The sequence below is a fragment of the Plodia interpunctella genome, chromosome 20, assembly GCF_027563975.2.
Source record: "Plodia interpunctella isolate USDA-ARS_2022_Savannah chromosome 20, ilPloInte3.2, whole genome shotgun sequence".
NCBI lineage: Eukaryota > Metazoa > Arthropoda > Insecta > Lepidoptera > Pyralidae > Plodia > Plodia interpunctella.
The window spans coordinates 3,956,922-4,227,374 of record NC_071313.1 but is presented as its reverse complement, the minus strand read 5'-3'; the positions used below and the strand labels follow the sequence as shown (position 1 = coordinate 4,227,374).

The window sequence follows — 270,453 nt, the reverse complement described above, 5'->3', positions numbered from 1 at the left end:
GCACATCCCATTTTTTCCAACAAGTTGCAGCGACACATTTTGTCAAATAGCAAAAAAATTGTCATTTAAACAATGATTTCATTAATTCTAGGTTATTGTTCAGGTCATTCTAGGATATGGCGATATCTAACCGCACACTAGCGCCACCATCCAGTCACAGTTGACTAAACGGACTTTGGTGGGAACAGTTTTTGATTTAGTTAACTGATTCAAAACTGGAACAGAAAACTATACAATACTTTCTAATAAATGGTACAATCAGTCAAGAATGTTTGGTATTTTTCGCTAAGAAATGAAAGAAATTTGTCAAATTGTGATGGTGTAGCTAGTGTGCAGCTAGATAACGCCTTAAAAAAACTATAATATTATAAAGTGTAACAATAAAATATCCTATGATTAATTTGTATTTCATTTAATAAAAGATTCATAAGTTATACAGTTTACGAAGACAATAAGTTAGTATCAGAATATAGCAAATTGATATGGCTAAATATGTATTGTACTTACAAAAATATTTAAATAATAATTAAGTACAATGTATAGTTTTGGTTACGCCTACCATTATTATACAAGAATATTTATGGCAACATAGCCATATTCGAAATAATCTATTAAATATAACCAATTTATGCTTGTATTCGAGTGACAGTAAAAGTGCAGCTGCAGCATAGAATAGAGCGCGAAATTCTTCTTACTATCGTGTCGATTTGCAGTGAGTCGCGGCTAACCAATCACAGTGCGCGGTTTGTTGTCATCGCGTCACAATGACGTATTGTGATTGGTTAGCTTGGTCTGGATAGTGAGAAGTGAAATGGAAACACTCCGCCATAATTCACATTTCACTATAGAGTCGATTCGCAGTGACACGCAGCTAACCAATCACAGTGTGGCATAGTGACGACGCAACCACACCGTAACAAAAACAGCAACAGGAGCAATATTTGAAAACAGATAAAAATACTATGTACAGCAGCACATAAAACTACTAAAACGCACTGCAAATTCGAAGCTCTATTACCGCCGTCTATTAGTAACCTATTTGAATTTCTTTCACAAAACAATTAAAATATTGTTAGTTCATAAAAAAATTGTATAAGATTTAATGCAGAGTTTCAGTGAAAAAAAAACATCACACGATTTAAAAAAATCACTAATAGTAAAACAATTTCCAAATTAGTTACTACGCAGTCTATTCTAGATAATAAAATCGTCTGGATACTAACTGCAATAAAATCCATTCTATCTATGGATGTTATTTTTTTTTTCAGTATATATAGTTAAAGCATTCATTATAAGGTTAGTTTATTATACATGTTTTAAGTAGCCTCAGAATCTGTAATCATTGTAAATTTGGATCCAACTGAATTAATTTATTTTCTCTAAAAAAATATACATGACACAAAAAAATTAAATCAGTCAATAAAGAATAGAAAACGGATTTTTACTGTTTTTTTTGCCATTGCAATACCAAATCTAATGGTCAAGATTAGTGTATAGACACCCATTTGTTGCCAACTTAAGACACAACATTATCATTTATTTTCTTTATACAAGACTGTAATGTAAATAAATACCATAGCATTAGATATTCATCCATGATCGTGGCGAATCGACATATACCAAAAAATTCCTAGTATCTGATTGTGCCAACAAACTACAGTAAATAAATGTAGAAATTGTGACGGTACTTGGCAAAAAAATAACATGGCGGTAGAAGAATATTCTGCCGTGCAGTCGTCGGAGCAGTAGCCGATGAGTCAGTCGCTCGGAGACCATGGGTCGTTCGAAACACGGTCCGAAAAGTCCAAGGTATAAAAAAAGTACATACTTTAATTTCTTCACTACTCACGATCGCGATCCACAGATGAAATAAAGATGTCAAAGAAATAACGAATATTCGCCGGCCGGCAAATATTTGCCGTTTGCTAAAGTAGGTAACTCTTTTAATTTTTTTTTGTACTTAATGAATTGATGCAACCCACGGCTTTTTCCCAAATATTACCTTGACCACCATTTTTCGGTTGAGCTGTACCATTTTGTTGGGTAACACAATATATTTTGTATATAATTCTTAATTGTACGAACGCATCCAAACTTAATAATGAGATTATCTAAATATCAAATTTTAAAAAGCATTTCATAAAATACTTACATTTTATTGCATTTTCGATTAAGTTCCAACATTTCATAAGAAAAATATTTAATTTTCATGTCGTTGCTTTGGCTATCCCAAGAAACAAAAAAATGGAATTACATTGAGTCATAGTGTGCGCAGGTTCATTCCAAAACAAAGTTGACAAGCACAGCATAGGATAGATCAATCATTTATATTAGACCTCTAATAAGAGTACGGCGTTTGCGGCAAGCCTTTCAAATTTGTATGTACAAAATATCTATATACATATGAAGTTGTAAGATACCTTGGGTAGATTCTTCAAACGAAGTTTCACTAAACTCTTTTTACGACTTGTAACGTTTTCTTATTCAACTAATCGCGACTAATGACCACTTTCCAAGTGTTAATACTAACATGAAACTTCGTATAAAGGATCCAGTGTGCGTAGTGCGACTTTGCTATTTACATCTCACCCTCGAGTCGACTCGCAGTGAAACGCAGCTAACCAATCACAGTGTGCCATTGTGACGCAACGACAATCATACCGCAATGTGATTGGTTTTCTGCGTGTCACTCCGAATCGATTCGATAGTGAGAAGTGAAATGCAAATCCGCACTTCGCCCTCAGTTCTTACCAGGTCGTATGTATTATTATATTTTGTATCACCCTATATTATTATAGGGTTTGTGGTGACATCTATCACGCCACATACATAACGTCGCGCACGCAAAGACTTGTATAGTCGGCACTATACAAGTCACGTAGAAAATTCACGGCACAAAGAAAGTTTGTGAATTTTGAGGCTTTTTGCGTGACGTGATAGATGTCGCCATAGGTGTTACAAATATATGGCGAATACTCCACCGACAAGAGCATATAGCTTTTAAATAACAATTTCTGAAAACAAAATTTCACACTTTAGGGCAAGACGGGCATAGTTTAACTTTATTTACATCTAAGCAAGCTCCGTGGAAACAGTGGCCACATTTAAATACCCATAATCCGCCATCTTGGATTAAAACTTCATTCTGCAACGGCAATCCACATAGCGCACAATCTGTTACATCTTTATTAATTTCCGATAGCCTTTGTAAAATTTCATCGAATGATAATTTCTTTATTTTCTCACATTCATTATGGCTTTCGATGTCTTCACTAAGTACTGGAGGTGTTTCCTTGATAGGGGTCATACCCCAGTGCGGAGAATTCGCTGCGACTATTATAGGTAAAGCAGTATTTTTAACAACTCCATTCGTCGTGTTCCGCAGTAGACGGCAAATCTGAAAATTAAAATTTTATTTGAATAATTAATCTTACATCATATTTTAAAATTAAATGTACTTAAAGTTTTTTGGATTCGATGCTTCACGTCCGGTAAAACTCTATTAGAGAAAGTATTTTAGATTGTACATCATAATAAACTGTTTGTGTGTGTACATGTACCACATTAGGAAGTACTGTGTAAATGTTGTCTTAATAAAAACACAAGAAGAAGAAAAAACAATCTCTTGATTAAAATTTATTGCACAAAAAACAATTAGTGAATGTACAAAAGGTGGAGTTGATGTAGATTTCTCTCTTATCTTCACATACTTCCCGTTGCATTCGTGGCTGTCACGGCCCGGAGACAGCCTGCCTGTCAACTGTCTTAGGGAACGCTAATTCTCGCCTCGACTAAAACGAATGAGGACAAACTATGGGCAAATGCTATTCATAAAAAATATTACCTCTAACTTGACTTCCTGAATATCGTAGCAACTGTACAGCGTTTCGGTGAGTTGGCTTGTGATAGTGACGTCACAGCTCTCATACATCGCCACCACCATTCCGGTATGGTAGAACTTCATCGTCAACTCTCCCAGGTCTATCAACCTCGCGTGTTTCTGCATTATCTTCAACGCATTCCTACCACCAACCGATTTGATCATCAACGCCCCAACATCGTCCCAACTTAGCGTATCCTTCACAGAAATATGGTGGAACTTCTTGTTACAATTCAAACACATGTTCGCGTGTAACGTCGCGTATAACTGAAGAGCCCTCTCCCAGGACTCCAACGTGAACTGAGGCAGAAATGTATGCAGCAATCCCTCATCGAGCATTTGTAATAATATTCTTAACACGTTCAAGAGATCTTCATTCCTTCGCAAGTATAATATCTTCCGCCATAAGTACGGCATTCGCTTGCACACCTCATAACACTGTTCTCTGGATTGATTCGACCATTGCCTTTCTATAAACTCGTCTATCAATTCAGAATACACAGGCAGTCGACTCGTTCTTGTATATGGCAAAGGAAAACCACATTCACACCCTATATTCGACAGTTTTTGAGTCTTCATATTCACAGATATACAAGAATCTACGAAGTATTTGTAGAAAACTTCGTCTTTTATAATTTCGTCTAGCAAAACATCTTTCTTCGGTGAACTACATATGTACATTAAAAAAATATTATTCGGAACATATTTAGATTCTTCTAACGCTCCAACTGAGACGCAATATCGTTCTAAAAGTAACATAAGATTGTAGATTCCACTAATATCACAGGCGAAGCTATCAACTATAGAGACTAAATTTGATCTTTCCGGCTCCTTACAGACTATACTTAATCTAAAGTACTGATACAAAGATTTACATACTTTGTAACTTTCTAAATCCTTATTTTCTATTTCTATGGCCTTTTGACTAGATTCCTTGTGTATTATATTGCTGTCTACTAACACAACAGTATCCACTTTTGAATTATCATCAGGTAATATTCTCTTTGGGAGACATATCTCTTGTATGGGCTGAGTGTCGTGGAAGTGTTTCATTCCCTCCCAAGTTTCTTTTAACATTTTCTTACTAGAACTAAATTTATCAGACACGGTCACACTCAGATCTTTGAATGCCTGCAAAGCTTCTGGTGACAATGTACCAAATTTGTTATCCTCGTTGCGTCTAGGAGTTTCTATATCATCATCTAATAATGACGATTGAGTCTGATATGTGTTATCTACAACAAATATACCAGACTTCATTTGTGTTGCTTCGTTAGATTTCAAGTCTTCAAATTTTTCTAGTACTTTCTCGATATCTTCAAGACTTTCTTTTTCAAATTTTTCCCTAATACCCACCAATATATGCAATTTTGGAGATAAATTATTAGCCAGCAAATAATCACTGAACAAGGCACACAATTTCGCACACAATTTATATTTTTGATCTATATAACATTTCAAAAGAAATTTCTCAATTTTCATATATTTTAAATTTATGAGAGAGCCATTGGTTAACCATATGTATAGTATGTCATTATATACTTTGCAGTCCAATATATCACTATATGTAAACCATATTGTATCATCCACATCACCGGTACTTAGAAAATATAAAGCATCTTTTTTGAATGAGAATATGGCGCCATTCACAGGGAATATTTTCTGAAAATTGATTGCCTGACCATCATTTCCATCACAGGAGTCATTTATATCAATATGCTCATTATTATATGATTCTAAATTTATTAATTTCATAGGTTGCTTCGCTAACACTTGCTTGAATTGGTGAGTTCTCATTACATTACCGTCTATACTCGCTTCCCATAGCCTAGAAGATGGTCTAGCACAAAATATAATCGTATTAACTAATTCTTTACTAATTGCAAAGCCAGCATCATTATCTACTATGTTATACTTTTTAACTTCGGTAAAATCTTGTATGGTCTGTGCAGTATTGTTTTCTGCTGATTTCTCTTTGTTATAAAAGCAAGCCCCGAACTCTCCGTCCCTGAGTTTATGTCCGATCTGTCTGTATTGTTCGTTTAAAGTGTCACAGATATAACAACGGGTGAGTGTTGAAACTAAAAGCATACAGTTCTTGACATCTAGCTGGCATATTCGTGAGTCCAAGCTCATTATTGTTTGCGACAAACTCTGGAACATTGCTTTTGCCTGAAATTTTCATAAATAGGGTAAGGGTATAAAAGGGCATAAAAGGGTAAGTATTATTCATTTATATTTATGAAATGAAATCCCCAGCAAGACTTCTGGTAAACTAGCAACATACTTTAATAATTATTTAAAAGGTCAGTATAATTTTATGAAAAAGAATATTAAAACATTGTGCAAGAATTGTTCTCTAATTTTTATATATTACCCAACATTTGAGTTTCTTATGAATAGGAAAAAAAAACATAAAAACTTACAATGAACCCTTGCAGTTGCAATACTGAAATTTTTCCGATATCATCACCTGCAAACAACATGTTGCCAGGCCCCCAAACCATTGACGTCACTTCATTGCCCTGATGCTCTTTAGAAATGGTTGTAGAATGACCCCCACTCAGTGACTGGTTGCATTCCGTGACAATCACAATGCCCTTTCCATTGGCAAATCCAATGTGCTTCTCATCAGGAGATATGGCCAGTCGTGTGATTGTACCATCCTGAAATATTTAAGTATAAAAACCTTAGTTTTCAGAGGTACGAAGAAAGAGCTGACAAATGAGAAGTGAAATAAAATATTTTCGTGATGTGAGTAGACATCTAATTTTAAAGAAATAGGTATGGAGATGGACAGAGTTCATGCTTGTAAAATAGGATTTTTTTTTTATTTAAGTCATTTAATCAAGCCATGTTTGAAGTTTTTAATTTATTGAGATTAATTGATAGGCAAAATGTTTTCTCCTTTTGTATGGCTGAGTGAGCTAAATTCCTCTTGACCAAAGTAAAACCATAAATATGTATTATAGACTCACAGACAGCCTGTCAGGAATTCACAGTACATAAACTAGAAATTATAGCAGTGGAGCACAAGTTATTTATTTTTACAATTGATTTGATTGAAATGATCTTGTAGCTATTATTTGTATGTAAGTACTAACCTTGTTAGGTATAAGTTGGATGAACTCACAGGGATTCCTGTTGAAAACATAAATACCACCGCTGGTCGCACCGAAAGCTATAAGTGTTTTGGATACATCAAAACAAGAGTACTGGAAATAAAGAATAAACATTGGGTTATTTAGGAAAATTATTACATTGTTAATTAAAAAATATTTGAAAATAATGACAATTTTTTAGTAGTTTAAGAATTAAATGTCAATTTGAAGTGTCACTACAGGTTTAATTCTATTGACATCTGTGCAGTAGTTTTTGGGTGGACATGAAACACTACTTCTATTTATCTGTGTGGATGTTGTTTCACCTGTACAAAAAATAAAGAATGGATATCTGTGACAATCTCACAAATACCTAATAATGTTTTACATTATGGTAGAATATGTTTATGAGAGTGAGTAGTGGTAAGCTCCTTAGCTTCACATTGTAACTAGAATTTCAGAGAGGTAGGCTCGGTACCAGGTAGGTAATCTTGACTTCAATGGATCAAGGCATCAATCTGTTAGAATTTTAACATAGTTTCACTGCAAACTTGCAAATAGGATAATAACAACAGACCGGCACTCTCAATAGATATTTCCTGTTTGTAAATTATAGAACGTAGATAGGTACCTAGTAGTTTAAATAAACTATTGCTGTGGCTCAATGCCAAAGCAAATCTTTAAAAAAATATGATAATATACTAACCTTTATCCTTTGAACATTTTGTATAGGGTAACGAATACATTCTGTAATGCTAGGAAGCTCTAGAACTACATACGGCGGCAGTTTCCAACACGACATTTTAAACACACATCATAAAATTGTGGATTAATTAATAATTAGAAACGAATTCTTTTCTTCCACAATCACAACATTCACGTCACGCCTTCCAAATTCTGTAAAAAATATTAGCTGTTCCAATTTTTGACACTGATATCTGACATTGTCATTTAAAATTGACATTGAATGTTGAGTGACATGACAATGAAAACTGAAGTGTTGAAATTGTGAAATAGGTAGGATATCTATTCCGTGTCAATTGAGATGAGTTTTGGCGAACGATAGAGACATGAAATTAAAAAAAAAAATTGTAACCATGGATTTATTATATACTACGGAGTACCTACTAATTCGATGATTGTAACGCAGAGCATTACTGTAGACATAGATATTGTAAACATGGAATTAGTAGTACAACAGAATCTACTAATTCCATGTTTACAATATCTATGTTTACATGATGGTAAATCTTTATGATTGTAATTCTTTTAGTAGTACAACAGTATCTACTAATGCCATGTTTACAATATCTATGTTTACATGATGGTAAATCTTTAACGTGTAAGATAAGATTCCCGGTCCATGTCATACAAAGTGACAGATCGGTCCTTGTATAACTGATGAACTGGGCACACGCATGGAATTAGCTCCGCGAAAAAACTCCGCGAAGTAAGTACATAATAAATCCATAGGCATACGCTAAGGGACAAAACACAGGGACAAAATATACCTATTAGTATTCTGTGTCCTAATACGCGTTCTCTTTTTATATATGAGCGAAACGAAAGATATTAAATTGACCGCTTGGTCAAGATACAGCCGAATCAAATTTTCTTTTTGTTTTTGAGGAACAAGAAATAAAACATGTATTATTTTGTACTTATATTATTTTTATTGGTCCATAAATTTGTACTTAACAAATGTCTATAAATATAGACAAGCAGAAGTTTTAAATATGTAGAAAGTAAACATTGAAATATTTTATTGAACGTTGACCATTATTTGAATACTGTCAACACCTAGGTCGTTTCGGGCGATGCACCTGTATGATCCCTCTTGTGCTTTAGTTACACGTCTCAAAACCAGCACGTTTGTTGAATTACCTCTGTAAACAAAATCATTATTAGGGTGTGTTGCACAAGTCAAATTTGTTTAACTTCACTATCACTAGGCTCGCCGCTGTCGTTTAGACAAAATGGCGTAACTAGGTAGGTACTTTGCGTTTTTGCTCTCTACTCAGATTAAAGTTGACTGATGCAACCCACTCTGAAGATAACGGGTTCAAATGAAACAATGAGAGCAGGGACCCAATTTTTATAGCACGAACAACGTAATCCATGCGGAAAGACACCTAACAAGAGACGCTGATCGCTTTCTCAAAATGTCGCCAACATCAGCGTCTCTTATTAGGTGGCTGTCCCCATGGATCATGTTTACTGGCAGCTATAGACATTTTACTTGAATTGGAAAATTAATTAAATACTAATTCGCTTAGCGATAACGTCTAAAATTTGTACACATACTCAGGTAATAAACTATTTCATTCATTTCTGAACAGATTCTAATGAATGATCATTAAATCTGTTCGGGAATACCGCTGCGGGAAAATTATAGCGCAGAAAATATTATACCTACGTGCCAAACTAACTGCGTTTGAGCGGCAACCATTAAGCTGATAGGGGTTTCTGCTGATCTTAATAAAAAATAATGTTTTCAGGTACCTTGATAAAGTGGTTGGTGGTGAATCAGGTGCACTAAACTCCCACCAGGTCGAAGGTGGTGGACTGCCGGACTGAACGTTACAAGGCAATGATATAGTCGAACCAACTGCAGTGTTCACCACTCTTGGTTCAGGTGCTTCGATGTAAGGTCTCACTACAAAAATAACACCACACAGTATTTTCTGTAACAATTTGACCTATTCAATACTACAAACGCTATACATAACTATTATATCTGTAGCCCTAGTATAAAGGTAACGTAGCTGTATTTCTACTTTAATACTGAATGTAAATTACCCCTGGAGATTCGCGTCAATGGTTTTCAGGTTAAACCGTAATCTACTAAACATTGAAATCTGGGCAGTACTTACTTATTTCGATAGAATCACAATTAAGTAAAAGCATACATGCATCTATAGAATGTCACAAACTTTTACGTTTAGGTATCTATTAAATTCGAATATCAATCCTCAACTGAAAACAAAATTGTTTTTTACTTTGACAATGAACAAAAAAGAAAAAAAATAGCAACAATTACTTACCAAGCACAATGACGGAATATCTCTTCTCAGCTCTTCCAAATTCATTTTCAGCTATGCAGTGATAATCTCCGGAATCCTTCTGAAGCGCGTTAAATCTATGTAAAGTAATAATTTTATTTGAGTAACAAATAAATGGCGTAGCTTATGCTAAGTACGGGCCGTCAAGTGTTGTCCATTTATTTCGTTTTGACGTTCAAATTTCAAATTCACAAAGATTAGTTCGAAAGCAGAACCAACATAGCAGAATCTGTGTTCCGGGGCTTGTCTATTACATATTTACTTATTTATTACTAGCTTTTGCCCGCAGCTTTGCTCGCGTGATTTCCCATGGGAGTAGTTAAAATTTCAAGAAGATCGGTTGACTAGACAGAGCGTGAAGATAGGTAACAAACAAACTTACTTTCGCATTTATAATATTAGTTAAGATATAAGATATGTGAGGTTACTCATACTCACTCAATTGTATCCAAACCTTTACATATAACAATAATAAAAATTTACCTCAATGTGTTTCTATCATCAATGTGATGTCTATCACTGAGAGGCACGAAGTCGTCACCATGGGAGATCTCCCATCGTACACTAGCCCGGGGAGTACCACTCACTTCACATGACAACTCTACTCTGTTATTCTTTTTAACGGTAATAATTTCATCTTCATTGTTGCGAATTTCTGGTGGAACTGAAAAATTAAAAGTTAACCTTACACTAATTCTCTAATTCAAAGTCGCTGCGATATCGTGGCGACTTGGCCGTTGACATATGTCTGCAATCAGAGGGCGGCGTGCGGGTTGCATTTCACTTCTCACTATCGAATCGTTACGAAGAGACACGCAGACGAACGCAACGAACAAATCACATTGCTGTGTGGTTGTCGTTGCGTTACAATGGCGCACTGTGATTGGTTAGCTGCGTCTCATTGCGTGTCGACTCGATGGTGAGATGTAAATAGCAAAGTCGCACTACGCACACAGGCTATGTTTCACCTTTGGCGACATTACAATAGGATAAATACAAGAATTGTCTCACTAATTTAATATAGTCGTTACTTGTATTCATTATTTGGAGTGCGCTCATTAATCAAATTAATTAGCGCGTGCTTGGTTGACTTTTTGTTATATACTTCCTTCTTTTCAAGCCACCACTCACTACCACGCATCAGAGTCAGTCAATCTCAGTATGGTGGACAATGACAAATTGAAAAATTCGCTATAAGTTCTCGATTCTGGAACGTGAGAGGGATGATGACTTAAATAGCGTAAAAATACATAAATTAGGTTCTATATTAACTAAAAAATAAGATAAAATAAAATATAAATAACCTTGAACTTTCACCACTATTTCTTTGGCATTTTCTCCAAGAATGTTGCTACCTTTGCATTGATATGTCCCAGCTTTATTAGTATTAAGTGTTAGTGATTTATCATTGGACTTTTCTTCTTTCGTATCCCAACTACCAGCCAAATAATCAAAAAAGTCACGTTTGCTTCTTGTGGGTTTATCGTCAGTAGAACTAGAAAGGTCTGTTGGAAGTTCGCCAAATTCATCACTGTCATCGGATTTGTATTGCCAGGTCACCTCTGGAGTTGGCTTGCCTTTTATGATGCTGAATAATTAAATAAATATGGAAGAAGTAGTTTAATTATTGGACAGTCATTAAGAATACAAATATTTTTATGTAAAGATTTCCTTGACGAGATATGAGAATAACAAAAAAAAGTGAACTGTAAAGAATTTTTATAAGCAGTGATTGGCACAAACAATAATTTTACTTTGTCTTATTCGTTTTCTTTAGGAGAATAGAAAATTATTTTATGAAAATTAAACTTTTCTATAAACTACTACCTAAGTGATACTAGGTATTTATATTTTTAGCTTAAAAACTAATACAAACTCTAAAACCCCAGATATTAGAGCATTAGTATAGTTTTTATATTTGTGACTAAAACTAGTTGAATATATAATAAATCAATAACAATGATGAATATTATAAAATCACATTAAATATTTCTGACCTGCACTTAATGCTAGCTTGTCTCCCGAGTTTTATAGAAATCTCTGACGTATCCGTGGCCATTTCAGGATATTCTGGAATTATTCATATTTTACCAAATACATAACCAACACTGCCGCAAAACACATCGGTATCCGACTGACAAGGATATCTGACCCGGTGATCAAATAAAACTTTTTTTTAATTAGCATTCTTTTGTTAAATTCATTAGATAGCAGCGACTCCATCACCGGCCCTATATCCTTGATCTATGAGCAATAGATGTTTACCTAAATCCGAAATTTCAATTACAGCAGTCACAGACTTCGTCTGAACTTTATTGTCGGCTTCGCATTTATAATCCCCGACATCTTCCAAGCCCATCTTTTGTATAACAAGGGCATTATCATCATTATTTATTTTTATATTGTCGGAATCTTCCAGCAGTGTCTCGTTGTGGTACCATGTTATGGACGCTTCAGGATATGAATTCACTTCGCAATGAATCTTAACTTCTTTACCGTATTCAATAGTTTGATCTGAAATTTACAAAAAATTGCAAGACAAATTGTAGCCACAGCATTTGTAACATTGTTTAGATTATGAAAACCTATATCATTTATCTAGTTTTTTTTATTTTAATTTTTAGTTCTACTGTTCTTATTATAAGTACCTTTAGGCTTTTGTACAAATTCCAAAATGGCAGTTCTATTCACAAATAAACTTATTTCTTGCGATGCTTCGCCGTCGTAATTTTTTGATTTACAAAACAATGTCGTATTCGATATAACGTTAGTAGTTATATAGCTTATGTATATGGCTGGAGTTTCCAAAAGAATGTTCTGTAAAATGTGAAAACGGTACAAATCAATTATATTAAATTACGCAACATATTTTTGGCGTTTGAAAGACAAAAATAGCGAACGATATATTGGACGATACTGAGTTACGTATGTTTTAGTAAATAAAAAAAATAAAAAAAATAAATAGACAACACTCAACGGCCCACACTAAGCACTAAGCTTCTATCATGGGTCCGGTGGACCAAACACAGAAATTGGCACAACATACCCAGAACCGCAGACAAATATTTGTGATCATAGGTACAAATATTTGCCCGCGCTAGGAATCGAACTCAGAAATAGCGAACGGTTGTGGTGACCCCTACGCCACGGAGGTCTTCGAAAATTAGACAATCGTGCTAACAAACATAAAAACAATCTAATCGACTAGGCGTTATTGTCATCTATTTGATTATGGGACAGAATAATTAAAACCAGGTTTTATTATCAGATACTCTTGCAAAACAGAGAAAGGTCGGTGGTTTTTGTTCCCGTTGTAACGTATTCACTCGCACCTAACCATAGAGTGTTATTTCCACCATTTCTATAAATTGTGTGGAGAGGTGGGGCGACACGTGATCTGAGGTAAAATGTAGCTGGAGCAGGGAGCGGCCGTCGAAGCCAAAATTGTACGATGTACTTACGTCCGAGTTCAGTTTTCTTTCGTTTTCATCCTCCCACCAGATGTCAGGTTTGGGGTAAGCTGTTACTCGACTGGCCAATGTAATACTCGCGCCATATTCTAGTAATGTATTGTCTGGCTTTATGATTTCTATCGCTGGTGACATTGAAGCTGGGGCGAATCCTGTAGGAACACTTACCTATACATATACCCTCTTTATTCATAAATAAGGTAAAGCTTACTTTATACTACTATTTTTAAGTGGGATAGTGACAAAAAATACACTAGTAATATTTTTTGTCACTATCGCACTTTACAATATCTGACATTGACAGAATGAGACAAAACATATTTTAGCTTGAAGTACCTATGCTTATACTTTTCTATGAATAAAAGGAGTGGTTATTATCAATAGGTATGCATGAAGTGTCTAAAATGCAACATGCCAATTTAGCAATAAAACCTAACTTGGATAATTGACTAAGGAACTAATGGGACTATTTTTGTACCTGTTGTTTGTGGTTGCAAAATATTTGATGAACCCGTCAACTGTTGGGATGTTGTTGTGTCGTATCCTTTAACCTATCAAAATAAAATCGTTATTTTAATATTATAGATAGGATATATCGCGATTAAATACCTCAGTTCGACCTACGCCATTGTTCTACCGAAAATAATTTTATAACATTTTCCTCATATTTATAGATACACGAATAAAAATGTTTATTTCATACATGAAAAGAATATGAGTGTACCTACAAGATATATATAATTAAATAAAATATTTGGCTCGTTGAGCCATCGAAATAATAATCAGAATATTACTTACTATAATTCGGTAACGCTTGCCAGCATAAATGTAGGCGGTGGTATAATAATTCCCTGGAGACACCTGGCTTAGCTGGAGTTCCGATACGGGGCTTCCATCAGACTGTAGCTCCATAGAGTTTACGCTCACGCTTGACTCGTTGTCAACAAATATTGTTATGTAGTTGTCTATGCCTGCGGTTGATAATAATATTGTATTTTTATATATTTTTAATTTATATCTATTTCTCATAAAATTAAAATATTAAAATTTGAATGCACACCAAAAACCTGGAAAGTATGTCTAAAGTATATGAATCTTATGTATCTTGCTGTGATCTACAGCTTCGCTTTTGTGGGAATTTAAGGATTTTTAAGCCATCATAGAAATAAAGGTTGTTGCTCTATGGAAATTGTATTACCATGGAATTAGTACCTAGGTAGGTACCTACTTGAATGGAGTACCTACTAATTTCGTACAGTAAATGAATGAAAACTTTTCTAATAAACATGCAATTATTTTTATAATGTTAATACTTTCAATAAATATTTCTATAAACCCCAAAGCATTTTCCGGGAAATGAAAAAAGGAATTTAACTTAATAACTATTCTTAATTTCATTCTTTATTTAATGTAAGAGTGAAAATCTCATAACAATAAATTACTGACGGACAGGTAAATTTTTCATGTGAGTTACCATGTTTTTTTTATTACCTGGTATGGGTTTCTGAGTAGTTTCTTTTAAATTTTTAACAGGTCTAGTTGAAAATCCATAACTGAATTTTAGATCAAGTCTCTTGTAAACAGCTAGAGAAGTACAGGTTTCACACCTTAATGTAGCTCTGAATGTGCCAAGATACGGCCTCACTCGAAGAATCTGCAACAAACGTGATTTATTTACCAGCTGGTACCTGGCAAGAAGCAGTGGTGGTGTGATGTAAGACCCTATGGATCGAAAAAGCCCAGGTTCTAATCCTACTAGTGCCATATGAGTTTGAATAGCAATCTGACTCATATGAACTTTACCTTTACTACTAGTTACCACTATTTGCTTTCGGTGAGGGAAAACATCGTGAGGAAACTTGCATACTGTTTGATTATTAACTTACGGAGAAGGCAACTATTCAATTAATAGTGGAAAGTTGTTGTGTAAGTAAATGATCTCACGTGAAATGACTTCGGGTCCCGCAACACATCTTCACATTCGAAACAGCCGTGGATTGTCACCGACGCGCCTTTTCCCGATGCCATCACCATCGCGTTTGACGTGAAAGTATCGAATGAAATCTGAAAACATTTTCATACTATAATAATTACGTTTTTCAGATTAATTATGTCAGAATCCTGCTAGTTGTTCCCGCCCTAGCTAATATAGGACATTCTCTCGTAAACCTCAATAAAGTAAGAAGAGACAAAGGTAATTAAGTATGGGTTGCTGTAGTAATCCATTCTTCCATACTAATAATAAAAGTGAAATCTCCCTTTCTTGTGTTTCTGCCTCAATTTTACCGCAAAATCGTTGGGGTGATTTTGATGAAATTTTGAATATAGTTGACGACATGCGGACAGTTAATACTGCATACGATATCTAATAGGAAATATTAAGATACTACCTGGAATTCATATGGGTCAGTGAGGGGACTATAGTTTTGAACTCTATTCCATTCCACTTTCGTAATTTCCTTCATAAGCTGGAATGCCTGGAAAAAATGTTTTATCATTTCAAATCAAGGAATGTGCTAATTAAGAGAAAAATATAACTTGTATTTTATAGATATTAGTAGATCACTATACTTCGGTAAGCCTTACCAATATGGTTTCCCTAGTTTGCGAGCCGGGAACCAACCAAACCTATGCGTTTTATGTTTACAATATTAGGTGAACTCTTGTGCCTGCAGTGCTATCGGAGTATGTAAATGAATGAATGAAAAATTCTATATTTAAGTGAGCAAGATTCACACTATGTTAAATTTAAAATTAAGTAATTCAATTTATCAAAATTGCTTACCTTTCTAAAGTTATCTAGGCCTAATTGAAACACAGTTAAATTTAAAATTAAGTAATTCAATTTATCAAAATTGCTTACCTTTCTAAAGTTATCTAGGCCTAATTGAAACACAGCTCCGGAGCAATGGTCAGTGATGTTTTTATATATTTCCACTGTCCCTTCCCTCGCCTCACAGAACCCGCTTAGGAATATGGTTACCTGTTAAAATATAGCTCTAAGGGTGTGTTGTACCAAATTTTACTTTAATCTGCGCACCTCTGACGTTTAGTCAAAATGGCGTAGGTACTTTGGTTTTTCTGCGCAGGTTAAAGTTAACGTCAAAGTTGACTGGTGCAACCTACTTTAAACAATATTAAAGTACAAAATATATATTTAATAATAATCAAAATTTCTTAGAATGCACAGGAATTTGTAGCGAGAACAAGATTAATTATTTAAATATAATTCGAAGAATACCTATTACATTTGAGATGTTATTATATTACATACAACTTACAGAAAACATATTTTTTAATAATAAATGATGATAAACAAAAGACCAAAACCACCTTTAGTATTAATGGTAATAATGGCAATTTCACTTACCCTACTTCTTGTAGTTCTGCAAAGACCTTTGACGACCGAAACTTGGTTGAAATCATTTGCGAATGCGTCAGTAAAGACGAATATATTGGAGTCAGGTTTACTAATCTCCAGGCCCTTTCTGATGCCAGCGAGGGTGTTTTCAGGGCAGTCTGTCCCTCCACTTGTCCTTATCGAGTTGATTGCACCCAAGAAATCTTCGGGAACCTTCGTTATCACTGGCAGGCCGACATCTAGAAAAACAGTAATGCGTTTGCGCAATGGCATATTTATGTAACTTAACTTAATAAAAGCGGCCAAGTGCGAGTTGGATTCGCGCAGGAGGGGTCTCGTACCATTATCTATAAAACGGCAAAAAAATCCCGTTGTATGGGCCTAAGGGAGTCCCATTAGATATTTTTTTCGATATTATAGACGCAACAGAAATATCTGTGAAATGATCTGTGCAAATTTCAAATGTCTAACTATCACAGTTCATTAGGTACAGCCTGGTGACAAACGGACGGACAGCGGAGTCTTTGTAATAGGTTCCCATTTTTCCTTTGAAAGCGGAACACTAAAATTTGTGTGATAGAGTAAAAAACATTCATCCAAATATCACAAATCGCACACTTGAATGAAACGAATGATTGTAATCTGTATCTAGATAACTTGCTTTGAAATTAAAAGTCGAACATAGTTGAACTGACATTGATAATGTTATTTAATGTATCGCATCATGTAAGCAGTTCTAATAATATCATATGATCATAATGCAAACACAGCTTAAAACGGGCGATATGGTTAATGCTGACCGTCGTTCTTTGTTGTTTTCGAGTTCGAGTGTTATTGCTAAAATTGGTGTTAGATTTATTCAAGTCGCCCAAAGGCACCTGGCATGACTTTTCCGACCACCTACCAACTTACACGTGGCAAGTAGTCGCATACACACTAGTGCACTAAACTGTCAACCAGTGTAGGTTTCGTCACGATGTTTTCCTTCACCGGAAGCAAGTGTTTGTATGAAAATGAGTCGGATTAATATACGATCTCATGTGACACGTAAGATTTAAACCTGTGATTTCGATGACAGGTAAACGGTTTTAACCCAATACAACCACCGCTTCCGTTCCGTGGCTTTGGCAGCTGATAAGTGACAATAGCATTCCCTAGGAGGATGGACGTCAAGCAGGTGGCCGGTAATAAATCGCCGAGTCATCAAGTTTATTTTTTGTGCTGATGCTGGCTTTGTGGCGTAACAGCTCCAAATTCAACTGTGTTGAAGATCAGATATAGAGACAAGTAGGAAAACTTACCCGGATCATTGAAAGGCACGAGTATAAACTCTTCAACGTGTGGACTCAAGCGCAGCGCGTCCACTACCGACCTCAAGTTGCTTTTTAAGATCTCAACATCATCACGCATGGAATATGTTGTATCAAGAATTATAGTGAAACTGTCGGCTGTAGCCAGTCTCAGTACACATAAAGCAAAAAATAGGCACAACATTTTGCAAAACGTGTCCTGCGTCGATGTCAGTTTGTGGAATACTAGATTTTGTCATTAATTTCTTGATAGTTTATAATTAATTGTTACTTTGTTGTAGTTAAGGGTAATATCACTTTGACATGGATATGATTAAATGATCTACCTAGCCTATATATATATATAAGAAGTTGAAAATATAAATACTACCTATTTATATTATCCAATTGATGTACCCGAAAACATACGAACATATTATCACGCGTGTCCTGTTTGCCATGACAGTGACGAGAAATTTCCAATTACCATGACCCTGACAGAATTGTCAGGGTCGTGGTAATTGGAAATTTATTTATATAGTGATTGCATGAATATTATAAATATATAATAATATATAATAATATATAGTAATTATAAATATATAATAGGAAGATAGTGAGAATTCACTATCTTCCTATTATATATTTATAATTACTCTCTTCATGCAATCACTATGACCCGAAAAATATCAGACAAATGAAGAGAAAAGAAGTAATTCCATTCAAGAATAACTATTTGTTTTATCAAGAAAGCTGCTGAAAAAACTAAATACAATGGACTGCAGGCTGTAGGTTTGTACCTATTACCTATTGTTAGTATAAGTATTTGTATACTTCTTTTAATTAACGAAAAGTTTCATTTCCTGTTTCATTGACTAAATATTTTCTATGAAATAATTCCCATTTTTAATTAAAAAAAATCGTCTAGACAAATCCTATAATGTTGAACACATAGTAGGTACTTAATTTACATTAAAATCCTGACATAAATTTAAATGTGTCGCCGAATCAGGACTTACATAATACCACATTTTGTTACTGTAACGGTCAAGTAAACGTGATATTTTTTATCTAAACGTCAAGTAATTTTTGAAACGATAGACTATGAATGTCAACTTTAATAATAAGAATGAATCTAGATACCATTAAAAATTAGAAGTAAATTTCGACAATCAAAACTATCTTATGTTTTCCTGTACTTTTTCAAAATGCATCACCATTTATGTTTTTTATTAAATAAAGTCTTATTATATTAAGACTTATTAAAGGCATTCTCTTAAATGTACAATTACGTATAAATTAGATAGCCTTATCATGAACCGTTCCATTATGATCTGCAACTTAGTTATTTAACTGTGTTATAATAATGTATGTTATTAACGGTGACATCACGCTCATTGGTTAAAAATTGGTTAAAAAGGAAAAATTTAAAGTATGTAAGTCTGTAATAATATTCGTATTTGTATGTTTCGTCTCGTTTTATCATTGACAAAACGAGACAAAACATATTTTTGCTTAAATTATTCTTTAACATTTTTTATGAATATAAGCTAAGTCTTTCAGCTGAGCGTATTTCGGTAGCCTTCTCAGCCGCAAAGCGTCGTCGCGTCGTGGCCCAAGGTTCGTTTTCCTACTTGTCCTAAGGAATTTTTGCGAATAATTTTAATAACAAAACTATTATTTGCTGATAAGAAGACTTCTCGGCAAAGAATAGTTTTGTTTTTCGGATATTAAAAAAGATTTTAATATCTCGAAGTGCTCCTATTTTTTCTTAAATTATACCTGAACCAAATATATTTTCGACTGAAATCTCAGCGCGTCTCATCGAGACAAATAGAACTAGCTTCTCTCTACTCAGAATTCTTTGTTCAACATATAACTTTAGCTAACGCTGAACTCAGCGTTGAAATGCTGCCAACGTTCTGGCCACATTGCCTCGATGCGGCACGTTCGAAGAGATTTTTTGTTTAAAACATAAGTATAATGTAGGTACCTACATTTGTAAATTTCTAGCAAGTTTAAGAAAACTCTCTCTACTCCTCGAATTTCACCTGAGGAATATGACTGCTGAGCTTCGGTGCAATTTTAAACACGAATCGGTGCAATTTTAAACAGTCATCATCATCATCTGCAGCCTTCCGTGACCCAATGATGATTTAAACCACAACACACACCCAGCCATTTTAAACAGTGCGCTGATTCATTAGCTACTAGGGTTGCCAACTTTTTTTTACCAGAAATTATCTGTCTGTCTGCCAAGAAAAAATTACTGTACTTTAGGAAAAATAGCAGTATTTTTTATTTAATGTTTTTAACGAACGCGGCAACGCGTTATTTTGCGGCTTTATAGAGACTGAGCGACCCCTCTAATAAAATTTTTAAATAATATGTGTCTGTCTGAACATAGTATTTTCTATACTTTTTTATTGTTCGACAGTAAAAAGTATAATTTAGTGAAAAACAGTATAATACTGTTTTTATCATCACAGTTGGGAACCCTATTACCTACTAAACAGTAGGAACGGCAAACTTATTTTTAACCTGATTATATGCGTTATCAACATACCTAACATGCAAGAACTTAATAATAATGAGCGACTGAACTCACTTCAGTTGTCTTCTAAGACACATCCAGTAGCAATGTGGTCGTTATATTTATTTGTGTTTTCGGGGTGTTTTTTACTAAAAGTGGAAACCAAAAGCAGCCTAACCTTCGTTATAGATGACACATATTCTATGTTCGATGATATAAACCAAGTGAAAGAGAATACTAATTTGGTATTTGATGCAGTGTTATATTCTAACGATTCGCAAATTGACAACTTTATAATTGTTACCTTTAATGACCCAGGTACGTGGATTCATTTTTATGTTAATTAAAAAATAAATTAGTAGGTATATTTATAAGTTACTTAATTATTACATAAATACCTAGATTAGTTTTGCTCTCGTTGAATAAAAACATATTTGTGTCAATTTTTAAGATACGGCAGATATGAAAAGTATATATTCCTTCAAATAAGTGTGAAATATGTCTTTTCTGTTAAATGTAGTAGAATTTTAGTGGTTCAGTTACATATTATTCGCATTTATGATATTTGTTAGAAAGGTTTGAATAAATTTAATTTTAACATAAGCAATTCTACATTTACTTTGTTTATTTCGAGCATGAATATAATTGTAATAAAAAATATGTATCAGGTACTTGCTTGCCTGTTCCGTGCTTTTACTAATTTAGAAAGATAAGAAGCATTTCCAAATTAAATCATAAAATATAATTTTAAAAAATATAGCTACGTAAAGGCAAGTAAATAGGTGTGACAAAACAACTGTGGCTTGGCGACACCACCGCAGCACCACCTGAATAGTTTATTTAGAAATTTGTTTTAAATTATTAGAAAGATTTACACCTATATTATGTAGATATTTATTATGTATTTAATACGTATTAAATACATAATAAATATAAATTATAATAACAATGTTGTTTTGTATTGGAAAAAGTATTAGAATTGGTTGGAAAAAGTGGTAAAGAAAAGCGCCTTCAAGCAAGAGTCACACTTTTCAATGCTTTTGTTTAACATGCTATTGAGTTTACACGTAGTTCTGTATCCCTTGCAGTTTCGGAAAATAAAGTATTAACAGTAACAAAAGACAGAGCGACATTTAAGTTAGCCCTAGCTTCCATATCTGTGCACGGGGGAGGTGACTGCCCAGAGCACTCCATGAGTGGGATAGAGATGGCGCTGGAAGTCAGCCACCCCTCATCCTACATCTACGTGTTTACCGACGCCACCGCCAAGGACTATATGAAACTCGAAAAAGTGAAAAATATGGCCGTGAGCCAGCAATCACAGGTATTAGAAACTTTAGAATTTTTAAGTCAAAAGGCGATAAATGTAACCCGCTTATACTAGATCAAAACTGACAGTTGACGCGTCTCGACGAGATTGCTGGGTTAGTTGACATATTCGGGTGTTCTCTGGGTGAATTCACTAAGTTTTCATTGCAGATCAACTTACTAATATTATAAATGCAAAAGTTTGTGAGGATGTAGGTATGTGTTTATTTTTGTTACTCTTTCATGCAAAATCTAGTGGACGGATTGTTATTTGGCGGGTAGAATATCACCTGGAACTAAAGATAGGATACGAAATTCCCACAGAGCGAGGCCCCGGGCGCAGCTAGTCTATACTATTATTATAAAGAGGTAACAGTTTATGAGTTTGTGATTTTGTATGTTTGAGACGGTTAATCTCCGAAACTACCGAACCAATTTCAGAAATTCTTTCATCCTTAGAAAGGAACATTGTTGAAGATTGCTATAAGCTATATTTTATGTCCAAATTCCCACGGGAGTGTAGCCCCGAGCAACATCTAGTACTTATCTTATATATCTAAATAGTATGTATGCTTGTATTGGGCCTATTCTATTTTTCACTGGTTACAAATCTTTAATAATAGAGTAAGAGTTTGGCAATAAATAAATAATATAAAATTATTATGGATGTTCTAAATGATTTTCAGGTAGTATTTCTTCTGACGGGAGACTGTGGTATGACAAAAAACAACCCCGAATACGCAGCGTACTATTCCATCTCGAAAGCCACTGATGGAAAAGTGTTCCACATGCAGAAGTCTAACGTTGGCGAGGTAAACGATTTGTATTTAGGTAATTTTTATTAAGTTTCACCTGTCCCGTCTGTCTATATGTAACATATTGAACAGATAGCGTAAAATTGTGTTTTATAAGTATTAGATAGGGCTAACTGGCCAATCACTCTTGCATTGCATATGTACCTACATACAGCAGAACCGTAGTTTAAGTCATATTTATATTAAATCATTTTATTTCAGGTAATAACATAAGTACAGTATAAAAAACCTAATACAAATGCCAGTGACCCATATTATAAATACCTTACAGACTAAAATACATATAAATAAAATATTCTTAAAAGTAGGTCACACGTAGTGTCGGCGACTTGTGGCACGCTGGGTCAGCAGGCAGGCGTCCTCGGAACCTACGGAACACTACTGCCTGCACCCAGAAGTCCTCTTTCATGAATTTCTCCAGATGATGGGTCGGCACCCTAACCACAAACGAATTGAAGTTCACTTTGTGGCGAGATGCCATCTGTTCGACCCGGAGAGTGAAGTTGGATTTCTTCAGTACGTAGTCTACGATATCCTCCTCCTTCGTAGACAGTGCAGTCGCGACACATACAGCTGCGTCGATTTCACCTCCGGACGCAGCAGATGCTTCGATCCGGTCAGGGCAGATCCGTGATGATTGCGGATGATGGGCTTCTTCTTCTTCCGCTTCACTTTGATGAAGCCCTCCTCATCACACGGGTCCTTCCGATGCTTCGGCTTCGCTGCCTTGAGGTCGAGGAAGCTCATGCAGCTCAGCAGCTTTATTACACTGCTGAATGACGGGCCGTTGAGATGGTGCAACGGCCGGACGGGTGGCTACACCGGCATAGGCACGTGTCAGGGCCGACGTGCCCGGCTGTGTTGTCGGCTCCGCGCGGGGGAGGAGTGGGCGGCGGGGCGCATCACGCGGCACAGCTGCAAGCGGCGAGTCAAATTTCGCCGAGTAGAAACTGCCCATAGGTGCGTTTTGCGCCCCACGACGAATGTTAATGTTGGAGGCTACGCTGGTGACCTACATTCGGAATCATTATTTTTTAACGATAATAATTCCGAACGCAACTCACTGATGGTATTTTCCGATGCTTCCATCCTACATTGCATCTGGGCCAGACTCGCTTTGAAGGCTGTAATATCCTTCAGCAGCCTGGTGACATCGACGTGGTCGAACGTGACTGGTGGCAGCTTGGACAGTTTCTCCGCCACGAACGTCGGCACGTCGTCAGGGTCGGGCCCTTGAACAAGGTGATGATGTCCTGGAGACTTCGCTCGCCTTTCTCCTCATCTCTCCTGCGAGATGGCATCTGAGCGGACATTCCGAGCACCTCGAAGAGCAGCTACTTGCCTCTGTAAATCTCTTCCTTGGTGAAGCTAGACTTGCAGATCTGCATGATGCTGAGACCTCATCCATCATGCTATAACGGTCGAAGAGCTCACTGAATATGAGGTGTTTCGAACTCATAGTGGATTCGCGCCGTGGCCAAGAGCCACGCAATTCTTGAATTAAAATGTCGTGGTGCAGTGTGCGCATGCGTCACGGAGCTCGCATTGCACAGCACTCATATTTAAAAATATCATGTCAGTAAGATCTCCCTGACTACAATAAAATCTTGTCCAAGATTTTTTCTAAACAACTTATTTTGGAAGCCTTTAACTACTTGAAACGTAAATGTTAATATGTTTGGATGGTACCCCACAACTCAGTTTATTTTTAGCCAATTGAGCTAACATTTTGTATAGTACCTACTCGTTTAATTGTAAAGAATTACTAAATTTTATTTTTATCACTATTTAAATTCCATACAATGGTTCTGTGTATGCGCTGCAACGCAACAGGAAACAAGTGCACGATTATTTTATACTATTATGAATGTTTTAGGTAATAAACTATGTTGCGGAGACTATTGAAAGCAAAAAGACTAAATTGGTAGAAAAGTCACTTCCCCCTGGTCATCATGAAGTGAAAGTAAGTAATTCTTATTGCTAATATTTAGTTTAGTTGTAAATCAATAGCAAATCACTCTATTAATAGTGCCAAGAAAGTTGTTCTGTGTGTTTCATTCCACGCTACGTGATGAACATAACCATTAGCAATGAGGAATACGATTATGAAGGAGAAGTCTGTAACCGGATTACCTTTGCCTTTCTTCACTGCTTGATCTTCTTCCTTTCAAACAGACACTGTGACTAGGTCGAATCAAGAAATTAATAGCACATTTTTGTTTTCAGTATAAAGTGGATGAAACTGTGAAAGATACTACCATTGTCTTGACCGGCGACAAAACGACTGAGGTGAAAGTTTTCCAACCAAATGGGACAGAATCAGAAACTAAAACTATTGTGGACATACCTAGCACTAAGGTACTTAAGTACCAACTAAATAATATATAAACTATATGTACGTAACTATGTAGACATTTATAACTTTTCAATTTTGTTCTTCCGGTCACTCAGATAACAAATAGTACTCACGCCCACGCCACGCTAGGCGCTAATATTAATAATATAATATAATTATGGGCTAGCTAGGTGGGTGGCGTGTGAAATATTTTAAATTATTGTTAAGTACAAATAGGTACCCCGTGGATGTCGTACGATGCGTCTAAGGGACATACAGCCTAGGCATCAGGCAGGCGGCCGGTTTTAAAATCACAGCCGAATCTTAAACAATATATTTATATTCTGTCGGTTATTATATATATTCTGTATAGTCTGTCGGTTTTTTTATATTCTGTCCCCGGATTTCGTGGTTTTAAAATCTGGAACGCAACCGTGATTGGCATCCCGATTGATTGAATGCCGACATTAATTAATGATCGGGCTAGCCTTCCAATGAAATGGCTAATTTAACCCACAGATATAAGAACATCATGTAATGTTCTTATTATCTGTGCTTTATCTAGATTGCGATGGTTCGTCGTTACATCTAACTTTTTAAAAGTAGGTATTTAGGTACACTGAATAATTATTTGTATATAAAAATTTGTTTACGACAAATTATCGCTCCGACTGGGTCGTGGCGAGACATTTAAGATAAGTTAAATGGTAATAAGCATTATCTATTGGGGAAAACCCACTAAAGTAAATAGGAATTTCATTTCAAAAACGGGAATTGAGTGCACAATTAACTTTATTTTTAACTTAGGTACTATAGCCCGCGGCTACGCCCACATGAGTTTTCCCTCGGGAGGACCAATACTTTTTTTCTGGGACATCTGTGATCTTCTAGACATATAACGAATTTTTACAGAATCAACTCTCTTTTACATAAGATTCTTGGATTCGCTCTCGTTCGGTCTCAGTGATAAAGTTTTATATGACTTTTATATGAAATTTGCAACAATTACAAAAATAAAAACTTTAAATTTTACAATTTTAAATTTAAAACCACTATCATTTTTTTCTCGAATTAATTAATTCGAGACAATCAATTACTATTCAGTACCATAACTTGAGTTACAAGCAACAACAAGTTACAGCCTTTATTTTGAACGTAAAGGACACGACACATTGAAGCATATTTTTTTGTAGGTTTTGAAGATATCATACCCAGAACCTGGCAACTATACAGCCAAAGTGGACAGTGGGGCTGAATCCACACTGACCGTTACGGCCAAAACTTCGTTTGATTTTCGCCATCGATTTTCGCCATTGTTGAGTACTTCTATAGATGCAATGTCCAATCGACCAATGGCAGGTGTGGCAATTCTACTTTTTTATTATTTAATTCTGTTTCGTTAATTGTACCTACATGTAAATTAAAAAGTCGAAGTGACAATACCTTACTGTTTAAAATTAAATAAAACATGTGGGTAGGTATATAACCTAGTTGTTAGCTGTTGGGTATATAACCTAGGGTTAGATTTTGATGCATATTTTAAATGAAAAAATATGAATAACTGAAATGTAAATAACGTTATTGTTTTAAAATCATACAAAACCGGCGACATTCCAGATGTCAACTCGTTTATAATGATACAACTAGAAACTCCAGATGATATCAAGTTGAGAACAATTGACATCGTAGATTTTGATGATAATGTACTTATGGCGTTTGATGCACAAGTTTTGGATGAAAAAAGAAAAATATACTATGCTTCCCGATTCGTGCCGCCGACCAATCAGTTTAAGATTGTTGTAAGTATATTCAGATTTTTTCTCTATTTTCACGAATGAATGTGGAAATTCACTTTACTAAAGCAAATTTCTCCCTGTGTCGGATTATCAGCACATTAGTATATCATTATGCACCTTTAGCAAAAACAGAGGGATATAATTTAGTTCCACGTATCATAACGTAGGTATTTCGTGTAAATTTATATTTTTAAAATATTTGCAGATTAATGCTCAAATTTCTAAGACGGGTGAAGTGATAAGAAGGTACAGTAAGCCAGTAGAACCACAACGACCGGAATTAGGTATGCACACACTTCGCCAAAATATGTTAATATTCATTGATCAATCTATACTATATAATTAGTGGTTTCTCCAGGAAAAACTTGTGTGACTGTAGTGCTATATGCAGTGCAACTGCCCCCCATCCTGCTCTATGGAGGACTTAAACGATTCTAACGATATAGCGATCAGTGTGGCTACATACTGCTCAATTCTACAAAAATAAGATAATGCCAAGCATTGAATGTATGTATTTATTGTATGTTCGAATCCTACTCATGCATTCACTCCTGAGTTCGTATATGAGTAGTTTTCATAGACCATCACCTGCTTCCGGTGAAGGAAAACATCGTAAGTCATTACCACGTGGTCATTACGTAGAATGAAACACACACAACAACTTTCTTGGCATTATAAATATACGAATACGACTATGAAGAGTTATAGTTCTTCTTTAATTTCAGTGAAATCATTACCGAAAGATCCAACAGTGGAGATTATGGAAGGGGCCAAAGTATTTGCATTCTACAACGACCTGTTGAAATTTACCTGCAAAGTTAAAGGGTATCCTGAACCTACCGTCATTTGGGAGCACGTGGAGTCAGGGACAAAAATTAATTCTGAAGTAAGTGGAGTCCACAGAATTGATAGTGGAGTCATTATCAGCGCATTGGTGGCGGTCTTAAAATATGACCACTCCATCCTCTCGTGGATGTCATACAAAGCGATTAAGGGATATAATACCTTCACAGCTAAGAAAGAAGAAACTAAGAGGAAATAACAGCGTTCCCAAAGAGGGTTGTTAACACGCAATCGGCCGGTCATACACTCATTCAAACAAGTTTCTAATATCGTCATCATCGTCGTCGTCTCGTCATCATATTATAATCGGTCAGATACACTAACTGCTAGATAAATTTAACGCCATTGGCCAGTTAGCCCTATACCGCACTTGTGAAACATAATTTTTAACACTATCCGACATATACGCTATAAGATACTTTATCAAACAGGCGCAAAAATTTCTATAGTTTCAATTTGTTACCTCTAGAACAGAAAAAGATAATTACGTGCTACAACAAAAAAAAAAGTTGCACATGAAATTGTGTAATGAAATATATCTATTAGTTTTCAGTGATAGAACCACCATATGACTACATGAGTACCATGCGTGTTAACATCAAAAGGAGTGGTACATACAGATGTAAAGCTTCGACCAATGGTGTCGACGCTAGCGGCATTATGGAAGTCACTGTGAAACACCCAATCGGTATGTAACATTATGGCCGTTTCTGTAACTTACAATATCTGTAGACAAAGGGCGAAGTGCGGGTTTGCATTTCACTTCTTACTATCCAATCGATTCGAAGTGAAGCCCAGCCAACCAATCACATTATGGTGTCGTTGTCGTTGCGTCACAATGGCGCACTGTGATTGGTTAGCTGTGTCTCGCTGCCAATCGACTCGATGGTGAGTAAATAGAAAAGTCCTTGCGTTCAGATCCCATCGTCTTATCTTCCATTTCGCTCATATAAAAAAAGATTCTCTGTCGCACTAGTGACACAGAATAATGTACAATAATTATCATTTCATAGTATAAGACAATGTCGCTTTCTGCTGTTTGTCTGTCCTTAGGTATGCTTAAATATTTAAAACAAAGCAACGGATTTTCTTAGTAAATAAAGTGATTAAAGAGGAAGGTTTACATGTTCATAATATTGCACCCGTACGAAGGCCCCTAGATAAAATATACTTGTAGTTTCGTTATGAATAAAAAATTAAAAAAAAAAATGTTGTTTCAGAACGACCCGTTATAAATAAAGGCATTACAAAAGTTAATATTATAGAAGGATCAGATGTAAAATTAACTTGCAAGTAAGTTCTCGGTGAATTTGCGAAAATTTAGACCGCCGCGTCATTACCGTCCCTCTAAAAGAACCTTTCTAAAATCTTAATAATTAAATATTGATAAAATTTTACTCTACCTGGGGGTACAGTAAAATTTTACACATTATTATTATTCATAAATTGGGGTATTAAAAAGATTATTGTCTTTGTAGAAAATTAAAGGAAGGTAATGACGGTGATCGAAATGTTCTAAAATTCACTCACCTACACTCAAAGTAATATATACTGTAGTAATTTTGAGAATAGTTTGGAAAATAGTTGTGTCAAAAAGGCACACCGAAATTGTATAAATAAATGGCTGTTAAACTGAAATGTAATATGTGTTTTTTCCACAGTTTGTTATCCGGTAAGGCAAACACAAGCATTACATGGAGGGACTTCCATGCAGATTCAGACGGATATAGTCTGTACACGTCTGGTGACAAATCTACTCTTGTTCTCCACAAAGTGAAGAGAGACCAAGCCGGTAGCGTGAGGTGTGAGGCACGGAATACTGCCGGCTCCGATCATCATTACGTTAGGTTAAATGTTGAATGTAAGTTTATTTATCAATTTTAAATAAAAAAATAGTTAATGACAACCGTGCAAAGTGGAGATGAAAATGTAAGACAGTGGACCCTGGGCTCCAACACTCCAGCCATTGAGCGTGCTAATTTTGAATGAAGCTATCATCATATATAATTATTATGTTTTAATTATCAGATCCACCAACAATACGAAAAGATAAAAGGAGTGTTATTTTGAAAGAAGGAGCATCCAAAACTTTGTATTGTACAACAGAAGGGAATCCCAAACCACACGTGATATGGACTTTAAATGATAAAATCGTCGTCTCGAATAAAGATCATCATATATACAGAGACTACAGTTTAAAGTACGTATGTAAACTTAATAATCACTGCAGCCCTTGCATCATCTCCAAAGCCTCCTTCATCCTCCTCCATGACTTCCAGTCTCTAGCCTTCCTCATCAAGTTATGACGACATTGCTTCCTGGTATCTTCCACCTACCTCTCTGCTGAACAACCTCTTCCCCTGGACTCACCTGCTTTCCACTTTAGCTATGGTCCATCGCTCTATGTCCATACGTGCAACATATGCTGGTCAATTCCATTTGAAACAGTCTATTGATTATCTCTCCCTAAACTCTGCATGTTCCCAACATAATTCGGGGCTGTGACGCCGTAAAACCCAGGACCTGGGTAAAAATAAACTTTAACATTCTGACTAACTTTAGATTCGGCTGTGATGTGACAATCGCCGAAATCAATCCTCTTTGATATAACACTGCTGCCTATCAGCTACTTATAGGCTATGTCGTACAACATCCAAGGTAGGTCATGGGGGTGTTCCTATTATAGAGCGGAACCACACGCTAAATCATCTATTTTACCTATCTGTTTTAGTTCTATTGGTTACAATCTCCTCAATAATAGGTTTTTGCCTGAACTACTTGTTACACTTGCATTGTTAGATCGCAATGTATTTAAATATAGATTTAAAATGATCTTATGTTTTAGAATCAAACCCATCGGGGAGAATAGTGGTAATTACACATGTCAAGCGCGAAACAAGCTCGGCACAGATAAAAACACGATTGAAGTCAAATACATAGGTAAGGTTTATGTTAAAAGTTTGTGTTGTTTCCTTTTAAGTACAAGATACAGTAAGTTGGAGTATTTTGCATACAAATTAGAATCACCTTATCTTACTTACCCTACCGAATTGAAATTTCATATTCACATTGTACCTGGCTAGACCTAGGTGCAGCTGGTCTTTCTTGGTTAAACCTGGATGTATCCTTTTTAGACCTAGTTGCAGTCGATCACATGCGGTTGAATGTAGATTAATTCTTATAGATTAGATTAATTCATGCATGAACAATATAAAACACATACATTTAATTCTATCACACATGTCAGTGTCCGTGTTTGAGCTTTCCTGCCACGTTCTGAAGCGTGTGGATAGACCTATAGTGCTTTTCAAGAGATGTAATTTCTGAAAATGTTACAGTGCCAATAAGCATAGAGATACCCGAAAGAAGCACCATAGAGACACGCGTCGGGAGGAATATAAAATTGGAGTGCCATGCTAGTGGATACCCTGAGCCAACTACAGAGTGGACCTTCAGGAGCATGGAGCCTAAAGTTGCTCCAAAAATTTTAAAGTAAGTATTCAACTTGGAAATATCTTTATTCAAATGTAATGCATACGTTTTGCACTATAGTAGAAGACAAAAGTTAATTCAGATGAATACTAATCTGCCTCATGTGATTAGCCAGTTAGTCCTATTGAACACTTTCTGAAATATAATTTTTAAAACTAGGTGTTCGATATTTATAGTTACTTTCTGGCTATCTTATACTTTACAAGCAAGTGGTGAAATAGAGCCTATTTTGTCTTTTTTACATTATAAATGCGAAAATGTCTGTTTAGGTGTCTTTAAGTCATGCTTTCTTGCTCTGGGCCGATTTTGACAATAATTGGTATAATTAGAATGACTCGAGGATAGCAACAGCTAGTTTTCAATAAAAATATTTAGTTAATTAGATCTAAACTTTTCTGCTTAGTCGTTCTATCATTACACAACGGAAGATTATTAAGATAGAATGATATTATATATAGCTAAAGAGCGTCCTCCTACTGATATAGTAGTTACTTATAACTATTTTCAGGGGTGACAGTAGTGGGTCGCTGTCTCTGAATGGCTTGACGTATAGCGACGACGGCTTCTATACTTGCAACGCGAGCAACATTGGTGGCGAAACCAATATCACTTATCAAATTAACGTTTATGGTAAGTTCTTTCCTTGTGAATGACTAAATTTCCGTAAGAATTTATAAACCGTAATCATGAAATTCTATTTGATTGTGGTATAGTTTATAGTCTGTAGAGAAGCTGTACCTACTCGTGTAGTTCGCGTCAGTGAGAATTATCATATTTGTATATAAGTACCACAGGATTTTTAGAACCTTATTTTCTTATTAAAAACATCTCAGTTTTTTACCATGGTACAAGGTTTTCTGCATTAGTACTCACTCTTATCTATTGCACTGCTGTCAAACAGCAATGTCTGCTTGTTGTGTTCCGGTTTGAAGGTGAGAGGGGTAGCGCAATTACAGAGTGCTTTCACAAGCCTAAGAAACCAAGTAGGCCACGCTTGTAACACCTGATGTTGCATGTGTCCATATTCTGTGAAATTTGGGGAAAGGGGAAGGTAATGCCTTTGCCCAGCAGTGAGACACGTCGAATGGCTAATAAAAAAATCTTACTCAACATATCTATGTACAAATGATTGTGCATATTCTATATTAACAAATACGTTTTTATAACAGAGAAAATTGTTTTGTATAATATTTAATAATATAAGTAAATTGCCCATAGGTCCTCCAGAAATAGTGAACGTTGAAAATACAATATACAGAGCCGTGGAAGGTGACCTCGCAGTACGTATCCCTTGCAAAGCTGTTGGTAAACCGAAACCCATTATTACTTGGACTTTTTCAGGCTTCAACATTGCTAAAGGTAAGCCAATGAAAAACAGTATTAAAAACATTGATTTTAAAATTGTGGTGAACACAATGTTGTAAGATGAACGCGATTTTGTTAATTAGAACATAGATACTTGGGCCGCGCTCTGGGCCCTTCTAAATCTACCATAGATTTAGAAGCGCGGCTTACTTATATTCTTCTTAGCTATTAGCGTGTCGGTCATCTCGATTAAGTGAACACCAGTATAACGCACTAGTCCTTCAGTATGCAGGTGGTAGGACACACAGGGCAGGATAAAATTTCTATTTTTATACACTTTTAATTTAGAATGTAGTGAGAATACTTTCTCATTATAAAATACGGTTCACCAGTTCTTGTTCTTATCAACTACAGTCCTTATAAACTTAAGTATTTGATTCCGCCCTAGAATAGGACCACAAAATATCCTCTTGTAGTTATCGTAGGAGATGACTAAAGGACACAGTCTAATCAGCTGATAGGCAACAATAGTATGTCCAAGGATTGTTGTCATTTCCGACGACACAACTGGTGAAAGAGAGAGAGAGTCAAAGAAACAACTTATATGAAACAACTTATGAAGTTAAAATAATACTAAAACCTATTTATGTTGAAGGCACAGAGTTCTACGACATTGGAGATGACGGAACTCTGGTGGTAAAAAACGTGGATGTCAAATCAAGGGGATACCACTTGTGCAAGGCGGCGAATCGTTTGGGTACAGACCAAAAATACTTCTTGATAGATGTTAGACGTAAGTATACTTTATTGTTCTGTCTTTATAAATATATATGTATTTTTAACTTCGTAACTTCGTCGAACGATTGTCGATCGATAATAGTTGTAAGATTTGAATGATCAAGAGAAAGATGAATGTTTTAGAAGTATTTAGGTAATAAATCTAATCCCGATCTAGTCTATTTGTCTTAATAGTCTTCTTGAGATGTACCTAGTCGTAGAGCTTCTTACCCATAAATCTGTTAAATATTTTTAGGTTCTCCATATGACGAGCCAACCTCATCAGTTGTAGCACTAAAGGAAGGGGAGAGTGCTTTGGTTAATTGCAGCATTCCTCACGAAATCGGAAGCAAACTAAGATGGTTCAAAGTATGAAATATACTGTAATTCTTTTGGCAATTGTCTAAATAATAATATCTTGTGGGTGTAACCTATACTAATTAATAGTTTAAACAACAGGGAAAACTGCATCAAAATCCGTTGCGTGGTTTAAAAGAAAGCTTAGACGACAGACGCAGCAGGTGATTTTGTTGTGTACTATGTAGTGATGCTACTTGTTGTAAATTAATGAAAATATATATATGCTCTACTACACTACTACCATAGAAGTCATTCTGATAATAATTTTATGTTTTAAAAAATATCTGAGAACTATCATAATATGTATTTTTTTCTTCTTAAGTACCTACTGAATACTCACATTATTACAATGCATAAATTATAATTGAACAATTATGAAGTGTCACGATGTTGTTTTTCATAAAAAACAGGTGGTGAGGTCAACGATTATACCTACACGAGTTATTAATCTAGACTCAAAACATTTATTTCAAATATCAAAAATAAATTTTATTCGCAGGATGGAAGGTTGATATCAGAGGGGGAATTAATAATACATGAAGCAAAAGCTGAAGATTCAGGCCGGTACAACTGTAGGGTTAGCACATTTGTTGGTGCCAGCTCGGCTACTGTTGAAGTGATAGTAGCTTCTGCGCCGGAGTTTCAGACCGAACCAGAGACAAGCATAGAGTTTGACGAGAGGTCCTTCGTTGAGCTCGATTGCACGAATTATGCTGAACCTGCTGCTAAGGTATTATTATAAAGTTTGGATTTAAAAAAAAAACATATAATTATTAGAAATTTTAAAGTTTGGTCTGACATTTGCTGACACTGAAAAACAAGAGAAGTACCTAATAAAAAATTATTTTATATTAAAATACCTAATAAAAAAAGCCTTTAGCCTTCTAATAAAACTACTAGACTAACATGTGGATCACTTTTAACCCAAAAATGTATCATATCTTTGAAGACAGATCAGATGGTAGTCATTTCATTCGAATATCGATAATTTCTACTGCTTTTGTACAGTCACAAAAAATAATGATAGTAACTATTATTTTATATTCCAGACGGAATGGTATTTTAATGGAAAACGAGTGGACACCGACAGCGAAACACATTACTTTCAAATGCAGTACTCTGATATTGGAGAATACAAGTGTGTAGTGTCTAATGAAGTTGGAAGCATCAACCGGACTTTTGTTATTAAATCACATGGTGAGAAGGATATATTCAGGACTGACAGACAAATTCAAATAAATTTAAATAATATATTCCTAGAAATTAGACCTTCACAGGCTCTTTTGGCGTAAAATAATATATTACATAGCAATTTCTCAAAAACTACAAACTACTGACATTTCGGAACGACCAGAAGGGCTTACCTTTATTGTTTCTTTCAATCAGAGATTCATTCGGATCTGCCCGAGGGAGTTATTTACGGTGATGCTAAGGTACTTACTTACAATGTAGTTAATACATTAAAATACGTTAGTAGATGGAGGTGACGATGAAAATAAGAAACACAATTCAAGCAAAAATAATGATTTACTAAAACAACCCATTTTTTTCTATTACAGATTGTGCCTTGCATATACAAAACGATTTCACTGGAAACTTGCCATCAATATTCGTGCCTCATTATCTATCATTGATAACAGCTGGTGACTATATGTACATTCCTAAGGGCCTATCCCTCGATCTGTCATGCCCTAGGAGTTTCAAAAATATACCGAAGTCAAAGATTTCTGCCACATGCATCGAAGAAACTAAATTTGCAGTCGACGATAGGGTTTATAATTTTGAAGATTTTAAATGTTTTTCTAAAAGACAGCTTGAGATTTCAAGGAGAGGTTTTCGATGTAGTCACATCGACTCCGAAATAGTTGATGTTGGATTTTATATAGAAGGCAAATTTTCTCCCGTGTATGAAGTTTGTGTGAACAAAAGGAATAACATGCCAATTTTCACAAAAGTTGCATTAAGACGAACTTTATCTGGTGTGGCTCCGAAAAATCCTGAATGGTTTGAAAGTACACATGTACCTTTTAACTTCCAAACTATGTACGATTGTCGTAAACAGAATTTAGAGATATCACGGGCTTTAAACAGATGGTTCCCTGTGGATGATCAGTGTTGTTTTGGGAAGAGACAATTGGTTAGCCCTAAGGACGTGATGCCTGGACTTTCCCAAGTGGCTACTTATAGCAATTTGAATTTGATCGCTCAGTGGAGCTCCTGTCATGCTGAGGTAATAACCTATTCATTTATGATTAGATAAATAATGAGAGGAAATAGTGACAAAAAATTTAGTTAGCAAAGTCATTCCTAAAAAGAGTAGTCCGCAGGCTAAAAAGAGGCATCCAGTCGTAAAACCACAGCGGATGTTCAAAATTTTGCCGAACTACATATTTCCAATCGCGAACGTAATCGAATGAAGGTAATAGATACATTTTCAACACAACACCATCAGCATATTAAAAACAGCTCTTGAAATTTAATTTAACTTTATTGTTCCGAGAAAAAACATAATAGGTATATAAATAAACGGCGAAAATACAACACAGAACAGAGCATAGTACTTACAACATAAAATACAGACATGCAAAACAGAGAAATGAAGTGAGGCGCATAAAAGTAACACAATTACATATATAACTTAAATAAATAGTACAATAATACAGGTTTTATTCTTGTGATGATTTTGTTTAGAATTGGGACAATTTGGAAGAGCGCATTCGTCTGCTAGCAAAGACGACGGACAAGAAATTGCTGCTGTGGACAGGCCAGGCGGACTCGTTAACTCTGAGGGACTCCGGAGGACACCTCATCAATGTCACTCTCTCTGACGGGGACAGAAGGCAACCGGTGCCCAAGTATTTGTGGAAGGTGAGTGTAAGGATGGAGTTGTGTGGTTGAGATGAGTGTTCATCGGAATATTTATTACAGCAGTAAAAATAAGTAAAAAGTGAAGAAAACTATTTTTTTACACCTGTAACAAATTAATCTAAAGATTGAGAAGTGAAACAACTAACGTTTGTTTTAAGTCTGTATGTTTGTGACTATGACTCATAATAAACGATATAAAACAATCGACTACAGCGTTACGCGATTATAATAATCATGAAATATGCAGGTAATCCAAGACCCGTCATCGCGTAGGTCCCTGGCCATCATCCAAGTCAACATTCCTGACCTGACTCCCTCGGAAGCTAGTAGGCACGTCCTTTGCGCCGACGTCTGTGACAGAGTCGCCTGGATGAGTCACGGAACCTGGCGTGACGTCACAAAAGGATTTACCTACTGCTGTGGCGCCCGCGAGTTTGAAAAAGCTTTCGGTTATAAAAACACTTTCAGTCGCGGTGGAGACGACATTCTGAGTAATATTGAGTACATTTCGACGAGTTCCTTAGTAGTTTAAGAAAGTTATTTTCTTTGATGAAAATTTAATAGTATTTATAAGATTAATTGGCATGTGATATTTTAAAAAATTAAGAATACAAAAAATTCCAAAATGGTTACTCTATTTATTTTATTAGTTACTAGCGAACCGGCTTCACACTGGTACAATATTATGCATGTTAAACACATGACAAACCTTCCTCATTAATCACTCTATCTACTTATTTAAAAAACCCGCAGCAAAATCTGTTGCGTAGTTTTAAAGATCTAAGCATATAGACAGATAGCGGGAAGAGACTTTGTTTTATACTATGTAATGATGTAGATACTACTTCAATTCATACACAAGCAAATTTCGCGGTTTATGATATTAGTAAGATGTTTATGAACTTTTATGATATATTATTCTATTATATTTAGCATAATAATAACAATACCGGTATAAAACTTGTAAATACATAACAATTGACTGCACAATAAGTACTTAGTTGCAAGGTTGCAACATTGACATTATGATCTGACCCATCAAGCACCATCTCTCAACGAAAACAATTCTACAAGAAATAATTACATGTTGTATTGGAGTTTTTGACTTTGAATTACCTGTGAATGATGATGAGAAAATGTCAAACTTAGAACAAGGATGAAATATTAAATCCTAAGTTCAGAATGGTCGAGTTTACTGAATGACCTGAATGTGCCGAATGAATTCCTTTTCACAATACTTTCTTATCCTACTAATATTATAAATGTAAAAGTTTGTGAGGATGTATTTTTGTTTTTTACTCTTTCACGCAAAATCTACTGTACTAATTGTTATGAAATTTCGGGTAGCCTGGAATAAGAAGGGAACACATAGAGTTTTTACTCCGAAATTCCCACGAGAGAATAAAAAAGAAGACCATTAAAAGCACTAACGAAGAGCATCTTCTTCACAGCTGCCAGACTCTTGCCAGGATTGGATTTACGTGGTTTGGATTATGTGGATGTGAATTGCTAAGTTCAACGCAGGTAAAGTCACAAAGAAACGCTAGTGTAATATTCAAAAGAGCTCATAACAAAATAAAAAGTCCATCTTCGCCCTATATGAACACAAAAATACAGATATATTTCAGATCACGAAACAAACGTTCACGCCGAATTAATACGTGCAAGAATTATTTTAATTTTTATAACGAAGCTGAAACGAATTTGACATTGACAGGTGATGAAAAGTTCACAAAAAGCAATCTACTTAACCTTTAATAAAATCTCATTATGTATTCGACAGTCTCTCTTGATAAATTTACAACGATTAGATATCTAGGTAGAAATGCATAAATTTTTACACATTTTACTTATTACTATTACTTTTTATTATAAGGGTCCATTAACAAGGGCAGTCTAAAAATATTTTTTTTTCATCTAAACCTGACCGGAAAAAGGCTGCGGTGAAGTTTGTTGCGCCGCTTCTTCTTCACCTGCGCTTTGGAAGTAGACTTATCATTGTTATTAATTTACTGGGTGGAGACACCAAGATCGGTCCCCTCATTCCGAGACAATTTCACATATTTCTCCAACAGCATTTGATCGAGTTTTATTTTAGTAATTTAATTTAACCTCAAAAATTATGTATATCTAAGTTGATTAAAGTTTTTTTAATTTGATTTTTACAACATGGAGGAGTGAATTCCATCGTAATGATGAAGCATCAGTTATTTCTCGCCATCCAGATGTGAGGTCATAAATAACTCAATAAATCCTAATTGATTTCACAATAGTGAGGATTCTAAGTATACAAATATGTTGACCTCTGTTGGTTTTTGACCTTAAGATTGGAATCCACTTGTTAATTTCTATGTCTGTTGCTTACGTACGCAAATAAATTGACAGTACCATTTTTCCTTCATTTTTGACTTCCAAATCCCACCTTTTTATTCCTATTCGTGAAAGTACCAGTCCGGTTAATGTCCATCCTACATTAATCAACCATAAATATAGCAATGTTATCTATAGAAAGTTTCTATTTTATATTTATGTCACATTAGTTCCAACCATTTTACTTAAAAAAAATCTAAACTTATAAGTCAACTAGTGTGCAGTACGATGTTTTTTACCAGAAGCTTGTAGTGATTGGTGACTACAAAGGTGGATCAAAATATAATCTGAGAAGATTAGGCGCTTGAGCCTGCGTTAATACTTATAATATACTTACTAATGATTATGTAGGTACAGTCGGGCATTGATAAAACGAACCCACTTTATTAATAACTCCCTGAATTAGATAGGTCAGTTTTACTGTCCTTGACTGTACATAAAGAACTTTCATGATTTCCAATGTAGAAATACAAAATAAGGGGTAACATTGTTCAAATAATTTTATTAAGATAAATGAATGAATGACACTTAAATTTACAGGTCATCAATATGAACCATAATAAAACACACCTAATTTGATTCTAAGTACACCCTTATTTAATTTGTTATGGGTCAAAAGTAGGTACATCAAATACATCATAAAATCTCAATTGTATTGTTCAAGATCATTGCGTTTCTAAGTATGATGTACTTTACATACATGCATAAGTGATTTATAATTGCCTAATAATTCTTTTCTAACGTTAAGTATTGTATGTTTTAACGCATGGTCATTGACCATACATTATGTTATATTCTTTTGTAGCTTTTGACAGGTTGTGTTGACCTCTTCAATTTTCCACGCAAGTATTGTGACTTTGTGGTTTTAGTGCTTCAAAATATTGATGAGTATTTCAGTCTGAAGGCCATTGGTGATGAGTGCAGCTGAGGAAGGGAGAAACTCTCACTTGAAAGAGATAGCTGGCAGGTATAGTCCAATACAGCCAAGTAAACTAAATAGTCAACAGTATGCTGGTTTCCTCACTATTTTCCTTCATCGAAAACTATATAATACTAGCTGTTGCCCGCGGCTTCGCCCGCGTGATGTTTCCTTGCTCTATCTACACCGTATCTTTATCTTATAAGTATATCTTTATCGTTAAGATTTTCAACTTTTTAGAGAACTTCCTTATATACAACATTTCTAACCTTGTTTGAAGGTGGTAGGTTCATGAGATATAGCCTAGTGACAGACAGACATACAGACGTTGCCCGCGGCTTCGCCCGCGTGATGTGTCTTTGCTCTGTCTACACCGTAAGAGATAAAGTCGTGTAAAATAGGTTTCTATATAGAAAAAGTCTAGCAGGGTCAAATCACATGATCTTATTGGCCTTGGAGAATTGACCTCGAAGGGCCACCTCGTCTGCTGTAAAGTGGACGACGTAATGCGCGCGACGTTTGCACTGACGAACACCCAGGCTTTGATATAATCATAACAACCCCATTCCACCCTAATAGGGATGATGGTATTTCACTTCCACCACGTTAGATTTCAAATACGTTGTGTTATTCGTAATCAGCGACCCGAAAAACCGTACAAACAATACCCATGTTGATATTTGATTTTATTAGCCCCTTTTTCCCCATTTAGGGGTAAATTTTTAAAAAATCCGGAGACCCGTATTTAGTCATTTATTGATAGAAGTAATCCTGTAAAGTTTCAAACAAAACAAATTAACTAATCTGGTTTCCCCATACGAACTTTAAACCCCCCTTTTACCCCCTTAGAGGGTGAATTTTGGAAAATCCTTTCTTAGTGCACCCCTAGGCCACATAAGGAACCTATGTGCCAAATTTGAAGTTTACTAGACCCAGCGGTTTAGGCTGTATGATGATATGTCAGTCAGTCAGTCATTCGGTTTGTTCTTTTATATATTTAGATATAAACTCGCGAGTAGGATTCCAACCTGGGACACTTAGTTCACACGGTATTCCCATGTGACCATAAATTGACAACAACGATAACGGAAATAAAAAAAAGCAATGGGTTGTAACGAATGACTTTAAATTAAAATTTTTCGTAATAGGTTACAATAACGAAGATGATGAATCGATTAGCAAAACTGTATGACTAAAAATTACTTTTGTTTATATAATAACTGCAAAACTAGAAGCTCACATATTTTTGCGAAACGCACATACAAACAGACATGTGTCACAAAGAGTTCTACATCTCCATTCAGTCTGAACTGTGACCTTCAACTGCGAGTCAAACTGCCTAGCTTTACGAAATGCCTGACAATGAGTCGTGATAGAATATCGATGTGTCTCACGACACGCGACCCCAAAATGGACCTTGTGACCCTCTGGTTTTGTTACATGAAGCCAATATTTGTAATTGGCCAATTATGTTGGGCGCGACATCGGAAGACTCGAAGCCGTGTATCTGCTGTATGGATAGCAGTTTTTGTAGCTATGGTTTTGCAGGTTTGGTGGTTGTTGTTGTAACTTTGATAAATATTATTTAATTATGGCTGTGAAGGCCTAATTTCTGAATCAGTGATTTGATTTTGTGTTAAACAAAATTTAAATTTATTTTAAAAGCACCTCAGATTGATATTGATTGATAAAATAGTGTTACTTTCATTTAATTAGTTTTTGTTTTGTGGGATGATAGTATGCTCAACATTTAAATTTACATATCCATAGCCTGTGAAACATGTAGGCGTTTTTAACACCGCATTGTAAATAATGTAAACTCATGTTTTGCAAGTAAATGTCTCTTTCTTTGTGTTTATACATATCGGTGACCACTTGCTGCGATTCAGCAATACTGAATTTCAATATATTAATGCATTATTGCAAATGAATAACAAAATAACTAGGTATTGTTTTCAAGTTTAGTAAGGATTCAATAGTGTTTTACGTTTATGTTTTGAGATTTGCATTGTTCTTGACCCTTTTGACTTGGCAACGTATTAATTATAAGAATATGATAAAAGAGACGCCGGATGGGGTCGGTAGGCGTTTGGGACTGCGTTTCAATCGCCCAATTACTGGTGTAATTGGGCGATTGGGACCGCAGTAATATCTCAGATGATTTCATTCGGACTGCAGTTATTGGAGCAATCTGAATAGACTAATATATATTTTAAATAATATATAGGATGTGTAATAAAACTACAAGTTTTCTCTTAAAAAATGCCAATAATCTACAGGACAAAATTTCGGTTTGATGCCTTTGTGAAAAAATCTCACAACTATTAAATAATTAGTTAAAAAAATCACATGAATAATTTCAAGATATAACAAAAACATTGTACTTATTTTGGGTGATAATTGGACTTGTCAAAACGCCCAATACTAATCGTACCTCCTTATGACGAAATCGGCAGGTAATGAACTTTCCCATAAAGTTTGAGTTCTTTTAAATCAACCAACAGAATTTTTATAGGTACCTGTATATATACAAAATTGGATTGAAAAATATCAATACCATAATATTAATTGATGATTTTTATCAATTTTATACCTATAATAAAAAAATCTTGGTCATAATTAACCACTTCAGGTACATTACCTACTTGGGCGATTGGGATCGAGGTCCAAATACCGCGCGGTCCCAATCGTCTGACGACCCGCCGGGTAATGGTTTTTGACATTTGGGTGTCGTAAACATAGATTCACTTTATGTCTATGACCCGAGACACCTGTTCTTAAGAAGCTTTCACATTAGTTGAATACATTTAATCATTATTTGTTACCCAGTTAAATCCTTAGCTTCTTTACAAGGTGCAACTTGTAAAATATGAATTGAATAATAAATCTATGAATTTAATGATTGAAAAATTTAATGATTGAAATATTATTTATTTATTTGCATAGATTTATAGTTAAGTATTTATTAAGTCTATTAGTAATTTGAAGTCAAAGAACTAATCAAATTTTCAAACAAAACGTTCGTGTCTCATTGCATTTTAATGATCCAGTCATTTAAAAACTACCCACAAATTGTTCAAAAGCAATCACTGATTCACGAAACCACCATTTATATAGCTAAATTATGATTTGAATGTATGTATTTGTAACATTTTATACAAATTATCCCTTAATTCGTCATGTCCGAACATCGTTCACTGTTCGAGTACATTAACAAATTTCAATTCACCTCGCAAAGACGTGCTGTTGCAAGCAGATTTTTTTTGTATCGATAGATATATTAATATTTAACGTAACGTTTATACTCACAACTAGCGACCCGCCCCGGCTTTGATCGGGTGGAATATTATGCATGTTATCCTAACTATCCTGATTCTAACTAAAACTATAAGTGCCAAAGTAAGTTTGTTTGTTTGTTACCTCTTCACGCTCAATCTACTTAACCAATCTTCTTGAAATTTTGGATATATATGGTTTGAAATACGGAGAAGGCCATAGGGTGTATTTACCTGGTACCTTTTATCCTGGAAAAATAATTGCTCTCTTGGGAAAAACGCAGACGAAGCCGCGGGCAAATGCTAGTATACATATAAATCTTTCTCTTAAATCACTCCTGTTATAGACGGCGGGAAGCGACTTTGTTTTTTGTACTATACAGTGATTATTATATAGTGTTGATGAAGTTTTATTTTTTGTCGTTATAATAAAAGAAGTAGTATTCATAGTACATTCAATTCAAGATATTAGATCTATCGACAAACATATCGACTCCCGCGCATCACTCGGTTTAGGCGGATGCGGTCAACTGGCCTTCACACGCGCCCTTTCAACTCAAAGCAGATGCGCTTTGGCTAACACGACCATTCAAGGCGCAGGTTAAGCTCGCACACAATGACTCTAACAATTTGCTACAATTCATCATGATATTGTTTATACATTGTTGAATAATATTGTTGGTATTGAGCCAAGTCGGAGAAAATATGAGCCAATATTTGTTCCGACTACGTGTGTCTTAGGAAAATTATCAGAGTTTTTAGAAAAATTGCTATAGTTTATTTCAACAAAATTTTGCATATTGGTGGAATAGAATATAATATATTTTTTATTATGTATAGACTGACTACTTAAAATACTGAAATCTCCATTTTGTCTTACAAGTTATATATTATGTAAACAATCTTACCATGTTTTATTATGATTATACAGGAATATAAATTAACATGGACTTATTTATGAAATATAAATAACTTTCGTGGTTATATATGACTAGCTGCGCCCCGGGGCTTCGCTCCCGTGGGAATTTCCCGATAAAAGGTATGTATCCTATGTGTTATTCTAGGTTATATTTTACCCGTGTGCTAAATTTCATAACAATCCACCCAGTAGATTGCGTAACAAACATACGTACACACATACATCCTCACAAACTTTCGGATTTATAATTTTAGTAGGATTTACTTTACAATACAAAGGTTTGAATTAATATTTAATTCATTTTTAATAAAATTCTACAATAAATATTGCGAAGATCCATGTCAGGACTGGTAAAAAAACGGAGTGTACCTACAAAATATTTTATTGTTCACTTCGGGTTAATTAAAGAAATTTACGGATTTACGGATGTATAATCGTATAAATTATCCATTTTGCGGTGTAGTGAGCAAAAAGTTCAAGTTCAAGATTCACAAAAAGGTGTTGAGCACACCAGGAAGCTTTCGTTATTTGCTAATCAACAGTAAAGGATAGGTACAGTCAGGGAAATAAATCTCTGATAATTTTCAATTCGCACAAAATCATAATATTTCTCGGGAAAGCAACATTAGTCATGCGCATGCTCCAAGTCCTCGTAAGAAGGTTGGATTGCCTACACTACTATGCCGGCTATACATTATAGGCGAACTCAGATTTGTGTCGACGCGAATGAACGTTAGGTATATTATATTACGTAGTTGCTATGTGAGCCGCAAACTGCTTGCCATAGTGACTATTGTTAAGGGTTGCGCACAAATTGTACTCGTACAAAAAATACGATTTTATTAATTCTTCGTTACAAATTTAGTTTTAGCCCATGTAATGACTACTTTTTCCTTAACTGTACTTATCAAATGAACAAAAGTATTAAGATCCGTGATCAAGATACTAAACAAAAACAATGTTTTTTTATATATAAAATAAATGTTTAGGCGGTAATTAATTATTAAAGATTGGATAATACCGAGACGTTTTTCATGATGCCATTTTAAAAAAATTATGTAAAGGAAATATGCATGTAACTAAATATTTATTTACCTAACAGTTTGTGAGAATTTTTTATTGAATACAGATAAAGTACTTATCACTTTATATCTATAACGGAATAGACAGAGTTGCGAGACTCAAAAGCCAAGTTTAGGTGTATTATGCTTGGCTTCTATGCTATGGCTTATTGTTGGGATTGAGATGAAATGGCTGCTGCTACTACTAGCCCATGCCCTATGAAAACTGCAGTTTATAGTTATTTTCCATGAATGGGGGTTTATTCTTTCTTTCTAAATTTGTTGAGATCGGCTTAATATAGTATTTTTATTTTTCACTCTACTGACTGACAATTGGACACATTATAAAAAATTTCAAAAACCTTACATATCAGGAACTCTGGGAAAAAGATAAATAAATTGTTTTTTATATAGGTTTAAATTATAGATTTCAAGTGATAGATTTCAATCTATAAATGATTTTGAAATATTTTTTGTCATCTAAACAACTGGCCAGTGAACACTTCGTCAGAAAAAATATCAATAAGTAGGTATATTTTTTAAATATACGATTTCCATGATACTCAAAATTTAAAAATGGAAACGAATCTTAGTTCGATGTGTGGACGTAGTGTAGGTATATTATAACGGTCTAGATTGACTACAATGTTATAATGAGTCCATTGTGGCATTCCATCGGTGCTGGCCACATAATGTAAAGCGACATTAGTGCATACTGTGGGAAGCTAGGATCAAAATAAAAAAGGTTTTTTTTACAAAAATGTCAATTTTTAACACAAGATTTTAATGTTGGTATCTCCATACCTCTCCAGTTATTTGAGAGCTCTCAACGAGTTACTCCACAGACGTGATTTTTGTCACAGACAGATATCTCCGTCAACGTAAAAATTACATTAAAATAGAAAAATTGTAAGAATCTTTTTTATTTTGATCCTGAATGCATCATTAGGTCATGCTAATGCAATTGTCTTGGAAACCGAAGCGACGTGAACATTTCAAATCTATAGGACAAGCGGTAGGATGTGTAATTAAACTTGCCAGATGTGATTAAAGTTAATTGTATTCTGTAAGTATCACTTATATACAATAAGTATAGCGAAACTCAAATGCCAGGTTTAGCTTATTGGACCTTTTAATTTAATATCCTACTAATATAATAAACGCGAAACTTTGTGAGGATATGTGTGTGTGTGTGTGTGTGTATGTTTATTACTCTTTCACGCAAAATAAACGTATTGTTATGAAATTTGGTACACGGGTAGAATATAACTAGGTATAACATATAGGGTTCTTTTATTCCGAAATTCCCACGGGATCGTAGTCCTAGGGCGCAGCTGGTATGCTATAAAGAGTAAACCGTACAGCCTCACAAAATTCACCATGTTCAAAGTTTCGGTAGTCACAAGCACCTGCCTCCATGTAAATCTGAATTCTTTGTTTCGTTCACAAAAGGACATTAGATTTGTATCTCCCTGAGGAATTCTATTTTTCTAAAACCAGACCAGTTGCCAAGAAATGGAGCGTGAATTACTCTTATTTTTTTGTTCCTGTACCTACTTGCCGTCACACTAATTGTCGTTACAAAAGACACAATGAAAACTATACTGTTGTGATTTATATATATTAGGACAAAGCACACAGATTGAGCTAGCCCCAAAGTAAGTTCGAGACTTGTGTTATGGGATACTAACTCAACGATACTATATTTTATAACAAATACATATATAGATAAACATCCAAGACCCGGGTCAATCAGAAAAAGATCATTTTCCATCATGACCCGACCGGGGATCGAACCCGGGACCTCTCGGTACAGTGGCAAGAACCTTACCTCTGCGCCACCGATTTGGATTTCATTTATTGTTGTTCTGTTGTGTGTGTGTTATTAAATTTAATAATACAGCTATAAAAACTCGCTTTCAAGTTGTGATGTAAGTCTAGATGCTACAAATTTGATCCGCAGAGTTTATCACCTAGGACATCGCGTACAAACAGTGTCCAACGCTTCTACACGGCCACTGAAAAAAATTAAAGAGTGAACAGAAAGTGCGGCGTCGTTGACCGGGTCGTGAGATTCCTTGTAATGTAGTTGCTGACCTAAGTGTCAACTCGTGAACGGTATCTGCCTCGGGTGGAATCTTGCAACTCAATTTTGAAGCAGATACCTTCAACCGATTGCGCTGAAATTTTATGCACACGTTTAGTTTGGATGACAATGCATTATTATAATAAGCGTGACCCGATGGTGCACCCAGGTACGGCTCCAGACGTGGGAACTCCTCGACGGTTTACTGCACGGACTTGATATTTTAGTCACACATCGAATGTGAAAATCAAATCTATGACAACAAAAAAAGCTTATGTTAAAAATGTTATATTTGTAAAAATCTTATTTGTTGATGCACACACGTAGATGAGTATTTGTGGTCATACTATTTTATAACTATACAGTTACAACAGCCAGTCCATTTTGGCGGCATTGTTTAGAAATTCAAGAGTTAGCGCTGCAGCGATAATTGAAAACGCATTGGTAAGATGCTATCTAAGAAAATATTGCCCAAGCGTGGAGCCGCTTTATCTGCGTATAATTTTATTGTTTCTGGCTGTTGTTCTTGCCATTGATGTGTACACGAATGGGCTTGTTACAATAATTGAAGTGTTTAAATCCCACTTAACTTTTTATATGTTATCGATTAAAAAACCTGAATGATGTGACCACAACCTATGAGTTTTTCGCCACATCATTAACATAATTTATATGTTAATGATGTGGCGAAAAACTCATAGATTTTCCTGGTAAATACAACATGCGTTGTAGAAAGAAAATTACCTTAAGATTTACTTAGAGGAATAAATCGCGCCTGTATTATGACAATCTTGGTGTTGCACGGGCCCACAGGCTGTGGCGACTGCTTTTCAAATAAGTTTTTTTTACAAAAATTACATTTTTGACGTAAGCTTTTATTGTTGTCAGAGAGGTCTAATAGCATTCGATGCGTGATAAAAAAATCATGTCCATACGTTAAACCATTGAGGAGTTCCCTCGTCGGGACCCATTCCTGGGTGCGCCATCGGATCATGTTTAACGTAATATAACATTGTCATCCAAACTAAACGCGTATACAAAATTTCAGCTCAATTGGTTGAATATATCTGCTTCAAAATTGAGTTACAAAATACCACCCAAATATACATACATTGCAACAGATAATCTTAGAAAATCTTTGTTTGTTAGGACCCGATCTCTGTGATGTTGGTCTTCGAAACTGGACTGCCAGTATCACTAATGGTTCAAATAAAAAAAATGAAACACGAGAAGGCGGCTTCACACTGACATAAAATGAAATTAATAAAAAGACAATATAAAAGGAACAAAAATATTCTGCCCTTGTAAACAGAATCATTAATTATAACTAATTCAAATTCTGGGTAAAGTATTTAAAGACCCACATTTTTGTTCTACATTTTTGATGTTTCGCTTTATATTCAAGGGACTAGTTAATTTATTATAATCGACATAGATTACAAACAGAATTTAAACAAAAAAGCATAAATTCAGTAAATTAAACAATTATTATTTTAAATAATGTTCACGTTTGGTAAAAAAGAAGACGGAACTATTATTATATGCAACATGAATAATACAGCTGTTCTCAAATTAAAAAATAGGAAAATGTAAGAAATTTTCCGGCCAGTGTTGATGAGTTCTAAACGTGGCCTGCATCGACCTTCCCGTCTCTGCGCACGAGTCGATCGCATCAGCTATGCTTCCAGCTTCCGGCCGCGATGCGTGACCACACACCATGCGCATGCGCAACTTATATTATTTATTGGTTAAAAAAACAAAACGTTGTTTATGTGAATTTCTATTCTTTTTTATCGGCAGAGAGAGTTATAAGTGAAAGGTACATATTTTTAATCTGAAATTGAAACTATGTATAAAAATCATAGGTGTTTGATTTCATATTTTAGCAGCAAACAACAATTACAATGAATTATTTAAAATAAGTTTAACCTATACATATTTAGTAACACCAATATTTAACTCTATGACCTATACATATTCCAACTATAACTTTTCTGACATTTCACTAAACGGTTTGCAAAAAAATAAAGAATAATAAATTTCGCAAGTGTTAATGTACATGTTACACTAAAGTGCAACCCCTCCCATACGGTGTCGCAGTCAGCGTGAACTATCGGACATACGATCAAATGACTGGACATGTATGACCTGATGTGCGATTCTGACTCGTCATTGCTGATTACTATGTATTTCTCACGTGTGAGTAAGTGAATGCATTTTATTGCCTTCCAAATATATTGATTTATTGGCTTAAGGCTGCAATTTTATGTTACGTAATCTACTTGAACTATTGAGAAATTGACGGTGTTTTTTTTTGTTTATATTCTTGTAATATATTAAAAGTGGAAAGATTTTTTACACGCACTAATCACTGAAAATCGGCTTATCGAAAAATGCCCTATCTATATTCACGAGGAAAATTATAGGTATAGGTATATAAGCCATGGGTGCAGCGGTACAACAAATAAATAAATAACTCTACAGTGTACATGCAAAACAAAAAACCGACAACAAAATTAATGAATGTTATTATCATTGTCATAAATATCTACAATAATAATAAATATATCATAATAATTATAAATCAATAAGCTAAAGAAATCAATAAAATAAATAAAAAGTCAATAAATTATATTAATATAAAACGATTTATTTAATCGGTACTGCGAGAAAAATCAAATTTACAAAATTGTCAGCAGCATTAGAATATTATACTCATTAAAAATATGTTCGGATGTTAATAATAAGAAGACTGATTTTAAAGCAATACTGGCTGGCATAACATAAAACGGAACGACTAACAATGCAACAAAATTTAAATAACAATGAAATAAATATCTTAAATACCAGTATATGTGTGACCTACCAAATGGTTGCAAAAATGCCAATCAAAATTTGAAATTTCGATTTATAGATTATGATGAGTTTAAGGACAAGCCGACGTTTAGACTTGGCAAAGGAATAATAATATTTTTTACGATGCTTCTTTCCTTGATTAATTAATTTTATTTTATTTTGAAGTAGGCCACTACTAATGTAATGGTAATTCTATTTTTAGAGAATCAATGTTCTGAGAAAGGTTTCTGTCGTTGCGTGCTCCAAGTAGTATAGGATATTTAGGTAGTATAAGGATTGAAAGTGATCAAGCGTGTTGCGTGTGAATGCGTGTGTCATGACCGTGCGAAATGGAGAAGAAAAATTTGGAAAGCCTGTCATGGATAAACTATGTACGAAAATTAATAATAAAGGAAGGAAAATAAAAATCATTACCGACAGTAATAAACTTATTTGACGACCTCGGTGGCGAAGTGGTAAAGTGCTTGCCTCTTTTATCTTGCCTCTGAACCGAGAGGTCCCGGGTTCGATCCCCGGTCGGGTCATGATGGAAAATGATCTTTTTCTGATTGGCCCGGGTCTTGGATGTTTATCTATATAATGTATTTGTTATAAAATATAGTATCGTTGAGTTAGTATCCCGTAACACAAGTCTCGAACTTACTTTGGGGCTAGCTCAATCTGTGTGATTTGTCCTAATATATTTATTTATTTATAGAATGAAAAAGTGTACCACAATCAGCTTCACTGTTTGGGCGATTTTGCTTTGTAAGTAGCACTAATACACAATTCAACTGTATATTTATTAATCTTAGATGATGCCATCATCGAGGAATCTTATGTTCCCGGGAATTACTTGTAAACTTGAAAAATAATTGAATATTTTTGTCATAACATTTTCATGATAATCTGAACAGTTCTGTTGTGTATGTATGTGTAGTTATTGTGAAAATGACTGTAAAAATATATCTTTTTATTTCCACTTATTCTCGGAAAATTTCAAGATCATCGCAGAATATAAAGATAACCTTTCCGGCCTACATTTCAAAATCCTGAAAATATTACACAAACTTTCTCCTTCGACATTGGTGTATATTATTCGTGTAAGAAAACATAATGTTATTCACTCACCATCATCAATAATAATTAATTGTGACTTAATACCATTTTATTCTCATTAAATTATGAGAATAGAATAAATTCGTTCAGAGCTTGATATGTTTCGACACGGCGGCGGTGTGGGGAGCCGAGACAAGTTACCACGCGGTAGGCATTTCGTTTCAGGCCATTGTTCATGGGTTACATCTACTGAATTGATTATTCTACTGTTAGTATGTCAGGTGTTACGAATGCCAATGAGTTATTTGTATAGAATGGATATAGTTAGGCTTGTATACGTACGTACTTACCTGAATAACGCCAGTTACTAAAATCACTATAATTATATATAATTATAGATAATTCGTAAAATTTCACATTAATACAAAAATCTTGGTTTAAATTTAGCTAGGACTGTAGGGGGAAGCCGATAGCAAAGAATTAGTTTTTTGCCTAAACATAGACGTACGAATATCAGAAGATAATAAACACTTGAAAAAATAAAAATCGAATGTAATAAGTTATGTTAAATTAAATTATAAAACAAATGTTTATGTTGTCAACTTTTTAGTACTGCTAGGGGCCGCAGCTTCATCCTAATATAATAAATATACCCCAAATAAAAAATATGTTCATGAAAATATCGAAAAAGATACGTTTAAGTGCACAATATAATTCAGTCTTCCTGATTTGGACTACGATCCTGATCCAAAATCGAAAAGATGCAATATTATAAATTTTTATGATAATTTAAAATTTATCATATGGCGTTAAGTACAGTTTTTTATTTTATGCAATACAGTTTTAAATAAATAAAATTTTATAATAATTATTGGAATACTTAAAAATATCTACAAAATAATAGTGAAATCATTAATTATCAAAAAAAAACACCATGAAAACGAGGTAAAGAAGTTTAAAAACAGCGAAATAAATGCTCAAAACTATCAATCTGATTAATATGTATTCCATAGTCACAGTTGTCGATTCTATACATAAATCGTCAATGGTTTGAGAACTATTAATCACTGAGATTGGATATGTCATCGGATGCATATTGCCGAGCAGTAATCGGCTTCTGTTGCTTATTTGAATGAAATGTATTCAACAATGTGATTATGTCACATGAGTATAATTCTTATTGTGTTTTAAAAAAGCTTCTCTCTCGTCTGATCGTTTTCCCCGGTTTCTTCCCCAGCCATAATAGAGCGTCGGAGCCTCGGGCCCGCATTCTTACTATGTCTCCTCCACTTTGAAAGGTCTTCGGCATCTTTCGTTCTAAGGCTATTATATTAGCATGATTTTAAATAAAAAGCACATGCTAAAAGTTTTGTGATTGTTAATTTAAATTTAAATGTATTTTTTTAAACTTAAAATAAAATAAGAAACTTGAAATAAATACACGTTTAAAACCAAACTCATCATATTTGCGTGTTACATATTATTATTTTTTTAATGTCTGAATTACTTAATTTATTTGTAACTAGTGACCCGTCCTGGTTTCGATCGGGTAAAAATTATACACCAACATTTTCCACAATAACCATATTATCTGTCACATGAAAATCCATGCAGTAGTTTTTGAATTTATCGCGAACAGACAAAAAGACGCGGCAAAGGACTTTGTTTTATAATATAATAATAATAATAATAAGCCCGCAGGGCAGCTTGTGGCGAGCTGTTGGGGAGTAGCGACCCCACGGACCTGAGTGCTCCCAGGGGAGGCCCCTGTTCCTCACCTCCGCCTTCCTTCCCCAAGGTCGAAGTGGAAACCGAGAGGTAACAGGACCCCTACCTCTGGCTTGCCTTCATCGGCCGGCCAGAGTGGAGTCGCGAGAGCTATATGCTCGAAGGATGGAAGTGTAAAATGTCATAACGCCGGGGGTGTCTGACTGGATCACCACGATTTCGCGCCCCGCAGACTCACCTCTCTACACCCTTAGCCGCCCACGTCAATGTTGCCCCTTTGTCGCCAATCACGGCGACTGATTTGAGGGGCCCATCTAGTGAGCGGCGAGTCACCACCTGCCACTGAATAGTCAGTTATCATGATTATGGCAGGTGACCGCACTCTTTGCAATAGCCCATTCTCAGTCCATCCAAATTTTATTCTATAGACCAGTACTTCTATCCATTATTCTGCAATAGTTCACACTCCCGCCGAGACCTGCTCATGGGCATATCATTTCATTGGTATATCCGGGAGTGGGTCTTGGCGGGAGACCTACACAACATCAAAATTCTCCAAAGGGCCTCTACGTGTTGGATCCATATCCCCACGCAAGCCTCTCAAAGGACCGGACTATGTGCCGTGAATCCCAAAAGGAGATACAAATAATAATAATAATAAATGAACTTTATTGCCCATAAATACATTAGGTACACAAAGAATACAGGTTAGGTACAGCAAAGGCGGACTTATTGCTCAGCAATCTCTTCCAGCGAACCTTTGGGTAGAGAAGAGGAACAAATTAGCAGTAACAAATAACAAGAGGAACAAATAAGCATTAAATTGTTATAATATGCAAAGATATAGATTTTTAATATGTATAAAGTATGCCAACATTGTTTACTGTTGTAAGTCCTTACCTACGAGACGTTATACTAATATATTATAGGTATCTATCTATTATTTATGTATGTACCTATACAACATTTATTATTTTATTTATGTATAGTCGGGGACAGATAATCTTCTACCTATTAATTTATTGACACGGGTTTACAGGTACAGTCGAGGGCAAATAGACCCTATTTTCCCTCGACTGTACCTGTAAACCACTATAAAATGTGTTTGTTTACTTTGACTGATATCAAGAACTATTTCTATGTATTTCATTACATAGTTCACTTAAATAAAACCTGAATCATTATTTACATAATATAATCATATTTGTAATATTATATCGCGAGCTTTTATCTGATATTTGAAGTATATTACATAAGAAATTTAAAGATTGTGTTTCTATTGTATTCAAATGTAATGACGTCTGATATTTATTATAATTTTATCTGACCGTTTAAATTATTCAATGTATAAAATAGTATTTCTCCTCAATAGTGCAATTTTTTAAACTGTACCTAAATCTAAAACCTGTACATTTGCTTGCAATAATAATACTTAATTATATTTTCAACATAATTTTTTTAATAAGTAGCTTCATCTCGCTTGGGGATCTTATGTAGTCAGTCACTAAGCAATAAAATTCCTACTGGTAAAAAAATTGGAAATCATTTAAGTATACCGAAGACAAAAACCTATACACAAAGTTGAAAACACACTAAAACTTTAATAAAAATACAGTTTTTTAGTTTGTAGTTGAATGTAAGTAAAGAAATTATTATATCAGGGTTCTCACCAAATAAGAAAAATATTTGTAATATGTAGATATAAGGCAATTAAATTAAATGACGGATTAACTTGTGTCCAGAAAAAAGGCGGGAAAAGGAACAGGCACCTCAAAGGATCCACATTTCCATTTGTCTTGATACATGTTGCGAAGCTCCTTGCCCTAACATTTTACTGTTATATATCATTTTCATTAAATTTAGGTATATGTTGTGGAATACTTTTTGGGATCATACCGGAAAATCCTAACTAATATAATAGATGCGATAGTAAGTTTGTTAACTATTCACGCCTTATATATACAATCAAATCTTTAAATATAGCATATATATTACAGTTTGAAGTATGGAGAAGGACATAGGATACCTTTCATTCCGGAAAAATAGCCTAACCTTTGTAGTATTAAGATAATTTATTTATGTTCATCATAAAAACTCGAAAGAGTCTGTTTCAATTATTTTTGGAGTAAACACATTATATTCCCTTTTAGTTCAAGCTGTTTCCGTGGGAAATTTACGCGGGCGAAGCCGCGGGCGAAAGGTAGTAAATATATAAGCACAACTTTTCCCTGGACAGAAACGGAAGGCAAAGTTAAAATTTCATTATTGTTATTTTTGTGAAGATTTTACGGTCGCCGCCTGCTTGACATAAAGGCTTTTTATCCTTCGAAAATCCACGGAAATCGTGTATTCGAATTTCAGGGCGGGAACCACACTTAATTTAACCTTAAAATAAATCATTTCACGCCAATTTACCTATGAATAAGATCCTAAAACTGACCCTTCCTTGAAGTAGGATCCAAAGCTATATAAGCACTTTCACGTGCGTTGCGCGGGAGTCTTGATCCGTCGGGGCCCGCACTCTGACCCCACCGTCGCGCCGCGAACGTTTGTGCTTGTGACTTTGTGTCGTGTATTATATTTCGTGTGCGAAAGGTGAGTTTTTGTATTGTGATCGTTTTGGTTTTTTTTTAATGACTTTTTTGAAAAAAATCAAGATTGTTTTGTAGAGTTGCAGGAAATGAAAATTAGTGTCAATTTTTGTTATAAATAGTAATTTATAACAATTAATTACTATGTATAGTAATATATTGTAATTAATTATGAAAAAAATTATGTATAAACCTTAGTTAAAAAAAAGAAACAATATCCTTTGTTTTGAAACAATATCCTTTGTTTTGCTTTTTAATTAAATTAAATGCAGTTATTTCAAATAGGTCTTGATTATGGAAAAAATATGTATAAATGTTAAAAAGAAACAATTACCTTTGTTTTGCTTTTTAAATAAAAAATCAATTATTTCAAATAGATCTCAAAAAGGATAGTATATCTTTAATCACTCGCAAAATTATTTCATAAACATGTTTATACATATTTCAATAAATAACAAATCAATAATTCAAAACAGTCCAAATCTAAATCTAGTCATAATAACATAATAATCTGGGCAAAGCTTTTTAAGCTCATTAGCTTTCGCATCAATTCTGAGTTGGAAATCAAAAAGACATCAACGAGCCAAACGCAGCGTTCACACGATTACCGCAACTTAAAAACATTGAAATCACAGATATATAGCCCGCTCGATCAAGGGAAAGGACTTAAATTTGAGATTCGTCCCATACATTAATTTGTGGTTGATATGTAGGCTGTACATAATCATAATGAATTTAGTGCATTGACCTTGGAAGGCAAGGCAAGGCTAGTATCGTATGGGGAGGTAAAATCGATGGCAGAAGAGTCTGCTCCACCGACAAGCAAAATTACCTTGGAAAAGACCTTTAGAGAGGAGAAACTAGTTTATGTCGCTATATTAGTCTTTTCTCTTGGACACAACGACATTTCACACAGCCAGCTGGTTGTACATCTGCTATATTGTACAGCACATCAACCTACCCAAATTCATTGCAAACTCGCCTCTTTTACCGCGCCATACAGTTTTATGCAGGGTAACTTGATGTGACTCGACTGTACAAAACAGGTGATGATTCATATAACTTTACTATCTGTACTATCGCTGTTTTGTTCCTCTACTCTAGGTCAACTTAATATGATGCGCACGTAACATTGTCTATATTGAATAACGTTGTTCCACATCAGTAATTTGCAATGTTTTTGATAAATTTATATGTAAATTATCGTTAGTTTTTTATAGGAATAAATTATGGTTAATATTGCTTCATATATTTACATTTGCGTCCATAGACTTCCGCCGGTTGGCCGCCTGTTTGAATGCTTAGTATAAAATAATAATTAAGAAACTCGCCAAAGTCTTTCATATTTTATTTGATAAAATGTAATAAAAAACCTGTTCTAAATACTACATTCTATATATTTATGAAAAAAGGCAAAAATAATAATAACATTATGATAATATATTGTCATCAGTCCATTACGATAAGTCATTATTGCATTTTAAATGTTACAGTTTAAATAATCCAAAAATATGTATATATTCCTTTTTTAAAACTTCAGATAAGTTGAATCAAAAGGAGAAACTTTGCCCAATAATAGGACAACATGTTTAAGACTTGTTAAATATAAACTGCTTGATTTCGTTTCTTGCTTTATCTCATTAATTACCTGATTGATGACAATGGAAATAATTGATTATGATGGCTCACGTAGGGCTACGGTATATTATGTACATACAATTACAAATTAGTACATATGTAACGACGTGGCGAACTTAATGGTTACTTAATGCGATTAACTGCCTTCGTGATTTTTTTATACCTACAACATGTCCCACTGTCGGGTAAAAGTCTCCCAACTGTCTTTCCATGTATCCCTGCATCTGGTTTTTTCTGTCCATCTCACACAATGTAAGAAATATCTTCCTATTCTTTTTAATTTACTGTTAAAGTATCCGGAAGATAAAGTTAATATGCGTGCATAATTGAAAACTTGATTGTTAATAATTTGTATGAAACGTTGTGCATCTCTTCATGCAAATTCCCGGACAATCAGTTTATAGATTATTAATTTCCTGTGTCGAAAGGTGACCTTTATCTATGTATTGTCAATTATTAATTTCCTTTTACAGTGGTCATATTAAAAGGGTCAAGTTTGAATTTGAATCGAGTACAAATCGATAAACTACTTACTTCATAAAAATCTAGTTTATTTATTTAAAAGAAAACGTATTCGAAATTGTTCTTAGGAAAATGTGCGTTCAGCCGTTTGGAAACTATCAACTCTTTTGTAGCAGTTGAGAGGTCAGCAATTTCGGAGTCGCGATTATTCCAATTTTTGTTTAACTTCAAAGCTAACTAGGAAAGTCGGGTAGAGCAATAGCGGTAGCCACATTCTGATTCAAAAATATATAGGTACCTCTAATAACCATTTTGACTCGACATGAATAAAAAATCAGGAAAATATCAATAGCGAGAACCACACACCGCCGCTTTTTAAAACCTTTGTAGTATTAAATTAATTTATTTATGTTCATCATAAAAAACTCGAAAGAGTCTATTTCAATTATTTTTGGAGTAAACACATTATATTCCCTTTTAATTTACTACTTTAAGTTATTCCATTGAAGATTGTTGTGACAATAAAACCAACACATGTATATTACAAACGTTTAATATATTCTGAATTAAATGGCTTTGAGGCTAAATGCATCCGACCTTTAGGTAAATAACCATGAGTATTTGAATATTAAACACCTTATGGTGCATCGGCTAAAAGCATTTTGCGAAATATTTGAAATATCTGTTCAACCATACGTATTTATTATTATAGATATTTGAAAACATTAACAAGTCGAGCTAGTTGCATAATTTATATGAAATTAGATGCACAGTTAGTATATTATAAGTATATAATCTGGTAAGTGTTACCAGAATAGTACAAATATAGGTGCTTTTTATACCGAAACCTTACGAATTTGTCGCTTGGCAGCGTAGTTGTGGTAGAGTTTCCCATACAATAGAGAAGAAACATTTGTAGGATGGAATTTGATGCGATTGTATTACATATGGCCTATCTTAAAATCTGGTATAGATTTCGTCGTGACACGTTGCTTAGAATCCGAGATATTGACAAAAATAATTTATGAGCGGACGCACATAATAAATGCCGGCGAAGCCGCGAGAAAAAGCTAATATTATTATTTTTTTCCGTGACATAGACCATTTCAGGCAAAGTCAGGGTGGGCTGCTATGTTACATAAACTTCTAATAAGGTAAAAGACTCATGGTATTTAAGATTAGATGGCGGTTATAGTTTACGCAATTGCGGCGACCGACGCTGGCATACTTTGATTTTATGACGCATATGCAATACAACTGAAAATAAGGAATATGTTTAACCTACATATAAGTAAAATAGGATTACATAAAGAGCTTTAAAAATTATTCTGGAAATAATAATAAAAATTGAACTCTGCTTCCGATTCCAGAGGCTAGAGACAACTCTGTTTGTCTGTCTGTTACTACTGCACGGATTTTCATGGGGTGTCCACCAATATAGAATAGATAGTGTGATTGATTCCAGAGGAAGCCAGGACATGCTATATAGAAAGAAAATAGAAATTAGAATACAGATAGAACCTGCGCGAACAGTCTATTCAGTTTTGGTCATCCTACCGAGCCAAGGTTTATAACATAACGGAGATATTTTACGCAATATTCAAGATGTCAAGACAGTTTGAAACTGGATGTCATTTTAATAGACCACATTTACTCAATGATGTTCTGGTATGTTTTTTTTTTGCAGTAATTATTTATTCACTAGACACGTGTCGGGACTTCGCCCCTTAGGAATATCGGGTTAAAATGCACAGTATATAAATCAGGATTAATGTAACATTATATTAGTGAAGGAATTTTGGAAATTTGGAGTAGTTCCGAAATATATAATTTAGCCTCGCACACTATATCAATGGGTGTAAGACTTTATAATATTAGTGTAAACATTTTCAATTTTATAGTGACAGGACTGTGAATTATTTTCCGAAAAATTCCCATATTTAGCACAAAAGTCCAAGGTTGTATTAAAGATTTACTATTTCTATGGACAAATCAATAATCAACACATCAAAATTGCTGGCAAGTACAATGTCAGGAAGTTTACCATATCTCACTGTTTATTGCAGGTCAATTGACTCGCTGGCCTATTCTGTAATGTGTTCGATTCTTCGATGGTCAAAGTGATTATATACTCGTAATGTGTAACAGCTATCTGATATGGCATCCTAGGTGGGCGAAGCGACGCGATATATCATGGAGATACGGTTATTAATCACATGTAAAGTTCATCCATACATTTTGTATACTTACTGCCATGTCTCATCGCGCAACTTTCTCGCGTTAGTACCTACGCTATTCTGGAACACCATAAGCGGTATGGCAATCTTGAAATTTTCGAGAATTTACGAAAATAGTCTGGAAACAATTAGAAAATTCCACAATAAAATCAAAATATTGCCGGCAATTTTCCTACAAGAATTTCTTTGGAAAATCTCTTTGGAAACTTTCAATGAATGAAATTTCCTAAAACTCAGAAGAATAAAAGAATATGGGTCAAATAAAAAAAAAATACGATCTTCCTCGGCTGGAACCACTCTCATACATTATGTCATAAACAAAAATATACAAATCGATTGTGTAAATGGATCTTTACCAGCAAGTGACCTGGTTGTCTTGTACGACGCTTCATTAAACGTTCGAGATGGGAGATAACCCGTCTGCGTAACAATGGTAACCTGCGACGGTAACCCATTCAATCTTAACAAGTGACTTTTGATATTGATGGCATCGTTTTTGCTTGTTACATTTACAACAAGCTACATAGAATAGTTATCAGAAAAATATTTACTAGATCGTATTATTACGTCATTGGGAGCACAATCAGATTTTTTATTTTGCCTCTTGATATGCTGGTCGGTCGCAAAGTCGCAGATTTTACTACGCGCGTAGATTTGAGATAATAAAATACGTAAAGCCGTAATACACGACTAAACTAGTGGGAAATGAAATTCTATGGAAATATGTCCCGATTATACTTAGGTATTTACAGAAGAGAGATCATTAGCCAGCTATTTACGTAGGGAACAAAAGTTTGGCTATGCCGCTTTAGCATGGTCAGAGTAGGCAACTCGAAAAAGTGCCGGCTTAATGTCGATATGCTTGTCCATGATTTAATATTTAAGAACGTCGAAGACCATGCGATGTGGAGGAAAAGGTTAGGAAGGTGGACTCTGGGCTCTGACGCTCCATGGACGGAATGTTGATCAGAGAACATCTCAAATGAGAGAAATAGAGAGATCTTAGAGTCTGAGAATAACTTCTTATCTGAGAACAAATTAAAGTAAAATTAGAAGTTTTAAAGAAAAACCTGATACAGCTCATGTAATCTAGTCACGAGATTGAAGATAACCTATGTAACAATAACAATAGCCACTAAAGCTGTGATGTCACAATATGGACATAAATATTACTTTTACTTTTTTCTACCATTACTACTTCTTCCTGGTTTTATACATAATTTGCTAAAATTATTGCAAAAGTACATCAACTTACCCGAATTCATTGCAAACTTGTCGTTATTACCGCGCCATTTAAGAGGTTCATGCAGAGTAACTTGATGAGCTGTTGGCTGTACAAACTTCATCGGTTATCGGTGTACTTTCGTTACCAATGCGATATTTTTTCGTTATCAATGTGTGGATGGAACAGTAAGCATTTTATGCCTGAAAGATTGCCAGGAGGCACTTAAAACCTATCATGAGTAAAGATCACAACAGTGCAGAGTGCATGATGCATCGCTGCAATGAATCGGTTGCCTGCAGCAAGTGGCGGTAGTGACAGCTTGATCGTCGCTATCAGACACTCAGACACCAACTTGATGGATGACATTTCAATAGGGCTAAAGTGGTAGTTTCTCGTGGTGTTTGATTTATTTTTAATCATAAAGTAATATTTTGTTTATAAAAAAATAAATATTTTTTTATTATTAAAAAAATCGCGACCCGTCCCGGCTTCGCTCCGTGAAAATCATAATAAATTATACTCCAAAACCTTTCTCATAATCATAATCACATAGTATCTATTGGTGAAAACCGCATGAAAACCCGTGCAGTGTTTTTAGTAGAAGTTATCACGAACAAAGAGGCGATGCAGCAGAAGACTTTATTTTATAATATTTAAGGATAAGGAAGGATGTAATGTATAATATTATAACCAGAGACTTCAATATTATCATTACATGATTATAATAAGGCTTAAATTGCGACTTTTATATGTTTTTGTAATAAAATTAAATAAATAAATAACATACGCTGAAAATAATCTAGTAAGCAAAACATTACATGACAAAAATTACGACAGCTTTAACTTTCACTACCTACTCAAAACATTTTTACATTAACAACGAGTGAAGTATTGAAAACCAAACTAACACAAATTCTTTAACTCAACAAAAACATGTGCTCACACGTTACGTAATATTCGTCAAATACAAAAGACTTGACAATACATAATATGTTTAGGTTGTAACAAAAGTACAACAATTAGATTCTAATGTTAATGGATTAGACTACGAAAATTTATTATAATTGTTTGGAGAAATTTGTTGTGTACGTACTCTTGAAACGTAAAGTATTGTAGCGCGAAATTGGTGTTTAGTTTGTTAGTAACAATACATAATATATGTAGTTACCATAACAACATGAAATATTCATATTTTTATGAGAATTTGTACCCGCTTGAAACCGTTGCGATTTTAATAGTAGATACCTTTGCTATTACTTTATCACTTTCTTTTAACTAGTTCTATTACTGTCCTATTATAATCAAAGATATACTGGTAGGTATCTTTTTTGGCATGGAGTTTCATTGGCAAAAATTTTAATACGCATTTTTTCAGGATATAGAAAATACTACCCTTTTACCATTTCCTTTAAGCTACGTATCTAAAGATCTTAACTATTGGCTTGATAAATATAACTATTGTCTCAAACTATAAAAACCACTATATTATTTTGAGGACGTGAGGACGTCGATTATCTCAAATTACGCTAGACCTACAGAACGGATTTCGATGAAATTTTGTACACGTTAAGAATGTAACTTAAAATAGCACTGTACTTAAAATAACACTGTACTTTTAATACTGAAATTGCCAAGATAGTATAATAAAGTTTATCATTATAAAATCTTAGTACAGCCTGAGTATATGATGATAAGAATGTAGATCCAACAATTCCGCATACTATAATTGACTAGGTTACAAATACCTTAGGGTAATCACTACAAGTAGTAATTAGATATACCCTTTCCATCAGCGCATCTAAAATGGTAAATAATTGCAATCCTTACATGTGTATTACTGCTTGATCAGATAAGTAATGTGTGACTATTACTAAAGCGATATAGTTATAAATATGTATGGGAGATAAAGTAATAAATGTGACTAGTCGTGAAGAGGACAGGATTATAATATTTAGCTTTAGATGTTGTTTCGATAATTAGGTTAAATCCTCTTTTTAATTTTGAAATGTTCAAAGAAAAAAACTAATTTCTGAACGAAACTATAGAAATGTGATCTTTTTTTACCAAAAACAAAACTTTCGGCTCTAATTTTTTTTTTTTTTTACAAAAAGAAAAAACAGTATTTTTTATCGCTTTTTTGTTAAAAACAACATTGATACAAACTAAACCATATTGTAATACAAATTAATTCACACGCTTATTACCATCAGGCTGAGTAAAGAAAATCCCACGATGCGTATATGCGGTTTCTTGATAAATTAATGAAATCACGCACAGTGGTCATCTTTGTGGTTCTAACGCAAATTAATTACAATGATTTACACATATAAAATCATCACACACTTTAAACCCATCTCATCAAATAAATTGAGAGCACTTGCATATAATATATGCACAAATAACACGCATAATAAAGTTTATCACTAATTAGTTCCAAGGATATGTAAATTTTTATTTCGCCAAATGTTACGGTTGCATTTTAAGTTGTTTTTTAGGCAATAAAGATTTTTTTTAATGTCACAGCTACCTGTGAAAATTATTAGGTATTCATTATCAAATTTATTTGCGAGAAGAGTCAAGACGTTTATCAAATTATTTCCAGCTAAAAGATTTGATATTTTTAGCATGAACTAATATTTCTTGTTTCGCAGACACACAATAATAGACTGGACTATTTTGTTTTAATTTGGGGATTGTAAAATGTGGCAGTTTAATAAAAACAAATAAGTACATCGCAGTCAGATTAGTACATCGGTGACGAGGGGAATTTGTATGTGTTGTTATGTATGTGAACTATCACTGCTTTCTAGGCTTTAGTAATTGACGACAATCTTTAAAAATCTTAGTCGTGGCTAATGCATATCATGTATTATGTACATAATTTAAGTCTCATTTATTGTACTTACATGTGTAGGACATATAGCTACCGCATGTTGTTATTCTAAAGGCATTTCCACATATTATTAACTTGTTTTAAGCCCGCGTATTCACCCGCGTGAATTTATCTGCGAAAGCGGAACAGGCACGACTTTCATACAAATTTTCACCCCCCTTCATTATAGCTCATTTGGGGGTTGATTTAAAAAAAAGGAATTTTACGACGTGCATACCAAATTATTTCATCAAAATCCGTCCAGCGGTTTAGCCGTGAAAACTGAACAGATAGTCTATTGTTAATATGAATGGCATTATGGATATGGATTCATCAATGTGAATAACATTGTATAAATAATTATGTGTATAAACTGTAAAGCATTTTCCATCTATTTTGTAATAAACACCAAACGATCCGTTTATGTAGAAATGTCAATCATCCTCCATCACAGCACTTTATTTGAAACACCTTACACCACGTGAGGTCACTGACCCATACTCGGTTTACCTATTTCTTAACCAAAGTTGAAATACTTCAGTAAACCATTGTTTTACAATTACTGTTTTAGCCCTACGAATTATTGAAAATTATGTAAATTAAATTTTTTAAAAAAAATCTTAACACATTGTTTGATAAACATTAAAATAGAGGTCAGAAATAGATAAATTTAACTTTTTTTTAATAACACCATATGTTTATACTCAACGAAAGTATGACTTTTATTCCTTGTCAAATTCAAATTCAAAATTCTTTATTCAATTTAGGATGTATATACTTATTGACGTCAAAAAAATTACTCAAACTAGGTCTACTGCCGACTTCAAAAGCGCAGGTGAAGAAGAAGCAGATATGTTATAGAATATAGCATCGTTGAGTTAGTATCCCATGGATAACACAAGTTTCGAACTTACTTTAGGGTTAACTCAATCTGTGTGATTTTTCTGTATATATTTATTTATTTTATACCTAGTAACTAATTTATCTATAATGACCATTCTATTCCCATCTAATAATGACCATTACGAAAATCGCACGTCAAGCGCGCTTACCAATGCACCATTGAGTATTAAATCCTAAAAGCATATTATTACAGAACAATAATCATATTTTACATTGGATCCAGTTGTTAAAAGCCGGCTAGTCACAAAAATAAGACTATTAATTAGACAAAAATACTAGTTCATAAATCACTGATAGTGTGTGGCCTCAAGCATTGGAATGTCAGAGGTTGCATAGAAAGCAAGATGTTACGTACTCTTACGTCACGTCAAGCAATCACGCAGTCGCCGATTGCTGTGATGGGTCACTGGGTAATGTGATAAATACAATGTGAAATATTGTGACAATTGTATGTTTTTGACTATGTTTCACTACGATTCAAATCATTAGAAATCCTTGATTCCTAATTGCGAACTGCTAAAACTGGAAATTCTCTCCCCGCGTCGATATTTCCAGAATTATACAATTTTATGCATGTTCAAGGTAAGAATGAATAGACATTTTTGAAGTTACTTGTAACATCCTAGACCTCATTCTTGCTTTAGGTACATCAGGCTCGATTCCAGCGCACTCAATTTTTTAATAGTAATAATAAAAAAATCCTAATTTATAAAATATACAGATTTTCTATTAGAAATAGTGATAATATTAACTTGAATATTTTTGAAACTTGATAATCAAATGTCACTTTAACTGATCAATTTTATTTATTGTAACATTTAGAATTTTCTTGTTCTCATTACTGTATAATGCTTTTTGATTCCAACTTTTGGGACGTCACTTGTGCCCACTCTCACACATGCCCCATATATTTTTTTGTTTTAGACTCGTGCATCGTGTATCGTGTAAATAAGTACCTGATTTGACGTAGAAGAAATAATAATATACTATAAACCAATTGCCTACTAATATTCAAAAGTAAAAAATACACCATCAGAGTATAATGCGAATAGATATTTTAAGTGAGTATATGTTAATCCCTTGATCGAAACTGGTGAACTTTCGCTTACGATTTAGTATATTTCGTGTAACAATACGAGCTGGAAGTGGGTAAGTGTGTCGAGAAGAATCTTCCGTGAGAACCACCGACAAAGACCGCCAACGCTCCAATGTGGGGAAAGAAGTCACTCGATTTATTAGTCGATTGTAAACATATTCGATTATAGACTATTTTTTTTGGAAATAAGGTATATGTTATAGTTATGAGTGTTGTCAGCTTTCTGTTGTGTTGATATTCTTATTTCTGTGACTTAGTTAAAATTTTATTTATAAGATAATTATATTCTTGGAACCCGAAACTTTTTGTTTCTAGGAGTGCGGATGGAGACTGACAATAATTCAGCAATAGTGACGACACTCGCCGATGAAACCATATAACGAACCTCTTTGTATTCACCGAATCTGACATTTAAGATCCCATTAACAAAATCCAATAAAATTTTATCGTAAAATTACGATGTTAACATGTCATTGTACAATTACAATATTGGCAGTAAACATTTATATTGGCTATTAAATTGTATATAAATTCTAAATGTGCATATTTTGTATCAACAATTTAATAATAATGTCAATTTCTAATGCCAAACGAAATGTAAAACTAAACGCCAAATATGACATTAGCTATATTAGTTCGCTATTCGTCAAAATCAAAAAACAATCGCGTAACGATATTTTCCATTCGAAATAACATAGCGTTTAGCAATGACTGCTATTATTACCGAATTAGCGAATGCTCCCACGGTTTATCTACTCTAGTGCGTTGAATTATTACACTCTATAAGCGTGTTAATAAATGTTTATAAATACCCTATTGTACTGCAACCTGACTGAATCTCAGTGGCTGATTTGCGAATTTGCTAGTACGCTATTAAAATTTGGCCGCCCATATACCTATTCGATATTGAAAACTTTCTTATTGATTTCAAATTATTTTATTCTTAATTTGAGAAACAAAATCACAAAATTTTAAAGGTAATTCATTGAGATGCCATTGGGTGGAATATTTAAAAATCATGATCACAAAAATATATTTTTCTTTTATATTATATGTCACTCGGTATTGGTCTTCATTCTACCTTTCTATGATATGTACTAGTTTGGTTATAAATAACAATGTAATATTTTAATTCTGTGAAAATGTTGATTTTCGAATTAAATATATCGCCCCCTAAGCCCGCCACCCTAGGCTTCTGCCTACTCAGCTTGCTGATAAATCCTCCACTAATCTGACTGTTGACAATTTATAAAGTTGGTACAATTGGTTAGTTCCTATGTCTTGGTAATTGTGGTGAATTTGTCATGGAGTTAAATAGGTTCTCTTGCTCGTATTACACATAGATTTGGTTTGTTAAGTTAAACATCATTACCGTATACATTAAACTGACCTATATGTTTTGTTCGCGTCAGATACGTCTACCGGTTATGTAGGTAATATTTTACTTAATCTAGGAAACATTTTCAAAAATAGTTTTTAATTCTTGAAATATAAATAGATAATATTTTTGTAGATCTCCTTCAATAAAATTTACAGTACATTTTCTTCTTTTTTTATAATTTTAGTTAATAATTTAGTTTAATATTTGCTAGTGAAACCGCAACTGTAATTAACATGTCAATTTGTTTCAGGTAAAATATTCAATCAACTCTTGGAATTGATGTGCATCTTTTTAATTGTAAGTGAAACTATTTACCTATATAACTTGCCGCCAATCAAATTGCGTCAACAATATCTCAGTAATTACTGTAACTTATTTATTAATAAATCTTAATCGCATATTAAAGTGATTGAGTAATGAGTATTTCAACAATAATACCAGATATTCCAAATATTAAATAATAATCTTACTAATGGCTCTTAACTTTGACCGACATACCTCTTCATGCCGACATTTATTTACAGGTATACTTACTATTACTTACCTAGTCGTTACAGTGATTGCTCAAAACATAAACAAAAAAAAACGTAAACAAATGTGAAGGCTCATTGGCAATGTGAACACTAAATCTTCCATAATTATAGCATTATAACCAAATACGAAATTTAATTATGAAATCTCGATTACTAGTTTATGATTACTCGATTACGTGGACGGGCGAGACAGCGGCCTTGACTGTTGACATCGATTCTAAGATATTGAATCGATTATAATTTCAAATTTTAACGCATACGACGCATCTAGTGATCATATTTTACAATACTTAGAACATTTAAATCAATTGGATGTGTTAAAAAAATAATGGTAATATTTTTAGGCATTCTAATTGTTGCAACTTTTTGTTCCCTAATGATATTTTAAATCCGTCTTGAAGATTCATAATAATAATAAATACAAACAAATTTTCATTGGTTACAAAAATTATATTATTCACATTGTTAATCGATGGTTAATGAGTACTCAATCTCAATTAGGTACTTAATCATTAATAAGTGATTGCATTTGTCTATGGATTGCTATATTTACTCAATCACATATTTAAATTAAAACAATCGTTGATTTTCGAATATTGTCATTTCATAATGTCTAATCGTTTCTTGCCTCACCACACTCGAGCGGTTAAACAAATATTATGGTAACCGAGTTAGGCGACAGTTTCGTAAATCAGTAGTCTATTTAGTTAGACAAATTGATTTTTTAAAACACCAATTCCCTGGATTTATTTACGGCCAGGAATCTTTAGATTCGAAATCTGAAAAATAAGAAAATCTTTTATTTTTGAATTTGGTGAAAATAAATTATAATTTTGGTTTTAACTAGTGATTTATAGAATATTAACAATTAGTTGTATTATATTTATTACAGCTGCATTTCTGTATAATTACTAGCATTTTACTGCAGTCTAAGTATAACACTCCTTTTTAGGCAGCTGTGAAAAATACCATGCTTAGTTTTATCATAATTGATTGGCTGCGACCTGCCTTCTATAACTATAGACCTATCTTGTTTCTGTGAGACACGTGCTTAACCTATTATGAAATGAGTAACGAAATACATTTGTTATGACATTTATTTGCATACAAGTATCATGATTTTTATATAATTACGTATCTATTCATAGCTAATAAACAATTTTCACCAGGAGCTGCCTTTTCACGATCCTTGTCAAAATACGGGACAAACATGGGACACGTCCGTATGGTCCAATACTAGTCCACTGTACCAGTACCAGTGTTAGTACACCCGGAATGAAATCTAGTCGCAACAGCCTAGATTGTGGCATTTGACCTCACTCAAATTGTTAATAAAAGATAACCAGATGGTCGTTTATTAGGTTAGGTCATAAATCGGATATGGAAGTAAAGATGACTGTACAGTAAACAACACAACAACCTGCCCAAATTCATTGTAAATTCTACTATTGCCATTGCAAAGTTCTATGACGGATAACTTGAGGTGCGGTCGACTGTACTACTAATTGCAGAGCTGAAAGTTAATTCGTTTTGGTCACTCATAATATTCAGGTGTTACTGTCCTACAGCTGATCTGTTGACATTGATGCATGACAGACGAGAGAGCTTCAGCTGTTTATATAGTTAGTTTTGAAAAAAGCCTTTATAACCTCCTTTATAATGACGAAAATTATAGAGTGCGAAAATCGTATTCGTTAAAGTGATTTTTATAAAAATGTGATCTTTTATATATCAAAGCATTTCGTCCAACTTCTTCTTTTCGAGTGTGTTAATCGCTAACACTAATGTCAGATTTTATTCAAGTTGTCTAAAGGCATCTGACATGACATTACGACGAATATTATCATTATCTATTCATATCCTTAATTATTATTAGTTGCGTTCCAAATAATGCTAAAAATATGATAAATCAATCGATTGTTAGATTTAATGCAAAAACATTAATATGTAGAGGTAAATTTATAAACACATGCATAATAACATACAAATTGTGATGTATGAGTGTACTAGGAAAACATAAACTGTGAGTTACGTAGACACTTTCGCTTTTAACATATGAAGATGAATCGTCGTGTGCCAATAAAATTTGTTTAGCTTAAACAGTGACGAGTTACGTGTACTACGATAGTGTTACATGCTCTTGAGGGCAAACTTTGATAAGGAAATGGTTGAAAAAACACACGTAAACAGACATATATATATTCCCAGAACGTCCTTCTTCATACTTCAATCTACATGTATGCGTTTCAAGAAGATTAGTTGAGTAAATAGAGCGTGAAGAGGTAACAAACAAAATTACATTTATAAATAATATTAGTTACGATATTTGATAATAATCAAAAGCGGTGAAATGAACAATAATAAACTGCAATCTGTTAGTCAAAGCTGTGAATGAACAAAACGCAAAACCTAATTACATACGTATGTAATTAGGTATTGCGTTTTGTTCTGTATCTAGTACGTATAAGATGCCTATTTTACAAAAGCATCTAAAACATTATGACAAAACAAAATGTACCAAGACAATTGAACAAAACAATAATGCAATTAATTAGCCAACGTTTCTATTACACAGCCTTCTAAAATTATTAATTAAGTCCGTAGGTATTGTATAAAGCTAGCTCTCACACTTGCCGAACGATAGGGGCACAGAGATAACCATATTATTTCAACGTCCTTAAAATCTTCGATGGCAATGACATTTTACTAAAACTGCCTATTGGAAGGAAATTATATTCACGTAGAAAATTATTACTTAAAAATATAAAATTTGAAAAATATCGACACTCTTTTTTCCATATAATACTTATCTAGTAATTTGTATTTTTACAGCAAAAATGTGATATTTCAAACAGAAAAACCACTTAATTTTGCACTAAGTAGTCATTCATGTAGTAAATAGTCAAATGATACTTTGCATAAATTAACTACATAGTGATTTACATACAAGTATCTGCAGACATTACTACAGAGTAGATACGATACAAAGACTAAGCTTCTTATAAGATATATTTTTAAATTGTTTCGAACCAGAAGTTCAATAATAAAACGTGTATTGGAAATTAATTAAGAATTATATTTTATCCATGTGAAATAAAAAAATATTACCACAAAACAATTTGGCCAGTTTTTATTCAGATTTGTGTATATTTTTAATTACCTATTCTTTTGTCTTCGAATAAATTTACAAAAGTTACATATACATAGGTATCATTTAGTACTATCTTTTTCATAAAAGCCGAAAAGTAAATAAGTGTAGGTACTTATTCTGTCTAGTAAATAAAAACCTTCACATGAGGAAAACGTGTTTGTGTATGATAACATTTTTCGAAATGCTAGTTGTTTGTATTATTATGATAGTGTAAATTTGAATTAGAAGATTCTGTAGAGGCCTAATTTCTGAATAAAAGCTTTGATTTAATCTTGTGTAGGCACACGAAAAAGTCTCGTAGCAACTTGGACTCTGTTATTCTCCTCTGCACTCATTACATCCCCGAATAGTTCTCGCATATAACATTGTCTTCGGCTACTCATATCACTTCCACACAATACTCATTGTAATTATAAGTACATTGGTTTGCCGGGATTGCACAATTTTGTCGGCGGTGATCGGAACACAATGGACACTTAAATAAATCTAATTTATATATTTGCAAAAACCTTTGAGATTTTGTCGCGAACTATGTAAATAAATTGAAGTATAATCGGTTATTATGTACTAAATTGTACTGTGAAGCGACAAATGCCAATTAATATATTAAAATTTACATTTATTTTGAGCCTTGGATGTATTTTTAATACCATCAGGAGAAAATAAATATTAGATACCTATCAAATATATATATTACTAGCGGTCCGGCCGGGATTCGCTCGAGTAAAACAATAATTTATTATTGTTAGTAGCCTTGTTACTCCTGAATGTTCGTCTATCTCTAAACCAAATTTCATCAAATAATTTTTGAGTTTATTCTTTACAAACAAAGAAACAAAAATACCAATCTTTTATCTTTATAATATTAGTATGGATTAGTATTATTTGTGCGAAGCACAAAAAATATAATTTGCAACATTAAATATTCACATTAAAAATGTATTAGGTGCTAATAGTATTCAAAGTCTTCATCTTAATTAACCTTTACTATTCAGAATTATGTTTCCTGCGAAAATGTATTTTCAATAAATAATTTTAAATTCATCAAATCTAGCTAGGGAAAAGAAATTATACACCATATCTACCTATAAATCGAAAATTTATATTTATCAAAATTTAAATCTATTTGATTTAAATTTTGATAAATCAATATTTTATAATATTTTTCATTTACAGCGTACTTTTGTAGATTATGTATTGTAAGTGCAGAAAGTTTGGTATATATAATAATATGCACCTTCTTTTCACTAAAAGTCAAGTAATAACAAAAATACAGAATGTCAAGACGGTAACGGGAGTCGTCACGAACTTGCTATGCTTGATAGTATACAAATATACTATATATGCCAATGATCTGATAACTAGGGATGCCGACGACGTGGAGAGGAAAAAGTAAGAAAGCGGACGGGCTCCGACGCTCCACGGCTGCGAAAGAAATCTGGAAAACGCTCAGATCAGAGAGAAATATTTTTAAGAGAAAGATTTAGTAAAAATAATAAATATCATTGAGAATGGACACCATTGTTATTTTTAATAATTAAATATTGAAGATATTAAATAATGCAAACAACCTACTCGTATCTACTATTTTTTCTAGCTCTTCAATTATATTGAAGTAAATATCAAAGTTACATACCAAAATATAAAACTAGAAACATATTTTAGAAATAATAATTAGCGAGACGTCTTCGTACAACGAGTAAAAAATCACGGTCAAAAGTTCTTGGGAATTGATAAATTGCTAAATTTGTCACTACACCGCTGACCTTTAAGCACCGGTCTTCGAAAAACATCCGTGATATTTAGCAGTTTAGGCTTACCCTTTAAAATAAGTATTGCTTTTTTGCTATCTGCATTCCTATCATTCAAGAGATATATAATAATTATGGAATGCAGATAGCATTTAACTTTACAGGGTCCCATATCTCAACAGGAAAGAAACCTTATCGTCTATTGTCTGTCCTAACATCACAGCTAGTTAGCCCCAAAACAACGTCTCACACACAAGTCGTATGATTTGAATAATTTAGTACACATTTTAATTTATATTTGTGACCTAAAGATGGAAGGATAACTTGAATAAATGATTTTTATTTTGGCCATACTTTTGGGGTGGTAATGTTTATTACATTAGATTTATAAAGTTTATTAGATGTTGTAATTAGTTTTATGCGGAACGTTCCCCATGCGTGTTTGACTCGCACTTGACAGTTTTTTGCCATTTTTCAACTTTTATAATAACAAAAATTCATAATTCATTAATTCTGCTAACAAAAAACATAAAAACTAATAATGCATGTTAAATATAAACTATATTTTTTATATTCTTGGAAAATTTCAAATGTATCTTATAAAATTCACTGTGCAATAAATAGAGCCAGAGTAGGTCATCAAATTCACTTTCATAGACATACATTGAACATTTAAAAATAATTTACATATAGCCCTGATTTAACCACAAAATGATAAATACGTACGTCTAAGTGTTATTGGGGTGTAACCTAAGATGTTTCAAGTGCACTAAAAAAATGAGCTTCGGTCATATGTCCGGAAACCAAGGTCGGTTGCGAAACGGTTGCAACAACCAGGACCTTGTCTATATAGCCTCATCTTGCAATTTTTCTTTCATTTTTAAATAAATCATCTTTATGACTCACTAAAAGTAACCACGACAGTCATTAGGTAGGTAAGTATATGAAAAGTGGAGGGAAATTGATCGAAGTTAACACGTTCTTAATTTGAATTCAGAAAAAACAAATTATGAATATTTTAATTTTCAACAATATTTATGGCCAGCTGTTGTTGGACATTTTTTATTATTATTTATTTCACAAAATCGTAAATAATATGTTGTTTTTCCGAGTTCAAACTAAGTATGCCAATAAATTTGATGTTACAATAAAACAAATATAAGTAAGTACCTACAAATTAATAAAAATTCAACACTGCGAGATTGGAATATAAACTCGTAATATTTTATAATACATCTAATAATACAAAGTATTATTCTAAAACAATAACTTGATATTTAAATTCCATTTCGAAATTAATTCTTAATCAAAAATATAAGAAAAAAACATTAAGTGATATTACCGGTAGCAACATTTTTAATCCGACTTGACCTGTCCGCCTACTATAATGGGAAACACGTGATAACCTTGACACATTCGTTTTTTAAATATTCAAAAATATTTAAATTATCACTATGGGCATAATAGTGTCATCGTTTTTTATTATATTGTTTTTCACTATTACTCCATCGAACTGTTACCTATTGCCAGTGTTAAGAATAGACGGATTAAATTAAAACCAGTTTAGACAAATAGGTATTAATATCGTAATCCGTTACGTTTTATAGACATGACACTAATTTTGTTGATAAAATTTGTGTAGTGGTTTTCAGTCGTGGATTTTCGAATCAATTTAAAAACTGATAGGTACTTATAGGTATCAATCATAATTATCAAAGGATATCTAATCCTTTGATGATTATGATTGATACCTATAACTATAATAGCAAGTTTAATGTTCAATAATTAGATACAACTATAGAGAATAGTGAAACGATAAAGGAAGAGAGATGATATAAATCTGATTACAAACAAATGAAATTACAGAATCTATACTATTAATAGTGTATATTTGTTTCAAAACTGAGTATAGTTTTAAATCTTTTTATTTCCTTCCTTATAAAATTAACAAACAAATTATTTTATCACATAGTGCAGTGGTCATTTAAGTAGGTACTTTTTAAATTTACGGCTCTTGACATTTTTTTTGGTTCATCAGTGCAGTTATATTAAACAAATGAGTACCTACATACCTAAAACCAATAAATAATCGATACATATCATATAAGAAAATTGGCTTTACTACAAAAAAAATATATAGGTATATATATTATATACACATATATTTATCAAAGTCTAATTATATTTAGCACATTAAAATGTTCGTAAAAGGTCGACTATTCTCCAAATGAACACCCTGTTTTACCGCTTTCCACTGCTTCATGATAAAGTATACTATGTAACATATCGAACAGATAGCGTTAAAAAATATGTTTAACAAGTCTTGGGTAAGGCTAACTTTCCACATCAGATTATCTAGTAGTTAGTTTATCAGATTGTAATGTGATATTTTTATCAAAAAGTGATGAAACAGGCCCTTAATGATTGAATCGCATTTTTAATAGCCTGTATTATGTGTCCAGTCACATAATTAAAAAAAATATAATTAGGTACTCATTTACACACATCGTCCTTCTGTTGAATACGTATTTTGTAATCTAGTGTCGCACCGCAGATCCTAAAATGGTCGATCACGAGAGAAAGTTCATCTCGTGGGAATTAGGTATAGTGATGTTCTGTGGCTTGCATTGCGACATTCCTATTGTTCGCATCATTAGCCAGTTTGGATCCGATACCGGAATCAATTCGATTGATCTTACCTCATTTGTTTTGTTAACAAGGGCTGTCAAATGGTAGTTTTTATACGAGTTTGTATTCATTAGTAAGGATTTGTTAGACTGGAACTAATTCTGATGTCTCGTCTTATAATGCGAATTTAGAAACTTTGTGGTAATAAAATTCTCGTTTTGGATGTATTCATTTATTGCAAAATATGACCATATTTTGTCACGTATAATGATGCCGCCGCGTCTACATTTTTATTTATTATAATAAGAATTTTATTCACTCAACGACACCTACCCAAACTCATTGCAAATTAGTCCCTATTGCCGCGTCATAAATATTCAATATCCATGCCTAAATAACTTGACTTGCAGTGGAAGGTACATTCACGGAACCCACAATAAATTACTCACGTCACTAGCAACACAGCCAAATTTATATCTGGCAACTTTTGAAATTCGCAATCTGATATTACTATTTTACCTAGGAGATCAGATAGTCAAGCAAACGTGCCACGCCTAATACGGCTATATCACGTTAGTCAACATATCATATCGTACATTAAACACACTATTATATCACACAATACCTATAATAATATTATGCAACTATTACAATAGACCCGAATGGAACAGCAATGCCATCTTTAGCTTTCCAATTTGACATTTTGCAGTTGGCAACCCACGCGCCGATATTTTTAGATAACATCCTTTTTGGCAAGTTTTACGCTATTTGGCGGATTGATTTGATTAAAATTTGTGCAATATTGTATTTTTATAGTTTCATCTAATACTTTCTACTTTTGACGTTAACAGCTGATACGACGATAAATCTTTCGCCCACTTTTAATTTGATAAACTATTGTTTCGACGACCTCGGTGCGCAGTGGTAAAGTTCTTGCCACTGAACCGAGAGGTTCCAGGTTCGATCCCCGGTCGGGTCATGATGGAAAATGATCTTTTCTGATTGGCCTAGGTCTTGAATGTTTATCTATATACGTATTTGTTATAAAATATAGTATCGTTGACTTAGTATCCCATAACACAAGTCTCGAACTTACTTTGAAGCTAACTCAATCTGTGTGATTTGTCCTAATATATTTATTTAATAATATTTTTATTTATTATATTGTAATCTGATAGATTATTTTTTATTTAATTTTATTTAATTCTGCTTGATATGATTGGCCAAAATTGTGTTTGACAAGTGTTGAATAGGAGTACCTATTCAACGCTTGTCAAACACAATTTTTAACAATGTTTTAATATGTTACATTAAAGCTATCTGATAGTTATCAGCAAGCGGTATAACAGGCTACCAGTTCATAATAATAATATGTCAATTACGAACATTAGATAGATTTCTCGTTATAATGATGTTGGTCAATGTATCAAATCAAACGAAAGAAAAATTAGAATGTTTATCACAAAATCAGCATTATAAATTACAGTGTTACACATACATATCCAAATTGATTCCCGCTTAGCGTAATGCCACGGTTTCAGGCCGCAAGGCTGATAATCTGCAATACAGAAGTCAACACGTTTATAAACTGCTAATGGTTTCACTAAGGAAAAAGATGTATGCTGTTGATAAATAAATTATGTCTGGCATTTAGGGAAAACAAATGTCACGGAATTAATACTTGATCATGATCAAAGAATGGCCGACGTTATGCTGTCATTAACAATCTGTGAAACAAAAAGATAAAGTAATATCATCAGAATTATTTTTAGAGGTTCTCATGATGGAAAATTTGGATTTTTGTCATTTAATAAAATTTATTTATTTATCATTATCATTACATTACATAGTACAAAACAAAGTCGCTTACTACTGTCTGTGGCTATGTATGCATAGAAATTTAAAACTACGTACCTAACGGATTTCAATGCGGTTTTAAGTAAATAGTGTAATTCTTGAGGAAGGAATTATGTGTATAATTTTTTTATGGTTTTACCCGAGCAAAGCCTGGACAGGCCGCTAATAGTAATTGTTACACAAAGTTTGTCACCCGCGCTAAGTTTTCCTGTCTTATGGCTATAGATATATGGCTGGCATAAAGGTATATGTTATATACCTTTATGCCAGCCACTATCGCCGATATGCCGACGAGAGTGCGTGAACATTGCGTAGTTAGTATGAGTGATTTTATTTACCGCTATGAAAAATCAGCGTGATGAGTAGCGGTTCCGTATACATTATACGGAACCGCTACTCATCACACTATCTAGTATGTATTTTTTTCTAACAATACACTAGATAAAGCGAGTGTAGCGACATTTAGAAAAGAGTTTGGCTCTATTGAATATTCTAATCCGATTAAATTTAAAAAACGCAAAGAAGTTACATATAGAATAAATTAAATGTGCCAATTCATATGTATGACATGTACAAGTCATTATAAAAATAATGACGCGACTGTCATCCATCAATGGTCAGATAATCCCATTGATCCATGCTAATTATGTTGTAAAATATTGCATTATTTAATGACAAATGTCAGAAATGATTCACAAAATGCAACAGCTGACCTTACTTATGACATTTGGTTTTTATTACTGTGTAATCTAGTTATTAGTGTTGAGCTCACGGACTGTTTAGCAATATTTGAAATCATACATGGTATATTTAAGAAGTCGTAACGTGGTCTTTGGTAAGTGAAAGCCAAACTTATTTAATAAGAATCATTTTTGGTTTATCAATGTTGTATTTTTTTATTTTATCGAAAACATACAGACCTTAGTACTTAGACAATACTTGATGGCATTTAGGTTTGTAATACAATAGCGGTTAAACATTTTGTTTTTCATATGCATCAGCTAAAGTTTTGAATGAAAAATATAATGAGAACCTATTACTAATTCGTAACTATAATGTAAAATAAAAAAGCACGAATCATGGTATTCTTTAAAAAATGGTTTTAAAAAGAATATAAAATAAAATAGAATAAAGCAAAATAAAAAACATTTATGGTAATCAGGCTGACATTTGTATTTTATTGGTATACAATTTAGTTTAATTGCTCGGTAAATAATAAAGATTGGCGATGTCTTCATTTTATTTGATGTTTATCGGAAACTTATCATAAATTACCTCTCACTTCTTATTGTATAATTACTACAACTCCATTACTTAGTTATTAGATATTTATTATAAACATTGATGAAAATATAAGCGTTGTTTAAAAGGTAATTTAGTCATGTTTAACCCTATAGGTAAAATGATCATAATTGACACATATTTCATTTTAAAAACTATATATATACTTATATAGTGCGGTGCGGTATATAAGTGTGTGAACCGTAAGAGCCCAGGTTCGAATGCTGCTCACGCCATGAGGGTTTGTATACCTATCTGACTCATGTGTAGTAGTTTCCTGAGGGAAACTTGCTCTCTAGTTGATCACCAACTTGTGTGTGAAGTATAGATGGCAATGGCAAACCACTCTATTAATAGTGCCAAAAAACCGTTGTTTGTTTCATTCCACGTATTGACCACTATCCTCAGCCATGGGGAATACGACTGTAAAGAAGAATATTCTTATACCTATATGTATGTGCTAAATTCCATAGTTATTGTGTAGAATTTATCGAAGACGTTTAGCGTTACTTATAGCGTGTTCGTTCTCATAATAGATCCCATTATAATGTATAGACCTTTAAGTAAGTCATCATTTTGCATTTCTGATGTTTGTATACTTCTAAAACGAAAGCATTATTAATTTATTCGGCCAGTTGTAATGGCACGAAGAATCACTTATACTTTTATGTACAAAAAATATACAAAATAAAATATTTGGCAAAATTGTTTTTTTTTTTAATGCGAAATAATAACTTTAAAGTAATGTTTCAAAACAAAGAGTTAGAATATCATATCTTCATGAGAAAACTTGTCATATAAAATTGTTATAAGTATTTCTCATATATGCACTTCCTGTTTAGACTTCCAGAAGATGACTTGTCTATAAATATGTAACTTGAAGTTTATTACATATAGAATGGACGTCTATATTTATTTATCCTACCTTTTAACTAGATTTTGCCCGCGGCTTTGCCCGCGTGAATTTTCTGCGAAAGCGGAACAAACACGATTTTCATACAAATTTTCACCCCACATTATAGTCACGTTGATGGGGGTTGTTGTATGGGGGGAAAGTAGGCTATGTTTGAACGTATGACCTTTAACTACGGGCATACCAATTTTCATCAAAATCGGTCAGGCGGTTTAGCCGTGAAAGCTGAACAGACAAACAGATAAACAGAAAGACTTTCGCATTTATAATATTAAGTAGTATGGATGTATTTACATTTATTGTAATCTAAATCCGTTTAACGGTTGATATTTGCCCGAAAATTATGTATGAATATGAAGAATAGGCGCTATCATGCAGGTCCGATCCAGATTGGTTTTTTTAACGGCTGCAATGACATCCGAAACACAGCAGAGCGAGAAATAATATTTTTGGTCACTTATAATGTAACCAACCAATGAAACAGTTGCTTAACCGCCACTAGGTATCATTCGTGAAAATAATTTTAAAAAATTTACTTCTTCAATTTTTGTTGCTACACATCATCGGCACAGTGATCAAATTTCAACTTTTGCAAATATTGTTCTTAAAATAATAATAATTAGTCGTGACATCTTTTTAATTAATCGCTTCTATATTCATCAAACGATCGGGTGATGTAAGTGATAACCTTGGCCATATCAGTCTGGCTGTAAATTATGGAAATAAGGAGCCCATATAGGTATACAATTTGCTCGGTATTAACAAATATGTTATGTTTAGATAATACCCTGATATAACATTATTCAAGTACTATTGGGTAAACAATAATAATTTTAATATTAAGTCCAAATAATGAGAAAATGACAATATACATATACATATTAAAATTTTAATAACCTACATAAATAATAAAAAATATAAATATCTGAGATAACTTGATAAAATCACTCCTTTCAAATAAAAAAAAACATGATTACGGATCTTCTGTTTGGGAGCTACGGTAAGAAAACAGACAAAAACATATTTATAAGATATCTAAACTGCGACTATATTAAATCAACGCCGTAATCTCATTCGTTATATTGTAAAAAACTATAATACAGTACAATTACATTCATTATTTTTGTTCTATTCAAAGTTTCGTATAATTTTCTAGACCTATTACTTCATAGTAATATGCCACATACTTGCATCACAGATTAGGGCTTATGGGTATCCAGTTGATATCCGTTAAATTACACGTACCTTTGCCCTTTTCAGCATCAACTGACAAAAGGTGTGCTTGTAGTTTGTAATTACAATGTTAATTAAAATTATACTATGACTCGGAGCTTCGTGATTAACAATTGTAACTGAATGATGTAACCAAACAATCCATCACGATTGTACCCACAGAGAGAAAAGTGAAAAAATTAAATTATATAAGTACTGGCCGTTAATACAAATATTTTTGTATTTGGAACTTCATGTTTTCAAAACATTTATTCGACTATTTATCCATATTAATGTCTGTCTGTCACGCTTTCACGGTTTGTAATGTAGTGCCGATGTTGATGAAATTTCGAATATAAATATTTACTACATTCAACGGGTAGAGCTGCAGGCAACAGCTAGCAATTATTATGTGCAGAAACAAATAATATCAGAAGCATGATCATTAAAAGAAAACAAAAATAATGTCATCTCGTTTCTAGTTATTAAATATTTATCAATTAGTTTTTTTTTATATTATGGCGTTGTTGCTATGTTGTTTTACTAAGTTTGGGCCCGCTCGGGAATCTCTTTTTGACGAAACAAGGAAAATGACACAGACATCTTAATATCATACAGAAAAATACATATTATAATATGACAAACTATAAACATTAAATTTTATACTTTTTATAGGTGTTGCAAAATTAATTACTTCACCATTTAATTTATGATTCTGTTTTGTCCCCAATGGCAACACCAACTGATCAACTTTCGCGCCTAAAGGATTCTCTTTATGATTTATGGTCAGGCAGGTCACATGATGGACGTTACAAAACATTTATTAGTTAGAAAGAAAAACTAAAATTATTATTTTAAACTTCATTCCATGCTCTGAGAATGAGATATATTTACCTCATGGTAAGTAAATCTTTGTAAATATAGTTCAACAAATATGAAAAACACATGACTACAGTTGATAAATAATTTGACTGCAGTTTTACACTTCACATAAATAAACCACCTAGATGTTTATCTGTATGTTATAAAATATAATACTTATCGTTGAGTCAGTATCCCATAACACAAGGCTTGAATTTACTTTGGAGCAACAGTACAGTACTGTAATGTACCGAGACATTATATAAGTTCATTTTCATCGACCACATCCACAACCTTCTTACTGTCAAAGAAAACAGTCAAAAAATTATATGGCTTTTAAAAAACCCGTCTATAAGTTATTAATAGTGCTATATCCGTACAATCTGTACGTACAATGGTAAAAATGTTTTTTTTTTAAATTGATTCGAGTGCGTTAAACCACAATGTAGCCTATAATAAGTGTTATCGAAACAAAACATTTTTATGCCCTAGTCAATACCATCCACCGCTTGTTATAAAATATTTATAAAATGACCATAAATCTACTATTGTACTATAAATGCAATAAATATTAACATTTTATTATAGGCATAATTTACACAGAGCCTTGCAAGGATTCATCCGTTCACGAAAGATGACACAAACAATGATCTCAGCACAACATTTTTTTAATATTAATATAAAGGTTACGCATTACTTAGAACCTATCAAGTGGCTTTAAGATGATCGATTTGATTAATATATTCAATTTTTTATCAATAAGTTATATTACTTGGAGGCCACGTGGTATATAAATAGGATATAACATTTGCGAAAAAAAAAGAAATTAATGTGTAAAATTATTTTTTCGTTTTGTTGTCAAATATAACCAACTACCTACGTCATAAACTAAATAATTTGGAACTTAAATAATCAATCACACCTTTTTACAATCTTAATACCCAAAACTATTTCACATCAAATCTACTAACCCAAAATTATTGATAGCAGTTTTCATTTTATTTGAGTTCGGAATTCAGAAGAGTCTGGGTTAATTAAACCGTGTGACTGGTCTGCGTTGTCCGTCGACGGATGTCAGCACAACGGAGCAATGAGGCATGCCTTTAAGTAAACAGCTAACCATCTTCCGGACACCGACAGTCACCTTACGGCCGCCATGTCGCAACACACGAACAGTTTTAAACTTCGGTGAGAATCCAACTATTGTACAACTTGTCTGAAATGACACCCGCTTGCCCAACGCCATTGTTTTAACTAAAGCAATAACATGCCCTTGAATATAACGTTATAATCTTTAACTATTTGATATTTCGCATCTCGTGGGACACAATTAGCGATTACAAGGATCATAAAAGAAACCTGAAATATTCGTTATTTAAATGGATTTGTTGTACTTACATACATGTCACACATGCTTTTTTACTTATTTTTAAAAATAATAATAAAGCTAAGTTTTTATTCTTCAACAATCCATACGTACCTACTTACTAACATACCTATATAATTTGTAAATTCGAAAGTGTGTATGATGTACTTAAATGTACCCAGAAACACGCGAGTTCAAACGAGTTAATCTCCGGAAATATTTTTGATCCCTGGAGAAAAGAAGACTGAAATTGAACTGTTATTCAATTGTCTTAGGTGTAAATAGGACCACAGTCTGATCGGGACGCAAGGGAATTGAAAGGACGAATTGTTTTCGAAAATTATAATTCCTAATGAGATCATTATAATCCATAGATATTATAAGAAATGTGAAAATGGAGACTTAACAAATATGGTTCAACCTGGAAAGCATTTTCTGTTGAAGATTTATACAAAAAAATAATATATGGATCATACACAATGCACAAACGGACAGAAATATAGTAGTTACTCGTATATAAACAAAAAATAATATAGACAGAAAAGAATATAGACAAAAAATAAACAAAAAATAATATAGACAGAAAATAATATAGACAAAAAATAAACAAAAAATAATATAGACAGAAAGGTATCTAACAAAATATATAATCTAACCGTTGGAATTGTGTATTATTATTTATAAACCAACAATTAACTATAATATCTATTATTCAGAACTGTATCGATAAAATTGTCCGGCCATTGTTTCACAGATTCATCTTCAATACTAAAATAACCGTTATAAATTATTGTAACACCCTACAATTTTAATAGTTATCGGAATCTTGCGATTACACGGCCTCGTCTGGTCTGAGAGCGAGATGGTACTTGTGAACAAAGGTGGGCTAATATGTCGTGAGAATGCTGTTATTTATGGAAATATAATATGCGAATCTTACTTATGACAAAATTACTTTTTATACAACAGACAATGTCTTTTTAGTTTTTACTACAATAATAATAAATTATAAATACACATTCATATTGAACTATATTTACTTCATATAAACCGCACCAAAATCCGTGGCATAGTTTGAAAGATATATTTAAACATATATAGGAATAGACAGACAAGATACTTAGTTATATACTATGTAGTGAAGTGGTAATTCATATTCGAATTGTGTTGTGTTGGCAGCAACTTCAAAATTTTTATTTTTCTGTATAAAAAATTTATATGTATTCTAGATATCCGTTTTTTAATTGCACACATGACGATTGTAGTTGAGTAATGTATATTAATGTTTTAGTAAGATTGAAATCAAACCCAATATTTTATCCACTGAATTAATGGGAATAGAATATTCATTTGGAAGAATATTCCCTAAGAGCTCAGTAAAACAATTTCAGTCAACGCCTGTTCACTAAATTACATTTTTTGGTAATATAAAAAATATACCTACTTTAGTAGTGTTGTACCAATAATCCTCATATCATTATGAGTGCCATACTCGTGCGTATTCAGGATGTTATGCAACATTATTAACGATGGGAGCTGCTATTTCATTCAGATTCTGCAAGTTTCATTAAAAAAACTCAGCCATTCTCTATGTTTCCATGCAAATGTGCGCATGTATCATTCAGCGGTTGAACTAACCTATGTAGAGCAATAAAGGCAAAAACGTTGATTTGGGTATCTTTATGTGCTGTCTACTGTACTTCCCACGGCTGTGCTATACTAATTTATAACTTAGCTGGCCATGACCTTCAGTGGTTACTAGTAATAATTAAGTAATTAATCAGTTTAGACAAATAATGAATAGGACAATGTGACCCTTGACACGCTGGCAGGATCAAATTTATTGTTTTTCTTTTACTGCATAGTAACTGGCGTCCTGCATTGCATGATGATCCAGAGACACCTGTAATTCCACACGATTTATAGTTACGTTGCCAAATTTTAAAAAAGATTTTTTGTTGGTTCCATTGTCTTGTCTGTTAGGAACATCGAACGGGTTGTATTTTTACTATTTTTCAATATTTTTGCTATAAGTGCCCCGACTCTGCCACACTAGTAAATGATATAGAGGATATTTTTTCTTCACAATCAATCATACTAGTGAGGATACCGGTTGCTGCATGTGTTCTTATTACAAATTGGTTTGAACAAATTATGTTTATTTAAAAAGTTCAAAATTTCTGTCCATACGTTCTATACTTTTGTATATTAACATACTATAATATATAACATTAATTTACACTGAATATCTCATCTAAAAAGTTTATTCATTGTTCTACCATTTTAATTATGTTTTACGAAATTCAAAGTTACTTTCTCTCTTGACAAATGGTGGAAAAATATTATATTTAACACAACATTGTTTTTATTACAAGGTCGCATTTCTATCTTTTATTCACTTCTTTAATTCTTTTCTAATTTTAAACATATAGACATTCTAGAATATCTTTTTTAATATTTATAAATTAATTTTAATTGCAAGAACGCGTAAAATAAAAACAAAGCTCATTTAAAAAATAATATTATCAGTTATCGCGAATTTTAAATTTGGAACGTAGTTTTTTCGTTTACACCGCACCAGGCAAAAACGTCTGGTGGTACAGAAATAAAAGTAGGCTAAGGACAAAAACGTTGATGAACTTAGTGTAAGACGTGGATGGAAAACACATGGAATTAGTAGGTACTCCGTACAATAGTACTTATTAAATCCATGGGAAAACATCAATGCCTAGGCGAAAGAGCGAGGGGAGGATTTTGCCCAGCTGAGGGACACGTTAAAAATCCTTACCACATTGGAATTACATCTAAATAAATGTGAACACATTTATCTTTACTAACCTATAAAACAGTGTTATCTGACACATAGTCCGTCTCTTTGGCAAGATCTGATCTCACGATACGCTTAAGGTAAGCTGTGTTTATAGGATGATCTTTAGAATGACAGACACCACAAAATAGTGAGGTGCAGAAGTGGCATTTTATACTAACTACTACTTAATGAACCACTTTTGATTGATTTGCTGCGTGTGGAAATACAATTAAGAGAGCGCAAAGCCGCACACTAGCGCCGCCACCACATTTTTATCTATTAATGGAATATGCTAGTGTAGATAAAATATTTTTTTTAGAAAGTATTAATCTTACTGGATTAACTTACATTTTCATTAAGCTTGGAGAAGAGTTTATTAGATTTATCTCTGGAAATGTATCTTTTTCTTAAAACTTATATCTTTAAAGTATTATAGTTTTATATTAGATATAAATGCAGTTTAATGCACGAATGGATCACAAAGATCCAGTGTGTATTAAAATCTATATCCATATTATAAAACATAGTCCTCTGCTACGTCTATCTAAACAAAAAAATCGCGATAAACTAAAAAATTACTGCACTGACTTTCATGCGGTTTTCTCCAATATATAGTATTATTAAGGTTTATGTATGTATTTTATTATGTTTTTACCCGAGCGAAGCCACGACGGGACTAGTAAAAAAAAATAAAATGTATGGAATAATAATAATAATAGGTTGTAACTTTTGTAGTTTCCATATTGCCATCGACACGCCTGCTACCCAGCTGACCCACAGCACTGCAAAAGGTTACCGCTCTATTCCGATCGGACACACTAACTCTACACATATTACAGTTTTATTTCATTACACATTGCGTACAATTTGTTTTATACCTATCGTTACTGAAATATCAAGGTTTGTTTTGATCTATTCAATAAAACTATAACACGTAACCGCAATAAATATAAATAAAGGTAATTATATTTTCCTAATCTCCTAATTAATGTGAATTTTAATTTCATGTGATTCCGCCCTAGAGTAGGACCACTCGTTATCCTCCTGTGGATATCGTACGCGGCAATTAAGGGATACAGCGACAGCAGATAGGCGATAATACCATTCCCAAGGGGAGTCTGTTGGCGTCAGGCAGGCGGCCGATAGTAAAATTAATGTCGAATCTTTAAAAGTTTAAGATTATATTTTTTAAGCTGACCGGCTTCGCGGCGTCACAGCCCCGAACGAAGACGGGAACATGCAGAGATGAAAGAGAGACTTTTACAGATAAATTAAATAAATGAACGTAATTCCTTCATCTGACTGAGATGTCAAACTATGTGCCTAATTGGTGTTAACTAATTATTTAATTTGTTGCAGGTAAATAAAAGCTGGCTGACATAACGCTACCGGCTTGAAAGGACTGATGTTAGTTGTCGATTACTTGTAAGTTTAATTTCAAAAGCCGCTTAAAGGTTTACTTAAATTTGATAACACACTAGATTTTACCCAGGGCTTCGCTCCCGTGGGAATTTTGATATAAAATATAGCTTATAGCAATCATGGACAATGTACCTATCTAAGGTAAAATAATTTTTGAAATTTGTTCAGTAGTTTTGGAGATTACCCGCCTCAAACGTACAAACTCACAAACGCTTACCTTTTTATAATAATAACTGATAAGCTGCATCCTACCACACCGGGGTTAAAAAAGTAGCGGTAGTATGCGGTGAAAAAGATAAAATCTTAATAGAATACATCTTCATATAATAATTTCTTTACCACCTTTCTTACACTTTCAGATAAAATATCGTGTTATAATCTGACAGATAAACTTCTGCTAGATTGATGCCTGAAGTGATTATCCAATAGCTCTGTCCTGTCGCTATCGAAACGAATTGTTTAATATGTTACAATATAGACCATCAGATATTTTATCAGCAAGCGGTGAAACTAGCTTTTTAATATTTTTTTTCTGTACAATTTATTTATGCAATGCGCTCCATGCTTAATCGCTCAGTTGGGCCGCGTCGTCACCTTTATCCTTACATACACCCTTGACGTATGTACATAAGGATGTTGACATCCGTCGACGGACCAACGCGGAACAACGTAGAAATTGTATGATGTTTCGACGTACGTCAACGCATATCAGTCAAACCCTACGGAGCACAACGGAGCCACAATGTAAGCATTATGGCGCAACGACTGAGCAATCAGGCATGGCTAATATTTTATTGTACTGTACACACAGCATTTCTTATACTGCGATTTACCTGAAAAACAAATTGTTTTGCCAATAAAAAATATTAAAATTATAATCGGTTCATTAGTCTGTCTTCTATAATACAGGGACCTTAGAAAGTATTTGTAGTGTACTTTCAACTGTTACACAATCATCGGTTTATCACTTTTGTAGACACGTACCTAAGTGTAATTGATGTAATGTTGTAATCAGATTGGTAAAACAGTTATAATTTGTGTATTCAGATATTTCAGTTCACTAGAGTTCATTTATCTGAGTGGAATCGAGTGAAATGGAACGTTACCGCTTTTTTGTCGCTATTAAAACTTAACGGTGAGACTTACTTAAAACTGCACGGTGAAACAATTTTAGAAAATACTTTCAGTTCAGTTTCAAGCCTAGTCTAGCTGAATTAAACGTGAAAAAGGGATAAACCTCGATCGTGAGTTAACAAAATGAATATTGCGATTTTGAAGAATCCAACATAAACGAAATTTGATACCAAACGGAACACACATGCCAAACGAAGATTAATAGAGCAATATTTTTTTTTTCACTGTGTACATATACAAATATGTTAAGTTACTAACAAAGAGAAAACAAGAATTACAGGCCAAAAGGCCTCTGTTAAAATGGATGGATTGGGCGACTTCCAGTAAATACATTTCTAATTTATAACAAGGTAAAAAAACACACAAGTACTAGCATAAAGTTAAGCTCAATATGATGATACATCTTGAAATATCCACATATTTCCATCAAATACGGTATGAACGGTTCTTAAGCAATGTCATAAAATGTGTAAACATAGGGCAAGACCTATCGAGTAAACATTACTCGGAAATCAAACAAAACTCGTCTTTATTTGTATTGCATTAAAAGCTATCGGAATATTGTATGTTGATAATGTTTATGGCACATCTTCAATTGGCTATGAACTCAAAAGACTGTTTTTAATTACAGTTATATAATGATTTCTTAATAGAGATAGGATAGTGATGTACGTCTTCAAATGTAAAATTACGTAGTTTGACCAGGTTTCTTTAAGCTATAATTTTCCTATAGCTTAAAGAAACCTGGTCAAACTAGGTACGTACGATTAACTTTTTGCATAGAACTATACATTTACGTAGGTATTTATCACTCAATTATCAATCATCATTATCATTTTGGAATTGAATTAAATTTGAACAATCCATATGCTTAAATATGACTTTTTTAAATGAATTATAATATGACTTTTTTATATTAATACCACATGGTATTAAAAGAAAAACTTAATCACCGTGGTTTCATTCGTACGAGGCAACGAAGGTATAAAAATCTTTGCCAGCTTAAAGACAACAAAACAGCAATCGCAAAGAGTTTTGACATCAGGCAATAATAGAGGTGAATACAACCAGGAACACACTCTGACGAGAGTAAGTTATATTAGAGAAAGTTCAAGCTTAGACATTCACGATTCAGATAGTTTTCAATAATATGTTTTCTATATCACAGATAGAGAAAATGTACCCTTCTTTCAACAGCTGGTTGAAAATATGTTGGAGAGACGCTAAATGATAAAATTATATATTTTTTTCAATTAAAAAAGAAATACAATTTTTACTCAATTAAATAAGTAAATAAACACAAATTACAAGCTCGATTTTGCCATCAGCAGCAATGTTAACAAACACGGCTGTTAAAATCAACGAAACAATTTCGGTGGCTTGAGACGTCGTTCGCACAAATTTATTAACTTTAATAATACATTGTATTGAGCCGGCGACTTCTTGTGCAACACTCAAATTGCAGGTCCCCTAGATGTAATTAGGGGATTCGGAGAGTACGTGTTCTTCTTCATATTGTGAAAGAACCTTGTCAATTTTATTTATATCAGGTAAAGCATTCCTTGACGCGGATCATTTTTGATTTCAAAAACACAAATCTTTTTAGACATGTGATAATTTATAGGTATTCATCTTGTATTCGTTTTAATTTTCGTACAATAAAGCTATTGCAAACAAATGGATAACAGTTTGAAATAGGTAGTGGAATGGCATCCTAAATTGCAGGTCCCCTAGATGTAATTAGGGGATTCGGAGAGTACGTGTTCTTCTTCATATTGTGAAAGAACCTTGTCAATTTTATTTATATCAGGTAAAGCATTCCTTGACGCGGATCATTTTTGATTTCAAAAACACAAATCTTTTTAGACATGTGATAATTTATAGGTATTCATCTTGTATTCGTTTTAATTTTCGTACAATAAAGCTATTGCAAACAAATGGATAACAGTTTGAAATAGGTAGTGGAATGGCATCCTCTATCCACACAGTGCCACCTAACTTATACTTTCACATTATGTTCAAATTCAGAGGTCAAATATTAAGTTGCTATTACGAAGCGGTGTTGGTCCAGTGGTTAAGAACGTCCGCTTACGACCGAACGGTTCTAGGTTCGAAGTGTATTCGTGCCACATAATTTCTATACCAATCTGTCTCATGTAATTTTTATAGACCACCATTTGAAAGTAAAAGAAAAACATCGTGAGGAAACCTGTACATTGGTGGACAGTTTAGTTCACAAGTGTGTATACTACTTGTCACTGGATGGTGATAGGTAATCGTAAAAAAAGTGATGTCAGATGCCTTTAGGCGACTTGAATAAAATCTAACACCTGTGTTAGCAATAACATACTCGATATGATGATTAAGTATTTCAAGTCTGCCTAAAAAGTAGTGACATATTCTTACCGGATTCATGTCGTGTGTATTTGTACGTTTGTATGTCTATCTTGTTGCATGCAAATAATTGCATCGAACTCTCATCTTCCCAAGACCCGCGGTTCAAAGAAAGTGAAATGTACTCCTCACTCCCAAAGCGGTTAAAACCAGTTATAACCGGTTCAGGCAAGGTGAAGGTCGTTACGGCTATTGCGGCTTTCATCGTCTGTTTATTGACTGTTAATTGTTAACACGCTTTGTTTGGTTATCAATAATTGTGATGATCATTGATTTATTTTGTCATGAGTCATTTTTAGCACTTGCATTATATAAAAACATAATTGAATGAATTATTGCATTAATAAATTTATTAAAGCTACGAAATTAGTCATGATTGGTCATATAAATCCTTGCATATTATATAAAACAAAGTCTGTCTGTTGGCCATAAACTCAAAAACTGATGCATGGATTTTCATGCGGTTTTCACCAATAAATAGTGTGATTATGTTTTTACACGTGCAAAGCCGGGACAGGCCGCCAATATTATATAAATTGTACCAGGTGAAATATGTATGTATGTATATATGAGACAAAGTAAGGGACACAGTTGGCTAATGACAATAGCATTCCCAAGGAGGGTTGACGTCAGGCAGGCGGCCGGTTGTTTCTCTGTCCCCGGGCTTCGCGGCTTCACAACGTCGACGCAACCGGGAACATGCAGAGAATTTAAATACAAATGAATGATAGAACAAATATATATTAATAATAATAAGAAACCTGCTCATGGGCATACCACTTCATTGGTATATCAGGGAGTGGGTTTTGGCGGGAGTCCTACATAACATTAAAACTCTCCAAAGGGCCTCTACGTGTTGGATCCATATCCCCACGCAAGCCTCTCAAAGGACCGGACTTAGTGCCGTGAATTCCAAAAAAGGAGAAACACAATAATAAGACCTATAATAATAATATGTCTTTATTCATGTTACTTAAATACAAGTTATACTATAGAGCTAAACTAAGATTGAAAATAAAATAAAACAAAGGTGCCTGAGCTAGAAAGAAAAAACATCCTGTGTATATAAAAAATATTAAACTATGGTATTTGTACATTTGTCAGTATTTTTAAAATATTACTATGTATAAATTACTACTAAAAACGTTAACAATTTCTCATTACCATACATCAAGGTAATCCTCGATTGGTTTTAAAAGTTCATAATTTTCAACAGTATTTTCGTACAATGGAGACGAGAAATTATTACTCATTGTACTGTAAATCTTGTACAACAATTTAATTTAAATGATAATGAGCTTTTTAAATAATACTTGTAGTCATCAATTACGTATGTATGTACAAGAGTGTGCTGCGCCTCGGGGCTTCGCTCCCGTGGGAATTTGGGGATAAAAATACCATATGTGTTATTCCAGATTATTTTCTACCCGCGTACTAAATTTCATAACAATCGGTCACTGGACCATTATGGACGCCAAATCTACTAAGATTTTACGTGAAAGAATAACAAACATACATACACATGTCTATATGAGAAAGTTTGCAAGGATATATGTGTGTATGTACATACAAACTTATATCCTCACAAACTTTCGCATTTATAATATTAGTAAGATAATCGCGAATCCATCTGATGAATCGATATAAATCGTTTGGTAATCGAGTTATGTAACTGGGCGGATCTGAATTGCACGGAGGGCACCAACCGGTTACACGGGTAGGGCCTATAGTACTGATGACATGGTGACCATGGCACATATGATATCAATTCGATGCCTTTGTATTCGATTTTTTGTTTTGTTAATCGATTGACAAGGAAAATGTTTTGTAAACTGCGATGGATTTCCATTTTTTTTAAATGCATAATTTTATTCATTCGAACAATGTGACACAATCTGTGAACTTTTCAAGTGTCTAACCTAATGGTTCCAAGGATTGAACATTGGACAGCGCAAAATCTACATTCAATATAAAAATTATAACTGAAAATATTGTAAGTTACAAACAAATTACGCATTACAATCTCCTCAAAAACTAATTTAAAATTGCTACTGAAAATTTTGCATAGATATTAAATAGAGTATAAAAGTCAATCGCTGCAGTTGTAAAAGCCAATCAAGGGCGTATATATATGAAAGGCTGGAGATATTTCACATACATAGGCGATGGGCTAGCTACATCTCACTATTTAATTTCAACTCCACCAAGCCAGACATATCATATACAGATAATCGGGCTCTTTGTGTTTCGCAACTCTTAGCTCTGTCTACCCCGTAAGAGATCATCATAATATCGAGTGTGTTATTGCTAACTCTATTGTCAGTATTTATTCAAACCGCCAAAAGGCTACTGTAATGACTTTTACGACAACCCACCGCCATCTAGGAGCAGGTAGTCGCATACACACTAGTGAACTAAACTGTCCACAAATGTGCAGGTTTCCTCACGACGTTTTCCTTCACCAGAAGCAAGTGGAGGTCTAATAAAACTACATGAGTCAGATTGGTATACAAAGTCATGTGGCACGAGTAGGATTCGAACCTGGGACCTTTAGATCGCGGAAGGACTTAAATACTTGGCCACCACCGCTTCACCAACACACCCACTTCTCTTCTGCCCGTAAGAGATAAAGGTGTATCTGAATTATTGAATTCTCAACGCTTTGTGAATATTTCCCGCAAACAACTCGAGCATACGCATGTGCAGAGTCGAGCTGTATATCAGGTCAGGTCGATCGAGGATCAAGTTACTGGATCGCGGATTATTGACCGTAAGGGAAAGTGCATCGGCTATTGCACATTTATTATTGAGATGCAAAACCACTGATGCGATTTAAACATAAATGCACATAAATTCAAATTTGCTATTATTTTCTTCTAAATATAAGAATGCCTATCCAACTAAATTTCGTATTTGTATTGGTATGTCTCAACTACTTGAACACTCGGAGCATGTAATTAATCCATCGAATTATAATATTACTTATACGATATAACAAAATGGAAAAAAAAGTCAAATTTGTGATACTGCCTATAGGTATAACTTTTTCTTATTAAAAATAAAATATTTATAAATGACCATTGCCTACTGCTCATTATTTATTCATGGCTGTAAAAATCAATATTTTTTTTTACTTGACGTGTTTTTTCATTTATGCACATTACCTAAATATATCATCTTTCAACGACAATGTACAAAACCAACACCAGAGCTTGTTTATTTTCCTCATAATTAAAACCAATTAGAGACAGCTAGTTACAGTTATTGAAAACTTCAAATTTATACAATGGTGCCACGAAGTCTGGCGTGCACAGTGGGCCAATTACCAGCATTACATGGCCTATGGCCACATGACCGGGGAAAGCTGGCATTTGGCCCATAACGAAGCAACTGACGAATTTATCGACGAGCCGGGTCTGAATCATGTACGCAAATGTCAATGATTTTGTATATTTTACGCAACTTACATGATTGTATGGAGAAATAAAATAGGAAAATGTGGCGGACCCTGGGCTCCGAAGCTCAACGGCTGAGGAAGAAACCTGGAAGCGCTCAGATGGGAGAGAGAGTAAGGAATGTAATGTGATTAGCAATTTGCACTTCATAGTTGTGAAAACATAGAAAGAAGTACTGTTCCCACAAATAAACGATTTGATTGATTAAAAAAAGAGTTGAGTTTAACTCGCTTTTATAAGTTTCTATTAGCTAATATGAGTTATGTAAATAGTTAAATATAATTACATTATAATTCAATATCACATTAGTTAAATCGTATTAATTTTGCAGTTTAAAGTGACTATATTAGGAATCCTTTTTAACTCCGAAATAGTGACGACATTGCAAGTGGCATATAAATTATTCAAGAAAATGTAATTAATTTGAACTAAAAATAGCCTATTGTAATAATATAACGGAGCACCTAATGATGATTTTGCCAAGAGAACCATAATAATTAGTAAACATACAACATCATTATAATTAATTTCGAAACTGAGGATTTTAACTTACGACCTTACAGACAAAGGTAAGCTTCTTGACCGTTTGGTTACCACAGCTTATAAATCACTAACATTGTTCATCTGACAAATAAATAAATCATTAATATCAATAAAATTATGATTTTAATCTTCGCGCATTATAAGCAATTAGTATAGACGAAAAATTTTTACCCTTGAACTTACGTTTAGTATGTTAAGTAGTTAGTAACGTAAGGCATCATATTAATTAACATATTAGTTAAACTCATATTAACCTTCAGTTATTAAACTGATGATTTGATATGTACCTGAATGATAGGCAATATTCGTAACTATAAAGTATAATGACGTAAGTAATCAATTTTATTTTATTATACGTATAGTGATATCTTCTCATGTTCTTTAGTCACATTGGTGTCGTAAACCTTACATTAGTGCCATAGAAGCTCATCCAGCTGGGTCATGGACGTCGAAGTCAAGGAAAAGCACCAACTAGATGGACGGATATGATAAGGACTTCTACACGCAGCAGGCAGGCACAAAATTGTATTGCCTGAAAGTAGCTAGCACCAGTAGCAGGTTTTAGAATTTCATTCAGACAAAAATTATACCACTAGTAGCTGTGACTCTTGACTAGTGCGTCAAATAATAATGAAATTGGTTCGACAAAATATTCTGACACGTTGTCCGAAAAGGTACATTTTAAATTTAAATATAGGTAAGTATTTCTTCGACGATCCAAAAGTAACAAATTAAAAAAAATATATATTTATTACAAAACACACTATAGAATTACAATTGCAAACGTAACTTCTATTCGTATCAATTTCATTGTTATCTATTATGTGGTATACTGTAAGATCAATTATATGATAAAAACGCATAATCGACATTCTCAAATTATAGGAACAATAAAATTGATGTCATTGATCATTCAATCGAACATAAAAACATGAGAAGTGATTGTTTCCACGGCTTTGTACACAAGTGAATGAATAATTACATGATTGACTTAATCTTTATTTACCCTTTAATTATTATTTAAATCTCAAAATGTATTCATTATCTGTAAGTTTAATTATGTAAAAGCTTAAAAGCTAGAACTAAAACCTATTATATAAATAGTTAAACCACAACCAAAAATTAGTTAGGAATTTACGATTTAAAAGTCAGAGGTAAATATTTAAATTTTGCAAAATTATTATGGAGCCAAGTTTGTGACTTCCTCCCTTATCTTACAGATCTAACAATTAACTAAAAAAATATTTTGGCGATGTGCTAAGCTCTTAATTACACTGCATGTTTAAAATGGTCAAGTGTAATCACGCAGCGATAAGTATATAATAAAATTAGCTCGTCTCCAATTTAGTGGTTACAGAACAATTGCCCAAATACTAAAGCCTGTGATGATCACGTTCACGATGTAATGTGAATTCGTATAATCTTTTATTAATGGTGTGGCAAATTTACATACTTATTTTTACATACTTAGATTGTGAAGTAATCAATTTCACGCAGTAATCACACAAGTTGACCGCCGAAACACTTGAATTTAAACGTATGACGGAGACCGAAGTAGCCGTGTAAATGTGGGAGTGTTAGACTAGATTAATTAAGTCCTTTGATGAGAGAGTGAGTGAGAGATGAGACTGGCGTTTCGTAACCTGCCGCCTTTCTAATGTCAACCCCTTTCCTAGCTGTCTATGGCAGATGCCAGCTGTCAAGGCTTTACATACCTCAAATCGCTAGACGATCCTAGGTCTCAGAGATTAAGTAATCTTTAAGTTATTCCATACATTAAATTCGATGAACGTGTGAAATTAGAAACTGCCTAAAGATTAGTCTTTCATGACCCCACCCACGCAAGCCTTTAGGTTATAAACATTTCGTAACACCATCTGAAAGGACCTCACCTTATGTGAGTAGGTGTTATTAATTTGTTAACACTATGGGAATTGTTTAAATCTATCGTTTCAACGCACAAATATGTTTTAAAATATAGCGAAGCTTGTAAAACGATTTTATTAGATGCTATGAACTTAGGTGACTACAAACGAGTTAACCTTTGACCAATCGCCCACTTGTGAGTGTAGGCGGCTGTTTTATGTTATCCTTTTAAGTCGATTTAAGTAACTCCGTGGTCCAGTGATTTAAATAGACATCTGTCTTGTCACCCAGATATCGTGGGTCCTCTCTCATCGCATCGTATTCTGTAAATTACTTCCACATTTGTCACGGCCAGAACGGGGGTCAAAATTAGCCCCCAGTATCTGAGGGCCGGAGAGGTAGAGCAGACCAAGGAGTAGATGGCAGGATGACATAAACAAGTTTTTGAAAGAATGGTAATAATTAATAATTTTTGAAAATATGGTCATACTTGATAAAATATCAAACTTATAATGTACATATCGATCAAATAGCGTTACAAATTGTGTTTCACGAGTGTTAAATACAGCTAACCGGTCAGTCATATAATTCAGATTTATCTAACAGTTAGTTTGTCTCATATTATCCATCCTCTCTTTGTAGGATACTCCCGGACCGATTCTATCGAAAATTATAAGCCTATTTGTTAACTAATTTTGCGGTTCTCATGAACGAACAATCGTTTAATTATAGGGCTTGATAATTGAAAGTGTACATACCCCTGTTACGTTTATGGTGTTTATGTTGTGATGAAATAGCCCAGTCCCTTTAATTGGCCGCTAGATGACGCCACAGGCGGAACCACTCTGACCTCACGAATCACGAACGCTAGGGTCATGACACCACATTTAAACTTAACGAAATACTATACTATGGCTTTTTTTAACATTGATTAATAAGGAAGTATTCTTGATTGACTGATGCACTTCCATTGAATTTAAATATCAATGGTGCTTAAGATGATCTAAGAGATGATAAGATTTTCTATTTATACACGCAAGGCAAATGTTCTATTCACACAATTAAATGGTGAAATGTTATTTAACATACATACAGTTTTCAAGGACATTGTGACTTCCCTTCCCTGTAGGGCGGATTAAATTTACTATTTATACAGAAACGAATATATTAATTGTAAGGTTATAAATGCAATCGAATCGTCAATAAATATAATTATTAGAATAATTCTAACAAGACCACTTATACCCTCCTGTAAATGGCTGTCAAACTGAAGTCAATAATCAGTCAACTCTCTGTCATATCAAGTATGACGTTAACTATCTTCTAAACTATCTTCTTGTGAATGATGTTGTTATCTAACAATAGTATTCCCAAAGAGAGGCAGGCCGGCGGTTGATTGACAAACTCCCGGGATCCACATTATAAATCTTCAATATGTTTAAGTTTTAAACGGAAAAACACTTTCAAATAAGACAAATGTCTTTCAGTCATTAAACAAACCGCTCACAATTTAGAAGGATATTAAAATGTAATTGTTTAAGATATGAAAATATCAAAAATATCTTCAACTGTATACTAAGGTAATTATATGGTATTAACTTCGTATAACGCCTTCTATCTTGTCCTCCTATCGCCATTAGCTCTGAGATAAGGGAACAATAACTTCATCATCATTAACTATCAGATGTGATGTAGCTCTTGCGTTCCCAACCTCCCAAAATAACGATATGAAGTTTATATTGACCGGACGTTAGGCGATTGGACCACGAGATATTTGGGTCGCAGTCCCAATCGCCCCAGTACGTTATAGGTTAATTGAGACCGCGGTCCCAATTTTCAGACGGTTTTTGTCAGCAATTAGTCTATTAATTTTTACGCCGTAATGTAATCCATTCAAGATCTGTATCTTATTCGAAACATTACAAATTATTTTTTTCTACTTATTGCTCAATTCAATTTGATAACAATCCAATGGAAATCTGTCAAATTAACAAAATTAACAACAAAGTTGCCAAATAAATTACCATTTAGGGCCGTAGGTGAAGGGAATCTATCGATAAAGGGCATCCACGAGGATGAGCTTCGATATCGGAGGTAAATACATACGAGAATACATTTTCGATGAATCATACATGAATGAATATTAGTTACAGCAAGATCAAAAACAAATCTCAAAAAACAAAATGATAAATTTTTACGCAGACCTTAAACCTTACCTTGACTTAAGGCACCACACTCGTGAATGCAACCGGGAAAACGAGAAAATTATATACTATAAGGCTGAGTTGCGTCAGTAAATTTTGACGTTGACTTTAACTTGCGCGTCGCTGACGTTTAGACTAAATGGAGGTTTTCTGCGCAAGTTAAAGGTAACGTAAAAGTTGACTGGTGCAACCCACTCTTAATCTAATGCAATGGATTTGTCAGAATCAACAGTTTCACAATCTTCGACTATTTCGCCCAAACCTAGAATTATTTACTTGCGGTTTCACACGTTATCTCTATATATCCATTTACACCTGCGTGCAAATAAATCTGTCCTGTCACCTTTGACCATGGGCGGTGTTGAAAGCAAAAAGTGATGAATTTGAAACGGTTCCAAGTAGCGCTTTGATATTTTTCAAATCAACACGCGTGCTTTGAAGTTATAAATAACAGTCATTACGTAAACATTTATATACACGATTGCATATAAGATGTGCTGTTCATTACAGCATAATTATATGATAAAATAGATATACTTATGACTATTTTTATAGTAATTGTAGCGCGCAAACTCATTTCCTTTCGTGTGCGTGTTTTATGATATAAATATCATTGGCGCCCAACGTGGGGCGTCAATAATTTATGCAATATTTGACATAATTATAAAACGTAGGTATCCTAGATATGATCCGAACCCACACGAAAGGAAATGACTCTGCGCGCTATAGTAACTTTTTTATCAATTAAGAAGTAATTAAGATAAGCGAATGGTTTGAGATACCTATAAAACAAATTAGAAACTACAGAATGTAACTACAGAAAGTGACTACAGAAAAACTAAGAATCTTAAAAATAATTTTTGAATTATATTTTAACTAGATGATGCTCGCGACTTATACGAATAATTTCTGAAAGACAATTTTTGATAATGTTTTCTGCAAATTTCAACCTGTATTTTAGATTCCTCCGAACTACTAAACTTTCCTAAATTTCTGAAGGACGATTTTTGATAACATTTTCATTTTGTTTCAGGCCCCATGAAGCGGCTGTCATGCGCATAGCGACACTGATTGCACTCGTGCAGGTATGTAGCGTGCAGAACGCGATGCGATTCGAAGCTATGCGAGTAATCACAGCGATAATATAGTCAGTTTTTTTCTTAAGATTCCTAACATAAAAACAATCTTCACAGGACTTATTGTAGAATTTAGTTAAAAATAAATCACATATTTAGTTCACCGTGAGTTGACAATTAAAGTAATTTCCTAAGAAATGTAAAAATATTGTTTACATAATTCTACGTAAAAACTAACTTTAAGTTAAGTACATGTTAATACCGACCACACCATCCTTCATCACTCACAATGTGTCCGGGGTGTCTTCCATTAGAAGAATTGATTTTGAACCTATCACATTTACACAAATTGCTTCATAAAGTCGATTTCGATTTCTCTAACTCTCAATTTTGAGTACAATCAACTTCTATTTAACAACAAACATGCCAAGTTTGGGTCGTCTAAATACACCAGATTCTCGAATCAAAATAAATGAGGTTTATGTCAATGCAAAATTCTCTCGAAATTTCAAAACGAATGCCCCAAAAACTAGACATAAAACAAATTAGACTGTGTGTTAATAAATCAAATTGTATATATCTATTCACGTACACGTACATCCGAGGAAAACAATTGCACAATGTGTTCGGAAAGTTACGCACTTACGCAAAATTACAAAATAACTTATGTGGGATGGCAGCGAACAATATTATTTTATTAGTCGATAGATTGTCGGTCATTTGTCAATGCTTCACCACACGGTTGACGAAACTATAATCTTTTTTTTAGATAATGTTACATCAAGAATCATTGCTTTCATACTAATATTATAAATGCGAAAGTTTGTATGTCTGAATTCCTGTCATACTTTTACGGTTAGCCGCTGGCTATATTCTCTGCGTACAAACGTCTTCCCAAAAATGAGCTACCTCAATGTTTTCATTTCTGGCTATTATCAGGTCACGTCAAATGCAGGTGTTTGGACTCTCAGGACGAACGAGCAGATGATGGATTTAATAATTCATATTGACGACTATTCTGGGTTGATTTTGATTAATATATTAGTGAATCACCCGAGATCAAAGCTACAGCTGGCGGAACTATGGACAACAGCTGAAAATTGAAAAAAAAAAAAAAAACAGGGGGCATCATCTCTTAATACGATCCACTCTGTGACCTAAACTGATCTGCATCGCTAATTCGCATTATCGACTAAAATTTTAGTATGAATTCATTTTAGGTTAATGAACTAAACTGCACTGCATTTGAATCGTTCCCTAAAAATCGATTTTAGATCTGCATGCCTTTTAAAAGTTAAACTTTGTTTAAATTTTTTTAATGTTATTATACTTCTTAAATGTACATTTAATGATATTTCGTATTCGCATGAATAACGTATGTGTGAATGATCTCTTTATAATATAGTTAGGAAGTATCCTCCAATTTAACATTCGTGCGGAAGTTAGAAGCGTTTATAAGATAAGATTCTAAGTTGAATTAGATTTATGTTATTACATTACCATATCCGCCATTTGGCAAACTGGAAGGGCAAAAAGTACTACAATGATTGACGGTCCGACACTTCCTACGCATTGTTTTAACGTCTAAACATAAATAATCGTCAAATATGCCAGTGGCTTTACGAAATCTTTCTGACCTTTCATTCGTTTAATACCTAAAACGCTTAGGAATTTACCAACATTGTCACTAAACCAGCAGCGTAGCTATCGGGACATTAAACGATGCCATGCTTGGGCCTCAAAGCTCAAGGGGTCTTCAGATCAACTCGGCGTTTAGTGGTAAACATATCCGTCTGTAATCATAGGTTTCCAGAACAAAATTCTACTCGTGACACATGAGTTTTAAGACATATTTGATACATGTATATGTAATACATGAGAATGATTTGTGTATCGCAATGAAATACGTATATGAAAATGAAAAATGTCTACTTTTCATAGACCACCAATGCCTGTGCCTAAAAGAAAATATCATACCTGCACTTAACTAATAGAATGAATTTGCCTACATGTACTTTAGTAAAAGCCATACCAATTGTCTTTAGGCGACTTAAATAAAATCTTACACCAGTGTTAGCTTTAAGTAAGTTATAGCAAAACAAAGGAATAGTTTGTTGGAGTAGGGCCCCGGATCTTTTTTGCACCAGGGCATATAACTACTAGCTACGCCACAACACTAAACAATTATATCGTTGTATTTTTCACAACACTCAACGACCCGACTTGAGAAGTTGATACTTGTACGTGAGAGTGGAAAAAAATTACATTGTTCGTGCACAATAAATTTTGATATGTTTGTTTACCTCGATCCCTGCGATGAAATTTTGACATTTTTGTAATTCGTTTTGAGATTGATTTTAGATAAACAACTGCGTTCTTTGTGGCAATTCATTATTTCGCATCTGAGTATTATCTCGGTTCTTCCCTAATTTTCGCCGCTCGCTCTCTTAATTTTTAAACTTTAATTTTTTTTCCATATCACGCATTATTGATACCTCATAAATTTGTTTCTGTGCTGTACTTATTATAGACAGAAACAATTGATATTTTTGTTTGTAATGAATAAGCACAAAAACTACTAAACTGATTTTGATGAAATTTGTTATAGACTGACGAAACCTTCAAAAATTACATCCGCTACTTTTTGTTTGGTATTAGGTTTTACCCGAATGAAGCCGGGACGAAGTCTTTTAATCTATATTTTATTTTTTGGCTGTAGCTGTCGCTAGCAACAGCTGTTTCAGATGACATTGACGCACTCTCAGCCGTCGAGCTGAACCTCCAGCTTGCTGGGGACAATGGCCTTTCACCTTTCTTCGAGGTCAGCGCAGAGGACAGCGGGGTCAACTTCATCAGAGGCTCCAGGGCCGTCGACTCCCCTCTAGCACCAGAAATTGACGTGCAATGCTCCAGTGGATTCATAGACGTTACTGTTGAATTCCCCGATGTTTTTGATGGGATAATCTACAGTAAGGGTCACTTGAATGACCCGAAATGCAAGTATGTATATTTTTTCATTAATAATCCAACAGTTGTTTCATTGAAATAGATACTATTGGTTTACGACTTTAGAGAAATGGTCCAAATAATATTTTAATTAACTTAATAGTAATTAGGTATGCTCAAATATACAAAGACGAGGCATTTTTGTTTAATTTTTTTTTTATCAATTTTGTTGCTTCAGTGTTTATTTTTACCTATGTCCATACTCCATGTCCTTACAAAGACAAAACTGAGACAGTCTAAGGACATCATCGCAATAAATACAAATATTTCCTTGCACTTTCCTAGACTTTTTTACCATCGTAACACAAACCAATTGTATCTTTGGACGTTATCACAGCTTTATTGAATAACTCTGGAACAGTACTCTGACTACATTTCCTACAACACGAGAATAAACTTATGGTGTGTTACACGTTACAGCAGTAAACTTTGAGAAATCGCAAAGTGAGGCATTTTATCGAAACCTCTTAAATTATTCTAAGTACTCGTACTTACAAACGTTTCCAGATACGTGTCGCTGGGCGGCAGTCAGTCACGGTACTCGTTCCGAGTGCCGCTGAATGGCTGCGGGTCGCGTCCGCTCTGCAACGCTTGCGGCACCATCGACAACATCCTCGTCTTCCAGGCTGATGACTTCGTACAAGGACCCCTCGATTTTGCCAGAAAGGTTGGTCAAGTTCCCCCCGTACTGGACAACAAAACATTGACAAATTAGCTGCCAAATCCACTACCGACCTGGACCAGTAACTCCGCAGGAATATATATAGCAGTAGACGCAAATGTGCTGAGAAAAAGAAAACTACTCTTTCGTTCCTAGTGTAGTTGCTATATGTTCCAGTCTTACCACTAGTTCTGCTTTTTCATAACTTAATTAAACAGACATCAAACTCCTCTTCTTCCAGGTATCATGTGCGTCAACGTCCCTGGAAGTGTCGACGAGCACCAGGCGAGAGGAGACGCACACGCTGAAGTTGAAGCCGTTCATGGTGGACATGCTGGACGTGGTCGCTGTACAGGGGCCCGCTGGCGGCGTCGAGTGCTGGATGGACATACAAACGGGAGTGTTTCCCAATGTAAGTTTATTTGTTTAAAACTTTTTTGCACAAATAAAATAGGTTAGTTAGGACAAATGGATTAGTTACGACGAAGAAATCAGGCAATAAAAAGAAAAGTTGATGTTGTGTCGTATTAAAAAGAGAAGCTAAAGAAATGCATTGGAAATAATTCCACTGTCGTTGACAAGTCTCATTTGTGTGCAATATAATCGTCTGAACAAATGTGGTCTAAAATTATGACAAAGTCCATATAGCATTCTCTCTCTCTCTCCCAGTCAACTATAAAACCAAATATACGTATTGGTATAATAATTAGAAAACACCCTCACTTAATACAAACTAGCATCTAGCTAGCAAACTATCATATCACAACTGAGAGAAAATGCCGAAAGAATTGTCACCAAATTCTTATTAGATTTGCTATGTGTGGACTAAATTGTGATTGGGAACTACAACCGCACTAACAAATTGAAATGTCTTCAAATCAGATGATATATCGCTAAATAAGCGTGCCAATATTAATAAGCGTGCTCTCCTTCCTTCCGATCTTCGAATGGTATTCTTTGATTTTCAATGAGGAAGTTACTCAACGTGAAGATTCAAAAGTTTATACTGTATAATTATGTACTACCGTGACATAAAAAGTAAGAAGAAAATGAGACTATATTCAATTTATTTTTTCAGACAACTCCCCTGAAGGGATCGATAAAGATTGGAGAGTACCTGACAATACTCGTGTACCTGAAAGATGTAAGAAACCAGTACAATCTGAAAATCCACGACTGCTGGGCGTACGACAATGATAACTACGACGCCCCTAACACTAACAAGATTCAACTTACTGATAAAGAAGGATGCCCTAAGTAAGTATATACCCTCATCTTTGCATATACTTCCTATTTGTTCTTCTCCACTCGACATGGTTTTTGCCAACATTAGCTGTCGGACAGACCATTGCATAGATACACAATATCTCCATTTGGCTTTTCCAGCAATATATGATCTCAACCTAGTCAATCTTCTTAATGGATTTGTTATACATGTCACATATGGTTATTAACTTATTTTTGAAAATAATAATGAGATGAAAAAATTCTGGAATCGAGTCAGTCTTATCCAGTATCTCATAATTGTATAAACCAAATCACGAGTATGTTTAGTGTTTGCTCAAACGTTATTACGTGCGTGGACGCTGCGACACAAGCATCGCTTAGTGCAGAGTCCACAGTCCAACTTATAAATTGTAAATCTTATTTATATAAAACATATTAAAGTTATCTCACTATTAGGCGGTTCAAAGTCAAGTCAAAAAGCGAATACAGTCTGTCGAAGAACGTGAGGAAAAAAAAGAGGGCCCTGGATGTGTATCTACCAATTCTGACCATTCTGTTTGCAATGTTTGACAAATAATCATGATGTTGGTTTAAAATCCGTATTCTTCATTCTTGACAGACTGTACATGTGCAAGGGTCGGGTGGTTTTCATAGATGCCCATGTGAGAATCGCCTTAAATTTCACAGTAATATTATAGGCTTATAAGTCATCATGATGTCTCATTTATCTTACCACAGGAAGAAGAAACTCATTGATGTCTTTCAGAAGTCTACCAACACAGGCAAAAGTGGTGCCACGTTGATATCCTATAGCAAAGTCAGCGCCTTCAGATTTCCAGACACCGACCAAGTTTATTTGACTTGTAACGTCGAGGTTAGTAACCGACCAAGTTTGTAACTTCAATTTTGAATTTGCTACTCTCTCTGAAAACTCTAAAAGGACAATAATGACACTTTTTACAAAATTCAATTTTATACTTTTCAGTTATGCACGAGCAATTGTGAAGCAAATTGTCAAGGAATTACTACCGAAATTACCACCACGTTACGACCAACACAACGTTGTTATCCCGGGTCGCCTGACCCTACGTGTTACGAAGCTCCCACCGTGTGTCCCCCGGGCTCCACTGACCCCAAGTGTCGCCCCGTCACATCCCCGAGACCTTCGTGCTACCCCGGCAGCACTGACCCCAGATGCCCTGGGACCACCCCGAGACCAACTCAACTAAATTGTTACCCGGGCACGACTGATCCGAGATGTCCTCAGTCTACAACAACTGGACAACTTCAGTGTTACCCTGGTAGCCCGGACCCTAGATGCCCACAAACTACAGCCAAACCATCTTGCTACCCTGGTTCCCGAGATCCGAACTGCCCGCAGCCATCTCGACCGACGACCGGAAACCCACCTACTTACCTACCGCCATCTCCTACTCCACCAAATTGCTACCCAGGATCCACAGACCCTAGATGTCCAAGTCCGACTCCTAGTCCACAACCAAATTGTTACCCTGGCTCAACAGATCCAAGGTGTCCCCAACCTAGCACTACTACCAGGCCTAATTGTTACCCTGGATCAACTGATCCAAGATGCCCTCAGCCTACCACTCCAGCCAGACCAAATTGCTACCCTGGATCAACAGATCCAAGGTGCCCACAACCTAGCACTACTACCAGGCCTAATTGTTACCCTGGATCAACTGATCCAAGATGCCCTCAGCCTACCACTCCAGCCAGACCAAATTGCTACCCTGGATCAACAGATCCAAGGTGCCCGCAACCTACCACTACTGCCAGACCTAATTGTTATCCTGGATCAACTGATCCAAGATGCCCTCAACCTACTACTACAGCCAGACCAAATTGTTACCCTGGATCAACAGATCCAAGGTGCCCTCAACCTACTACTACAGCCAGACCAAATTGTTACCCTGGATCAACAGATCCAAGGTGCCCTCAACCTACTACTACAGCCAGACCAAATTGTTACCCTGGATCAACGGATCCAAGATGCCCTCAATCTACCACTATTGCCAGGCCAAATTGCTACCCTGGATCAACAGATCCAAGGTGCCCTCAACCTACAACTACAGCCAGACCAAATTGTTACCCTGGATCAACGGATCCAAGATGCCCTCAATCTACCACTACTGCCAGGCCAAATTGCTACCCTGGATCAACAGATCCAAGGTGCCCTCAACCTACCACTACAGCCAGGCCAAACTGTTATCCTGGTTCAACAGATTCAAGGTGCCCAAAGCCAACACCATCTCCTCAGCCTAACTGCTATCCTGGAAGTACAGACCCTAGATGTCCAAAACCAGGTTCAACACAGAAACCTGTTTGTTATCCTGGTTCTCCTGATCCAAACTGCCCTCAACCTCCAAGACCAACAACGTTGACTCCGCCAACTTATCTCCCTCCTTCCACACCAGAACCTAAATGTTTTCCTGGTTCCCCAGATCCAAGATGTCCTCAGCCAACAACTACCTCGCGACCAAACTGCTATCCAGGAAATAATGATCCTAGATGCCCCAAACCAACTACTTCTCAACCCACAACAACAGCAAGACCGAACTGCTATCCAGGAAACAACGATCCAAGATGCCCCAAGCCAACAACTCCTTCTGAACCTATAACCACATCTAAACCAAATTGTTTCCCTGGTAATAATGATCCCAGATGCCCCAGACCAACAACCTCACAACCAAATTGTTACCCTGGAAGTATAGACCCCAGATGCCCACAACCTACCACTACTCCCAGACCTAATTGCTATCCAGGAAGCAATGACCCTAGATGTCCAAGACCCACTACACCACAACCTACGACTACACCCAGACCTAACTGTTATCCAGGCAGTACTGATCCACGATGCCCACAACCAACACCATCAACAACCTCAAGACCCAATTGCTACCCGGGTAGCGCAGATCCTAGATGCCCAAAACCAACAACTCAAAAGCCGGTTTGTTATCCTGGATCTCTTGATCCAAAGTGTCCCCAGCCTCCAAGACCGACAACATTGACTCCACCTACGTATCTTCCTCCTTCCACGCCAGGACCAAGATGTTTCCCAGGATCTCCGGATCCGAGATGTCCTCAGCCATCAACTACTCCACGACCAAATTGCTACCCAGGAAACAATGACCCTAGATGCCCTAGACCAACTACACTTCAACCTACAACAACGCCTAGACCTAACTGTTATCCAGGAAGTACTGATCCACGGTGCCCACAACCTACACCATCTACAACTTCTAGACCTAACTGCTATCCTGGAAATAATGATGCTAGGTGTCCAAGACCAACGACGTCGCAACCAAATTGTTATCCTGGAAGTACAGATCCTAGATGCCCACAACCAACCACAACTTCTAGACCTAATTGCTATCCAGGAAGCAATGACCCTAGGTGTCCCAGACCGACTACACTACAACCTACGACAACGCCTAGACCAAACTGCTATCCTGGCAGCACAGATCCTAGATGTCCAAAACCAACAACACAGAAGCCAGTTTGTTATCCTGGCTCTCCTGATCCAAACTGCCCCCAACCGCCAAGACCAACAATACTAACACCACCTACTTACCTTCCTCCTTCTACACCAGGACCTAGATGTTTCCCTGGTTCTCCGGATCCGAGATGTCCTCAGCCAACAACAACTTCGCGACCAAACTGCTTCCCAGGAAATAATGATCCTAGATGCCCAAGGCCAACTACTCCACTACCTACAACTACGTCTAGGCCTAATTGCTATCCTGGAAATAATGATCTTAGATGCCCCAGGCCTACATCTCCGTCTGAACCTATAACCACGTCTAGACCAAATTGTTACCCTGGTAACAATGATCCCAGATGTCCTCAACCAACAACTACTACAAGACCTAACTGCTATCCCGGAAATAATGACCCTAGATGCCCAAGGCCAACTACTCCTCAACCCACAGCATCTAGACCAAACTGTTATCCTGGTAGCTCAGACCCTAGATGTCCTAGACCAACGACCTCGCAACCAAATTGTTATCCCGGAAGTACAGACTCCCGATGCCCACAGCCTACCACAACTTCAAAACCTAATTGCTATCCAGGAAATCATGACCTTAGATGTCCAAGAACAACTACTCCTCAACCTACAACATCTAGACCGAACTGTTATCCTGGAAGCACCGATCCTAGGTGTCCCAGGCCGACGACCTCGCAACCAAATTGTTACCCTGGTAGCACAGATCCTAGATGTCCAAGACCGACAACACAGAAGCCAGTTTGTTATCCTGGCTCTCCTGATCCAAACTGCCCTCAGCCACCAAGACCAACAACACTAACACCACCTACTTATCTCCCCCCTTCAACACCAGGACCTAGGTGTTTCCCGGGTTCTCCGGATCCAAGATGTCCTCAGCCATCAACTACTCCTCGGCCAAATTGTTACCCAGGAAATAATGATCCAAGGTGCCCCAAACCAACTACTTCTCAAACCACAACAACGGCAAGACCAAATTGCTATCCAGGGAGCAATGACCCTAGATGTCCAAGGCCCACTACACCACAACCTACTACTACAGCCAGACCTAACTGTTATCCAGGTAGTACTGATCCACGATGCCCACAACCAACGCCATCCACAACTTCTAGACCTAACTGCTATCCTGGAAATAATGACCCTAGGTGTCCAAGGCCAACGACGTCGCAACCAAATTGTTACCCTGGAAGTACAGATTCTAGATGCCCACAACCAACCACAACTTCTAGACCTAATTGCTATCCAGGAAGCAATGACCCTAGGTGCCCCAGGCCGACTACACTACAGCCTACGACAACACCTAAACCTAACTGCTATCCTGGAAATAGTGACCCTAGGTGTCCAAGGCCAACGACGTCGCAACCAAATTGTTATCCTGGAAGTTCAGATCCTAGATGCCCACAAACTACCACAACTTCTAGACCTAATTGCTATCCAGGAAGTAATGACCCTAGGTGCCCCAGGCCGACTACACTACAACCTACGATAACACCTAGACCAAACTGCTACCCTGGCAGCACAGATCCTAGATGTCCAAAACCAACAACACAGAAGCCAGTTTGTTATCCTGGCTCTCCTGATCCAAACTGCCCCCAACCGCCAAGACCAACAACACTAACACCACCTACTTACCTTCCTCCTTCTACACCAGGACCTAGATGTTTCCCTGGTTCTCCGGATCCGAGATGTCCTCAGCCAACAACAACTTCGCGACCAAACTGCTTCCCAGGAAATAATGATCCTAGATGCCCAAGGCCAACTACTCCACTACCTACAACTACGTCTAGGCCTAATTGCTATCCTGGAAATAATGATCCTAGATGCCCAAAACCTACTCCATCAACAACTAGGCCAAATTGTTATCCTGGTAGCACAGATCCTAGATGTCCAAAACCAACAACACCTAATTGCTATCCAGGAAGCAATGATCCTAGGTGTCCAAGACCGACTACACCACAACCCTCGACAACACCTAGACCTAACTGCTACCCTGGCAGCACAGATCCTAGGTGTCCAAGACCGACTACACCACAACCCTCGACAACACCTAGACCTAACTGCTACCCTGGCAGCACAGATCCTAGGTGTCCAAGACCGACTACACCACAACCCTCGACAACACCTAGACCTAACTGCTACCCTGGCAGCACAGATCCTAGATGTCCCAGGCCGACTACTTCCCAACCGAATTGTTACCCTGGAAGTACAGACCCGAGATGCCCACAAACTACCACTTCAAGACCTAATTGTTATGCAGGAAGTAATGATCCTAGATGTCCAAGGCCCACAACACTACAACCTACGACGACATCTAGACCTAACTGTTATCCGGGCAGTACTGATCCACGTTGTCCACAACCAACACCGTCAACAACCTCTAGACCCAACTGCTACCCTGGCAGCACTGATCCTAGATGCCCAAAACCGACAACGCAAAAGCCTGTTTGTTATCCTGGCTCTCCTGATCCAAACTGTCCTCAACCTCCAAGGCCAACAACTTTGACTCCCCCCACTTACCTTCCTCCTTCAACACCTAGGTGTTTCCCTGGTTCTCCGGATCCAAGATGTCCTCAGCCATCAACTACTCCTCGACCAAACTGCTACCCAGGAAATAATGACCCAAGATGCCCCAGGCCAACATCTCCTCCTGAACCTATAACCACATCAAGGCCTAATTGCTTCCCTGGAAGTAACGACCTAAGATGTCCAAGGCCTACTACACCTCAACCTACAACAACGCCTAGACCTAATTGTTATCCAGGAAGTACTGATCCACGATGCCCACAACCAACACCATCCACAACTTCTGGACCTAACTGCTATCCTGGAAATAATGACCCTAGGTGTCCAAGAACAACTACTCCTCAACCCACAACATCTAGACCAAACTGTTATCCTGGAAGTACTGATCCTAGGTGTCCCAGGCCGACGACTTCGCAACCAAATTGTTACCCTGGTAGCACAGACCCTAGATGTCCAAAACCAACAACTCCTAATTGCTATCCAGGAAGTAATGATCCTAGATGTCCAAGACCGACTACACCACAACCCACGACAACACCTAGACCTAACTGCTACCCTGGCAGCACAGATCCTAGATGTCCGAGACCGACAACACCACAACCTCCGACAACACCTAGACCTAACTGCTACCCTGGCAGCACAGATCCTAGATGTCCAAGACCGACTACACCACAACCTACGACAACAGCTAGACCTAACTGCTACCCTGGCAGCACAGATCCAAGATGTCCAAGACCGACAACACAGAAGCCAGTTTGTTATCCTGGCTCGCCTGATCCAAACTGCCCTCAGCCACCAAGACCAACCACGTTAACACCACCTACTTATCTCCCCCCTTCAACACCAGGACCTAAATGTTTCCCGGGTTCTCCGGATCCAAGATGTCCTCAGCCATCAACTACTCCTCGACCAAATTGCTACCCAGGAAATAATGATCCAAGGTGCCCCAGACCAACTACTATTCAACCAACAACACCAAGGCCCAATTGTTATCCTGGCAATAGCGACCCAAGATGTCCGAGGCCCACATCTCCTCCCGAACCTATAACCACGTCTAGACCAAATTGTTACCCTGGTAATAATGATCCCAGATGTCCTAGACCGACTTCACCTCCTACAACGTCAAGACCTAATTGCTATCCTGGAAATAATGATCCTAGATGTCCAAGGCCTACATCGCCTCAGCCAACAACTCCACCTAGACCTAACTGTTATCCAGGTAGCACTGATCCACGTTGCCCACCATCAATACCATCAACAACCTCTAGACCCAATTGCTACCCGGGTAACACAGATCCAAGATGTCCCAGGCCAACCACCTCACAACCAAACTGTTACCCTGGAAATACAGACCCCAGATGCCCTCAACCAACAACTACTGCAAAACCTACATGCTATCCCGGAAATAATGATCCTAGATGCCCAAGACCAACTACGCCTCCTCAACCAACGATAACGCCTAGACCGAATTGTTACCCTGGAAATAATGATCCCAGATGTCCAAGACCTACCACACAAAAACCAGTCTGTTATCCTGGTTCTCCTGATCCTAGCTGCCCACAACCATCTCGCCCCACAACCCTTAGTCCACCGACATATTTACCTCCAGCAACGACTCAAATTACAACATTGTCACCACGATGCTATCCTGGCAGTAATGATCCTCGGTGTCCACAACCAACATCAACTGCTAAACCAAATTGCTATCCTGGAAATAATGACCCAAGATGCCCCAGGCCAATATCTCCTGAACCTATAACTACTTCTAGACCAAATTGTTATCCTGGTAACAATGACCCAAGATGTCCTAGACCAACTTCACCTCCTACAACATCAAGACCAAACTGTTATCCTGGAAATAACGATCCCAGGTGCCCCAGACCGACAATACCTCCCACAACGTCTAAACCTAATTGCTACCCTGGAAGTAATGACCCTAGGTGTCCAAAGCCTACTACTCTTCAACCTACAACAACCTCTAGTCCAAACTGTTATCCAGGCAGCACTGATCCTAGGTGTCCACAACCCACTCCATCAACAACTTCTAGACCAAATTGTTACCCTGGAAATACAGACCCTAGATGCCCACGACCTACTACAACTTCCAGACCTAATTGCTATCCAGGAAATAATGACCCTAGGTGTCCCAGGCCGACTACGGTGAAACCCGTTTGCTACCCTGGTTCCCCTGACCCTAGTTGTCCGCAACCTTCTCGCCCTACAACTCATAACCCACCAACGTACTTGCCACCAGCTACTACACAAATAATAACAACTTTAACACCTCGATGCTACCCTGGTAGCACTGACCCTAGATGTCCCAAACCAACTCCAACCCCTCAACCAAACTGCTACCCGGGCAGCACCGATCCCAGGTGTCCTAAACCTAGTCCCACTCCAACTCCACAACCTAATTGCTTCCCTGGCAACAAAGACCCAAGATGCCCACAGCCTACTCCCACGCCTCAACCTAACTGTTATCCTGGTAGTACTGATCCCAGATGTCCTAAACCTACTCCCACTCCACAACCTAACTGCTACCCTGGTAGCTCTGATCCCAGGTGCCCCAAACCTACCCCCACACCCCAACCTAACTGCTACCCCGGAAGCAAGGACCCAAGATGCCCACAACCTACACCTACGCCTCAACCAAATTGTTACCCTGGTAGCGCCGATCCCAGGTGCCCCAAACCCACTCCTTCTCCTCAACCTAATTGTTATCCCGGTAGTAACGACCCCAGATGTCCACAACCTACTCCTACCACCCCTAGTCCATGCTACCCCGGTTCACCTGACCCCAAATGCCCTCAACCCTTCAGACCCAGTAGCACCAGGCCACCATCCACTTACTTGCCACCATTCCCGTCGGAAAACATAGACATCCAGTCAAATAGAATCGGCAGAGACTCCAATAATGTCGACTACGAAGAGTCACAAACGGATATTGGTAAGTTACCCATAAAAATGCTTTTATCGAAAGTTGTACTCAGAATGCCTAATGACTCATTTCCGTTATGCCGGCAGCAGAAATAATGTTGCGGTCTGGATTTAACCTTAGTCTCCTACTCCTATAATTATAAAATCTAAATGGAAATTAAATCAAACTAAGGATTGTCAAAATGTGATTATTTCAATTTAGTTCCATTTTTCAGACAACTTCGAGTTCTCACGAACAAAGCCGAGGTCTAGGAAAGCGAGAGATGTAGGCAACGCCAACGAAGCACTCCTCCAATCAGCTGGCGGCTCAGCCATCGTCTACTTGTCTGTAGGATCAATTCTATTTGGCATTCTATGTACAATCGCAGGAGTCTACATCTACAACCGTAAGAAAAATGCTTATAGAACGCCCCTCAGTAGCAACGCTCAAAGTCTTTGTTAAATAATGTACCATATAATTAAGGATTAAAGATATTAATGTGATATTTTAATTATATTTACGTATATTAGTTAATTGCAATTATTGCCAGCAATCAACTTAAAATCACTGCCTTATATAAGCTTTATATTTCAGGCGCTTTACCAGCCTATTTTATATATATAAAATAGTGCCATAATGTTTTGATGCATCATATTAAACTCGTATTTATGCATATGATCCCTAGTCAACTATATATGCGTTTTATAACAAAAATGTAAACGAATATTACAAAATGATGTATCGCAATAATATTTTGATAATTTTTGGATATACTTTGTGATTATATTTTGTAAATATATTTGCCTGTATATGATGTGGCCATTATGTGTAGAGTATATTTACTTTAACTCAACTTGTACTTAGATAATACATTTTGTGGTGTACGTATAAAAATAAAAGGTATACATTTTTTACTTACAGTTTTTTAATAAGTAAATATGTACAGCACAAAATGTAAACGATTATAATGTTTAATTGTAAGATTGCTTTTCGAGTCGATCTAAGTAAAACATTCTATGAATGTCACCTTGTGTTTTATTTAAATTAAACTCCCCTGACGAGTACCTTCGAGCTCATGAAAGAAAATAAAGCAGATAATATATTGGAAGTACTCAAAAACTTCATAAACGGATATTTTCGAAGTCTAAGAGCTGATTTCAAAATTAGACACAGATGCGCTTTTTCACGTCTAGTTTTTAATTAAATATTTCATAAAGCTACAATCTACTCAATAGTAGGTAAATATTTTCATTTCTACAAAGACAAATGAATTTACTTTTAATTTCTAGTACATTTTAGTAGTTACGGAAACCAAAAAGTACAGTAAGTACATTTAATTTAGATGACGTGCAAGATGAGTGTCATAAGAAGACAGTCATAGCAAGAATGTTTGAGAGAATGTAATCTATCCACAGTGTCATTTATAAGGAAAATCATTATTTCTACCATTTTTTTCTGATATATATATATTTTATCAATGGCGATGCAATTTGCTACTTTCCAAGTAGTCAAATCTAATACTAATCTTATAATGTCAGAAATAACATTTTTTATGGCGCTTATATTACAATAATGTATTGAGTGGTCACGGATTTTGGAGTTAAAAAGCATTTCTATTTGAGTACAATGACACCGAAAAATAGTAAATCGGGTAATTAATAAAACTGATCCATTAAAGTATTAAAAGTATATAATAATATTTGATTATTTAAATACCTATAAGCATTTTATACCCCATACTTACATGCCACTGCATACTGTGGCCCTTGCGCATGTCGTAATCAGAAATAAAAGAAAGGTAGTGTTCTTAAAATATTTTATTTGTCTAAAATTATATTATATAAACAGGCTAAGGGCCTGTTCCACCGTAGCTGATACAGTATCTGATAAATCTATACAACAACACATATCGAACAGATAGTACAAGTGTTGGATACGGCTATCTGGTCAATAACATCACGCAGGTGTATCAAAGTTTGAAATTCATGGTAGGTACAGTAGGAAACCGATAAATCGAACCCTCTACCTAACTTATATGGGGTCAGTTTTGTTTGTCCCTAACTGTACATTATCGTGTTAGCTGCCGACTCTAGTTTACCTAATTCGCGTTGTATAATCAACTGAATGTAAATCATTAAATTTATTTATTATAATAATGTTTATTATAATAATGTTGTTGTTATTTTAATAATGTTTATTATAATAAAATTATTTATTGTAATAATGTTGACTGTACAACGTTTTATAAGTATACTAGCAGACCCTCTCGGCATCGGCTAGGCTAATAAACAATACACATATAAAGTCCGTCCCTTAGTTTTTGAGTTTATCGCGTTCATTCAGACAGACGCGACAAGGGGACTTTTTAATATTTATAAGGATAATGATATGTGATCATTACTACTTCTGCGATATGCATGCAAATATCCAGACCTATAAATTAAACATAACACTTTTTAATTAGGAAAGAAAGTTATCGGTCGATTAGTTTTATCCGTATGGGACCGTTGGGGGTGTACATGGGGTGAATATGGTAGTCCAAAGGTTCATGGTGGTACTCCATCTTGAAGGCCTGGACCACCTGTAAACAACAAAAGATATTTGGCACTTAAACAATAATTCGCAATGTGATTTTTGCATATGTGAAAACTGTTTAAAATTTCAAATCACATGATGTGATTTTCAAATCACATGATTCCAAATTTAATTTTTCCTCCCCATGTTTTACAGACAATAAATCTATATGTCTCACTCTAGATCATTTCTGAATTCTGTTGTCTCACTCATTTTCAACGCGAGCTAAAGAGACAGAAATACTTAATTCGGCATTAAGTGACCACGGAATAAGATTTCAACGACAACGGCATTTCAGATATTTCACGAAAAAGGTGACAATAATCTCTAGAACTTTCCTTACCGTAGCGATAACAGTGTGTATTTCCAACTCGGCAAAGCGTCTCCCCAAACACATTCTCTTGCCGAAACCAAAAGGCAGAGAAGCGAAGGGATGGTGCTTTTGGTCGGGAGTCCTCGCCAACCACCGCTCTGGTCTGAACTCCGCCGCGTCTGAGAAGAATTCTGAACTGTTGCCCATCACGAAGTGCTGGAAGACCACTTGAGTCTGAAATTATTAGAAAAGATTCCTTGAAACAACAGATTTTTGGAACACGGCACAGTCCGTCAATGCGAAGACTAAAAAACTAATTTTCAACGAACTACATTTTTTGCCATTTCTCTTCGTCCAATGTCCACATTTATTTTCTACTCTATATACGTAGTTGCCATCAAGTCAGCTGCTTTTTTCGAAATATCATAAATAATATAATATATGGGATTTGTGTTAGTGAGAAGAGAACAAGTGTGGCACGGTGCGGCCCCCAAAATGTTTAAAGGTTAACAAACTACTTACGCCTTTAGGTATATTGTATCCGCAAATGACTGTGTCTTTGGTGAGTTGCCTGCCGTTGCCGATAACAACAGGGAACATTCTGTAAGAAAATAATTGTATGCCAGCAAATACTTGGTAAAATTAAATCTCGTAAAAAGTAATTAACGACTTAAAAATCTCTTAGTTATGACATTTTGTGCCGGCTCCACACTGTCACCGAACTCATACATTGCGCAGCTTATAAATGGACAAATCCGATTTACCTCAACACCTCCTTAACGCAAGCCCTGAGATACGGCATTTGGTTGACGTCTCCAGCCTTCATCGGCCGGCCTCGGAGCACTCTACTGACTTCTTCATGAAGTTTCTCCTGCACTTCTGGTCTCAACGACAGCTGGTAAAGAGTTGAGGCTACCGCGTTTGATGTCTGAAAATTAAAGGTTTTCGTGTGAGTGCAACTTTGCTGTTTAATGTCGCAACGCTTAGAGAAATTTAATAGCAAAGTTGTAGATATTCTTTTGTGATGTTATTCCCTAGGAGCCCCTGTGTATGAAAATCATACAAACTTTTTGAAACTAAAAACCTCTCACTTGATACTTTTGCCATAGCCTGTCAAATCCATTCCAAATTCACTATCGAAATAAAAACGACTAAAAATTAAAAAATTTCAGATTGTGAATGATGAAACCAAAAGTTCACAAAAACCTGTTGCACAGTATAAAAACCATTTGGTTTCATTAAAACTTGTTAAGGAATTGATCCAATTAAACCAACTAGTTATTAGTTGCTATGGAACTGAATTATATTCGAAATGAAAATTGAGCGTGTGAGAATTCTACAAGATCTAATTACATAACCTACACAGTATTACCCTAATTATATATTCCAGTATAGACTCACAGTATCAATGCCCACGAGGAACATATCTAGCGCAGCGACGGCCGCGACTCGGCTGCCGGCGGCCGCTACCAGCTCCTGCAGCAGCGACTTGCTTTCTCCGGACTTGCTGGCTTGCAGCGCTCTGTCTACGTGGCTCAGGGTTACACTGAAATATAAATAAATGATAGGTACAGATTGAAGATACAATATTACGTCTTCATATTTTACGGCAGCGGTCGGCAATATGGTGTGTCTTGCTTACAGCCCGAGGCCTTCTTGCATCAAACTGAATTTAAAATAAAATAAATATATTAGGACAAATCACACAGATTGAGTTACCCCAAAGTAAGTTCGAGACTGGTGTTATGGGATACTAACTCAACGATACTATATTTTATAACAAGTACGTAGGTAGGTATATAGATAAACATCCAAGACCCAGGTCAATTAGAAAAAGATCATTTTCCATCACGAGCCGACCGGGGATCGAACACGGGACCTCAAGAGGCAAGCACTTCACGACTGCGCCACCGAAGTAGACGAATTTTTTGCAATGCTTTCTTCTCTCCATATTAGTATGCTAAAGTCCTCAAATCTTAAAATAATCAAGTTATCTATGAAAAGTTGAAGACAATTGTACGCATATAAAATGGATTTCTAGGTATAAAAATAGGTACAAATGTGACCCGACTTTATTTTATTCCATTGTGGCCCTGACTGCCAAGAGGTTGTCGACCTTTAGATCAGTAAGTGTTAAATTATACAATTTTGCAATACACTCGAAATAAGTATTGTGGTTTATTCTTTCGCGCAGAAACCCAGTGCAAGTTCAGGATACATACAGCAGTCGGAGCTCTACTTATACATCGAGAACACGCGCCTGTGCGCAGCGAACAAAATAATTCACTAAATATATTTACCTAAGAATAGTGTCAAGAGCAGCCACATATCTCTTGAACATGGCCGTGGGGTAAATCCTCCACCACGGAGTTCGCAATTCCAGCTCGCCCACGCAAAGAAAGAATGTCTTCACGGCGTCGATAAGCTTCTGGCTCTCAGAGCCTTCTGTAGCTTCGAAACAACCTAGCCGTGTGTCTAGGGCGATGAGACCTAGCGCTGAAAGCGATGAAAACATTAATATTATACATATCAACATTATTATTATTATCTCCTTAGAAATGTACGTACGTAGTCCGGTCTTTTGTTGAATATGAAAATATTAATTGTTACTTTGAACGCTCTAATGTCTAGCACTCGCTAGCAGTCCGTTTCTCCTCAATATTTGATTCAGTGAATTTATGAATCTTAAAATTTCAAAACAGAAATCAAAATTTTGTTTCAAAACCTGTACAATAAAGATCGCAACAACAATTAATAAATTTATCGAAATTATTTATGATCGTATTTAATACAATTAAAAATTTAGTCGTAAATAGCAAATCGATCAAATGATAAATTTTATTGATCTATAAATGCGATCACTAATTACATGGAAAGACCAACAGTGCATAGCGTTAGCTTGACTTGTGTTCAAAAAGTGCAGATCACGTGCAGACTCTAATCTAGTTGGACCTGTAAGACTATTCAGTAGGACCTTTGAAAACGGCCGATATTTTTTAACTTTGAAAAACACCTAGATTGATAATGGTGATATAGGAAATTCAAAAAAATTTAGTACATGTATTTAAGAGAGATTTTTGTGGACATTTTAGACTAAAATGTTACTCTTACATTCTAATGACCACTTGTGTACTTCATTCACGAAATCCTCAGGGGTTTCCATGTTGTCAGTCCTTATTTTTCGTAACCTGAAAATATTAACAGCTAAATGTTAGTTCCTCTACTGGCAAGAGAAGAATCAATTAATCAATCAGTTAGCCTTCAATGGTGGTGCTCTTTATATCTCATCGAGTGTGTTATTACTATCACTGTTGACAGATTTTATTCAAGTCGCCTAAAGGCATGTGACATGCTTTTTACGACTACGTACCATCGTTCCTTACTAGGCAACACGCACGCTTGTTTTCACACTACGATGCAAAAACCGTAACTCACCTATCAACAAAGGCATCAGCCACCTGCGCGACAGGGATAGTGTACTGCGCAGCCGCACTGGTACTCAGGGCCACACGAGACACTTTGGTGCGAAACGCTGCCCACGCTGGCCCATGACTGGAGTCATTCAAAACAACATTAAAATTGTTGTGTAAAGTTGTTTTTATATGGATGACTCTATTTAGGTAAAGTTTAATTAGAAAACTGTGAAACTTTAAATTATTTTGACATCAGCTATGTACCTACTTAGAAGTTTGTTAGCCAAGTTTTGAATGGAATCAAAGACCATACGAAGTTCTTATCCTATTTGGAATTGGTGATTTCAACCATTGCACTCTACTTTTTATTTCAAATATAAGGAAAATAAAATACTTAGTAGATTTTTACATAATATCTATTCATCTATTAATATTTATTAATACCAATATTTAAAATTTCGGTGCGGCTTGCATAGGTACTCGTAACGTTACAAACTAACGAAGGTATAAGTTGTTATTATCTATTTAAGATTTTAATTTAATTTTGGAACATGGTGCTTGCGTTACATCATCAGTGTTGTTAGTTGCTTGTTAATATTTTTTTTAATTCACACTGGCCGTTTAGAAACTTCCAAAACCGTATTTATTTTTTTGTTAGAGTTTTCTTTTTCAGAATAATTTTTATTTAGCTGTTCTAATTTAATTAACTAGGTACTTGTTTTAGTTACCTAACTATCTAAATCTTGCTTTCGACTTTCTAAAAGACAGTTTTATAGGCACGGTAGAATAAAACCGTTTGCATAATTACTTTAGCTTGATGATTCTGTTGAAATCTTGCAAGACCCGACAGACTTCAAGACATCAATCTTGAAGTCTGTCAGGTTTTTAAAAATGCTGTACAAAAACAAACACAGGTGATACTAAAAATAACAATAAAGAGAAAACAATTAACAGAAAATTAAGACACTTAAGTAAAAGTCCTTCATCGGATAAGTCCACCATTGTATATTTACCTTCTTGTTGTGTATACAATTATTATACGTGTTCTTTATATACTGAAGATATTACAAACAAACAATAGAACTTACACTGCAATGACTCCTGCGCAGTTATCGTCAACGCTGAAGAAATCCTTCCTGAGTACGTGCTTGTAATAATTTAGCGACGGCATAGATGGTCTGAAAGATATAAGAACTAAATTTAATATACGATTTTAATACATTTGAAATTAAATCAATCATAACAATCCTGAGATCTTTCATTCAACTCGAAATAAAAAAAAGTTAAGTCCGTGCAGTAAACCATTTACCGGGTCCCTCATCAACAGTCTAGTCTATATAGTCTCTTTTCGTCGGGGGTTAAAAATTGAATTGCAAAACCTCATCCGTACAAACATACATGACATGAAACACCGTGACATTCATACATTCATACACACACACACACACATTGCAAGTAAAACAAAATAACCTGTGTGGTTCAGCGTCCTCCCCCCGGAAGACTCTCTCGACCTCGGCCGCTTCGAACACGAACAGCATGTCTGGTCGGCCGAGCAGACCAGTGATCCTGACGCACTTGCCGTACTGCTGCCGTAGAGACAGACATACTTTGTCTATGTGCTCCACTGAGTAACCGCCTAAAGCGAAAATAATTCTAAAATTTAAAATTCCTTTTTGTTATTCGAAGTTTACCTAATTCAAATTTCTTAATTCTATTTAAAATGAGATAGGGCTCCTCAATCTAAAACATGGCCGCAAGAAAACAGATTTAACAAAAATTTAAATTCTGTAATCAACTAATGATGGAGAACGCAGTTTACATCTTGTGACCTCGTGATCTGAATGATTTTCCAATTTCTTCCTCAGCCGTTGAGAGTCGGAGCTCGCTTTCTTACTTTTCCGTCTTCTTTGCACGATAATGAACTTCACTGTACATTTGTAATGCGGAAATTTTACTCGTTTTAAATGCAGAATACCTTGATAGAGGTCACTTTTTGAATCCGCTTACAACGAGGTCACACACAGATTATAAAGATTTTGTAGCACGATGCCTACTATCGCCTTAATAATAATTTCAAACAATCGGCAGCATGGTGCCGATTGTTTGAAATTATTATTGCGTTTGAAACCTTCCAAAATGAGATCGCACTATTGTGAGAATTAATTGCTAAAATATCGAGTGCATTTTGTCCAAGCCGCTTATAATCACATCATAATCATATCATTTCAGCCCTCGAATTTTTAATTTTTAACTTCATAAATATTAATTTAATAATTTTACTATTACGAAATCTCATATTTCGGGTATACAACAATTTTACGATTTCAACATTGCACCCGGAAGGGTGCAATTTATTAATTTATTTCAGTAATTAACGTGTTATTAACGATTATAAATACCGGTTTACTGATATATATACTCTAGTATTACATTGTAACTAAGAATTTATTTAAAAAATATATTTTAATTAAAAATTATGTACCCTCTAGTTAGGTAAATTTGCTACCAATTAAATATGAAGCAACTTGAGCAGCCGTACTAGGTATATAGTGTACGCACTAGTGTAACCATTAACACAGCATACTTTAATAACTAATAACTTATGTATAATAATGTACTGAAAATCATGATTTTTTTTATGACAATCATCTCGTGGAGGTATGCGAAAGTAAGCTAGATATATTTGGGGAAGTCTTTATAATAGTCTTAGTCGGCTTCTTCTTCGGCTAGTTTTACGACCGGACGCCTGTCAGATGGGCCTGGATCCTTGGGAATGATATTGCTTCACGGAGTGGTCCTATTCTAGGATAGTACCACACGTGACTATCGTTCGGTCACAGGAAATATGTGTGATAATTAGGAAGTCATTAACGATCGGTTACTTAAAAATATGTCCATACGTATTCATAAGAGTATTTTACATTTTATCTCTTAATTCCTTCAATCCGTTGTTATCCGTTATTTTCATTAAGGATTGACACTCTAGTCATACACAGTGGATATGTACCACGACGAATTGCGTCAAGAAGTATATGGCGTGCAGTGTCGAATGCAGTTTATCAGGAATTTGGGTTACAGTCGCTAGCCAAAGACTTTTAATAGTATTTGCGTCCTACTGTGGGGAAGTCTTACAAATCTTCATATGTTACAAATGGTACTATAAATATTTATTGGACAAAAATAATTATAAAGTCCACCCTGTATTCCCGGCAGCATTATCCCGTTGTATGTCCAAAGACATTATTTCGATCTGTATACATTAATAGATTTAATATATACAAAGTTTTTGATCAAATCAAATCTTTATTCAGAAATTAGACCTTCACAGCCAATTTTTCGCGTCAAATCTTATATTATACAGTAATTGGTGGCACTTTGAAACGATCACTGCTGAAATGAAATGCCGAAAGAAACAGTTTTGGTGCCTATTTGCCAGAAGAGCTTACCATAATATTTCTTACATTTTTTTCTAAAAGTATAATAAAATACATAGTGAAAATGGAAATAAAAAAACATATTATGATTGTGATTAAATGCTGATAGAAAAAAAAACATTATATAACACTATTAACTAAACAAAATATATGAGAATCGAGCGTATACAATTCCCACAGGCAGCAACCGTTCACAAATTAACGCATGGGTCAGCCATCACGAAGCTCAACCAGTAGAGATTGATAGAGGTTTCCATTTAATCTAATATAACTACAAACCCACTCATGCAAAATAATTCATAGTCAAAGAAGTGGTCACGCAACGCAACGCAAACACTTCAAGAGAGTACTTACTTCAAGTACTATCAAAATAATCTGCTAAATTGAAGTCTTTTCAAAAACCGTCAACGCAAGGTCAAAATTGAGTCATTAAAGAATGGAATACACGAGTATCAAACCAAAATGGAGACCTCGTCCTAGTTTTGTAATGTGTCTAAAAATTGCATCGCGATTTTGTATAGATCATCACGGTTTTTGAGTTTTGATTTCAGTAATTAATTAATTACTACACATAATTGTAATTGCATATGATAATGAAGCTGCAACTTTGTGTGCAATAGATTGTGAAAGAAGAACTGAAATTTCATTATGAACAAAATATATAGTGTCACGTCTTTGTCCCTTACGGGGTATACAGAGCTAAGAGTTGCGATACTCAAAGGGCTCCACTTGACTACAAACGGTTTGAGACTTTACATATTTTACGAGCTTATTTCTTATAGCTTTATTTTATGTTTCTTATCTAAATTAAATTACATTAACTGTATTAAATCTCACTCAATGAGTCATGTCCGAATTTTATGGCAATTCATTCGATAGTTTTACCTAAGACGCATCAAGTTACTTAGATAAGTAAAGAATACCTTTGTATTCTCGTTATCTGCCTGGAGGATCTGCCCTCAGTCCCACGACCTGTTGCATTGACCTAGAGTTTCGCTTGTGTGTGGGTGTGTCTAGAAATTTATACGTAAGAAAATAGACAAGTTATCTGATTTTCCATATACTATTATTATGAACTGTGCCCCGGGATTCGTGGGGAAAGGAAAAGTAAGTATGTTTGTTGCTTTCTTGCAAATACCTAAACTGTTACCTAAATTATTGGATATTTTTGTGTAATCGTCAATTTTAGTATTCCATAAACAAATGTCATATTCACATATATTGCAATTATTATTATATACATTGTATATGTAGAGAATAGATAATGCAGTACATATTACAAGTTTTGCCTCGTTTAATTATTTTTACTTTAATAAAACCTGGCATGAAACTTGCGTAGTATAATTAAACGTTTATGAAACACTTAAGAATACATAGGTTACTCGGATCTAACAGATAAGTTGATATAACTTGGTAAGTAGACAGGTGCCGGTAAAATATAGCCTGTGTGAGAGGAACCAGAGAAGTTAATGCAAGTAATGTCACACTGCCAGTTGTACCTAGTTTCGTTTAAAATATTAAATGTACCATCAATTAATAATTTAACATACATATACTTACACAAAACAAAGAAATAACGTCTCAAATTTAGATGTTTTTGTAGGTACAGTAGGTACCTAATGTATAGTTTGAATCGTGCACTTAACTACTTCATGTCACAATTAAACTAAGGGTGAGTTGCACCGTCAAATTTGACGTTGACTTTAACCGGCTCGCAGTGGACATTTAGACAAAATGGCGCAAGTACTTTGGGTTTTTCTGCGCACGTTATAGTTAACGCCAATGTTGACGATGCCCGCACCTTAAGTACCTATAACAAAAAACTAATGTTTCTCCAACAGCGTCTCTGGAAGAAATTTATATTTTGGACACACGCTATAATACAAACATGTATGCTAGTTGTGGAGTTATGACGCATAATTTTAGCCAATGGTCCATGTGGTTTCCTCAGTTCTGGGATATTGCGTAAAAAGGATGATGGTAATTGTTGCATTTGCGTTTCTAAATGTATGTTTTGAATGCGTGTTTTGTTTAGGTTCAACTCAAAATATAGAAAATTACATTTGCACGTGCTTCAGAAATAGCTTCAGAATAGTAAATTCGTTATTATCAACTTCTATAAAATAATAATATAAAAGACGTGAAAAAGTATCTGTGGGGAGATCTAGTTTCTGAACAAAGGATTTGAATTTGTTACAATATCCTATTTATTATTAACCTTTTCAAAAATACTCTTTTTTTCCTTAGCAGCAGCATAAACAGCAGCATTCCAAGGGTAGACGTCAGGACACCGCTTATTATATAGTATCTATATATAGTATCTATATATAGTATCTATATATAGTATCTATATATAGTTATCTATATACTAGTTATTATATATTTTAGTTATACTACAGCCGAATTTTCTAAATTTTAATGCTGACGCTGGGTTTTACGGCGTAACAGCTCCGAAAGCAACAAGTGTCAAAAATGATAGATATATTTGACGACGTAAATCACATACGAGTAGATAACGCTTCTTGTAAGTAATAAATTTGCTTCCTAACCTGCCACAAGTGTTGCTTCAGGTCAGGCATGGTTTATTATATGGGTCTAGCAGTGTAACAAATCATATATTTTATGTTATGTCACAACACTCCGTCTGTTCGTTGACATTGCATTGTAGTTTGCTGTTTCTCAACGCCACTTTTACGATGTATGTTTCGGGTACAAACGTACATGTAATTTGTATAATAATAGCATGTAATTTAAAATTGAGGATGGGATCATTGCCACTATCCTGCTGTGTTGTTAGCAAGAAAAATCAACAAAAGTTTTTGCAACCTAATAACAAGTTAGTTGGTTAGTTTATAAAACTTCGGATGGTCTAACAAACGAAAGGAATTGAGTTCAAGTCGATGTCGACATCCAAGGAAGGTACAAGTATTCCTAAATAATGTGGCCTAATTCTATAGGTATGTCGCCACATACCACATATATTTACACATGTGTATTACTCAAACCTAATAAAATAGCACTGAGTGTTATCACCATAATACTGTGTTATTTTAGTAGGTTTGAGTGTCACATACATCACGTATGTCCTCGTGGCTTCTTGTTAATGAATGAATTAAACGAAGAGCTTTTTCACGCGTTTTCCATTTAAAAAATAAAGGTCCTTAATCCAGAACATCGGGAGAATTATTCACGGGATAGTCTAAGCGGGATCGGAGAAAACAAACATATCCTGTCATGACTATGGTAATAGTGATGATGTGAGTTACCCATTGACCTAGCTCACTGTCTTCTCACTGCCTGTGGAGAAGACACAACAAAATATGTGCAGTTCATCTTTTATTATAGAAATCCTATCTAATTGTTGCATCCGCGGAACATCACGCCATGACATTGCGAAGAGATGAGATGAGAGCGAAACCATTTTGATAGAATCATTATTCATGTAGTATTACTATGAGCTATGTAAAAAAGGTTTGTTTGTTTGTAAAATCTTTATTGCACAAAGAAAACACATACAAAGTAAAAAAAAGAGATGTGTTTTGAGAGAGAATGGTTTTATCAAACAAACATTATATTTTTTCTACATTTACTAATATTTTTTAACATACTTACCAACATAAGGGATGAATCTCCAAGTGTTCCCCAGTAATGGTAAAGGACTAGGTCCAGGAACTTCGTCCCAAGCCTTGACAGATGGCGCTGCGAGCCCAGCGAACACAGACGAGTCTATGGCAGTCGCCGCGTGCGTAGACCGAGCTCTATGGCCGTGTAGAGGACACTTGTTTAAGGTCGGTGCTGTGGGTGGTGGTGTTCCTGAAAAAATATCACTTAATCAGCCAAATTATATGCAAGTATGAACGACCAGAGTTAGTAGAGTTATGATATATAAAAAGTTTGACTATATGCCAATTTGTTTGTAACTCAATCACGAACATAGCCACGACACGAACAGAGATCTATCTTTTTCTTCCCAGTTTCAATCGCGGTTATGATCACGCGAATCAAGGTCAGCGTAAAAAATAAACCTTGAAATTTTGAAGATACAGCAGTGAATTTACAACCGGACGCCTGGCTGACGTCAGCCCTCCTTGAGAATGCTGTTGTTGTCTATCAACCGCCAAGGTTATGTGTCTCGTAATTGGTTCGTACGACTTCCACGGGAGCATATAGAGTGGTCGTATTTTAAGGGAAAATTACACACAAAATCGATTAGCCTAGCTTAGATTACACACTATGACATTAGGAGTAATTCCATTACGATTTTAAACAAGAGATACCGAAACGCACCTAGATATTCAGTAATATCATATAATGTAATTTCTAATTTAATGTTTAATTTTATACCTTCGGCTGCTTGATAGCGTTGAGCCGACGTCGCCAGCTGACGTGAAGAAAAGCTTTTTAGCGGCCATTTTATGATAGCAACTCTGTTGCGCATCTCTGTTGTCTAAACCAAATCCTGTAAATATACAAAACATTTTAATTAACAGAAGAAGAATAAAGATTCTTCTTCTTTTTTCGAGTGTATTCAATTTTGATACTGATGTCAGATTCTGACATGACTTTTACGATTACCTGCGCAAGCAGATACACTACCTATCGCATATATACTAATTGACATCAGTGTACCGGTGTCCTCACGATATTTTACAAGCTTGGCAATGGCATAATCTCTTTAGATTACTCTGCTCCAGAAAGAACTGCAATACAAGTTTATCTTTTTCTAGCTCACCACAGTCAAAAATTTCTTAACTCTCTTGACAAGTTGACAAGACAACTTTTTTCAAATAAATATATAAATTAAACTCGGGAGATACAAATTAGTATGGGGATGGTTGAGGCATAGGGTTTCTTTTTAAACTTTGGGTGTAGAATCCAAAAATAACCCTTCACTTAGGTTCAGTTGAGTACCATATGAAGTGATAGATTTCCCAAAATATGTATATTCTAGGAAATTTGTGCCTAGAAATCTGCAATAACAAAAGTCCTTGACATACTCTGCCTAACGATTCTACAAATAGTTAATATCTACCTATTCTCATTATGTAGTTTATATTAAACTAAAATTGTAATAATTATGTACAAAATTAGGTATGTATTAATCAAAACTCGTGTTAGTTTAATATCTACCAATCTAAAAAGAAGAATTACCTAATTTTGTTAATAAATCATTTCCTATTCGTTATATTTTTATATCACTAAAAATTATTTGTACCATTCATTTTATTGGATTAAACTACAGTGCAGCCTTTGTTTGTTGATAATGACCTCACTCACACATTTGTTTTAGTAGAGTTTGATAAAATTCCTTCTTCTTTCTAATAATCCTCACCAGTCTAGTGTTAAAATAGTTTTGAGATATACCGCAAAATGTTGTGAATATACCGCAAATGAAACATTTTGAAAAAAAAAATGTTTTATCTTCTAGCACTTAGCTATACCTTGCATTAGATGGTCATGTTGCACATTAATAAATTGACAAAATTTAAGAAAAAAAAATATAAAACACCGTATCAAACATTTTCTTAATAGTCCATTTCAGCAAATAATATAATCATTATTCCACACATAAATGACGATTTCTCTTGAGAAAGTCATTAGCCATCAAGTGAAGCGACCGCAATGACGTGCAGTGTAATAATCATCATCATAAATGACAGATCCACCTGTATGCGTAGCGCGATGATGTCTTCCTTAGCCGCTGAGCGTCAGAGCCCAGGGTCCTCTTTCCTATTTTTTTCGTCTCCACTTCACACGGTCTGCAACCCTAATTGTCAGGCCATTGGCACGCATGTCATCCTTGATGACATCAAACCAGCATTTCTTGAGTCTGACATTAACCTATTAGCGCTTTTCAATGTCACAACAAAATTATCATAATTACAACAATAGTTCTAACTCGCGATACCGGAATTGTCATATCTTCTATTAAAACATTTTGTCATATTTGGAATTAAAAAAAAAACATTTTTGTCTCTTTTTCTTAGTAATATTCCTCATGGCTGAGGGTCGTGGTCATTACGTGGAGCGAAACACACACAACATATTTTTGTACCTATAACCTTATACCTTATAATGCAAAAGGCCGATATTTAAAGTGTTCAAAATATTTACTGCCTTATTTTGTACTTCATGACGCCGCCAGCCCAATATGCCAAACTTGGCCGGCCCCGGCCGGGCCGAACCGGCTTGGGCCAGGAAGTTGTATTAAATCTTCTATTTCATTTGTTACACTTGTCGGTTTCTTGGTCTTTGAAAAATACCCTCTCCCTCTTTATCACATCCTCATATCATAGCGGTTATAATGCCCATACACCCGGGATCGGCGTGAAAAGTAAATAAAAAGAATATGATTTATAGCACATTTTTAAATAATATGAGCTAGGTTTAGTATTTATTCGGTTATAATTGATTACTCCAATTTAAAACGGATGTTTAGAGTACTTATACGCATTCAATATTAACGCTCAAAAATAATTGTTATGTATATTTAACGTAAAAATTAAACATTAAAAAAGTGTTAAAATCCATTTGCCTTAATTTGAATTAACTAGCACATTATATTGCGCTATTTTTAAATTTAACATCCGTTTGTGACCATCACGAAGACCTTACAAAAGTTATAACCTTATTCACTTACTTCTATTTTAAATTTATTAAAACAAAGTCGTATTAACAACGTTACTAATCATGGAGAACTAACTATAGGCATCTAATACATTAACTTACTTATAGGATGCTTATATACCCACTATTTTCAATTTAAACTACTATTTTAACACTATTTTAAATAATTTGTATAGATAATTATTCATTTTGAGAACCCACATTAATAATTCTTAATTTTTTAACAATTCAATATACGTTTTTATAAATGTTTATTATGAAAACGAAACTATATTTGTTAATTTATCATAATCATTATAAATAATCAAATGATTGTGTGTTCATCTAGTATAATTTTCACATTTGTTTGTTTTTGATTATGAATTACGGAAGAAAGAACTGCCATTATCATTTTAGACTTGACCTAACCCTCAAAAAACAGGTTTATACACTATTTCTAACTAATCTTATACATCTTTTGAAATCTTTTTTGCTAAATTTTAAAGTTGTATAACTTGAATAATTATCAAATTGTCGTTAGGCGCGGCTTCTGCATAATAGAATAAATCAAAGTTTTGATTAAAAATTGGGGAAATTCGAGACAAGATTTCAAAGCTTTTAAGTTGACGTTAAAACTAATATCATTGCTTCATATTGCCCGTAGTTACTACTCCAGTACATTTATCAACCATAATATGAAACGGAGAAAGCAATGTCAAACAATCCCATAAAAATGCTTATTAACTTTATTATATATTGTATACAGCATGACTTACACATTATACTAATTTTGTAAATATAAACTTCATGATTAATTTTCCTATATCTCTGTTATAATATTTTTTCTTTCAAGAAAATTATATATACTGTATAATTTTAATTAAGCTATTTAATGATATCATAAAAGAAACCAAGTACAGGCAGAAATGCAGTTAAATTAAAAAATAATGCAATTAATGAAAAAAATATGCGTTCTCGTGACTCTTTAACTAAACAATTAATTAACCCAAATAATCAACAGACAGACAGAAAGCCTAACACTGAAACATTAATGACATTAACTGTAAGGTATTTTTGCCAGAATATTCTTTTGAACACTTTCACTCACAAAAGAAACACATTGTCTATTGTTTTCTCAACTTTATCATTTACGTATCATTGTCAAACGTTTTCTACCTTCACATTATTTTTAAGATACGATCAAGGTTTCATCAAACCAAGCTCAGTTTAATTTTAATAGGATCTAGGGAAAAGTCCAACATTGTCATTTATTTTGATAGTAATTTTTCTTTTATTATTATTTAATTTTACAATTTGCTATCTGGACTTATGCTTGGTCAGGAATTTAATAATTATATGATAATTCACAAGTCGGGTTACAATTTCTCCTATACACAAAACAATTTTGTCAGTAGGTTTTAGTTCTAAATTTTCACACTCCTTCTGCAACTTGCCACTAACAGTTGTTAACGGTTTTATAACTGCAGAAATTTTGTATTTCATTATATTGTATTTATAAAGAATGAGAGCAACTATCAGCCGTCTCTCTTTCCATCTGAGCGTTCTCTTGTTGCCCCCGGGTCAGGTCCGCTATCCATATTTATCTTCTGCACATTGCACGACCTTCGGCATCTTTATTGTCAGCATCTTTGACAGAATATCCTCCTCCTTGATGAAAAGCAAACCCTTTTTGCGTTTGCCCCTACCTAATATTAGCAAAACTTGTTGTAATAATTTAAATATCTTGTTCAATATGGAATATAACATAGCCGGTTGACCGGTATGCGGTAATTGTTGAATGTCAAGGTCTCGTATTCAGGTCTGGTAAGGAAATTTATTTATATAACATCACATTCACTATCTGCGATCTCCATATGTGTTTATAGACGGTTTCCGCCTCTGTCTGACTCTATTCACGTACTTATATAAGTCACCCAATGGACTTCTACTGTTTTCACTATTATTTAGATATATTAATTCTAGTTTTTGCATGGCGCACCTGTACAAATCCGGACGGGACACCTTTTTATTTTCTTTTGATTTTTTAACAATTTGCAATGTGTGAATGAAGTGTGTAATTATGTTTCTTGAATCTACATCTATAAATTATATCACCCGTAGTGTTGAACTTGACCGTACCAACCGACCTTACTTGATTGCTCTTACTGTCGTCATTCGCGTGCCAGTAACTAGTAATGACTCAACTTACACTGGAATTGACGAAACACGTCTTATTCAACTACTGGTGTACTGTTTCCTTTTCACTCACTAATGATAGCGATTAGGAGAGAAGAATTCTTCATGCTTTTGTGTTTCAAAAGTAGGGATTGTATGAGTTAGTATGGGTTTATATACTTCTTACGTATTGTTGTATAGTTTTGGACTAATCTTATGATGGTGACAAGACGAGAGAAAGGGATTAATGAGCTAGAGACTTCTTGCAAAATTTAAATCTATTAGTCGATATTTCCCGTATCCTATAATTTAAAGATCTTCAAGGCAAGAGTGAATACGTATTTTTTGTGCTTGCGTGCAACCCTAAACCTAATCTTTGCTTTCCATCAGGAGGCTAAATCGAGATCAAACGCCGTCAAATTTTAAATTTTAAATTTCACCACCGATAATTTTTAATCACGAGGAAGAACTTCCCATTTTACAAACAAAACATTGTCTACGAAGTCGAGAAAATCTTTTTAAAAACATTTGATACCGATCCAGGGCTTCCGGGCGTCACAGCCGAAAAACAAACCAGTGAGGATGGAAAAACTAAATTAGAAAACTCTAAATAGAAACAAGACTACCTATATATTTTTATAGTACCTATAAATAGGGAATGTGGAAAGAACATAGAAGAATTATGTGCTCTCTCATTTCAATACATAAGTAAAACATTTTATATTTCAATAACATGGAACGATTGGTGTTTCGCGTCTTCAAATGTGTATATAAAAAAAGCTTAATTCACCTAATATAGGTATAAATATTTTTTTGTTATTTTTCTATCAAAAGTCAACTCAAATTCATATCAAACTTTAAGTATACTAACTATTAACTTTAATTTTATATTAAATTTAACTGCAGCTTATATAGTTTTACTTATTAACAGTACACAAGTGTACACAAGAAAACGCCAGACAGTTAATAGAAAAATAAATATAAAGTTATATTATTAATATATTTGTGGCAAGGCAAAATATTTTTTATACATTTATACATACATAGGTAGGTATCCAAAATCTGGGCGCTCACAATTTTTTTAAATCCTGAAAGTTAAAAAAAAAACTTCACTGGCCTACTTACTTTTTCGAGATTCCTCTCCACAGATCCACACAAAAATCCACAGCCTCACAATATTAAAATAACCCGTAAGGTTTTAGATTTCGCGGGCCCTTGTTGGTAACGTTAAGGCGCGGCATGCACTGACTAGCGATCGCCTCGCTACACTGGGCGGAACTACCTTGCCGTGCGCGTTTCCACTGCACGTACGATTATGATCACATACGATATTTTATTTTACCAGTTATTAATTTGTTTAATAAATTTTGAATTTTCTTAAGATGATTAGAAGTACATATTGAGCTAACCGGGAATGTAGCGTATGGACCCGCCTTAGTATAAGAACATTCCAAATCCTCTCGTGGATGTCGTACGAGGCGATTAAGGGACACATGTCTTGACAGCTGATGGGGAACAATAGCAGTAGCATCCCCAAAGATACACTACGTTGTTTGTGCAGAGATTCATTATAATTATACTAATACTATATAACTATTACGTTTCGTTCGATTTGTTGCACGTTCAGTCAAAATATACTTATGAATTTCTATCAAATTTATTAGACTAAATAGTAATATTTTCATAATAAATCGAGATTCACAGTCAAACATTTCATTTAGTTGCTTTATAACGATAACCACTACTCACATCATAGTCCATTATGTAAATGTGGACAGTTGGACTAACTTCATCTTCTACATCGTCACTTACGATTTCACTCAATGGCGTTTCATAAAAACTCGATGCAATCAAACCGTCTCTTATTATTTCTAAAACTGATTTACCTATTTATTTAACGACTTTACAAAAGACCTTATTTGAAGTTTTATTTGTCTAATTTGGCTTGGAGACGATAGCTCTTATGTTAGGTTAAGTATATTGTTGTCTTATGAGGCCCTAACAAATTTTGAATCACTGAACCCGTATAGTAAGTAGTAGTAGGTACCTATATTTAATTTACTACACGCCGTCATCGCCCGTCACCTGGGCAATGGAAACAAACTCGTAAAAAGGCTTGCCTTGTCGTTGTTAGCGTTTTTAGCAGGTCCCATATCACCGAAAGTATCTCGAATAATGTTAGTGAAAACTAGCATAACGTACTGGTAATGGGTACAGTCAACAAAATAGTTGTGTGACTGAGTACAAAAGTATATTGAATCTTTGTGTTTGTGTCCATTAAATTGTTCATTAAATAAGTAATCCAAAATCCAATATATAATGTTTATTTTTGTTTGCTTTTCGTCTAACATTAGACATCAACGACGCGTTTTCAACGTTATGAAACTCTTTGTCCCGTGTTTTATTATTTACTTATAAACTATGACTTTCTTCATGATATAAGCATTTATATTGAGAATAAATATACAATAGTGTATCTCTAAATTAATGGCACTGCAGCGTAAAATTTTCTTTCAAGCGATTTTTTTTGCAAAGGACTTAATATAAGTAAGCACGAACCTCTATGACGCGGTAATAGCGGCGAATTTGCAATAAATTTGGTTAGGTTGGTGTGCTGTTGACTGTACATATAATAATTATGTACTTCATACTTATATTAAGTGTATAATTCATCACATACACCAAATTAATTGAATTATTAGTTTTAACTGGTAATTGAATATCAAATAAACTCACTTTCGCTTTTATATCAATTAATTACTTACCTGATTCGTAAGAAAAAGATATATACCCAGCCCGCAAACAACATAATATTCCGCTAGGAAAATCAAGTAAATACATAACAAAGGTCATTGAACGCGGGTAATCATATGTATTTACAAATTAATTTTTATTTTGTGTTAAAGACAACTTATTACGAATTTTAGGTACCACTTTTGTTTTTTTGACGACCTCGGTGGCGCAGTGGTAAAGTTCTTGCCACTGAACCGAGAGGTCCCGGGTTCGATACCCGGTCGGGTCATGATGGAAAACGATCTTTTTCTGATTGGCCCGGGTCTTGGATGTTTATCTATATATGTATTCGTTATAAAATATAGTACCGTTGAGTTAGCATCCCATAACACAAGTTTCGAACTTACTTTGGGGCTAGCTCAATCTGTGTGGTTTGTCCTAATATATTTATTTATTTATTATTTATTTCTTTCTCTTTACAGTTTTGAATAAAGCCCCGCTCATATTAAACAATGCGGTTTGGTAATTATGAAAATAAACCACGGTAAGACAATTATAATTTTCAAATTGGGCATTTTCAAAAATTTTTAGGCAAAATAATGCATAGCTTGCGTCTTCGTTATTATATTTATATGTATATACCCGTGTTACCTCTTCAAAGTGGAGTTTTCGTAGATGTTTTATCTACAAAAAATCCATTTTAAGGTATCTAATTAGTGACCATATGCTAGGGATAAATAAAATAACAAGAGGAAATCTGAACACTAGTTACCGCATAATTGGGCTATTCACTATGTGAATAAAAATGCCTCTTGCTACTACAGCGGATCCTGGGCTCTGACGCTGAACGACTGGGAAGAATCCGGGAAACCGCCCAAATCACAGAGAGAGAAAGCCTCATACACGGCTCAAATTGGACCTTTTAGAAAAAGTAGGACCATTGGCCATCTCAGTATTCATGAGTTCTCATTGTCTGTCTGTTACAACATGTTGTGTGACTACAACAGGAACGGTAATGCATTGTTGCGGCTGAGTTCAGCATAGACGTGGGCACAATGTCGTTCTGCTGATGAGATGTCGACCTACAATGTATAACTACATAATAACAATGCAACATACTTTCTACAATAGTAATATTGCCTTCCAACTTACAATACTAGTGATACCCACTGAAATGAATATCGCAGTCTCTCTTTCATCCTGGCGTGTTCCTGATTACTTTATAGATGCTGTGAATTTTGATGATTCTACTGTTCTTTAGCAACGTTCTCTTTGATAATGCTGTTTTTGCCTATCAGCTCAGAGAGCTAGGTGTCCCTTAGTAGTCGACGTTCACGATAGGATATTATTACGACCTATTTAAGGGCGGAGGGGGGGGTGTTATGGGGCCAAGGTCACACTGCTTACTTTTTTAACATAAATACTCATTAGTTTAAACGTATGAATACAAAGCATGAGTTGCTATATCATTGATATGGACATGTGGAAATCTAACTGTCATAAATGATCAATGAAAATGTACAATAAAGTTGCCAATTATCATAGGCTTTATTGTTCAAATAAACATAGTTCTATAGAACTCATAAATTTTATGGCAAGATATTTACAACACCCGGTTCGAACGCCTCAATTATGATATAACACAGCAATACGTATACATAGGTAGATAAGACACAGAACGACAAACATTTACTTTTACATCTAATGAATCCAGCTATATGTATAGTCTTAGTAATGAAGTAGTTATTGAATTTCCATTTTTCTTTCCTTAATAATATTTTTTTTTCGTGTCGAGGGAATATATTGCCAAACATTACGGCTAGCAAAATTACCCGTAACGCAAAGTAGCGTAAATTCTGGTAATCTTAGGGCTTACAAGAATAAGGAAATCACAGATTTGTAGTAAAAAAAACTTCAGTAGCATTAATACACAATTTAAACGCAATAGGGTAGATGATGATAGTCAGACATTTCTTGGTGGGCCATTCAAAAAAATATAAAATTACAAAAAAAACATATTTTTTACCTTGTCTAGGTATGGTTTATTATAATATTTTCGCACTAAAAGCACTAGTGAGCCTACGGCAAGTTTATTAATCATTTTCGATTTCACTAATAATCTACCTACTCGACAGTTCATATAGACTTTCTCTGATCATGTTCCACCTTATATGATCGATGGCACTGTGCGCTAAGATAAACTTTTATTGGTTTCGGCTGTGAAAATAATACGTGTCGTAATATTATTTTTCTTGGTAGTGAGAACCGACTACGAAGCTTCGTATATACATATATACGACAAGATCGTGTTGCGGAACCTAAATTCGCAAAAATCTTGTTCGTTTTCAACGGTTACCTATTTTTATGCATACAATTTTATGTCATAATTTAACATGGCATACCTTTACTTATCATAATAATAGTTACGCACAATATTAATTTGGCATAATGTTTTAGGCACCATTTTTTTACGCACACCTACCATAAGCATTACAATTTTTAAGCATACTTAATATTCTAAAGCATATTGGCGGCTTATGGGTGGCTCAAGAGCTACCTCGCCGCACCTTAACCTACTGCGACACTATAGGTTTATGCAAATCAAAATTATGGTAAAATACATTTAGCCTAAACTATAATTATGCTTATTGAAAAGGTATGTGTAAAAACAAAAGGTATGTCAAAAAAATATATGCCTAACTCGTTATGCTAAATTAAATTAGGATAAAAAAAATATGCGAAGAAAGGGATCCCGTTTTCAACTAACTACTCACCTGTGAAGCATGCATTATGAAAGAATTCTAGAATAGGCAGCACACCAACACATAGGTAGACATCAATGAATGTAGGCTATCCTGACATGCATCTCGTACCCTACAAGAATACTTAAGACGGAAACATGACATATGTAGACAGTTAACAAGTTTACAACACAGATAACATTGTAGATATGCATTACCTTACACATGTTTAAGACTACATGTGATCACAAATATTTGTCTGCGGTTCTGGAGCCACTATACAAGCTTATTATTTTATCTCACTTCCACCTTTATGCACCATCATACAGCTAAACTCTGCCTTCCGAATTTCATTACACTTTACGACAAGAGCTCTGTCTAAACCGTAAGATATTTGACTAATGAAATAATGATGCCTCGTCGTCGTTACACGGAATCGCCAAAAGAAAAAGCTGTGTTATATAACAGACAAAAAACTGTAACGCTGCTAAATTTAACAGACAATAAAAAATATTAGATAAGCTCACGATAACTCTGGTCATAATCTAGTTTCACTTTCTATCCGCCAGTAGCGAAGTGCGAGTGTAGTAAGTACACCGAACTAGCTGTAGATTCTGGAATAAATTCATCTCACATCACGTCATGTAGTGACGGTGAATTTTGTCTGTCATAGTCTTGTTTATTGTATACTAGTTATGGCCTACGGCTTCGCCCGCGTGTTTTCCCACGGGAGCAGTTTTTTACTGGGATGAGATACCCTATGTCCTCCGTACTTCGAACTACATGTATGCAAAAATTCAAGAAAATTGGTTGAGTAGATAAAACGTGAAGAGTTATAAACAAGCAAACGAACACACTTGGGTACTTTCGCCCATGATTTCGCATTTATAATATTAGTTTAGTACGAATGATAAACGGTAGCCAATTTAACACAATAAATCAAATCGTCGATTTAAGCATGTACCTAATTATACAAAAATTCCGAAATCGCAGTATTAGGAAACCGAGCAGTTCCCACTCAATCGGCACAAGCATATTAATTGAATGACCTCGAAGTGACGTGAAGTGAGTTTTGAGAATAAGTGCGAAAAACATGTCGTGAAAGTGAGAACAAGTTCAATGCTACGCTACCGTACCGTGGACACGGGTGAATGAAGTGCAAAATGGTTTGTCAATTATGTAGACATAAGTCTGTGATGTAGACAGAGCTGGTGCTAACATAACACCGCGGATATACACTATCGCTGAACAGTTCATACATTGCTCGTTTTTCGTTGCAGTAGTTTGTGTATGAAGTTATGTATTACGTAGTCGCAATAATCTTTCGCGTCGGCATCTGTCTGGATTCGGCAATAGTGTGTAGCCGGCATAATACGATACCTACCCAAAACAAAGATGTTTATAATCATGAAACAGAATGACAATATCAAATCAGCAAAAAGACGCAATTCCATGATATTTCGTGCAATTTTATCCTTTAATTTTTTAAATAAAATCTGTTCAGTAAATTTTGCGGAACAATATTCATTCATTCATTAAGGATTTATATTCATTTACTTAGTTAGTAATTGGTATTCATATGGCAGAAACGAATATTTATAAAACTGTGGTAAGAAACCTAATTCACAAAGCAGTAATAGAAGAGTAACTGACTTCTTTCATTTTCCCAAACAACTTATAGCTTATTGAGGAAAATAAATGTGCTTTCATTATTATTTATTTATTTAGAACAATCAGGAGTCCCTCCGTTATTTCTATTTGATTTTATCTTGTGTTGAAAATGGGACCATGGAATTAGTAGGTAAAGTACTTACTAAATCCATGGATGGGACCCAGCGATCAAAATTGTGTCATCTGAACATTTATTGATCCACTTCGGTGTCATTGTCAATTGTCACATCCACGTCGTGTGTCAAGGTCAACTTGCTGTGGACATGGCGAAAGAGACAATAACATAAGTGTTGTGTAACTAAATGTGTTCGTCGTATCAATCACTGACAACTGCTCGTCAGTGTACTAATTTAAAACAAAAACATTATTCATTTCATCATCATCTGCAGCCCTCCGTGACCCACTGCTATGCTCCATCCAGTTGTTGCCAGCAAATTCCTTTACATCGCCGACCCATCTTAGCTGACGGATGTCCTATGCTCCTTTTTCCAGTTCTGAGGTACCACTCAGTTACACTTTACTCCACCTTCCATCATTCCTTCTAGCCAGGTGCCCAGCCCAATTTCATTTTAATGTCACGACTCTGGAGACCACGTCTGGAACTTTCGATCGACTATTCATTTATTTATTCAAAATTCTTTATTCACCTTAGGATGATACACATCACTTGTTGATGTCAAAAATTTATTTAAAACTAATACCAGCCGACTTCCAAAGCGCAAGTGAAGAAGAAGCGGCGCAACTTCACCGCAGCTTTTTCTTCAAGGACTCCAGAGTGCCGATGTGCAGATCTCCGCAAAAATGTATTGTTTAACTTTATTGTCTGGTATTCCCGTATACGAGGCGTTAATTTATTAGTTAGGTACGGTTACTTCATTTACTTGATAGATGAATACATAAATAGGAGCAAGTGGTGGTCTATGAAATTTACATGTACCTAGGTAAAGACGGGTAGGTATAGTAGTTTGGGACCTACACAAAATCTTATGACGCAGGTAGGATTCGAAAAGGACCTGTCGAGTGGATCGTTGAAAGCAAAAACTTTTCTCGCAAAAAAAATTAATGCTTTACAGTTCGGATCAATTAATGAAAGTACCTACACTAAGCACTTCGCATGATATTCATATAACATATATTACCTACATTTAGGTGTGGAAATCCCCATTTGGAAATTCAAAGCGGTGATAACCTTGAATGTTTAAAAACAACGTAACTTCCGGGAACTTTAGCTTGTTAGTGTGCCTTTAAACAAAGATTTTCATTTATGGAGCGACTTATACTAATTATTTACTTAGGCATGTCAACATTTTTTAAAAGTTTACTTAGGTAAGTATCTTCTTTTTCGCTAAAAATTTCATGGTTATTAACACGGACTTAAATATAAAGTACCTGATGTATGTCCTTGTGCACAGCGACAGTGAAGTGTGCCCAAGACGTGGACTAAATCCAATATTAGAGGGTCGAACGAATACTTACTGAATCACTACATAGTGTAAAACAAAGTCAACCTTGCACCTTACTCCAACACTGTCTGCTTCCAAGCGGTCTTGTTTTAAATCGCGCAACGGATTTTGATGCAGTTTTCACTGATATTTAGACAATTTCGATGTTTGATTTAGACCCATGCGAAGCCAGGCCAGTTCGCTAGTTTATAATCATGAAAAATTATGATGATATAGAGACAATTACGTAGGCGGACGGGTCAGAATTTGGTATGCAGATGAATAGGTAGATGATGTCATAAAGTTGACTGGGACCCACTGACGATAAGTAGTTCTTGTACAGCAACAGGTATTTTGTGCTTAAAGTTACTATCTTCCATTTCACTCATACATGAAAGAGATAAGCGTATTAGAAATAATACAAGAGAAGAAACGAGACAGAGCGCTGACACGTGTATCTCATCACGTGCCCGACCGCTATGCAGGCTCTATGTTTCGATTTGTATGAGATTAACCAGATCGGGCCGGGAAATTGTGTGGAAATCTTCTATCTCAATTGGTCACATTCTTCCGTCGTCTGTTCATATTCATTTACATATATTTTTATATCTATGTAGTTGTTCTTTGGTTTAGATTTTTTTTGCAAGTATTTGTTCTAACCTTACTTTGCCCGTTGGTGCCAAAGAAGATCGTCTAGAGGCAAATTAAAAATGCAAAACCAAGCAAATTAAAAATGGGGATGTATGTATATCCTCATAAACTTTCGCATTTGTTATATTAATAGGATGTTTTACATACTATTTTTTCACCAAAAAAGGTCCCCAAATATCTCACGTCGCACTATTATGATGATAGATAGAATGGCGAATTAAAAAAAAACTTTTATTTGTTTTACTAATATTCTTTATTTACACCTTAGGTACTATACTAAATAAGTAATATACGTAAACATTTTAAAGTAAAAATTTGTTGGTATGCGATTGTTTGATTCGGTTTAGTCACTTTATTATACATGATGATAATAAACAATCTTACTTCTAAATGAGAGAGCGGCTGATACTAATTATACCTACATACCTACAACTTAACACGAACTCCTGCAAGAATAATATGCGCAATGATGCAAAATCACATGCGTAAGGAATCGGAACAGAGGCAAAGCTAAGGAGCGTCCGAAATCGTTACCTATTTTAGTTAGTAGGGTTGGCAAAAGATATTAAAATAAAATAACAAAAATAATAAAATATTAACAATAGGAATAATTTAAATTAGATTCACACCTCCAACCAAAGCTAATTAAACTTTTTTAACTACCTATTTGCACTTCATCCAAAACAGTTTAAAATTCGTTAATTTGAAAGCTTACCATCTATTCCGTTCCCTACTCCTGTGACAAAAGTATGTGAATTTATCGCGGTAACATGCGCAGGCGCAGCGGGCCGTCGGGCGCGTACATGAACGTGACTGCGTACTGCAGCGGCTCGTGGTGGTATTCCAAGCGGTAGCGACGGAGTAGCTGCAATCAAATATCATTACACTGTGTAAAATAGATAGCCGACTCTAAATACATTCCGAATCGTTGTGCCTTATGAGTTTGTATACCAATATGACTCATGTACATATGACTTATGTAGGTAAGTAGTTTTCATAGACAACAACTTGCTCCCGGTGAAGGAAAACATTGTGAGGAAACCTGCACAGTCTGAATGATTATTAACTTGTGTGTGAAATGAAGAAGGCAGTGACCAAACAATCAATAGTGCCAAGAAAGTTTTTCTGTGTATTTAATTCCACATAATGACCCTCAGCCATGAGGAATAAAATGAAGAAGAAAAATACATACCTTAGCCAATAATACTTGTATCTCCAGATCAGCGAATCTCCTCCCCAAGCAGATCCGGGCCCCGAAGCCGTAGGGCAGGGACGCGAACGGGTGTAACTTGCCGTCCGGCTCCAGCCAGCGCTCCGGCCGGAACTCGGCCGGCTCCGACACGAACTGCGACATGTTGCCCGTCACTATTGTCGGGAATACCACTTGAACCTGAGGTTGAAGTTTACGAAAAATTGTAGGAATACCACTTGAACCTGTAGTTTGAAGTTTGCGAGAAACTGTAGAAATGGCACTTGAATCTGTAGGTTGGAGTTTACGAAAAACTGGAAAGTCCTGAGCAGTGCCGAATCTACATTTATTTCATGAAACACTTTTCATAAAAAGCAGACACAAAAAAAATACTTTGGTTTCTCAAAATCTAGATAAGTTTCAATTAAGATGTAATCGGTAAATTCAGTTCTGTTTGACACAATTAGGTAGGTAAGAACTTCTTCATAAACTTTAAGTAACATGAGACATAAAAAATCATTTTTCAGTGAAACGTGATTTCGATGAACAATGTTTCTGTCTGAGGTTCACACTCTAACTTCCATTTCTAAAATAATATTTTTCCATATGTAGTAAGAAAGGAACTATTTAACGTATTAGTATGAAAAACTTGTTCGACTTTTATCCTCTGAAGTTAAACGAGCTTTATTGAGAGCTCAGACGACGGAGATATACAAATTTGGCCGTTTTCATATCTTTAATAACATTTTTTATTTAAATACTAAACAATTATTATAAATTATGAGAATAAAATATTTTTGACATATTATTATTTACGAGCTTCCTCTAAAATCTGCCGACCCTAGGCCGCGGCCTATACGGCATATTGTTTTTTTCACTGCTTGCTAATAAAGTTACAGATAGCCTAAATGTAACATATCAAACAGAAAACTTTCAAAATTATATATTGAAATAAATATCTTACCCCTTTAGGAATATGATAGCCGCAAATAACGTCATCTTCTTGAAGGGTGCGCCCATTGCCGATAACTGTAGAATACATCCTGGGAAATAAAGTTAAAAACTTGAACCAAACACACGTCCACAGATAACACCACAGTTCAGTTCATTGTGGTAGAATATTGTAGCATTTTATTCTAAACTTATTTTTATTAATTCTTTATTGAAAACAAAACATCCTGATATACAATTTTTATTCGACTGCCTTTTGTTTGAGTAATGTTTAGGAATTCTAAGCTAGATACCTGATGAAATCAAAACCATCATAGACTTATTAAAATCCGGCGTCATTTCTGGATCTACTCCGCCATTTTCTCTATATATCATGCTTTACATCTATAAGTGGATGTAAGTAAATAATACCTTTACCTTTAATGATCTCGATAAACCACACTACACCAAGGTCTATAGACCTTAGTTTCGATCATTAAAGATAGGCAACTGTTTAGGATCCGGCAGTCGTTTCTGGATTTTCTCCACCATATTGTCTCGATATCTCACGATAATGTAATATTACCTGAAGACTTCTCTAACGAATGCCTTGGTGTAGTGCAGTTTATCCAGATCATTGTAGGTGAGAGGCTGGTTCGGATCTGGAAGCACTTTCCGGATCTCCTCCGCCATTTTCTCTTGTTGCTTCACGCGAATCGAGGCTTGGTATAGGATCGAGCACACCGCCATTGATATCTGCAACCATTGATAATACAACTAGTAAGTATATCAAGTGATCATTCAGTACATTTGTTAATAATTTAACAAATGTATTTTTTTTTTATTTTGATAACTATTCGAAGCCCCTTATATTATTAGAAACACCAGTGAAAAATTATTGTGATAATGACAATGGTTTCAAAGATATGACTAAAATAAAATCAAACAATTTTGGACTCGTCCAAACGCTCCACACTAAATGATACTCTAATGTGACGTCACGATTGAGTAATATAAGCTACAAAACTGTATGTTTGTTCTACAGCTACATTGCGTTTATGGTGATGACTTCTAATTAAAAGTTGTTTCAAAATGTTTGTTTCTTACGATGGTTGAGTTTATTTTTATATATTTTTTAATTAACTTTTCAGTCGTATTTCGGTTTTTATTAAAAACGTTCCTTGCGTGTGTTACAGCGATAAAAATATATATTTCAGCTATAAATTACTGAAAATCATTGACAATTGTAATGTTTATGAAACAGGGGCCTGATTGGATATTAACAAATGTTTCCTGTTATTATAATACAAATTATATTTACGATTTCCGCTAGGTATGGATTACTATTATTTTATTTGGAACAAGTTTCATCAAAATTCGCATCTGGTTACGAAAAATAATGTTGTTGGCGGCTGAAGGGGATATTTTATGGCTGACTAGCTGCGCTCCGGGACTTTGCTCTCGTGGGAATTTCGGGGTAAAAAGTACCTATTTTAGGTTATATGCGTGTACCAAATTTCATAACAATCCGTCGAGTAGATTTTGTGTGAATGAGTAACAAACATACAAACACACATACATCCTCACAAACTTTCGCATTTATGATATTAGTATGAAGAAATAGTCTATGTTATCTATATAACCATAAAACTTACCGTATCAATTCCCACAAGAATAAGATCGAGCGCCATGACAGTTGCAATTTTCGGGTCTCCTTCGCTCTTGAGCACTCGCTCTAACAAAGATAAATCGCTCTCTGACGTCACTTTCTTGCTCTGCAATCTCTCTAGGGCTTCGTTGATGTACCGAGTACATAGCCTGTAATAAAAAAATATAATTATATGTTTTATGAGGTACTTCTGCTAGGAAGTGGTGGTAGTTGATGGTTAAGATCGTCCGCCTGTGATCGAAAGGTCCCAGGCTCGAATCGGAGCAACAAAGCCTTGATTGATAGATAACTGACTAGGTTTTCAACCGCGACTTCGCCTGTGTAAATTTCTAACGGGAACAGGTATTTTTTCCGGGATTAAAGGTATCCTATGTCCTTCTCCGTACTTCAAACTACATGCATTCAAGAAGATTGGTTGAGTAGATACAGCGTGAAGAGGTAACAAACAAACTTACTTTCGCATTTACAATATTAGGATTAGGATTTTTAGTAGTAGAGTTTTCCCCTATTATTGATACTGTAACTTCCATTTTTGGGATTAATAAGTGAAATGGCAAGGTAGAAAGGTCAAGAAGAAGATTATCACCAAAATTATGATGAAGGATACTCACTCAACAAAGAAGTTCATATTATTAACGTATTTGTTCCAGAGGGGGGTCGGGAAATATCTCCAGTATGGCGCCTTCAGCTCCAACACAGCGACATTCCTCAAAGCAAACTTGGCTGCGTCGATGATGCGTTGGGGTTCGGAGTCGCTGCTCAGCTTGCTGGAGAGGCAGCCGAGCCGGACGTCTAACGCCACGCGACCGATACCTGGAAATGATAATTGGCGATTTTAAAATATGTGGCGAGTGATTTCCCGCCTGATTAGTCACTAACCACAGCACCACAACAGGTAGATTCATATCCCATATTCATTCTTATCCTTACATTTCTTAAAAAGACAGACATACGTGCCAAGGAAGCCCTGTTACGTTTGACTATCTGTCTTTTTGTATACATTTTATCTAGAATGTAGTAATAGAGTAAATATCATTTAATCTAGAATATGACGTGAAAAAGTGCCTGTGAAGTTAAGTTCTGAATAAGTGATTTGATTTTGATTACGGTTTTCACCCATAGATACCTATATGCTGAGGAACTTCACCAGGGCGAAGTCGGGATGGACCGTCAGTAAATAACAATAAATGCTTCACGCGTTCACGGCAAAACCGCTAGCCCAATTTAGATGAAATTAATAGATAGACTTAATGAAACATGGGCTGTCGGAGCTGCGGGCACACACAACTAGTAACATTAGTACGAAAATTAAGTTCTAGGCTTTTCCAATGTCAATTGCCATTATGTGCTTAAGAATTCGTAGTAGTAAACTTGTTATTTTTCAATTGTCCGTGTTAACTTCTGAAAGTGTAACCTTATCACAATTATGTGAATTGTATGTAAGTAGTTTTGTAAAAAGTATCTAATTAACAAAATCGATATGCTTTGAGCCTAATTATTTGCCTATTTATTTAACAGATTTTAGAAAAAGCCAGATAAATTTTGACTTCAATCACCATTTTGCATGTGAAAATAATATGAAGTACCGAAATTGGTATTTTTTATAGATTTTGATCTGCCTGCTTACAATCTCAAAGAACAAATGACGTGGAATTTATTAATCAAAGTAAAAGCATATTAAAAAAACTAGGCACGGATTTCTATATTACCCTACACTACACAGGCACTTTTCGCACGTAACGAATTTCACGTATAGTGCTGATCGATCAACAGAAAATGGTGGTGTTCGTGGTGGTATTCTGGGTTCTGGAGGTTTTTTTTAATAAACGCATAAATGTATTTTTTAAAATCTAAAAGCTACAAACTACTAGCTACTTTATAAATCCACTTACACTCGAGAGACCACCGATGTATATCATTATCAAACTCGTGTGGCAGGTCTCCGTTCTCGTCCCTCGCGTCCTCCATGTAGCGGATGAAGTCCTGTGTGACCATCTCGATGGGACCCACATACTTTTTCACTGTCTGCGGCTGCAGAATTGGACGCTGAACCTTCGAGCGGAACTTGCGCCATTGTTCTCCGTGGCTGGAAATATAGAAATGCTACATTATGTATGTTTATATTTAAGCAAACAAACAGGCGTGCGGCCTACACGATGGTAAGTAGTCACCAGAGCCTATGGACACCTGCAACATCTAGAGTGTGGTGCCTACTTCGGGGCTAGCGTCTTTTGCCACAAAACCCTATAATTACATAGCCTATATCACCCTTCAAACCGGAACACAACAACGCAAGCACTGCCGTTTGGCGGGAGAAATTGATGAGAAGTGCCATGATGCGGAGCCATCATGCATAGGTAATTCCGTGAAGCATAAATTACTTTTACAAATTTTTTTTTGTTCATATTGGTGGACGGATATTTCGGTAGCTACAATTTTCATATCGACACAACATCAACTAATCCGGCATTTCTAACATCTATCTTAGTACTTCAACGATTAACGTGGTTAAATTAGTAATTGCAAACATACATTCTGGGAAAATCACACAGTCTGGTATCAAAACAAAAAATGTAATAAAAGGTACCTATGTCATAAAATGGAAATGCCCGGTCACCTGATGAAGCCGGAGCGAATCGCTAGCAATAGACAAGCAATAATTACGAGTATCTAACCAAAACGTGCACGAATGCATGACAGAATTGACAAAAGACGGCGCAGTGTCATATTATATACAGGCATTAATTTACATTGTCCTTGTATTCGATACTAGTACCTATGATATTCTATTTGACCTACATGTGTAGTAAAGTGTTACTAGTACTACCTACAAATTGCGACAGAAGGGTCTAATAAAATATCACCAAATAGTTCACCATCCAACGTCCACCAGCTGGATTAGACTACCTGCGCCTCGAGGCTTTGCTCCCGTGAATCCGTGAATTTCGGGTTAAAAATTACCCTATATGCTGAATGCACATAGGGTAATTTTTAACCCGAAATTTTAACCTGTTCCATGTCCAGTAGAATTGGCGTAAGCATCTAGCATCTTCACATCCAAACTTTCAGAATTATAAATTAGGATTAGAAATCAATATGATATTGCATAGACAGAGACAGTACTATCTTATAGTAAAGGTTATCTTATAGTACCTACCTAATTATACAAGTTTCGCAGAAGTCAGAACCAGATAACATAAAACATGAAATTAAAGTTTCAAGTCCCATACCTACTCGGAAATGATCTCAAGCACAACAATATTGAGTATAGAGCCTTGTGGTAGTGCCCAATAATTTTCATTATAATACGACATGGTCATATCACCAGTTAATCCAAATTTAAGTTGATATCCATACAGTTGCTAATTAGGAATAAATTCGGGTAAAATTATGATGTTGTTGACATGTTATCACAAACAGAATGAACGCACATAGGTCACGAACAACTAAGGACATGTTTTATAATTTGACATCAAAATACATACTTAACTTCTTCTTAAAATACATAATTATATTTATACTCTGATGCTGAGTGCGACCGCCAACAAATTACGTCCGAGGCGAGATGGTTGACCCTTGTCAAACATCCTCCAAGTATTACAAGTGTAAAACACATACACTTGTTGACTTTTAGCGATAATTTGCTATTATTTGCGCTTCACTTGCTCGCAGCGCCAACTTTATATTTAGAGTAAAGAGATTATCGTTTAACACTTGAGATAAATATATATAAGTTCTATTTCGCGATGGTCAGACATTACATGGATAACCAAAAACGTATCTTGAACTCCTCCGTGCTTCAGAAAGTCCCAACTGTGTTTGCAGTTATTAAAACCCACAAATCTAGGCCCGTGTGATGGCCCATACTCCAAACTCCTTATCCATGTAAGGAAGGGGAAGGTCAGAGTAATGGATATGTTAAAATGGCTGATGAGGATGACATATTTATTCGTTTTCAGACACTCTTACCGCACAGTATCGCGGCAAATAGTGCAAGCAGCCTCGCGATTCGCGAGGCAGTCGAACGAGGCAAATGGGCGCTGCCTCGCATGCCTCAGGTCGAGCCTCGCAAAACTGTGATAGCTAGTCTAGACTCTACTCATATACAATAAAAAATTGGTCGTACGGAACAATTATCACGCAAATTGAACCACATTTTGACCACCATAAAAGTTTATAATAAAAATATTTTTTATCTCATTAAGATATAAAAAGCTGAACTACTGTATGTAGTCATCTTATTATATTTGTATTCAGCACGTGAAACCCTTCATCGTTATTCTGCATGCGATGTTGTTGAATAGTAATGAACACTGGGTGTCTTGTTGGCGATATAATGACGAGATTCAAAACTTGGACACAATAGCTTACGAAACACAAGACAGTAAATACAATCGACAGCACATAAACTTCTCCAAGTTCATTGCAAATTCACCAGGTAGTAACCAGGGTGGTGACATAGAGATCCATTTGTACTGGTATTGTTTAGTGAGTTCTATTTCCCTGGCTCTAGGTCTTGTGAAATATGATGTTGGTTTCAATTTTTACAAGGCATATACACATAATTCACTGACAGACAATTGCTTAGGTACTATAGCGACTAGAGTTTATTCTTATATTACCTTTGTAAACTGTAGCCTATTAAAAACATGCTTTTGCTTGATAAGAGCCACATTTTATCTACAATTAAAATTACTAGTAAAGTAATTCTGCTCAAATAAACTATATTCCCTATAAAAAGGTCATATCCATTTGATTAAATGAATTCACAAGCAACAGTAGCAATTGTATGCAACTTGTGAATGCCAAAATCATGAATGGCAAAATTCAAAACAAAGACCACACTGCTACTGTTAGCTTTCAAATACCGAACTTTACAACTTGGTATTGTTATACAAACATCAGTAAAATTGTTATTTTACGAACTGCTGAGCTGTGTGCACTGCCTCAACATATTGTATTTCGATGGCTTCATTGTTAAATTGTTTGCATTTTCCAATGAGCCACGACAACTCGAGAGAAAGCCGATGCTGGCGTGTGCGAGCATACGAGTAAATCGGAGTTCTATTCCACATTATATTATCTACGAGCCATTTCACACAGCTACTAATGAACACGACAGTTGACAATATTATTGTTGTTTCAGCAATTGCATTAAATAACATCGACAACGCGTTCAGTTTTTTTTTAATATACTATCAATAGTACGAGTATCATTATGTTGATGACCTAATAAGTAGAGAGCTCAAGCCTGTACCGACCATTTTCAATGAAACTATAGCCTCAATTAATGACACTGGTATAAAACTAATTACAAAAGTTCCTAGTTTCAAAAGTGTTAAATCTTCACTTTATTATAATAGAAACAAAAAAGAGAATATTAAAAAAATAAAATTTAACAAACCCGAAGATGTGGAAATTCCACCGAAATTTAATGACTTTTTAGCTGTAGTCTGCTAAGAAAAAGAAATACCGAAGAAATGGTAAGGTGGTGGACAGTTTAGAAATATTAAAATGTATCATTAATGATGTGAAAAAAAAAATATAAGTATATTGATTATTCAATAATTATGTTGATTCTGTGATATTTTAATTAGGTGTTTCAAATATTAAACTCTGATTTGACACATAAGTTCTTTTTATTAGAAAGTCTACTGCCGGCTTCCAAAGCGCAAGTGAAGAAGAAGCGGCGCAACAAACTTCACTGCAGCCTTTTATATATATATGATAATTTTCAATAATTTTATTGGAACTATATAGCTATATATATATATATATATATATATATATATATATATATATATATATATATATATATATATATATATATATATATATATATATATAGCTAAATCGTAGGTACTATGTAATCTATGTAATATACGTGATTAGTAAATTCTATATATATATATATATATTACATATGTTATGAGGATACTGCACCATGCTTGGACCCACATTATTGTCGTTCACATAATAAGTTATGAGGGCAATAATGATGATGATTTGGTGGTTTACATTATCTCTGTTATGTAAGTATTAAATAACAAAGCGCTGCGCTGCCACATCTATTGTATCTCACAACAAGCAAACTGAAATAACTTGTACCCTATTAGTAGATAAATAACAGAATACAAGAATACCCTGTAACAAAGGGATTGAAAATGTATATTTTGTATAACTCACAAGGGAAACTGTATATTATTTTAACGAATTTATTCTAATTAATTGCCTTTCTAAAATTGATTTGGGTCATGTTTTAATGTAGAATTAACTAATCACGTATACTATCGTACTATGTAATATACGTGATTAGTAAATTCTAGTGGAGAGGGAAACCTACCTACTTCGCAATTCGGATTATGATAGGAACGACACGTCGGGTCAGGTTAGAACTAGGGTTACGTTCGAAATAAAAACTAATTATTTTTTCATATTCCTAACCTAACCCACGACCGGGTCAGGATTTCGGGTCAGGTTCGGAATAATCGGAAAATAGCCAGGATGGGCGGCTATGATCTCAGAGAAACGATACGATCGTTTGTATAAATACAATTAATAAATAGTTTTCCATCCAATTCCAGTCTCTCGAGATTGATTCCCCGACAATGAAATCATGCCATTGCCCTCATGACGTCACTGCTTTCGCTCCGGTCTGCTTCCCAAGTGGGCCAAGTGTCCGCAAGTATGTGTTCAACAGCACGTCAAACTGTACAAAATCATCGTAAATTCGCTGCTATTACCGCCTCAAAGGGATCAATTTAGGATCATTCTCAGTAGTTCCATTGACGCTTCAAAGTCAATGGAACTACTGAGAAAAAAAATCTCACTTATTCCGTGGAACTATTAGCCAGGGGGACTAGTGAGAATGATCCTCAATTTAGGGTAACTTTATATACATTGACTGTAAAGAAAGCCACTTTTCCAGCTGGACAAATCACTGTGGGTACTGTTCTCAAAACAGTGCCGTAACTATACAGCGATATGGCAATACTCACAAGTTACCTTCTTTGCATTATTCTTAACTATGAAGACGACATACATCTATTTGTAGACAGGTGTTTACGCATTGTTATAATTAATCTTAAAATAAGCTTTGTAGGTACTAAAATGTCATTATGCACTAGCTTTCATTGTCACGTCATGCATGAAAAACGTAAATCCCCGTCCTAGGTGGGTGTGTTTTCGATGTTCTCGCGACTCTATGCAATCGAAATACTGGCCAACAAATCTCTAGCTACATAAAACAGTTACTGCTTTTATTATATGTAGCTAGAGATAACAAAAATGCTCAACTGTAAAACAAGAAGTAAGGGCAAATTTAGAACTTAAGATTTGATGTAAGATTTGGAAAATATTGCATAGGTTTAGTATAATTTAACAAATAATCGCCAAACTGTATCTACAGTTTGTTGATTAAGTAATTAAATAAAAAAATAACTAAATAAAAATTATTATACCTAAAGGTTGTTATAAGTGTATAACTAAAGGTTGGCCTTGCGAGCCTACATTTTCTGTAGAAATCGAAAGACCTGTCCCAAAACCGGTACCTCGTACATATCCATAAAATATCTGAGAGAGTAGGAAAACTATTCGGCTATGGCTATTTTTATGTGTTTCACTCTAATGTGAAGATATTTATTAAGTTGACCTATCTATTTTTAGATAATTGACACAGAACTAATGGTTACCTACGCAAAATCACATTTCTGTAGGCAGCTTTTTACGTTTTTGTGAATGTGGTTAATGGAAGTATTGTCTGTGATGTTGTATACTTTCTCGCTTACCGCTATTATTATATCTATATAAGAGTACTTAAGTGTTTTTTCAAGGATAAATAGAAATAAAAGTTAACAACAAAATTAAACCCAACAGGTATGGTATGAAGAGACAATAAGATAAAAACATGTGTCCTATTTTTCTTTATTTATTCTTCTATCAAATATATTTTTTTTATCTTTCGACGTATTTGTAGCTTTGTATTACTTGTTTGTCGGTTTGTCCACAAAAATTATATAATTATAGTAACCTTGCACCAACGTAAGTTGTCAACAATGCCAATAGACACATGCCTGTGAATTTGTGCCGCCATTGTAGCAGGTTTAGCACCTCTCCGTTTGTTTGTGGACGTGATTCAGCAAGGATTCTCAGCGATGACGATTCATTGATGCTAATAATGCTTAAGACCCTGAAGATCTTGTTTTATTATACGTACGGGTAAACTTTCATAATATCATTCAGCTTTGAATCCCCTAAAACTTTTAACAAAGTCAAGAGCCGCCACATTATTATATGCACACCAAATTTACCTACAATAGACAAATTTGGTATATGTAGGTAACTTTGGTATTCATGCGGTAAAATCTAGTGTTATCATTAGTAGGTAAATTTGGTATTCATGCGGTAAAATCTAGTGTTATCATTATAATCATCTAGTTTAGCCATTTCCAATATTATTATGCTCTATTCATCATGTCAGGACGGGGGTAATTTCTTAGCTTCACTCGCAGTACCATAATAAAATACTTAGTTAATGAGAAATCCTTGATACAATCGCTTGTAACAACAACGTGGCCGTACTGTTATTGCGAATCCTCAAATTGCCGCGGCAGGATAGAACTTCTTTCATGACGCTACTCTATCAATTTTACCAGTTTTTGCGGCTGGTTGATATTTCGATATATTCCCCGATATTCGTTCGAGTCGACTCGGCTGCATCCTTAGTCCTGCCTAGCATTGCTGCCTGTATAATTTAGATGTCGAAACAAATCGAGTCTATCCCTCCCATCATGAAAGCTTTGTTGGATTGATTTCACCCCTAACCTGAATATAACATTAAAATATATGTATATATGGATGACATTTTGTCTCGGTTCAATCAATATAAATTGAATTAATTTAGATTCAGCAGCTTCTCGCGTCTTGATAAATGCTAACATTTATCAAGATAAATGTTAGCATTTTTATCAAGACGCAAAAAACCATTTCACTTATAGTAGATATCTTCGTTAAGTTTAAATAAGTAAAATGTAAAGCAATCACTAGAAAATATAAGTGAATAGCCGTCTTATTAATTAAGAACCGTTTTTATATATCTTTTAAAGTCTTATAACAGAAAATCATCTGCATCTCATACTGCTGGGTGTATCACGCGAATTTGGCACGCGAATTCTGATGCTTTGCAATCAATTTACTCAAAATACCAAATACTATTAGGTACAAATTATGGCCGTTGCGAATTCGACAACGCTAATGCTGCCACATAGGTCCCCATGGAAGCTAATGCGGTTGATTGTATATCCCATCTGAAGCGGTTGAAACAATTAGACAATTATGTAGGTATTTTAGAAGTACCTATTATGTAAATGTAAACACGTATCTACTAGTTTTACAATTATCAAGCTCACACATAACTTATAGTTTTCCCCACAGCAATGGCCGAGAGATGAAACGTTCTAAGTTACCAATCCCCTTCCTTAGTCATTCATACTCCTAGATATATTTCAGTAAAGCATATGAAAGAATAGGGAAATATGAATGACCTAAAAATTAAATATTTATGCATGACTTCTCTACAAATTAATTCACCACATCAAGTCATTAACCAACTAGATGTTACTAATAAGATAAAATTGTGTCGACATACATTTTTAAATAATTTACCTAGTCACATCATGTTAATTATGTAATTAGGTGCTTAGCATAAAAATTATGACTAATTTCTCTTATTGTCATTTGAGATTACTTGTTACTGATTAGTCATCGCTAGAACGGTCTAGATAGTATACAATCAATTCTGACCTATGTCAACGTGACCCTGCATACGAGGAATCTATAAAGAAGTTAAGCGTTAGTACATTACAACTCTACAGGAAGACCAATTTTTTCCATCAACTACTGAGATATCACCATGCCCTAACACCAAAACTCGATTGTTGATCTAATATGAACTCCATCCACGCATAAAAGACTTTATTCTCTTAAATACATTGATGGGTTCGGTTGGGTGGGATTCGGCACCTAATGACTTTTGCCTCTATTCCACTTCAATCTAATAAATAGGATTCACAGGTAAATCAAAGGATAAATATTTTCTCTCTTCGATCCTCTTCCAAAATTGTAACATAAAGTCATTGGTGAGCATAAACGCGCAAAGAAGTTTCTTTTTTCTCTGATCTGAGCGATATAAGTAGTTCTTGAAATACTGAATAGAGAATTCGTTAAAAGCAGGTACAGCTAGCTACCTAGGCTAGGTACTTAAATGAATATATTTCTTTTTCTGCACTGAGCTTTTATTAATAAGTACATTAACGGAACGCTTATTTTGTTAATACAAAATCTCGGAATAGTAAGAATTATACGATTTTTGCCAACTACTATGATAAAGTAGCTACTGCCACATATCGCGGGTATCGCAACGCAACGCAGTAACATCTCGCAGGTTTCAAAACGTTTTCGTAATCACATCATTATAAGTTTTACACTTTTGTCTACAGCACGTAGGTGTATAATAATATATTTATAGATAGAGATAATTGATATTAATTGAAATATTACACTTCTTTTTTCGTAGGTACGGTACAAAAGCTCTCACTCTGTTACCGTGAACCTGTAGTTTGAACGCATTTATTGCGTTTTTTTATTTTAAAAATTGACTTACGCTAGTAGTTGTAGTGTAGTACTTATTATTAGTATTTATTTACCTATATTATTAAAATGACGAAAATTAAATGCGAGTATGAAAAATATCGATTAACCCGGTGTTTTTTACTGATACAATTTTTTATAACGGCTGGAAGTATAAATAAATAAATATTAATTAGCCGCAAAAGAGAGATAGGCAGATAATTATCATACCTACGTTCAACATAGACCCGCTCCACGTCCGATGAGCATAAAAAGCGGTGAAAGTAGAAATACCACCATACGGACCACGATAGCGGCATTACTATTATAAATGTACTTTGGAATAAAAATCCAGTTCATTGTTTTGAAAATTAAATGGTACTTACACTCCAACGACGCCTGGCAATGATCCAAAGAACTCCTTCCTCACTTCTGATTTATATTTCACCAAACACGGCATTGACGGTCTGAAGGGCGTGGGCCCTTCTCGCCTATACATTCGCTCGATTTCATCAGCATCATAAACAAATAGTAAATCAGGTCGCCCTATAAGCCCTCCTAAGCGGACGATCCTTCCGTACTTATCCAGAAACATTTTTGTCACCTTCGCGAATTCTGATATATCGAACTGACCTATAATAGGGACCATTCGCCAAGTGTTCCCCAAGATAGGGATGGGCTTAGGTCCGGGGACGTCGGAATAAGGTTTGGCATTTGCGAAGATTTCTTCGGTTAATTCTGCGGTTGGCGCTATTTGTGACTGCTGTCGTTTCGAGAAAGGGCATCCTGTGGTAGCGGATCGTGCGTTATTGGCTAGGTAAGGGCGCGCGTACGCAGAGAACGAGTGCAGAGAGCGACCCATGGCGGATAAGGTCGCTCGGACGACTGGCGCAGCAGGTCGGCTTGCGTCGAGATGCCCGCACAGATTTACCGTTGCGTGGTGTGGTGAGCCGCCCCGTCGCGTCGTCTTCGTGTCGACTCAGAACTTTCCGCACCTGGATGGCATTATAGTAGGACAAGGACACTGCGCTCGCCCTTCTCTTTTATTCAAGCTTTAGGATATTATTAATAGTTTTTAATGATGTAGGTACTTAGGTAACCTACTACTAATGTAATGAACCTTAAATGAGAATTAGCAAAAACTTTATTTTTATTGCTGGCTGAGATTGAGGCATTAGTAAGTACAGTAGCAATTTTTATTACTAGTTATTTCAAAAATATTATTTCCAGTTTCTATAATTATGTATATGTATTAGAATTACATGCTTGGATATATTTAATGCAGGTACACCTGTACCTACATTACACATAGGATAGGTACCGAATAAACATTTTAAAAGTACCTACATGATGAAAATGCATTACGATAAGAGTACATACGAATTGAATAAAAATTTCTGTGTATCTCACCCTTCATTTTGCTTTGATTCAACGACTAAACTTGTGTATCGAACAATGTTCTTAATTTGAGCCACTGTAGTATTTTTTCCTTATTTTTATTTAGCAATGCAAACTTTATTTTACGCGCCAATTTGTAAGACGGACGATATGTCAAACCATATTGTCTGTCACTGATTGTGTTGCTAATATCAAAAAATATATTTGCGAGCTTTTACCAACAGAGAGACATAAGACTATCACAATATATGTACTAGGTACGTTGAAAGTAAAAATATTATAAATCTGTATGATCTCGTAAGTGAAGACCATGCACATAAATGACATGCTCGAGACAATTTTACTCGCCAATGGATCGAAAGCTTCATATGTAGTATTCCTTGGCTTTTAATTTGAACAATAATAAATTCATAAATGTCAATGTCATAACAGACAGAACTGTCATACTGGCAAAATTCAATGAAAACCTAGTAACTAGGTACTGGTATAAGATACCTACAATGAAATTTAAACAAATCAAAACAAACAACAAGAGCGTATTTGTTCGCGAACTTAAATAAAATTATACCTAAGTATCTAATAAAAATGTTGTCCGATTTTGCCAAAGAGAAAGTATTCTGGACCAGAAAAATGAATTTAAACTTAGTAAAGTTCATTGAAAGCAAACCAAATATATGGAATCCAAAACATCCCAAGTACACTTCGATGAAATGCAAAGACCAGACATACGCAGAATTTGCCGCAAAGTACGGAAATGAATTTACAGGACAAGCGGTCAAAGACAGATGGACAAACATCAGGTCTACCTATGCTAATTATTTGAGGAAATTGAAGACAAGTCGAGCTAAAGGAGAGGTTATTACAATAAATTAACTTTTGACCGGGAATCCCCAAAACTGCCCACCTACAATAAATACCTCGATAAATCGTGTTTTTTAGTTTGTTTTTGGACCTCATAGTCTTTAGACTCTTAGGTAATTATAATCATCACACGGGCCATGTGAAATGGTAATCACACATTCTCTGGACACTAATGAAACGTTACGCGGCGCGTTCAAAATAGAAACGTCAAATCTAGCAGGCAATAGCTAATAACACACAGCCTCCAGGACAGGAGGATGTTTTTATTTATATTCCATGATTCTTAGCCCTGACAACAAACTAACTGAAAATGTGTACAAACTTTTGATTTCAGGAATATAAAATAAACTGGCACTTATGGAATGCCTGCCACTTCTTGATGAAGGTTCATAGAAGAATGAAAGGAGTTTCATCATTAACAGAAATGCAAATGGAAGATACAAAAGAGCAATCGGTAAGTAATTGCACCTCTACTATTTTTTTAAATAATAATAAAATCCATTATTTCAGGTAATAACATAAACAGTATAAAAACCTAATACAACACCAGTGACACATTATAATTCTAACATCATATCAAATATAAATACTTAACAACTAACTTACACGTAACATCACAGACTTCCTCAGAACCTCCAAACACAACTCCCTGTGGCCAGAATTCCTCCTTCCCAAACAACATTTTTTGTTTGATTTTAGTGTAATATTATAAACAACTTTATTTCACCAGGAAGTTTCTTCAGAACAAGAAGAGAAAAGTAGTCAAGATGAAATAGAAGATGATTCAACTGATGTACAAACAGTTACATGTCAAAGTATAGTAAATAACTTGATTACAGTTATGAAGGATGTTCAAAATGATGCATTTGGACTTGGACACACAAAACACGGACAGGTAGGAAGGGCTGTGGCAAGAAAACTTGCACAAATGAACTCCTATGATGCTGGAAAAGCTTCTCAAAGAATTATTGAAATTTTACTGCTTTATGATGAAAATAATCCACAAAACCCAAATAACATTAAATCAGAATGTATGTAATATATTTTAATGTAATATAACTAAGAAAAACTTATATAACATTATGATTGTTTTCATTTATAGAGTTTGACGACCTCAGTGACGCAGTGGTAAAGTTCTTGCCACTGAACCAAAAGGTCCTGGGTTTGATCCCCGGTTGGTTCATGATGGAAAGTGATCTTTTTCTGATTGGCCCAGGTCTTGGATGTTTATCTATATATGTATTTGTTATAAAATATAGTATCGTTGAGTTAGTATCCCATAACACAAGTCTCGAACTTACTTTGGGGCTATCTCAATCTGTGTGATTTGTCCTAATATATTTATTTATTTATAGTCAGAAGATTTGATTACCACTTTCTAAATTTATATATGATTTGATGATACTTATCATATTTTTAAAACTACAAATATATTAGTCAATATTCAAACTATTTAATATGAAAAACAATAATTTGTCGATGAAATAAACTTAAATTATTTTTCTCTACAAGAAATTCACTATGGTTCACAATGTTGCTATTTGTAAATTTTGTATTTACATAATTAATACATACAATTACTTGCTGCTAAGAAACCCTTCGTGGCAAGACCGACTCGCACTAGTTTTCAAGTAGAACGTTAAATCACAGATATAAAAACACGTTCAATATATACCTAGTATTATGTGCCAGCTAAAAATGATCGCTGTGGCTTCTGCTACAGCAACATGTTCCTTCTGCAATAGCGACTGACCTAGTAGCCTTTCCGACAAAAACTTACCTACCTATAAAGAAAGGTACTAAATGTTAATTTGAAGTGGAGTGGTATGTTGATGTATTTTTTTGTCGAAAAAACATTTTCGTTATTTTTCTCTACCATTGCCTAAGTTCATAAAAGAAAGAAAATGTCATCATCATATCAATCACAATCAAATCATAAACAACGTCATGCCGGTTATCTTGCTTGATAATTCTAATCATCCATGAAAATCATCCTCGATATCTTTATGGTAAATCTAAAGTTTACTTAAATGTACAAGTTAAGCGATTTTAGCACTACGAAGGACCCTTCAGAGTCCGGAAACGTTACTTTCATTGAAATTTTAACTCGAATATGGCGCGATATTCATGAACAAAGTGACGTATTTCGATACAAAATAAATAAAATCCAGGAAAAAGTTATCGATGGAAATTATTTATTACATGTAGGTAATTATTTGAACTGAACTTAAAACCTTTCAATTTGGTTACACATTAGTATAAGCAGTTTTTGTGGTAACCACGTAAGCAAAGATGCAACATCGTTCATGCGATAAGACGAGATCCAAACGTAGGTATCAAGAGTTTACTCACTTCTCTCACCACATAGATTACTTAACCACTTTTTGTTCCAACACTTAAATGATCATTAAACAATAACATACTTGTTGCTTATTTAAATTCCAGCTAAATCCTGACAGAAGTTCAAAACGGAGAACTCCTGAACAAATAGACAATATTGTTCAACCATTTGATGGAGAAAAATTTAATTTTACAAAGACATCTTCTCAAGAAATAATTTTCAAGTTATGTGAAGGTTAGCCACATTTTCGACGATACTTAATTATAAATTGTGACAAATGGTATATTATTACCAATGCCTAAAGGTGCAAGCAATGTACTCAAGAACTAAAAAAATATTGTGATGCAAGATGATCATACTTTTATATTATACTTTTTATATTATGTATTTTTTCTGTTCATAGATGGGGACACACATGTTCTATTTGTCAATGTAAGCCCGATATCTCGATATCATTCTTTGCTGTGCCCGTCATTAGAGAAATGTCTACCACAGGTTGTCACAGAAGACAGTCTGCTGCTGGTCTTGAAGATCATGTTTGTAGCTGCGCATCGGTGAGTGTAGGCAAGTAAAGATTTATTTATCAAATCAGATTCTATGATTGAAGACCTTGGGTTCTGATGATCAGTGGCTGAGAAACTTGGAAAATACTCAGATGAGAGAATTCTATTCGTGTAGGTAGGTAACAAATATCATTAAAATATTATTCAGTTAGGGATCCCAAAAATTTCCTCCTATGTAATAGATACCACAAGAAGTTATTTACCAAATGTTAGTCTAATCCCCCACAAAAAAATATTATTCAGTAAATGAATTTCAATATTTTAACTAAAAGTTCGATATTTTATTTTAGAAAGTGGAGGAAACATAGTGGGCAAGTGGACCCTGGGCTCCCTATGCTCACGGAAGAAACTGAGTAAACACTAAGATGAGAGAGATTTTATTTTATATTTGCAGCAGATGGCCTGGATCTTATCTGACACTGGTATCAGATTTTCAATGTGTAGAATATGGTTGGCTTGGCATCAGATATGTATGGTATTTAATAAACTTAAATTTAATATTTTTTAATTATGTTTTTCACACCATGTTTTCCAGAGACCTGAGGATTGGCTTCAACAGTCTGTGTGCCCTAGCTTCTGTGAATCACTTGCATTACCACTTGTTTTTGGAGAAGAATGACCTGCCTATAGAAACTGCTGTAAGTATATATTTGTCTTCATAAACCTGCTCTACAGTCAATATTAAGAAACTGATAGTCTCATCTAAGCTTTTTCCTGCCACCTCTGCTGCCAAAGAGTGTTAATGGGAATCCAGACCCACCTAGGTTCTCCACCCGGATGAAGCATGGGGACTTGTAAGGCCAAGGTTTATTATTAATATAGTAATATACCTCTGCCATGTCAAAATACAACATTACGTAATATCCTTCATTTTATTTTTCAGACCTGCAAACATTTGCACAAAAATGTATACTATCTTACAGATTATCCTATCCAGGGATTCTGTTTCGAAGTATCAGAGAGTAACGCATCAACAATCGCACGAGAATCCTACAACATAATGGCATATTTCTTGAAGAACTCAATAGCTCATAACATATTTATAACAAGAGGAATGAGTGTCTCTGGTTCTCTGGAAGAGGCAGTGAGGATCATAGTCTGGCCAAGAAAAACCAGTGCTGGAGCTAAACAGCTGGCAGCATTCAATGTTGCCGTCTGTGAAATGAGTGGATGGTTTCCTGTTTTTAGTGAGTTACAAATTATTTATTACATGACTACCCGGCCCTAAATGATGATGTACCCTAGAATATATTATCATTTGGGGCCTAGGTGTTGTCATGTGTCTTTGTGACGACATTGTTAAATCAGTAGGGCAGCTTATATAGGTATTTTGGAAAGTGAGAATTTTGTGAATTGCTAATCAGATATGGGACACGTATACCGAAACGCCTTGTAATAAGAGTGTTTTGAAAGGTGATCACAAAAACATTGTTTTTGTAAAATTTATTTATTTCCGAATCTTCTGTATGCCTTTATCATAATTGTGATATATTAATTCATTATTCTAATTTCTAGGTGAATTCGATTATGAAACCTTGGGAAGGGAAAATCTGGAAGCAGAACTGATAAAATGGAGAATAGATGATTTTGGAAGATTATGTGATGAAATAAAACAAATTATTATATAAAGTTACATACTTTTATTTCGTTGAGTCATCAGCTAGTCACCAGTTAATGGTATAGTTTAGACCCAGACCCAAAAGAGTGGAATAGTGGACGAGGTGGTAATGAAAATACATCATTGGAACAATGGCCTTGGACATCCCTGTAGTACCTACTGAATTTCCCAATTATCTCTTAATTGCCTGTAATCATCTTGTCCTAAGATATAATACTACTAAGTTTGTGATGATGTATGTTTGTTACTCTTTCACACAAAATCTACTGGACAGATTGTTATGAAATTTGGTACATGGGTAATATTTACATGGAATACAGGGTGCTTTTTATCCTGAAATTCCCACGGAAACGAAGTCTTGGGCGTCAAAATCATTGGATGCTTGCCTAACAAACTAGTGTGAGAGATCAATGGGAATGGGCCATAAGACTACATACTCATATCCTAGTATGGCATATGATTACTGTTCCTTGCGAAGCTCTGGAACAGAATATTTTTTCAGTTCTGTGCTGGTGGCAGGGTGCACCTATGAGTAGGACTTAACAGCTCATTTCCACACCACCCAAGAGGTAGAGCACTTGGTGCGCTTTTTTTATAGTGGTTTCCCCAGTAGGCCTAGTCCACTCTCTCACTCACATCCTGAATAAAGCATATCGAAAATGCTGTTCTAGAATTTCGTATAGTGGAACGATACTTTTTGCAGCAAAGCCAAGCATAGGCCTTTCCAATTCAAAGAAAAATAAGTCCTTAATTTATTTTTAGGTATTAACTAATTTATACATTCTAGGAACCTAGACTTAGCGAAGTTAGTCGCAGTAGTCCTTCTATCAATCGTTAACAATGTAGGTAGATACGAATAGGTACCTATAAATAATTTTAATTATGTCAAAAACAAAGGTTCCTGGAAGGTCGCTGAAAAAAAAGGCGAACAAAGATAAACTGATATTATCAGTTACTCTTCATTCAACTGGAGACCCTTTTATACCTTAACCGCATTTTATGGTGTGGAAAATCCCTGCCTGATCATGCTGACTTCCACTGTTTTATTCCGACGGATTGGGTAGGCAGTATTCATGTTGCCTGAAGAACAAACGCGTAGTTTTCAATCTTCAAATTATTATCCAAGGAAACTTCTAGAATGCATTCGTCGTCCATTTTGTTTTGTGACACGTTTTGCCTGTTGACATTACAAAATCGTAATTAAAACAGTACCTAGGTTCGTATCTCACAAAAAATTCAGAGACCTATGAAAACAAAGTGAAATAACTTACCTACTCTTCATAAATGTAATGAAAATGAAACGACGTTTTCGACTAACAGCAACACACATGCAGAATGGAATCTGCAAAATGATGAAAATAAAGTGAATGAATGATTTAGGAATCGATCGACAGTACGAAATAATATTTTTTTTCTGTTCGGTTGGTGGTTCAATGAATGAACTATTGCAAAAATGTTTGTCAGTTCGTCTGGCAACACCGTGCCGTCAGAGACTTCACGTATCTTGCGTAATTGCGTGGAATTTAAATAATTGCGTATTGCATATTTTTTTCGAACTTTTAATACATACAAATTATTGTTCCTATCATTAAACAAATAGAAAATAGTTTGTCCCTATTCTTTACTAGCAGTCCGTCTCGGATTCACTCAGGTAAAAAATTATACACCTAAATCTTCCTCAGGAATCATCTATCTATTGGTGAAAATCGTATGAAAATCCGTGCAGTAGTTTTTGAGTTTATTGCGAACAGACAGACAGATACGGTAGAGGTTTTTTTTGGTTTTATATTATATAAGAATGTAAGGATAAGGATAGATGAAATAAATATATTCTATTAATGTAATAACTGAGTCCGCTGGAATGTTATTCCGCTAGATGATTCTCCGACTTAAATAAATGTGAGGAAACATATCATTATCGGTTATTTTCATAGGTTATTTTATTCCTCTTGTCCCAGTTGTCTCCAATGCTTTGCCATTTACAAAAATTTGCTTGCAGGGAGGTAAATGGGCTACTTTATAATGAACAGTTTATTGCACCTTTCATTCGTACATTCAATATTTCCGGTTCCAATATTTTCGGTACAAATAGTGAGAAAAGATCACACCACACTACCGCCATCTGTTACGTTTTGTTATGCCGGCTATACAATATCGCCGAACTCAGACACATGCCGACACGAATGCGTCATTTGAATGAGAGCTTTTATTTATTGACATAGGCATTTTTCTTCAGACAGAGTCACGGGCAAAGGTATTATTGGTGTAATCATTGGCCCATAGTAAACTGACGTCACTCTGCAATAAGCTCTTGTAGGACATTCGTTTGTTATGCTTTGCTATTGTTGTCCTAGTCGTTACTATGTTTGTATTAGTGTTTGATAATGATAATGCATCACTAGGCGTCATAAAAATCATAACAGTTGTTTGTTTGTAATGTAATACAGATTCAGATTTCGGTCGTAACTTTGTGTTGCCATCATGCTTATGTAATAGGTGGTTCGCAGGAACGTTCTGCGAAGGTCTCCGTAAATTTTATTGAGGAAGGAATCGTGTCCAAAATCAATCATTCATAAAATTTACATTACTACAGTACAGAGTAATTAATGTAAAGTCATATAGTAAAACTCATTCTTGTCTTCGTTAAAATTTTAAAAATTGTAATGATAGCGCGACCGTAGCGGTCGAAACGCTCTGCGAATCACCAGAGTCATTCGTCGGCTCTTTATGATCTGGCTATTGAATTCTGGCCATAATGCGATTTGACCAACGATACTTGGCCACGTGAAAAGTTTCGTGCAGTGCTACTGAATGCACCATCTGATAAGCATATCATAATAATGTTTCGTTATCAAATCTAAACTTGTGTAAGTACCTACAACATGTCAGCTCAATCGGATAAAGAAATCTGTTTTTAGAAAATTTTAATGTAGCAAAATTCCATCAAAAATAGCCCTCCCTACCCCATAATATATTTATATTGAGATTTAAAAAAAATTTTGTAAAAAGACAGAAAGTGGCTAGAAAGTGATGATGGTCGGAAGTTTGATTTGATTCTTAATCTTTCTCATTCATTGTGGGGGTCCAAGGTTCGAATCCTACTCGTGCCACATGATTTTGTTAGGTATATCTGACTTGTGTATAAGTTTTGGTTGACAACCACCACGCGTACGGTGAAGGAAAACATCGTGAGGAATCCTGAACACCGGTTGACAGTTTATGTTCATCAGTGTATGCGTCTGCTTGCCGCGTTTGCGTTTGTGGGTGGTCGTAAAAGTCATGCCAGATGCCTTTAGGCGACTGAGACACTGAGAATACGAGTTATTAATAGTTAGTTAGGTATAGGTTATAACCTAATTAGTTTTGCCACACGCCTCCGGGTATAGGGAAACATACCGCTCATAAGGAACCGTGTATTCTGGTTTAATGAATGTTATCGTATCATCTTGTGTGTTTATGGAAGAAATTCATTAGCTTTATTTACCAAGATAGTTTTTGGGTTTGTTTGATTTTATGTTACGACCCTCAATAATGAAGATGACGAAATGAGCATGGAATTAGTAGGTACCTATGTACCTACAGGGTGAATTTCACGAGCGTTTCATTGAACGCCACCGTGTGCTGTCAATAGTGTTTATTAAATTGTACTATACACAGTAATCAATTTCATTATCTTATTTTATAAATAGATAAAGTACTGGTACTTACAATGTTAATTTTATAAATGTTTAATTTTTAAAAAATCTTTATTAAAAAAAAAAGTGCGACACTAATGAAACGCTACACGCCGCGTTCAAACAGTCGTGAAATTCACCCAAACGTCCCGTTTTTGGCGGGACGTCCCGATTTTTACTGTACCGCGCGGGAAAGCTCTGCCCCGCTTTTTTGATTTTACATAGGTAGTCCACATTTACAGTCAGAAACAACAAAATACGAGATCGCGAAACTTTTGCACAAAGGTTAATATATATAAAGTAGCTTACTTAATTTAAATTTTCAATAAAATTTAGCTATCTAGTTAACTACTGTTTTATATAAAAATATTGAAATAACCATTTATCTAATATTTACATAGTTTTCTATATAAATATGTGCTCTTGACGAAATTATCCTGCTTTTTTAAATAAAATAGCACACTGCTGCAACCGAGATAAGATGAGAAAAAGATAAGCAGAGGTAAATTTATTTATGAGCCAGTTAAATCGCAGCAATACCAAGGCAGGTATTGATTTTTTTCACAGTTGAGGCAACGCATCTCGTTCTAAAACAAACGTTAGTAAAGACTTCTGAAAAGAGGAAGTGAGCGAATTTCTTATTGTCTGGCTATGCAAGTTTTTTTATATCTATAGGAAGGTATCAACGTTCTTTGGTAGGCATAAAGTAGATAGGTACTTATCAAGCGGACGTATGTATATCACTTTGAGTTGACTCTGACATGAATCACAGTAACCTTTGTTATCACAAGTTTGTAAATCACTTTTGTGATACAGTTATTACATTAGTCATGTTCCCCCTTGACCTGTTCTAATGGGATAAATGAAACTTATGCATCGATGTGTACTTCAGTCTGTAACGCGAACCGAGCGGGAGCGCGCGTCTGCATATTCAATATGAAGACCGCACTTGTTTTGTTTACTGTTGTCATAATATCACAATGCTGCGAATCGCGGTGGCTGCCACAAGACCTCATCGAAACTGTCTTTAACAAAACATCGCAAATATCCAACTATGTCAAACAGAAAGGAAGAAGTATCAGGCACTTTTACGACGAAAATATACGCCGGCCGGTAACATATTTAGTTGGAAATGATAAAAACGATAAAAAATATATTTCACGAAATGGAGACAGCACTGAGGACTTTAAAAATTACATCGATAAAGCCCAAGCCAATCAAGAACAGGTGTTCGATGCCATCGCACCTAAGAACCCAAAAGTCAAATGTATAGCTGATAATCCCGCAATACATATGACCACACCCCAACTTTTGGCCCTTTATGGATATGTAGCAGAATCTCACACGGTCGTCACTGAAGATGGTTACATATTAACTATTCATAGGATACCATTCTCGAAAAATTCCAAAGTAGGTGTTCCTCGTAAAACTGTGTTACTTCACCATGGCCTGTTAGGTAGCTCTGCTGATTGGATACTGCCTGGACCGGAGAAAGGACTCGGGTTCATACTATCAGAAGCTGGGTATGATGTTTGGATGGCAAATGTCAGGGGAAACACGTATTCCCGAGCGCACATATCGAAAAACGTGGACACGTTCGCCTTTTGGAATTTTACTTTTCACGAAGTGAGTCAACACGATCTGCCTGCAGTTATTGATTATATTATGGAGATCAAAGGCTGGGATGTGAAAATAAATTATATCGGCCATTCAATGGGAACAACCGTGTTATTTGCATTATTATCAACTAAAACACAATATAACAAAGTTTTGAGAGCGGGTTTCGCCCTAGCACCCGTGGCCTACATGACAGACATAAAAAGCCCGATAAGACTACTGGCTAGATACAGTGATAACCTGGAGTTTTTGTTAAAGTTGCTCGGAGCGAACGAGTTTTTGCCACAAAACGCTGTGCTTAGATGGCTGTCGAAACACGCATGCGAAATAAACCATTACGAAGAAGTGATATGTGAAAACTCCTTATTTGTTTTATGTGGTCATGACGCGAGTCAGTTTAATAAAACATTATTGCCGATAATTTTAGGGCATGTTCCAGCCGGGGCTTCTACAAAGACTCTGGTTCATTATGCCCAGGAGATCAAAAGCGGTGGCCGGTTCCAGCAGTTCGATTATGGTCCCGAGGGAAACTTTAAGGAGTATGGTAACAATGTTCCCCCTGAGTACCCAGTGCATAAAATAACGTTGCCAATTGCGCTGTTAAGCGCTGAAAATGATTGGCTAGCCAGTGACGAAGATGTGACGAATTTGTATGTGCATCTGACCAACCCTATTGAGCACTATGTCGTGCCATTAAAACAATTCAACCACATTGACTTCCTGTGGGCCATCGACGCTAATAAGTATGTTTACTCCAAGCTGTTAGAACTGCTGGAAGAAGGCGTCAGCAAAGTTGACTTTAATCCAAAAGTAGACACAAATGAATTGAATGACGACAATGAAGTTGATCAGACCTTTATGATCCCATTAAATACGTAATTGTTTAAAAAAGTCCAAAAATTGTCTGCCATAACTAGGTATGTTAACTTTATTATAAGTTCCTAAGTTGTATTTAATCTAGGTACTTACTTACTTTTAAAATAAGTAATTATAAACAATAGGTACTTCGTTTTATTTTATTCGTTCCTAACTACAGTGTTTTTTTTGTACAATGAGGTTATTATCTACTAAGCGTAGGTAGGTATAGGTACGCTTAGCTTTGCAGTTCCAACTATTTTTAATTTAAGAAACAAAGAGAAACGACCTACGAAAACTTTGGTAAATATATAAAATAACTTGCGAACAGCGACTCGAACTCATGCATAAGCTTTTAATAAGTTTGTATACTTATATGCGAAAGTTATTGACGATTTACCTATTTTCTGGACGGATAATTATAAAATTTTGTAGGTACACGAGTAGAATATAACCTGGAATAGCACATAGGGTACATTTTATCCCTAAATTCTCACGGGAGCGAAGCCCTGGGGCGTAGCTAGTTAAGTATAATCTTGAAGCTACTTATAGGTTTAACTGTTGGGAGTTTAGGGACCCATCACTCTAAGGGATCATTGTTAGGTACTAAGGGTAGGTATATCGCAACAGGTAAAGGACCCAAACTATCCCTCTATTATTACAGTACCTAATGCAAAAAAGCTAGTCAAACCTCAACAGCACATCAACCTACACAAATTCAATGCAAACTCGCCGCTATTAACGCGCTATAAGGTTCATGCAAGATACTTGATGTCCTGTTGAATATACTACTGGGTTTATTGTTAACCGTGGAATAGATAGCTAACATCATTATAAACGTTTATTTTATAAGTTTTCTCGTCGATTTAAAAAAGAAATTCTGAAAAAGTAATAAGAAATAGTATTTATGTAGGTAGGTACTTACATCTTTTATCCCTTATAGATTTTGATCCATTGATGTAGGAAACCAGGTAGATATATAAGCAAATCGATTTTTATCTAAAACTAGCTTTTGCCCGCGGCTTCGCCCGCGTTAATTTCATAGCAAAATCTCAGTAATTTTTTTATCACGTACTCTGTAAGACTGGTAAACATATATTCAAATTATCATTTTTTCTCAACTTCAGTTCAATTTCCAGATTCCCGTGTCTCGTCCCGCAAACTTGTCCAATACCACTTCCTGCTATGTAACCTAAAGTTGATATCCCGTACCGTTTCCCACACATTGTGCCATCATGTTTCTTGCAATGTGTTCCGTCCTGTTTCCCACTACGTGTCTCCCGCTTTCTGCAACGCGTGCCGTCCCATTTTCCATGATGTTTTGTGTCCCGGTTTTTTTTTTACCACAAACGTAAATTAAACATTTTTTGTATTTACTATTACTGTTATTTACTACAAAAAGTAAGTGTACCAATTTTCAGCTTTTTATCTTGAAAATTGTATTAAGTCCCATACAATCTTTCACCCCCCTTTTGAAGGGGTTGAAGGTTAATTTTCAGAAAAATATGAGACACGTAACTTTGTTGTAAGCAACCAAAATCCAAATTTTCAAGTCACTAACTTCAACGGTGTAGAACTTTCATATTTACAGTTTTTCACTTTCACCCCCTTCGGAGTAGAATTTCCAAAAATCCTCTCTTAGTGTTCACCTACATGCCAAATTTTAGTTTCCCGCCCGGCAGTTCAGGGTGTACGTTGTCTGTCAGTCAGTCAGTCAGTCACTCACTCACTCAGTAACGGAAGAGTTTTATACTGATATATTGATACATACTGCGCACACAATGCGCCCACTTCTGTTACTACTACCCAAAGGCTGGCTGGAAGAGATTGCGCTTAGCAATAGGCCCACCATTGGTCCATATGTATGCACAATTGTATTATTTTGTACTAATATTGCTTTTATGGGCAATAAATATATTTTGTATTGTATTGTAAATTTAGTTTTAATAAAGAAAGAAAGTAGACAGAGAATGTCGTTCTGACAACTGATAACAATTTTTGTATGAATGCAACGAAAATAAATAATATTACCTTGTACACATAAGTATCAAGTAAAAATCCTACGATTTCGTTGCGGGCTATGACCGCGCTCTGCGTTATACCACGAGCCGCCGTCGCCGCGTGCCGTTCAACAATATTAAAAGTATCTAGGTACCTACTTAAAATAATTCGGCGTGCATATTTTTTAATTTCACGATATTTCAGAATCTATTAATCCAATTTATGTGCTGTAAAGGATAATCTCAATACTTACTCAATACTTTTAATCGTAAGGATTAATTTGCTTGTGTAATAATAATTGTAAAAATGCACCTTTTAATTTACAATACATTTTTACATATAAAATGCCTTATAGATACTTAATTATAAAAGTAGTATTGTGTCGCGGACATTTTTATTGATCTACTAAAAACCTATATTTTTGTAGTACATTGTGTGCATGTATAATCAATAGTAGGGCCGGCGCACGAACGTAAAGATTTTCATTAGCGCGAATTCTAATTTTATCTATATCAGACTTTCATCGATAAAAAAGAATTGTTTATATTCTGTTTACACCTTCCTAGAAAATTTTAAGGTAAATCGGCTCCGTGGATTGTTACTTTAATTTTCCTACAGGACCCTCCTCATTTCCGGGATGAAATGTCTATAAGATGTAAACCCGGGATTCTGAGGAATTTTGAATTCATAATTAGTTTTTAATTATCCTACGGGAACCTGACCATTTACCGAGATGAAGTGTATCTAATTTTCCTACAAGACCTCCTCTTTTTCGGGATGAAATGTCTATAAGATGTTAAACCGGGATTCTGAGGCATTTTTGATTAATGATTAAGTTTTTCAATTATCCTACGGGAACCTGACCATTTACCGGGATGAAATGTATCTAAGATGTTAACCCGGTATATAAGGTACCTACATACCAAATTTCATGCAAATCGGTCCAGCAGACAGACAGACAAAAATTTCCAAAACTATATTTTGGTCATCTATATCAGTACTAAGTATATTATACAGAACTAAGTATATTCCACAAAGAATTAAAAAAATATATCCAATGTACAAATTTAGCCTTTCTACAATTTTATTATATGTATTGATTGATGATGATTGGTTGCGAATATGGCATTCTTACTTTCTGCTGGTATTCACTTATACAGGGTACCTATTTTTTGAGACTTTGAAGTTACTTAATTTATTTGGAGCATAAAATATAATACGTAAGTGAATATCGATGTAAGCTAGTAGACATTATTTCACAAAATTGTACACAAACAAAAAGGCTCCATGTCTATTTTGATAACTTTAAGCCGTAACTGCTTTTCAATAGTAGATCTTATTGACATGCCATAAGACTACTATTTCAGATAGCGACATATCGCTGATGAGATGGCACTAACAAAAATTTACAATCAGTTACAAAACAAATATAAACCGTACAATCGTACTGTATACAACAAAATATTTCTTTTATGTATGCGTACAACCATATACCTACCTTACATAAACATAATTTAAATAATCAATATTCAATATTTATATATATATATAACTCTTCTGTTACTGAGTGAGTGTATTTTATGTTATTATTAACATTTGCATGCTGTTGACAATGGTTAAATAGGCTTGTTCTAAACCATTATAATACAATATCCACATATTGTATTACCTAGCCAATTTAAGCAAATAAAATGATATGATTTGATTTGACTGACTGACAACGTAGAGCCGAAAGTACTGGGCGTAGGAAGCTGTTTGGTATGTAGGTTCCCTGGGGAGTGTGCACTAACAGAGGATTTTTGGAAATTCTACCCTGGAGGGGGTGAAAAGGGTGAAAAACTTTTATATGAAAATTCTACACCGTTGAAGTTAGTGACTTGAAACTTTGGATTTTAGTTATTTACAACAAATAGTTAAATACGTGTTTCAGATTTTTGGAAAAATTAACCCTCAACCCTTTCTAAAGATTGTATGGGACTTAATACAATTTTCAAGATAAAAAGCTGAAAATTGGTAAACATACTCTTTGTAGTAAATTAAAAAAATTGTAGATATTTGTCAAATAGGTCAGAAGAAAAAGCGCTGTCGCGTTCATAAAAGGCGCGATATTAATTTGACGCAGGCGAGGCCGCGGGTAAAAGCTAGTACCTACAATATAGACTTCACAAATTATGAAGGAATGTCTATCCAAAAGAAAACAGTGAAATAAGATTTGAACGAAGTCCGATCGGACCAAAAAAATTCGTCGACATTAGATTTCCTTGGAAACCAACTCAGGACATAAAAGTGCAGTGAAAACAGGTGAAAAACAATTAGGTATTCTACTCTACCTGTGTACCAAATTTCATAACAATCCGTCCAGTAGATTTTGCGAGAAAGAGTAACAAACATTACACACACACATAGGTACATCCTTACAAACTTTCGCAGTTATAATATTAGTAGGATAGGATTATAGCAATAATAATATGTTATTGCTGGTTTTGCTGCTTATTAGTCATTACTTTAAAAGTATTAAATAACTTAATTAAACTGGATCTTTGACCCAATAATACATATTATGGTATGACAAATCGGATGTATGTAAACATGTTATTTAATAATATGAAGTAGCTGACGAATCATAACATATCTTGCAGTCGTTGTGTGGTCTTAGTGAGGTCGTTATTTATTAAATTTCAAAGCCACTGCATGAATTTCGATAAATTTTATTCTATTGATGATAGAGTTTTCGAATATTATTTACAAAAATAATGGTGTGAGAGTGGTAGCAATAAGTTTGATAGCTTTTCCGTTCCAAAAGTAATTAGTGAAGTTTAAAAGATAATGTGTTCTACATTTCTCGCCCTCACAAATTTACTTTCTGAATGTACGTACATAAGTATATCTAGGTAGGCACTATTGTATGAGGCATGCAATAATGTCGATTGGAGTGCCGGCCGTTCAAAATTCAAATCTACTAACTACCAGGGCAAGAAAGAAAAGGTAAACAAAGCTTGACCATAAGGAGATAACACATTCTTGTCACATTTTTGACGTAAAATGCTGAAGTATGGCAACAATCTTGGATGGAAAATTTTTAATTCCACTTTAATCAATTTCTACTCTTTATGATCAAGCTGTACATAACTAAGTATAGATTTTTGATTTAAAGGAGATAATCCCTGTAGAGAAATTGTGTAGAGATATATGTGAGAAAAATTAAATCAACATCACAAATCACGATTATCTGCCACTGTGTATTTTGAGATGGACCCCGGTCCATCTCACAATACAAATAAGGATGACAAGCTAGCCTAGCCTTAACTTCCCGAAGTTGTATGGCTAGGCTAGCTTGTCATCTTTAGTTTTCATCGCACGCAAAGCTCAGCGCTGGCGATGGCGCTACTGGTACAACTGAGGTACGCAATCATTGACAATGGAGGCAAAAAGCGGCAACTTTCAATATTGTTACAGATTTACGACCAAAAATACCTTCTACGCAATCGTGGTGCGAGTTGAAAGGAAAAAGGAAGGATTTAGTGGATTATCCTGAAAATAATAACACTAATTTAGGTTATGATCTGCATTATTTGGTCAACTGTGGTTATAAACTGATATAAACTTGATTTTGACTAAAGATCTTACCTATATAAAGTCCATGTTTTAATAAGTATTCACGTGTGAAGTATTCCGATCTTCTTTTCGACCGTTTACTGGCTCGAAAATTTTACAGCGTGAGGCATATTTCATAACTTTCGAAGTTTTTTATGTTATGGGAAAACGATTTTTCCCAATATTTCTGCACCCGGTGTATGTTTTCACAAACGAATGCTTACATAATGAAAGGATTAATAAAGTACTCTAAAAACACAAAACGTTTTAATCAACATAGCAAAAGGCAGCAAAGCTTTTGTGTACCTAACCTACAGTGTTGTACTCTGGCCGAATGAATGTGCAATAATACTCCCTATTAGTAGGTACTCCAAGTACTTACTAAATCCATGGGTCAAGCTGTGTTTAATGAAGTATAATTACTAAATCTATGTCCTTGTTCCAGGAGACAAACTATCACTGTCAATCAGTAAGCTGTCAGTGTCATCTTTCTGTCGTGGCTTCTATTTAACAGCCAGCTGATTGGAAATTAATGGGAAATTAGAAGAATCTAGCTAGAACTAATATTTTGTAAAATAAATGTTTATTGCAATTGAAAGTTGTAATTATGGCATTATCAAGGAACGCGCGCTATGTAGTATTTTTAACAGGCTTCGTTGGATTTATAGGATTGACTCTTTATCCAATAGCAATAAGTCCAATGTTAGACTCCTCTGAATACAGTAAGTTTTTTTTTTTGGGAATATACCTATTTAATTAATTAATCATACTTAGAATATAGGTATGAGAGAACAACACTTCTCAATGTATGTCGTAAACTGTTGATTTTGTACTTTTACCGGGATACTAGCAAAAAGCCGCTTTTTATACCTTTATTACAGTTCTATTCGATGATATTTTTCAGATTTTATCTGTTTGAGAAAAGTATTATCGAATAACATATTCTACAACAGAAAAATACTAGAGCTACATCAACTAACCAACTGACCAGTTAGCTTTCATATGTTAATTTATACAAATGTTTGCAGAAAAAATTCAAAAAGAAACAAGGAAACACATTGACCAAGAAAAAATTCAGCCTGGAAGTAAGCACATACTTTTTTTTCCTAAAAAATATATATTTCAATGTTTTTTTCATGAGTAGGATGAGTGAGCATTTTTCTTTTGCCCTTTTATGCCACTGGAGGTGAACTTTGGAGGAGTTGAGAAATTGTCCAATTTTCCACAACTTTTGTTTATTAATATTTCAGATATGCCAGTGTGGTCAGATCCTTTTGGTAGGAAGAAATCTGAAGCAGAATGAATTAGTTGTAATACTGTTAATTAATGTATAAATTGTTTTGTTTTATTATAGAAATGTGAAGTAACTGTATTTTTTTGTAAATATTACAAATTTATTGTACCCTTCAGATATGGTCAAAGTCAAATTGTTGTCAAAATCTTGAATATTGACATCATTAAAAATACTTATGTATTTGTATTTGGCAGTCTCTATTGATGAATACAGAATTAAGTAATATTAACAAGTTAACAACTCAATACAGTAATGAACTACTTATGTGATTTCTAAAGCTAGTTAAAAATAAAACAATCAAAATAATACAAAAAATGTTTATTTGAAATTTCAGTTTTGGTACATAAGACCAGCCGCCACAATCATTTTTATTATAAAACAATGGTAGTTCCCAAACACTTTTTAGTCAATAAAAAAATAAAATGTCATCTCAAAGTCCTTATTTACATTTTAAAGTGTGCACAATTTGTGGTGTCTACTACAGTTATTTACCCAATTTAAAATAAGCTGAACATACTTTACGACTTTATCACTATATCTACTGACGAAGTATAAAAACTATATAATGTCGCTAAATATTTACATAATTACATATAAGTTTACATTAAATTTTACATAATGGGGTTGAATAATAATGAAATAATATAAACTCTTGATATCATTAAATTACTACTATACATAGTGGAAAAATATGCAATAGATACAATTTTGCGATTTTTATTTAAACTAAGTTAGGTATTTCATGAGTTTACCAATTTAACACTAAGATGAGCAAATGCAAAAGGTACAATTTAAAATTGGTTCCGAAAACAAACCAAAAAATAGAACAGTAAAATTTAAACACTGAGCTATAAAATTTATTGAAGATTTGAATGAAAGTGTTTCTGGAACAAGAAAGCAAGATAACTATTTACTATTTGTTTGAACAGCCTAAACCAAAGGCTCATTGATAGAAGAAGATTAAAATAATATATATTATCCCGACGATATACTGGATTTGGAATATAATAAATAAGTAATTACCATTTCGATAGACACATCGGAATATTTAAAAAAATGACAAGTTAAAATATTGTTATATTATGCCTGGACTACAGACATAGAAATTATATTATATATTTTCTTCCAACTTTATGGTCTGGACCTGAGTAGCGAAACACAAAGCAGCTTGCTTGCTTTAGTATATGGCTATAGTATATGTTGATATAATTAAAAAAAAAAAACAACATTCAGCACAAATATCATACAAAAATGATTGTATATAACAGGCTAAATACATGCAGAGTAGCGCAGTGAATATCGCATAATAGTAATGATATATACATAATAGTTACAACATGTTACTACAGCACATGACACCTCACAAACATACATTTTTTATGAATTAAAAATTGAGCGGATAAGCTGCAATTTTATAATCGCTGCCATTTCGTTTGGTGTGAGTTATTAATTATTAAAAATGTGACCTATACACAACTTAATTATTGACAGTTATCAAAACAACAGATCTGTATTTCATTTCACAAGATTTTAAATAAAAACATGTTTTTAAAGATATATGAATAGCTAGCGATTTCAATGTTAGTATATGAATAGCTTCAAATATCTTGCTTTAATAAAAATAAGTATTTTGATAAGTGTCATCTTTCTATTATTTATATTATAAAGAACGATGAGATAAATCGCGTCGTAATAGACTTGAGTCAAACTATGTGACTTGATCTACACGGAACCAAAAACTACTTACGTACGAGTACTATATTAAGTACTTTTTATTTCCATACTGATCATAATGAGTTACCAAAATAGGTTATGAATGTATTAATAATAGTAAGTAAAATTATTACCCTTGCGCTTTTTCGTAAAAAGGTAAAATGTACTTGCACTTTAGTAAAATGTTTTGTCCATATTCCACTTTACAAAATTTTTCATTAAAATCTTTATTTTAACATAGACAAAACATATTTTAAACTAAAACAGGTTTTGGCTTGTTATGAATATTCATATTTTTATTTGATAATTTTATTGAGGGAATTTCAATAATCGAATTAAATTTCACTAAACTTACTGGTCAGTATTCTGTTGTTGAAATATATATATTTTAAGCCTAATTCTTAACTTTGAAACCAGAGGTGTGAAAATAGTTTCGTGACATGAATTTCCTCACAAATTTCATATAAAAACGTATGCATGCATTGCAAAGCTTAACATATACGTGACATTAATGACGAAATAATTTTCGTGCAACTACTATAGTAATCTAGGCTCTACAGTGATTGATTTGTCGCATTTATTTTCACCGCATGAAACGCTGTGGATTTGATAGTATTATTTGAAGAATGTCAAAATCATATTGTTCTGTGTACTTTTATTTTCAAAGTAAGGTTTCGCCTAGTCCCTATTATTATGTAGTAAGGGTTATCGCCCCACCCTCCAACCACCCTTTATAAACTCTGTATAATGCAACCAAATGCGAAAGCGCGACTATTTTGACCTTAACTATAGGCAGATTTTGCTTGTCATTTGGTTACATTTAACGCAAATATAAAATATAAAGATACTCCCAAAGTGTCGGTTGTTCCCAAAAACATTTAAATCCTGTCGCTAAATAAAATAAAAAGCTAAATAAAATCGTATCTATAGTGCAATCTACCCATATGTGTGCTAGTTCTTGGGAACAACCCTATATATGTAAAAATTGTGCAAACTCCGTTTTAGAATTAGGGAATACGGAAATCTACCTGATTTATTTTCTCCCTGCCGCTCGTATAAATATTATATCGCCATCGCATTTAAACAAGCGATTACTAATACAAAGGTAATATATTAACGTAGGTCATCGTTTCTTTGCCTAACTAAAAACGGAGTTTAGCGTTGCAGTAACATCAGTCCTCTGCAAACCCATAAATATTCAACTAAAAATGCAATTTAGTACCATTGTCTTTTTAAATAAATTTTAGCCTAAATGAAAATTACCATTACATTGACAGTTATATTCTACAAAGCTAAATGGATGGACGACCTCACACACGTTTATATGATAGACAAAAATTGAACAAATATAGATGAACACAAAAAAAAATCAAAAGAATACATGGGTGCCTTAAGATTTGGCGATGATTATATTATTTTTCATACATTTCATATATTTTTTTGAAAACAAATAAAATAAAAATATACGAAATGTATAAAATGAATCCTTCGCCAAAGCGAGAGCGCCAAATTATGAAAAAAAAAGTCTACCTATACTAAGATTTAAAGTTTTAAGTAAGCAATTTAACCTAACGGCAAATTGGTTATAATGTACGTAAACGTTTTTATAGCAACTTTAAAAATATAAGTGATCTAGCCACATTTATTTATTTTACTCGATTTTTATATTTTTTTAAACATTCTTACTTTACTGGTGGTAAAAATGAAATTCCACCTGAAAAAATATTTTGCGTTACAAATATTTTTAATTAAACATAATAAAGAATTACACAGCGCATAGCCCCATATAATGTGGGACCATAACATGATCACAATACAAGATATCAAAACCTGAGTAGCTAACACTTCCACAGCGAATCCCTTCGGACGCTGTCCAGGCTTCGAGAAACATCCATCATTGTAGAAATTCGTCATCATCGCCAACCTGAAACATATTTATATTTATTTAATTAAACAATTTGCCAAAAACATGAGTACAAATATGCAAATTGATGTCAAAATGAATTAAACCTACAGGTTTTACCGAGCATGCTATCCACTACAAATAACAAAAAAATAATAATTATAATGTATACTAGCACTAAATTCTATCAGAGTTTATCATTAAAGAAATCATTTAAAGTATATTAACATTTATCAGTTAATAAAGACTTTAGGTGCTTTTTAAATAGATTTAAATTTAAGCCTTTATATTGATTTGTAATTTTGTTGTAAATTTTCGGTGCCATACATACTATACTATTACCGTAAAGCAGTTTTTTCTAATGTCAAAAAAAATATGGAACTTGTATGACAGTTATATATTATGACGTCACAATTTTAGAGTCAAAAAGCCTATATTCTTAATATACTTTGATTAGGACAAAATAAATCTCGCAATTAACAAAACTGATTAATTATAGCGACATTTCATTATCGCGTATGATTATTAAAATATTTTCATGCTTTTTATTTTCCAGCCAAATACCCAATTTGTTACAGAATATGTCAAAAAATAACTTTCACTCCCTCATCTATGCGTATTCGGCGCCGCGACGCCGCGAAGCGCGAGTTAGCGTAAAAAATATAACCTTAAAATTTTTAAGATTCGGTGGTGATTTTAAAACCGGTCGTTTGCCTGAGGTCAACATTCCTTGATGAAATAACTACTAAAAAAAGTAGCCCGCGTAAATTAGTAGTACATGAAATTCCCCAGCTCTCTAACAAATTGTAATCAAATAAATAAAATCAAATCCGTTTTGACGCGAAAGACATACAAATATAATATTTCATAATGCAATATATATAAAGAATATCATACCTGCAAGAAATATTCGAAATCGCTACGGTGACAGTTGCCTTCCGGCGAGAACGTGAATTTGTGAAAGGTCCCATCTTCGCATATCACTGGAAATCCCATTATGACAATTTATTTATTTAACATTTTATTTAGACAAAGATACAAGAAAGAGAAAGGCAGTAAATAGAAGAGTGAGCACAAAGATGCTTCTTCTAATCTATAGCAGATCTATAAGAGAGTTCAAAAGAATTAATTCCATAAGAGAGTTTAAAATAATATAAAAATAAGTTATTAATTGAATTGTTGCCATTTTTTATGAATAATAAAAAAAATGTTAATGTATTGAATTTGAATTGTATTACTTATCTATCGCTTTGGTAAAATAAATAAAGTAAAGTAGGTAGTCACCGGCCGCGTTGCAGTCGTCGAGCAGCGCGCAGACGGCGCGCGCGCCGCACGCGCGGGCGGAGGCGCGCGCACGCCGCGAGCCGCCGCGCGCGCACCACACGTGCAGCGTGCCCTTGTCCGACACGCAGCACACCAGCGTGCCCGACTGGTTGAACTTTATGCTGCGGTGCGACAACACTCCGATTACAAATATACCTAAATCATTTCTAACAAATATTATAAATTCGAAAGTAAGTTTATTGGTTACCTCTTCACGTTCTATCTGTTCAATGAATATTCTAGAAATTATGCATAGGTATATGTAGCTTCAAGTATGAAAAAGGACATAAGTACTTTTCATGCCGGAAAAATAACTGTTCCCGTGGAACATTTACGCGGGCGAAGCCGCGGGTAAACAACTACTTTTTTATAAACTTCATTATCCAATATTGCAAAGAAAAAAGAGCAACCTATCACTATAAGTTTACTACATTTGAATATTATATGTCAATGAAACATACAACTAAATTTTCTTTTACCACTCCAATAAAAATACTGCAAACGTATGTGTTTGCAGTACACATTAGATAATGTACACAATATTTATCTATTGAATGTCAATTCCACCAACAAGACTACCGTTCAAATAAATGTGTCTTTCATGATATGTGTTCAATGACTTTGTCTACCCCGAATACAATACGATTACCACGCAAAGAGCCAACTTAACTCCTAATACTACTACTAGCTGGCTGACAGCTTGAAACACCAGCTGCGTCTGGTGACAACGAGACAGACTCACCAATACACATCAGCGTAGTCTGAGCCCCTCCTCAACTCGTGCAGCATGTTCTTGGTGCTGGTGTCCCACACTCGGATGATGGTGCCGCGCGCGGAGGCCGTGGCCAGCTTAGCGCCGCTGGCCGACAGCGTGAGGCACACCAGCTGCGTCTGGTGGCAGCCGACCACTGCGGGCGAACTCGACTGAGCGCCCTTCACTGCGCGCGACACGTCCTGGACAAAACATCGTGCATGCTACTATATGTCTAAGATCTGGAATTATATGGTAACATAGTTATGTTTCACAATAATAATAGGTACACTACACCAAGATAGTAAAGCGAACCATTTTGGATAGTTAAATCGAGGATGTAAAGTCGTATTACTGTCGAGGTGTATACTCGTGTTTCTTTTTTTTTTTCATTTCGATTGCGAGGAAATCGACAACTATATTATAAGCATTCTAAGATCTGTTATTTTAGTCGGCTTACATAACATTAACACTTTTTTAATTTTACAGTTTTGAGTGTGAAGGTCAACTCAACGGACTCAACAAGCTAAATATCGGATTATGAAATCAAATTTGTGTTTTTTAAATAAAATCAAGCTTAGTATACTACTAGTCCTACTAATGTATGTGATGTGTGTATGTATGTTTTTTACTCTTTCACGCAAAAATCTACTGCATGGATTGTTATGAAATTTGATACACGCGAGTAAAATATAAACTGGAATAACACATAGGGTACCCTTTTATCCCGAAATTCTCACGGGAGCTAAGCCCCGGGGCGAAGCTAGTTATTTACCTAGTCACCTATTTGTCTGAATACGGCGATAGGTGTAACTTTACGTCAAAGAGGCAAGTAGGTGTCTCTCTAATGCAAGTCAGAATTTTGACGTTTGATTTCTGCGCATTTACCGCATACGTGTGCGCACAATACAAATGTCAAAATTTAGACTAATCTTTCAAAACACCCGCGCCCCTAGCGATCACTAAATTTAGAGTCTGGTCGCATAGCGTAGAGCAACAAAAAGAAAAAATTGGGGGGCATTGGACATAGACAATACGCTAGTGCAGTCGTGGGCTCTCAATCTATGAAGATTAAATAGAAAAAAATGTTTATTTAATTACATAGTAAAAGTGTACTCACAAGCAACTGCAGCGAGCCCTTCCTATGCGCAGGTGCGGCTAGGATCTGCGGCGCGTTGGGATCCGTCGCGATCGCGCACAACGGCCGCGCAGCCGTCGGCGTCCGCAGCAATGCGACGCGTTGGAGCGTCGGCAACGCTAACACCTGGATACTGGTTGATAGGACCACTGCTACCCTGAAATTGATTTTACGAGCTTTTATTTGACTTGCCCTGTTGGTGTGCTATGGCTGTAAACTGTCACTGTAACTGACACCTGATTAGGGAGCAATGAGTTATTATGCAAACACTAAGAATGGGTTTTGAATTTTTTTTGTGGCATAACCAAATTGTGATGTGTTTAATCAGCTATAATTTTTACATTTTTAGAATCCCTTTGAATAAAAATTACTTTGAATATTATATGGCAAAAAACCCTGTATCACAGTGAACTTAAACTTCTTCAGGGATTCCCCGTATAATATCAGTGTGCTAACTTCCATTATTTGTATGTACCGATGCACAATGGTTGGCTGGAAGAAAATGCTTTTGTGATAAGACCGCATTTGCGTTCATTTATGTTAGAATAACTAGTTATAATTTTTATATCTATTAACCCGGCTCACGGCTGCCTTTTTCGGTTTGAAACTTAACTATGAACAATTTACATAAGGCTTTCAATATTTTTGTCGTCTAATTCAGCACAAAGCAATACTTTAGATGTAAGCAATTCGAATTTTAATTTAATTCTATTGTTCGATCACAAAGTCTTGTGCCTACGTGTTAATCATACATATGATGTGAGAACAGAAACTAGGAAGTAGAATATACAATAAAGTAACTTCATTCCATATAAGTATTTAGGTGTATTGAATGCTGCAAAACTAGGCCGGATTTTATCTGTTCAATATTGTACCTAAGATTTCCTTTATCCCGCAGTCGTATGTACGGTGTAGTTGTTTTAAATTTAATCACTATAGTACTTTACAGTACCCTCTCCATCCTCTTTCTTCCTGTGGGTGCTGTACAAGGCGACTACAGGAAAAACACGAGAAGGCCTGCCTGACCATATTTTAGGACGAGAGTCATTTTACTTTAGATTAGTGAAGTAGGTAAATAAATTACTTCAAATAGAGACATATAATGAGTAGGTAATGACCACAGAACATCGAGGTAATGACACTAACAAACTTAGACCATTAGTCTAAGCGTGACAATATGACAATACTGGGTTATTAAGTCAAGGCCACAGATACGTTATCGCACAAGTTATCGCTTTGCTGTCTTGTCTTCACTGGAAAGTAGGTTTTGATTCCTTAGCCACAAAAACAATAGACTATTTCAAGCGTAGACAACGAGTTCAGACAGACACAAAGAGTTCTAAATTTCTTACTACTGCGCCCTAACTTAGGCTAATGTAAATAAGGCAGCTGAGCGAGGGACTGCGACGGAGGAGGATTTAGCGAAATTAAATTTAATGTCGGCTACACACTATAGCCGAACTCGGGCAAATGCCGACGCGAATGCAGGAACATTGCGCAGTGTATGAGTGCTTTTATTTATCATAATAAAAAAACTAGCAATGTATATGACGCTGAGTTTGGCGAACTGGCCCGCGATAGTGTGGAGGCGGCATAAAGCGTATCTATTTCATCATGGCAAATGCGACAGTCCTTCGGTTAAGTTTTTACGTCACAGACATTAAAATATTTTTTGTATTTTTTTTTTAATTATCAAAGATACTAAAGAAGATCTGGCCAATTAGATACTGAGCTAATTCTTATCCAAATCAAGTAAAAAACTATTATTACGTTTACTTACTAATACTAGTAATTTTTTTGTATAAAAAGAAAAGGAACATTAACCATAAAAATTAAAAATTCACTTCTATAAACACACAATAATCTGAAATGAAACAAAAACAAAGTAGTTTTTGTATGTCATGGTTACATGCGTTATAGTGTGACTAATAGTCACACTTACAATAACACACGAACAATAAACTTGTTTTTAAAAATATATACTTATTTGCGCATTTCGTTCCAAATATTGTGACCCCAAATCGCAATAGCTTCAAACATCGCTTTAAGTTTTATTATTTTTTATAAAATGTGAGTGTTATTTGAAATGGAAGATAAATTAGTTAAGAACATTACACAGTTACATGTATTACATCAGATATGGACTAAAAAACTGTAATGTGAGATAATATAATTAATAACTCTACGGAATTACGGGCAAAATGAATTATGCCTTAAAAGTGGTCACGAAAGAAAGCTCTCTCTAATTGAGCGTATTCCCGGTTCCGGAATATGTTTCAGTATAACGTAATCGCACTGATGAATGCGTAATTGAATAGCAATGAGAATGTGACAGACTAGTTCAAAATTGGGTTCTAGTTCAAATCTAGGGATGCCGACGACCGTGTGAAGTGGAGACACAAAAGTTGGAAAGCGGCGGCCGACGAAAAAGTCAGGTAAATACTTAGAATAGAGAGATAATAATTGCTAATAAAGAAAATATTAACACAACTTACTTATCCTTCCTCGCGCGCAAGGCTCGGATGGGCGACTTGAAGACGACCTCCGCCTTGAAGGCTCGCTGCTGGTCGTCCAGCAGCATGAGGCTGCAGGGTCTGCGCGCCTTCACCACCAGCAGCCAGTTGGTGCGGAACACCATTTCGCAGAGCGATACCTCGCCCAACTCATCTTTGCCTGAGGAAGTAATTTAATTTTACTAAGTTTTAATATATATATATATACATATAAATAAATTGTGAGTAAATCTCTCATTCATCCATGTAGTTGTAATATATTTAGAAGACCGTAGTGATGGAAAGTTTGTTGCGCCACTTCTTGACCTGCGCTTTCGAAGTCGGCAGTAGACTTAGTTTTATCTTAAGTAAATTTTTGACGGCGTTCATCTTAAGTTGAATATTTAATATTGATTTTTTTTCCGGCTGGAAGTTCTTTAATACTAATAGGCTTAGGAAAAGATTTGTCGCTATTACATTATTGGGATATTTAAATATTCATTCTGAGACTAGCTAGACCTTCTCAGTCAGAAGTATTTCCTCAAGTTTTATTTACATATTAAATATTTATGATTTCTTGATATCAAATAGCAACAACATGCTAAAATATTAAATTGAAATGGGTGCATAAAAGATGTAAGTATTTCAATTTCATTTCATGTTTAACTGTTGATATAGAAGGTTTTTTTAAATGTCTACCTTTCGGTACCCACACTTTCCGCTGCGTCAGTAGAGGGGAGGCCTTTGGCCAGCAGTGGAACATAGACTAACAATAATAATAAAAATGTACTTACAATATGAGAAGAGAGATTTAAATTATTTATGTTTTGAAGCTGACTATTATAATATTTAAATACATAACAGACATTATTTTTAACTAATTTTGAAAATAATACTGAGAGTTCAATTCCCACTTCGTTCCAGAACTTTTTCATGTCAGTATTATTTTCAAAATGACTCAATATTGTCATGAATATAAAATAAAATGAGAAATGTGACACTGTGACATATAATTTAAAAAATCAGCACATGTTTTCATTTTTTAAAAATTATTGAAATAAAGAAAATATTTATACTGATCTGCTTCATAGTAGTATTCCTCATGGCTGAAGGTCTTGGCATTAGTAATGGAGTGGTTTGCCATTGCCTTCTCTATTTCACACACAAGTTAATAATCGACCAGTATGCAGGTTTCCTCACGATGTTTTCCTTCGCCGGAAGCAAGTGGTAGTCTACTATACATGAGTCAGATTGGTATACAAACTCATATGGTACGAGTAGGATTCGAACCTGGGACCTTTCGATCCACAGGCGGCGTCTTAACCATTACACCACCACCGCTTCTTATACTGTATACAGATAACTGAGTCTTAAGAGTAAAATCAGTAATTTAGGATTTGTTAGAAAATAGTTTCACACAACAATTTGCATGAATAACAAATGTGTTATTGAATAAGTGAATGCCATTTCTTGCAGGTTATTGAGGACAAAAGGCAAATATCATACAAATAGGTATTTTACTAATACAGCCATTTTGGCTTTTTTTGTGTGTGTGAGATAGAAAAGGTGAACTTTTAAAGAGTTAACAAATGCTTATTTTATGGAGATTTTAAAATATTTACAAGCATTACGCAAATAAAAATTGAAACTATTGCTTAATCATGTGATTTTGTAATGTTTAGTCATAAACAAATATTTGTCAGAGCTAAGAGCTTTTTGCTCTTAGCTCTTAATCACCACAAAGTTTGTACTGAACTTACCTATTAATTTTTTTGTTGCTATTCATCTCTATTTAACCCGTGAATATCTCTCTAGACCTCTGCTGCCAAGAATTTGATGACGAAGGCAGGTTGTTTGCTTCATACAAAATATAAATAACCTACAATAGGTTTTAAACATTACATCTTCATCACATACCTGTGTGATGTTCCCCAAGAAAGGCACTATATGGAGGGAAGCCAATTAACTCATTTCACTCGCTATGTTTGTTATAGATGCTCATAGTATGTGGTAAGCGATTGCCCTCCACATGGTATTTTTCTTTGGTATGTCACATTATGATTATCTATGGATGGGATTGCCTTCATAAGGTCACTTACTGTAGTGGGCTTTCTCGACCAGTGGTTCCACATTGTAAACGCGCAGACCTGATGTCAGGCAGCATGTGAAGCAGCCTGCAAACAAAAGTTTAAGGTACAGCTAACCTTCTCAATAAATTTCAAATGTCGAACTTAATTTGGGGCTAGCTCAATCTGTGTGATTTGTACTAATATATTTATTTTTTATTTACTTAATAGAATTTAATTGAAACAAAAATTCGAAATAAAATAAATGTAATTTTTTAATGGCCATAAGGCCATTAAGGAGAAATTTAATTTCTCCTATTTATTATTAAGGATGTTTTACATCCTAGCTCAGGCATCATTGTTTTTATGGTACCTACTTTGAATAGTTTTTTATGTTTATTGTGAAACTTTACCATCTATGCTATTGAAATCAAAAATTTATTTAATATTTATTTATAAATTCTATTTATTATTGAGAGGCCTCAAGATATTTAATTGTTATGCCTTAAGAACATAAACATATGTAATTAAATTTTATTAAATTAGTAAGTAATTTCAACAATAATTTAACATCCAGAACATATTAGTCCAAAATATTAGCAAAAATTGCGCCTTTGCAAATTAGATACGTAATAAAAAGGGCAAACAATTGCAAAACCAACGCCCGAACAATAGCGCGCGAAGTCAAGAAACTGCGTGGAGCTGCTCTAAAAATATAAACAACACGTGTAGCGTGAGTAGCGTGCTGCGTCTTTAGGCGACCAACGACGCAGCCCAAAGCATTCCACATCACCATTGTGACAAATACAATAAACCTCACGACTCCTCTTATTACCAAATAATCCACATAATGAATAATTCACAAACGAAAGAACAAAGAACTACGGTTGACGAACTAGGAAGTGACTCAAACAAACCTTGATCCTGGTTAAATGCCAGGCTCGTAATGCCGCTGCTCCTTCGCCGCGCCATGTCTCGTCGACCGTGAATTTATCATAAACATTGAGTTGTCTTTTTATCAATTGTCTCAGTGGACATTTTCACACCGATAATTTAATACGCACATTTATTTTGTTACATGTTCCCTGTGTGTGATACACAGCTGATTTGATGACTGTTGGATGACAGCAAAACATAGCGGTGTTGCCAGTTTTAAAGTTCTAAAATATTACCAATTGTTTTGCCATTTCAAAAAAATATATTTTACAGAAATTTGCTATTCATTTAAAAAAATGTAGTAATTAATAATTTTAAAACTAACAATACCGTTATGTTTTAGGCCTATAACGCACTAGCGGTTGGCCGCCATGCGGCGTGCCGTTGCGGTAGGCCGCACATCGATTAGTACATGAAACCGCACGATAACGACGCACTGATTTGCGGCCAGCCGTCAACCGCTCCGGTTGTTCCGGAGCTGCGACGAGCCGCGCCGGTTGAATGATGCGGCGCACCGCATCCCCACCACGCACTCGGCGCGGTAGTCGCAAACGCCGCGTCCCGCCCGCCAGTCCGTCGTCGCTTGTTTCACGCGCTAGACGCTACTCGTGCGCGTCATGGATTTTGATACAGAAAAGTTCATTTTAGAAATAAAAGAACGCCCCGCAATATGGGATAGCAAATGCGCTGATTATGCAGACAGAAATAAAAAGTTAAAATGTTGGGAGGAAATGATTAATATATATGCAAAGGAAGATGATACATCGGAAGAAAAGAAAGAACTCGGTAAGTTACGTTATTTATTAATCATGGTTACAATGTTACAATCATCATACCTACTTTTTATTCGCAATTTCCTGCGATTTTGCGGATTAATGCCATTATATTTACTTATATATATTTTTCTTGCCATTCCAATTTACCTTCATGTTCAAAATACTGAGCGAAAGAGTCACGAATTCTTTCAGCGATATTATTACCTATTCGATTATATGTTCTCGGAGTTTCTGGTACATCAGGCGACATGTAACATGTTAAAGTATCTTCATAGTTATAACCGTCTCTGTCTCGAACGTAGTTATGCAAAATGCAACATGCTTTGATGATATCAGTAGCCAAACTAATATCCACATTTAAAGGTCTATGGAATATACGCCACTTATTGCTCAGTATTCCAAACGAACATTCGACATATCGCCGTGCTCTACTATGCCGATAATTATATATTCTCTTAGTAGTGTTTAAATTAGAATTTTTTGGTTTTGCATAAGGTCGCATTAAGTTCGTGGATAAGGGAAAGGCTTCATCGCCTACTAAAACATATGGCATTGGAATAGTATTTACTTGTGATATGGGTACTGATTCTGGTATCTCAAGTTCTCCTGCTATCATTTTTTTGTAAAAGTTAGAGTGTTGATAAACTGCTGAGTCTCCAAATTTGCCACAAGCACCGACATCTATTGTTATGAATTTGTAGTTACTGTCGCATATAGCCATAAGTATAATGGAAAATAACTGCTTATAATTGTAGTACATGGATCCACTATGGCACGGCTTTATTACCCGTATGTGTTTCCCATCTATAGCCCCAATGCAATTCGGAAAATTAGCTCTTGTAGAGAAACCCTTTGCAATATCTAGCCATCTTTGTTGAGATGGCTTCGGTAAACAAGATTCTTTTAACAGTAACCATATTGCCGAACATACTTCACGAACAAATTCAGCTATTGTACTCGCACCAATTCGAAATGTGTAATGTAGTTCAGCGAATGTACATCCGGTTGCCAAATATCTAAAAACATAATTATTTTTTTATTAATTTAAATGGTTATTGTTACAGGTAAAGTACTTATGAAAAAATGGCGGAATATTAAAGATAGTTTTGTAAAAGCTTCGAAAAATATGAAAAACATGAAAAGCGGTTCAGGTGCCAAACATAAAAGCCCATATACCTATTATAATATTTTATTATTCTTAAAGGACTCTACTATGGTAAATGAGACAGAGTCAGACATTGCCAACAATCTTTCCCAAGACCATGATGGCCCATATGAAACATCACAGAATTTAGTTAGTCAGAAAAAAAAGAAAAAAAGTAATAATGAAGACGTTATTGGACAACAATTAGTATCAGTATTGAACAAAAACTTGGAGTATAAAAAAGAAATGGAAAATGACGAAGACAAGTTGTTTTTGTTATCCCTTTTAAGAGAGTTCAAAAAAATTCCAGAATCCAATAAATTGGAAGCGAGATGTGAAATCATAAGAGCTATTAGAAATGCTCAACAACCATCATTTCATTATAGTACGCAATTTGATCGAGGGTATCGAAACCATATGTATGAAAGTGAATATGCTGGAAGAGGATATCAAACACTTGATAGTGACTACACTGGCCGAGGGTATGAGAGTAGACTCAATAATAGAGAACCCACAACTACAGGTTACCAACACCGTCAAAATCTACCAGGTACATCCACGCACTCAATGGATACAACTGAAGAGGCAACTCAGGAATCTGCTAGCCAAGACGACGCTTCGTTGATGTCTGAATTGTTTAATTCACCGTAGATTTTTTGTTAATGTGATTCTATTTCTATGTGCCTTAAATAAATGTGATTCAACTTAATATATTGTTTTCTTACCTGATGGTTATAATGAGCTTTTCTTCCGGGGATATAGATATCCGAAATCGTGTATCCTGGCCACGAATATTTAAATATAGTTTTGTTAATAATTCTTCATACGATTTTACTGACATCCTAGTGTATCCAAAGAACTTATCTTCAAATTTCTTTAGGTTTGAAATAAAAATATTAAACTCTTTGCCGTCATGTCGTGTCACCAATAGAGGATGTATCCAAAATCTATGTTTATTTTTTTGACGATATTTTCTACGATGATATAAATAAATGACTGCCGCAACTTCCTCAACGTCCATCATGTGCAAAATTTCTAGAAGCACTGACGATTGCGGCAGACCGCAGTGAGCCAAGACCATACGGTTAGCCGGAATACGGCGTGCCGTTACGGCTGACCGTATATGCTGCGACCTGCCGCATCGGCATACCGCATCGCGGCAGGCCGCTAGTGCGTTTTAGCCCTTAATGTCATCCATCAGTCATCATATCTGCTGAGTATATCATATTTGGAACTTTTAAAAAAATACAACTTTCTATAAAATGTTTTTTTTTATATGGCAATATCAATAGGTAGTAGATTATAATTTAAAAACTGGCAACACCGCAATGTTTTCTGTCATTCAATCCATAAATATTTTTTTGCTACCTATGCAATGATGCTTATCCATTTTTGTTGGTACCCCTAACCTAGGTATATATGTTAGTTTTTATGAATAGGTCGAGAAAATATACTTGCATCATACATAGCACGTATCTCAAAACATATATTCTTCGATGACTAACATCGATTTGGCTAGCATTAGCTAGATTTAGGCGCCCACTTTTTAGGGAGATCAAACTCTCATTATTATTTAAATATTTTCTTACGTTTTCATAGCTATACCTACCTAGTCACCAAAAGCTAGCTACAGTTCAAATAATCTGTAACCATGGATTTAATAAGTACGAGTACCTACTAATTCCAGATCTGTAACTTTAGTATTATTGTTGCATGCAGTTAGTAGGTACCTACATATGGCCATAAAGTCTGATGGCCTAACTCTTTTTTGGTGACCACCATTCATCACATTTATCCTTAGCCGGGAATCTCGGAACCTACATGGTTATATGTGACATTTTCTGACAATCATTAAAAAAACGCAAAACCATCAAAAATGTTTTTATCTTCCCTCCTTGAAGAAATCTTAGAGCAGATCAAATTTTTGGCTTCAAAAGCAATTTTAAATTATGTAGGGTGTCATTTGGCAAAATTAGTAATAATAAATCTAAAAAACATTAGCATAATCTAAGGTAAGGTCGATTTTATAACGACAGACTAATGGTTTATACATTTAAAACGAGGGATAAGTTTGTGTCTACGAGAAACTATTGGGAAATCGGTCACTAACATCTAGGTATTTATTTAATAATCAACTTAATAGGTACTTAAGATGGTGTAGTTCCGGATCCAGACGGTGACTGCAAAAAATACATAAAATATTGAACCCAGCTTCCTTGAAATAGTAATAGGTATATTATAGTGTTTCTCACTGCCAAAGTATCTACGAAAATGTATCGTTACTATCCTTGATATTGCTAAGTACATTAGGTACTACGTCGATAAATAAGCATGAAACGTATATTTACTCAATTTAAATAATTCTGCCTATGTCTGATGCAATCATGCAGGCCTAAAAGCCTCTTTTCAATATTACTGAATGGTAGTCATTGAGAGGGATAACTTACACTAATCAGTATGAGGTGTACGGTTTCTACTTACTGATTAGTATTAATCGATTTAGTATATAATAGTGCTTAGACAATTTGTTTTTTTTCTCAGAAAACGCGATGGACTTCTCTACAACTACACACGTTGAATATCAATGGCCATTTCCAAAACCTGTAGTAGGAAAGTACGTATATTTCTCCTTTTCAATATTCATAGTGTAAGAGGGGTAAACTAAATAGGGGAGATATTTAACTTAAACCCACGATAAAACAACAGACATTTATTAGGACAAAGAAATTATTTAACAATGTGTAATATGAATGTAAGTTACGAAAAGGGGATACAACAATTTATCAAGATAGGGAGTCTTAGAGTTTTCGCATACAATCGCCCGCTATGCAGTTCGCTAGCGAACCAACACATCAGTCGATCATACGCGGGCAGCCTATGTTGAGCGCACGAACGGGCAAGTAAGTGACCGACCTAAGTCGATGCGAGAACCGTCCCGATTGCACGCCAACGCAGACTGGCGAGCTACGCGCAGAATTTCTATTTATATGCGCGTGGCTACTCGGCGACGTGTGCGGCGGGGCGGTGGTGTCTCACTGGCGGCGCGCTGCTGGTCAACCGGCTCGCTGACGTCATTGAGGCGGGCTTGTTGTGTTACAGTCTCCCCCTCTGGTCCTGTAGGCGGCCCGACACGAGGACCAGTTGCTGTTTCGGCTGTAGTGGCTTGCTTTCTCGGGCGGCCCCGTCTGCGCAAAGGTCTTTCAGGATTAGGTAAAGGAGAGGCTGAGCCTTGATAGGGGCTCAGCGCAGAAGCATGATAAATACCCAGAGGTTTACGTTCTGTTGGTTGAGCGACTTCATAAGAACAGGGCCCATTTTGACGCAGAATGACGTATGGACCATCCCTTCGCGGTGCGAACTTTGCAGATTGGTAGCGCGCTGCGTTGCTCAGGAAGTTGGTAGCCACCATCACCAAGTCACCAGGCTGGTACGCAGGGGCTGGTCGCCGATGTTCATCGGTGAACTTCTTTCTTCGTTCTTCCTGGTTTTCTTGTACTTCTCTGGCTTTTCTTAACACATCTATTAACAGAATTAGTTTAGGTGTTATTTCGGGAACGAAGTTTTCATTTAAAGCTATTTGGCGGACATCGTGAGTGATATCATCTGTTGTTCTTAATTCCCTACCGAAGGTAAGGTATGCGGGTGTATGTCCGGTACTAAGACAGTTTGCCGTGTTCATGGCAAAACGTATGTTAGGAAGTTTCTCTGCCCATGAGCGATGATCATCTTCAACAAGAATTGCAAGCTGTGTCTTTAAATCTCGATTCCGTCTCTCGACTGGGTTTGTCTCTGGATGGTAAACTGGTATGAATGCATGGTTGATATCGAGACAAAAGGTTAGTTTTTGCATTACAGAGCTAACGAATTGTGTTCCATTATCACTAATTAGTCGTCGTGGTATTCCGTAACGCAGGAATATTTCATTTAGCAGCACCGTGGCACAAGCGTCGGCCGTTGCCTGTTCTAAGGCAAATAGTTCCACCCATCGAGTAGCAAAATCTTCAACAATGAAAATCCAAGTCATATTGTCTGTAGTAGGTGGGAGTGGTCCAAATAGGTCGAAAGATAGTGTCTCAAATCTTTGGTTCATAGGAGTGGTTTGTAATAAACCGGCAGGTTTCAGATTGCTTGGTTTATACCGTAAACATTTGATGCAGTTTTTAACATGTTTCTCTATTTCCTTTCTCATTCCTTTCCAGTAATATCTTGCAGATATACGTTGAAAAGTTTTCTCCGCTCCATAATGACCAGCTGTCGGATGGTCGTGGTAATGTTTTAATATAGCCGATGTTTCATGCTGAGGTATGACTAACTGGGCGGTGTCTTTATCATTGTCTTGTAGATAGCGATGTAACATGCCGCTATTCACAAAATATCCCTTGTTAGACCAATATATTCCATCTTCATCTTGTTTGGGTTTTTTCAAGCGCGTCCAGGATTTTCTTTAGCTCGGGATCTTTCCGTTGTTCCAGCCTTATATCTGCTCCCGATCGCCGAGGTAAGTCAACAGAGACCACGCAGACCTGCACATTTTCAACTTCTTCAGAGCACGGAGGTCTGGACAGGCTATCGGCGACAACATTGGTTTTTCCTGGCACATATTCTATTTTCAGGTTATAAGGCTGAAGTTGTAAGGCCCATCGTGCCAGTCGCCCTGTAGGAGACTTGATGGACATTAACCATCTCAGAGCTTGATGGTCAGTCGCTACCACCAGCGAAGATCCTTCTATGTAGCCTCTAAATTTTGATATCGCCCATACTACTGCCAATGCTTCTCGTTCAGTAGTAGAATAGTTTCTCTCCGCCTTGGTCAGCAGTCTACTGGCGTATTCTACCGGGTGTTCTTCTGGTCCCTCCCCCTGGACCAGAACAGCCCCAATGGCATAAGCGCTGGCATCTGTTTTCACTACAAAAGGTTTAGTGATATCTGCTTGTTGTAGAATAGGCGCACTTGTTAGACGTTCCTTTAATTCAGTAAAAGCGTTCTCTTGTTCAGCGTTCCATACCCAGGCTGCATCCTTTTTCGTCAGTTGAGTGAGAGGATAAGCAATTTTCGCGAAGTTTGCTACAAATCGGCGATACCATGAACAAGTTTGTAGAAACGACTGCACTTGTCGCACGTTCTTTGGTGGTGGTAATTCTGTTATGGCTGATATTTTTGTCGGGTCAGTGCTTAAGCCATTTTCCGTAATTATATGTCCAAGGTATGTGATTTGGTTCTGACAAAACCGACATTTCTTCCTATTGACGACGACATTATGTTCTTTCAGAAGCTGAAACAGGGCGTTGAGATCTTGCATATGTTGATCAAAGAAGGGTGACAGAAGAATTATGTCATCGAGATAAGCAAGTAAATTTACTCCATCTAATTGTAGTTTTAATCTGTCGATAAACCTTTGAAACGTAGCGGGAGCATTGCGCAATCCGAAAGGCATTCTTTTAAATTCGTAAAGGCCAAACGGAGTCACGAAGGCAGTCTTCTCCTGATCTTCATCTCTTAATTTAATCTGCCAGTATCCCGCCTTTAAATCTAAGGACGACATGTATGGAGTAGGTTTGGCTTCATGCAGCAAATCATCGATTCTGGGTAATGGGTATGCATCTGCTACAGTTACACTATTTAACTGGCGATAATCTACGCACACTCTTACTTCTCCATTCTTCTTGGGGACCATCACAACTGGTGCCGCCCACGGGGATTTTGATGGCGTGATAATACCTTCATCCAGCATTTGCTCGATCTCTTTGCGCAAAATCTCCTTGCGTTGAGCTGATAGTCGATATGGTGCTGTTGCTATTGGTCTGTGATCTCCTGTGTTAATGCTATGCTCGACTAAACTGGCTGGCTGTCCGTTGGGAGTGAAAACGGCTGTATGTTTTTGCAGAAGGTCGTTTAACTTCATGTTTTGGTCTTCAGTAAGACTTCTCATACCTTCTACCCCAACCATAGCAAGGTCAATGCTCGGACCAAACATATTTCTACTACGTGGTGATAATTCTACTTCGGCGTTATTAATATTCATCTGTGTATCTCGAAATAGCGATCCGACGAATCTTGGCGAGTACCCATTGAGTGTAGCAGACGATCTTGGTGGTGTACTCGGAGGAGTAGAGTTGATTAGGAAAAGAGGTCCATATGAGTCAGCCATGGCGGTTTCCTCTTCCGGGATTTTCGTCGGGGATGGAGTCATTATCATGGGGCTCACCATCTTTTCTAATGATGTCATCTCAGCGAGTTTTGACAACACGGATTCAGTTGAGTTCACATCTGCTTCTACGGTAGATACTGCTGCAACATCCTCATCCTCATTTAGGAGGTTATATTTCTTTCCAGGGTTTTCTAAAAAGTGAAATAGTAACTGTGGCAGGTTTAGCACAATGTTTGCATCTTGGATAAAATCAACTCCTAAGAGTGTTCTATTGTCTGCTGACTCGGGAAGTACAATAAAGGTGGTGTCAATGGTGCGCCCTTCCAAAGTTACCGGAACCGTTGCCCGCCGTATCTTTTGTCGCCTTCGCAACCCATCTGCTAGTGTGATGTTGGCTGTTTCGAGCATGAACTTGACGCCGTTCTTCTCTAGCACTCGATGCAGAGTTGTCGATGCAACACTTAATTTAGCTCCGGAGTCTAGATGTGCTCGTCCTTGAATACCACAAATGCTGATATTGACTGTAGGTCGCAGTCTCGATATTGCAACCAGGCTGGGATTTACTGCATAAAATCCGACATCGACGGCTCCAACCTTGTTCTTGTTACAGGTCTGGCAACGACTTCTCACGACTCCTGGTGCACCACATCCGTAACACGTTATTTTATTGAGCGGCTTATTAGAAGAACTAGCTGTCGGTTCTTGCTTAGACGTCGTCGTTTCTGATGAAGTTTCTTTGGTTGCTTCCTTCTTACGGCAGACATTCTCCAAGTGACCATATGATCGGCAATATGTGCATCTAGGCCTCTTCCCTGTTTGCGGTGCAGTAAAATTTGGCTTGCCTCTTGACCGTTCAGAGAGAGTTTCTTCGACTTGCCGAGCTTTCACCAAAAACTCGTCAAATGAGTTGACCGAATCCCTAGGAATACGGTCTCTTATGACAATGTGCAGGGATGTATATAGAAGGTCTAGGCATTGCGATGAAGTAAGGCTTGGCTTCGGCAATTCGGACATAAGGGCTCTCTTCTTGGCAACGAAGAACTCTATGCCTCTTGGGTTCTCCTGCTTCACGCTGACGATTTCCTCATACACCTTATACGCTGGCCGTTTCGGTGCAAACGTTGTGCGAATCAATGCTATAGCCTCTGTCCAAGAGGTAATATCGTCTTTAACTCCAAGCCACCATACAGCGGCCTCTCCTACTAATAGGAGTGTAAGTCCTACAATGGCGCTTTGGTCAGATATGGACTCGATTTTCTTGTAGGTGCTTATCGTAGAAAGAAAAGCTTCGACTGTAGCAGCATCACGAGTACCATCATAACGGGCAGTGGACGATGCGAAGCTACCACCCTTAGGGCTACTTGTAAGATCATTTCTAGTAGCTAAAACCCCAAGGAGTTCACGGAACTGTCCGTCGGAAAAGCTTACGTTAGCCATATTAGAAATAAGACGAGGACTTCGTCTTGGTAAAATATTATAAAAGTTTTTATCAATTTTGGAAACAAAAGTATCTATGTGGGTAGTTAAATAAATAATGTGTGCAAAATATATTTACACAAAGTAATAAAAGAAAGAAAGTAAATAAGACTAAAAGAAAGTACTTATATCGGAGGAATAGAAAAGAGAAAAAAAAAATTACAATAGGGTAGAGGAAAAAAAGTGACAACAAAGTCAAGCCCCAGTTGGGACGCCAGATGTAAGAGGGGTAAACTAAATAGGGGAGATATTTAACTTAAACCCACGATAAAACAACAGACATTTATTAGGACAAAGAAATTATTTAACAATGTGTAATATGAATGTAAGTTACGAAAAGGGGATACAACAATTTATCAAGATAGGGAGTCTTAGAGTTTTCGCATACAATCGCCCGCTATGCAGTTCGCTAGCGAACCAACACATCAGTCGATCATACGCGGGCAGCCTATGTTGAGCGCACGAACGGGCAAGTAAGTGACCGACCTAAGTCGATGCGAGAACCGTCCCGATTGCACGCCAACGCAGACTGGCGAGCTACGCGCAGAATTTCTATTTATATGCGCGTGGCTACTCGGCGACGTGTGCGGCGGGGCGGTGGTGTCTCACTGGCGGCGCGCTGCTGGTCAACCGGCTCGCTGACGTCATTGAGGCGGGCTTGTTGTGTTACAATAGCAAATACCTATGTCTATGAGTTATATAATAAAACTTGCAGATATTTTTAAAGCTATCTCCACACATAGGGAAATTCAGAGATGCCGATTTTTCTCAAGTAATTTGCCAACGCAAGACGTGGCCGTACCAACGCAGGCGGCCCTCCTCGAATTGTCTGATATAGGTATATTTAATAAATATGTGTAGTACTTAAAGAGCTAATAACTAAAATAAATGTGTCCAGGCCATGCGAGCCTCCGACGCCGTCAGCCGCGCCGACAGTGCGGCCTGCGCCCGTGGCCCCCTACTGTCATTGTGACGCGCACTCCTACTCCCCACGAGTGGAGCAGTACAAGCAACTGCTGGAGAAGGAGCAGAAGCTGTGCCATGACTACGAACAGCTCAGAAGACAGGTTTGATGTCACGTACAGTCGGGAGCAGATACACTTCACCCTCCTGTGGTAGCACGTTAATTAGGGTAGGTTTATCTGCCCTCGACTATACTATGTTTTTCCATTTTTTTTAAATAGGTATTTACCTAAATATGTATTTATAGGTATTTATCTATTTAAAAAAATGGATCTGAAGAACAACACTTCTCCAGATCGGATTTGGCTCAGATAGGTAACAGACGGGCGTGGTGACCACTACGCCACGGATGGTATAACGCGATTTGTTGCATTGTATCAGCTGTCAAAATATTCATTGGGTTGAATAAGTTGAATGAGTTATATTTCGTGTCGGTATCATTTTCTCTCGTTTGGGTGTTTTACCAGTTTCTTCCTTACCGTTACTCAGGGTACCACGTTTTTCTCCATCACGCGCGGTAGCCATCTATCAACAAGCCATCTATAAACAAGGTGACATCACCTCACAATATTTTCCTATATGAGTCAGATTGGCATATAATTCCATACAATTATGAGTAGTTTTATTAATCAATTTATTAATCAATGTCCCTTTTCAGATGGTGGACGTTACTAACGACATACTGGACCACCCCTGTGATGATCTAGACAGTAAAATGATAACGATGTACCAAGCCACGTTTAAAAAGAGATGTAAGACTGTTTTTGCATATTAGAAGTTGAAAATTTGCGGTCTGAAGGGAATTTATTTTAGTAACAACTGGCAAGGGATAGAAGTGGTTGGAAACAGAAAGGGTAGGCCTTTGCCCAGCAGTGGGACCTGATAAGCGACAAAAAACAATTTTAATTTTCTTATCTGCTCCTAATTGGGTGGGTTGAATTACGAGAAATGCAGCGAATATCAATTTATTCATATGCTACTAGCGGCCCGTCCCGGCTTCGCTCGAGTAAAATCATAATAATAAAGTAGCCTGAAGGCTTTCTCTGTTTCTGTGCCCAATTTTATTCAAATCGGTCTAATAGTTTTTGAGATTATTCATTACAAAAAAAAAACAGAACTGCATATATTTTCTCTATAATATTAGCAATAGTATAAATAATTGACGTAATCCAGTCATAGTAGTATTAGGCAGCGACCACGCCCTGGGTCGAGCTGTACATTTTTGCACCAGTGAAATATTATCACTTATAATGATTTACTAACTTCTTTACAGCGTTCCCACAAACCGACTATCGAACAATCATGGCGGCTGCCCAGTCCCCCGCGCCTATTCCAATGGAGAGTAATCGCCTCGGCATGTTGCGGTGCTACAAGGATCCGACTCACTTCACTGACAATCCTCCAGTGGTCAGACCGACGATAAACCCTCCAGGCCCAGTTCACACGGGAGTTGCTCCGAAGTCCATCCAGATTTGGTTCACAGATTTCCCCGGTCGGACAGAGTATATGGACACGTATAGCGCTTCAGCGAAAGCGTGTATCCGCTCGATGCAGAGGTATAAGGAACCTATGCCGTCCACTCGTCGCCGTGCTGACGATCCGTGTGTATGATTCTCAAGCAATAGGGACGATATGTTATGAATAAATAAGGGAAGATAAACTGATGTTTCTATTGTACTGTACAGTCTAACCTTAGCTCATTAATCTTACCCATTGTGGTTCCCGTCAACTTCATATTCTCCCGTGAGTGTCGTACAAAGTGACAAGGGATAAACGCTTTGACATTATGATAATAAGATGTGAGAAATAGAAAATTGAAGTGCAAATTAAATAGAAATAAAATAAAATACACACACATATTTACACAACATTTATTAACAAGAATTAGAAGTGGACATGAAGTTTAATAATGTAAATGAAATGTTCTCCGCGGTCTCCATGTTCTCATTCTTAATTATTCCAGTTTTTTGTGAGACCAAGTGTTTACGTGTCAATTAGATAAATGGTCTAATTGACATGTAAACGGTATGGTTCAGATGAACGCTTTTAACGTCGTCATCCGCTTCCAGTGTTCAAATCACGAGCAGACAAACTTTATTATGTGTTAGGTTAATGATCTGTAAGTAATTTGAAAAATATGAATAAAAATATAATGACACCTCCGTCAAGGATAACGTTACAATTCTGAAGCTGAAAAAATCTATCAATCGTGTGGTCAAATGGTTAAACTAGGAAAAAAATACGATTCACCATGACACCACATCATTGTTTATTACAGTCACTATTAGAAAAGTACCTATAGAGTACCTAGTACATTAGATAGCGTTAAATACATATAAAGGCAGGATAGCCATGTTCTTGTTAAACTCCTTTATTCTTATGTTAATTACATTATCTATATATCTTACGATAACTTATACTATGGCGTAGTATATAGTAAGTAGCATAAGTTATATATGTACACATTATAATGTTTCACAAAAATAATTTTCATATTTTATAATTCAAAAGTACCAGTGTTATCCCACGTAGATAATGATAAAAAAGTACGTGATGAATAAGAATTGCTTTTTGAAGTCTTTTAATTATAAAATAATAGCATTTAAACATTGTAACTAAAGACAAACAGCTGAATGAGTAATGTTTATTAAACAGAACAAGATGTGTTTGTCTAATAAGACTCAATGCGTTCTCTTCATCAATTGAAACATTTGAAACTGTTTACTATCGGCCGGACAAACATGGCTTTATTATTAACCTGATGTCATAAATGGCTGTGCTCATTTTAACTCCTGATGCAAAAGAGAGCGATTTAGTTTTTTGTATAAAGTCTTTTCATCTGAGCGTTTCCCCGGGTGTTCCCGGGTGTTTCCTCTATATAGCGTAGAAGCCCAGGGTCGACTTTCCTACTTTTTCTTTATCATTTCGTTCGGTCTTCTGTAATCGTAGTTGTCAGTCTCGTCAGGGCATCGGCAGGACTTTCATCCTTGACGACATCAAGCCAACACTATTTGGGTGCACTTCTGCTAAGTGCACTACTGCTAAGTTTTAATGTGAGCTTTATATCAACGCAAGGAAAAACTAAGCAATGTACGGCAAAAATAGGTAATTACCGAGTAAGCATTCCAGTGCGGACAGAAACTAGAGGCATCAGAATATATAGGCTGTAGATAATTAAAAACATTGAGACGACACCCTTCACAAACTGCCAACTTGATTCCGCGAATGGCATTCTAGTCTACTCTTGATGTTAAACGCCTTGTAATCCTAGAAATTATATTTCTTAGGAATGTACCTACCTATATCGCTAGAGTGGAGGTCTCTACTACTCCTACGGAAAACAAGCGGTTGCTAATGTGATACAAAAACAAATATCATTAACAAGTTTTTCTTGCAGATTCGCCTGTGTATATTGCCCATGAGAACAGTAGGTACCTACTTCTTTGGCATTTATAATATTAGTGGGATAGGATTAGTATTAGAATGAACTCTCCCCTCTCTCATATATGAGTGGTTTTACGGAAGCTTCCTCTTAGATAGCTATAGAGCATCGTCGAACGGAGCACTTGGAGTCCAGGGTAGATATAATACTAAACTTACTTTTTTTTATTGCATCTGGTCCAAGAATTGCACTTTGTTGGACTGGACATGGAGATTGAAGAATGGAACATAAGTATGTTCAGACTTCCTAGAAGGAAGACTTTTCATCTGAGTTTTACTTGCATTTTCTTTTTTCTAGCGAAAAATCATCGACTCCTTTACGGCTGATGCTGAGTATTTTAGGATAAAAATCATGCAGAATTAGTTTAGGTACATATAGGATTAATTAAGATTTTAAGTATTTCTCTTTGGTTACCTATTAAATAATACTTACGAGAAATACATTTGTACAAATCATTTTGACTATGTCGAAATTGCATTTCTAACCTCTTCACCTCTTCTGACATAAAAATACTTATTCCCAATCAAGCCTTATAACAAAATATACCATTCAACTATTAATTAGTAATCTTTAACGACTGTTTTTCTGGCAGATTCACTTTCATATCATGTTTTTCGACCTCAAAGTATTTTTTTATACACAAGTAGTTGCAGAGCAGAATGGCAAGGATTATAACCGGCGGCCAAAATTGAAAATAAAAATTATAAATACATTTCTTAACTAATTTATTCAATAGCAGCGACACCCTTTAACATACCCTACATATAACTGATTCAACTGTTGAGTAAATTTGACAAGAATAGAACATTAATTTTTTTAAATGTGTAGGTATAGGGCAAATCCAAATCACAGCCATTAGTAACATAGATTTTTAATAAAAATAAAAATAGAGTATTTATGTATCTACGATAACTATAAATATGTTGTTATTATAAAGTTATATTTTCTATAATCATTCGATATTTTCTGTGCAGGAACTGTCTGTTTTTCTCTAATATTCTCTTGCTTCGTTGTTTTATTAGAGGACAGCAGTACGAAACCTGTTACTTCATGCGACAATATCACTGCACATATCATGAGAATTACCTGAAAAAAAAGGAACTTTAAAAAAAATGAAATTGTTACTTATAGTGAATAATAGTTTTTGTTGTTGTTTCTGCGCGGGCAAACGCTTACAATAACTTGCTATAGAACTTAGAAACTCTATTACATGACAGAAAATTTGCGTAAAAAACAATAACCTAAGTACGTACAATCATTCTCTTTCTCTCATTGCATCACATCTTTATTAGGGGGACGACAGAGCTAAGAGATGCGAAGTTCGACAGCCATGTTTAATTGGATAACCGATTTATTCATGTAAAAATATCCATTTCACATAAATCATTTTATTCGACTTGTTCAGTGGAAAAAGTTTTGTGATAGCTAGCCTATAAGTCGAATAGAAATTCGACTAGAATTTGTAAAATAGATAGAAAGAAATCTATTTTACAAGCTTTCAATTAGTTTGGATGACAATGCATTATTATGATAAGCATGACCTGATAGTGTGCCCAGGAACGGCTCCAGAAGTGAGAACTCCACAAAGGTTTACTGCACGGTCATGAATTTGTTTGTCACACATTGAAAGCAATATATGCAATATAGATCTTGTGTCTCATTTTTGAAAAGAGATTATTTTATATCAGTTTCTGTTCACTGACTTTTACAATCAGCGCGGTAGAAGAAACGCTGGCACATTATAAAATTTTCTTGCATATTTTCATCAACATGAAAACGAAAATTTAATTTAAAAAAAACATAGTTACTCCTTCTTAGTAATTTACACTTCACTTTAAAATTACCAATAGGCTTACTTCTAGTACGTAGTGAGTACTTAACATACCTACCGTGCTACTGGTCGGTACTATTTAGGAAACATAAATGTGATTAACACATAGGCTGTGGTCTTATTTAGAAAACATTGACACAACATATTGCTGGTCGAGTATTGTGTAGGTACTTACACAAACATTGATTTGTGTACTGATACGTAAGTAAGTAAATGTAGCAAAGGTCAAAGCGAATGTGTAAACATTTAAGTTACTTGTACCTTCGTACACTTCGATGATATTTTGTGGAAATTAATTAATCCCTACTAATCCTACTAATATTATAAATGCGAAAATGATGATGTGTGTCGTATGTACGTTTGTTATTCTTTCACGCCAAATCTACTGGACCGATTATGAAACTTGGTACACGGGTAGAATATAACCTGGAATAACACAAAGCGTACTTCTAATCCCGAAATTCCCACGGGAGCGTATTCCCGGGGCGCAGCTGGTATTATAAATGAAAGTAAGTTTGTTTGTTACCTCTTCACGCTCTATCTCATATGTCGTAGTTCTACTAGTACCTAAAACTTCTCGGTAAGGCACTAGTCTACTTATTTGTACCCCGGTCTCATTATGTATTATAAAAAGAAGCCGCCGCGTTTGTCTGTCTGTATGAACGCGATATACTCAAAAACTACCGGACGGATTTTTGTACGGTTTTCACTAAGGGTGTGATTCGTGAGAAAGGTTTTAGTGATAATTTATGATAGTTTTATCCGAGCGAAACCGGGACAAACTACTAGTTAAGTATAATAATAATAATGTAAGTTGAAAATAAACTTCATTCCTATCGGCATTACCGGCATCATAACAGCTTTTTGTGCAATGAGCAATCCTCGTCACGTGATGTCCAGGTAGAAGCGGGAAAACTAGTTTTTAACCGACTCCACCTAATAGAAGGCTCAGCAGTATGTTTTTATTATATGTACTAGTTTGATAGACACGCAAAGTAGGTATTTAATTTTGTAAATAAGTAAAATGGTAAAAAGTTATTGTTAGTTATACGTTAATTTCAAGAAATGTGTGAACTACAAAATATTAAAATGCGAAATATAACTCCAGTGTTATCCTAAAATTTACTATTAAGTAGTAACTTTGTATAGTAATTAATAATCCTTACGTATAATATAAAAAGAAGTCCTGTTGCGTCTATATGAATGCGACAAACTTAAAAACTACCGGACAGATTTTTGTTCGATTCACTAATAGTTAGTGAGATTCCTGAGAAAAGTTTAGGTGGTTATATTACATGATCAAGAGGTTTTATCTAAACAGGCAATAAATAAAATAGTTTCTGTATGCACGCCGTCGTAAGAGGTGATAATGTTTTGACGCAGCCGACAGCAATAGAAATAGTGGGACAATCAGTCTGAATTAGGTCCAATAATCTATCAATAGAAATACCTAATAGAAATAGTGGGATACACTCATACCCGAGACAAGCCAGGTTGTGTAGCAAGAACTGTACAAATTGACATACAAATATACATATATATATATAGTGGATACATGTGAAAAGAGTCGAATCTGACAATGTAAATGCCTAAAATACATTGTCAATACAAATAAAAGTTGCCCAACCCACTTCCATCATTTATATTGTACCTTTTAAGTATAGTAAGGAAGTTCGGACGTAAAAATAAATAAAAGGTACCTATAATACTGGAAGTATTATATTATCTGTGCCTATAGGTGTGCCTACCTACTTAGTAGTAAAGGAAAACGCGAATGAATTTGCATAATTGATTATTTTACTTATTGTTCCTGGAATTTAGTAAAATGTAGGTACTATTCTTTTTATTTATTGAAAATTATTGTTTTATTTAGTGTATTTAAATTAGCATAATACCTAGTAAAATGTAACATAGCCATCCAGCCACCCCCGCACGCTCGTTTGCCCGTAATAAACCGAATTATATGGCTATTGTAGGTATAATTAGAGTTACATTTTATCATCCATACTTCCCATATATCAACAAAAAGAAAAAAATAGCCGGATACTACCATACTTCCATATTCCATTCTATACACTATCCATACTAATATTATATAGAGAAAAAAATGTATTTGTTTGCAATACTATATATATACACACAATATTGTATATATCCAAAAATTACCTGGGCCGATTTTGGTGAAATATGGCACAGACGAAACCTACAAGAGTAATATAGGCTACTTTTTAAATCATTTTTTATTTGAGCGAACCCGGGACGGGCCGCTAGTTATAAATAAAAATATAGTTAAATAAAAAAGGTTTGTGCAAGATTCCATTAATTTCCGTATAATTATTATATCGTGAACTGATTTATAAAATGTTTTCCAATCAACATCGATTGTCCGGAAGAAATCGCTTTTAGCGATAAGAGCGCCAATTGTACTCATTAATTTGTTATTTTTTAACCTGGTTCATTGTATATAGTATGCTGTACAATAAAAATGTTAATTCATTCATTATGTATTCAAAACGTGAATGTTTAAGAAACCCAGGTGCTTATGTTTGCAAATTCAGAGATAGATTTTGGCAAAAAGTTTTTTCCGTTTCATCTCACTACATAACTGCCTGCGAGTTTGTTCCCATGGGATTTCCTGTTTCTTCCTTCCTTCCTTCTACAACCTTCCTTATGAATACCGAAATAACTACAATTTTTCAAATAAGTATAAATTTACAGAGATTAGCGTGTTCTTACAAACTCTAGCTTTTTAAAATAGTAGTTTATAGCTCCGAGAATTATTATGTAAATTAAAATTTAACGTGAAAAGTGCTTGTGAAGGTCTAATTTCCGAATAAATTATTTCATTATTATGAGATAGACAACAAAATTGTCTTCAAGTGTACAATGATCATTAAAATAATTAAATAATACGCCGATTGAAAATAATACATCTGATAAAATGGACAAAACATTATAGGGACAGGGTGATAAAAGGTTTAAAAACATTTTAGTGTCGCTCGGTAAATGCCTTACCGAGCGACACTAAAATTACCTACGAATATATAAAAATGTCGTTAAAATAACCAGTAGTAGATCGTAGATTTTATTGGTCTGATGAGCAAGCACCGTAAGCGTTTGGATCACCAACGTTTTTATTATCATTGCACCGTTCCTAATTGAAAACAGTAAGTAAAATAAATTGGTAAGTAGTGGCTATATACATAGTTTCGTATACATTATATTTAAACTTTTATGTTGTGTATTAAAAATAGAACTATACCGTACTTTATCAGATTCGACCTACTCCCATATAAATACTCGTAGATGTATAATTCTAATATATTCTACTAGAGACTAGGCCTGGCCTCGCACGAGATTTATAAACCAATAGGGAATAAAATACCTAAATAACTGTGAAATTAGACAAAAAATGGCAAGAGAACACAAAGGATAGGAATGCGTGGAAGAAGTTAGGAGGCTTTTGCCCAGCAGTGGGACTCTAACAGCTAATAAAAAAATTTAAAAAAAAATTGAAGAATCCATCAAAAAGCTTAGAAACAGACATCCGCGGCGGGCTACATTGTTTTGTAAGTATACTTTGTGGTGATTAATCTCTTGATTGACGTCATAAACAGGAAGGGCGCATCCAAGATTTTTTCAAAATCCAAAATAAAAGTACTAAGAGACGTGCCTTTTAGCACTGATAACAAGTTTTGAAAAATATGTTGTAAGCTTATGACTGATGCCGCAATTGGGTTGTAATTTTTGTCACATTGGGATTTTTATGCATGTCACACATGTTTTTAAATTTTAATGAAATGAAAAAAAAAAACCTGATTTTTTCATCTCATTATTATTTGCAAAAAGTATTCATATCAGATATTTATGACATATTTACTTAACTTACTAATTAAAATTTCCATTTATAATTAGTTACACAACAATTGATTTTACAACATGGCAAAACTAATTTATGTAGTGATAGTGGTTTAGTAATAAAATAAACAAGTAGATTTACCCGCATTGATATTTTCCGAATTATATTAATGTATTTCATCCAAAAACATTAATATCTAATTTATTTATTTAATATTAGGAACGCTTACAGTGTTTGACTGTTCAACTGTTGAAATACTCCCGAGTATTTCATATAAATTTCAACTTTAAGAGAAAATCGGGTTTCGGGAGAAAAGAGGAAATTAATTAACATCTTAGTTCATAAAGACATTTACAGAACTTAAATTGTTAAATGTAAGTCAATGGCTCTTTTCGAATTGTTTTTTTCCATTTTTGTTGCGCTCGCTCCACAGGTACGTTTGTGTTGAAAACACAAAACATCTGCGTTCGAAATCAGTAAAGTAGGTATACTAAGTTAGGTTAAGTTTCAATAACACTGTCCCAAGTATGTATGTTTTATTAGTAAAAGTATAATAATCTATACCTCATTTATATTATCAAACATCTTTCCTGTATTTTTTACGAAGGTACTAACTGTAATAATTCTAAAATATCTAACATTTAGTTTGCAAATCAATATTAAGCAATCAAAAACATGCTGTAAAAGACCCAAGTCTCGCAGCTCAGTTTTTCTACCAGATTTCCATGTTACCAAGTCGATTAATTTATTTAGTCCCTACTTAAGGGACCTTTTGTCTTAAGTTATTACAATATTAAAAATCTCTTAGGTTTTAAATAAATAGATCGACTTGAAACATTAAATAATATTAGTTCAATATTTTTAAGTATATTTGTCACAATAAAATAGCAACTGTATCCTCTTAATAATTAATAAGAGAATATATATATGGACTAATATGGATTACCAAATAAATAAATAGGGAATTTGATGTTCTACTCACCAGCCTTCGCGCCATGTTACATCATTAGCAAATGATGACGTCTGTGGAAATCACTTAAATCTTGCACGTGCTTCCGTTTGTTTATCAATCAACAAGTTGTTACACGAATTGTTATGTTGATGTTAATTTGTTATCGGCCGCGTCTGCCGCTCCCGACAGATTGGACGGGAATGAGTAACAACTGCGAGATGTTCTCAATTTGTTTTGATAATTCGACTCTGAAACCGACTGGCTAGACAATGCATGGCCTGCTGGGTTCGTATACATTTTGTTTTACTACGTAATGTTATTGATAGGATAATGTTAGGTAAATATTTATGTTATGCGAGTTTTACAATAACTTAAATTGAAATAGGAGTGATTTTAATATTAGTGTTTCGTGTTGTACATGATTGAAGTTTGTTATGAATTTTGGCTAATTTACATAGTGATATTTTTTGGCAAATTCTCGATTCATAAAATCGTTAGACACAATCAATTACTTTCACCACCAAATGAAGATAAATTCGCAAATTAACTCATATTATGGCTATGTATTTTTAAATCTATTTTATGTATATTACACTTGGTAGATCTTGGTACATAGGTCAATAGCTGCCTGGGTGCCTAACTCTTAAACTATTTAAGTTTTGTTGTGATCCAGTTTAATGGATTAGAAAGGCAATGTCCTGTGATAAAAGACCCTAGGGCACAAAGTTAGCAACGTGCGTGTGACAACCCTGGTGTTGTTGGCGTCCATAGGTTGCAGTGACTACTTTCCACCAGGTTGGCCACATGTCTGGTAGTATCCCACTAATTTATTAATGCGAAAGTTTGTGTATATGTATATGTAAATGTAACATACATTTACATACACATATACACAAACTTTCGCACGTTACTCATTCACGTAAAATCTACTGAATCGATTGTTATGAAATTTGGTATTCGGTTAGAATATAGGTAACCTGGAATAACACATAGGGTAATTTTTATACCGAAATTCCCACGGGAGCGAAGCCCCGGGGTGTAGCTAGTAAAAATATTATACTTTACAATAAGTCGCAACATAATATTTTCTACTACTAATAGTTTTGGGACTTTTCATACATATAATGACCTAGATCTAGAAAATATGAACTGTGGTTTATGGAAAAAAACTCTTACGTAATAGTATGCTTGACATGCCTTACCTAGTTCAAGGATAAAATTAACTAGTCAGGTATTAATAAATAGGTTGTTATAGACAATTTACATGGTTGACACCATTGAAATTGTTATTGGTTTATTTGTAGTAGGTACTTACTGCAAGAGATCACAATTATGAAGTTCAATAACCTTTGCATTGGGTTATTTGAGCTTGAGCTGAGGTTTTGTGTCTTATTTGCGGTTATTTAGAAATAGGATTGCTTGTACAGTCGGGCCCAGATATAACTGACCCACCTAACGAACTTAGCTACTAACACTGGTGAGTCAGGTTTAAATGACTCAATTTAATATGTGCCGTTACTGTACATGGGGAAATTGTAGATCTATTTGTATCTCAATTCAAAGATTTGTCTATCTCACGTATTAGACTAGTACGTGATACTGATTTACAATTTCATTTAATTGGAAGAAAATCTTCGTGAGTAAATGTGCAATGTGCAATTGAGTCGCCCAGCAATTGGCAATATGCTGAAGCAATGACAAATCACGTCTCGATCAACTGCCCCTATATATATTCATCTATATTGCTTTAGTGTGACCACTGTTATAATGTTACAAAGTTTTGATAAATAAAATCTCTACGAAGACTTTCCTTATTCTTAAGTCCTAATCTAGATTAAAATCAGAATACTACTTGTGCATGGACAAGATTATTTCTTTTTAACCCTCGACGCAAAAAGATGGGTATTATAAGTTTGACCGTTAAGTGCGTTTGTCTGTATATCTGTCTGTCTGTATACGTGGCACCTTAGCTCATCAATGGGTGAACCGATTTGGATGCGTTTTTTTTTTTAAAATTGATAGGTAATTATTATGCGGTGGTTTTTAGATATATTTTATCAAAATCGGAAATTAATATTGAAAGTCGAAGAAAGAAGAAATTTCTTAATTTGTCAAAAAAAACTTGTGATTATTTTATTAGTAGGTACTGCTGGAGTAGCTCGAAGGCGTAGTGGTTAATGCGCTTGGCCTGGGATAGTGGCGGTTAAGTCACTTTCGCAATGATCGGTCATTATGGGTGATCGAAATTGTATTACCTCGAGTTCGGAAAGCACGTTAGAAGCCGTTTATCCCTGCTGTATTGACCGTAATCGACTCATCAATCCGCGTGGTGGGTTTGATCTGTACTATCCTGATTCATCCAGAATTCCAGAATGAAGACCAAGCCCATTTTCTTTTATCTGTAACCAAGCCCGTGCGATGAAGAATGTTTTTTTTTTAACATGATGATAGGTATTGCCAAGTCTTGGGTTCGGTAAGGTTGCAAACCATAGTTGCTATAAAGAGTTCCATCCCTTTGAGTTTGAATTTCATGGAAAATGTCTGAGTAAAAAATATACTGTTATTTTCAGTTTAGTTTATTAGGATATTTTACAAGTATAATATTTAAAAGTTGAATCATCCCATAATATTAAAAAAGCGAAAGTTTGTGAGGATGTACCAATGTATACATAGGAAACTTTTTATCCCGAAATTGCCACGGGAGCGAAACACCGGGGCGCAGCTAGTATGTACTGTCATACTTCATATGTATTGTTATACTTCAGCGGATATTCTATAAGACACAAAAGAAGTTTTAATTTATTTTTAAAGCAAAAAATGCGAAATTATATGTTTTCTGGCTTTACAATGTGAAATCAATACTTTCAAGTACATTTTCAAACAAAGGAAAATATCCTATTATAATCAGCATTGATAATTTCAATTTAGGACTCGACTAGGAAGTCGTTTCTATTAATTGGGATTTATGATTATTGCTTAAACGTAACTTATTTTTATTATTTTATTTATTTTTCCGAAATATCTAACTTATCTGTGCATCTTTCTAGTACTTATTTTCACTTCTCATGATCGAATGCATTTAAATTTTCGCCTTTAGATTTCTTTTTTGCACAAGAGCGTAAAATAAAATCTCATGCAAAAGTAAAATGCTCTAGAGTAAAAAAGTGAAATGTTCGTCTAATCAGCTTCTAAGTGGCAAGTCATTTAATTGACCAAGATAAACAGGCGCGTACCTACATTGACTAATATTACGTTAATTTATAATACTGATGTCAATTTCCTCGCAATCGAACTAAAAAGCAGGCTATACATTATACCTCGTCTAAAATGCTCCGCTTTACTATCTCGATGTATACTTAAATTACTTTTTGTCACCACGTAAAATATCCTATATCCTGTCATAAAATGTGAAAATTTACATGTATAGTCATAGCAAGCAACATTGTAAATTAATCGCTATTACCGTCGCGTAGAGTACCATGTAGAGTGATCTTACATGGCGTTGACTGTATGTACAATATGTATATACACGATACTGCAGGTTAAATTACTTGGATCCTCCATACCGCGCTAAATGTTTCGTATTTTTGGCATACCTAAAGCGGTTAGAATGGTTGTGATTACAATAAAGATTAGTTATTTTATTTTGTTTTAATTGCGGTGATTTTGCAATTAATTTTAATAGCTTAATGTGGTATTGACTAATACTAAGCGAGTGACGATGTGCAAAGTTTTAAAGAATCGAGTTATCACCCGCAACCTACTGGAATCTTCCAGTGTAACGTTCAACTGAGGACTAGTGTTTTTATAAAGGCAAGTATTTATTTAAATCTTGTACAAACATTGACTCAGAGGTCGAATAAGCAGAAACTTTAATATATTCAATATTTGAATTGTAAAGTAACTGTATTTATCGAATGTCTACAACTGAATTATTTTTAACAAATTTGTAATAAAATAAATTTGTATATTTCTGTAGCGCTGTGTTGAGATAAAAAAAAATTGGCAATGTCAAGCATTAGTGCACATTGTCAAAATAAAACAACAAAAATAAATTACAAAATTTAAAGTATTCCGAACTAAAGACCCATTGTTACAACGACACAATGTTCCAACGATTGTTTGTTATGTTCCTTTATATGTTCAATGTCCAAGAATTGCCGCGATGTCGACTCAACACCAGAATTCACTTTGGAGAACCGTTGCCAGTGATCATTAAGGATGGCAAACTTCTGGAGCCGACAGACAAGAATGGCAATGTCGATGTACTAAAAGGCGAAACTTTAACACTAAGTTGCGAAGGATCAGGTCACCTGATCCATCCAAATATGAACCACGAAGAAATTACAGCCACTGTAACTTGTGATGAAAGAGACCGTTTCACAAATGAAGCATGGCTCGCCGCTCCCGCCAGTTTCAGAATGTTCAAGTGCTCATATCCACCAGTTCATAAAAGTGTACAAACAAACCGTACTTGCTTTGAAAACAATCAAATCTATGAAGTGGGGTATCATGTACAAAATGAATGGTATCCAGTATACGAGTCTTGCTTTGATGCGAATCGCCTGAATGCAGTTTACTCGAAGTATACTCAGAAACCGTACAATGCGAACTTCCAAACCAGAGTAGACCGACCATTTTTTATAGCTGATGATGTCTATGGTTTTGTGCCTGTTGGGTCCTTATTTTCTCCAAATGGACAAAAAAATGCTGTTTCTAGATTAGTCGGTCCTTTGGTAAATAATTACTTTACAAATCAACAGTTACTCTCAAGAGGGCATCTTGCAGCTAAAACAGACTTTGTCATGGCTTTCAGCGAACGCGCTACGTTCCACTATGTGAACTGCGCTCCCCAATGGACTGGATTTAATGGTGGAAACTGGAACACGCTCGAGGTGGATCTCAGGAATCATATAAATTTTGCTAATTATGATACAATAATATATACGGGAACTTACGGTGTATCGCATTTACTGAACAAATATAAACAAAGAGTAGAGTTATATCTTTACAATGATATTAACAATAATGCAGTAATACCAGTTCCCGAGTATTTCTATAAGGTCGTATATGAGCCGAGTACTAGACGAGGGGTGGCTTTCGTGGGTATCAATAATCCTTATTACACCCTGAACGAAGCCAGAGAGATGTGTTTCTGCGAGGACATTTGCCGTGGAAGCCGTAACTTCAGCTGGTTGACCTGGCACCCCGACGACCCAAGCGAGGGATATAGTTTCTGCTGCACTATACCTGATTTCCGGGTAACAGTTCGCCATCTTCCTTATTTTGAAGTCTCTGGGTTGTTAGTTTAATGTTTTTAATGATTTTATAAAGTGCCAGTAGTTCTTCATGGCGGGTGAACGTACTCTCAAATAGGTATGTAAAGTTTATCAGCCTGACCAGTGAACTGCGGATGTGACCCTAAGAGTGATTGTAATATTGTTTAATTTTAATACAAGATTTATTTATTGTTATAGGCTCTTTATTTAATATTAATTATCACATTACAATCTGTTTATGATATTGATAATGTTCATATAGTAGTTATTTAATTAGAATTCATTAGCAAAACTACAGGTAATACGGACAGCGTTTCCAAAAATGGTTATTGCTATTATAGTAATGACAAAGAACTATCAAATTAACGGAAATTCATTAAATAGTAATCATACCAGGAAGTCTGCATTATCTAATTTGTGAAATTGTGCAGTTATGATGAACAGGGAAATTAGTTTAAATATAATTAGCCTATATATCGTAGACAGTTCATTTAGTGACTGTTTTCTGTGTGTGTCGGACTTTAGTGTGCTAATTTAATTTAAAATGAAGTTTATTATCATATTGGTAAGTAATTTTAAAATATTCCATATCTTAACTATAACCAATGTCTTATCACTCATCGTTGGTGAAGAGATACTTATCAACTGATGGAAAATTTTAACCAATATTTATATCAAATCAATGCTAACATCAATGTCTTTCGTCTTGAACTATTTTTTCTAAAATATACCAGGAGTAAACATTTTAGTAGGCGCTATCGGTACTATCACATATCTTTTAAGTTACGCTGCAGACAGATCTTAATCTAAATAAAATTATTTTTCTTTCAGTTGTTAGTGCAAGCCATAACTATGATGACCGTTGTCAAGGCGCAGAGAAACTCAAATCTATCGAACCGAAAGCCTGTTGTAGATCTAAAAAAAGAAATAATAAAAGCGACGCGCAAACTGCCAGAAGAGAGGCGAAAGTCATCAATTTTCCCAAAGAATACCCAAAAGTTTGTCATCACGTCACCACCGTATTCTAAAGTACGCTCATATACGCCTCGACCAATATTTATGACAAAGAAAACCTTTATGCCAGTATACAAGCCAAGCATTACAACAAGAGAATCAGTGACTGTATCTCCACTAATGAGATCTTTTGATTCAGTTGGTAGTTGGCCAGCAAAAGTGCCGGAGTCTAGAATTCATCGAAGAATTATAGGAGAAAAATATGTAAATAATAGTAAAGGCCATAAAATTAATCAAGACAAAGATTTTGATAAAGAGAATCAAATCAAAGATGATGCCGAAGAAATATCAACGGGATTACCTGAATTTGCTGATGAATTAACTGAGGATAATGAAAACAATGTTCTGGTAGATTTTAATGCGCTATCAGAATTAGATAACGAACGAATCAAACGCTTTGCAGTACATGGCCCTGTCCATATACATGATAGTTGGAATTTGAAAAACATAGCACGGGTTCCTAGTGGCAATAACAATGAGGCTGATGATGAAGATGAATTTATTTTCCTGGATAAAAAGACTGAGAGTAAGCCATCTAATTCTAATAAATTATCATCACATATTTCTTCAAAAGCAAAAAGGTACGTTTCTTAGACCATATACTCAAATATATTTTCATTTAGGCCTTAATAAAAATAATTTGGTGGCGTTAACAAATAACACTACTTTTGCTATTGAAATGAATACGATAATTAAATTCCATCCACTTCTTTTTTGATCTTGTATGAAAAGGAAATTTGATCAATAAATTCATCCGTTAACATTATAAAATGAAAAGGTCCATCAAAATCATACCTACCTACCCTTTCCTGATAAATTATATACTTACTTTTTTAACGTATAGGTAATAAAGTTTAATTGCCAGTTCGACTGAAAAAGAGGAATATTTCCAGAAGTTCATTACTCCATGTAAATTATGAATACTCAACTGATATCAATGGGATTTTCAGGAATGTCAACGTGATAGAAGAGGAAGCCAGAGTTACCCCTGAGCCACACTTCAGCATTGGTCGCGAAGCTAAGCTGAATAGCGCTGCGGTATTCAATAATATTCACGTCTGAATTATTTATAAGGAAAACTGTTACAGCAGGTCGTTGTGTTGCGACTTCCTCGGTGCCATGTAAATGTAACTATAAATATTCAAGTGCGCATTGCTTGAATTGTTTTGTATAAATTATAAATTCCTCAGATCATTCTTTAATACTCGTAGTTACATAGAGTAGTTAGTACTTTTACTGTTAGTAATGAGTACTATTTGTATTAAGCATATGATTTGATCTACTCAATGAATTTTAGCATTAAGTGCGAAATTATTTAATTTTATGTATAGGTATGTAGTTGCAAGTCTATGTGATATTTTAGGTTAAGCTTAAACATAAAAAATATAATAAAAAAGCACGTTATGTATTATTATTTATTAGGTTTTCTACAAAACTTACATAATTAACTTTTACAGGCACCTAAAATGTACATCCTTATCCTAGGTACAATGTAATGGCAAAATTAATTCTCCACGCATTTTGTTCACATTGAAATAAAATCTGTTCATCACACTACATATAGACGACGAAATATAAATTAAATGTATCCTAAGGCAAGACTGAGAAAACACATCGCTTGGTAACTATATTTTACACCAATAAAATAAAAGTGAATTTTGTTTTTATTGTACTCGTAAATTCTAATGAGAATGACTTTCAAAATTCGAAGCCCCCGTCGAAGAGTATGCATTTCAAGGTGTCCGACCGAAGGGCGATCTTTCTGCTTCTTTTCTTCTTCCGATTAATCTGCTATCGACACAAGCAGTCTGCGCTCGTCTATTTCTCCTAGTTCATTCACATTCAATCTTGACAAATAGGCAATTTTGAAAAAAAAGACATTAAATGCCCATGTAAAATGGGATTTGGTAGACAAGAAGAAGCGTATGTTCTACCTTCCCGAGCCGTTTGCTCGAAAGCATTTGGTGGCCGTCGCTATAGCTAAAGAAAGAGCGCGGCCCCATTGTTCAGTTGAGCTTCGTTATTTCGACGTCCGTCGACAACAACGCAGAAATCGTATGGAGATTCAACGTACGTTAATGCATGTCAGTGTCAAAACCTATGGTAAACAGAGCACAACGGAGCTGCACGACGCAACGTAGCAATAGGACCTAGCCCTTATGTCAGCTATGCATGTACTATGCCCCAACAGTCAAACTTTGGCTGATTCGGCATACATTGCTGGTTTTTCATTGCGGTAAATAAAAGATTACGAATTACACTCAGTTTCATGCATTCACGTCGGCGTCTGTCTGAGTTCGGCGATAGTGTGTAGCTGGCATTAGAGCCATGCCACATTGCTCAGTCGCGCTCCGTTGGGACAACGCAGTACGTTGTAGCTGCGTTGTTTTTTATAGGTTTTGACAATGACGTGCAACATGAAACATACAATTTCTGCGTTGTTCTGCGTTTTCTGTCGACGAACAGACAAAGACTTAGAGTTATTTCGAGCCGAAAGTGACACTTTTGCCGAAGCCGTAGCCGCACTTCAGCCGGACACTACATTGTCATGTGTTAAGTTGTGGGGAGTGAGTGCAGACGCCGCTACTTTCTGGAGAGCCGGAACACATCGTTGAGCGGCGCGTACGGCGTCCGCGTCGGGATCGCGTTGTACGCGAACGCGGGCTGCGCGTCCGCGCGCAGGATCACCACACCTGTTTACACAAATTGAAAATATTAATACAAAATTTATCTCTCTCATTTGAGCGTATTCCCGGTTTCTTCCTCAGCCGTTGAGCGTCTGAGCCCAGGGTCTGCTTTCCTATTTTTTCGTCTCTGCTTCACACGACCGTCGGCGTCACTAGTTGTCAGACCATTGGCTTCTTTCATCAATGACGATATCAAGCTAGCATTTCTTGAGTTTGCTCTTTCTGCCAGGGCAATGTAACAGCGGCATAGCTAGGAATTTGTTCCCAGAAATTAACGGTCTACGAAAACAACGGCGGCACTACTGTACTTTGTCTTTTAAGTATGTCTCCGAGACATAGAAGACAAAGTCCAGGGGAACTTGCGCATTCGCAGCGGTTTTCATGTCCGCATGAAGACTGCTGTGAATGCGCAAGTTCCCCACACGGTCGAACCGCATGGCACCACACATCTAACGGAGCATTGTCATCTCCATGACTAGCAACTCATATTTGTGCCGCTCGAGCACCGGCCCCGCTTCACTGCGACGGATGCCAGAAGGACAGGTCTTATGGTCGATTTGTAGACCTGTCTTTACAGACTGACCGACATGTTGGGAAAATGACACTACTTAGTATTGTTATATTAAATTACTAATGTATTAAATTATCTTTGAAATCATAATACTTATAACACTTAATACAATTCAACCCCAGAGTTCCTTAAAGCGACTTTTAAGCGCCATCACCACATTAGATTTATATTAACATACAATTTAATATGATTTTTATATACAACAAACTGATTATTGAAATGGATTTGACCTATACATTGACGTTTCGAATAGGTCAAATAACATGCAAGATGAGTGCTCGCGTGTTTAAAATCATATCAAATGTTGTATTACATTCCTAAATATTTTTACAGTTGCTGCTTAAAAGGCATGTGATAAACTACTATTTACAACAACTGTTAATTACATATCTAAGTACCTAGTTTGTGAGTAGACTAAGTTATATTAGTTACTCAGTTATAATTTCTCTTATTCTAATCCCTAAGATCTTGGATCAGTTCAAGACCTTGTTAGATACAGCTATGTTAGTTTCCGAATGGAATGCCGAATGCCAAAATCTATTAACCTATACTAGCAATGGTGCAGGGTGGAATCTGAATCTAATGATGCTACGTATTACTAGTTTTCTTATCGCGTCCCAAAAGGAGAATGCGCAAATTTCATAGAAAAATACCCCAATTCCAGCACTAATATATTGGTTTATAATGCAATCCCTGATTTGATAGGTTTCATTAACACCTAGGCTGGAGCATACTTGTCTAATCGCCTTTCAAAAACTAGGTATAGTCTAACAAGGATTTAGTCACTTTGTCTACCAAGTCTAAGATGTAGTCGTAAATCTTCTAACCCATAAGAACTGGCACCAAATCAAACATGTGTATAATACATTACCACCAGAAGCAACTTGTGTTAGTGAGATAGCCCCGAATACATAATTAGAGAGACACTTTCTACCTGAGGGGTTGACTTTCACTTTGATCTTTGTCTGTGGCGACAGCACGCCGTAATCCACATCTTCATACAGGTCCTAAAAAACAAGAAATAAACAAATATAGTCCAATGAAAAATGATGGACGCATGTAAAATATTGCCAAAACGGAGTGCACATAAACGGACTTTTAAAATGAGATCATACTTAAAGTAATATGTGACTTACATATTTTAGCGGTTTCCATTTACCAAACAGAAGATATTTGAGTTATGTGACGTGTGAATTTATTTTTTGTTGAGTACATAGAATAACGAAACGTCCAAGCCACAAATTGTAACTAGAGTTTGAACTCATACAGTCATATAGTGAAAATTTTACGACCTCGGTGGCGCAGTGGTAAAGTGAGTGCCCCTGAACCGAGAGGTCCCGGGTTCAAACCCCGGTCGGGTCATGATGGAAAATGATCTTTTTCTGATTGGCCCGGGTCTTGGATGTTTATCTATATGTGTATTTGTTATAAAATATAGTATCGTTGAGTTAGTATCCCATAACACAAGTCTCGAACTTACTTTGGGGCTAGCTCAATCTGTGTGATTTGTCCTAATATTTATTTATTTATTATTTACTGTCAAAAAATACCGAAATATAGGTACGTAACTATGTCGTTAATTAATTGCAGTTGTTATAAGGATATTGCACTATATACGCCTGCAAATTCTTCTTGATAATAATCTAGTCTCCTACATCCCTCCGTGGCCAACAAATGGGTATAGGCTTACCATCGTTAACCATCTCTGTCCTGGGCCACCCTTATCCAGTCGTTGCCAGCTATTTGCTTTATATTATCGACCCATCAGCTCCCGGATATCCTACTCTCCGTTTTATTTTCGTTTTCACAGAATTTTATTATTATGGAATATCTCACCTCCACTCTGTATCCTGCTGGGTTGTTGAGGCCGAGTTCGCGCAGGGTGACGGCCACGTCGGAGGGCGTACCATCGGTCCGTCTGTTGACGAACGCTACTGCGTACGAGTAGTACTGCCCCTGGATTGGCACAATCGGACGGGACCAGATCTCGATTCCTCGATGCTGGAATACACATATAATATAAATAATTTATTTTATGGTGCTTAAGACTATCACTACACTCATTATAGGTAATGAAATAATTAGAGCAAATAAATATATGAAAATAAACGTACCTAATAGAAAATTATCAAAGTTACAGAATAGTAAATCTCTTTCAGTACAATCGAAAATCTTAATTTCATCTTAGGATAATACATCGCTTATTGACGTCAATGATTTACTAAGACTACTGCCAACATATAAACCGAAAGTGAAAAAGAAGCGCAACAAACTACAATATAATACTTTAACAATATACCTGATTAATATCACCAAAACAGCAGGCGTTTCTGAGTTTCTTCATTCTAGATGCAAGAGCGTGATTTAATACTTAATTAACCATTTCACTGTTATTATAATAACTATCTTTTTCGACACAGTTTTCGCCTCTTCCAAAAAGGAATTGAATTAAAATGTTGATTCATTCATTTATCGAGTAAATTGTGCAGGACGGCTTCAATTCTTAATGCCTCCTGTCGCACGTGCCATGTCCCGTTTCTTGCTAGGTATCCCGTCCCGAACTAGTTTTTTTTTCTTTTCAAATTACTGTAAGAACCGTTGACGTAAAGTAAATCTTGATCACCTTGTATATCCTCCTTCCCTGGATGCCGAGCGGATCCTGGTCGACTTCGATGATCTTCCTGTTCTGCAGTATCGCCTTGTATTCAGGTCTGATCGTCCGCAAGTCCACGCTCATGAGCAGAGGCGCCGCCAGGATAGCCCATATCGCGAACTGGGTCTTGCTTTGTTCGTATGACAGCCCAAAGTTGCCGATGATCAACTGGAATAAAGATAAGAAGATGTTATTTATTTCCACGGTTTATTTCCAAAAGCACGATACGTGCGTAAAATATAAAAAAGTTAAAAAAACGTAACCACGTCGATGACGATACATTTAAACTTTTGTACGTAATTATGAAGTCTGAACATGTGTGAAATCCTGATACGAGTAAAGACAAGATTTTAGGCGTGCTAGACATCTGTCTAGATCTACACGCCCAAAATCTTGTCTTTGTTAAACAAATCTTACAGCTTAAATGTAATAATGCATGGATTAAACAAATTTAAAGCAGAATCAGACGATTTTTATCATTTCTATTTTATTAAGGTCGTGTCATGATGGATAGATGGCATTCGCTCTGTCGTTGACTTCGTTTAAAACACTTATAGTGCAAAATTATTTCTATGCCACAAAAACATACAAACTAAAGACATCGCAACAGATAAAAGTAGAAAAATCCAAGATGGCTGTATAGCACGTTCCACATCCATGAAGCAACCACGACAAGAACTTGCTTGTATATGGTCTTAGTGGGTATTGAATAGTTAATTTACATGAAAAAGATTTTGCCGTTCAAATGAACCACGGGACGTCCCAATATTATACTAATTATTACCAGAAATTATGCGGCGTGTTTTGCTCGCCATAGAATAGGATGGAAACACTCCATATCCTCTCGTAGATATCGTACGAGAATATCAGTGTGGTACATAAAGCGTTGTTAGTGTACGGGCAATCAGAGCATTACCAAAGAAGGCTGACATTAAGTTCCAAGTTAGTTAAAACCACACCCGAATTTTCAAAATTTTAGCTATATTTTTTACGCGATCACCGGGCTAGCAGATGAGAAAGAGATATTACTGTATCTTTTTTTAAATTAGCTTGTGGTGTCCTTCTGCTGGACAAAGGCCTCCCCTCTACTTCGCATCCGTCAAAATATTTACATTCGAAAATTTGAAAAAGGACAATAAAGTATACCATGTCAGGATCATTCCAATGGCCTGGTCCAGCGTTGGGCACGATCACGTCCTGGTGGTTTCCGTAGTAGTCTATGATAGACTCGACGGACGCCCACGAGTCCTGGATGTCGTCAAAGTTGCGCCACAGGTTGCAGTGCTCGATTATTGATGTGAAATTCGGCTGTTGAGTGTTACTATGATTAGTAAACAAGAAAATTTGTTATTCTCGTCGTTTCAGACAAGTAGAAATAATCAAAGGTAGAAGTTTAAGTTTAAAATATGCTTAAAAAGGAAATACTCAAATTTCGCTCCATATTCCGTCGGGGGTAATAAAATACACTCGAATGTTCAAAGCCAAATCTTACTTGTATTCCAGCGTAAATCTGATAAACGGGCCAACTGCAAGAGTAGACCATTTGTCGTCCCGTACTGTTCAGATGCCTTCCGAAGTCAGGGTAGCCATGGTCCATGTCCACGGGCAGGGCATAGCACCCGTCCAGCTTCACGTAGTCAACTCCCCATGAGGCGAACGTCGCGGCGTCTGAAATTTAAATAAATGTTCATACCCTGGAGCTGTAGCCATGATAACATTATAGGTAACACTGTATTGGTATCTCTTTCATCTGTATCCCGACATCTTTTAAGTACCTATTGTGAAATTTATTCAAAAGTATCTACACCTGAAGATATAGCAATATACGAGTATGTACTTTGCATCATAAAGATCTTAGTTGGCGGGCTTATTATTTACGTGTCGACAGTATTTAATCATTGTCAAATCATGAACAAGCCAAATCTTGTGTTTTAAAAGTCATTTCAATGGCTTCATTTGTGGCTGCTATCAGGTCAGCCCGGAACTCAAGATAATCGAGCAGATCGGCCATTGTTTGCGGAGACACAACACCGTCGCACGTGTTTTCGGAATTTCATCATCAATCATCTAGCATAGATACCTCAGCTGGACAGATCTATCTTAGCATCGGACCACTTGAGTGGGCAGTATGTTATGTTTCCAGATAAGCTGTAGTTAGTAAATCATTCAAAAAAGGTAAAGTGCCTGTTTACTTTTAGTGATTTTTTTTTTGTTGCCGCATTACAGTCGGAAAATTGCTTAGTGTTTTTGTTAAAGCACAATGACTGTAAGTAAATAAACTTTGTTGCAATGCCAATGTAAATTAGGTTGATATTTTTAAGATCATAGACCTAAGTTTGAGAGTGTCATTATCACCCGCCCAGAATTATTTTTCCTGTCAGGTCAATACCGCCAGAAGCATTGGCCTGATGTTGGACTTGATTGATTGACAAATGCCGTTTTGCAAAGACAATAACAAAGATATAATGAAATCATAATTTTTAAAAATATTTTTAACAGACAATACAAGCGAAGATATAAGATCCGCGGCAATGTGTGAAACGATTTGCAGTTTTGTTCCTAACAAAATTAAGTAGCAAATACATAAGAAAGCAATATCGACATGGTGAAGAGAAAAAAGCCAATTTAATACGTAATTTTTTCACAACACAATATACCTCTTATTTACAGATGCTTACAATGTAACATCATGGAATTAGTAGCTGTAATCACGGAGTACATACTAATTCCATGTGTAACATTGCTTTGCAAATTGGCTGACCATATGATTTTCATCTTGAAGATATTTTCATGTGTTTAGTAAAATATACACGATTTACTCGTTTTTAAACAAACAAACATCAAAATTTAATTTAGTTTCTTACAAATATTTTTATTCCGGAACCTTTTTAATAAAATTTCATAAAACTGTAAAGAAAATTCTCATAATCACAATAATGTTATGCCTAGTTAATAAGAAATGATCAGCTTTTACCCTAACAAGCAATCGAGGAAGAAGCAGTTACTCTTTTTTAAATCGATTTATAAACTGTTGTTAATGTTTATCAATTCAGGAAGATCGACAGCAACCACTGAACCATTTCTGATGCATACATGAAAGACACGCAATGCATCAACCACGTTTAGTAACGGACTTTTTTTGTTTACGATCCTGCTAATAACTGATCGGCAGCACACTGGAAAATGTGTGTTAATCCAATAATGATTTTTCATTACACCTACTGTGCTATAGCCAATATTGTGCGCAGACAAGACATTTAACATTTAGCCTTAAATGATCTGTGTGTGCAGATTTATCAGGTACTGAGATAGACTGACATAAAAAATAATAATAAATACTGAAAGAACACTTGACAGTGTTGCACTTATCCTGTAAAATTTATACATTCAATGCGAATGTTTGTTACTCTATAAAGCTTATACTACTGGATAGATTTAAATGTTTGTTCATATAAGCTTCATTGAGGCTCAATCACTGATTATTTTGAGGTCGTACAATATAACCTGGAATAGGTACTTTTATCCCGAAATTCTTGCAGCAGCGTATAGCCTCGGTTCACAGCTAGTACCAACATTTAGATACGGTACAGCTCTCTAGAGTCGTCAACCTATTCGATACGAAATTTGTTGACGATTTAGACAAGATATTACTCAATTTTAATCAGTTGACTTTCACCCGTGTTACGTGCAATTTTCTGGCATGTGAAACAAATTAACACTAATGTTTACAATGTACATCAAGTCAGGAAAAAAAATCATGAAAGCATTACATGTGTCCAATTGACAACAATGTTTTTTTAAAATTAATTGTCCAAATTGAATATTATTTTTAGTTCTCTAAAATAGAATCTGACATATTTACTATCTATGTACATTGTACATTTCATAAATTTTGTACCTAAGTATACGAAAAACTGTTCTTCAAACTTATCTAGTAAAGCATTGCTTATAATTTAAATACAGAACTTGGTTTGGATTTATCTATTGTTACTAAGTTACACTCTCGGAGCTTCTTCCCGTTGCTTCAGTACACTCAACGGCTGCGAAGCCCAGGATCCTCTAAGTTCTCTATGTCACTTGCTATATTTTTTTTACTATTAAACCTACTAGCAGTTAAATCTTAATTAATGATTTTAACAATGTATGCTTGAAGCTGTCTACACGACATAACCACTAATTAATTTCGGTATGTAGGTTAAGTTGTGCCATCGCCATTATGGTTTAAGAAACTGAATTAATTTTGTATTAGGGCGCTCGTGCTGTTGCAAATGTTATAACTATTAATTTATTGTTTGTCATGTTATGACATGATCTTACTTGGTGAGAAACAAAGTAGGTTGTAGAAATAACCTCACATTATAAGAAAATTTTGGCTAAACAGGGCATATTACGCAAAGCTCAGCGCAGATGGCGCTACTGGTACAACTAAGGTACACAAACATTGCCAATGGAGGCAAAAAGGGCAAATTTTCAATATTGTTGCAGATTTACGACCTTTTTGATCGTAAATCTGCAATACTACCTTCTACGCAATCGTAGTGCAAGTTTAAAGGAAAAAGGAAGCATTTAGTGGATTATCCTGAAAATAATAACACTATTTTAGGTTATATTCTGCATTATTTGGTCAACTGTGGTCATAAACTAATATAAACTTGATTTTGACTGAAGATCTTACCTGTACGAAGTCCATATTTTAATATCCGAGCATTTTTTCGACCGTTTACTGGCTCGAAAATTTTACAGCGTGAGGCGTATCCCATAGTTTTCGAAGTTTTTTATCTTATGGAAAACGATTTTTCCCAATATTTCGGCACCCGAATATGCTACATTGTTGTATATTTTCACAAACGAATGCTTACATAATGAAAGGATTAATAAAGTACTCTAAAATAAACGTTTTAACCGACATAGCAAAAGGCGGTAAAGCTTTTGTGTACCTAGCATAGTGCTGTACTCGGGGGATAAATGTGATAAATGGGAAAATAAAAAAAAATAGATTTTCTTAAATTGTTAACAAGTGCTCTAACAATTTGTAAATTGGCAATATGTGGATTTTAAATATGGAACACCAGTGTTGCTAGATAGTTATTTATTTTTTTAATACACACACTGGCTGTTTAGAAACTCCAAGCATTTCTTGTAATTATGTTTTTTTTTTAATATTGTAAAATTGATCGAGGCCGAGATTTTAAAAGTTATCGTAATCGTGTTTCTACAACTGAGAAAAAAATTGTTACATTGAAATGAAGAATATTTCAAATATCTATTATATTTTTTAAATAAAAAGAAATAAAAATCCATCTGAGTTTCCAATGCATCGCAATAATCAATGCAAATTAATTTAAAATAATCTGCGACACGAATGGTTAGCGTTAAAATACAGATAATAAACGACATACAGATTTATATCGTGACTTTTGTCTATACTCGTCAATGGTCGGATCATGTTGCAATCTCCACGCTAATGGATTTATAAGTTGAATGCAGATTGTACAGTTTCAATAGCTTGATGTAATACCTCCGTAATAATAGTGCTAAATATATCTGTCATTGTATTGTGTAGTACACATTCGTGAACATATTACTTAACTTTTGCTCGCGAGTATCTGATAGTACCTAGTTTGATTTTGATGAAATTTAAAAGGTATGTAGGATCTGTCGATAGAATTTTTAAGATCGTAGAGCATCAAAATAGGTTAAGTCTTTTTTGAAATATTCACAATTTTGTAAAAAATCATCAAAATTTATTATGTTCGCGAGGTCCAGGTTCGTGGCGAACATCTCGTTTATTTAAGGTACACTAGCAGGTTCCACGTTTACTTTAACTTAAACATATATAATATAACTTAAACTATTTTCCACACATTTAATAGGAGACCTTTGTGTTTTTTTCTCTCCGCACGATAATACTTATACCTGCCGATTTATAGTTATATCCAGTATTTTGTAGCCAAATTTTGCAATCGGGGATACGCCAGATGTGAGAGAGAGAAAGAGTAGTAACAGCTTACCACCAGCTAGATGGCCGACGACGCCCGGGTATCCTGCGCACGTGAAATTTCCGTAGTCTTCGTAAATGCCAAACTTAAGGCCTTTGCTGTGTACCTGAAATTAAAAAAATATATATTATATAATATTTTATTTTTATATTCGAACAGTGCGGTAGATACTGTAGTTTGGTTTATGAACATTTATTTTAAGCTAGGAAATTTTAATTTTTCTACTTAGATTCACTGATTTGATCCACATTGTCACTCTATAAAGACAAATTTACAAATTGTCCTCTTTGGAGAAATTAATAAGAAGCGGCGCAACAAAAAGCAGGAGTTGCGCTTGCGCCACTTCTCCATTAAAAATTATTGAATAAAGAGTAAATTATTGATGTAAACTAGTTTGTGAGCTATAAAATTATGACGACTAATAAGAACTAATAAACAAAATATTGCGTCTTTGTCTTGATAGATGTTTTCTATTGAATACAATATTTATTTCTAGTCAAAGCACTTTCGAAGTTTTAAACTGAGTATTAAAAAAAAAAAGTTCCTTTTTAACTGTTACATACGTAGTACTTGTAGATTCTAAAAAATATGCATAAAATAATTAAATTAAAGGCCAGGTGTATGTCGTGGCGTATCTTAGATAAAGGAAACGGGCTTCCTTTGGAACAGGTATCGAAATCTGCAGATCCTTCGCATAATACCAGCTCCCTTCACCGGATATCACAATAATACTGTTCAATGCAATATATTTAGCTACACTGGGTCATACAAATCTTCCATATTAACCACTTTTCTATATTTTATTTACTATTACTAGCTGTGTCCCGCGGTTTATTATTCGGTGTAAATATTTAAAAGTTATAATTTAAAAAAAATGTGTAACATTTAAAAGATATATGACTTTTATAATATAACGCCAATTACTTCATATACCTAAAGCGTTATCGACTATCGAGCTTTTTGAGCAAATTCTACGGGAATCGCGTACTTTCGGGAAGAAAGTATCCAATGTGTCAGCTACCTCAATACCAAATTTCATAAAAAATTTTCATAAAAAATTTACTCAGCCGTTTGAGCGTGTAGAAGTAACAAACGTACTCACAAACTTTCGCCTTTATAATGAGTTTTTGTGGAATTATATTAATTTCGTATACCTATTTGAAGAAAATATAATATTTTTATTGTATTGTCATTTTACTTTTTTGGATAACATTTTAGTCAGGATCAGACTTGGGCTTACTTAAGAATAAGATCCCCCGCAAATGTTGGCCCTTCGTAAATCTCATTCACACCGTTTTTTACAGAATCAAAAAAACAATCCCACAAAAACTATAAAGCAAGAGTATTGTAACATTGTAACGTGCTTCAATTTGGTCATTGTTAAGTAGATAATCTTGTAAGTTTTTGCGAAATAGACCTCTAGGAGGGCAAAAACTTCGATCGCTATCTTCAACAACTTTATTGTAACGACTTTGGCTAATAGATCGGTCTTATCAAGGTTACTTTTATGAGATAAAACAAAGGCTAATGAAATAATCACCTATACAATTGCATAAAAATATTATATATTTCTTACTGTTTATAAATTTTTGCCGGTGACTTCGTTCGGGCGGAAATTATTATTGGTAATTTTGTTATTTAATGAAAAAATCTATCCTAATGGACTGTATTCTATTTACAGATGCTTATGTGCTGTTGCAGAATATAATCCAACTTTGTGTAATGTTTGTTACTCTTTCACGCATATATAATCTACCGGTACGACTGTTATGAAATTTGGTACACGGGTAGAATATAACCTGTAATAACACATAGGATACTTTTTATCCCGAAATTCCCACGGAAGCGAAGCCCTGGAGCGCAGCTAGTCTATATTAAAAAATATCCCATTTACAGTTTTATTATAATAATTAATAAAGATATATCTTATTCGTTGCGACCTTCTGGTGACCGTATACTTGTGCTTAGTCCAAAATATTGGCAAGGCTAAACCGATCATACCTATGCATGTGTTATAAGTATTAGAAAACAATAGTCCAATTCGAAAGTGTAATAAAATCTCTTGCGACATATACATGACATATAAGACGATTACTACTATGAATACTCATGTAACTGCGGTAGGTGTTGACATGTCATTTTTGTGTTTAAGTATTCCATCCTCATGCTGTTCCATTTGCACAATACTTGCTCCATGATATCTATATGTAAACGAACCCCATGCAGCTATTTCGTGTTGAATATTAAAGGCTCTTGGAAGTAAAATATAAAGAAACAGACTTATAGTGTTTGTAGTCAATCCTAACGAATCCAAATTCTAACTAATATTTTTAATGCGAAAGTACGAGTAAGTTTGTTTATTTGTTACTCCTTTACACTCTATCTACTCAACCAATCTTTTTGAAATTTTGCATATTTGTAGTTTGAACGTAGAGTACCGTGGGAAAAAACTAGTAGTATATGTTTAAACTTACTCGAAATAATTGTAAATTTCTACTAGATGTAACAGTTTGCAAGTAGTCAATATGGTACAGAAATTGAGTTAACTAGCTATGACAGTTTAATAAACATGTAACTAAATATTCATAAATTGAAGAAAAGCTTCAAGCCAAGATCACAGTTAATCATGACTTATGTTACGGCTAAACTTCATAGTGCGCGTACACCTAAGTTTAGCCGGCTAGACCTATGTCCAGCCGGAGCCGGTCACTTGTGCGTGTCAGTTGATTACATCTGGTGTAGCCTGCTTATGTTCGGGTAAACCTAGGTTGATCCTTCATCATTTCGGCTAGACCTAGTTGGTTGCAAATGGTTAAATGTAGATTTAAGAATTTATATGCTATTTTGAACTAATTGACTTCATCGACATACCAAATTTCGGACTCTATTAACACCTCTTCGTGTAATCGATATTAATACTGGTAATTAAAGCTCTTAACAGAATTTTTTGGTAGAAGTAACGGGTTACCCAGCAGTAGGACACAACTTCAGGCTAGAAGAAAAAAAATTAAGCTTTGCGTTACTACGCTTCTATACTCTGTATATTGTATTGGGCTCGTGATTTAAATCTCGTGGGAACCAGCGCTTGCGAAACAGTGATGTGCCACTGCGCCGGCTTCCTTTATCTCACCGCACTGCAATTTGTCTGTACTGTGTTTAAATTGTCACACAACACTTTTTAAGGGTTCTAAAATAGTGATTATTATTACTATCGCCTCTCTGTAGCGATTTATTATTAGAAAAAAATGTTTTTTTAAACAGATCATTCTATGGATTTGACCAATAACCTCTCGAAAAATATTTAAAGCAAAATAATATTATTTCTCACTCACAGTACACTACCACTACTTAACTGCAAATTAAATAATCATAAACTAATTTTAAATGTCAGAAGATCACGATGATTATACATTCCTAGAATTTAAAACTAAGATATAAATATTTTATGGGCTTTATAAATAATTTATCTATCTTTTTATTATTTTAGAATAAACAGCATTGTATATTTATTGTGGTCATTTCATACCAATACGGATATAACTGGCTAGATAACTATGAAAAATATTCAATAAATGTTTCGGACCAAATAATACAATATGTACTTCATTAATTAAATAACGAAATAATTAGATCGTGAAAATTCTATTTAACACAAATGAAAGGAATGTGCATTAAGTGCATACTGCCTTTAATTGCTCCTTTCCTTCTTAAAAAGTAGTTTAAAGTTAGTTAAAGTTTGCATGTGAATGTGAATTGTTGTTTTTGACATTAGAATGTCAAAAACAACAATTTATGTTGCAGCTTGTACGATTTCAATCGGATTCAAAAAAACAATTTATAATTAGTACATTTTAATGAGAGCTAAAGGATCTCGTAATTAAATAAAGTGAAAAAAAATGTTATCATCTTTTGTTATTTAATTTTTTTACGTTTTAATAAGTGAAATAGGTACTGTATGACAACAACAGTTTAAGATCTCACCAGGCTTTACATAAGTAAATTAGAATCAAATCCGTTGCTCTCAGTTCCCATAGTATTTTTATTTGAGTTTTTAATTCTTCGAAAAAGAGACTGGCATTTTGAAAATTAAAAAAAAAGAAACAATTCAAAAAGGTCAGCATATATCTCCGTAACCTCTTTTGTTATTCCGCGCGAGTCAGGCGTGAGAACCACGCCTGATCCTCACATGAAGGTCGCTAGATCTCAAGATACAGCCATTCTTGTACCTTAAGCTGTATCACTTATTGTTATTTGTCTTAGTTCGTTCACATCACTAGGGCTGCGGATTTCGAAACTATTGTATGTAATTAGACTGTTGCAATCAACCGTTTAGCTATAAGATTTTTTGCGGAACAAAGTGACGGCGTTGCTTGATTGTTTCCTGTTTGTCTAACCGTGTGTTCGTATCGTGCAAAGATTGGTATTAATACTTCTTAAAATGCTTTATGTAAAGTCATACTGCAAACTACATGGCCATATGTTTGGCGAATTCGCTCGCTATAAAAAAATTGACGCGAGAAAAGTATTTTTGATATTTGTATAATCAAAACCATTCGCGCTTCGTCGTTCGAATGGTTCGTTATAGCTTGAACTTTATGGTCGCCAACATTGCTATAGGCGATAGTGCACCCAGCACATTAAAGTTTTAATTTAACTTAATTGGTCCACGTGTGTCTAGTTATCATGATGTCACCTACAGAATTTACGACACAAAAATACAGTCGAATTAAATCAGGTCAAAACTTTTACTCTTTAAATATTGCTCAATATATCGGCTGAGTGCTGATGAAATATTCATATAGATTGCTGCACTTTAGATGCTTTCTGTTTTTTTTTTTAGAAGAAGTTTCACCGAAACCCTAACAAACACTTCTCGACATCGGTTATTCAGACCTTATTGTACTTAGTGTTAAAATTTTTTCTAATAAACATAACTCTTATCATTATCAGCTATATTTTTGCTACATTTATTGTGATGATGATTTAAAGGCCGGTTCCATTGCTCCATTGCGTCGACGTAGCACGTTGCAGCTCTGTTGTTTTCCATAGGTTTTGACAACGATGTATGTCTTGCGTCAATGTATGTCAATACTTTTCAATATAAAGAATCGAAAGAGATATTTGAGCAAGAAAAAAAATTATCAAGGGCTCACCATGATACTGTACTTTTATTGTACTGTGATGACACGACGTCAATGGGAACACCGCTCATGTGTCGGACGATGACAAGGCATTCGTCGCAATTTGCGATGGGATGTCATGCTGTTTCCGTCCATTTTGTCATGTATGAGAACAATTTCATAGAAAATGATAACATGATTATTTATACAATTTGCAAATAAGTCCCTCTTATCTCACTTTAATTATATATCGACTCACCTATTTTATTTTTAATTTAAATTTTCAAATGTTTTTATGTGTTTTGACATGCTTTTACGATAATATAAGTGATAATATAGAGATTAAAATAACCTAATGGACTTAACAATGACAATCGCATTTTTAATGTTATCACTATCGAAAATTTCAAATCTCAGATTCTCCACACATAAATTCTTCAATAGCTTTCAAATTTCGAATCTCATCACCGATCATCGAAAGCAAATCCATTTCGCTGTTTGCGAAATCACCGGCGTATGTCAAATCGGTCGATTCACAAACTGTCCAACGAAAGCGTAAAATTGCGATTGACTCGATTCAGTGCACTACGCACCGTGGCTCGTTGCCGATCATCGAATCATTGCACTTGACCTCAATGATCAATCTGCTCCGTTACTCATTAACTTTGGGTGATTCCGGTTTTTTTACACTTTTACCGCGACCTTCGTGCGAGTCAGCGAGCCAGCTGTTTTTTCTCACGGCAAACTGCGCTTGTGTCGACATTGAACCGATTTGGATAAGCCACAGTCTGTGTGATAACTTTGATGGTAGAATTTGGGTCATTTTATCTGTCGTAGCGTAGCTTTATGTATTTTTTTTCGGCTATGTATAGTCTTTGAACAATTCACGAAAATTCGGCATACTTTGCAGGTTTCTTATTGCAGTAAATAAAAGCTTCCATACAAACTACATTTCTTGCATTCGCATCGGCATGTCTGAGTTCGGCATAGTGTTGAGCCGTTGAGCAGAGACAAAAGCCCAAACTCAAAAACCGTGTAAATTTATAATAGTTGACATCTAAATATCTCAGTTCTGTTTACTTTACGATTTGTATAGTAACGGTAAATCATGTCATTATCTTCAAATTACTTCTTCTTTTGTTCATATAGCTCCGATTGCTTACGAAATACGATCACTAGAATTCGCATCAGTAAAACCTCAGCCTATTGCCAATTTTCATTAACAGCACTCACCGTCAGATCTATAGAAATATGAATATTCACAAAGCGAGGCGAAACAAAAGATTATTTAAGGCTGGGCCAAGGTCCAGTAAGGACATTACATGACCAATTACGTATTAATATTGGACTCGAGATCAGAACAGCCTAGATAAGTGGAACACGGTCAAGATAATTACATTTACAAAAGCAGGAATTGGTAATTTAACAGCTGATAAATGTTTTTGGCATATGTACTTGATTGTCATCAAGGTTTTTTGGTGAGTCTGTTTGCTAGGCATGCAGACAGATAAGATCATTATAATAAGTCGAAATCTTGAGCCCCCTCAAAATATTACCACAATCATTTTGTGTAGAAAGGCAAGATAAAATAAACTTTTCCAACGACGTCATTGCATTATTGTCCCACCAGCTACTAGAACAATCGAACCCACCCTTACCACATTTAGAGCGCGAACACAATGCTAAACCGCATCGGTTCAAGAGCACTAGATCTAGGTTTATACCAATTGAAGAAAGCCTATCGCCTAAAGAATTTCTTCTCTGTGGAGCGTGACCGTTGGTAAAAGCCAATGTTGACGTAAACGTTGTTGGGGCAACACTGACGAATCATTAGGATATTCTAGATTTGTTTCCTCTCTCTCTCACTCATCCTTCCACGCCCCAGTTGCATTTATGGGTGCGACGCAAGAAGCTAGGGATCCACGTACAATAAACGCAAAAATTTTGAAAATTTGGCTCTACTTTTTGGCGCTCTCAGGCATCAGACATCTTTAAGAATGCTGCCGTTGCTTATCAGCTGTCAAGGTTTGACGTCTCTTGGTCGTATCGTACAACATCTACTAGGAGGATATCATATAAAAGTGATCCTATTCTGAGGTTTCCCGTGAAGTTTATTCATCTCATTAAGTTTTTGGTAACATTAAAGGCAGTTTGAGACATGCTTAGCTAATTACGCCATGGTTTTTCGACAAATCGTTTTAGTAGAGTTTGTAGCATTATCGAATAAATCGTCTTCTTTAAGTTCTTAGTTGGATTAAGCAATAAAAACTTTAGTAAATTATCTTCAAATATTGATTGGGAGATTATAGTGTTTTGCTTTTGGCAGAAAGACATCTGCTTAAAGCCGCTTCGTCCGCTTCCTCTCTTCAGTTTGAAAACTCCCGAGAACAGTTCAGTAGGATCATAAGTAAAGCCACAATAGCGGACAATTTAACTGAGAAAGCGGGTAACTGGGACTGATTTTGATCGTCTTGTGTTATGTTCATATATGTTGGGATTGGCGGAGTCTATGGTTTCGGCCGAGATTATCTTAAGACCTACTTGCCTACATGTAGGATTGACAGTTGCAATATATCTAACAGCATTCAAAGTATAGCCTTCCCTTGATTCACTTTTGCAATCTGCGCGGGATGAGAAGCATCAGGCATGTTTTATATTTTCCTTTCGCTCATCGCCAGCATGGAATTATCTCCAAGCTAGGCGACTGATCGGACGTTAAAAATGGATAAACATTTTTAGAGTAGTTTCCGAGAAACCAATCACATACAAATATAAAAGAATTATTCGTTTAAATATATTGTGAAAAACTGGGCCTAACTAACTATATAGATTTTAGAAAATATCAGTTATGATAAATGATTGGTGAATTCTCAGGGGACATTTACCCCACAAACAAAATTTACTAAGTGCTAATTTAAATAATATGGTGACTGTTGGTGTTTGGCAAAGAGTGTTAACCTTTTAGCAATTTGCATTTTCGTTGCCAAAGTGCTAATTATTATTATTTACATTTTTATATACGTATATGTATATAAACTTTTGAATTACTTTATTGGCTTTCGAATATTCTTGGTTGTAAATGTTTGTGTCATTTTCTAATAAAAAGGTGATTGAACTAATGGATTTAGAAATAAACTTAACAAAACATTCAAGGTCTTCATACTACTCTAATAACATAAATCTATTGATCAGTTATTTATTTAATTACTTTAATTCCGCAGTGTAAAGCTACAAGTAATTTAAATACAAGTATTTTCAATATTAAGGGAATTACAAATAATTCCCTTAATATTGAAAATTCGTTAGATTATTGCAGCGTTTATATCCTTTATCCCAAAATTAGATTATAACATATGACATGTTCCAGCAAATTTTCTCTTTTTTGCGATAAGCGCTTATGTTATGTTATGTTCGTCTGTAAATGGTGCAAATGGTTGTTCAGTAATGTTGAGTTCATACTAACGATACCATACACTAGTTACTTACTAGTTATTTATAATCAAAACAGCAAAGAGAATTGAGAAAGGTTTATTGATAGGTCGATGTCGAGACCTAATGATCTTTGGACATACCAACCTAGGAATCACAACTGAATGCCATCCACTTGTATCGGACGCCCTTCGACCTGTGTCGATGTGAAGGTGTGGCCCTACGTTCGACTCCTATAGCTAGTTATTTCTAATTATGTCTAACTCCTGCCCTGAATGATACTAAATATTATTTAGAAATTTTGTGCTGTTACGTATTAAAGGCTAATTTGATGTTTTTTTTTTCAATTAAATTTTACCAACCAGTACTGATGGAAAAGATAGGTATAGCTATCGCAAGTGATAGAATATTTTTAGTTACTTCCATCAATGTATACCAGTATACATATATTACACAGTGTAAAGAGTCATAATTAACAATTTTCGCTCTCCTTTGTGGGTTATCTATAATGAAAGTTTTAAGTGATGTAAAAAAAATACGTTTGAAATTCAATCAACAAATATACAGTATAATTTATCTTTGTATGGATCAAGTATGATTTTGTATTAATATTAATGTTTTAGTTATTTAAGTTATATTTAGTAAAATTTATGTCCAGCATTTGTGTATTAGACTAACAAGTAGAGCTTCACACCGCTGAGAATTTTTTAACAGCCACTACCTATTTCATATTTTGTGTAGGTATCTTAAACAAAAGTCTTATTTTAATTCCAACGATAGTTTCACGAGATAACCTAACGAAGTAACCGATAAACTTAGCTTTTATAATTCTTCTACAGATCACAGGCGCAACGAATAACGTGACGTCTATATATTTCAACAGAGAAAATGCAATGTAAATAAATCGACGCCAAATGGCGCAGATCATGCAAACATGAACATAGTTGCACATTGCAAATGGGCATCGATCTTTCATCCTCCGTCCGTATGATACCGCTTTAGAACAACGAATGAATAGAAGGGTAATTCATAAAGTATAATCATCTTATTAATATTTATAACTTTGAAGTTGATACGAGACACATTCAAATAAGTTAAATTGTTATAACGTTCGTAGACGTTGTGTCATGTGTCATTGTAACTAACACTAAATAAATAATTAATTATTTCGAACAGAATTCTTTCGAAATAATTATTTATTTATTTTAGCAATATTCGGGACACGGGTGAAATATCATATAAGACAATCTTTATTCCGAAATTCATTAAGTAGATAAACTTTAGTTATGGTTAGTCTTAGGTATATAGTTTCAATTCTACGTTCTCATCTTTTTATAACATATATATACACGTTTAGAGCGAAATATATATGCCATTATGATACTAGTATCATAAAAATAATCACACTATATATTTTTTGCAAAAAAAGTAAATAAAATGTCCAATGTTCATGTATGACATAGTCAAAAAAAGGTCAAGCTTATCATAAGATTGCATTGTCATCCAAACAAAAATTTATTTTACTATTTTATCCTTGGTCTAAGTATACTTTATTTCGGTGTTAGACGCTTTTATCTCAGCCAAGTCTTAATTATTGTAATCAGTGTGAAAAAATATTTGCTGTACATATATGGTTCGAATTTTTTAAAATATTTTAGAAACGTAACTAACCATAATGAAACGGAGAGAAAACAACAAAATGTGGCTCAATTTTTTTCCTTTTAAGACACGAACGAAACCTTAAAAATGGTAAAGATACATTTCATTAATAATTAAAGTGGGTAGTTTATCATTCTAGCTAATTAGTAAAGTCACTTAACGAATATACGACTATATTTTACTCAATATGAATACCCGTGATGTGTGGACGTATATGTGTTTGGTATAATTAATTATGTTAATTGGTAATAAAGCCGAACAAATGGTCTATTATTGAAATTTATTGCACAAAGCATCTTTAAAGATCATGATGACAATTGATGCACATTGGTGATAACTTAATGTGCAACTGTATGATTTAATACAATTTAAACTCCCCAATCTCTATATTTATGTACATAGAGAGCACATATCTACCGTTTATTTATGTCCTTAGATTGAAACACAACAACGATATAAATTATTTTAGTTCATTATTTCTGAGATATGCTGTGCAAGTAATAAACTAAAAAAACAAGAAATTAAGTCTGAAACACTTATTTCCAACTATTCAACGCTTTCCACGGTCATTTGTGTTCAGTTTTATGTTTTTCTTTTCTAGTTAATTAAGTCCCCTGCTGGACCTTCCCAAACTTCTTCCACGCATTCCTGTCTTGGATGTTAAAAGATAAAGATAAAAGATATTTTATTTGCTTACTTGCTATCTTGCTATTTCTATAAGTATTACTAATTGTTCAAGTTTGCAATTTTGAGTATAATTTCTAAATTTTAGACTAATATTCACATGCTATATTTTTGCTTTGCTTACTAAATTTGATGAAGAAAATTAACTTATCCAACGTTTGGCCGCACAATTTTATCAAAACACTGCCAACATAGGTGCTATTATAAAATTTGTATTATGAAATGTTAAAAGTAAAAGTGAAAAATAAACTAAATTGAACGTTCTCACTAAACGGATCAAATTATAACTAACTACGTGTGTAAATGTAACATGACATAATCAAAATATCACTTTCTCTGAACGGAATTTAAAAGGCTTTTAGTAGATACTCACAGGTTGAAACAACGAACTTGAACAATAAAATAAAACGTGCAACTTTTATTTTATTGAATTTATTACTTACATTTTAATGATGCGACAAAAATCTTTTTGTTTCATGAGTAAAGTTAGACTCACAACGAAATTATTACTATCAAGAATATAATCCTGCTTGGCATTATACTTAAAGCTTATGAGTACAAATTTATACCGCGCGAAAAAATTGTCACAGAAATGCTAGACAAAAATTATAGGAACAGAACATTACAAACGAAAAACAGATATACGGCATTACAGTGCCAGCTTGAATAAAAATTATCAATTTCAAAAAATCAATCATGTGTAATTAATTCTTCTTCTCTTTGCGTGTCGACTGAACTAAATTTAATTGTAATATAATTAATTAATAACGTTGAGTAAAACACGAATATAAAGATAAACCACTAACGTAATTGTGCAAGTCACAGGTAACCGGTGTAATAACCAAACTGCATTGCCACACCTTCTCACGAGACGACATATTTTGACCAACACCTAATGAAAAGTAGGTGATCTTTCGACATACCGTGAATCTTTAAAAGTTAAATCTGTAAAAATATCTCACGATTGCCTTAGTTATAATGATTTCTTATATATTTCGCTAATTTATGGACAAATAAACAATTACATTAATTTTCATATGCTAAACTAAAACTGGCTTGAATTAAAATTAACTCGAGTTTAAACCTAGTATTAAAGTAGTCTATGTTTTAAAATGAGAGGGATTTAAGTATAATTGATTTCATAGGACGCCCAAGACTTCTTAAATGAATACACTTTTGCTTTTTTTTAAGTTTATAATTTTCTATACTTTCAATTTATTTTCATTTGTTTGGAATTTTCAAGTCATTTCCCCGTTATTTATTTGACTACCTATGTATTAAATTTGAAGGTGGTTCAAGTAACAGTTATTAATATTATACATGCCAATCACACATACAGAAGAAATCAACGTGCCAGCAGATAATTGCACAAATACCGAAACAAGGCGTTTAATTGGATTGCTCTGATCGTTTTAGTGCGTGTAAATGGTTTAATTCTACAAGATCAACTTGCAGGTTAAAAAGAAGCAGCTACAAGCAACGCTAAAAAAATCTCTTTGAAAATTAAACGCAGCCGCAAATGGTACTTCAAAATTTTTCATCTATATGTGCTACTATGGGATAATGATCACCTTGTTGATCTGTTACTGACTCTAATCGGTATGTCATGGTTTGTCTGACAACAGTTTCGTACATTTATCCATTAATTTCCCAACTATCTGGGACTAGTTGGGCCCCGGGGCTTTGCTCCCGTGGGAATTTCGGGATAAAAGTACCCTATGTGTTATTCTAGGTTATATTCTACCCGTGTCTCTAATTTCATAACAATCCGTCCTATAGATTTTGCGTGAAAGAGTCAACATACAGACATACATCCTCACAAACTTTCACATTTATAATAAGTATAAATAGGATGGACATACATAACTAGTTATTTACTTTCACCCTTATAATGTAGAAGTACCATAACATTAGTTTATCCACGAGGTATTATAATAAAGCGTAGCTTGTCTACGCTGTCGTGTATTTTATTAGCACTTTCACGGCACGCGACCGCCGCACGCGCATCTTCTGCGGTCACAATCACAAACAACGACATCGCGTTGTGGTCGTGATAATGAGAGATGCGCCAGCGCTTCCTCGTCGCTACTGTTGCGCAAGATATTGCTTTTTGCGGCTATAAACTAATATAGATGTTGGCTGGGATTGTAATCATATGATTAGCGCATGCGATTTCATGGGATGTCAGAAATAGCGTCGTCTATGAAGTCTTCATCGGAGTAAGTCGTATAAATTTATGGTGTTGCGAATGAAAAGATATCGAGAATTGTTATATTGGCTATACACTGTAAATGTACATACACTGTAAATTGTTATATTGGCTATACGCGGTAAATAGAAGCTCTCATACAAACTACGCAATGTTTATTGTTGAGTTCGGCCATAGTGTGAGTTTCTTCCCTAAAATCGGAGGCAAACCCAAGTAAGCTAAATAAAAAGCGATATATGAGACAGGCATTTTCACAAATAGAATGCAACCTAAAACTGTGGGTTTTACTCGATCACGTGCGAAGAAAGTGGTCATTAACATAATCCATTAACAAATAATGTCGGTTTACATAGACGTGAGTTTAACATACAATTTACGGTACTGCGTGAAAGTAAATGATTTATTATTTTAATTTTATGGGTGGCATAAATATTTTATTCCGGTGTTTAATATTGATTTATTTCATTCTCATTTTCTGTATTTTTTTTAAATGGTTATGTGTTTTGTTTCGTTTTTTGTTCTTTGTTTGTAATTTTTCATGCTAATTAAATTATAGGTGTCACGTATTTAATATTTAAAAATCTTAAAAATACATATTTTTAAGAAACTTCTCTGAAAACATATTAGCATTTTATATATTTTATTATTAACAAATTCAGCTGTCGCTATTGGGTAGGTAGGTACTGACTGGTAGGTTTACTGGGAAAAAGTTAAAAGCACGTACCTATATTTATTCAAATAACAAAATTCTAATGTTACTTTAATGGGTCAGTTTTATTAATTACGTGATTTACATTTTTTTTTGTTCTCATTAAGTGTTTTCGGATTATCCGACCTGCATGTTTTGACTTAGCCTTTAAAAGTACCCGTTTGACCCGCTTAAAGTATATTAGAAATTCTTTTTGACATAATAACCATATGACTGTTATATAACTAAACTCCATACAAATTATTATTTTTGATATCAGTAAAAAGTATACGATTTGTTTAGTTGGAAATTAATTTAACTCTCATCCATTTCTCCTATCATTTTTAACACATACAAATAGACCTTCAGTTTATGAAACCAAACCAGTGAAGCACAAATGAGCGGAATGCCATCAAGATCGGTTTCACTATGAACACCAGAGACAATACAGAGTAACGGCAGATAAATCACGTAATTAATGTCGTCAGTTAGCTAACTATAGTAACGCGGTGGATGCACGACACTCATTATACCATATTACATGTGATAACTATGTAATTGATATGCGTGTTGATCCTTAACTTCATACTTTGCGAGATGCAGCGTTCATTGGACTAATAAAATCAGAGAAATAGGAATTATTACACTAGTTACATCAGTAACTAGTGTAATTAATCCTATTTCTCTGATTTTATTAGTTTTGCATTATCGTTCGATTTTGTAGCTGCAAGTTAGCTGAAGCAACTCCAGCTCTTGCCCGGACCTGGTAGAAGAGACAAATGTTTGTTTGATGCCGTCAAGGATGATATGCGTGCCAATTTTTTTCTCATATCGAAATAAACATGGCAGTATCATTCAGATCTCTCTCTCTGATAATCTATCAGTCTACGTCGGAAGAAACCGGGAAAAAGCTCACGTACCGTACGTCATTGGGCGTCGGAGCCCGGTGACCGCTTTCCTTCCTTTTCGTATCCAGACCATTAATGATCTGACAAGGAATGCCGAAGATCGTACGAAGTGGATGAGAGAGAGAGATCTGATCTCCAGCGATGTTTTTTCGATATAAGAAAAAAATAACATAATTAAAATATTATTTTAATTTTCGTATACAAACTTCAAGCTGATGACATGCTTCACTTTATAGCTACTTCTATGTATTAGCATACCCCTTCAATAAAATTTTCAGATATTTTAAATCTCCAGTTTCCGAAGATTTATTGAGACATCATATTTAAGTTATTGTAAAATATTAACTATGTTTAACATTTGAATTGACTTACGTAAGTAAACGGGGATCACAAAAGACTGATAATGAAAATGAAGTAAATAATTCTAAAATCATGGGATCATGTTTGATTTTCCTAAACGCCTTTTTAACATCGTCTTATACTTTTCTTTTTTTTTTAATTTTCATCAAATCATTCATATTTTTGTAAGAACATTTGTATATTGACATATTAATAAGCGGTGGTGGTGTAATCTGACTCATGTATAGTAGTTTTCATCGGCCACCACTTGCTTCCGGTGGAGGAAAACATCGCGAGGAAACCTGCACACTGGTTAATTATTAACTTGTGTGTAATATGGAGTGTGTTAAGTGGTTATGTGTGTTTAATTCCACGTAATAACCATGACCCTCAGCCATGAGGAATACGACTATGAAGAAAATATTCACATAAGAAAGCCTTCATTTAAATTTAACGATAATTGTAACAAGCATTCTCAATATAAAGACAATAGACAGATGTAAAACTGCTGAAGATGTAAAATTTTATAGCAAAATAGCCAATTTTACGGGTTATATACCGTCTTATGGCCGTCATTGCCGGAACAATAGGGTAGGCGTGTACAAATTACTCTTAATGAATAAGTTATGAATAAGTCATGTGGGTGCAAGGACTTCTTGCGATTTCATTCCCACGATTATCGTTGCGAATCGATTAATTCATGTTAGCGTGATTTATTTATTATTGTTATTGATTTTTAGCATAATTGCGAAATAGTTAATAATAAATTATTAATTTCCCAAATATTTTCTATCATTATTCGATCGATACACAACTTCACGCAAATTAAACGCGAATAAAATTGGGCATCAAAATTTCTTTTATAAAATGAGGTTAATTATTTTCATATTTAATTGCTATACAAGGCACCGAATATTAACTAAATTACCCATTGCGAAAAAATTTGGATAGAGTTCATTGACAAGGCATTAGGTATTCATAATATAAATATAGATTAATTATTTCAAACAATCTACATTTCAATTATATTCATAATAACTAATTATGAGGTTTTTGAACTGCGTGAAATGGCGCAGAAATATAAAATATTGCCTATGACTGCTTCCTCATGTTTTTACTTTATTTTAAATTGCATTTGTAATCTAGAACGTTTCACGTCAACATATTACAACAGTTTGGCAGACAGAGTTAATAAAAAATCAAGTCGTTTCATTAATTTATACAAAAGGCATATTTCCAAGGCAAAGTGAAGGCGATACATATATTTTTTTAACCTAACGGTATGGCACCTTTAATATATGAGGGCGTTGAAAACACATAAACCCAATATGGAGTAAACTTATTGTAACTATTCAAATATCGCCTACACTAAACAGGCTATTGTCTGTGATTACAATAATTAATCATTCATTGTATTGAAAATACAATAATTTGTATCATAAATATAAAAAAATATTACACTATCTTACATCAGTGATATTAAAAATATGTTATTAAATACTTATCAGCATCAGCAGTAATTTTATACGAAACTAAGGGTCATAGTTCTGTTATTATTCTCAACAATTGCTCAACTTAAAATTGCGTAAAGAGTTATTAAAACTAAACAATATCACGGGACACCTACTGCCATACAATTTCTACACCGATAGCCGTGGGACATTCGAACAATAAACAATGAATCTATGAAAAGTTCATCGCTAAAGAACGATAGAGAATACAATGTAAGTACTCGTAATATGCGATAAGGCTTTTTAGTCCTAATCTATTTAATACTAGCGGCCCGCCCCGGCTTTACTCGCTCACCTAAACCTTTCTCAGGAGTCACACTATCAATTGGTAAAAACCACATGGAAAATTCCTGCAGTTGTTTTTGAGTTAATCGCGAACAGACAGACAGAAGAGGACTTTGTTTTATAATATGTAAGGAAATTTTGCATTAACAAACAAATCATGTCCGTGCAGTAAACCGTTGAAGAGTTTTCGTTGAGAGCCGATCTTAGAAGATCATTCGGTCATGCGTATTATAATGCATTATAATTTAAACTGTCTGATGGAAATCGACGTGAAAATTTTAACCCTGTAAGAGAAGCGAGAGTAAGTGAAATGGACATTTACTATTAGACTTTGGGACCAACTAAGGAATAAGTATTGCGAATATTCCATGGTCCAAAAGTTCAAATATTGCGATGTGCAAATTTGACATGTACTCAATAATTAAAAGTACGCAACGGATTTTCATATGGGTTTTTTTAATAGATAGAGTGATTCCTGAGGAAGATTAAGGTTAATGACTAAATACATTATATAGTTAATATTCATTAATTACATGTATTTAAATTGATAAATAATTACCATAACTAATGAAAAGACAACGTTCAACAGATATGTTAATTGCGTATAGGTAATTTGCATCTTGCATTATGGTCATAAAACATATTGTTTATATATTATGCGTTAGCATGTGTTAATGCATTACCATTCAAATTGTTACAATGTTATCTAAATAAGTGAATCACAGAAAAGGTTATATGCTTTTTACAAATAAAAAGTGTTTGTACGTAATTAAATCTTGCAAGCTTCAATTTGCAATGGCGCACAGAGAATCGGCACCCAACGACAGAACTCCTGTATTGTCTACATGTCCGCGCAGGACATGATTTTTTGTTACGTGTTGAATGTAACAAAACTTTTGCATATATACGATAACAGCAACCCAAATGAAAAGAATGAGTGACTCACGTAATCGGCCAAGCTCTTCATGCCGTACGGGAAGCGTTCCCTGTCCGGCACCAGTTTCCCGCGCGGGTCCCGTTCCCGTTCCGGCCAGCAGTCGTCCACGTTGATGTACTCGTACCCCGCCGCCGCGTACCCCTCGGCAACCAGAATATCCGTCATCGTCCGGAACAGACGGTCACTGAAAAATAATAAAAGTTTAAATTCACGAAAATCTGTTTGTGTTTCTATTTAACTGTTACGCTTACACGGCTAAACCGCTGGGCCGATTTTGATGAAGTATGAAATAGATAGGCTACCGCAGCCGGAGCTACGGGCTCGTGCTATACTTGGTCAAACTGAACAGCATAAAACACAACACTAAAGATCTAGGTAAGTTTATTTTAAATGTAGAAGTACCTAAATCCAGTAATAGACATTAATAGAAAATTATAAAATACTCTATTGATTTTGGAAAAACACCCTTTGATATATTTATAACTGAGTGTATATATTAATAACAAATACATATTAGATTGATACTCTAATCTTACCTGATACAGTTATCAGGATCATTTTTGCAGTCCGTGTTGCACCGAAACCTTTCCCAGGCCAGCCAGCCCATTGGTGGGGTCAAGGCCAACCCATTGTCCAATCCAGAGATAGTCCCAAACAAGCACACACCAACGCACACTGTCCACAAACTGACACACGACTTAAAAGATGCCATTACTATAATCACAGACAGAAAAGTTTAAATTGTTCTCGTTAAAAATACTATCCTCATAGTTTTCAATCACTGTTCGATTTTGTTTAACAAAATCACCACTATAATCTAAATATTGCGGTCTGACACTACTGACAGTTATGACATTAGTGTCAAGTCTCAGAGGTTATCTAGGCAGTAAAGAGGTTCAAGGAAGAATTTGATCAATATTATCCGCGGAGTGTTTATGGTCGATATTATCACAGGCGATCCTTCGGGTAAATTATCTGTAAACAAAGAAAAATTTGCATTATAAATTGATGCTGATGTAGAATATCATAAGAACTACGAATACCGCTGATAATAAAACTTATCTAGTTGGTTCTGTTAGTTTGTTGACTTTGCTAATAGCTGTTCTAAATTTCAGTATTATCCTTTTTAGATTATATATGTCTATAGAAAATGTTTACCGTGGCTGATATAGCGATGACATTTTAATTGAAATATAGAAGACACATAATCTATAAAACTTTCAGAAGGATTTCCGGGGATCCGCTTCCGTGGGATCACGGAAGCGGATCCCCGGGAACTATTTAATGTCATTTATTGTAATTGTCATTGAAGGAATATTAGCACAAAAAACGACAACATTCAGTTATGTCTTCCCTACAAACCTGGCGTGCGACTGTGCGCAAGTAATTAAGACTTATCTGTCATATCTAGGGTCATATTGACAGCGTGTTATTACATAAGTCTAATAACGTAATTATATAAATTACTAATAAAACTCCCTCATCACTTAAATCGTGAATTCATTGTAAAACTGTAAATTGTGGCCTTCATGACGAAGTTCTTGGTTTTAAATTGTATTTTCCCCAGGTCAGTTCTTTCTCCAGTGTTCCATCTTATGTTTAAATCTTCTACTCTACTACTGTTATTAAATATTATTTAAGGTAAAGTATGTTTTGTCTCTTTAATCAATACCAAATTTTGTAAAGTGCGATAGTGACCAAACATGATTTAGCTTACAGTATTCTATAACTTTCTTATGAATACCAGGTTATAACTATAACCTAGTCGTAAACAGGGCTGAATATCGAGGAATTATTAATTACATAAAATTGAACACAAAGAGCAACTTTCTTTGCAGTGTCCTTCCTATTGCACTAGCTGCTAACTAGTGCACAAGTTTCATAAACATCTATTTTCTTATCAGATTTGACGATAAAATCTGTCAAAATACCATAGAATATCACTACTCACTAGACAGTAAGTATATACAAAGTTAGTTCTGATTGTCTATTCTTGTTATCTTTAAAACTACGCAATGGATTTTGATGCTGGTTTCTTTAATAGATAGAGTGATTCAAGAAAAAGGTTTAGTTATATAATTTATTTAGGACCTTTTATTATTAAACATTTAACCGAGGAAAGCCGGGACGGACTGCTAGTTTATAATAAATGCTAATAAGGTGAGACACGATTTTCAAGCTACCATTGATATTTATAAATGCCAATAATATTGCAAAATGGCTGCCGTCCTTTAGATGATGGAGCAATTTCATCCCAATTAATTTAGACTATAATGTAACTCAAAGAATTCAATGGCTTGACTAAGTTAAACATAAGGATTTAGAGGAATTCAATAAATATTCAAATACTAACTAATAGGATATAGAAATAAGAATCAAATTAAAAAAGTTAAGTAAGTATTACATAAGAAAAATATTCTATTTTTTTATGTATATTACAGAACATATATAAGCTTTTATAGAACGAGAAGAGATATCTAAAACCTTATTTACTGCTCACCTATTCTATAGGTTATATTTAATACTGTTTAATGTTTCCTTATTTCAATGCCCCGTAAGTGCCCCGATGAAAGTTGTCACACACTCTCATAGTTTTGGACTTCGGATGGTTGAAAAATCCGATGAATTATGTAACAAGTAACGCGATAAAAAACAAACAATTATTCAACTGATCTTATTATTTCAGTAAAGATCGTAACAAAAAGCTATCCAATCACAATTAGAATATTTCATATTTTTAAAACACAGAGTATACAATAGATTGTTTGCTTGCTATCTGGACAGATTTTTTTACATCCTTACATATTATAAAACAAATTCCTCTGCTACTGTCTGTCTGTCTGTTCGCGATAAACTCAAAAACTAATGCACGGATTTTCATGCGCTTTTCACTAATAGATAATGTGATTCCTGAGGAAGGTATAATTTATTATGCTTTACCCGAGCGAAGTCGGGACGGGCGGCTAGTGAATCGAAAAAAGAATCAGTATTATAGATAGTACAACCACCTGATGATGGTCCTTGTTTTTTTAAGTTTTTGTTTTGACTCTAGGATCTTTGACAAAGAATAAAAGTCGGGAATGCAGAAACATTATATTTTGTAATATAATTTCGAGCCTTTTCTATAGGTACCATTTCCTTGAACCCGCTCAAATCACGTTATTATGATTATAGCAATCCAGCGCACGCAATTATAGTACTTAAGTAATCAGACAATTGTATTATAGGTTAGTAAGTAGATAATTTGTAACTGCGTCAAACAAATGGTTTTGCAATGATCGATTGTCTTAACTAATTTCAAAATTAATATGAAATGTATTGTTTTCATAGACCTTTGCAGGGTTGGTCGATTTAAGTACTTTTTTTCAAAGTATCAACTAATTATTTTAACCAGTGGTCCAGTACTATTCCTGTAGGTAATATCTTTTATCTAGGGCCGATTATGGACCAAATGAACATTTTCTAATCTTTCTTATGGAATTGGTGTCAGATTTTAATCAAGTCATAATGCGCCTCCACCGTTATCATTAAGAATAACTACAGTACTTTTTTCAAGCTGCAAGGAACTCAATGGGGCAATGGTTAGAGCGCTTGGCCTGTAATAGTGACGGTTAAGACACGCTCACAATGATCGGTCATTGGATGGGTGACCAAAAATGTATTATCTTGAGCTGCGGAAGGCTCGATATGCCGTTAGTCCCTGTTGCATTTGCAGTCGTTATAATCTGCCAAATGTGCTCATTTGGCAGTGGTCATACTCCTTATCCGTAAGGAAGGCAGGCCCCAGCAGTGGGGACATTTAAATGGCTGTTGGTGATGATGATGAGTCCAAGCTGATGAAACTCAAGCTTTTGACAACAATGTTCACCAAACCGTGGAATACTATAATAATTGTGCGCCAGGTCACATGCAACACTGCAGTGTGCAACGAAATTGCAACCGGCGCATTGCCGCCTAACTGGCCGCTTGCAACACTAATAGCTTATTTACAAGAAAGTGCACTTCTGACATAACGTCGGCAAATTGGAGATTGTGGGAACAGTAATGAATCTATAGCACTTATATACTGGTAAAATAGTTGTTACTCCGACATTACCTCACCTCATAAGGAGTTGTCGTCATTAGATACGTAAACATCGAAATGCAGGAGCAGATTAGGGCTACACATTGGAGCCATGTTCTTTGCTCAGTCATTTTAACGTTCGTCGATAGAACAACTTAGAAATTGTATGGAGATTCGATGTACGACAACGCACGTGAGTGTTAAAGCTATAGAAAACGGAGCCACGAGGCTCTGCGTCGTTGCAACGGAGCACGACTGAGCTATGGGCATGGCTTGTAAATAAAATATAAAAATGTCGTTTTATTGAAATAGCTTAAAAACTACTAAGGCTATTAAACTATTTAACTACTACATTCACTAGTATTGACTGACCAGTTGAGAACTTAATAATAATATTTGGGAAATTAGCAAGCAACGAGTGTAGGGAATTACTTACTGCAAAGTTTCAAACTTTAATGCATTTATGAATTACTAGCTTTTGCTCGCGGTTTCGCTTGCGTCAATTTCCCACGGTAACATGTTTGTATTCGATAAAAGTAGGTACCCTATATTCTTCTCCGCACTTAAAGCTATGTAAAATTGAAAAAGTTTGCAACATTTCAAGATTGATTTAGCAGATGGTGAAGAGGTAAAAAACAAACTATTACTTTCGCATTTATAATATTAGATTAGGATTTGAATGAACTTCAACATGTCAAATAAAAATAAATATGATTAATTAAGTACGATTATCATACAACACAAGTGTCTATAAATCAGCCATTTCTCAAATGTAATGAGAACATTACGTATTTAGAGCGGAAACATGTTCCGAGATTTTATTGCCTTTCTTTTCTAGTTCAATGGCGCAGTTTTCATGATCATTATTTTCCATTTATTTGTTTTTTGACTTGGCTCAATTTTTGCTGGAGTTTCCATAAAGCTTATCCAAGATGACTTGTGTTAAAATTAATGAAATCATCCGACCCAATCAAGATTTTGAGAGATGATTCACCTAGCATATTTTTTTATTCTTAAGATCTTTTGGCACCTTTTGGTAGTGAATTTTATTTGTGGAAGTGCCGGTCTGATTTGAGAAGTATTTTTATTCACCTTTGCCATATTCTTGACAAAATCTATTTTTAATTTATAAATTTAAGTTTTGCCGTTTCCAAACTATTTCGGAACCATCGCAACAATCTAAACATTACATCTAACCGTTTTCGTAAGTTATGTGAAAAAAAATATTTCAAACAAACAAACAAATAAATACATCTACCACAACTCAAACAAATATCAAACGTTACATTGAAACATAAATTAATCACCGTATGGTTTACAGCCATCAAATTGGCCATGTTTATATCTCCTATAAACCACAATAACGCTAAAATTACGTTATGATCACGCATCCAGCAGTTATCCTGTGGTCTCTAATATGCAGATAATTGCATTTGGATTGCATCCAACGAAGCTAATGTGTAATAACAGTAATAAGGACACAATGAACACACTGTAAATGTATGACACGCAACCGTTGCAAACGATTTTTTCCAGCCGTTCTACTGTTCTCTATAATTATTTATTTATGGATTCAGAATACTGAGATGATAAAATCTTAAACTTCTGATACGCAACTGTTAAATTATTACTTGATTTAAAATGTATCCGTAAATATCAATGTGTTCTTAACTTGTCTAACACTTCACCGTGGTTTAATGATTATATATATAAATATTGTTAAAATACATACAACGTTTAGCCAGTTCTTGTTCTTGTTTCTTGATGGTGCCAAAGTCGCATCGGATCGTATTTTAACGTAATCCTTTCATTATTTTTGGCTAAAGGTTATTTCAAAAACGTTTCGCATCATCAAACAAAATAAAACAATATTAAAATGTTTACCAAATTTGTATAAAAAGTTATGATCCCAACTAATATTACAAATGCAAAAGAACGTTTATTTATTATCTCCTCACGATTCAACTAATATTCTCCTACTCAACTAATATTCTTCAAATTTCTCATACATGTAGTTAAGAGAAGAGTACGGAGAAGAACATATTTCATTAAAGTAAATTTCTCGAGGGAAATAGATGCGGACGAAGCCGCGGGTAAAAGCCAGTTCATTATAAAAATTAAAGAAACTACAATCACGTGAAGCTAGTCACGTGCGGCCATTGAACCAAATAGAGTTGTAACATTATAAAGGTGTGCTCATACAGAGAATTAAATAATTGCGATTATATTAAACATTACCTTATAACGTAAAGTTACAGCGTAAATACTGTAAATGGACGATGGAGAGTTGATTTTTTTACAAGTTGTAAATGAAACAGATAGAGACGGTGATAAACATGAAGCTAGATGCGGATAATTATTTATTTAATTAACATAACTAAAGTATGTTGTTGAATTAATTTTTATTAAAAATATAGATAATTTTGCGACAATCGAGTCTTTAATTTAACTGGCGAAAATTTCATGCAATTTAAGTTCATAAAGATAAATAATTTATAATTTAATGCTTGGGGATATAATTTAGTAACCGTGTAAGCGCACTTAAACGCCGATTACAAATATATTATCTATACAGTAACGTCCGGTGCCGGTTTACGTAATTTTTATGTAAGGAACCGGACTAAAGCTTGGATGTGTCGAGTTAGTACTACATTCATTCTGGGTTACGTGCTAACTGCTAACCCGTTAACTAGGCAGGATAAAAACGTTTTCAGAATATTCAATGTACCACAATTTTAAATAGACCTTTGTCTGAGAAACTTTGTTGGATAATAGTTTATTCAGTCTTCCATATCTTTTTTGCCACTTTTTAACCATGAATCAGTTCATACAGTACTCGCATACTCGCGTAGAGCACCTAACCAGAGGACTCAGTGTGGGTTTACTTTTCACCATCGAATCGATTCGAAGTGAGACACAGCGAACCAATCACATTGCAGTGTGGTTATCGTTGCATCACAATGGCGCAACGTGATTGGTTCGCTGCGTCTCACTTCGAATCGACTCCATGGTGAGATGTAAAATGTCATTTAATAGAAATCCGTTTACATCGACAGTGTTTGGATAATGTGTGCACGCACGTTTTTTTTGTATGATATTGTAACGATCGACCGTCTACTGTGCGTAAATTTGCCTGTATAAACGAAGGCTTAAAATCAATGGAATCAATCGTGGTTACGATTGATTCCATTCATGTACGGTGGAGATCTCTTAGAATAGTTTTAATTCTAGTATCAATCTACTCAAATACATCCCATAATACACAAAGGCTAAGCAGTGGCCGGTTATAATTTCCAGTTTCCTTGTGGGCTGTGAAACTGTAGCCTTTTCGGGATCGGAACTCGACTTGTAGAGGATGTGCGATTACGAAGCTTAAAAGCAACAACATGTCTTGCAAATTGCATGTCCAAGGTCAACGCATGCAGTGAATGCATGTGGAAAACTTTCCCGTATGTGGTCTGCATTCAAATTAGCTAAATGACTTTACTACGTACTTACAATATAGTCATGGAAGGTGTTAACACGCCATGAGAACACACACGTACTTACTTGTATACAAACTTATTATTTGCTTATTAAGAAGCATTGGACCGAGTCTTCTTCGTCGACAAAAATCTAAAAGACTGTCGATATGTTTATTTTTTAATTATTCTCCATAAAAATAATAACTTCAAAATACAACATAATTACATTTAATTATTGAGCGAAAGCCATAAATCAATGCACTAGTTTGGTTGTTCGCTTTTGATAAATGCAAGGTCATATTTGTTTTAAAACTTTTATGCAAAAAACATGGGTTAAATTAGCTAACGATTTCTTAGATACCTTTTGAGCGGTTTACTAGATATTATTATATGGGTCGCGCAACCGGTTGTCTTGCACTTTCTGACTAGCTAGCATTCTCGCATTAATATTGAAATATTTCGCATGTGGTCCGGTGTTTTGTAACGAATTCTCGTTTCGTCAGTAGATTCTACATAGTCAGTAACCGAGCTGCAATTGACTGAGTCATAGCAGATTACTCTATCTATCCATAATTACTAATATGCAAAAATCTGGCTTTCACAGCTAAACTGCTGAATCGATTTTGATGAAATTATAACAAATTTCATACACGGCAAATCATACGAACTTTTTTACATTTTACTCCTGGAGAAGACACCTGAAATGGCGGAACTGGAATGTTTAATATGTTGTGTTGATTTACATCTAGTGAGACTACCTATAATTGATTATCACCTCAACGAAAATATTCATTTTGTAATAAATGTTTCATAACTTTATTTTATTTCTGAAATAAACAAAACATCAAGTCATTTATCTATCGTAAGAATGTTGAACATGATTTAGAAACTGTATAAATAAGATAGTCTTACAAATTATTTCAATTATTTTCTCTTATAACAGCAGCATATCAACATTTAAAATATCATGTGAAGAAGAGTAATTTTGATCGCGTGAAAATTATCCACACTATCATGTAACTAATTATCTTATAATTGGAATGTAATACTTATCTTATTACTGAAACTTGTCTAAAATATCTCGATAGTGTATTGTTTATTGTTACTATACACTATCATAGTAATTTTCTGTTACAAATGGTTTTTTATCTCTGTAATTGATGGTCGTAACATAGATAATGTATTATCTTGGCTCTTACTAATGGTGTCATTGTAAAGAATGCAAGTTGCACTTGCACTAACGCGTTATATAATAGCATTTACTTATGTTTAACACAGATTATAATAAATATGATAATAAAATAAGGATAATGTGAAGATCACGTAAAGATACTTAGAATTAATGAGTTGAATTTTAATGCAGGATAAAATTGCCTATAAATAGATGTCACGTTCATATTTAATCATAATTAATTATGATTCGACTGGTTTACTATCAGTGCGTAATTTACGTTTAAATATATTTTGTTAAATTTAAATTACTCATATTTAAATAAAAGTTTACTAAATCTTTTTTAAACAGAAGATTTTTTGTAAAGACTAATTTAGTTACCTATTTTTTGATTTGGGCGATGAAAACAATTTTGAATAATATTTTGATATATTCATTTATAGTCAAAATTTTCATAATTTATTTTTCTGAATTATTTTTTCTGTTAAATGAAATAAAACAATATTTACGTGCGATGATTATAGCATTCTGTGCATAATTTATCCATATGTCTTTTCTATTTATCTAAATCGTGTCTGTATAAATATACAATCACACCGCGAAAGTGATACTCATTAGACATTGTAGACATATAATATCGAGATCTAAATGTGGCACAAGTAAATGTAGTATTACACAACGGTTCCCACTGGCTTATACGATGCTGTTGTGATTATTGTTATCGAGAGGTTTCAACTAAATACATACTGTTTTTTGTTTGCTACTCTTACACGTAAAAACTGGAGAGGCTAATTATTAGGAGAGTGGTACATATTAATAATCCATAAGGTTATTTTCTATACAAAAACTCTATAAATAGTGGAACCAAGAAGCGATAGCTTTGCTTCTTGGTTTCACTATAAGAATTGAATTATTGTCGTGTTGTAATAATTGAATCAAAAACAGAATAAAAAAACTTCGATATTTTTTAAAATATTATATTATCCTATTTTTTATTTTAATTTCTGTTAATGATATATGATATAATCAATCTTCCTCTTGCATACTTTCTCACAAATCAATAAAATTAACATTCTTTAAAAAAGTTTAGAGTTATTTCCTCAATTAAGCAGAACAAATGTCAGTGAGGAATAGCGATGCTAGTCGTCAAACGCGGCCTGAGAATAAAATCGAAAGTGGAGAAAACAATGCAATGACGTAACCGCTCTACTACACTAGCGAGGTCTATTCTGCGACCGACGGACTGGATGGTCAGTCAAATAAAAATGTTAACTTAAACTTGAATCTGTGTAATTTATATAAGGCGATTTAATAAATGTTACTAAAATATGAAATTTATTTAATGAAACTGATAGTTAAAATAAAAGTTATCATATTGTAATCAGACCCTATATGTATTTAATGAAATTGATAGTTAGAGGGTCTGATTACAATATGATTATTTTTATTTTAATAACCATTTTCTATGAAATTAGAGGTATTTTGTACGTGTAAACATAAAGCCATAAGAAATAGGTCATTTAACGTTGTACTATATATATAGTACAACGTTAAATGATATTCAATACAAATCAGATCTTTATTATAAAACTAGATAGGTATGTACCTATTGATATGTATTAATAGACCTGAGACTCTTTCACGTCAAATTTCAAAGTATTTTTATTAAAAAGAAACTAATTTAAAATACTACGTTTAGATGTGTGAATGATGGAACATTGAAGCAATATTAACATAATCGTAAATAAATAAGTCTTGTTACAAGACTTTTTTTGTTGACTGTATTACTTACTGGGCGACTATCAGCGCTATACACGACTGAATAGATGACAAATGCAGCTCAATTGCTTTTAGTATTGTCATGGACGTCAAAAAGCCTATCTGTCAACTTAATCGTGACTAAACGTTGGCGATTTCGATAATGCTGTTAGAAAAAAGACGCCTATGTATGAATTACGTTACAGATTCTTATGTAAGCTTACAGTACATACTTACAGTTTTAACATAACATGTATCTTCAATATTTATTTAATAGTTTCGTAGACGTTATGGAGCTTTCATTTCATACAAGTCTCGAACTTCCTTAGAACCAACTCAAGCTGTGTGATTTGTCCCTAAATATTATTTTATTTCAAAGTTTAATCCAATAAAAAATATAACTCGTATTCTTAGAGTTTGAAAAAAAGGATTAAAATTATCATAACATTAAAAAAAATCAACATTATTTTCAAATTTGGAAACAAATATCTTTTTAAAATGCAAGGAAATTACGACATTGAGCAACTAAACTGAACTAACAGAATATCCCTGCTTTGTCGAGGAATCATGCGAAGTCTCGCCAATGAAGATAATTGACTGTGTGGGAATCCGAATGAGGAGCAACGGCCGACACGTGTTCTTGATTACGAATAGTAAACTAAACACGTGAGTTTAATACTTAATTTATAATAAGTTTTATACAAAAATAACATTTTGGACAAAAGCTTTTATTCAGAGAGATCTTGGCATTCAACGCGGAACAAAAAATCAAGTCCGTGCAGTAAACCGTTCAGTAAAAGTTCCCTCGTTGGGAGCCGATCGAGATCAATCTTTAGTTATTGCTTATCAAAATATTGAATTACCATCGAAACTAAAGCCACGTGTAAAATTTCATACCGTTTCCAATAACCGTTAATGAATTCCCTCGCTTGCTGCACTTGTTTAGTTTGTATGACAAATATATATGCGTATAAACATGTGTACAAAATATTCGTTCAATCGGTTGAAGACATCTGCTTCATAGTTACACGATTCCACCGTCACAAACATATTTACTATCAAACTAAATAAAAGCTACTGCATCTCCCTTTGAATGGTTAAAGTAGCTTGCTAGCTTGCGGCTGGAAATTTGTTCTTTTTTGGCCGCCCCTACAAATGTATATAATATAATCGTAGTAACATAATTGATTCTAATGTAGAAAAAAAAAGCCGGTTTTTTTTTTCTGGCCCAGAATAAGGCAGTGGTCTTATACCATAAGTGCTATATGCTCCCGTGGATATGATACGAGGCAACCAATGGTAAAAACCCTTGATTGCCAAAGTAGGTGAACTTCATGGAGGCGCCTTGTGTGGTCGCTTGTAAGATCGCACAGCCAAATTGTTAAAATTCAAAGGTTTATTTTCCCGGGCTTCGGGGCTTCATGATCGAATTTTATAGTGAACATGCGAGAATAACATACATTGTGCTAACGTAGTCATTGGTCACTCTCGGTCCATTTGTTAGGTAACTTCCTCGAAGTGCGGACGTTGCTACACACTTGTTCAAGTTTGCTGTGACCCGTAAAGCATTACGTTGTACTCATTAACAGTTATTTTTTTAAAGAAAAAACTATATGGTACAAGGTAAACAGAGGTTTTTTCGGGGTTTATTCGCTTCCATTTAATTTCAACTAAGTATATAGCTAACTTTTTAATTTTGCCATAGCAAATGTCTGTCGTGTCATGTCGGCTCCGAATTCGGCATACATTACTGGTTTGTAATTTAATTGCGATAAATAAAAGCACTCTTTCAAACTATGCAATGTTCATGCATTCGCGTCGGCGTCGGCATCTGTCCAAGTCGGCGATAGTGTGTATGTATGTTCCTGCATTATATATTGTCTGTGTCGTATGCTAGATGATATATAGCCAGTGTACCTATCACACATAGACAGTATATAAAACTACGGTGGACAAGCATATAATCAATAAAAACGATACCATTTACGTACCTTGTTATTTGCATAAGATATTTTAAATACCTATTCAACAAAATTTATATCAAGAGCTAAGAGGTCTTTGACACTTATTTTAACATTCCTGTAACAACAATACCATTCAAACGTCAAGTGAAAGGAAAAAATCTTGTATCGAATAATATGTACACAGTTGAGCTATTGTACAGTTGTTGTATAATTTTTAAACATCTCTAATTGTTGTTTTTAATTAATAGGGAATTACGTCTTATGTAAAGATTATAGTTAAATGATTTAAACAAACTTAATTTTCTACTTTTGTTTATTTAGATAAAGCGGTCATGACGCTTGCTTTGTTTCGATGCGCTGTTTAACTTTCTCGAATAGTTAAGTCACAATAAATACAGTACATCTTTACATATAAATCGTATATTACAGTATATCTATACAATCGTAAATAGAGATGTTCGATGATGTTCCTGTCTGCCGTGTTTTTTGCAAAAAAAAAAAACGAAAATGTTCGGAACAATCGATTCTACTTTTCAATATTTTGTGTCTTTGCACTTTATGTTTTGGTAAGAAATACAGTTATTTCTTCCTTTCTCCCACTACAATACTGTTGACTATCTTAAGTATGCTTATTAGATTAAATTACCATAATACAACAACTGTTCTAACTTACTTCATTAGCGCGCAGAAAATAGAAAGAAAACTAATATTGCAAAAAATCTAAACATGCTAAATTATAGCTATGATATGCTTCTGATCATTGTAATTTAGCATTTATTACTATTACATAAGGTGCAGAGAATAACTAGACAGGTATCTCGGTAGATACGTTTATGAGTAATCAACACCCAGCATTGCAAATTTTGAACAAAGAAATCACTTTCCACGGCCGTATGAAATATAAGCAAACAAGGTCTTTACACCAGAATGTGAATCAGCATGCAAATTAGACAAAAAACAATGAAGGCAAACGCTTAATTTACATGTGCCATTATGAACCTTACGACCATTGTGTTAAGTGTGTAGAGAGCGTGTGAAAAAATCGTGTAACATGATTTATGCATGAATTGCGACATATTGTAATGAGGATGCTTGTCTTATGTTTACTATTGTTTGTCCTGCCGCTGGACATGAAAACTAATTAAACAATGATTATGTATTGAATAAACTGTTTTGTTCAGAACAAACCATTAGTTAGACTTTTAGCTTACAGATTTTACTTTTAGATTTTCACGATACTGAAAAATCCTATTTACTTCCGGTATACTCTTCACTCTGTTCATACATGGATGCTTATGGGTGCTCCTATCTGGACGCGGTACTTTGGTCGAGGTCATTCCTGACATATTCTTTCTTTACAAATAAATCCGAAATAAATTAGCAAAAATTCAAAGTTGTGTAGTGGACATAAGTCAATATTCCCTATTTTCAGTAGAATAAGCCATAACTGACAAATAATATATATTTGTATAAAAAGCATGTCTATTAGATATGCCTATATAGATGCCTAAGTAAATTATCCTTCCGCATTTATCTAAAAATTCAGCACTAAAAATTAGGTATAAACAAAATAGGGCATATTACGCAAAGCTCAGCGCAGATGGCGCTACTGGTACAACTAAGGTACACAAACATTGCCAATGGAGGCAAAAAGCTCCAATTTTCGCAATCGTAGTGCGAGTTTAAAGGAAAAATGATGGATTTACTGGATTATCCTGAAAATAATAACACTATTTTAAGTTATGTTCATTATTTGGTCAACTATGGTCATAAACTGATATAAACTTGATTTTGACTGAAGATCTAATCTACCTGTATGAAGTCTATATTTTAATAAGTCTTCACGTGTGAACTGTTCTGAGCTTCTTTTCGACCGTTTACTGGCTCGAAAATTTTACAGCGCGAGGCGTATCCCATAGCTTTCGAAGTTTTTTTTATCTTATGGAAAACGATTTTTCCGAATATTTCGGCACCCGAATATGCTACATACATTGTTGTATATTTTCACAAACGAATGCTTACATAATGAAAGGATTAATAAAGTCCTACTCTAAAATAAACGTTTTAATCGACATAGAAAAAGGTGGCAAAGCTTTTGTGTACCTAACACACAGTGCAGTCAATAGGGAGTATTACTGCACATTTATCTAGACAGATAAATGTGCAGTAATACTCCCTATTGACTAATTTTATTTTTTTAAAAGTTTGAGTTTTTCAAAATTATTCGAAGGTCTAATACTTGGGGATTAATAAAATGCCTGTGTATCGAAAGTTGTCTGATATCGTACTTGTGATTATTGACAACTCGTTCGGCAGAGAAAGTGAAGGCCGGTCCGGTGACGCAGGACAAATTAAAATTATATCGACAAATATTTACATACTAGTTGATCCGGCCTCTTTGAAATATTTGTAACAAAATCCGTACGTACTTCGTACCTACTAATTACATTCAAAATCCATTAAATTCATCAGATCACATTAAATTCAAAATCCACAGATATAAAAACATTACACAAATCCTACAATAGAAAAAAAGCAAAAATTTTACGCATTATTATGACCACAGAGCATGGAACGTTTCGTGCCCTGTGCTTATGGATGACAATGGGTCTTCATCTAGACAAACGGATTTATGGACAAAGTGGCACTATTAGGATTCTGTTTATAGGTTCAAAATTCAAAATTCTTTATTCAATTATTAATGATAATACATCACTTATTGACGTGAAAAAATTACTTAAACTAAGTCTACTGCTGACTTCCAAAGGGCAGGTGAAGAAGAAGACAAACTTCACCGCAGCCTTTTCTTTCTCCAAGGACGTAAATAGGGAGTATTACTGCACATTTATCCCGCCAGAGTACAGCACTGTATGTTAGGTACAAAAAAGCTTTGCCGTATTTTGCTATGTTGATTAAAACGTTTATTTTAGAGTACTTTATTAATCCTTTCATTATGTAAGCATTCGTCTGTCAAAATCAAGTTCATATCAGTTTATGACCATAGTTGACCAAATAATTCAGACCATAACATAAAATAGTGTTATTATTTTCAGGATAATCCAGTAAATCCATCATTTTTCCTTTAAACTCGCACCACGATTGCGTAGAAGGTATTTTTGGTTGTAAATCTGCAACAATATTTAAAATTGGCGCTTTTTGCTCCATTGGCAATGTTTGTGTACCTTAGTTGTACCAGTAGCGCCATCTGCGCTGAGCTTTGCGTAATATTCCCTATTAACAAATGTAACTCTTATGATGTGTTTTTAACAAACCTTTTTTTAAACAAATATAAAACCTTAATTTAGTTTTTTGTTTATAATGTTATATTATAGACGAGTAATTTATTTTCTCATCTACAATGTTGTTTTTATAAACTATATAAATTTATATGCCTTTTACTGTATGGAACCCTAAAAATGAATATTTAAATAATCTACTCCATTATAATAGAAATTAGGTTAGAGTTAACATTAGCGTGATTTAAAGGTGGTTATGTTAATCGTCGATTTCTTCATATTTCGCGGTCGGCAGACAAAGCAAGGTCTACGCTAGTATAATTTTGTTTTGTTGTTTACATCAACACCTAAATGGCTGCACATTGTTACTTAATTACATTTTATTGTGAGTTGGAGATGTATTTATAAATTTTACATTATAAATTATACACCTAAAATATTAAGAGTTTGAAAGTTTAAAAAAGACTACAAGTAATGCATAATGCGATTAAATTAATAAACGCTTTCCAATGTAATAAAATCTACATTCGTAACCCAGCGTTATAGTTGAACGACAAAAGCAGCAAGGACAGTATCAAACGCATGTATTATGGATTAGGTCCAAGATTTTTAAATTTTATTTATCTTAAATGTCAGTTAAGTCGAGAGATCATCTTATTAGTTATTTTCTGGACCGGACGTATCACAACATAGTATAAAACAAAGTCGCTCTCTGTGTCTGCCTGTTTCTAAGCTTCCCTACTACAGATTTTGATGCAGTTGTCACTGGTATTTAGGCAATTTATTCTCGAAGGTTTATACATGCATAAAATAACATCTTGCGAAACCCAGCCAGGTCGCTAGTTTAGAGGTAGAAAAAACTGAAGACCTATTTTTGTTCGTTCATGCACACCTAACGCACCGCGTCGTGCAGCTTTCCGTCGTTTACCTAGGACGCCGGTTGAGACGACACGCTAGCGTCATATTTACTTATCTGTAATGAAGTTTTTACAAACCGAGCGAAAGTGTCACAAATAAAGATGTCTATTGTACGGATTACGACATTTGCATGTTTCTCAGGTTATTTTTATATTAGATCGTAATCGATTCGTGAGATATGATAGTCAGACATATTTATCGATTTCGCATAATGGTTCTGACGGTGATAAAAAATATTTACCTTTAAAAAATATATTGAATTGAATATAGTGAATATTTAGATTTCTGAACATTAACATCAACTTTTGATAAAATAATCACAATCGTTCAAGATTTGTACCTAACTATAAACGAATTATTCATTATGAGAAACACACAGAGTTGGTCACTGAAATAATTAATAAATTTTAAGAAAACTTGAATAGAAATTTGACTTTGTAACAAGTTTTCTACTTTAGTTTGACAAACTTTTTTTGGTGCATCAAAGCTATAATAGCTTAACTCCGGGATCTCGTTCCCGCAGGATTCCCCCTTACGGGAACGAGATCCCGGAGTATAGTTTTTCCCCTTATAAATCTATTATTATAGTTATAACTAACAATTTTTTAATCGAAAACATACAGATACCTGAAGTATTATATGTAGGTTGTTGTTACTTAACACAATTATGTTGTTAACGATACATAAAATATGACCGCATTTATGGTTGATATTAATGTTATTATTGTTGAATTGTTAAAAACCCGAAGTAATGGAGGTCGTGACGGCCATTCGTGTACCAAACGATTATTAAGATCTAGATAAACACAGTGATTGCAAAATAGTTAAATATGCGGATCTAATCGTTTTTCACCTTCATACATTGTAGTTATAATTTTATAACCGCAAATTGACAGCAAATATACATAAATTCAAACAATTAATACCGGAGCGGATGCAGTGAAGAGGGCCAAGAGTGCTCGATCGATACAAAAGGTCTGTCATCTCCCTTTTGAAAAGGGTCATAAGTCACGGAGATGACAATGCTTCACACATCCAATGTGGAACTCGCGCATTCGCGGCAGCTTTCATGTGCATGATATAGCAGACAAATTCCAGGAGCGCCGCCTGCGCTGGTACGGCCACGTCTTGTCTATGTAATTTGCTGGTGAAGCTGCAAATAACATAGGGAACTAATGTCTATGTGCTCCCGCCTGTCCCTGGCAGAAAGGGCAAACCCAAGAAGTGCTGAATTGACGTCGTCTGACAACTAAGGATGTCGACGACCGTGCGAAGTGGAGACGAAAAAGTAGAAAAACGGGCTGAGCTCCGAGGCTCAATGGCTGAGGAAGGAAGCGTGAAACGCTCAGATGAGAGAGTGATATTAGGTACAACATATTAACCTATATTAATCAACAGAACTGAATTCATTACCTAAATATACATTTTCAAGTAAAATCCTTGTGATCCTCCAACAGACTTGTAACTTTCAAGGTGGATAATTATTTTCGATCAACGTTTTGACAGCTACCTTCAATTTGCATCCCACGTGTGATTGCAGCTTTTGTTGAATTCACTCAAGGCCATGGATTATATATCACTAATCTTGTGACTGTTTATATTTTTGTTAGCTTATAAGTAACTGTGAACATTTCAAATCCCTTTTGTACTGCTAGCGTATGAATTGTGAGTCCTGTATCTTCTATTAATGGAACAAATGGATAACTTATTTTTTATGACATCTTCTTCATTCGAATAACATTACATGGACATACCTATATAGAGGGAGATACCCCCCTCTTTTCGGCTGTGACGTCTCAATGTTAAGTATCATGTCCACTTGACCTAAGTGTCTTAAAATTCTTTAACACTTGGTTGTCATTTTACGGCTGGCGTCAATTCTTTTGTCGTTGCCTTTCAGCTTTTAAGGTTTTTTAGTTGCCTAGTTCGACATCCCGAAGGATTTAATATGGTCCTTTTCTAGGGCGGGAATCAAACAAAAAAATTTCTAACCTTGGGAGCATAAGTGCAATGGAAGCACTAAGAAGCATCACAAACAAAAACAAAAAGTACATTATAATTACAACGTTAATACGTTTGCTCTTGAAAGAGACAAACTCGTAATTTGTTGAGGATCGGTTACACCACTAATTGAGTCGCTTATTGACCTAGGTTTAATTGTCTCGACGTGGCCTTGCGGCTCTGACATACGAGTTGGCTTTTGATCTTAGTCAATGATTCGAAGCACAATGTTTACGCATTGTGATGTATCAATAGATAAAAGAAATATATGTATCTATCACAATTATTATATTATCGGCCTATTTGTCATAAAAATTAATATGAATACGAACTTTAATATATCAAAGATAATGAAAAATATATCTTTCTCTCTTATTTGAGCTGAGTTGAGCGTTCCTTCCTCAGCCGTTGAGCGTCAGACCCCTAGGTCCGCATTCCTACTTTTTCGTCTCCACTTGGAACAGTCGTCGGCATCTCTGGTTGTTAGACCATTTGGCCCGCATATCATCGTTGTCGGCATCAATCCAGCACTTCTTCAGTTTGCCCCTTCTGCTAGGGCCAAGCGGAAACGTTATAAACCAGAGGTTTACGGCTATATATAGCCTGTTGTTTAAGCTTAGCTATACCACTGACTTGAACGTACTCGTACAACTGAGCAAATTTTTCTATATTATATTTGTAATATGATTCCGCTGGCATAGTTTACGGTAGACTAATATTACGAAAATCTAGCTCGGCTACGCATAGCTTAGTTAATTTCGAGGTAGAATTTGCGGATGATATACAAATGAAAGTAAAATAATAATTAACCCTCTTTATTAATGCAATAAATCTTTGATTGCTTGTAACTTATGAATATTTATTAAGTTTCGACGATATGTTGTCTCAAATTTGATTTACTTTGCGCAATTTCCTTGACTTTTTGTAGCTGGTTTAGGTGTACTACGTAATTTTTTCATAATAATTTATACCCTAACGTTTCGAACATTTAAAATTTATTCAGATTATTTTATCATAATTTTTACGAATATATAAATGTAGCACTAATGTCTAAATTTATATCAACGATATTCGCGTATTTGTACTGATATAAGTAACTACATAACTGTTAGCATTAAATCATGTAATATTTAATTGATTTTACGAAATTACGGAGAAAAATCATTCGACGGAATGCATGTATTCTTAACATTTCCTTCCTTCCTTTTCTTCGAAAATAGTTTTACACTAGGTAGCTTAGGTTTCTAAAGATGATTAAAATTAAACCGGAATAAATGCGGAAAACTCTCAGTTTAGAAAAAAACTAGTATTGGCAGCGCCTGCGCTGCATTGGCAGCGCACACGCATCACTTCATGAAATAATGAAAGTGGCTCGACTGCATGCCTGCCTTACATACCGACCCGATCTATAATACACTCTAAAGGTTAATAGATAAAATCGTTATTCGCATAATTACCATGTTTGATATTAACAACATTCTTGTAACCGCTGTATTAATTTTAGACGTATATTTATTGCTCTATTTTCTCTGTCATTATAATTACGGCCAATGTGGACAAACAAATGGAAGACGGAAGTAAACAAACCTTCGTTTCGCCGTTGTCGGTAATTAAAAGCGATGCATCAAAAAATATATTTTGTAAAGTACATAACTACTGTGTTGATTTCTTTTCTGTGTTTCTACAACAAATATTGCCGAAAGACTTGAAAGAAATCGACAATTTATCACGTTAAGAAGAAATTTGGATTAAATATTTAAATTGACTATTTTTAAATTATAAAATATGACATAGCCTTTTTACATACTAGCGGCCCGTTCAAGCTTCACTCGGGTAAAACCATAATAAATTATACACCTTAACCTTTTTCAGGAGTCACACAATCTGGTACTACACTATTGGTGAAAATCGTTTTTGAGTTTATCGCTTTCATACAGACATAGGCAAACTCTTTTTACATTATGTAATGATAGCTTATTATAATAGTTTGACTGTTTCTTATATATTTAAATTAATGATTTACGCATAATTTTATAAGACTTCATAAATTTAGATTCGACACGCATGTTATATAATGATGCTTCTGGGTCTAGGTCAAATATTTATCTCATTATGGAATATATATATCTTACATTGTGACATATCGCCTGCATCACATATACTATTGCTGTGTATATAAAAAATTGCTACTGAATGTTGCAAGTGTTGCCAATATGAAGATTTTATGTCCCACTTTTGCAATGAAGAATTACAATTATATTCGCATTATTGTAATCATATGGCACTTTATTTTAATATTTGGCGGACATACTTACCTAATGGATAGAAAAATGGCTACTATAAATGGACATTGAAGATATACAACCATAGCTTCTGTCATTGTACTAATAACTTAATTACTAATTTCACAACAATACTCGATTCGATTTTTTTACTAATTTCACAACAATACTCATTCACAAAACGATTTACATTTTCTCTCTCAACTTTTTGCGTTTCTCAGAACGTCAAGCCCTGGATCCATTTTCCTATTTTTTCTTGTCTACTACGCCACCAATAAAAACATCAATTAAATATTCTATGATGTCGAAGAAAATGGGTAGCGCCTTCGACATCCTAGATTATTTAATTGGCCTGGATTTCCTTCTTTTGTTTCATCAACCCAACTTTCTTCAGTCTTACTGCCAGGACCGGCAGAAGCGGCATAACTAGACATGTGTATCTGTGTAATTTGCCGGGTTCCAACTTGGCAATTAACAGCGTGCGAACCTTTTTTTGCGATGGGGGTTAAAACGGCCAGCAATGACACGATAAATGAAACGCTCATATGGGGCAGTGATTAAAAGGTGTATAATTACGCAAATAACAAATGGATGGATATATTTGCTTCGGACGTGTTCGTGCTCTCCCGGTTCCGGTTTCCGGTTCCGCGGCTATACGATTCCGCGTGAAAGTTTTATTATAAACTCACTAGTTTAAACAGTTTTATTATGAACTAGATATAGCCCGGGGCTTCGCTCCCGTGGGAATTTTGAGATAAAATATAACCTATAGCAAACTTGGATAATGTACCTTTCTAATGGCGAAAGAATTTTTGAAACAGTTCGGTAGTTTCGAAGATTGCCCGCTTTAAACATACAAACTCACCAACACTCCTCACCTCTTTATAATAATATTATAGTATAAGATCAGTTGCAGCACAAAACAGTTTGACAAAATGGTAAATATAATAATGAATATTTCTTGTTATTATTATAGAAATCTATATATAATTATATTTTTTTTGATCAAGCGCCTTTAAATTTGAAAAAAATTGCCGATTTATTTTTAATAGAAAATATTCTAGCTAAATCACAAAGGTTTGAAGTCATTAATCAACAAAAGATAAAAAAGTTTTAAACAAGTACTAATCTCAGTAGAATCATCAATTATAATTGTTAAATAGTACCGTAATTATATTTAAATCAGTTTTTATAAAAATAACTTTAAACACAAACAATTTCTCAATGCAAATGCCAGATACATACATTCCATCGAGCAAGCAATCCTAAAAAAAATGTTGTTTTTCTTATATCACATTCTCATTAACCACATTTGTTACTACGTCCATCATATTTAGATATGTCGTATTTATGACAGAGATAAATATAGAAAAATGGTTGGTTTGCACGTCGATAAAATATTTTAAAGACAGATCACGCGATAAAAGCTACAGTCAAGTATTCATAATTAGATGGAAATACGAAAACCTATTTTTTCTCGACATTTCTGATACCAATTTATTTTTAAAATATGATTCAATAAAATTGTCAAACACATTATAATTTAACATTTCAAATTTTTATTTCATCAACAGTGGAACGTTCCTCAGCTTTATTGATGATTAAAACATTGTTTATTTAAAATTTATTTACTAAGTAATATAAGTTAAAATTAACCATGTAAGATTTTTTTTTCAAATGTTTATGTATACTTATTACTAGTTTGTTATAGTTTCTGTACTGTACTTTTGTAGTTATGATTTAATTAAATTCACACCTAGCCTCTTTCAATAATAAAACGATAATTAAACAAAAAAAAAACAATTTCATGATTTTAATTACGATAATATTGCACAGTTCGAAGTATACATAATGTTATTTTAAATATTATTCAAAATATGCAAAATATGAACTGTTTTATTTCAAAATTTATTCCATTCTAATTAGGTTTTAATTATATTAAAGTACTGTGAAATTTAATATCCCGTAATCGATGAAAAAGTTTCGTTAATATTATATGTAGCATGAAATCTATCGAAAAAATAAAAAAAAATTGTCTGTTTAATGAACTCATTGTATATATGTAGTTAAATAACTAACATAAATAGATTTATACGTGACTCGCTGTAGAGTAAAGCTTGGTGTACACGAACAGAGGATTAATCTCTGTCTGACTGTACAGTCAAAATATTTATGAAATAGACCTACATATTCACATTTATCAAACTTTTGAATTAAATAATAATCGGAAATATTACAAACTACTAGCATATTAGTAAAACGTTACAAAACTAAGGGACTATTTATATCATACCGTATTAAGGCCCATTGAGATCATAAATCAACTTGATGATATTTATATGAACATAAATCAAAATGATCATTTAAATTTCAACCGTTCTCAATGTTTCGGAAAGTTAAAAGTTTCTACATATTTTACAATTTTACTCATACTCTACTATACCGAAACTGTTCGAATTGTTTAGTAGGAAGCAAAATTAGTATTCTAGTGTCCTAATACAACGTTCGCTCGTGTACACGAGGCTTTAATGATCCAGTTTCAGTACATAAAGTACATTTCATAGTTACATAAACGAATAAACCCGTTGATGTCTTTTCAAGCCGCGCCGCGCATCCTACTCGGCATACCAACTTCGAAAGGAAAAAGTAGAATAATTATGTGAAGTACAGCCTAATTCCCAACTAGATCCATATTTTTTTCACATTTATTTCACTGTTATTAAATATGTTATGTTATAATATCTATACACTAAACTACAACTAATCAAGTGGAGATGGCTTATTCGATAATTTATTTTTATTTTATTTAAAATACATAAACTTGATTCGAAGACGGCATGTGGTATGAGATATCGTCATTTGTTTATATATAATCTGTTTTGTCAATTTTTATCTGTCGTCATTTAAATTTAATATTTATGTAGAAATGCTATGCTGACACTACAATCTTATTAAGTTTAATTTAAATATAAATTTATTGGAGTCAAAGATTATTTATTAGCAAAAACATGAGTTATTATTATTTACAAATTGGTGTTAATAAAGAGTAAAAATTAAGTAAACTGGTATAAAATTCATTTTTAAACTTAAACTAAACCAACTGAACAGCACATTTCAAAGAGCTTCGCTAATAATATTAAAAAGCTTGTGGAAGTATAAATTAATCAAATATTCCTTGAAAATAGTAAATACAGTGTTCATGAAGCGCGAACTCCGCAATTTGAAATGCAAAAGTTTTCGACATACGGAAATATTTTTTTTATTGGCTTGCCTTTTCTTTCTTATGAGAATGGTTAATATAAATTGTACTGTTTACGTTTACAATCGTGTAATCACATTTTAGAGTTGCATTCCGTTCGATCATTGACTTTCTGATACGTGTTACGTATATAAGCTTGAAAAAAACAGCACATTTAGCAAAGTAAACATACAGTTTAAATTCAAATGTCCCTGTAATCTGACCGAATGGGAATCTCGAATGAAATCGAAACCTAATCGATATAATTAAAATTGCACGCTATATCGTGACATAAGATGGAATCAAGATTATCTCAAGTTTAACAAAACATCAGTTTTCACTCACCGAAAGGCAGAAAGCAAGTAAAATAACCACCGAAAATCCTTATTTAATTTTATGGCAACACCGATTTTTGGAACCTTGTCACAGGTCACTTTCTCGGGGAATGTCTGTGGATTCGTTATTCAAACGCGATTGTAAGTTTGAATTTGAAATTGGAACGCGGGCGGCGGCGTTCCGTGCGAAACGGCGACTGCGACTTGCCAGATACGCTGCGTTCGTTCCCCCGCGCACGCGGTCAACGCAGGTCGAATATAGCTTGGCCTCGAAGCTTTAATGTCTCACACGTTTCTTCAATAAAAAATAAATTCCCTAAAATTCACAATCTTAATCCTTCAATCCAATTTTCCTAGCGCCAATTTTCTTTCTCAATATAAGTAACTGGGAGATTTCCCGATTGTTTCCGTCAGAAGAAAAGAGGACCAACTTTTCTCCCTTTTTTTAAATCTGTTTAATTTAATATAATTTTGTAATTTTATTGTTAATACAATGTAATGTATTTAAATATTGTTTACATATATTTTTACTATAAGATATAATAAAATAAAATTCTGTACTAATTAAAATAATACGTAATGAAGATAAAACAATACATATCATAGTAAAAGATATAATTAACTTACTTTAACAGTTTTTTTAATATATTCCACACACATTATTATCAAATGTAAAGTCCAGTGAATTAGAACTGGGTATAGAATTTCTAAAATGGAATTTTGAAAAATTTTATTGATAAATATTTCATGCCTGGAAGGGCAATCTCTTAAAACTATTATATCATTCAATTACCGTCCTTTCATTGTATGTATGGAACACACATATATTTTGCAAAATGAATAGAAAACTCCCAAACGTTTGGCAAGTTCTAAATCATAAAGTTTGTTTTTTTTTTTAACTTTTGACAAAAAATATTTGGTTTACCATAAACCAAAAATTGGTAAACCAAATATAAAAAAACGTTTAACGATGGTTTGGTTTATGGTAAAACAAATATTTTTTGTCAAAAATAAAAAACAAACTTTAAGAAGTTTAGAACTTACCAAACGTTTGGGAGTTTTCTGTTCAATTTGCAAAATATACGAGTATGTGTGTTCCATACATGTCTAAAATAGTCTAAAGTACAAAATATGTCTAAAGTACGTCTAAATACATGTCTAAAGTAGTCTAAAATATGTTCATATTTAAGACTAATACCAAAGCGAAGTAGCCAATCGATATGCATTGAACGGACATTAATCAGACAGACGAAAATCGACAAAATGTTCGTCCAAATTATAGAGTACACTTGCTTTTTATCGCGTTCATTACGGTCTATTAACTGTCATCGATTCTTTATAAGCCTCATTGATATATTTATTCGTTTCATTTTGAGTTTAGTTCTTTTTTAAAATGAAATGCAAAGAAAACCAGCAAGTTTGCCAAGCTGTTCGACAACAGTGTGTAGCCGGCATACAGTGGACGCGACTGACGACCATTTTTTAGAAGTGTCTACACAAGGTACCGTATCTTATCACTGCGTTTAGGTAGATAGGTTCGTAGGTAATTCGTGACACTCTGTATTCATGAAATAATAGTTATTTCTTTA

General features: G+C 34.8%; 16 protein-coding genes and 2 long non-coding RNA genes across 29 annotated transcripts; 9 read left to right on the top strand and 9 right to left on the bottom strand.

The window, feature by feature from the left end:
- Positions 1–400: 400 nt before the first annotated feature.
- p (pink) lies at positions 401–7,875 on the bottom strand. The gene is made up of 5 exons (XM_053760215.1): positions 7,688–7,875; positions 6,985–7,095; positions 6,307–6,546; positions 3,845–6,052; positions 401–3,397 (listed from the first exon to the last, which is right to left on the bottom strand). Exons 1-5 carry the CDS (start codon positions 7,781–7,783, stop codon positions 3,029–3,031), a joined length of 3,024 nt encoding a protein of 1,007 aa, XP_053616190.1. The 5' UTR covers positions 7,784–7,875; the 3' UTR covers positions 401–3,028.
- A 756-nt stretch (positions 7,876–8,631) lies between these two features.
- LOC128678667 (hemicentin-1-like) lies at positions 8,632–18,417 on the bottom strand. The gene is made up of 17 exons (XM_053760380.2): positions 18,176–18,417; positions 16,884–17,113; positions 16,377–16,496; positions 15,904–15,990; positions 15,458–15,577; positions 15,005–15,167; positions 14,312–14,484; positions 13,992–14,064; positions 13,505–13,665; positions 12,692–12,860; positions 12,309–12,557; positions 12,041–12,113; positions 11,348–11,631; positions 10,527–10,707; positions 10,026–10,120; positions 9,484–9,637; positions 8,632–8,867 (listed from the first exon to the last, which is right to left on the bottom strand). The coding sequence occupies exons 1-17, from the start codon at positions 18,366–18,368 to the stop codon at positions 8,744–8,746; spliced, it is 2,649 nt and encodes an 882-aa protein (XP_053616355.1). The 5' UTR covers positions 18,369–18,417; the 3' UTR covers positions 8,632–8,743.
- Positions 18,418–20,719: 2,302 nt separating this feature from the next.
- Positions 20,720–37,227, top strand: LOC128678666 (hemicentin-1-like). Its single transcript, XM_053760379.1, has 24 exons — positions 20,720–21,014; positions 21,785–22,020; positions 22,691–22,816; positions 24,696–24,782; positions 25,046–25,177; positions 26,348–26,513; positions 26,772–26,953; positions 27,156–27,234; positions 27,676–27,836; positions 28,340–28,481; positions 29,014–29,086; positions 29,455–29,654; positions 29,822–29,993; positions 30,639–30,733; positions 31,132–31,285; positions 31,794–31,915; positions 32,504–32,644; positions 33,246–33,383; positions 33,624–33,736; positions 34,227–34,457; positions 34,777–34,924; positions 35,287–35,957; positions 36,419–36,595; positions 36,843–37,227. Exons 1-24 carry the CDS (start codon positions 20,735–20,737, stop codon positions 37,125–37,127), a joined length of 4,311 nt encoding a protein of 1,436 aa, XP_053616354.1. The 5' UTR covers positions 20,720–20,734; the 3' UTR covers positions 37,128–37,227.
- Positions 37,228–55,347: 18,120 nt separating this feature from the next.
- LOC128678538 (mucin-2-like) lies at positions 55,348–114,591 on the top strand. 5 transcript variants are annotated; one of them, XM_053760113.2, is made up of 11 exons: positions 55,370–55,442; positions 67,503–67,549; positions 86,974–87,039; positions 99,666–99,717; positions 102,428–102,708; positions 103,222–103,381; positions 103,617–103,787; positions 104,454–104,632; positions 105,341–105,476; positions 105,588–113,595; positions 113,801–114,591. In XM_053760113.2, exons 3-11 carry the CDS (start codon positions 87,020–87,022, stop codon positions 114,025–114,027), a joined length of 9,234 nt encoding a protein of 3,077 aa, XP_053616088.1. In that variant the 5' UTR covers positions 55,370–55,442; positions 67,503–67,549; positions 86,974–87,019; the 3' UTR covers positions 114,028–114,591. The 5 variants fall into 5 exon arrangements, with proteins under 5 accessions (XP_053616090.1, XP_053616089.1, XP_053616088.1 ...); XM_053760112.1 differs by lacking the exon at positions 55,370–55,442 and adding an exon at positions 67,197–67,300; XM_053760114.2 differs by lacking the exon at positions 67,503–67,549 and having other exon boundaries at positions 55,365–55,442.
- A 776-nt stretch (positions 114,592–115,367) lies between these two features.
- On the bottom strand, positions 115,368–133,337 carry LOC128678676 (probable cytochrome P450 49a1). Its single transcript, XM_053760393.1, has 13 exons — positions 133,206–133,337; positions 127,644–127,758; positions 126,912–127,112; positions 121,336–121,501; positions 120,954–121,043; positions 119,888–120,004; positions 119,564–119,640; positions 118,753–118,948; positions 117,854–117,998; positions 117,217–117,380; positions 116,975–117,053; positions 116,483–116,686; positions 115,368–116,146 (listed from the first exon to the last, which is right to left on the bottom strand). Exons 2-13 carry the CDS (start codon positions 127,735–127,737, stop codon positions 116,039–116,041), a joined length of 1,641 nt encoding a protein of 546 aa, XP_053616368.1. The 5' UTR covers positions 127,738–127,758; positions 133,206–133,337; the 3' UTR covers positions 115,368–116,038.
- Positions 133,338–141,547: 8,210 nt separating this feature from the next.
- LOC128678677 (probable cytochrome P450 301a1, mitochondrial) lies at positions 141,548–157,250 on the bottom strand. Of its 2 annotated transcripts, none has more exons than XM_053760395.2 (8): positions 157,143–157,250; positions 146,999–147,192; positions 145,718–145,919; positions 145,093–145,255; positions 144,024–144,193; positions 143,472–143,550; positions 142,511–142,708; positions 141,548–142,183 (listed from the first exon to the last, which is right to left on the bottom strand). In XM_053760395.2, exons 2-8 carry the CDS (start codon positions 147,099–147,101, stop codon positions 142,076–142,078), a joined length of 1,023 nt encoding a protein of 340 aa, XP_053616370.1. In that variant the 5' UTR covers positions 147,102–147,192; positions 157,143–157,250; the 3' UTR covers positions 141,548–142,075. The 2 variants fall into 2 exon arrangements, with proteins under 2 accessions (XP_053616370.1, XP_053616369.1); XM_053760394.1 differs by lacking the exon at positions 157,143–157,250 and adding an exon at positions 156,119–156,706.
- A 327-nt stretch (positions 157,251–157,577) lies between these two features.
- On the top strand, positions 157,578–159,513 carry LOC128678775 (uncharacterized). The gene is made up of 3 exons (XM_053760566.2): positions 157,578–157,985; positions 158,326–158,445; positions 158,722–159,513. The coding sequence occupies exons 1-3, from the start codon at positions 157,716–157,718 to the stop codon at positions 159,028–159,030; spliced, it is 699 nt and encodes a 232-aa protein (XP_053616541.1). The 5' UTR covers positions 157,578–157,715; the 3' UTR covers positions 159,031–159,513.
- A 375-nt stretch (positions 159,514–159,888) lies between these two features.
- On the top strand, positions 159,889–162,528 carry LOC128678774 (uncharacterized protein). Of its 2 annotated transcripts, none has more exons than XM_053760565.2 (6): positions 159,889–160,000; positions 160,437–160,566; positions 160,736–160,886; positions 161,431–161,533; positions 161,779–162,082; positions 162,411–162,528. In XM_053760565.2, the coding sequence occupies exons 1-6, from the start codon at positions 159,974–159,976 to the stop codon at positions 162,521–162,523; spliced, it is 828 nt and encodes a 275-aa protein (XP_053616540.1). In that variant the 5' UTR covers positions 159,889–159,973; the 3' UTR covers positions 162,524–162,528. The 2 variants fall into 2 exon arrangements, with proteins under 2 accessions (XP_053616540.1, XP_053616539.1); XM_053760564.2 differs by having other exon boundaries at positions 159,921–160,195.
- Positions 162,529–162,564: 36 nt separating this feature from the next.
- LOC128678776 (uncharacterized) lies at positions 162,565–163,918 on the bottom strand. The gene is made up of 3 exons (XR_008405682.2): positions 163,785–163,918; positions 163,499–163,690; positions 162,565–162,672 (listed from the first exon to the last, which is right to left on the bottom strand). It is a non-coding gene; the product is annotated as an uncharacterized LOC128678776 (long non-coding RNA).
- Positions 163,919–167,064: 3,146 nt separating this feature from the next.
- On the top strand, positions 167,065–168,804 carry LOC128678772 (lipase 3-like). The gene has a single exon (XM_053760562.2). The coding sequence runs from the start codon at positions 167,067–167,069 to the stop codon at positions 168,681–168,683; it is 1,617 nt and encodes a 538-aa protein (XP_053616537.1). The 5' UTR covers positions 167,065–167,066; the 3' UTR covers positions 168,684–168,804.
- Positions 168,805–174,715: 5,911 nt separating this feature from the next.
- Positions 174,716–175,626, top strand: LOC128678685 (uncharacterized protein). Its single transcript, XM_053760408.2, has 3 exons — positions 174,716–174,976; positions 175,283–175,339; positions 175,505–175,626. The coding sequence occupies exons 1-3, from the start codon at positions 174,862–174,864 to the stop codon at positions 175,555–175,557; spliced, it is 225 nt and encodes a 74-aa protein (XP_053616383.1). The 5' UTR covers positions 174,716–174,861; the 3' UTR covers positions 175,558–175,626.
- A 225-nt stretch (positions 175,627–175,851) lies between these two features.
- LOC128678681 (WD repeat domain phosphoinositide-interacting protein 4-like) lies at positions 175,852–188,043 on the bottom strand. The gene is made up of 8 exons (XM_053760401.1): positions 187,852–188,043; positions 186,968–187,042; positions 184,872–185,049; positions 182,359–182,533; positions 181,230–181,441; positions 180,449–180,609; positions 180,062–180,147; positions 175,852–179,185 (listed from the first exon to the last, which is right to left on the bottom strand). The coding sequence occupies exons 1-8, from the start codon at positions 187,904–187,906 to the stop codon at positions 179,156–179,158; spliced, it is 972 nt and encodes a 323-aa protein (XP_053616376.1). The 5' UTR covers positions 187,907–188,043; the 3' UTR covers positions 175,852–179,155.
- A 162-nt stretch (positions 188,044–188,205) lies between these two features.
- LOC128678679 (uncharacterized) lies at positions 188,206–190,971 on the bottom strand. The gene is made up of 2 exons (XM_053760398.2): positions 190,516–190,971; positions 188,206–189,662 (listed from the first exon to the last, which is right to left on the bottom strand). Exons 1-2 carry the CDS (start codon positions 190,869–190,871, stop codon positions 188,762–188,764), a joined length of 1,257 nt encoding a protein of 418 aa, XP_053616373.1. The 5' UTR covers positions 190,872–190,971; the 3' UTR covers positions 188,206–188,761.
- A 654-nt stretch (positions 190,972–191,625) lies between these two features.
- On the top strand, positions 191,626–200,038 carry LOC128678684 (uncharacterized). Its single transcript, XM_053760407.1, has 5 exons — positions 191,626–191,802; positions 192,332–192,404; positions 198,314–198,482; positions 199,037–199,130; positions 199,652–200,038. The coding sequence occupies exons 2-5, from the start codon at positions 192,340–192,342 to the stop codon at positions 199,987–199,989; spliced, it is 666 nt and encodes a 221-aa protein (XP_053616382.1). The 5' UTR covers positions 191,626–191,802; positions 192,332–192,339; the 3' UTR covers positions 199,990–200,038.
- A 220-nt stretch (positions 200,039–200,258) lies between these two features.
- LOC128678687 (uncharacterized) lies at positions 200,259–209,792 on the bottom strand. Of its 5 annotated transcripts, none has more exons than XR_008405665.2 (4): positions 208,493–208,726; positions 202,253–202,906; positions 201,492–202,148; positions 200,259–200,495 (listed from the first exon to the last, which is right to left on the bottom strand). It is a non-coding gene; the product is annotated as an uncharacterized LOC128678687 (long non-coding RNA). The 5 variants fall into 5 exon arrangements; XR_008405667.2 differs by having other exon boundaries at positions 200,266–200,495; positions 201,979–202,148; positions 208,493–208,721; XR_008405666.2 differs by lacking the exon at positions 200,259–200,495 and having other exon boundaries at positions 200,531–201,645; positions 201,979–202,148; positions 208,493–208,721.
- A 2,265-nt stretch (positions 209,793–212,057) lies between these two features.
- LOC128678680 (uncharacterized) lies at positions 212,058–213,936 on the top strand. The gene has a single exon (XM_053760399.2). It carries the CDS (start codon positions 212,569–212,571, stop codon positions 213,772–213,774), a length of 1,206 nt encoding a protein of 401 aa, XP_053616374.1. The 5' UTR covers positions 212,058–212,568; the 3' UTR covers positions 213,775–213,936.
- Positions 213,937–214,089: 153 nt separating this feature from the next.
- On the top strand, positions 214,090–216,165 carry LOC128678683 (uncharacterized). Its single transcript, XM_053760403.1, has 3 exons — positions 214,090–214,306; positions 214,573–215,336; positions 215,706–216,165. The coding sequence occupies exons 1-3, from the start codon at positions 214,286–214,288 to the stop codon at positions 215,815–215,817; spliced, it is 897 nt and encodes a 298-aa protein (XP_053616378.1). The 5' UTR covers positions 214,090–214,285; the 3' UTR covers positions 215,818–216,165.
- On the bottom strand, positions 216,157–269,079 carry LOC128678678 (uncharacterized protein). Of its 2 annotated transcripts, none has more exons than XM_053760396.2 (10): positions 268,875–269,079; positions 244,971–245,409; positions 244,444–244,618; positions 226,678–226,771; positions 222,159–222,334; positions 221,813–221,974; positions 220,637–220,834; positions 219,850–220,014; positions 218,945–219,020; positions 216,157–217,448 (listed from the first exon to the last, which is right to left on the bottom strand). In XM_053760396.2, the coding sequence occupies exons 2-10, from the start codon at positions 245,144–245,146 to the stop codon at positions 217,339–217,341; spliced, it is 1,332 nt and encodes a 443-aa protein (XP_053616371.1). In that variant the 5' UTR covers positions 245,147–245,409; positions 268,875–269,079; the 3' UTR covers positions 216,157–217,338. The 2 variants fall into 2 exon arrangements, with proteins under 2 accessions (XP_053616371.1, XP_053616372.1); XM_053760397.1 differs by having other exon boundaries at positions 218,948–219,020; positions 268,875–269,078.
- Positions 269,080–270,453: the final 1,374 nt, after the last annotated feature.

Bases quoted from the DNA above. Each gene is read 5' to 3' on its own strand.
- p (XM_053760215.1), bottom strand. From the start codon at position 7,783: ATGTCGTGTTGGAAACTGCCGCCGTATGTAGTTCTAGAGCTTCCTAGC. The intron at 7,096-7,687 runs GTTAGTATATTA...CTTTATTTCCAG, and splicing joins AAAATGTTCAAAGGATAAAG to TACTCTTGTTTTGATGTATC. The intron at 6,053-6,306 runs GTAAGTTTTTAT...TGAAAATTTCAG, and splicing joins TGCAACTGCAAGGGTTCATT to GCAAAAGCAATGTTCCAGAG.
- LOC128678667 (XM_053760380.2), bottom strand. From the start codon at position 18,368: ATGTTGTGCCTATTTTTTGCTTTATGTGTACTGAGACTGGCTACAGCC. The intron at 17,114-18,175 runs GTAAGTTTTCCT...CTGTTTTTCTAG, and splicing joins CGTGCCTTTCAATGATCCGG to ATGTCGGCCTGCCAGTGATA. The intron at 10,121-10,526 runs GTAAATTTTTAT...TACTTTACATAG, and splicing joins GATGATAGAAACACATTGAG to ATTTAACGCGCTTCAGAAGG.
- LOC128678666 (XM_053760379.1), top strand. From the start codon at position 20,735: ATGCAAGAACTTAATAATAATGAGCGACTGAACTCACTTCAGTTGTCT. The intron at 35,958-36,418 runs GTAATAACCTAT...GATTTTGTTTAG, and splicing joins GGAGCTCCTGTCATGCTGAG to AATTGGGACAATTTGGAAGA. The intron at 36,596-36,842 runs GTGAGTGTAAGG...TGAAATATGCAG, and splicing joins TGCCCAAGTATTTGTGGAAG to GTAATCCAAGACCCGTCATC.
- LOC128678538 (XM_053760114.2), top strand. From the start codon at position 87,020: ATGTTAGTTGTCGATTACTT. The intron at 103,382-103,616 runs GTTGGTCAAGTT...CTCTTCTTCCAG, and splicing joins CCCTCGATTTTGCCAGAAAG to GTATCATGTGCGTCAACGTC. The intron at 105,477-105,587 runs GTTAGTAACCGA...TATACTTTTCAG, and splicing joins ATTTGACTTGTAACGTCGAG to TTATGCACGAGCAATTGTGA.
- LOC128678676 (XM_053760393.1), bottom strand. From the start codon at position 127,737: ATGCGCAACAGAGTTGCTATCATAAAATGGCCGCTAAAAAGCTTTTCT. The intron at 127,113-127,643 runs GTATAAAATTAA...ATATTTTTTCAG, and splicing joins ACGCTATCAAGCAGCCGAAG to GAACACCACCACCCACAGCA. The intron at 120,005-120,953 runs GTAAGTTCTATT...GAATGACTCCAG, and splicing joins TGCGCAGGAGTCATTGCAGT to TCATGGGCCAGCGTGGGCAG.
- LOC128678677 (XM_053760394.1), bottom strand. From the start codon at position 156,594: ATGGGTCGCTCTCTGCACTCGTTCTCTGCGTACGCGCGCCCTTACCTA. The intron at 145,920-146,998 runs GTAAGTGGATTT...TATCATTTCCAG, and splicing joins ACATCGGTGGTCTCTCGAGT to GTATCGGTCGCGTGGCGTTA. The intron at 143,551-144,023 runs GTAATATTACAT...TTTATTTCCCAG, and splicing joins TTCGTTAGAGAAGTCTTCAG to GATGTATTCTACAGTTATCG.
- LOC128678775 (XM_053760566.2), top strand. From the start codon at position 157,716: ATGTTGTCCGATTTTGCCAAAGAGAAAGTATTCTGGACCAGAAAAATG. The intron at 157,986-158,325 runs GTTATTACAATA...TTTTGATTTCAG, and splicing joins CAAGTCGAGCTAAAGGAGAG to GAATATAAAATAAACTGGCA. The intron at 158,446-158,721 runs GTAAGTAATTGC...TTATTTCACCAG, and splicing joins AAGATACAAAAGAGCAATCG to GAAGTTTCTTCAGAACAAGA.
- LOC128678774 (XM_053760564.2), top strand. From the start codon at position 160,022: ATGTACAAGTTAAGCGATTTTAGCACTACGAAGGACCCTTCAGAGTCC. The intron at 160,567-160,735 runs GTTAGCCACATT...TTCTGTTCATAG, and splicing joins AATTTTCAAGTTATGTGAAG to ATGGGGACACACATGTTCTA. The intron at 160,887-161,430 runs GTGAGTGTAGGC...CATGTTTTCCAG, and splicing joins ATGTTTGTAGCTGCGCATCG to AGACCTGAGGATTGGCTTCA.
- LOC128678772 (XM_053760562.2), top strand. From the start codon at position 167,067: ATGTGTACTTCAGTCTGTAACGCGAACCGAGCGGGAGCGCGCGTCTGC.
- LOC128678685 (XM_053760408.2), top strand. From the start codon at position 174,862: ATGGCATTATCAAGGAACGCGCGCTATGTAGTATTTTTAACAGGCTTC. The intron at 174,977-175,282 runs GTAAGTTTTTTT...AAATGTTTGCAG, and splicing joins GTTAGACTCCTCTGAATACA to AAAAAATTCAAAAAGAAACA. The intron at 175,340-175,504 runs GTAAGCACATAC...TTAATATTTCAG, and splicing joins AGAAAAAATTCAGCCTGGAA to ATATGCCAGTGTGGTCAGAT.
- LOC128678681 (XM_053760401.1), bottom strand. From the start codon at position 187,906: ATGGCGCGGCGAAGGAGCAGCGGCATTACGAGCCTGGCATTTAACCAG. The intron at 185,050-186,967 runs GTAAGTGACCTT...TTACTTCCTCAG, and splicing joins GGTCGAGAAAGCCCACTACA to GCAAAGATGAGTTGGGCGAG. The intron at 181,442-182,358 runs GTGAGTACACTT...TGTTTTGTCCAG, and splicing joins AGGGCTCGCTGCAGTTGCTT to GACGTGTCGCGCGCAGTGAA.
- LOC128678679 (XM_053760398.2), bottom strand. From the start codon at position 190,871: ATGGTCTTGGCTCACTGCGGTCTGCCGCAATCGTCAGTGCTTCTAGAA. The intron at 189,663-190,515 runs GTAAGAAAACAA...TTATGTTTTTAG, and splicing joins AAGCTCATTATAACCATCAG to ATATTTGGCAACCGGATGTA.
- LOC128678684 (XM_053760407.1), top strand. From the start codon at position 192,340: ATGGACTTCTCTACAACTACACACGTTGAATATCAATGGCCATTTCCA. The intron at 192,405-198,313 runs GTACGTATATTT...AAATGTGTCCAG, and splicing joins CCAAAACCTGTAGTAGGAAA to GCCATGCGAGCCTCCGACGC. The intron at 198,483-199,036 runs GTTTGATGTCAC...GTCCCTTTTCAG, and splicing joins ACGAACAGCTCAGAAGACAG to ATGGTGGACGTTACTAACGA.
- LOC128678680 (XM_053760399.2), top strand. From the start codon at position 212,569: ATGTTCCAACGATTGTTTGTTATGTTCCTTTATATGTTCAATGTCCAA.
- LOC128678683 (XM_053760403.1), top strand. From the start codon at position 214,286: ATGAAGTTTATTATCATATTG. The intron at 214,307-214,572 runs GTAAGTAATTTT...TTTTTCTTTCAG, and splicing joins TGAAGTTTATTATCATATTG to TTGTTAGTGCAAGCCATAAC. The intron at 215,337-215,705 runs GTACGTTTCTTA...TGGGATTTTCAG, and splicing joins ATTTCTTCAAAAGCAAAAAG to GAATGTCAACGTGATAGAAG.
- LOC128678678 (XM_053760396.2), bottom strand. From the start codon at position 245,146: ATGGCATCTTTTAAGTCGTGTGTCAGTTTGTGGACAGTGTGCGTTGGT. The intron at 244,619-244,970 runs GTAAGATTAGAG...ATTATTTTTCAG, and splicing joins GATCCTGATAACTGTATCAG to TGACCGTCTGTTCCGGACGA. The intron at 217,449-218,944 runs GAAAGTGTCTCT...TTGTGTAAACAG, and splicing joins GAAAGTCAACCCCTCAGGTA to GTGTGGTGATCCTGCGCGCG.